At 36.1% G+C, this 252,320-nt stretch overlaps 7 protein-coding genes and 2 long non-coding RNA genes across 16 annotated transcripts; 1 reads left to right on the top strand and 8 right to left on the bottom strand.

The window, feature by feature from the left end:
* Nucleotides 1-21,074: 21,074 nt before the first annotated feature.
* KLRC4 (killer cell lectin like receptor C4) lies at nucleotides 21,075-26,346 on the bottom strand. The gene is given in 5 exon segments (XM_073020458.1): nucleotides 21,075-21,123; nucleotides 21,125-21,209; nucleotides 21,755-21,808; nucleotides 22,312-22,410; nucleotides 22,892-26,346. Coding segments are annotated over 5 exon segments (474 nt in total). The 5' UTR covers nucleotides 23,079-26,346.
* A 68-nt stretch (nucleotides 26,347-26,414) lies between these two features.
* On the bottom strand, nucleotides 26,415-33,421 carry LOC103218583 (NKG2-C type II integral membrane protein). Its single transcript, XM_007967625.3, has 7 exons — nucleotides 32,746-33,421; nucleotides 32,273-32,371; nucleotides 31,958-32,002; nucleotides 31,446-31,490; nucleotides 30,753-30,904; nucleotides 29,053-29,153; nucleotides 26,415-28,172 (listed from the first exon to the last, which is right to left on the bottom strand). The coding sequence occupies exons 1-7, from the start codon at nucleotides 32,930-32,932 to the stop codon at nucleotides 28,061-28,063; spliced, it is 741 nt and encodes a 246-aa protein (XP_007965816.3). The 5' UTR covers nucleotides 32,933-33,421; the 3' UTR covers nucleotides 26,415-28,060.
* A 4,595-nt stretch (nucleotides 33,422-38,016) lies between these two features.
* LOC103218582 (NKG2-C type II integral membrane protein) lies at nucleotides 38,017-48,566 on the bottom strand. Of its 2 annotated transcripts, XM_073020457.1 has the most exons (7): nucleotides 48,085-48,566; nucleotides 47,612-47,710; nucleotides 47,295-47,339; nucleotides 46,070-46,221; nucleotides 44,389-44,489; nucleotides 43,424-43,518; nucleotides 38,017-42,084 (listed from the first exon to the last, which is right to left on the bottom strand). In XM_073020457.1, exons 1-7 carry the CDS (start codon nucleotides 48,269-48,271, stop codon nucleotides 42,053-42,055), a joined length of 711 nt encoding a protein of 236 aa, XP_072876558.1. In that variant the 5' UTR covers nucleotides 48,272-48,566; the 3' UTR covers nucleotides 38,017-42,052. The 2 variants fall into 2 exon arrangements, with proteins under 2 accessions (XP_072876558.1, XP_007965813.2); XM_007967622.3 differs by lacking the exon at nucleotides 38,017-42,084 and having other exon boundaries at nucleotides 42,899-43,518; nucleotides 48,085-48,565.
* An 8,383-nt stretch (nucleotides 48,567-56,949) lies between these two features.
* On the bottom strand, nucleotides 56,950-78,547 carry KLRC1 (killer cell lectin like receptor C1). 4 transcript variants are annotated; one of them, XM_073020453.1, is made up of 8 exons: nucleotides 66,550-78,545; nucleotides 65,404-65,475; nucleotides 63,172-63,389; nucleotides 62,686-62,781; nucleotides 62,122-62,175; nucleotides 61,453-61,604; nucleotides 59,760-59,860; nucleotides 56,950-58,882 (listed from the first exon to the last, which is right to left on the bottom strand). In XM_073020453.1, exons 3-8 carry the CDS (start codon nucleotides 63,356-63,358, stop codon nucleotides 58,771-58,773), a joined length of 702 nt encoding a protein of 233 aa, XP_072876554.1. In that variant the 5' UTR covers nucleotides 63,359-63,389; nucleotides 65,404-65,475; nucleotides 66,550-78,545; the 3' UTR covers nucleotides 56,950-58,770. The 4 variants fall into 4 exon arrangements, with proteins under 4 accessions (XP_072876554.1, XP_072876557.1, XP_072876556.1 ...); XM_073020456.1 differs by having other exon boundaries at nucleotides 62,122-62,158; nucleotides 62,648-62,781; nucleotides 63,172-78,547; XM_073020455.1 differs by lacking the exon at nucleotides 62,686-62,781 and having other exon boundaries at nucleotides 65,404-78,545.
* A 3,362-nt stretch (nucleotides 78,548-81,909) lies between these two features.
* Nucleotides 81,910-128,988, bottom strand: LOC119622686 (uncharacterized). Of its 2 annotated transcripts, none has more exons than XR_012094442.1 (4): nucleotides 123,791-128,988; nucleotides 121,776-122,022; nucleotides 117,318-117,421; nucleotides 81,910-82,196 (listed from the first exon to the last, which is right to left on the bottom strand). It is a non-coding gene; the product is annotated as an uncharacterized lncRNA (long non-coding RNA). The 2 variants fall into 2 exon arrangements; XR_005239268.2 differs by lacking the exon at nucleotides 81,910-82,196 and adding an exon at nucleotides 115,414-116,025.
* A 31,211-nt stretch (nucleotides 128,989-160,199) lies between these two features.
* Nucleotides 160,200-177,013, bottom strand: LOC103218587 (killer cell lectin-like receptor 2). 2 transcript variants are annotated; one of them, XM_007967627.3, is made up of 7 exons: nucleotides 173,380-177,013; nucleotides 171,898-172,064; nucleotides 170,759-170,848; nucleotides 169,559-169,798; nucleotides 167,720-167,862; nucleotides 166,170-166,276; nucleotides 160,200-163,270 (listed from the first exon to the last, which is right to left on the bottom strand). In XM_007967627.3, the coding sequence occupies exons 2-7, from the start codon at nucleotides 172,010-172,012 to the stop codon at nucleotides 163,108-163,110; spliced, it is 858 nt and encodes a 285-aa protein (XP_007965818.3). In that variant the 5' UTR covers nucleotides 172,013-172,064; nucleotides 173,380-177,013; the 3' UTR covers nucleotides 160,200-163,107. The 2 variants fall into 2 exon arrangements, with proteins under 2 accessions (XP_007965818.3, XP_007965819.3); XM_007967628.3 differs by lacking the exon at nucleotides 170,759-170,848.
* A 3,215-nt stretch (nucleotides 177,014-180,228) lies between these two features.
* On the bottom strand, nucleotides 180,229-188,008 carry MAGOHB (mago homolog B, exon junction complex subunit). Its single transcript, XM_007967626.3, has 5 exons — nucleotides 187,852-188,008; nucleotides 184,802-184,860; nucleotides 184,015-184,125; nucleotides 182,048-182,130; nucleotides 180,229-180,589 (listed from the first exon to the last, which is right to left on the bottom strand). Exons 1-5 carry the CDS (start codon nucleotides 187,943-187,945, stop codon nucleotides 180,490-180,492), a joined length of 447 nt encoding a protein of 148 aa, XP_007965817.1. The 5' UTR covers nucleotides 187,946-188,008; the 3' UTR covers nucleotides 180,229-180,489.
* A 2,692-nt stretch (nucleotides 188,009-190,700) lies between these two features.
* Nucleotides 190,701-192,658, top strand: LOC103218584 (uncharacterized). Its single transcript, XR_005239274.2, has 2 exons — nucleotides 190,701-190,777; nucleotides 192,489-192,658. It is a non-coding gene; the product is annotated as an uncharacterized lncRNA (long non-coding RNA).
* Nucleotides 192,659-193,669: 1,011 nt separating this feature from the next.
* STYK1 (serine/threonine/tyrosine kinase 1) lies at nucleotides 193,670-249,034 on the bottom strand. 2 transcript variants are annotated; one of them, XM_007967639.3, is made up of 11 exons: nucleotides 248,490-249,034; nucleotides 227,950-228,065; nucleotides 209,092-209,211; nucleotides 208,511-208,645; nucleotides 205,664-205,927; nucleotides 203,892-204,073; nucleotides 202,090-202,173; nucleotides 199,443-199,651; nucleotides 197,432-197,472; nucleotides 196,672-196,768; nucleotides 193,670-195,133 (listed from the first exon to the last, which is right to left on the bottom strand). In XM_007967639.3, the coding sequence occupies exons 3-11, from the start codon at nucleotides 209,141-209,143 to the stop codon at nucleotides 194,929-194,931; spliced, it is 1,269 nt and encodes a 422-aa protein (XP_007965830.3). In that variant the 5' UTR covers nucleotides 209,144-209,211; nucleotides 227,950-228,065; nucleotides 248,490-249,034; the 3' UTR covers nucleotides 193,670-194,928. The 2 variants fall into 2 exon arrangements, with proteins under 2 accessions (XP_007965830.3, XP_007965828.3); XM_007967637.3 differs by lacking the exon at nucleotides 227,950-228,065 and having other exon boundaries at nucleotides 248,490-249,033.
* Nucleotides 249,035-252,320: the final 3,286 nt, after the last annotated feature.

The following is a 252,320-nucleotide window of genomic DNA, read 5'->3' as shown; positions in this document are numbered from 1 at the left end:
ACACAGAAGCATACGGTTTTAAATTAGCATGTAATTCACAGTGGTAGACACAAACTTTGGGTTTTTTAAAACATAGTATTATAGATGACAATTTTCTAATAGGTCTCCAACATTAAATATGAGAAAATGGTGTTAGAGAAGGTGTCCTAGACTGGGTGATTTCTGGAGATTAAAAGAAATCAAGGTAATGTTGTTAAAACATACAACATACCAAAGACAGAAATCTCAAAAACGTGGAAGAGAGACGTTAAAATGAATAAATAAAGCTATGTGCAGTCCAGTACTGTTGATTTATTAAGTGGTGTTATGAAGAGCTGGAAATGAAAACAGAGCCTGGAGCGAGCTGGAACCACAAGAAAGGGTGTGAGTGAGAAGAAAGATTTATAATCGAAGCTATGTTGTTTGAGTAGTACCGTGGAGTCAGTAAAAAGTCTTTGAGGGGTTTTAAGGAAGAGGTTAGCAAGGCTAGGTTTCCATGCTTTGAGCAGACAATGTGACCTACTCAGAGGACAATGAATTTGATACTAACAGAGCTAGAAAAACAGACACAAATTGTTAAGGGCTACATGCCATAGAAGCAAATGATGTTTTTACATGGAACTGTGATATTAACAAAGGAAACTATTTCTCAGTGAAGATACCAATCTATACCATAAAGCAGAACTAATTACTGACAATGCTACACTAGAACAGATTTAGAATGTAATGTTGGTTTCATTCTCTGAGGAAGTGGGGTATATCCAAATGGCTGTTGTATAGCAACATTGTGGTTGCCGCATAGTAACCTTGTGTGCTTATTCACAATTTATCGCCTCTTAGTTTCAAATCTATCCTTCACTACCCTGCTCTACCATAATGAAAACAGATCCCATAAATTTTCTCCCTTGCCAGCTAACATGATAAGTTTTGTCTCTAAAAGGCACTGTGTAGACTGGAGTAGAAAGGATTTTTCTTCCTGGTTTTATGATACTTTCTCTCCTTTTGCTCCTATGGCTGTGGCTACCAGCTGCATGTTTGCGTGACATCCTGTGGTATCTACCCTCCAGCAAGTTTTTGTTAGCCGTCCCGATCCCTGTTCCATGCCTTCCAGTATCTAGTTCCGGCACTCTGGAATGAAGACTTCCTGCTGGCCAGTCACAGCCTGAGATCCATCCTCACCAATTTCAACTTGCTGATATTAGAACTGCCCTGTCCTGGGGCCACCCACAGTTGTGTTGAATTGTCATGTTAAACACCTTCAAAGTCTAGAAGAAATTAATTCATCTGAATATACGAGTGGAAATATTCATTTTATTCAGCACTTAGAATAGTTCTTGATAATATTATGATTTATAATTTATACATGATATATTTTAACGAATTGCAGGTGTTTAAGAAATAAATAATATAGCAGGGTGCAGGGGCTCACGCCTGTAATCCCTCACTCCTATAATCCCTCACGCCTGTAATCTCAGCACTTCGGGAGGCCGAGGTGGACAGATTGCTTGTGGTAAGGGGTTTGAGATCAGCCTAGCCAACATGGCGAAACCCCATCTCTACGAAAAATTAGCCAGGCCTGGTGGCCAGTACCTGTAGTCCCAGTTACTTCGGAGGTGGAGGCCGAAGAATTGCTTGAGCCTGGAAGGCTGAGATCACAGTGAGCCGAGATTGTGCCACTGCACGGGTGACAGAGCGAGCCTCTGTCTCAAAGAAAGAGTATGTACCTGGATATGTATTTTTAAAATAATGTAAAGATTTAAAAATAATTCTAAGAACCTAATTGTATGGCTTTTGAAGAAACTAGAAGTATGTTCTTTACAGGTGGCGGGAGTAACATTATATTAAACTTGTGTAAGCGATAACACTTAAGTGTTTATAAACTTGTTTATAAGCTGGTGTTTACAAGCATGTTTTTATTTCCAAACAAAATTCAAAAGAAGTTTGTGTCTGTAAAAATTCAAATGTACATGGTTCTTGTTCCTCTCTGAAGATATTGGAAACCTGAAATACACAAAATAATGTATTGCTAATACTAGTAATATATAACAATATTTTTATGAATAGATGACTTATTTAGATTAATATTATATATAAAAATCTGAATATTTTCCATATAATTTGTCTATGGAAATAAATATTTATAGAATTGTTCACATATTGCTCTTTTCTTTCTAATATTATTCCTTCTAGGTATAAAATATAGAAGTTCTCAAGATTAGTGTTTGCCATTTGGCCACACCGGCCAATGATTATTGGTTTTGTAGGAGACTGCAATCCATAAAAAAATTACTGGCAGAGTTTGAGAATTTGTATGAGAAAACAAATTTTATGAGATGCAAAATCAAAACTATTATACTAATTTAAATTTTGTAATAGCAAAGCTAATTCTTGTTACTTTTCAGTCTTTCCATTCACTAAGATAATGAGTGTTACATACTGAACAGATAAAAATGTATTGCCGTGACTGAATGAAGAGGACAAAGTAACAAAACAATTCCAAGCTTCTGGAAATTGATCAAAGGCTAATAATCATTTGTGAACTATTCATTCTTGGAAACACCGCTAGACATTCAAAGAAGAATGCAGCACATTTGTAGTAAGTTTACCTAGTGCTGCTCCCATGCTTCCGGCCCCCCCCCCACCACAGCCCAGTACTATGAGTAACAGTTGCAGTTTTTACAGCTTGGGGAAAGCAGGGAAAACCAACAGTGTTTTTGCCACAAGGACAGACTTGATTAGCGGTCAGAGGTTGGGGCATAGTGTAATAGACCACTGCTTTGCTCTTTTCTTTTCTTTTCTTTTCTTTTCTTTTCTTTTCTTTTCTTTTCTTTTCTTTTCTTTTCTTTTCTTTTCTTTTCTTTTCTTTTCTTTTTTTTCTTTCTTTTCTTTTCTTTTCTGAGTCAGAGTCTGGCTCTGTCGCCCAGGCTGGAGTGCAGTGGCACGATCTCAGCTCACTGCAAGCTCCGCCTCCTGGGTTCACGCCATTCTTCTGCCTCAGCCTCCCGAGTAGCTGGGACTACAGGCGCCCGCCACCTCCCCCGGCTAGTTTTTTTGTATTTTTTAGTAGAGACGGGGTTTCACCGTGTTAGCCAGGATGGTCTCGATCTCCTGACCTCGTGATCCGCCCGTCTCGGCCTGCCAAAGTGCTGGGATTACAGGCTTGAGCCACCGCGCCCGGCTGACCACTGCTTTTCAACTCAAAGTGCTGAATTTTGCAGGAAATGAATGAGAAAACCCCATTTTTTTTTTTCAGTCTGAGGTGCAGTCTCCTCTGGGGGAAGAACAGTGCCAGCCATAAATATAACAAAATCCTAAACATGAGAGTGCAATAGACCTCATAACATTAGCCCTCTACATATTCTTTAAATTTTTTTAAGATTGACACATTGTAATTGTACATATTTATGGGGTACAATTTGATGTTCAATACATATATATGTTATATTAAATAATCAAATCAGGGTATTTAGTGTATCCATCCGCCTCATGTATTTATCATTTCTTTGTGGTGAGAACATTCAAAAGCCTCTGTTTCAGCTAATTTGTAATATGCAATATCTTACTGTTAACCATCATCACCCTACTATGCAATAGAACAGAACTGATTCCTCCTACCTAACTATAACTTTGTACCCATTGACCAAGCTCTCGCCCTGTCCCCCTCTTTTTCTCTCCTCCAGTCTCTGTTGACCACTGTTCTGGTGTTTTTCTGGTGATCACTCTGCTTCTATAATATCAGCTCTTTTTTGCTGTAATTCTACATATGAGTGAGATTATGTGATATTTATCTTTCTGTATCTGCCTTATTTCACTTAACACGATGTTCAGCAGGTTCATCCATGTTGTATAAATGGCAGGATTTTATTCTCGATTATTGAAAAAAATATGCATATGTGTAGAGGACACCAGGGTGATTCCAGTAAAAAGGAAAAGCCCAAGGAGACTTGAGAACTGATTGCAAATTTATGAACACTTCCTCTACCACACACACACACACACACACACACACACACACACAAGCACAGAGTGGAACCTCTACCAACTTAAGGTTTTTGAATAAATCTTTTAAAATAATATATTGGCTGACAGCTAAGCTATGTAATTCACAAGGGCAATCCCTAGGAAATGGGGCCACAAAATAAAAATAAAAAAATAAGAATTTGAAACAAAAACATCAGTAAATGCATTTTAAAGGAGATAGATTCTGCAGTAAAATTTGATGCAAGTTACCTCCCAAAATTCTTTATAAACCCTCCAAATTTATTTGCATGATACTATATTATTTTAAAAATCTATTATAAAAAATTAGAAAACATGCAGAAACTGGAAAACATCTTCCATACTTGGAGGAAAAGACAATCAGTCAACAAAATCTGACTTTTTCTGGGACAAGACAGTAGATTTATCAGAAAATAAATTTTAAAGTAACTATTATAAAAAATGTACTTAAATTATACAGAAAAGTATGTTCAATCAATTAAATGAAAATATGATGGCAATGAGAAAACTAGGAAATTTTGGCAGAGAAATGAAAACCAAGAAATATACCAAATTCTGAGCTGAGAAGTACATTACTTGAAATGAAAAATTCACTAAATTGGCTAGAAAATAAAATTGAGATTCAAAAGGAAGAATTCATCAACTTTGGGATAGATTAATGGAAAATATTCATCCCAGAGAAAAAGAGAATATGGAAAGATGTAGAAAAATAATATTAAGACAAAACTGACTTAAAAACTTTTCAAATTTGCTTTTTAAAAAATGTATACATCCAAGATGCTAAGTAAACTAACTACTAATAGAATCAGCATGTAGAAATCTCCATCTCAAAACATCATAATCAAATGACTGAAGAGGATTTTAAGACAAGGTCTCTGATATAATCTTGTGGAACAGATAGGATTGATTATGAGATGACTTGAGTCAGTGCGAAAATCAGAGAATGGTCAATGTATCCCCCACCACCAGGAGCATTTAGACCACATTACCTTCCACAGAGCCCACATTTGCCCTGAATACTATTTTAGATTGGAAGAAGGCAACATCAACAAGATAGAGGAATAGCATATCCCAGGCACTTGCTCTCCATAGAAACAACAACTTAATACATCCAGAAATAAATGTTGGCACATAGGGACTAGTGATTTTCAACAAGAGTGCCAAGACCATTCAGTGGGAAAAGGGCAGTATCTTCCAGAAATAGTGTTGAGAAAACTGGTTAGACATATGCAAAAGAGTGAAGTCAAACCTTTACATTATATCATCTACAAATATTAACTCATAATGTATTGAAGAATTAATGATAAGATTCAAAACTATAAAACTTCTAGAAGAAAACATATAAGGAAATCTTCATGAAATTGGATTTAGCACTCATTTCTTGATAACACCCAAATTACAGGTAACAAAAGCAAAAAATAGGCAAATGGAATTACATCAAACTTAAAAATGTCTGCACAGCAAATGACAGAAGCAACAAAATCATGTATCTAAAAAGGGATCTAATAATATCCAGAATGTATTAAGAACTTATGTAATCCAGTGACAAAACCCATATAACCCTATTTTAAAATGGACAAAGGATTCAAATAGATATTTCTCCAAAGAAGATATACAAATGTCCAACAAGCATATGAAAAGATGCTCAACATCACTATCGTTAGGAAACATAAATCAAAACCACTGTTAAATATCACTTCATACCCATTAGCATGGCTGCTATGAAAAAAGCAGAAAATAACAACTGTTGGTTAGGTTGTGAAGACATTTGAGCCCTTGTGCACTGTTAATGAGAATGTAAAATGGTACAGTCACTGTGAAAAACATTATGGAGGTTCCTCAAACATTTAAAAATGAGTTGACATATGAACCAACAATCTTACTGCTGTAGAGCCAAAGGAGTTGAAATCAGGATCTTGAGCAGATATCTGCACTCCCATGTTCATTGCAATAGTTAAAACATAGAAGCAACATACATGCCCATTGATGAATTGGTGGATAAAGAAAATGTGGCATGTATACAAAATGGAATACAATTCTGCCATTAAAAAGAAGAAAACCCTATTGCAACAACATGGATGAACCTGAAGGACATTATGCTGAGTAAAATAATAGAAATTTCATAGAAGCAGGGAGTAGAAGGGTGGTTGCCAGGGGCTGGGAGAGGGAAAAACAGGGGAGTAATAGTCAAAGGGTACAAACTTTCAGTTACACAAGATGAACAAGGTCTAGAGATCTGTTTTACTACACAGAACTTGTAGTTAACAATGTTATATACTAAAGATTTGGCTAAGAGGGTAGATCTTATGTTAAGTGTTTGTATCACAAAAAATAATAATAAATAAAGAGGGTGGAAGGAAACTTTTAGAGATACAGATATGACACAGATTATTGTGGTGGTTTCATGGTTATATACTTATCTCTAATGTCATCAAGTTGTATGCGTTAAATATGTACAGGTTTTTGTATGTCAATCATACCTCAATAAAGTTGTTTAAACATTTTTAAAAAGGATAATATATTTTATTGTTAAAAAGGAAGTCTTGTTGCATACTGCAACATGGATAAATCTTAAGGACATTATGCTAAGTTAAATAAGCCAGGCACAAAAAAACAAATACTGCATGCTTTATTTATATGAGATATCTAAAGTAGTCAAACTCATAGAAACAGAAAGTAGAATGCTGATTGCTAGGGGCAAAAAGAGGAGTTGTCCAATGTATGTAGAGTTTCAGTTTTGCAAAATGAACAAATCCTAGAAATCTGTTGTAAAATGTGAATATAGTTAACATTACTGACCTGTTCACTCAAAAATGGTTGAGATATATGATATGGTTAAGATGTAATGTCTCAGATGTAATATACTGTATGAGTTCAACTATATGACATTCTGGAAAAGTAACAACTATGGAGACAGTACAAAGATCAATGACTGCCATGTGTTTGAAGGAGGAAAGGATTAGTGGGCAGAGTACAGAAGATTTTCAGGGGAATGCAATTATTCTATATGATCTATGATGATAGACATGTCACTATCATTATGTACTTGGTCAAACCAATAAAGTGTACAACACTGAGTGAAACTTAACATAAACTATGGTCTTTGGGTAATAATGATGTTTCATTTGTAACAAATATACCATGCTGGTGGGGGATACTGATAATGGGAGAGGTAGTGCGTGAGTGAGGACCATGGGAAATCTCTGTAGCTTTCTCTCAATTTTCACAAGATGTGGAACTAGTAGATAAATAGATACCTAGATTAATCAAATAGACTAAGTGCAAAAATGTATCCACAAATATATGGAATGTAGAATAGTTCAAGAAAGATGTAAATGCATTCAGTGGAGAAAGTATAATCTTTTTAACAAACGTTTATTTAAACACTTGACTATCAATATGCACACACAAAATATTTTGATCTATACCTCATACCATATACAAAATAAGCTCAACTTCTGCACAGCAAAGGAAACTTTAAACTCCAATAAACAGAAAACCTACAGAATGGGAAAAATATTTGCAAACTATGCACCTGACAAAGGTCCAATATCCAGAATCTGAGGAACTTAAACAATTAAATCCCACTAAAATAGGCAAAAGACATAACAGACACTTCTCAAAAGAAGACATACAAGAGGCCAACAAATATATGAAAAAGTGCTCCACATCACTATCAGAGAAATGCAAATCAAAGTCGAAATGAGATTCCATCTAACACCAGTCAGAAGGACTATTATTAAAATGTCAAAGACAACTGATGTTGGCAAGGCTTCGGAGAAAAGGGAACGCTTACACACTGTTGGTATGAATGTAAATTAGTCCAGCCACTGAGGAAGGCCATTGGGAGATTTCTCAATGAACTGAGAACTATCATTTGATCAACCAGTCTTACTACTGTGTATATCCCCAAAAAGACACAGGCACTTGCGTGTTCATCACAGCACTCTTCATAGTAGCAAAGACATGGAATCAACCTAAATGCCCATCAAGGATACATATACACCCTGAAAGACTAGGCGGTCATAAAAAAAAGAACAAGATTATGTCCTTTGCAGCAACATGGATGCAGCGGAAGGCCATTATTCTAAGCGAATTAACACAGACACAGAAAACCAAACACTGCGTGTTCTCACTTATAAGTGGAGCTTGCTAAATGATGAGAACACATGGGCACATAGAGGTAAATAACAGACACTGTGGTCTACCTGAGGGTAGAGGGTGGGGGAAGGAAGGGATCAGGAAAAGTAAGTAATGGGTACTAGGTTTCATACCTGGGTGACAAAATAGTCTGTTCAACAAACCCCTGTGACACGTGCTTACCTATATAACAAACCTGCATATGTACTCCAGAGCTTAATATAAAAGTTAAGAAAAAGAGAGTTCAAAAATTGGAAGTGTTTAGTTGAAATGAAATAATATTATATTCAGTAAACATATTATATTTACACATTTATACATAGAATTAAAAATATAAATAATTACTTTAAAATTTAACAAATACATATGGAATGATTTTGATTTGTTACAAAGTGTTTGTATTTAAAAATAGTGGTTTGCTGTCTTTATGAGATACTCATAAAGATACTCCTTTAACATAAACATAAAAAATATGAAAATGAAAAATGGAAAAAATATGCCATGCAATACAAACTGGTAGAAAACTACTTTAATATACTGTAATAAGATAAAACTGAAATTGTTATTAGAAATGAAGTGTATTCATAGTGATATATTTATCTATACCATTAGTAATTTTAAAATAATGTGTATGTACCTAATAATACACATTTAATATAGAATTGAAAGAAAGAAATGAGTAAATAACAAAATTAGGGGTTTAATCACTTCTCTTTCACATCTCATCACACAAACAGATACATCACTGACTCTATAGAGAGATTTAAACTAGACAATTAGCCAACACACCTGTGTACACACACACATTAAAAACTGTATACTAATTCGGAATACTAATTTTTTAAGCTACACTATATTTTCATAAGCCTACGCATTTTAATATAAAATTTAGAAGTTTGCTATAAGTACAGTAGCACTAGCCAAAGCTGGCCAGTGGACAGTTAAAATGTACCAATTCAAGTTTAATATTAACTAATTAGAAGTAAATAACATTAAACATAAGTTTATTAGTTACACTAGATACATTTACACAGAAATGAAGAACATTTCTAGCCTCACAGAAAATGTTCTAACTACAGTTTACTAACACAGAAGTCAATAATCAAAACTTTAGGAACTTTATATGGTTTTATATTCAGTAAATATAATTCTAAATAAACTAAAGGCCAAATAAATTATCACAATAAATGTTCACAATTTTTACATCAATTATAAGGAAAATAGAGCAAAATATTTTCTTGGGAAAAATGGATTGCCTTAAATGCATACATTACAACAAAATTGCAGATACTGAATTGTCTGAATAAAAACAGAAATATGAAATTAACTGAAATTAAATAGAAGTAAAGTGGTAGGAATAAAACAACAAACAGTAAAAATAATCATGACAAAGAGCAAAATTACAGTAGAGAGGGTCAATGGGGCTGAAGGTATTTTTATTGAAAGGACTTAATAAAATTGATAAAACACTATTGAAGAATTTGAGAAGGCACAAATACTTTTCTAGATTAAGGGAAAATCATTGTGGTTTTTACAGGTATTAAACAGATAATGAAACCATATTATGAATACTTTTATATCCATATGAGATAGAAAATTGTTGAAAATGCAAATTACCAAATTGCAATACAACAAACCGAAATCTTAGTAACCTCTCTAAACATACACTTTGTAAATATGGGTGAAATGTCTATATGTGCTGAAGAAATTGACTTTCCTACATAAACTTTCCTACAAAAACATTCTAAACTCAGATGGCATCACTAGTGAATAATTACATTTTAAAATAAAACAGTACCCTTACACAAAGTGTTCTAGGTTACAGAAAAAGAGAAATGCTTCCCAATATATCCTTAAGAGCAAAGCCTCTCATGTACATAGCTATAAATAAAAACACAGTGTAATCTCCTGTGCATTAATAAACTTAAACAGGCAACACAGAATGACCAGTATGGTTTATTTCAGACTGGTTTAGCATTTGAGAGAAGCGAAATAGTTTACTTTATAAACATTATGCAGAGAAAACATGAATCATTCCAATTGATGCCAAAATAATAAAAATGTTACAATTGATAACAAAATCTATCAGAAAAACAGGAATATGATAAAACTGCTTCAATATGAGAAAGGTATAATAAAAACAAACAAACTTTGTAAATATGGATGAAATGTTGCAATCTTTTTACCTAAAATGGGAAATGATACATATGATATACATATAACCTTTCTGTGGCTTCTATGCAACATTCGAAATAAAACCTTAGCTAGTCCAGATTCAATGCAATCTGTATCGAAATGCCACTGACATTCTTCACAGAAATAGTAAAAGTAATCCTCAAATTCATATGGAACCACAAAACACCCAGCATAGCCAAAGCAATTCTGAGCAAAACATCAAAGCTGGAGGCGTCACATTACCTGAATATACTGCAAAGCTATAGCAACCAAAACAACATGGTGCTGGTGTTAAAACAGACATATAGACCAATGAATCCAGAAATAAATCCATGAGTTTACAGACAACTCACTTTTGACAAAGGTGCCAGGAACATCCATTGGAAAAAAAGATAGTCTCTTCAAAAAATAATGCTGGGAAAACTGCATATTCATATGCAGAAGAATTAAATTAAACTCCTATCTCTCACCATATACAAAACCAAACTAAAATGCATTAAAGACTTAGATATAAGATCTGAAACTATAAAACTGCTAGAAAAAAAACACTGGAGAAATGCTTTAGACATTGGTCTGGGCAGAAAATTCTTGAGTAAGACCTCAAAAGCACAGGAAACAAAAGCAAAAATGGACAAATAGCATTACATCAAGCTAAAATGCTTTGGCACAGCAAAGGAAACAATCAACAGAGTGAAAATACAGCCTACATAATGGGAGAAAATAATTTTAAGCTATTCTACTGACAAGAGAATAATAACCAGAATATATAATGAACTCAAACAACTTAGTAACAAGAAACGAAATAACTAGATTAAAAAATGAGTGAAAGATATGAATACACGTTTTTCAAAGGAAGACATACAAATAGCTAATAGGTATATGAAAAAGGGCGCAACATCACTAATCATCAGAGAAATGCAAATAAAAACTACAATGAAATGTCATCTCACCCCAGTTAGAATGGCTATTATCAAAAAGGCAATAATGGATGCTGATGAGGGTGTGGAGAAAAGGGAACCCTCGTATACTGTTGGTGGGAAAGTAAATTAGTACAGTCATTATGGAAAACAGTATGGAGATTCCTCAAAATGTGAAAAATAGAACTACCATATGATCAAGCAAACCTACTGCTGGGTATATGTTCAAAAGAAAGGAAATCAGGTTATCAAAGATAGATCTGCACTACCATGTTTGTTGCAGTGCTATCCACAATAGCTAAGATGTGGAATCAAGCTAAGTATTCATCAGTGGATGAATGGATTAAGAAAATGTGGTGCAGATAGATCACATACGTATGGAATAATAATGGAACATTATTCAGTCATAAAAAAATAAAATCCTTGTAATTTGCAACAACATGGTTGGAACTGGAGGACATCATGTTAAGTGAAATGAGCCAGGCACAAAAAGGTAAATATCACATGTTCTCACTCACATGTGGGAACTAATACAATTGATCTCATGGAGGTAGAGGGTAGAATGATGGCTACCAGAGCTGGGAAGGATAGTGTCAGGGGTATGAAGAAAGGTAGCACAATGGTAGCACAATAAGGCAGCTATATTTAATAATAATTTATTGTATATTTCAAAATAACTAGGGGAGTAGATTTCAGATGTTCCCAACACAAAGAAATGACAAATTTTTGAGGTGATGCATATCCTAATTACTTGATTTGATCATTACACATTGTATGCTTGTATCAAAATAGCACATATATGCCATAAATATGTACACTATTATGTACTCATAATTTTTTAACTTATAAAAAAGAAATAGAGAAAATATTGCAATTGGAAAGAAAAGATAAATGTGGGATTATTTAGAGATAAAATACCTGTTAATATAGAAAACCTGAAAAATTACACCTAAAGTGACAAATTTAATACAAAAAAATTCAGTGAAGTAACTGGATATAAGAATAACTTGCAAATTTCAATTGTATTTCTATTTATAGCAACAATTACTAAAGAAATTTTTAAAATAAGGATGCCATTTGTAAAACTGTGAATCTGAAATACTATATTTGTTTGCTAGCTATATATATATTTCTATTAATTATAATTTAGTGTATTTTCATAATTATACTTCTAAATAACCTGATATATGCTTATATGCATGTTGGGTGTTTTTATTAGAAATACATTTATTTACATTTACATACTTATTTCATTTTTATAAACTAAGTAATTTTTTGTCACATTAAAGAATTAAAACAACAAAATCTTTCACAAAGATGCCAAATAATGTAACATTCACTAATGTTCTCTTTTTAAATTTGAGGTACCGATGTATACTATTCCTGCAAACACCCACTTATTGTTTTTAATTAAATAGTATTATACAGTCACGTGCAACTTAATGATGGGTATACATTCTGATTAATGGGTCGCGAGGCAATTTTGTCATTGTGTGAATATCATAGTGTGCCTATACAAACTTGGATGGTATAGCCTACTACACACATGGGCTATCTGGTGTAACTTACAGCTCCTTGGCTACAAACCTGTACAGCATGATACTCTATTGAATACTGTAGACAAATGTAGCACAATGGTAAGTATGTGTTTATTTAAACCTATCTCAACATAGAAAAGGTACAGTAAAAACACAATATAAAAGATAAAAAATGGTACACCTGTGTAGCGCACTTAATGGAGCTTGTAGAACTGGGGAGTTTCCCTGGGTGGGTCGGTGAGCGTTGAGTGGAATGTGAAGGCCTAGGACAGTACTGTGCACTACTGGACACTTTTTAAACACTATACACTTAGACAACACGAGATTTATAATCATCTTTTCCTCAATAATATTAAATAACTTACTCTAACTTTTTACTTTATAAACTTTTTGACTCCTTTGTAATAAAAGAGCTAAAAACACACACTGTGCAACTCTACAAATATATTTTTATATGATTATTCTGTAAACTCTTTCCTATATAAAAAATTTTTATTCTCACTTTTTTCTTCCTCTTTAATGTTTTTGTTAAAAACTAAGACACAAACAAACACATTAGGCCTGCATAGAGTCAAGATAATCAGTATCACTCTCTTCCATCTCCACATCCTGTCCCACTGGAAGGTCTTCAGGGGCGATAACTCTCAAAGAGCTGTCATCTCCTATGATAACAATGCCTTCTTCTGGAATACCACCTGAAGGACCTGCCTAAGCCTGTTTTGTAGTTAACTATTTTTTATAAGTAGGAGGAGCACTCTAAAATAAGAATAAAAAGTGTAGCGTAATTCACAATAGCCAAGACTTGGAATCAACCTAAATGCCCATCAGTGATAGACTGGATAAAGAAAATGTGGCACATATGCACCATGCAATACTATGTGATCACAAAAAGGAATGAAATCTTATCCTTTGCAGGAACATGGATGGAGCTGTAAGCTATTATCCTTAGCAAACGAATGCAGGAACAGACAACCAAATGCCGTATGTTCTCACTTATAAGTGGGAGCTAAATGATGAGAATACATGGACACATAGAGGCGAACAACATGCACTAGGGCCTATCAGAGGGTGGAGGGAGAGTGGAGGGAGAGGATCAGAAAAAAGATCTAATGGGTATCAGGCTTAATACCTGGGTGATAAAATAATTTGTACCACCAACCCCCATGACAGAAGTTTACCTACCTAACAATGCTACACATGTACTCCTGAACCTAAAAGTTAAAAAAAGTGTAGTACACTAAATACATAAAGCTAGTAACATAGTTGTTTATTATCAAGTACTATGCACTGTACAAAATTGTATATGCTATATGTTCATGACTGGCAGCTCAGTAGGTTTGTTTACAACTAGTATCACCACAAACATGTAAATAACGAGCTGTCCTATGACAACAGCTACGGTATCACTAGGATATAGGAATTTTTCAGTTCCATTATAATTTTATGGAACCACCATCATATATGTGGTGCATTGTCGACCAAAACATTATTTCTTTTGTCACATAACTGTATATCATATCCTTGTTATATGTAACAAAATGTGTTTTTTTACTCTTCCAGCATTTAACTTTAATGGAATCTATGCTTATTTGAAGGCATAATAATAATATGAAAAGGCAACAAAGTCACTGAAAATAATAGGAGTAATCAAAATTTACTCTATATGATATAAATATATAGTATATATATAGATATAGAATCAAAATATGTATTACTGTGACTATGGTTAATAATGGCTATACCTAGTGTCTTAAGAGTTATGGGTTAATTGGAAGTCAATAATAAGTGAAAATATTCTTAAATATCATGGCAAACGACTTCATCTTCAAGAAATGTTTTTAAATAGGGAGAATTAGTTGCTATTCCCTAGAAGTTAGGAAAATAAAATTTAAATATATTCTAAAGATGATGTATTTCAAAAGAAATTATGTGGATATACCTACCTAAATAGTAAATGAATAAAATATTGATGACAATGTTTCAAACTTTAAATATATTTTTATATCAGAATTCAGAAAGCAAATATAGGCTAATCAGTAAATAAAAGGAGAGGGTAGTCTTAGTCCATTTTTGCTGCAATAACAAAATTCCATAGCTCGAACAATTTATAAGCAATGAAAATCTATTTCTCACAGTTCTCAAGGCAAGAAAGTCTAAGATCAAGGTGTCAGCAGATTTGGTGTCTGATGAGGGCTGCTTTCTGCTTCCAAGATGGCACCATGTTGCTACGTCCTCACATGGCAGAAGGGAAAATGGGGCGAATACTAGTTCCTGACAGCCTTTTTGTGAGGCACTAATCAAATCATTACGGCAAAGCCCTGCTGACTTAATTAGCTTCCCAAAGGCCCTACCTCTTAAAACCAGCAAAAGAGGGATTAAGTCTCAATATAAATTTTGAGAAGTCACAAATATTTAAACCATAGGAAGGATAGTTAGATCTTTTCATTGTCTAAGAAGGGGTAAAAGCATTAATTTGTTGTGCCCTGTAAAATGCAGGGCACTAATGAAAGAATATTCGAAGCATATTAAATTAACAAATTGGCACAGTTTGTTAGTAGAAATATTTAAACAATAAAATATTTCTAGTGAAAAGATAAAGCAATAAAAAGCTAAGAGTTTAAAAGCCTGGCAATGTTCAATCTAAATTAGATAATAATTATAATTAATTATATAATTATGTACATACGAATAAAATACATAATAATCATATTTGAAAATTTAATACTGATAGTAAATATAAAGAAAATTATTTTTATATTAAAAACAAAGAGTGTTTATTCTAACAAAACTGCTGTTGTAAGACACTCCTTTAAGTATAAAGAAAAATTAAAATGAAGAGATGAAAAAATATATCATGCAATACAAACCAGTAGAAAACTGCTATTGTTAACGTAAAGTCATAAAATAAGAGATAAAGTCATTATTGAAAATAAAGATGCATGTTTCATAATAATAATGTTATTTACTACATCATTATAATATTTTAAAAATAATGTGTATGTATCTGATAATACAAGTTCAACATAGAATTGAAAGAAGTGAACAAGTTAACAATCAAAAATGAAGTTTTAACATTTCTCTCTCACAGCTTGTCACACAAACAGCCACACCAGTGAATCTTTAAAAAGTTTTGAACTACACTATTAACTATCACCTATATGCCCAAACTCACACACACTTGTACAGACAGTATATACTAACAGGATACTTCTGTTTTTGAGTTCACATGGAAATTTTCCAAAAGTACATTATAATCTCATGTTTCCAAGCATATTAATATAAAAATATTAAACTATGATTTCAATGCAGTATCACTAGCCTACATTGGTCAATGGACACTTGAAATGTAACTATTCAAATATAAAATTAATTAATAGAAAATAAAATCAATTTCTCACACTAGCCACATTTACACAGAAACGCAGAATATTTCCAACTTCACAGAAAATGCTTTATACAGTTTATCTAATATAGAGGTCAATAACTAAAAATTAGGAAACCTGTATAATTTTAACTCAGTAATACATTTCTAAATAACTTATGGGCCAAAGACATTATCACAATGGATGGTCACATTTTAATATGAATTACAAAGAAAATAGAGCAAATTCTCTCTTGTGAAAAATTAATTGCCTTAAATATATATATATAGAGAGAGTAAAATATGAAGGTAGAATTGAATTATCTGAGAACTCATCAAATGAGATTAAAAGCAGAAAAACGGAAATGAAACATAAGTAAAGTAGAAAAACAAAAAGAATATACGGTAAAAAATCATAACAAGAACACAATTACGGGAGAGAAGCTCAGTGAGGCCAAAGGTATTTTTATTGAAAAGACTTTTTAAAAATTGATGAGCCTACCATAGAAAGAGTTTGAGAAAACATCAACATTTTATTTCTAGATTAAACATGGGGAAACCGTTATCGTTTTTACAGATACCAGATATTAAACTCTATCAGGAATACATTTAATATCCTACAAAATAAAAAAATCCTAGAAAATACAAATTACCAAAACACAATAAAAGAAACAAAAACCAGAGTAAACTCTACCTATTAAAGAAATTGAGTTTGTTATACAAACTTTCTTACAAAACATAATTTATAAGTTAGATGGAACCACTAGTGAATAATAACGTTTAAAAATAAAACTAACCTTACACAAATGCTTCTAAGTTATAGAGAAAGAGGAAAGCTTCCCAGTATAGCTTTGATAGCAAAATTTCTCATGTACACAGTTTGTAAAAACACAGTTGAATCTCTTTTGAACCTAGATGAAGAAACAAATCTTACTCTAAGTATAATATATGCACTGATTTATTTTTAAAGGGGCAATGCAGTATGATAAATAGGGTCTTGTTTCAGAAACACAATACTTTTCTAACATTTGAAAGAAATGAAGGTAATTTACTTAATAAACATTATACAGAGAAAAGCTATATCATTTCAATTGATAAAAAATGATAGAAACGTGACATCAATTGATAAAAACTATTAGAAAAACAGGAATATGATAAAACTGCTTTAATATGAGAAAGGTGTAATAAAAAATTCATAAGCATAAATTAAATGTTGATATATTTTCTCCAAACAGAAAATGACACATATAAGATACACAGAACTTTTTTTGTTTCTTCTATTCAACATCAGAAATGAATCCCTAACCAGTGAAAATATATCAGAAAAAAATTCATAGCACCTGGAAATAAAAAGAAAAGTATTACAATTTGTATATTAAACAGCTGTTTAAATGGAAAACCCAGAAAAATCTATACTTGATGATAGATTTAACACATAAAATTAGTGAAGTAACTGGATGTACAATCATCATGCAGACGTCAATTATATTTCTATTTACAGCAACAAAACATATTAAAGAAAATTGAAAAATAAGTGCCATTTACAAAAGTATGAATGTGAAATACCTGTATTTCTATATGACTTCAATCCCCTCAAATCTGAAAGAAATTAAAGAAAACCTAATATATTGAAGGACACAGCATGATACTGATTAGAAAAGTCAGTGTTATAAAGAAATCTTATATTTAAACACTACTTTAGATATCACATTCAGTCCCAAATATAAATCCAGGAGTTTTTTAAAAATAGCTTTATTAAGATGTCATGTATATAGCATACATTTCATCCATTTAATGTGCATAAGTCAGTTACTTTTAGTATATTCAGAGTTATGACTATCACTACTGAAATTTAGGAAGTTTCCATCATCCCAAAAAGAGACCGTTAACAATAAACAGTCACTTTCTATTCCAACCTTCCCTTAGGCATTGGCAACCACTATTCCACTTTCTGTCTCTATGGGATTGCCTATTACCGATATTTCATATAAACACACTTGCATACTGTGAAACTTTAAGAAAGACTGAATGCCACAAATATAATGTTGAGTAAGAAGAGCAAGACACAACAGCAATGATATCTGTACTTAGTGGTGTGTATATTACATTTCAATAACTGATTTTGAAAACTTTTTTCATTATTGGGACAAATTATGTAATTTATTTTAAAACTTTTTCAATCAAAATATTATTTCCATTTCATGAAATTTAAAATTACCTGAACAGACTCCAAATTCAGTTGCTTTAATTCCAAAGTTTATGCTTACAAGTATACAGTTGTGAAGATCCACATCTGTGTGATTTAAGTCCAGATGAGCGCAGCATTACACAGTTAGTTTTCCAATATCTGATTCTGCTATCCTGTGATGGAGAAAAATCCATAATCCCATTAGATTGCATGGGGACAATTCACGGAACAAGAGCATTTTCCACAAATTGTAAGCAAAGAATATTATAAAAACAGATCATATTTTCCATATAATAATATAATGAGTTGGTAATATGAAAACTGAATGAAATAGTCCTTTCATCTGCACAGGGGATATGTTCTAAGACCCCCAGTGGATGTCTGAAATCATAGATGGTACTGAACTGTATATATACTGTGTTTTATCTATACATACACACCTTTGATAAAGTTTAATTTATAAATTAGGCCCATTAAGAGATTAAAACAAACTAATAATAATGAAAAAGAACAATTATAACAATATACCAGCATAAATACTCTTGCATTTTGGGGTCCTTATTAAGTAAACTAACAGTGACTTGGACACAAATGGTACAATACCACCTCAGTCGATCTCATAACTGAGACAGCTGAGTGACTAGTGGACAGGGAACTTAGGCTATGCAGGTATCCTGGATGAAGCAATGATTCATGTCCCAGGTGAGATGGATCCATACACTACAGAAAGGATTTGATCACACTACTCAGAACAGTGAACAATTTAAAACTCATGAATTTTTTCTTCCTAGAGATTTCCTTTTAATAGTTTTGGCTGTGGTTGAGCCTGGGTAACTAAAACCACAGAAAATGTAATTGTGGATCGTTCCTTAATATTTATTTCAACATTTCATTAACTGTCAACATCTTTATTTATGGCTATAATTGCACTTATATTTATTCACAATGTTATTCTGAACCTTTTTATATTCTTCTACTATATAGCATCATTCAAAAAACTTACTTCAATTTGAACATTGAGCCATTTATTGACACCCATGGATGATCACTGCTGCTACGAGAGACACCAACCCATGAGAGAACTGACAGGGAGCCCAGAAGTTTCTAATGGAAAATACAAAATTTTCATTTAAATAATAATTATCAAAGATTTTATTAATTTTTAGGTGCTTTCTTTGAATTATAAACTTTTATTAATTTTTAAAAGTACAGGTAATACATTCTTTCATAGGATGCTTAATTTTCAAAACAAAATAAATACATTAAACAAAATAGTAAGCTTGAAAACGACTTTTATAGTGTAAAAAACTGTTACAAATTTTTGTAATTTTGACTTAAAAGTAGCTCTTCAATTTTTATGCTTAGTACATTCATTCTTCTTATTTTAATAAGCAAAATTGTGATTCATGTAATTTAATAGTTGCCTGGGTTGGTAAGACAGACACAGTAAGAACTGAAATAAACGTCCTGATACTGCACATGCTTTTCTCCAGATATTCTGATTAAATAAATGTATTTTTCCAACATGTTTCTCATAGTGGAACTTTTCCTTCTTGAAGTTTAGAAGGAAATTGAAAGGTTGCCATTGAGGAAATAAATGACACAGAGGCCAAAAATGGGCTTTTCTGGGCACCACACCACTCTAACTAGATAAGCGCTCACTTTTATTTGATTCGGTTTTGGTGGAGTAACAATGGTCTTGACCAGGTACATCACTCCTTCTTCTCTGCTACTCCCTACTAAATACAACTCTAAACTCTGCAAGCAATGAAAGACACATAGGAAGACTCTGAAAGGTGGAAAGAGGGTGGAAAAATGGTTTGGGACTCCAGAATCAGGGATCATCAGAGTGTCCGGACATCTTCAGTCCCCCACTCAGCAGAAGAAAGTGAACTAGTCCTCTGTTTCTCAGAGCAACGGGAGGTGGCTCAGCTAAACCCACTCCTGCTCTGTATTGAAAGCAACACCAGGCAAGGCTGGTACCACTGGCAAGGATGATCTACCAGGAGACCTGCTACCAGTTAGGAGCTAGAGGAAGTGCTTCTCCTCCCAAACCAAAAGACACCAGGGTAGGTGCGGGCGAGAGGGATCAACAAAGGAACCCCATGACTACATGTGCACATCCAGGTTCCTTTTTGTCCCTGAGGACATAAGACTCCTTTCCCTATCCAGAGACACAGGACTGAATGGATTGTAAGTGTTCTATGTACATCATGCAGCAATGAACAGTAACAAACAACAGCTAACTGCATTGTTACACAAATATCATATAGGAGTAAAAGAAGACACAAATGAAAATGCACACTGTATGATTCCCTCGACATAAATCCAGAAACAGGCAAAGCTTATTTATCACATTAAAAGTCAATACAAAGGTTTGGAGAGGAGGCAGGAAAAGGGAGGACGGCATATACAGGGGCAGGATTGCTGGGGCTGGAAACTTCTATTTCATGATCTGCCTTGTATCATGAATCCATTCACTTTGTGATCAATATGAATGACTATGACATGCTTAGTTTTCTTTATATTTATTTTGGGATAAAAATATTCATAGAAGAATGGGTTTCCATGAAAAGCAAAACTGGAAATCATCAAATGTGCATTAACAGTATATGAATATAACATATTATGAAGTCAGTTGAATATTACACAGACTTAAAATATATGAATTAAATATGTATAAACATATGGATGATTTCTACAAATATGATATTGACGGAAATAAGCTTTTAGTAAAGTGTTGAAACATTTACGTCTTACCATTTCTTCTTCGTTATCTATAGAAAGCAGACTAGAGTTCTTTGAAGCACAGGTCAGCAAACTCTCTTCCCAAGTTCTTTTTTCCTTACCAATGTAACAACAACTGTTGGAATAGGTAATCCACTCCTCAGGACAATGGCCACAGTCATATGCTAAATAAAGATATGAGTTACTATGCAGAACAATATATTTACAAATTAAAATTATTTTATAGATTTGCAAAGCTATAAACACATAGGTACACAATATCTATGCATCCTCATAGGCTGTTAAATATATATTTTAAAACAACTAGTCACTCACACACACATGCACAATGTAAGGTCCACCTCTCATCCCTTAATTGTGTTCCCATATAAAGCAAACCAGCAAACAAAAATTCACCCTACACGTCTTAAACATCACTGAACAAAACTGCTTTTTAAGTATAGTAAAATTATTTATCTCTTATCATCTTATAGTATTAGGAAATTTCAGTTAATTAAATGCAACAAGAGGGTATAATGATTTTAACTGAGTATTTCTACTTGTTATTGGAGAAAAGGAATTGCCCTCATGTAATCTTTATTTTATAAACATTTATGGCTTAGTGCTATAGTTTATTCTCCCCAAAATTTTTCTTGTCATTTTGCATCCCTTAAAATAGAGACAAAATATAAACTGTACTAACATCAGAACACTGACAATCATAATGTACCTTTCTGGATTCTTGTATTCAGGGAAAAATTGTTCTGCTCCAGTACTCTGATACCTAGAAAAATTAAAGTAATTCTTACAAAATTAACACCTAGATAAACCATAATTTCAGTTGCTTACTTTGAAATACAAAATTTTAAATTATTTTAAACTGGAACAATCTGAAATAAAAACGATCTTTAAAACAAATATTTTTAAAGCCATTAGCATAAAACTTCACCATCTCTTATAGTATTTGATTTAACCACTTTCAAAAATTAATTTGTTTTTCTAAATATTTTTTTCTTAAATCGTGTCTTTGAATCATGAAATCATTATACATCTCTGTGTGTATTATATATACATACATATTTAACACACACACACAAATAAACAAATATTTTCTACAATTATTCTGTTACTTATAATTTTGAAAAGTTCAGAAGAACCGTATTATCTTGGGATTCAGATATATACATTAAAAAGAGAGTTGTAATCCTCATTATTATGAAATGTTTCAAGGCACTTCCAATCATTACAGTGAAAAGTTCCCTTATAATCTTTCAATAATACACTTACAAGGAATAAGAACTATTGTTTTTAACACAGCGGCCATCAGGACAATGCAAATGATTCCCAGGACCTCAGCAGTGAGCTTCTCTGGAGGTGGCAGTAAACCTGCAGGGAGAGAAATAGAGGCACTGAGAGAGGGGAGATAGAGAGTTGATGAGGTTTACATATAAGAGAACCCACATGCACAGGGAAACAAAGATAAACGCAGCACACCAACACGGCACAAGTATATATATATGTAACAAACCTGCACGTTGTGCACATGTACCCTAGAATTTAAAGTATTAAAAAAAAAAAAAAAGGATAAACTCTGGCCTCTAAATCTACATCTACTATAGTAATGTTTCTCTCAGAATATACCAGTTCATTTTCAGTAAATATAATGCTCCATGAGTTGTTGATCACAGATTACAACTGAACAATGCCTGAATAAAATCAGGCTTCAGATTTCATATTAAAATATTAGATCCTGACTTTTGACCTCTGATTGTCACAAGTGCAAAATATTCCCTAATCTTTCCCCACCCTTCTGCATTCAACTGCACATCCTAGAATAATAATATTGAAGATCTATTTAACGTTTTACCTTTGCAGTGATATGTCTTGTCATTCCCTTGATGATCCGAAGAAGCATTTTGAAGGTTTAATTCTACTTGGAATATTTTCTGTTCGGTTCCTGAAATGGAGCTTTTATTGCCCTTAAGTTTCCTTTGCTGCCTCCTTGGGTCCTGGGCCAGACTCACTTCGGACTAGGTTCCTCTTTGTTTATTCATCTCTGCAGCTGTGTGATGTCATGGACTGTGCTCTATGATAACTGCACTTAAGAAGCTATGAATGGTGTATATTTTGACAGGATCCCTGGTATAGGCAAACTGCATGTGTTGGTGGCTGAGTAATAATGTTCATTTTACTGTTGACCAATATAAAAGTCTAGTACCAATTTCCTAAAGTTTTAAACTGAAATCTCATTAAACAATAGGTCATTTTTTTAAAGGTATTCTGTATTTGACATAATATTATTAATGGGAACAATAAAAAACAATATGTTTGTGAAAACTAAGAAGTAAATGAAAATAAATATCTTCTTTAATTTAAAGTCAGATTCTACAGAAATATTTTATCACCAATACCTGTGTAAAACACTAAAATGGAAACCTGAAAATAAAACACACTAATTGTATGACAATTTTAAAATTCATTAATGTAAGGATTGAATGCTAAAGATGGAGGAATAGTTTGTTAGCGTATAGAGCAACTTTTAATACCAAAGTACATTAAGTTAGTGACTTACGTTCATTTACTAAAAGGGCATGAGGTCTTGGCAAATGTTTTTTATTCTGAATGATTGAGGACATCAGAAAAACTGTTAAAATTTTAAAGAAATATTTTATACCTTGTAAAATATTACATTAACTTAGGCATAAACTAATTACTATAGAAAATCATTGAACTGTTTATTTTACAGAAGTGATTGCTAATTGGTTTAAAGGAAAACTGAAAATGATAAATATAAGTTCGGACCATCTGTGAAAGAACACTTTAGGTTCAAACTTTCAGAAAGATCCTGTGGCTGTTTTAAAAGGCAATGAGGGTCACTTTGGTTGTGTAAGTAATTGTAATAAATCGGAAAATATAATTTAATAATCTAGTCAATGAGCTCTGTAGCCAGTGAGACCTAAAATTAATTAGACCTTTGAAACTCATAATGCATGACCGTTTACAAAGTTACTTAGTGTCTACAACCCCAGTTTACTAATCTAGATTGGGGAAAGTAATTTATAAAGTATAATGTATGTAAAACACTTATACAACCTGGCACATATTAGCCCTCAATTATTTATTTTTAACTTATAATTTAATTTATTTATAATTTAATTTATTTAAAATTTAATTATTTTTAACACAATTGCCATTTTATTATTTCTAATTCATACTGAGTGTGTAAAATAACTAATTAGGTAGGAGACTGATATCAGTGTAGTACATCTTTTCTACAATGTTTGTTTGGCTCCATTTTTTTAAGTCATCCTATTATTTATAATTAAGATTAGATTTGCATTTTATGGAAACTACTTCATTATTGTTTTCTTAAAAAAATAAAATCTGCTTCAATTAAATATGTGTATGAGAAATTATGTTTGACATTCACAATTTGATGTATATTGATTATTAAAGTCTGGGCTACATATAAAGTATTATTACATCCATAATGATTATAAAATTTCAAATTAATTCTTCATTGTCATGATATTTATTGGTTACACTCTAAATTATACTGACCAACAAACCTATTATTATGTATGCATGTACCTGACTAATTCTCCACAGGCAATCATGTAAATACTTTTAAAAATCCTCAAACATATGTTATATTTTGGGTTGTTTTTCACCCTGAATTATTCATGTAAAGACAGTTCTAATTTGATTTTATTCTGTATTAACTTTACCTTGTTGCATCACATTTAATATTTACAATCTTCTACTAAAGGAGATGTCTCTGGGAAGAATAAATTATTAAACAATATTGTACTATATCACCACACCAGACTGAAATATAAAAATCCATTCATTATATTGTTCATTGATTTATTTTCCAATCATAACTGTCTGCATTTTAATAGGAATATTTGTTGTAAACGACTAATGCTTAAATCAAACTATATAGAGAGGGAAAAGTAATTTTTAAAACATCACTTAGTTAAAAATAGGGAAGGCAGAAAAAGTAGATTTTAAAAACACAAGCTAAATGGTACATGAGCACTCAGGTGCGGTGGCTTATGTCAGTAATCCCAGCAACTTGGGAGAGCAAGACGTGTAGATTTCTTGAGCTCAGGAGTTCAAGACCAGCCTGGTCAACATGATGAAATCTCATCTCTACAAAAAAATACAAAAATTAGCCAGCATGGTGGTATTTGCCTGTAGCCAGCTACTCTGGTGGCTGAGGTGGGAGGATCGCTTGAGCCTTGGAGGTAAGGTCGGGGTGCAGTGAGCTGAGATAAAATTTACTGAAATTGGGGAAATATGCTTCATAACGATAAATTAATTTTCCAAACCATTAGTAACATATTTTTTATCATTGCATATACCTAATGATACAAATTCAACATATAATTGAATAAAGTGAACAAGCAAACAATCATAAATGGGATTTTAAAGACTCTTCTCTTGATGCTTAATACAAGACAGGCCAGTGAGCCTGTAGAAAGATTTAAACTAGACAAGTAACTATCACTCATATGAATACATTCACACATGCACTCACACATATACTCAATTTCAATGTAGTACCACTAGGCAAGCTTGGCCAGGAGACAGTCAAAATGTACCTATTCAAATTTAACATTAATTAATAAAAAGTAAATAACATTTAAAACCAGTACCTCACCACATGAACCACATTTATAGAGGGATGAACATTTCCAGTTTCATAGAAAATGTTCTAACTATATTTTACCTACAACAGAAGTCAATAAACAAAAATCTGAGAACCTTATATGGTTTTTAATTCAGTAATGTATGTCTAAATAACATATGGGCCAAATAAATTATCAAGATGAATGGTCACAAAAGACTACTAAAGGAAGATTTTGAAAAGGCACAGATATTTTATTTCTAGTTAAACATGGCAATACCATTATGGTATTTAGAGTTATTAAACAGGCGATAAAACTATATTATCAATGCATTTAATGTCCATATGAAATGGAAAATTCCTAGGAAATGCTCATTACCAAAATATAGTACCTCAAATAGAAATCTGAGTAAACCCTACATGTACTGAAGACATTAGTTTAGACATAAACTTTTCTACAAAAATAGCCTGCAAACTCAGATGGCATCACTAGTGAACAATAACATTTAAAAATAAAGTGGTACTCTTCATTATTACTACTATATTTTAAGTTCTAGGGTACATGTGCACAGTGTTCAGGTTTGTTACACAAGCATAGATGTGCCAGGTTGGTTTGCTGCACCCATCAACTTGTCATTTACATTAGGTACTTCTCCTAATACCTAATATAAAAGGTATTAGGTATTTCTCCTAATACCTCCTTCCCCAATCCCCCACTCCCCGACAGGCCCCGGTATGTGATGTTCCCCTCCCTGTGTCCATGTGTTCTCATTGTTCAATTCCCACCTATGAGTGAGAACACGTGGTGTTTGGTTTTCTGTCCTTGTGATAGTTTGCTGAGAATGATGGTTTCCAGCTTCATCCATGTCCCTGCAAAGGACATGAACTCATCCTTTTTCATGGCTAAAGCAGTACTCTTAACAGATGCTTCCAGGTTATAGAAAAAGAGAAAATCTTCCCAAGATAGCCTTGAGACCAAAACTTTTCATAGCTATAAATAAAAACATGGTCAAATATCCTTGTGAACATGGATAAAGAAACAAATCTTACCCTAGATAAAATAAGTGCACTGATATTTTATAAGGGGCAATATACAATGATCTGCATGGATTTGTTTCGGAAACAAAGCCTAGTTTAACATTTGACAAAAATAAAACTAATTTATTTTATAAAATGTTGTATAAAGAAAACACATATCATTCTGAGTAACAAAAAATAATAAAAATGTTACAATTGATAAAATCTATTAGAAAAAAAGAATATTATAAAACTGCTTCAATATAAGAAAGATGTGATAAAAAAAGACCAAACTTTGTAAATATGAATAATATGTTGAATTATTTTTTGCCAAAACCAGAAAATGATACATATGATACACGCAAAATTTGATTGTACCTTCTATTCGACTATGGATATAAAGCACTAGCCAGAGAAAATAAATGAAGAAAAAATAAGTTATGGCACATGGATAGAAAAAATAAAAGTGTGATTATTTGCAGAAAAAATTGCTGTTTATATAGAAAATCCAGAAAAATCTATGTTTGAAATGATAGATTTAAATATGTAAAATAAGTGAAATAACTAGGTACAAAATCAAAATGCAGACATCAATTGTATTACTATTTACAGTAATAAAAATTATTAAAGGGAATATTAAAATCAGAATGCCATTTACAAAAGCATGAATGTAAAATATCTGCATTTCTGTATGATTCAATCCCCCAAAATATATAATATAATGGAGAGAGATTAAAGAGATCCCAGTACATTGAACCCAGTACATTGAAGGGCACAATATGATATTGATTGGAAAAGTAGGGAAGCTAATCTTTAAATATTACTTTAGAGGTTAAATGCAGACCCAAGCAATCCCAGGACAGTATTATTATTTTTTTTTGGAGAGCTTTATTGAGGTATCTTGTACATAGTATAAATTTCATCCGCTTAAAATAATTAAAAATCAGTGATTTTTAGTATATTCACAGAGTTACAACCATCACCACTACTGAAATTTAAAAAGTTTTCATCACTGACACAAAGAAACATTCTAGCAATTAGTGGCCACCTCCTATTTCAACCTCCCTTAGGCATTGGCAGCGCTCTTTTACTTTCTTTCTCCATGGTTTTGCTTGTTCTTGACACTTCATATAAACTGACCCACAAAACCTGCAACTTTTAGGAAGGCCGAATGCCACAAACATGTTTAGCAAAAGGAACCCGACATAAATGCTAGGATATCTGTACTTTTTAAATTGTGTGCATTATATTTCAATAATCGATTTAGAATTTTCTTCTTATTAGAGCAAATAATGCAATTCATTTTAAGACTTATGCAATCATATCATTTCTATGTTAACAAATATAAAATTTATCTGATGCACTGCAAACTCAAATACTTTCATTCTAAAGCTTATGCTTACAATAATATCTTTTTGAAGATCCACACTGGACTGATTTAAGTCTATCTAGATGTAGCATCGCACAGTTATATTCAGCATGATCTGAGTCTTTTATCCTGTAATGGAGAAAAATCCATAATTCTGTTACATTTTATGCAAACGATTCATGAGACAAGAACATTTTCCATGTACTGTAAGAAAACAAGTTTAAGAAAAAGGGTAATTAAATTTTTCATATACTATTACTAAAAGTCATTATTCTGAAAACTGAATACAGTAGTCCTCCCTTCATCCACGGGGGATATGTTTCAAGACCCCAGTGGCTGTCTGAAATGGCAGATAGTACAGAACCTATAGAGAGATTTTGTTGTGTCTACACATTCCTAAATACAATAAAGTTTAATTTATAAATTAGGCACAACAGGAGATTGACAACAATAACTACTAATAAAAAATTATAAGCAATATGCCAACAGCAGTACTCTTGTACTTTGAGGATATTCTTAAATAAAATAAGGGTGGCTTTTTAATGAAAACAAGCACTGTAATTCCCTGATAGTCCATCTCAAGCTTGTCCAACTCACGGACCATGGACCACATGTGGCCCAGGCAGCTGTTAATGTGACTAAACACAAATATGTAAACTTTCTGAAAACATTCTGAGATATTTTTGCAATTTTTTTTGTTTAGCTCATCAGCTATCATTAGTGTTAGTGTATTTTATGTGTGGCCCAATACTATTCTTCTAATGTGGCCCAGAGAAGCCAAAGATTAGATATCCCTACTCCATCTCATAACCAAGAAAGTTACTAGCTGACCAATGAGCGGTTGACATATAGGGACTACTATGGTCTATTGTGAAATATTTATATCAACATTTCACTAACTTTCCACATCTTTCTTCATGTATATGATTCCACATAAATTTATTCATATTAGTCTTCTGACTTTATCCTTTATATATATTTTTATATGGCACCGTACAAAACAACTTACTCATGTTTGAAAGTCAGACCGTTTATTGTCACCCATGGATGATGACTGCTGTCACGAAACACACCAATCCATGAGGAAGGTAAAATGGCGGTCAGAAATTTCTAAAAGAAAAGAAAGAATTTTCACTTAAATAATACTTACAAAAACATTATAAAAACAATATATTAAAGTTGAAGACCACTATTTGCGGTACCAAAAACTTTCATAAATATTTATGATTTTGATATAAATGAACTCTTCAATGTTTATACTTAGTACTTTCATTGTTATTTTCATGTTAATAAAGATATTTTAATTCTTGCATTATAATAGTTACCCCAATTGACTGAATAAACACAGGAAGGATTTAAGTAAGTTTCCTGATACTGTGCATTCATTCCTCCAGATACTGTGATGAAATCAATCTATTTTTGTACTATATTTCCCAGGTTGGAGATTTAGAAGAGAAATGAGAGGTTGTCATTCGGAAATAAATGACACAGAAGCTACAGATTGGGTTTTCTGGGTACCACACCATTCTTTAACTAGATAAGCCTTCACTTTTTTATCTGATTTGGTTTTGGTGGAATAACAGTGGTCCTGACCAGGTGCTGTAGACCCATCTCTCTCTGCTACTTCCTACTAAAAATAACTATAAACTCTGGGATTAATGAAAGACAAAAGCAATGGAGAACTCTGAAAGGTGGAAAGAGGAAGATGAAATTGTCTGGGACCCTATCATCAGGATTCAACAAAGTATCTGAGCGAGCATGTGAAGTCCCCCACCCGACAGAAGAAGGTGACCTAAGCCTGCTGTTTCCCCACACCCAACCTGGCAACAGGAGGAGGCCCAGCAAAGCTCACTCCTGCTCTGTATTGAAGTGGAGTCCCCTCCACACCACCAGGCAAGGCTGGTACCACTGGCGAGGATGAGCTACCAGAAGACCTGCTATCAGTACAGCCAGAGGAAGTGCTTTCTTCTCATTCCAAGGGACACTAGGGTGGATGCGGGTGAGGAGGATCAGCAAAGCGACCCCATGACTACCAGTGCACCACCCAGGGTCCTCTTTGTCCCTGAGGGCAGGAGACCCACTTCCCCACCCAGCGACAAGGACTCAATGGATTCTTAGTGTTCTTTGTACATAGTACAGCAGTGAACAGTAACATACTACTGATAACTGCAATAATATGGAGGAATTGCAGAACTATCAGCTAGGAGTGAAAAAGACAGACATGAAATTCACACTGTATGATTCCCTTTATATAAATTCAAGAACAGGCAAATGCTATTTATAATATTAAAAGTCAATACAGTGTTTTGGAGAGGAGTCAGGGTAAGTGATGAGTGTATACACAAGGGTGGAACTGCTAGAGCTGGAAACTTTTACTTCATGGTCTGACTTGTATCACATGAGTTCATGCACTTTGTGATCAATCTGCATGACCAGATCATATTATGCCCGATAAAATTGGATAGCAACATTTATTGTGGATTCAAAGTATTTATAGAAGCTTGGTTTTCTTTGAAAAGCAAAAACTGAAAATAAAAGTACATTAGTAGTATATAACTTCAAACACATTATTAAGTCAATCAATTGAATAATACATAAACTTGAAAATATATCAGATAATTATATGTACACACACATGGATATTTCCTACAAATGTATTATTCACTGAAAGAAGCTTTTCCTAAAATGTTTGAAACATTTATATCTTACCATTTCGTCTTCATTATCTATAGAAAGCAGACTAGAGTTCTTCGAAGCACAGTCCAGCAAACTCTCTGCCCAAGTTCTTTTTTCCTTGCCAATGTAATAACAACTGTTGGAATATGTAATCCACTCCTCAGGACAATGGCCACAATGATGTACTAAATAAAGATATGAATTACTATGCAGAACAATATGAATGTTTACAAATGAAAATTAGTTTACATATTTGCAACAGTATAAACCTATATGTGCTTAACATACTTATATATCTTTACAGGCTTATAAATATATATTTTTTAATAACCGAGTCAGTCATACACACATGCACTGGGTTAGCCTGTCATCCCTAATTGTGTTCCCATATAAAACAAACCAACAAACAAAAATACACTCTCCACATGTCTTGAACATCACTGATACATAACTGCTTTTTTAGGATAGTAAAATTATTCATTCATATCATCTCATAGCAGTAGGAAACTTGTGTTAATTGGGAGAAAAACAGTAGAATGATTTTAAGTGAGTATTTCTACTTATTGGAGAAAAGGAAATGCTGCCTTATAATCTTGGTTTATAAATATTTATGGCTGAATTTTATGGCTTATTTTCTGGAAAAATGCCATCATTCTTTTACATGCCTTAAACCAGACACAAAATATAAATTGTACTAATATCAGAACATTGAAAATAAAAGTGTACCTTTCTGGGTTCTTGTATTCGGGAAAGAATTGTTCTGTTCCAGGACTGTAATAGAAAAATTAAAATGAGTTTTATAAAAACTAATATCTAGATAAACCATAACGAGTTTACTTTCTTACTTTGAAACTTTGTGTGTTATTTAAAATGGGGACAGTCTTTAATAAAATTCACTTTTTCTCTAAAAATAAATGAATAGATCATCGAAAGAAATATTTTTAAAGACTTTAGTACAAAACTTCACCATCTCTTGTAGTATTTGACGTAACCACTTTCAAAAATTAATTTGTTTTTCTAAATACTTTTCTCCTATAGCATGCATTTGAATTATGAATTCAGAAAATACATTGTATGTGTATGTGTGTATATATAGATAGATAGATTACACACACAAAAAAACAAACACATATTCTCTACAATGATTTTGTTATTTATGTTGTGAAAAATTCAGAATAACCATATTACTTTTGGGTCCAAATTATACTAATATCTGAACGTTGAAAATAAAAATGTACCTTTCTGGGTTCTTGTATTCGGGGAAGAATTGCTCTGCTCCGGGACTGTAACAGAAAAATTAAAATGATTTTCATAAAAACTAATACCTAGATAAACCATAACAAGTTTAGTTTCTTACTTTGAAACTTTATGTGTTATTTAAAATGGGGACAATCTTTAATGAAATTAACTTTTTCTATAAAAATAAATGAAGTAATAGATCTCTGAAATAAACATTACAATGAGAGTTCTATTCCAACAGGATGAAATATTTTGAGGCACTTCCAAGCATTAAAGTAAAATGTTCCCGTCTAATCTTTCAAGAATGTGCTTACAAGGAATAAGAACTATTGTTTTTAACACAGTGGCCATCAGGACAATGCAAATGATTCCCAGGACCTCAGCAGTGAGCTTCTCTGGAGGTGGCAGTAAACCTGCAGGGAGAGAAACAGAGGCACTGAGAGAGGGGAGATAGAGAGTTGATTAGGATTCCATACTAGAGAACCCACATGCACAGGGAAACATAATGATAACCTCTGGCCTCTAAATCTACATCTACTCTGGTAATCTTTCCCTCAGAATATACCAGTTCATTTTCAGAAAACATGATGTTCCATGAGTGGATCGCAGATTACGGTTGAACAATGCCCGAATAAAATTAGTCTTCTGATGTCATATTAGAATATTAGATCCCAATTATGAACTCTAATTCTCACAAGTGCAAAATATTCCCTAATCTTTCCCCACCCTTCTGCATTCAACTGTACATCCTAGAACAATAATATTGAAGATCTATTTAATGTGTTACCTTGGTATTCGTATATTTGATCAATCCCTTCATGATTCAGAGAAGGATTTTGAAGGCTTAATTCTACTTGGAATATTTCCTGTTCGGTTCCTGAAATGGAGCTTTTATTGCCTTTAGGTTTCCTTTGCTGCCTCTTTGGATCCTGGGCCAGACTCACTTCTGAGAAGGTTCCTCTTTGTTTATTCATCTCTGCAGCTGTGTGGTGTCAGGGACTGTGCTCTACGATAACTGTACTTAAGAAGCTATAAACGGTGTATATTTTGATAGGATCCCTGGTATAGGCAATCTGCATATGTTGGAGCTGAGCGGTAATGTTTACTTTGCTGTTAACCAATGTAAAATTCTGGTACTAATTTCCTAAAGCTTTAAGCAAAAATCACATGATACAATTGGTATTTTTTTAGAGATATTCTGGATTTGACATAATATTACTAGTGGAAACAATAAAAACATTAAACCTGTGAGAAATAGGAAGTTCATGAAAAAAATTTGTATTAAATTAAGTTTAAATTCTTCAAAAATATTTAGCACCAATAGAATGCATACGTTAACAATTAAAATACTGTATTTAGAAATACATATACACTATTTGTTATGATAGTTTTAAGATTCCCTGATGGTTAAGCATATTGTGCCATAAAATAGTTCTGTTAGCATATAGAGTAACTTCTTATACTAAAAATTCATTTTTTAAAAGGACATGAGGTATTGTCAAATGATTTTTTTTCTAAATTAGGAAATTGGAAACTTCATTAAGATTTTAAAAATATATCTTATATCTTGTAAAACAGTACATTACTCTATGCATAAAGTAAATACTATTGAAAACAATGCATTTTTAAATTGCTTCTTTTACACAAGAAATTGGTAATAATTTAAGGACTTAATTGGAAAACTTAAAATGATGAATAAACGTGTGGGCCATCTGTGGAAGAACAGTGTCCAATCAAACTTTCAGAAAGCTCCTATGGTTGTAGAAGTCAGTGAAGGTCGCTTTGGTTGTATAAGTAATTGTAATAGTTCAGATAATGTAATTTAATAATCTAGTCAATGAGCTCTGTAGTCAGTGAGACTACAATTAATTCTATCTTTGCAAGTTATAATGGGTGACCTTTACTAAATTACTGCGTGTCTACTAACCTAGTTTACTAATCTACATTGGCAAAAATAATTTATAAAGTATACTGCATGCAAAACTAAACACACAACCTGGCACATGTTGGCAATGAATATATAATATATATTTTGCCTATTTTTAACACAATTGCCATTTTATTATTTCTGATTGGCATTAGAGTGTGTAAAATAACTCATTAATTAGGCATCTCATGTCAGTGTGGTATATCTGTTTTGCAATGTTTGGTTCAATTGTTTCAGGTCTTCCAGTTGTTTATAATTCAGGTTAGATTTGCATTTTATGGAAACGATTTCATCCTTGCTTTTATTAAAAATTAAAACTACTTTCATTAAATCCAGGTATGAGATTGAGAATTAATGTTTGACGTTCACAATTTGAGGTATCCATTTTAAAAAAAATTTTTAGAGGTTGCTCTAAATGTAATATACAATTAAGCCAGTAAGGATGACAAAATCCAAAATGAACTGTTCATTGTCATGATGGTTATGGGTTTCACTCTGAATTACATTGATTGGCAAACCTATTATTATGTATGCATCTACTTGAGTGATTCTCCACAGGCAATAACTCTAAGAAATTCTCAAACATATTTTATATTTTGGCTCGTTTTTCACCTTGAATGATTCACATGAAGAGAGTTCTACTTTGATTTTACTCTATATAAACTTTACCTCAGGTGCATCACAGTCAGTATTTACAATCTTCTACTAAATGAGATGAGCAAGTAGAGAAACAGGGAGAGTAGCAACACATACCTTCTGTCACCAGAAAGTCAGGCACCCTTCAGTGGAGCGGTCAGGTTACCTCTTAAAGACACAAACCTTATCTGTGATCTTCACAGACTGCCCTTTGAAGGGTCAGAGTGAGGCAAGAGTGGAAAAAGTAGATTCCTCGCCAATGTGTCACTTCAGATTTGAACAGGAAATTCTCACCCTAGGGCTATTTTGAATCAGTGTATCTCATCACACACTTCAGAATATAGGAGACTTTGGGTGGCTAGGGTGGCATTTAGTTTGTCCATTTTCAAGTGCCTCTTAGAAATTATTTTTATAGTGGACAGGATGGGCGGAGAGCAGAGATTTGACCCATGGAGTTGATTGTTTCCTTCTCAGTCACAAACACCAAAATCTTGTAACTTTTTTAAAGTATCATAGGTGTTTACTTTCTACCTTTAGACAAGGTGCCTAAAAGTTGGCATTATATACTTTTTATCATACAACTCTATCACTGTTAACATAATAAAAAATTTAAATAATCTTATCAGTCGGAATTTAATGTACTTGTCACTGTTTTCAGAAAATGCTACGTTTTCAACTTAATTGTAACTGACATGAATTTTCAAACTTATCTCTTGATTTCTTTGCCGTAGTTCTTAAAATTCCCTCATTCATTTTTCTTCTTTATGTAAGTTAACCAGATTCCTCTGATTAAAATAAATGTCTCTTGAAAGAATAAAATATTAAACAATACTGAACTATATCTCTATGCCAGAGACTGATCTAATAAAAAACTACCTACAATATTGTTCACCGATTCCTTCTCTAATCATGACTTATTGTCTCCATTTTAATAGAAATATTTGTTGTAAATGATTAAAGCTTAAGTTAAACTAAGTAGGGAGGTAAAAGCAATTTTTCAGATATCACCTACCTAAAAATGGGGAGGACAGAAAACAGAGATTTTTAAAAACATAAGTAAAATGATACATGAATGCCGGGGCGCGGGAGCTCATGTCAGTGATCCCAGCATCCAGAATCACTTGAGCTCAGGAGTTTGAGGTCAGCATGATACACAGGATGAAACCCCATCTCTTCCAAAAAAAAAAAAAATTAGCCGAGGATGCTGGTGTTTGCTTGTAGTCCCAGCTGCACTGGAGGCTGAGACTGGAGATCGCTTGAGCCTGGGAGGTCAAGGCTGTAGTGAACTGAGTTAGTGTCACTGCACTGCAGACTGGGTGACACAGCCAGATCTTGTCTCAAAAATAAGTAAACAAAATTTAAAAAAAAATGGTATACGAATATCAGGAAAAAAACTATAAATTATTTAGTCGTATTAAATAAAATCTTTTCATCATTTATTTTCTATCAAAAAAAGGGTGAATGTTTATGCATAATTCTATTGCCCAGGCTGGAGTACAGTGGTGCCATCTCAGCTCACTGCAACCTCCACCTCCTGGGCTCAAGTGATTCTCCTGCCTCAGCCTCCCGAGTAGCTGGGATTACAGGTGTGCACTAGCATGCCTAGCTAATTTTTTGTATTTTTAGTAGATGGGGTTTCACCGTGTTAGCCAGGATGGTCTCAATCTCCTGACCTCGTTATCCATCTGCCTCGGCCTTCCAAAGTGCTGGGATTACAGGCATGAGCCACTGTGCCCGGCCATTCTCTAAAATCTAAAAAGTTGAAATTTAAATCCATATTTATTTCTTTGCACTGAGAATTATTATTTGCCCTTCCATCAGAATGGCTAATGTTGGTAGGTATATATGTTTTTCTGTAAAATATATTGTAATATATTTTCACAAAATAAATTAATAATGTTATATGCATATATGTTTGTGTTTATATTGTATCTATTTCTATTACAAGTAAATTTTTTTATATGTACATTTTATTACATTTTCATTAACTAGGTTTCTTCTGTTAATCATATTATGGAAGTAAAACAGTAAAATCATTCACTAAAGATGCCACATAACATATCATTCACTAATGTTTTCTATTTAAGTTTGAAATACTGATGTCTACTACTGCTACAAACATCCACTTGGAGTTTGCCATTAAATAGTGTTATACTGTTATTGTTGGCTTAATGACGGGGATACTTCTGAGGAATGTGTCTGTAGGCAATTTCATCCCTGAGTCAACATCATAGAGTGTATTTACATAAACCTAGATGGTACAGCTACTACACACCTATGTTATATGGGATAGCCTATTGCTCCAAGGATACAAACCTGTACAACATGTTACTGTAGTGAATAACGTAAGCAATAAACAGAATGATAATTTTTGTTTATCTAATCATATATAAACATAAAAAAACAGTAAAATATGGTTTTTAAAAAAGGGGAAAAAATGGCATGCTTTTATAGGGCACTGACTGTGAATGAAGCCTGCGGAAATGGCATTTTCCCTGGGTGAGTCAGTGAGTAAGTAGCAAGTGAAAGTCACGGCCTAGGATATTACAGCACACTACTGCAGGATTCATAAACTCTACACTAGGATACACTATAGTTATGCAGCACTTTTTTTCTTTAGCTAATAATAAATTAGCTTACTGCAACTTTGCTGGTTTCTAAATTTTTCAATTTTTAAAAACTTTCTGCCTCTTTTTAAATATCCTTTATTTAAAAACAGAAATTGCACAGCCTTAAAAACTATTTTCTTTATATTCTTATTCTACAAGCTTTTTTCTATTTTTCATTTTAATTTCTATTTTTAACCTTTTAAACAAACTAACACAAACACACGCATTAGCCTAAGCCTACACAGTGTCAGCAAGATCAATATCACTGTCATCCCCTCCACATCTTGTCCCACTGGAAGGTTCAGGGGCAATAACACATGTGCAGCTGTCCTCTCCTATGGTAACAAGGCCTTCTGCTGGAATTCCTCCTGTTGGACCTGCCCAAGGTTGTTTTTCAGGTAACTGATTTTGCAGAAGTAAAAGGAGTACACTCTAAAATAATAATTAAAAGTACACTACATTAAATACATAAACCAGTAACACTGTTTATGTATTACCATTATCAAATGTTATGTAGTGTATGTAATTGTGTGTGCTATACTTTATTCCACTGGCAGCATGGTAATTTGTTCACATCAGCATCACCACAGACATGTGAATAATACACTGTACTGCAACTATTGCTATGACATCACTAAGTCATAGGAATTTTTCAGCTCCGTAATAATCTAATGGGACCACTATCTATGTGCAGTCTGTCATTGACCAAAACATTTTGTGCCATGTGACAGTATATCATGTTCTTTGTTAATCGAAATACAGGTTTCTACTGTTTGAGCATTTAATGTGAATGAAATTTATGCTTATACAAAGGCACAATAAATATATAAATAGAAAAGAAAAATTACACAAGATAACTGGAGTAATTAGAATTTACTGTATATGATGTGGGTATACATATGTTTATATGACCTAAATACACACACACACATACAGAACTTACAATGATCAATATTAGGTGTCAACTGGACTGGATGGAAGGAAGCCTAGATAGCTGGTAAAGTGTTGTTTCTGGCTGTATCTGTGACGGTGTTGGCAGAGGGGATTGATATTTGAGTCAGTGGACTGGGCGAAGACGACCCATCCTCAATGTGGGTGGGCACCATCCAATGGCTGCCAGAGCCAGCAGAACAAAGCAGCTAGAAGAAGGTGGGGTAAGCTGCCTTGCTGAGTGCTCGACTTTGATTTTTCTCCTGTGCTGGATGCTTCCTTCCAAGCCTCCTGCCCTTGGACATCGGACTCCAGGTTCTTCAGCCTTTGGACTCTTGTACTTACACCAGTGGTTTTACAGGGGCTCCTGGGACTTGGGCCACAGACTGAAGGCTGCACTTTTGGCTTCTCTGACTTTGAGGCTTTTAACTTGGACGGAGCCACTACTGGCTTCGTTCTTCCCCAGCTTGCAGATGGCCTACTGTGGGACTTTGCCTTGTGATTGTGTGAGCCAATTCTCCCTAATAAACCCCCTTTCATATACACACATATTCTCTTAGTTCTGTCAGTCAGGAGAACCCTAACACCAAACGTACATATGTATTACTGTGACTATTGCAAATAATGGCAATATCTGGTTTCCTATGGGTTAGGGACAAGTTGGAAGTCAATAAGAACTGAAAATGTACTTTTAATGTAACATGAAATAAAATAATTTTCAAGGAATTTAAGAAATTGGAGTGAATTAGTTATTAATGAAAATAAAATTTAAAAATCTTCAGTAGGTTAAACACAGTTTCCCAATGAAAACTTGGATATTCAAAAAGAAGACTTAAAGGAATTACGTGGATATACCTAATTGGATATTGAATAGTGTATTAATGACAAAGTTTCCAACACTGAAATAAATATTTATATTAGAATTTGGGGAGCAGATACAGGCTAATTGGTAAATAAAATAGAGAGTAATCTTACTTTGTTTGTACTGGTATAATAAAATATCACAAACCAAGCAATGTATTAACCATACAGATATATTACCCACAGTTCAGAGAGCAGGGAGGCCCAAGATCAAAGTGCCAGCAGGGTTGGTGTAAATTGTATTAAATTAACAAGTTTGCATGTGGAAAGTAAACAATGAAAATATTTATTATGAAAACATAAGTGAACAACAGAGTTTAAACACTTGGTAATGTTCAATCAGAATGTAATAAAATTAAGTTATAATTAACACCTGTGGTTCTATATTTCAATACAAATAAAATACATAAGGATTATCTTTTAGAAATTGATAATTATATTAAGTATAGAGTAATCTGAAGGTAAAAGCAAAGAATGTATATATTCAGTAATAACTGTTGTCTTTATGAGACATTCCTTTCATGTAAGCATAAATAAAAATGAATATGAAAGTAGAACTACCATACGATCTGGCAATCCCACTCCCAGGTATATACGCAAAAGAAAGAAAATCAGTCTATCTGAGGGATAGCTGTACTCCCATGTTTGTTGCAGCACTGTTCACGATAGCCAAGATGTGGAAGCTACCTGAGTGCTCATCCACAGAGGAATGGACAAAGAAAATGTGGTATATATAAACAATGGAGTAATATTCAGTCATAAAAAGAATGAGACCCTGTCATCTGCTACAACATGAATGGAACCAGGGGTCATTATGTTCAGTAAAATAAGCCAGTCACAGAAAGACAATCATCACATGCTCTCACTTAGTTGTGGGATTTAAAAATCACAACAATTGAATTCATGGAGAGACAGAGTAGAAGGATGGTTAACAGAGATTGAGAAGGATAGTGGAAGGGCAGTAGTAGGGAGGTGAAAATGCTTAATTAACGGCTATAAAAATATTTAGAAAGGATGAATGAGACCTAGTGTTTGATAGCACAACAGGGTCACTACAGTCGATAATAATTTAATTGTACATTTTAAAATAACTAAAGAGTATAATTAGAATGTAACACAAAGGATAAATCCTTAGGGAGATGGATACACCATTTTTACATGATGTCATTGTTATGCATTGCACGTCTGTCTCAAAACAGCTCATGTGCCCAATAAACATATACATCTACTATGTACCCACTGAAATTAAAACTGAAATATTTAAAAAAGAAAAGATGAAGATAAAATATTTAAAAACATACCATTCCTCACGAACTGGTAGAACACTATTACAGTTAATGTGCTGTCTTAATATAAGGCAAGCCCTTTACTGGAATTGAAGAAGCATGCTTCATAATGTTAGATTAACTTTCCAAACCACTAGTAATATACATTTTATTCATTGCATGTACCTAATGATACAAGTTAACACATAATTGAATAAAGTGAATAAGTAAACAATCATAAATGGGATTTTAAACACTTTTCTCTCAGTGCTTAACACATAAACAGACCAGGGAGCCTATAGAAAGATTTGAACTAGACAAGTAGTTATCACTCATAGGCACACACTCACACATACGTAGCATACTCACACATTTAATTTCACATATTTTTCTCAAATACACTATAAGCACATAATTCTAAGCATATTAGTAAAAAATGTAGGACTACGATTTCAATGTAGTACCACTAGCCAAGCTTGGCCAGTGGACAGTTAAAAAATAGCTATTCTAATACAACATTAATTAATACAAAATAAAGCACATGTAAAACCAGTTTCTCAGCACACTAGCCACATCTTTGTGTACAAAGATGAAGAATATTTCCAGCTTCATAGAAAATGTTCTAACTACAGTTTACCTACCACAGAAGTCAATAAAAAATCTGCCAACCTTACATGGTTTTAAATTCAGTAATACATGTCTAAATAACATATGGGTGAACAAAATTCTCAAAGTGAATGGTCACAATTTTTATATGAATTATACGGAAAAAAGAAAGTCTTTCTTGTAAAAACTGATTGCCCTCAATGTACATATATTACAAAAGATGGCCTAAAAATTAAATTACCTGTGAATGCACTGAAATAAATTAAAAATAGAAAAGCTAAAATTAAATACAAGTAATATATAAGAAAAAAATGAATAAACAGTAAAAAATCACAATAAAGAATAATGTTACAATAGAGAGAAGAGAAAGGCCAAAGGTATTTTCATTGAAAATGCCTTTAAAATTTGATGAAAGACGACTAAGAATATATACCTATTAACACATCCACAAAAATAATAAATTTAACATTTTAAAAAATTGATAAAGACTGGGCACAGTGATGCCTCCCAATGTACTGGGATTATAGACTTGAGCCACCAGAACTGGCCTATTTCTAGATTGAACATGGAAATGCCATTATGGTCTGTACAGTTATTTAGAGGCAATAAAAGTATATTTTTATTACATATTAATGTCTATATGAAATAGAAAATTCATAAATACTCATTACCAAATGCAGTACCTCAAATAGAAATCTGAGTATATCCTACATGTATTAAAGAAATCCAGTTTAGACATAAACTTTCCTACAAAAATAGTCTACAAACAGATGGCATAACAGCGAATGATAACATTTAAAAATAAAGCAGTACTCTCAACAAATGCTTCCAGGTTATAGAAAAACAGAAATTCTTCCCGAGATAGCCTTGATACCAAAACCTTTCAAGTATATAGCTATGAATAAAAACATGGTCAAATATCCTTGTGAACACGGATGAAGAAACAAATCTTACCCTACATAAAATACATATGCACCAATTTTTTTTTTTTTTTTTTTTTTTGGAGACAGAGTCTCCTTCTGTCGCCAGGTTGGAGTGCAGTTGTGCGCTCTCGGTCTTGGCTCACTGCAACCTCGGACCCCCTGTTTAAAGTGATTCTCCTGCCTCAGCCTCTCGAGTAGCTGGGATTATAGGTGTGCACCACCATGCTCAGCTAATTTTTGTATTTTTAGTACAGATGGGGTTTCAGCATGGTGGCCAGGATGGTCTTGACCTCTTCACCTCGTGATCCGCCCGCCGCAGCCTCCGAAAGTGCTCGGATTACAGACGTGATCCACCGCACCTGGCCAGCACTGATATTTTATGTGGGAAATATACAATGATCATCATGAAGTTATTTCAAAAACAAAGGCTCGTTTAACATTTCAAAAAAATAAAAGTAGTTTATAAAACGTTATATAAACAAAACATACATCATTCCAACTGATACAAATTAGTAAAAATAGTACAACTGATAAAATCTATTAGAAAATAGAAATATTATAAAACTGCTTCGATATGAGAAAGATAGCATGAAAAAAAACCAAGCTTTGTAAATATGAATAACATGTTGAAGTATTTTTTGCCACAACCAGAAAATGATACATATGATACACACAGAACTTTGATTGCACTTTCTATTCAACTATGGGTATAAAACCCTAGCCAGTGAAAAGAAATGAAAATAAAACTAAGTTATAGTACGTGGATTAAAAAAAATAAAAGTGTGATGATTTGCAGATAAAATGCTCTCATATAGAACACCCAGAAAAAAATCAATAGTTGACATAATAGATTTAAATATATAAAATCAGTGGAATAAGTAGATATAAAATCAAAATGCAGACATCAATTGTATTTCTATTTATAACAACAAAAATTACTGAAGGGAATTTTAGAATCAGGATGCCATTAACAAAAGCATGAATGTAAAATACCTACATTTCTGTATGAATTTAATCCCCCAAAATACAAAATATGATAGAGAGAAATTAAAGATAACACAGTACATTGAAGGAAACACTTTATATTGATTAGAAAAGTCAATATTATGAAGAAGTTAATCTTTGAAAATTAGAGAATAAATGCAGTCACAAACAATCCCATAAGAGGCTTTTTTTTTTTCCTGATAGCTTTATTGAAGTGTCATGTACAAAGCATAAATTTCATCCACTTAAAATGATTAAAAATCAATGATGTTTAGTATATTCATAGAGTAACAACCATCACCACTACTGAAATTTAGAAAGTTTTCATCATGACACGAAGAAACTTTCTATCAATTAGTGGTCATCTCCTATTTCCACCTCCCTTAGGCATTGGCAACCACTATTCTACTTTCTGTCTCCATGGGTTTGACTGTTCTTGATACCTCATATAAACTGACTCATAAAACATGCAACTTTTAGAAAGGCTGAATACCACAAATATCATGTTTAGCAAAACGAGCCCGACACAAACGCTAGGATATCTGTACTTTAGTAATTGTGTGTATCCTACTTCAATAATTGATTTAGAATTTTCTTATTAGAGCAAATAACATAATTCATTTCAAGATTTATGCAATCATAATATTATTTCTATTTTAAGAAATATAAAATTTATCTGATGCACTGCAAACGCAAATGCTTTACTTCTAAAGCTTATGCTTACAATGATATATTATTGCAGATCCACACTGGTCTGATTTGAGTCCACGTACATGTAGCATTGCACAGTTGTGTTCAGCATGATCTGAGTCTTTTATCCTGCAATGGAAAGAAATCCACATTCTGTTACATTTTAAGCCAGTGATTCAAGAGACAAAAGCATTTTCTAGGTACTGTAAGAAAAGAATTTTATGGAAAAGGGTAATTAAATTTGCATAATATTAGTAAGAGTCATTGTTCTGAACACTCAATAGAGTGGTCCCCTTCATCCACGTGGGATATGTTTCAACCCCAGGGGATGCCTGAAACGGCAGATAGTACAGAACCTATAGAGAGATTATGTTTTCTCTACATATTCATAACTACGATAAAGTTTAAGTCCTAAATTAGGCACAATAAGAGATTGACAACAATAACTACTAATAAAAATTATAGCAATATGTCAACAGCACTACTACTGTGCTTTGAGGATATTCTTAAGGAAAAAAGTAAGCGTGGCTTTTTAATAAAAACAAGCTCTGCAATTCCCTGATAGTCCGTCTCAAGCTTGTCCAACTCGCTGCCCATGGGCCGCATGTGACCCAGGACAGCTTTGAATGCGGCCCAACACAAATACGTAAACTTTCTGAAAACATTCTGAGATCTATATATATTTTAGCTCGTCAGCTATCATTAGTGTTAATGGATTATATGTGTGGGCCAAGACTATTCTTCTTCTTCCAATATGGACCACAGAAGCCAAAGACTGGACACCCCTGGTCCATCTGATAACCAAGAAGGTTACTAGCTGACTAATGAGTGGGTAGACATTATGGACTACTGTGGTCTATTGTAAAATATTTATGTCAACATTTCACTAATTTTCCACATCTTTCTTCATGTCAACGATTCCATATAAATTTATTCATATTATTCTTCTGAATTTATCCTTTATATAATTTTTATATAGCATTGTACAAAACAACTTACTCATGTTTGAAAGTCAGACCGTTTATTGTCACCCATGGATGATGACTGCTGTTACGAAACACACCAATCCATGAGGAAGGTAAAATGGTGGTCAGAAATTTCTAAAAGAAAAGGAAGAATTTTCACATAAATAATAATTATGAAAACATCATAAAAACAATATATTAAAGTTGAAAACCAGTGTTTGCAGTACAAAAAACTTTCATAAATGTTTATAATTTTGATATAAATGAACTCTTCAACATTTATACTTAGCACCTTCATTCTTATTTTCATGTTAATAAAGACATTTTAATTCTTGCATTATAACAGTTACCCCAATTGACTGAATAAACACAGGAAGGATTTAAATAAGTTTCCTGATACTGTGCATTCATTCCTCCAGATATTGTGACTAAATCAATCTATATTTGCACTATATGTCCCAGAATTGGAGATTTAGAAGAGAAATGAGAGGTTGTCATTCACAAATAAATGACACAGAAGCTACAGATTGGGTTTTCTGGGCACCACACCATTGTTTAAAGCCCTCACTTTTTTATCTGATTTGGTTTTGGTGGAATAACAGTGGTCCTGACCAGGTGCTGTAGACCCATCTCTCTCTGCTACTCCCTACTACAAATAACTATAAACTCTGGGATTAATGAAAGACAAAAACAATGGAGAACTCTGAAAGGTGGAAAGAGGAAGATGAAATTGTCTGGGGTCCTAGCATCAGGATTCAACAAAGTATCTGAGCAAGCATGTGAAGTCCCCCACCCGACAGAAGAAGGTGACCTAGGCCTGCTGTTTCCCTGCACCCAACGTGGCAATAGGGGGAGGCCCAGCAAAGCTCACTCCTGCTCTGTATTGAAGGGGAGTCCCCTCCACACCACCAGGCGAGGCTGGTACCACTGGCGAGGATGAGCTACCAGGAGACCTGCTATCAATACAGCCAGAGAAGTGCTTTCTTCTCATTCCAAGAGACACCAGGGTGGATGCGGTTGAGGAGGATCAGCAAAGCGACCCCATGACTACCAGTGCACCACTCAGGGTCCTCTTTGTCCCTGAGGGCGGGAGACCCACTTCCCCACCCAGAGACAAAGACTCAATGGATTTTTAGTGTTCTTTGTACATAGTACAGCAGTGAACAGTAACATATTACTGATAACTGCAATAATATGGAGGAATTGCAGAACTATCAGCTAGGAGTGAAAAAGACGGACATGAAATTCACACTGTATGATTCCCTTTATATAAATTCAAGAACAGGCAAATGCTATTTATAATATTAAAAGTCAAGACAGTGTTTTGAGAGGAGTCAGGGTAAGTGACGAGTGTATACACAGGGGTGGATCTGCTAGAGCTGGAAACTTATTTCATGATCTGACTTGTATCACATGAGTTCATTCACTTTGTGATCAATCTGCATGACCAGATCATATCATGCCCGATAAAATTGGATAGCAACATTTATTGTGTATTCAAAGTATTTGTAGAAGCATGGTTTTCTTTGAAAAGCAAAAACTGAAAATAAAAGTACATTAGCAGTATATAACTTTAAAAACATTAAGTCAATCAATTGAATAATACATAAACTTGAAAATACATAAAATAAACATGTACACACATATGGATGTTTACTACAAATGTATTATTCACTGAAAGAAGCTTTTCATAAAATATTTGAAACATATCTTACCATTTCTTCTTCATTATCTATAGAAAGCAGACTAGAGTTCTTTGAAGCACAGGCCAGCAAACTCTCTGCCCAAGTTCTTTTTTCCTTGCCAATGTAATAACAACTGTTGGAATATGTAATCCACTCCTCAGGACAATGGCCACAATGACGTACTAAATAAAGATATGAATTACTATGCAGAACAATATGAACGTTTACAAATGAAAATTAGTTTACATATTTGCAACAGTATAAACCTATATGTGCTTAACATATTTATGCATCCTTACAGGCTTATAAATATATATTTTTTAATAACTGAGTCAGTCATACACACATGCACAGACAAGGGTTAGCCTCTCATCCCTAATTGTGTTTCCATAGAAAGCAAACCAACAAACAAAAATACACTCTCCACATGTCTTGAACATCACTGATACACAACTGCTCCTTTAGGATAGTAAAATTATTCATTTCATATCATCTCATAGCAATAGGAAACTTCTGTTAATTGGGAGAAAGAGGATAGAATGATTTTAAGTGAGTATTTCTACTTATTGGAGAAAAGGAAATGCTGCCTTATAATCTTTGTTTATAAATATTTATGGCTGAATTTTATGGCTTGTTTTCTGCAAAAATGCCATTATTCTCTTACATGCCTTAAAACAGACACAAAATATAAATTGTACTAATATCAGAACACTGAAAATAAATATGTGCCTTTCTGGGTTCTTGTATTCGGGAAAGAATTGTTCTGTTCCAGAACTGTAATAGAAAAATTAAAATGAGTTTTATAAAAACTAGTATCTAGGTAAACCATAATGAGTTTAGTTTCTTACTTTGAAACTTTGTGTGTTATTTAAAATGGGAACAATCTTTAATAAAATTAACTTTTCCTATAAGAATAAAGGAATAGATCTTTGAAAGAAGTATTTTTAAAGACTTTAGTACAAAACTTCACCATCGCTTATAGTATTTGAGGAAACTACTTTCAAAAATTAATTTGTTTTTCTAAATTCTTTTCGCCTATAGCATGCCTTTGAATTATGAAATCAGAAAATACATTGTGTGTGTATGTGTGTGTGTATATATATATATAGGTAGATAGATAGACTACAAACACAAAAAAATAAGTACATGTTCTCTACAATGATTTTGTTATTTGTGTTGTGAAAGGTTCAGAATAACCATATCACTTTTGGGTCCAAATTATACTAATATCTGAACGTTGAAAATAAAAATGTACCTTTCTGGGTTCTTGTATTCGGGGAAGAATTGCTCTGCTCCGGGACTGTAACAGAAAAATTAAAATGATTTTCATAAAAACTAATATCTAGATAAACCATAATGGGTTTAGTTTCTTACTTTGAAACTTTGTATGTTATTTAAAATGGGGACAATCTTTAATGAAATTAACTTTTTCTATAAAAATAAATGAAGTAATAGATCTCTGAAATAAACATTACAATGAGAGTTCTATTCTTCAACAGTATGAAATATTTTGAGGCACTTCCAAGAATTAAAGTAAAACTTTCCCATCTAATCTTTCAAGAATGTGCTTACAAGGAATAAGAACTATTGTTTTTAACACAGTGGCCATCAGGACAATGCAAATGATTCCCAGGACCTCAGCAGTGAGCTTCTCTGGAGGTGGCAGTAAACCTGCAGGGAGAGAAACAGAGGCACTGAGAGAGGGGAGATAGAGAGTTGATTAGGATTCCATACTAGAGAACCCACATGCACAGGGAAACATAATGATAACCTCTGGCCTCTAAATCTACATCTACTACGGTAATCTTTCTCTCAGAATATACCAGTTCATTTTCAGTAAATATAATGTTCCATGAGTGGATCGCAGATTACGGTTGAACAATGCCCAAATAAAATTAGTCTTCTGATGTCATATTAGAATATTAGATCCCAATTATGAACTCTGATTCTCACAAGTGCAAAATATTCCCTAATCTTTCCCCACCCTTCTGCACTCACCTGCACGTCCTGTAACGATAATATTGAAGATCTATTTAATGTGTTACCTTGGCAGTCATATATTTGATCAATCCCTTGATGATTCAGAGAAGGATTTTGAAGGTTTAATTCTACTTGGAATACTTCCTGTTCGGTTCCTGAAATGGAGCTTTTATTGCCTTTAGGTTTCCTTTGTTGCCTCTTTGGATCCTGGGTCAGACTCACTTCTGAGAAGGTTCCTCTTTGTTTATTCATCTCTGCAGCCGTGTGATGTCAGGGACTGTGCTCTATGATAACTGCACTTAAGAAGCTATGAATGGTGTATATTTTGACAGGATCCCTGGCATAGGCAATCTGCATGTGTTGGGGCTGAGCAGTAATGTTTACTTTGCTGTTGACCAATGTAAAATGCTGGTACTAATTTCCTAAAGCTTTAAACAAAAATCTCATGATATAATTGGTAATTTTGTAGATGTATTCTGTACTTGACATAATATTACTAGTGGGAACAGTAAAAACATTAAACTTGTGAGAACTAAGAAGTTCATGAAAAAATATTTGTATTAAATTAAGGTTAGATTCTTCAAAAACACTTAACACCAATAGACTGCATATGTTAACAATTAAAATACTGTATTTAGAAATACACAAATTTTATTATAGTTTTAGGATTCATTGATGGTTAAGGATTGTGTGCCATAAGATAAAATAATTCTGCTAGCATATAGAGTAACTTCTTATACTAAATTTCTAAATTAGGAAATCAGAAAAACTATTAAAATTTTAAAAATACATCTAATATCTTGTAAAACATTACATTACCCTATGCATAAACTAAATACTACTGAAAGCAAAATATATTTTTAAATTGTTTCTTTTACACAAGAAATTGGTAATTGATTTAATGATTAAAATAGGAAAACCTAAAATGATAAATAAACGTGTGGGCCATCTACGGAAGAACAGTGTCCAATCAAACTTTTAGAAAGCTCCTATGGTTGTATAAGTCAGTGAGGGTCACTTTGGTTGTATAAGTAATTGTAATAGTTCAGATGATGTAATTTAATAATCTAGTCAATGAACTTTAGTCAGTGAGACTACAGTTAATTCTAGCTTTGCAAGTTATAGTGTGTGACCTTTAGTAAATTACTTAGTGTCTATTAACCTAGTTTACCAATCTACAGTGCGAAAAATAATTTATAAGGTATAATGTATGTAAAAAACTAAACACACAAACTGGCACATATTAGCACTGAATACATAATAGACATTTTAACTATTTTTAACACAACTGCCATTTTATTATTTCTGATTAGCCTTACAGTGTGTAAAATAACTCATTAATTAGGCATCTCATGTCAGTGTGGTACATCTTTTTTGCAATATTTGATTCAATTGTTTTAACTCTTCCAATTGTTTATAATGCAGGTCAGATTTGCATTTTATGGAAATGATTTCATCCTTGCTTTTATTAAAAATTAAAACTGCTTTCATTAAATCTAGATATGAGATTGCGAATTAATGTTGTTTGACATTCATAATTTGATGTATCCATTTCAAAAATTTATTTTTAAAGGTCGGTCTAAATGTAAAAAACAGTTAAACCAGTAATGATGACAAAATTAAAAATTAATTGTTCATTGTCATGATGGTTATGGGTTTCACTCTGAATTACATTGATTGGCAAACCTATTATTAGGTATGTATCTACTTAAGTGATTCTCCACAGTCAATAATGTGGATACTCTAAGAAATTCTCAAACATGTTTTATATTTTGGCTCATTTTTCACCGTGAATTATTCACGTGAAGAGAGTTCTACCTTGATTTTACTCTGTATAAACTTTACCTCAGGTGCATCACAGCCAGTATTTACAAACTTCTACTAAATCAGAGGAGCAAGTAGAGAAACAGGGAGAGTAGCAACACATACCTTCTGTCACCAGAAAGCCACACGCCCTTCAGTGGGGAGGTCAGGTTACCTCCTAAAGACACAAACCTTATCTGTGATCTTCACAGACTGCCCTTTGAAGGGTCAGAGTGAGGCAAGAGTGGAAACAGTAGATTCCTCGCCAATGTGTTACTTCAGATTTGAACAGGAAATTCTCACCCTAGGGCTATTTTGAATGAGTTTATCTCATCACACACTCTATAATATAGGAGACTTTGGGTGGCTAGGGTGGCATTTAGTTTGTCCATTTTCAAGTGCCTCTTAGAAATTATTTTAATAGTCGACAGGATCGGGGGAGAGCAGAGATTTGACCCATGGAGTTGATTGTTTCCATCTCAGTCACAAACACCAAAATCTTGTAACTTTTTAAAAGTATCTTAGATGCTTACTTTCTACATTTAGACAAGGTACCTAAAACTTGACATTATACACTTCTTTATCATATACCTCTATAATATCACTGCTATCATAATAAAAAAGTTTAATAATCTTACCAATAAGAATTTAATGTACTTGTCACTGTTTTGAGAAAATGCTACATTGTCAACTTAATCGTAACTGACATCAATTCTCCAAATTATCTTCTTGATTTCTTTGCCGTAGTTCTTAAAATTCCCTCATTCGTTTTTCTTATGTAAGCTAACCAGATTCCTCTGATTAAAATAAATGTCTCTTGAAAGAATAAAATATTAAACAATACTGAGCTATATCTCTATACCAGAGACTGAAATAATAAAAAACTACTCACTATATTTTTCACTGATTCCCTCTCTAATAATGACTTATTGTCTGCATTTTAATAGAAATATTTGTTGTAAATGATTAAAGCTTAAGTTAAACTATGTAGGGAGGTAAAAGCAATTTTTAAGACCTCAACTACTTAAAAATGGGGAGGCCAGAAAACGGAGACTTTTAAAACATAAGTAAAATGGAACATGAGTGTCTGGGTGTGGTAGCTCATGTCAGTGATCCCAGCATCCAGAATCACTTGAACTCGGGAGTTCGAGGCCAGCATGATACACAGGATGAAACCCCATCTCCTCAAAACAAATACAAAAATTAGCTGAGGATGCTGGTGTTTGCTTGTAGTCCCAGCTGCTCTGGAGGCTGAGGTGGGAGGATCACTTGCGCCCCGGAGGTCGAGGCTGCAGTGAACTGAGTTAGTGTCGCTGCACTGCAGCCTAGGCGACAGAGCCAGACCTTGTCTCAAAAATAAATAAACAAAAATTTAAAGAAATAAATGGTATACAAACATCAGGAAAAATACTATAAATTATCTCATCGTATTAAATAAAAATCTTTCATCATTTTCTGTCAAGAAAAGGGGGAATGTTTATGCATGATTCTATTGCCCAGGCTGGAGTGCAGTGCTGCATCTTGGCTCACTGCGACCTCCGCCTCCTGGGCTCAAGTGATTCTCCTGCCTCAGCCTCCTGAGTAGCTGGGATTACAGACACACGCCACCATGCCCAGCTAATTTTTTTTGTATTTTTGTAGAGACGAGGTTTCATCCTGTTAGCGAGGATGGTCTCGATCTCCTGACCTTGTTATCCATCTGCCTCGGCCTCCCAAAGTGCTGGGATTACAGGCATGAGCCACCGTGTCCAGTCATTCTCTAAAATCTAAAACGTTGGATTTAAATCCATATTTATTTCTTTGCAATCAGAATTACTATTTGCCCTTCCATCAGAATGGCTAATGTTGGATAGGTATAGATGTTTTTCTGTGAAATATATTGGAATATATTTTCATAAAATAAATCAATGTTATATGCATATATGCTTGTGTTTATATTGTATCTATTTCTCCTACAAGTAAATTTATTTATATTTACAGTTTATTATATTTTCACAAACTAGGTTAATTTTTTCTGTTAGTCACATTATGGAATTAAAACAATAAAACCATTCACTAAGGATGCCACATAACGTATCATTCACTAATGTTTTCTGTTTCAGTTTGAAGTGCCGATGTCTACCATTGCTACACACATCCACTTGGAGTTTTCCATTAAATAGTGTTAAACTGTAATTGTTGGCTTAATGACAGGGATACTTCTCAGGAATATGCCTTTAGGCAATTTCATCCCTGAGTCAACATCGTAGAGTGTAAATACACAAACCTAGATGGTACAGCTACTACACACCTATGTTATATGGGATAGCCTATTGCTCCAAGGACACGAACCCATACAACATGTTATTGAAGTGAATAATGTAAGCAGTGACCAGAATGGTAATTTTTATCTAATCATATATAAACATAAAAAAACAGTAAAATATGGTTTAAAAAAAGGTTAAAATGGCATCCTTTTATAGATATATTTTACTATGAATGAAACCTGTGGAAATGGCATTTTCCCAAGGTGAGTCAGTGAGTAAGTAGCAGTGAAAGTCAAGGCCTAGGATATTACAGCACGCTACTGCAGGATTCATAAACTCTACACTAGGATTTATGCAGCAGTTTTATCTTTTGCTAATAATAAATTAACTTTAGTTTACTGCAACTTTGTTGGTTTCTAAATTTTTTATTGTATAGAAACCTTCTGCCTCTTTTTAAATACCCTATATTTAAAAACACAAATTGCACAGTCTTAAAATCTATTTTCTTTATATTCTTATTCTACAAGCTTTTCTCTATTTTTCATTTTAATTTTTTTTTCTTTTTAACCTTTCTTTTAAAAAAACTAAGACACAAACACATGCATTAGCCTAAGCCTACACAGTGTCAGCAAGATCAATATCACTGTCATCCCCTCCACATCTTGCCCCACTGGAAGGTTGAGGGGCAATAACACATGTGCAGCCGTCCTCTCCTGTGGTAACAAGGCCTTCTGCTGGAATTCCTCCTGCAGGACCTGCCCAAGGTTGTTTTTCAGGTAATTGTTTTTGTAGAAGTAGAAGGAGTACACTCTAAAGCAATAATTAAAAGTATACTACAGCAAATACATAAACCAATAATATTGTCATGTATTATCATTATCAAATATTATGTAGTGCATGTATTTGTGTGTGATATACATTATTCCACTGGCAGCACAGTAATTTGTTTACAACAGCATCACCACAGACATGTGAATAATACACTGTACTGCAACTATTGCTATGACATCACTAAGTCATAGGAATTTTTCAGCTCCGTAATAATCTAGTGGGACCACTATCTATCTACTATAGTAGCAATATATAATATATAATTTATTATTTGGTCTGTCATTGACCAAAACATCATTTTGTGGCACGTGACTATATATCATGTCCTTTGTTAATCGAAATAATACAGGTTTCTACTGTTTGAGCATTTAACGTGAATGAAGTTTATGCTTATACAAAGGCACAATAAATATATAAAAACAAAAAAATAGAGAAGAAGTGGAGTAGAATTTACTCTATTTGATGTGTATATATATATGTGTATATATATGTTTATATGATGTAAATACACACACACACACAGAGCTTACGGTGATTAATATTAGGTGTCAACTGGACTGGATGGAAGGAAGCCTAGATAGCTGGTGTTGTTTCTGACTGTATCTGTGATGGTGTTGGCAGAGGAGATTGACATGTGAGTCACTGGACTGTGCAAAGATGACTCATCCTCAGTGTGGGTGGACACCATCCAATGGCTGCCAGGCGAGTAGAACAAAGCAGCTAGAAGAAGGTGGGGTAAGCTGGCTTGCTGAGTCTTCTGGCTTTCATTTTTCTCCCATGTTGGATGCTTCGCTTCTGTTCCTCCTGCCTTTGGATATCAGACTCCAGGCTCTTCAGCCTTTGGACCCTTATACTTACACCAGTGGTTTTACAGGGGCTCCTGGGACTTCGGCCACAGACTGAAGGCTGAACTTTTGGCTTCTCTGCTTTTGAGGCTTTTGACTCAGACTGAGGCACTACTGGCTTCTTTCTTCCCCAGCTTGCAGATGGCCTATTGTGGGACTTTGCCTTGTGATTGTGTGAGCCAATTCTCCATAATAACCCCCCCTTCATATATACATGTCTCCTATTAGTTCTGTCCCTCTGGAGAACCCTAACACCGAACGTACATATGTATTACTATGACTATTGCAAATAATGACAATATCTGGTTTCCTATGAGTTATGGGTAAGTTGGAAGTCAATAAGAAGTGAAAATATACTTTTAATGTAACATGAAATAAAATAATTTTCAATTAATTTTAAAAATTGGAGTGAATTAGTTATTACAAACTCTAAATAAAATAAAATTTAAATATCTTCAATAGATTAAACACAGATTCCCAACGAAAACTTGGATATTCAAAAAGAAGACAAAGTAAAGGAATTGTGTGGATATACCTAACTGGATATTGAACAGTGTATTAATGATAAAGTTTCCAACACTGAAATAAGTATTTATATTAGAATTTGGGGAGCAGATACAGGCTAATTGGTAAATAAAATAGAGAGTAATCTTACTTTGTTGTACTGGTATAATAAAATATCACAAACCAAGCAATGTATTAACCATACAGATGTATTACTCACAGTTCAGAGAGCAGGGAGGTCCAAGATCAAAGTGCCAGCAGGTTTGCTGTAAGTTGTATTAAATTAACAAGTTTCTATGTGAAAAGTAAACAATGAAAATATCTATTATGAAAACATAAGGGAACAACAGAGTTTAAACACTTGGTAGAGTTCAATCAGAAGGTAATAAAAATTAAGTTATAATTAATACCTGTGCTTACGTATTTCCATACAAATAAAATACACAAGGATAATATTTTAGATATTCATCATTATATTAAGTGTAAAGTATTTGAATGTAAAATCAAAGAATGCATATATTCAGTAATAACTGTTTGTTGTCTTTATGAGGTATTTCTTTCATGTAAGCATAAAGAAAAATGAATATAAAAGTAGAGCTACCATATGATGCAGCAATCCCACTCCCAGGTATATACCCAAAAGAAAGAAAATCAGTATATCTGAGGGATAGCTGTACTCCCATGTTTGCTGCAGCACTGTTCACAACAGCCAAGATCTGGAAGCTACGTGAGTGCCCATTAACACATGAATGGATAAAGAAATTGTGGCATATATAAACAATGGAGTAATATTCAGTCATAAAAAGAATGAGACCCTGTCATCTGCTACAACATGAATGGAACCAGGGGTCATTTTGTTCAGTAAAATAAGCCAGTCACAGAAAGACAATCATCACATGCTATCACTTACTTGTGGGATTTAAACATCACAACAATTGAACTCATGGAGAGAGAGAGTAGAAGGATGGTTATCAAAGACTGAGAAGGATAGTGGAAGGGTAGTAGTAGGGAGGTGAAAATGCTTAATTAATGAGTATAAAAATATTTAGAAAGGATGAATAAGACCTAGTGTTTGATAGCACAACAGGGTCACTACAGTCGATAATAATTTAATTGTACATTTTAAAATAACTAAAGAGTATAATTAGATTGTAACACAAAGGATAAATCCTTAGGGAGATGGATACACCATTTTTACACAATGTCATTATTATGCACTGCATGTCTGTCTCAAAACAGCTCATGTGCCCAAGAAACATATACACCTACTATGTACTCACTGAAATTAAAACTGAAATATTTAAAAAAGAAAAGATGAAGGTAAAATATTCTAAAACACATAGCATATCTCACAAACTGGCAGAACACTATTACAGTTAATGTGCTGTCTTAATATAAGGCAAGCCCTTTACTGGAATTGAAGAAGCATGCTTCCTAATGTTAGATTAACTTTCCAAACCACTAGTAATATACATTTTTATCACTGCATGTACCTAATGATACAAGATCAACAAATAATTGAATAAAGTGAATAAGTAAACAATCATAAATGGGATTTTAAACACTTTTCTCTCAGTGCTTAACACATAAACAGGCCAGGGAGCCTATAGAAAGATTTGAACTAGACAAGTAGTTATCACTCATAGGCACACACTCACACATATGTAGCATACTCACATATTTAATTTCACATATTTTTCCCAAATACACTATAATCTCATAACTCTAAGCATATTAGTAAAAAATATAGGACTACAATTTCAATGTAGTACCACTAGCCAAGCTTGGCCAGTGGACAGTTAAAAAATAGATATTCTAGTTCAATTTTAATTAATACAAAATAAATACCATGTAAAACAAGTTTCTCAGCACACTAGCCACATCTTTGTACACAAAGATGAAGAATATTTCCAGCTTCATAGAAAATGTTCTAACTACAGTTTACCTACGATAGAAGTCAGTAAAAAAAAATCCGCCAACCTTCATGGTTTTAAATTCAGTAATACATGTCTAAATAACATATGGGTGAAAGAAATTCTCAAAATGAATGGTCACAATTTTTATATGAATTATAAGGAAAATAGAACTCTTTCTTGTAAAAACTGATTGCCCTCTTGTAAAAACTGATTTGTAATGTATATATATTACAAAAGATGACCTAAAAATTAAATTAACTGGAATGCACTAAAATAAAAATAGAAAAGCTAAAACTAAATACAAGTGATGTATAAGAAAAAAATGAATAAACAGTAAAAAGCCACGATAAAGAATGTTACAATAGAGAGAACAGCAAGGCCAAAGGTATTTTCAATGAAAATGCTTTTAAAATTTGATGAGACTACTAAAAATATATGCCTACTAATGTATCCGCAAAAATAACAAATTTAACATTTTAAAAAATTGATAGGAGCCGGGCACATGATGTCTCCCAAAGTGCTGGGACTATAGGATTGAGCCACCACAACTGGCCTATTTCTGGATTAAACATGGAAATACCATAATGGTATTTAAAGTTATTTAGAGGCAATAAAACTATATTTTCATTACATTTTAATGTCTATATGAAATAGAAAATTCATAAACACTCTTTACCAAATGCAGCACCTCAAATAGAAATCTGAGTACAGCCCACATCTATCTAAGAAATTCAGTTGACATAAACTTTCCTACAAAAATACTCTACAAACTCAGATGACATTACTAGTGAATTATAACATTTAAAAATAAAGCAGTACTCTCACCAAATGCTTTCAGGTTACAGAAAAACAGAAATTCTTCCCAAGATAGCCTTGATACCAAAACCTTTCAAGTTTATAGACTTGAAACATGGTCAAATATCCTTGTGAACATGGATGAAGAAATAAATCTTACCCTACATAAAATACATATCCACTTTTTTTTTTTTTTTTTTTTTTTTTTTTTGAGACAGAGACTCCCTCTGTTGCCAAGTTGGAGCACAGTTGTGCGCTCTCGGCTCACTGCAACCTCGGACCCCCGGTTTAAAGTGATTCTCCTGCCTCAGCCTATAGGTGCCTATAGGTGTACACCACCACGCCCAGCTAATTTTTGTATTTTTAGTACAGATGGGGTTTCAGCATGGTGGCCAGGATGGTCTCGATCTCCTGAGCTCATGATCCGCCTGTCTCAGCCTCCCAAAGTGCTGGGATTCCAGACGTGAGCCACCGCACCCAGCCAGCACTGATACTTTATGAGGGAAATATACAATGATCATCATGGATTTATTTCAGAAGCAAAAGCTGGTTTAACATTTGAAACAATAAAAGGAGTCTATAAAAACGTTATATAAAGAAAACATATATGATTCCAACTGATACAAATAAAAATGTTACAACAATTGATAAAATCTATTAGAAAATAGGAATATTATAAAACTGCTTCAATATGAGAAAGATAGGATGAAAAAACCACCAAGCTTTGTAAATATGAATAACATGTTGAAGTATTTTTTGCCAAAACCAGGAAACGATACATATGATACACACAGAACTTTGATTGCACTTTCTATTCAACTATGGGTATAAAACCCTAGCCAGTGAAAATAAATGAAAATAAAACTAAGTTATAGCACATGGATTAAAAAAAAAAAAGTGTGATGATTTGCAGATAAAATGTTCTTTATATAGAACACCCAGAAAAAAATTCAATAGTTGACATAATAGATTTAAATATATAAAATCAATGGAATAAGTAGATATAAAATCAAAATGCAGACATCAATTGTATTTCTACTTATAACAACAAAAACTATTAAAGGGAATTTTAGAATCAGGATGCCATTTACAAAAGCAGAAATGTAAAATACCTACAATTCTGTATGACTTCAATCCCCCAAAATACAAAATACAATAGATATTAAAGATAGCACAGCACATTGAAAGAAACACTTTATGTTGATTAGAAAAGTCAATATTATAAAGAAGCTCATCTTTAAAAATTACTTTAGAGAATAAATGCAGTCACAAACAATCCCAGGAGACGCTTTTTTTTTTTTCTGGATAGCTTTATTGAAGTGTCACGTACAAAGCATTAATTTCATCCACTTAAAATGATTAAAAATCAATGATGTTTAGTATATTCACAGAGTTTCAACCATCACCACTACTGAAATTTAGGAAGTTTTCATCACCACACAAATAAACGTTCTATCAATTAGTAGTCATCTCCTATTTCCACCTCCCTTAGGCATTGGCAACCACTATTCTACTTTGTGTCTCCATGGGTTTGACTGTTCTTGATATTTCATATAAACTGATTCATATAACATGCAACTTTTAGAAAGGCTGAATACCACATATATCATGTTTAGCAAAACGAGCCCAACACAATGCTAGGATATCTGTACTTTAGTAATTGTGTGTATCCTACTTCAATAATTGACTTAGAATTTTCTTATTAGAGCAAATAACATAATTCATTTCAAGATTTATGCAATCATAATATTATTTCTATTTTAAGAAATATAAAATTTATCTGATGCACTGCAAATGCAAATGCTTTACTTCTAAAGCTTATGCTTACAATGATATATTATTGTAGATCCACACTGGTCTGATTTGAGTCCACGTACATGTAGCATTGCACAGTTGTGTTCAGCATGATCTGAGTCTTTTATCCTGCAATGAAAAGAAATCCACATTCTGTTACATTTTAAGCCAGTGATTCAAGAGACAAAGGCATTTTCTAGGTACTGTAAGAAAAGAATTTTATGGAAAAGGGTAATTAAATTTTGCATAATATTAGTAAGAGTCATTGTTCTGAACACTCAATAGAGTGGTCCCCCTTCATCCACGGGTGATATGTTTCAAGACCCCAGTGGATGCCTGAAACGGCAGATAGTACAGAACCTATAGAGAGATTATGTTTTCTCTACACATTCCTAACTATGCTAAAGTTTAATTTCTAAATTAGGCACAATAAAAGATTGACAACAATAACTACTAATAAAAATTATAGCAATATGTCAACAGCACTACTACTGTGCTTTGAGGATATTCTTAAGTAAAAATGTAAGCATGGCTTTTTAATTAAAAAAAGCTCTGAAATTCCCTGATAGTCCATCTCAAGCTTGTCCAACTCGCTGCCCATGGGCCGCATGTGACCCAGGACAGCTTTGAATGCGGCCCAACACAAATACGTAAACTTTCTGAAAACATTCTGAGATCTATATATATTTTAGCTCGTCAGCTATCATTAGTGTTAATGGATTATATGTGTGGGCCAAGACTATTCTTCTTCTTCCAATGTGGCCCACAGAAGCCAAAGACTGGACACCCCTGGTCCATCTGATAACCAAGAAGGTTACTAGGTGACTAATGAGTGGGTAGACATTATGGACTACTACAGTCTATTGTAAAATATTTATGTCAACATTTCACTAATTTTCCACATCTTTCTTCATGTCAATGATTCCACATACATTTATTCATATTGTTCTTCTGAATTTCTCACTTATATAGATATTTTTATATTGCACCGTACAAAACAACTTACTCATGTTTGAAAGTCAAACCGTTTATTGTCACCCATGGATGATGACTACTGTTACGAAACACACTAATCCATGAGGAAGTTAAAATGGCGGTCAGAAATTTCTAAAAGAAAAGAAAGAATTTTCACTTAAATAATAATTATGACAATATTTAAAAACAATATATTAAAGTTGAAAACCACTATTTGCAGTACCAAAAACTTTCATAAGTGTTTATAATTTTGATATAAATGAACTCTTCAACATTTATACTTAGTACTTTCATTCTTATTTTCATGTTAATAAGAACATTTTAATTCTTGCATTATAACAGTTACCCCAATTGACTGAATAAACACAGGAAGGATTTAAATAAGTTTCCTGATACTGTGCATTCATTCCTCCAGATACTGTGACGAAATCAATCTATTTTTGTACTATATTTCCCAGAGTTGGAGATTTAGAAGAGAAATGAGAGGTTGTTAGTTGGAAATAAATGACACAGAAGCTACAGATTGGGTTTTCTGGGCACCACACCATTCTTTAACTAGATAAGCCCTCACTTTTAACTGATTTAGTTTTGGTGGAATAACAGTGGTCCTGACCAGGTGGTGTAGACTCGTCTCTCTCTGGTACTCCCGGCTAAAAGCAACTGTGATTAATGAAAGACAAAAGTAATGGAGAACTCTGAAAGGCAGAAAGAGATAAATGAAATTGTCTGGAACCCTAGCATCAGGGATCAACAAAGTGGCCGAGCGAGCATGTTAAGTCCCCCACCCAACAGAAGAGAGTGACCTAGGCCTGCTGTTTCCCTGCACCCAACGTGGCAACAGGAGGAGGGTATTGAAGGGGAGTCCCCTCCACAATACCAGGCAAGGCTGGTACCACTGGCGAGGATGAGCTTCCAGGAGACCTGCTATCAATACAGCCAGAGGAAGTGCTTCCTTCTCATTCCAAGAGACACCAGGGTGGATGTGGGTGAGGAGGATCAGCAAAGGGACCCAATGACTACCAGTGCACCACCCAGGGTCCTCTTTGTCCCTGAGGGCAGGAGACCCACTTCCCCACCCAGCGACAAGGACTCAATAGATTCTTAGTGTTCTTTGTACATAGTACAGCAGTGAACAGTAACAAATGACAGATAACTGCAGTAATATGGAGGAATTGCACAAATATCAGATAGGAGTGAAAAACACAGACATGAAATTTACACTGTATGATTCCCTTTATATAAATTCAAAAACAGGCAAATGTTATTTATAACATTAAAAGTCAAGACAATGTTTTGGAGAGGAGTCAGGATAAGGGATGAGGGCACACACAGGGGTGGAACTGCTAGAGCTGGAAACTGTTATTTCATGATCCAACTTGTATCACAGGAGTTCATTCACTTTGTGACCAATCTGCACGACCAGATCATATAATGCCCGATAAAATTAGATAGCAACATTTATGTGGATTCAAAGCACTTATAGAAGCATGGTTTTCCATGAAAAGCAAAAACTGAAAATAATCAAAAGCACGTTAGCAGTATTTGAATTTTTAAACATTATTAAGTCAATCAATTAACTATTACATAAACTTGAAAACATATAAGCTACTCCCTACTAAAAACATAAGCTAAATATATATGCCCACACATATGGATGATTTCTACAAATGTATTATTAACCGAAATAAGCTTTTCATAAAGTGCTTATAACATTTACATCTTACCAATTCTTCTTCATTATCTATAGAAAGCAGGCTGGAGTTCTTCGAAGCACAGGCCAGCAAACTTTCTGCCCAAGTTCTTTTCTCCTTACCAATATAATAACAACTGTTGGAATATGTAATCCACTCCTCAGGACAATGGCCACAGTGACGTGCTAAATAAAGATATGAATTACTGTCTAGACTAATATGAATTTTTAAAAATGAAAATTTTTTTACATATTTGCAAAGGTATAAACCTATATGTATGCAACATATCTATGCATCTTCAGAGGCTGGTAAATATGTAGTTTGAAAATACCCAGTCACTTATATACATATGCACAATAAAGGGTCAACCTCTCATCTCCTAATTGTGTTCCCATATAAAGCAAACCAGCAAACAAAAATCTACTCTATACATGTGTTGAAAATCAATGAACTAATCTGATTTTTAAGGAGCAATAAATAACTTGTATCTTATAGTAATAAGAATTTGAACACAATAGATAAAAACAAAGTATAGTGATTTTACTTACAGTTGATGACAAGGGAATGCCTTACTCTAATCTTTATTTATGAACATTTGTTGCCAAATTTTATAATTTTTCACCCCAAATTTTATTTTTGTACAGCCTAAGATCAAGAAAAAATAAACTGTACAATATTAAAACTTTAAAAATTATTATATACCTTTCTGAGTTCTTGTATTCAGGGAAGAATTGTTGTGCTTCTGTGTTAATGTAGCTAGAAAAATTAAAGTAATCTTTGTAAAAAATTAGCATCTAAATCAATCATAATAATTTTAAGTTTTTGTTTGAAATTTTTTGTGTTAGAGTTAGAATAATATGGAATAAAAATAATTTTAAGAAAAATTTGATAAAGTAATAATGGTTTTTTGGAAAAGTATTTCATAGATCTAAAGAACCAAATTTCACCGTCTCATATGGTTTTATAATTCTTGATTTAACTACTTTCAAAAATTAATTTCTATTTCTCAGTAAGGTTTTTCGGACTCCTAGAACATATTTTTGAGTTATGAAATCAAATTATATACATACAATTCCATCAGAAGCGAATACTTTCAACAATTATTCTTTCATTTATTCTTTGACAAATTCTGAATGACCATTCCACATTCAGTCCAAAGATATACATTACAATGAGAATTCTATTCCCTGAAAATATGAAATGTATAGAGGCACATTCAATCATTAACGTGAAAATTCCCCTTGTAATCTTCTAAAATAGACTTACAGGGAATAACAACTATTGTTACCACAGAGGCCATTAAAATAAGACAGATAATTCCCAGGATCCCAGCAATGAGCTTCTCTGGAACTGACGGTAAATCTGCAGGGAGCGAAATGGGAACAGTGCGAAAGGAGAGGTGGACATAGTTGTTTAGAAGATTCAAAAACAAAAGAACCTGAATGCACAAGAATCATACGGAGAAACTTGGACCCCAAACCCTCATCTCCCATTGTAATCTTTTTCTCTGAATAATATACCATTGCATTTTCAGTAAAAATAACGCTCCATTAATTCTTTGACGAAGACTACACATTTCAACAATGAGTTAAATCAGTCTTCATATTTTGTATTGAAATAGCATATCTCAACTTGAAATTTTGATCTTTGCAAATAGAAAATATGTGAGCACTCCCTGCTCTTTCCCCACATCCCTGTACCCCAAGCTGCACATCCTAGACTGTTACAGTGAGGATCTTTTAAATGCTTTACCTTTGCAGTGATAGTTTTTGTCATTCCCTTGAAAATCCTGCGAAGTTTTTTGAAGGTTTAATTCCGCATAGGTTATTTCCTGTTCAGTTACTAAAGTGGATCTTGAATTGCCCTTAGGTTTTTGCTGCTGCCTCTTTTGGTTTGGGGGCAGATTCAAGTCTGAGTAGATTACTCCTTGGTTATCCATCTCTGCAGTGTGTGATGTCAGGGACTGTACTCTACAATAACCGTAGTTAAGAAGTTAATAAATAGTTTATATACAATATTCCCTAGTGCAGTTAAAAGGGTGAGGTGGAGAACGAGTATTGGAGCTCATTTTGCATTAAAGAATCTAAAGTTCTTTCTCTAATTTTCTTCAAGCCTAAACAAGTTTCTTATGGTAAAATATTTGTTTTAAAAAAAATATTTTTGGGTCGGGCGCGGTGGCTCATGCCTGTAATCCCAGCACTTTGGCAAGCTGAGGCGTGCCGATTACAAAATCAGGAGATCCATACCATCCTGGCTAACACGGTGAAACCCCGTCTCTACTAAAAATACAAAAATTAGCCGGGCACGATGTCAGGCGCCTGTAGTCCCAACTCGCGGGAGGCTGAGGCAGGAGAATCGCTTGAACACGGGCGGCAGAGGTTGCAGTGAGCCGAGATCGTGCCACTGCACTCCAGCCTGGGCGACAGAGGGAGACTCTGACTCAAAAAAAAAAAGAGAAATTTCTACGTTTGACAAAATATTATTGCTGGGGCAATAAGAAGCAATAAATTACTAAGGAATAAAGAAGTTCAAGAATAAAAATATATTTCTTAAAGTCTGATGCTTTACCTGTATTAAAAATTAAAATGTATCAGAAAAAGTTCTGCACTCATTTTTTATGTTAATTTTGAAATCCAGTAATGGTTAAGACTATGTGGTCTGCACATAAGCAATAGTAAAGTTGAGATATATATATACACATATATATATATAAATTTCTTGCACTAAATTACTTTTATTTAGTAATTTATACACATTAATGAAAATCAATAGGGGCAATTAACTGGTCTTATCTTAGTGGCTGAAATGTTCTAAGAAATTATTAAAAATTTAAATTATTAAAAATTATTAAAAATGTGAATATTTGTAAATGTCAGAAAATGCTATGTGACACTGTTAACTTATGCATAACCTAAATAGTATTAGGAACACCACATAAACTGTTAATACTTATAGAAGTATTGATAATTTAATAAGTAATTGGTAATTCATTTCCTGACTAAATTATGAACCAAAAAATGATAAATAAAAGCATAGGTAATTCATGTTAAAGCACATTTCATTTAAACTTATAAAAAAATTTTATGGTTGTCAAAGTGAGTAAAGGCGACTTTTGTTGTATAAGTACTTGTAAAGTTTCAGATACTGTAATTAAATCATTTAGTCAATGGGCTCTGGAGTCAGTGAGATCTAGAATGAATTCTAGCTTTGACACTTACAATGTGTGACCTTTAAAAAGTTATTCTATGTTTAATAACCCAGTTTGTTAATCTAAGACAGGAATAAGAACATATAAAACGTTGCGTGTAAAACATTTACCACTCAACCTGGCACTTAAAGTTCTCAATAAGCATTAGCTATTTTAATTATTATTTTAGTCACAATTGTTATGTTACTGTTTCTGATTCATGTCAGTTAAAGAACGGAAAATGAATCTTCAGATAAGTCTCCTATATCCGTGTGCTACATCTTTTTTTGCAATATTTTGATAAACTTTAAAAAAGTATTTTGATTTTTTGTATTAGCTTTAGCATTTTATCCTCATTGTGATTTTTATTAAAAACAAAAACTGCTTTTATTTAATCTACATGTCTGAGGAACTGTATTTGGCTTTCATCAATTGATTCATTTATTTTAATAATCTTTAATGGTTAAGCTAAATATAAATTATTATTCAAAGATACATGATGCACTGATTACAAAATACAAAATTAATTGTTCATTATTGTGATGTTAATAGGTTTCACTTAAATTATATTTATCAACAAACCCACTAGGTTTCCACAGACAAGAATTTGAAAACTTTAAGAAATCCTTCAACATATTTCATATGGTTTTTACCCTGAGTTATTCAAATGAAGACAGCAATATTCTACTTTGATTTTATTGTATATTAATTATACCTCCTTTGCACCATATTGAGCACTTGTAATCACTCACTAAATGAGGTAGGCTAGTAGAGAGTTGGAGAGTAGCAACACATACCTTCTGCCCCCAGAAAGTCACACATCCTTTAGTGGAGAGGCCAGGTTAGTCTCACAAAAACGCCTGCTATAGCTGGGTAATAAAAGGTGAAATTTAAAGGCATAAATCCAGGACAAGAACAAACAATGCCTACAATCTTCGCAGATTGCCCTGTGAAGGCTCAGAGTGAGTCAAGAGTGGAAAAAGTAGATTTCTCATCAACGTGTTACTAAGGTTTGAACAGGAAATTCTACACATGGGCTATTGTGAAATCAGTTTAATCTCATCACATACCTCCAAAATATAGGATACTCTGGTCTGTTAAAAGTACAAGGTTGACTTTGAAAGTGGGTCATTTAGTTGGTCCATTTTTCAAGCACCTATGAGAATTTTTTTTTCTGTTTTGGTCACAAACATTGCCAACCCTCACCTTGTTAAGAGTGCCTTTTAGACTAGATTGCTAAATCTTAACATTGCATACTTCTTTTCTTTATATTATTTTATTATGTCACTTCCATTATAATAGAAAACATTCTAAAACTCATAGTAACATTATCAACTGATATCTACTGATATTTTCCTTAATTATTCTGAAAAATTACTGCAGTAATTACTCAGTTGACTGTAGCTGGCACAAAAACCATCATTGCCAAACTTATATTATTAACTTAGTTCTTAAATTTTTGCATTTAATTTTTTTAAAAATAGATTATTTAATCTTCAGATTACCGCTGATGAAAATAAATGTATCTTGGAAAGGTAAAATATTAATCAATTTTGAAATATATTAGCATACCAGAGATTGAAATATTAAATAGCTATTCATCACATTCTTCATTTATCCATTCTCCACCATAACAAATTATCTCAACTTTGATAGAAATATTTAGTTGTAAATGACAAAAACTGAAGGCAAACTCTGTATGGGGAAAAAGTAATTTTAAAATCTCACTAGGAGGAAAGTCAGCAAATTGGCAGAATAGGTGGTCCCCCACACATATGCCCCCACAGCAACAATAATTTTTCAGCCATCCACAGACAAAAGTGGAGGAAACTCCCTTTGAGGGAGTTTTGGAATTCAAGTAGGAGTTTGTAAGATGCCAGTGGAACCCAAGACCTAGGAGGGTTGTTTTAGAGAATAGATTTGCATCCAAGTGGCAGACTTACCAACAGTGATTCCATCTCCAGACCTGAAAAGAGACCCATCCTCCTGTGGACTTGCCTTCAGCCGCATTAGGACTTCGTCATGCTGCCAAAACCATCTGTCCAGGGGCCCAGGAGGAGACTCACACACTAGTGTCTCAGGAGGTAGGCATATCAACTGTAGTCTCAATGTAGACCCTGAAACAGCCCTCTAACTTGGCTTTAGCTACTCTCAGCCACAACTTTTGAGATCAGTCTTTCGCCCACAGAGACTTCCTGGGAGACATATACATCTGTTCCCCTGGGGCATGCTTGCTGACCTCTGTCCTCTAGAAGATACTAAAATGGCCTGGAATCTCCACTCAAACTCCTCTCAACTGTGGCCTGAGTTAATCACAGGAAATTGCTGTGAGACTCACTCATCTTTGTCAGCAGTACAGGCTTGCTGACTTCAGTTCCATGGTAGTTTCTGAAACAGCCTTGAATCATGACCCTCATCCTTCTCAGTTGTGGGCTGTGAGCAGTCTTGCCAGCGCAGGCATATAGAGGGAGGGCATGTGCATCCATGTCCCAGCTGGGAGACCATTGACCTAGGTTTCACAGCAAATCCTGAAATGGGCCAGAAAAGGGGATTCAACCCTTCTCAGCTATGCTAGAGAGCAGTTTGCCCACACAGGGACCTGGAGAGAGACATCATAAGTGCCCCTAAAGGTACAGACCTTAGTTTTATTTCAGATCTTGAAACAATCCTGTGATCCAGATCCAGCCCATCTTAACTACAGTCTGAAGCAAGTTTGCCTGCCCAGATACCTGCCAGAAAACACACTCATCCATGACCCCAGAGACAGACATGAAGACACTGGTTTCAGCTATAGACTCCGAGGAAATCTTGTGACTTAGCACTAACTCCTATCAGCCAGAGGTTGAGGAACCCACTCAGAGACCCATGAGCAGCCTTCCCAGAAAAATAGATAAACTCTCCCCCAACTATACACCTAATAATAGACCCACCATCTACAGACCTTGAAGTGGACCCTCATTCCCTCCCCAGCCCTATAGAGTATGATGCTAGAGCCAGTTTGGTCCTCTGAGGGACTAAGGAGGATACAAGCCTGCTAGAAACCCTAGTAACAGGATCATGAACCAAAGATCCCACTCTGGACCCATAAGCAACCATGTGATCTGGCTGTAACCCCATTCAACCATGACACTGAAGGCAATCTCATCAGCCCAGGACCCTAATAGGAGAAGGTCTTAACCTACCGAAACCAGTCTGTAAAGACTGAAAGAGATGTCTGCTCTTTCAAGTGCACAGACACCAGTACAAGGATAAACAAATAACAAAGCATCAGACATATATGACACCACCAAAGGAAATGAATAAAGCTTTAGCAACTGATTCAAATAAATGGAGATCTATAAGTTTCCTTTAAGATAATTCAAAACAATCATCTTTAAAAATCTCAGTGAGATGCAAAAGAAGAGAGTACTAAAAACTCTAAAACAAAAATACATGAACAAAATAAGAATTTAATAAAGAAATATAAACCACTAAAAACAACCAAACAAAAATTCTGGAGCTGAAGAACACAATGAAAGAAAGAAATAAGTCAATAGAGTTTTAATACCTGACTCAAACATGCAGAAGAATTAGTGAACTCAAAAAAGAGTCATTTAAGATTAACAAATTAGAGTAAAAAAAGAAAAAAGAATAAAAAGTGGCAAATAAAGCATAAGAGACCTTTGAAACACCACCAAGAATATGGTATAGAAAGTATAGAAACTTCAGAAGGAGAAGAGAGAGATAAAAGGTCAAAAATATTTTTTCTTTAAAGACATACTGTCTGGAAACCTTCCTCACTTGGGAAGGATATGGAAATCCAGATTCATGAAGCTCAATGAATCATAAGCAAGATCAGCCCAAAAAACACTATTATGAAGCACAATATAATCACATTGTCAAAAGTCTAAGATAAGAGAATCTTGTGGGGGGTTTTGTTTATTTTTTGCTTAACGTGATCCCGTTTGTCCATCTTTGCTTTGGTTTCCTCTGCTTGTGGCGTATTACTCAAAAAATCTTTGGCCAGTCAATTGTCCTTGATAATTTTTCCAATTTTTTTTCTTTCAACTTTTATTTTTAGATACAGGGAGTACATGTGCTGGGTTGTTACATGAATTTTTCCAATTTTTTTTCTTTCAACTTTTATTTTCAGATACAAGGAGAACATGTGCTGGTTTGTTACATGGGTATATTACACCAGGATAGTGAGTATAATCCAAAGTAGGTAGTTTTCTGAACCATTCTTCCCTACTGTCCTCTCCCCTCTAGTAGTCTGCGGTGCCTGTTGTTCCCATATTTTTGTCTAAGTGTGCTTAGTGCTTGGTTTCCACTCATAAGTAAGAACCTTCAGTAGTTGGTTTTCTGTTCCTGCATTGATTTGCTTAGGATTATGGCCTCCAGCTCTGTCCATGTTGCTGTAAAGAACATGGTTTTATTCTTTTTTATGGCTGTGTACTAGTCCATGGAGTATATACGCCACATTTTCTTTATATGCAATTCATCACTGATGAGCACGTAAGTTGATTCCATATCTTTGCTGTTGTGAATAGTGCTGTGATAAAAATGAGTGTGTGCATCTTTTTGATATAATGATCTATTTTCATTTGGATATATTCCCAGTAGTGCAACTGAGGGTCAAATTGTAGCTCTGTTTGAAGTATTATGAGAAATCTCCAAACTGCTTTCCACAGTGGTTAGTCTAGTTTACATTCCCACCAATAGTGTATTAGTATTTTCTTTTTTCTACAGCCTCACCAGCATCTGTTGTTTTTGGACTTTTAAATAGTGGTCATTCTGACTAGTGTGAGACGGTATCTTATTGTGGTTTTGATTTGCATTTCTCTGATGATTAGTGATGATAAGTGTTTTTTAATACGCTTGTTGGATACTTGTATGTCTTCTTTTAAGGAGTGTCTGTTCATGTCCTGTGCCTATTTCTAAATGAGGTTATTGTTTTTCCTTGTTGTTCTGTTTAAATTCCTTACAGATTCCGGATATTAGACCTTTGTCAGATGCATAGTTTGCAAATAAATTTTCCCATTCTGCAGGCTGTCTGTATATTTCATTAACAGTTTATTTTGCTGTGCAGAAGCTTTTTAGTTTAATTAGGTCTCATTTGTCAATTTTTGTTTTTATTGCCATTGATTTTAAGGACATAACCAAAAAATTGTTTGCCAAGGATGATGTTGAGAAGGGTATTTCCTAGGTTTTCTTCTAAAATTTTTAGATTGAGGTATCACATTTAAAATTTTAATTATCTTGAGTTAATTATTCTATATGGTGAAAGGTAAGGGTCCATTTTAACTCTTCTGCACATGGCTAGCCAGTTATACCAGTGATACAGGAACTAGAAAGAAATTATTTAGGCAGATAGTGAGGGTAAAGGAATCCTCAGCAAGGCTTCCCTTTTAACAAAAAGCAGCCCCAAATAACTTCTTTTCTAACAAAGAGTAGCCTGAAAAATCGAGCAGCAGACGTAGATAGGCAGGCTGGAAGATTGCATGCATGAATGATGGCAGCTGTGCCAATAGAAAAGGGACTGACTGGAAGTCAGGTATTTTCAACATGGAGGCTCCATCTTCCCTTTTCTTTGTCACTAGTAAAGAACCAGGGAACATGGCACAGGCCAGGTAGACAACCATCTACATAATAAAAGATTAGGGTTGAGTGGCCAGCTTCTTTAAGCGTTATGCAAATGGCATGCCTGGTCTGACCAATCTTTCATGCCCTATGTAAATCAGACCCTGCCCCCTCAAGCTCATCTATAAAACCCACATTTCACTGCAGAAGCAGCAACCCATTTTCTCCAGTATACCTCCCTGTGCAGAGATCTCTTCTCTTTCTTTTGCCCATTAAACCTCCTCTCTTAACCTCCCTCTGGTGGGTTCACGTCCTAGTTTTCTGTGGTCATGGGACAACAAATCTCAGAAATTATCCCAGACAACAAGGCAATTTCATCAGCATCATTTATTGAATAGGGAGTCCATTTATATCCCTTTTTTTTTTAATCTTTTTCAAAATCAGATGGCTGTTAAGTGTGCAGCTTTATTTCTGAGTTTTCTATTCTGTTCCATTAGGATAGATGTCTACTTTGTACCATACCATGCTGTTCTGATATTGTAAAATTTGAAATTGGACAATGTAATGCCTCCAGCTTTCTTCTTTTTGCTTAAAATTGCTTTGGCTATTCAGGCTCTTTTTTGGTTCCCTATGAATTTTAGAACAGTTTTTTCTAATTCTCTGAAGAATGGCATTGGTAGTTTGACAGGAATTGCACTGAATCTGTAAATTGCCTTAAGCAGTATGGCCATTTTAACAATATTGATCCTTTAAATACATAAGCTTGGAAAGTTTTTCCATTAATTTGTGTTATCTTTGATTTCTTTCAGTAGAATTGTGTAGTTCTCCTTGTAGAGATCTTTCACCTCCTTGGAAGGCTGTATTCCTATGTATTTCATTTTCTTTGTGGTTTACATAAATGGGATTGTGTTTTATATTTTACTCTCAGCCTAGACATTATTAGTGTATGGGAATGCTATGCTTTTGGTACATTGATTTTATTGATAACAAAAGTCTCTATCCTGAGACCTTAAACTAAGATCATTTACCAGTTCTAGTAGCCTTTTGGCAGTCTTTTTTTCATCTTTTAATTTTAGGTTTAGAATACATGTGAGGGTTTATTACATAAGTAAACTCATGTCGTGAGGGTTTATTTACAAATTATTTCATTGCCCAAGTATTAAGCCCAGTACCCAATAGTTATCTTTTCTGCTCCTCTCCCTCCTCCTACCACTCTCCACTCTCAAGTAGACCCCAGTGTCTGTTGTTTCCTTCCTTGTGTTCATAAGTTCTCATCATTTAACTTGTACTTATAAGTGAGACCATGCAGTATTTGGTTTTCTGTACCTGTTAGTTTTCTGAGGATAATAGCCTTTATCTCCATCCACATTCCCACTGAATATATAATCTTGTTCTTTTTTATGGCTGCATAGTATTCCATGATGTATATGTAGCACATTTTCTTCATCCAGTCTGTCACTGATGGGCATTTAGGTTGATTCCTTGTCTTTGCTATCATAAATAGTGCTGCAGTGAACATTGACATACATGTGTCATTAAGGTGAAATGATTTATATTCCTCTGGATATATACCCAGTAATGGGATGGCTGGGTCAGATGGTAGTTCCTCTTTTAGCTTTCTGAGGAATCACCATACTGCTTTCCATAAAGGTTGAACTAATTTATACTCTCATCAATGGTGTATAAGTGTTCCCTTTTCTCCACAACCTTGCCAGCCTTTTTTTTTTTTTTAAACTTTTATATAGTCATTTTTACTAGTATAAAGTGGTATCTCATTGTGCCTTTGATTGCATTTCTGTAATGATTTGTGACATTGAGCTTTTCTTCATATGCATGTTGGCTGCATGTATGTCTTCTTTTGGAAAGCGTCTGTTCATGTTCTTCGCCCACTTTTTAATGGAGTTTGTTTTTCTCTTGTAAACTTATTTATGTTCCTTATATATTCTGGTTATCAAACCCTTATCAGATACATAGTTTGCAAATATTTTCTCCCATTCTGTAGGTCGACTGTTGACTCTGTTGATAGTTTAAGAAACTCTTAAGTTTAATTAGATTCCACTTGTCAATTTTTGCTTTTGTTGCAATTGTTTTTAGTGTCTTTGTCATGAAATCTTTGCTCATTCCTATGTCCAGGATGGTATTGCCTAGGTTGCCTTTCAGGGCTTTTATGGTTTTGAATTTTACGTTTAAGTCTTTAATCCATTTTGAGTTAACTTTTGTATATAGTGTAGGGAAGGGGTTCAGCTTCATTCTTCTGCATATAGCTAGACAGTTATCCAAGCACTATTTATTGAATAGGGAGTCTTTTCCCCATTTCTTGTTTTTGCCAGCTTTCTTGAAGATCAGATGATCATGAGTGTGCAACCTTATTTCTGGGCTCTGTATTCTGTTCCATTGGTCTATGTGCCTGTTTATGTGCCAGTGCCATGTTGTTTTGGTTACTATAGCTCTCTATTATAGTTTTAAGTCAGATAATGTGATGCTTCTAGCTTTGTTCCTTTTGCTTAGGATTGCCTTAGCCACTGAGACTCTTTTTTGGTTCCATATGAATTTTAAAATAGTTTTATTTATCTAGTTCTGTGAAGAATATCTTGGTAGTCTGATAGACACGGCACTGAATTTGTAAATTGCTTTGGGTAGTATGGCCATTTTAACAATAATGATTCTTCCTATCCATGACCATGGGATGCTTTCCCATTTGTGTCTTCTCCGATTACTTTGAGCAGTGTTTTGTAATTCTCATTGTAGACATCCTTTAACTCCCTGGTTAGCTTTATTCCTAGGTATTTTATTCATTCTGTGGCAATTGTGAACAGGATTGTTTTCTGATTTGGCTCTCACATTGACTGTTTTTCATGTACAGGAATGTTAGTAATTTTTGTATGTCAATTTTGTATCCTGAAACTTTACTGAAGTTGTTTATCAGCTGAAGAAGATTTTGGGGTGAGACTATGGGGTTTTCTAGATATAAAATTACGTTGCCTGCAAAGAGAGTTTGACTTCCTCTCTTCCTATTTGGATGTCCTTTATTTCTTTCTCTTGCCCAATTGCTCTGGCTAGGACTTGTAATACCATGTTGAATAGGAGGGGTGAGAGAGGTCATTCTTGCCTTGAACTGATTTTCAAGGGAAATGCTTTCAGCTTTTGCCCATTCAGCATGAGGTTGACTGTGTGTCTGTCATAGACAGCGCTCATGATTTTGAGGTGTGTTACTTCAATACCTAGTTTGTTAAGAGTTTTAAAATGAAGGGGTTTTGAATTTATTGAAAGCCTTTTGTGTATCTATTAAAATAATAATTTAGCTTTTGTCTTTAGTTCTGTTTATGTGATGAATCACATTTATTGATTTGCATATGTTGAACCAGCCTTGCATCCTGGGGATGAAGCCTGCTCAGTCATGGTGAATTAGCTTTTTGATGTGCTGCTGAATTTTTTTGCAAGTGTTTCATTGAAGATTTTTGCATTGATGTTCATCAAGGATATTGGCCTGAAGTTTTTTTGCTTTTTGTTTTGTTTGTTTTTTTGATGGAGTCTTGCTCTGTTGCCAGGTTGGAGTACAGTGGCGCCATTTTGGCTCACTGCAACTTCTGCCTCCTAGGTTCAAGCGATTCCCCTGCCTCAGCCTCCCGAGTAACTAGGGCTACAGGTGCACACCATCATGCCCAGTTAATATTTTGTATTTTAGTAGATATGGGGTTTCACCGTGTTGACCAGGATGGTGTCAATCTCCTAACCTCGTGATCCACCTGCCTCAGCCTCCCAAAGTGCTGGGATTACAGGCATGAGCCACCATGGCCAGTCTGAAGTTTTCTTTTTTTGTTTTGTCTCTGCCAGGTTTGGTATCAAGATGATGCTGGCCTCACAGAATAACTTAGGGAGGAGTCCCCCCTCTTCTATTTTTGGAATAGCTTGTATAGGAATGGTAACAGCTCTTCTTTGTAGAACTGGTAGAATTTGGCTGTGAATCTACCAGGTCCTGGGCTTTTATTAATTGGTAGGCTATTTATTACAGATTCAATTTCAGAGCTTGCTATTGGTCTCTTCCTGGTAGTCTTGGAAGGGTGTATCTGTCCAGGTGTTTATCCATCTCTTCTAGGTTTTCCAGTTTGTGTGCATAGGGGTGTTTGTGGTAGTTTTGGTGGTTGTTTTTATTTCCGGGGGGTCAGTGGTAACATTCTATTCATCATTTATAATTGTGTTTATTTGGGTCTTCTCTATTATTCTAGCAAGTGGTCTATCTATTGCATTAATTTTTTCAAAAAACTACTCTTGGACACATTGGTCTTTTCAGTGGCTTTTGGTGTCTTGATTTCCTTCAGTTCGGCTCCAATTTTGGTCATTTGTTGTCTTCTGCTAGCTTTGGGGCTGGTTTTTTCTCGCTTCTCTAATTCTTTCAGTTGTGATGGTAGGGTGGTTAATTTGAGACCTAACTTTTGATGTGGGTATTTAGTGTTATGAATTTCTCTCTTAATGCTGCCTTAGCTGTGTCCCAGAAATTCTGCTATGTTGTAACTTCTTTCTCATTATATTCAAAGAACTTTTTTACTTCTGCCTTAATTTCATTATTTACTCAAAAGTCATTCAAGAGCATGTTGTTTAGTCTCCACGTAATTGCATGGTTTTGAGCAATTTTTATAGATTTGACTTCTATTTTTTATTGTGCTATTGTCTGACAGTGTGCTTGGTATGGTTTTCATTCTTTTGCATTTGCTGAGGATGGTTTTATGTTTAATTATGTGGTTGACTCTAGAGTATGTGCCATGTGATGATGAGAAGAATGTATATTCTGTTGTTTTGGGGTGGAGAGTTCTGTTAAGGTCTATCAGATCCACTTGGTCCATTGTTCAGTTCAGGTCCTGAATCTCTTTGTTAATTTTCTGCCTCAATGATCTGTCTAATAGTGAAGTGTTGGAGTCTCCCACTATTATTGTGTGAGAGTCTATGTCTCTTTGTAGGTCTCTAAACTTGTTTTATAAATCTGGATGCTCCTTTTTTGGGTGCATATATACTCAGGATAGTTAGGACTTCTTGCCTAATTGAACCTTTACCATTATGTGATGTCCTTTGTCTTTTTTTGATCTTTGTTAAAGTCTGTTTTCTCTGAAATTAGGATTGAAACCCCTGCTTTTTTCTGTTTTTCATTTGCTTGGTAGACTTCCCTCTATCCCTTCATTTTGAGCCTGTGAGTGTCATTACATGTGAGATGGGTCTTTTAAAGACAGCATGCCATTGAGTCTTGCTTTTTTATCCATCTTGCCACTCCTCTGCCTTTTAAGTGGGGATACGTAGCCCATTTACATTCAAGGTTAGTATTGATATGTGTGTTAGCTGGTTATGTTTGCTTGTTTTATAGTGACACTGGTCTGTGTGTTTATGTGTGTTTTTGTTTTAGCAGGTAGTGGTCTTTCCTTTCTATATTTAGTGCTCCTTTCAAATTTTCTTGTAAGGAAATCTAGTGACAACAAACTCCCTCAAGATTTATATCAGAAAAGAATCTTATTTCCCCTTCACTTAGGAAGCTTAGTTTGGTCAGATAAGAAATTCTTGGCTGAAGATTTTTTTCTTTAAGAATGTTGAATATAGGCCCCCAGTCTCTTCTGGCCATTGAGTTTCAGCTGAGAAGTTTGCTGTTAGTCTGATGGGGTTTCCTTGAAGGTGACCTGCCCTTTCTCTTGAACTGACTTTAACATTATTTCTTTCATTTCTACCTTGGAAAATCTGACGATTATATGTCTTGGGGGATAATCTTTTTGTGCAGCATCTTGCAGGAGTTCCCTGTATTTCCTGAATTTGACTGTTGACCTCTCTAGGAAGGTTGGGGAAGTTTTCATAGATGATATCCTGGAATATGTTTTCCAAGTTATTTGCTTTCTCCCCCTCCCTTTCAAGGATGCTAATAATTCATAGATTTGGCCTCTTTATATGGAATCCCATACTCCTCAGAGGTTTTGTTCATTTCTTTTTATTTTTGTCTGACTGTCTTATTTCAGAGAACCAGTCTTCAACCTCTGAGATTATTTACTCAGCTTGGTTTACTCTGTTGTTAATTCTTGTGATTGCACTGCGAACTTCTTGTATTGCATTATTCAGCTCTGTCAGAGCTGTTACATTCTTTTTTACACTGGCTATTTCATCCTTCAACTCCTATATCACTTTACTGTGATTTTTAGTTTCATCAAATTGGGTTATTATCCTCTTGAATCTCAATGGTCTTCATTTGTATCCATATTCTGAATTCCATTTCTGTCATTTCAGCCAGCTCAGCCTGGTAAAGAACTCTTGTTGGATAACTGGGGCAGTTGTCTGGAGACATTCTGGCCTTTTGAGTTACTGGAGTTCTTGCTTTGGTTCTTTCTCATCTCTGAGTGTGGATGGTCCCACAATGAGATACCATCTCATTGCATTTTGATTTGCATTTCTCTAATGACCAGTGATGAGCTTTTTTTCACATTTGTTGGCCGCATAAATGTCTTCTTTTGAGAAACGTCTCTCCACATCCTTTCCCACTTTTTAATGGGGTTGTTTGCTTTTTTCTTAAGTTCTTTGTAGATTCTGGATATTAGACCTTTGTCAGATGGATGGATTCCAAAAATTTTCTCCCATTCTGTAGGTTGCCTGTTTACTCTGATGATAGTTTCTTCTGCTGTGCAGGAGATCTTCAGCTTAATCAGATCCCATTAGTCAATTTTGACTTTTCCTGCAATTGTTTTTGGTGTTTTAGTCATGAAGTCTTTGCCCATGCCTATGTCCTGGATGGTATTGCCTAGGTTTTCTCCTAGGGTTTTTATGGTTTTAGGTCTTACATTTAAGTGTCGAATCCATCTTGAGTTAATTTTTGTATAACGTGTATGGAAGGGGTCCAGATTCTGTTTTCTGCATATGGCAAGCCAGTTTTCCCAGCACCATTTATTAAATAGGGAATCCTTTCCCCATTGCTTGTTTTTGTCAGGTTTGTCAAAGATCAGATGGTTGTAGATGTATGGTGTTCTTTCTGAGGCCTCTGTTCTGTTCCATTAGTATATATAACTGTTTACCCACTGAGCAATACCACTGGGCTCCCTGGTTTCAGCCTCCTTTCCAGCGAAGTGAACAGTTCTGTCTTGCTGGGGTTCCAGGTGCCACTGAGGTATGAAAAAAAACTCCTACAGCTAGCTCAGTGTCTGCCCAAACAGTTACCCAGTTTTGTGCTTAAAACTCTGGGCCCAGGTGGCGTAAGCACACAAGGGAATCTGATCTGCAGATTGCAAAAGCCGTGGCAAAAGCATAGGAAAACGTGTAGTATATGGGCCAGGTAGCACAGTCCCTCATGGCTTCCTTTGGCTGGGGGAGGGAGGCCCCCCCAGCTCCTTGCATTTCCAAGGTGAAGTGACACCCCACCCTGCTTCTGCTTACCCTCCATGGGTTTCACCCAGTGCCTAGCCAGTACCAATGAGATAAACTGAGTATCTCAGTTGGAAATGCAGAAATCACCTGCCTTCTGCACTGGTGTCAATAGGAACTGCAGACTGGAGCTGGCCCAAAACCCTGTAATGTCATTCTTTGTCCTTTTTTGTTGGTTTAAATCTTTTTTTCTGATGTGATAATATGACTCCTGTTCTTTTTTTTTTCTTTCCCAGTTGCATGGCAGTCCTTATTCTACCCCTTCAAGACTGTGTGTGTTGCTACTGGTGAGATGAGTCTCTTGAAGACAGCAGATGGTTGGTTATTTTGTTTTTATCCAGCTTGCCACTCTATGTCTTTTAAGTTGGGTGTTTAGCCTGTTTTCATTCATGGTTGGTATTGATATGTGTGATTTTGAAACTGTCATGATGTGGTCAGCAGGTTGTTATGTAGATTTGATTGGGAACTTGCTTTATGGTACCTGTGGGCCATACGTTTAAGAGTGTTTTTGTGTTAGCAGGTGTCAATCTTTTAGTTCCATGTTTAGCTCTCCCTTAATAACCTCTTGTAAGGCTGATTCATTGACACGAATTCCCTCAAAATTTGCTTGTTTGAGAAGGATTCCTTTTTTCTACTTACGAAGCTTAGTTTGGTGGAATAGGAAATTCTTGGTAGGATTTTTTTTCCTTATAGATGCTGAAAATAGGCCCCCAATATCTTCTGACTTCTAAGGTTTTTGCCGACATGTCTGCCGGTAGCCTAATGGCATCCCCTCTGTCTGTGACTTCACCCTTCAATCTAGCTGCTTTTAAGATATTTTTCTTTTGTATTGACATTGTTAATTTGATGACTATGTGCCCTCAGTCTGGTCATCTTATATAGTATCTCATTGGGGTTCACTATATTTATTAGATTTATGTGTCAACCTCTTTAGTGAGATTAGGGAAATTTTCTTGGACTATGTCCTCAAATATATTTTCGAAGTTGTTTATTCTCTCTCCTCCTCTCAAAGATGCCAAGGAGTTGCAGATTTTGTCTCTTTACATAATCCCACATTTCTTGAAGGATTTGTTCATTTTTTAAAATTCTTTTTTCTGTATTTTTGTCTGACTGAGTTGATCTGATGATCTGGTCTTTGAGCTCAGAGATTATTTCCTCAGTTTGGTCCATTCTGCTGTTAGTACTTCTGATTGTATTATAAAATACTGTAGTAAAATTTTTAGCTCCAGAAGTTCAGTTTAGTTATTTCTTAAAATGACTATTTCATCTTTCAGCTCATTTATTGCCTTACTCTATTTGTTGGATTCCTTGGATTAGGTTTCAACTTTCTTGTGAATCTTGATGAGTTTTCTTGCCACCCAGATTCTGAATTCTATGTTTGTCCAGTCATTTCTGACAGGTGAAGAACTATTGCTGGGGAGCTAGTAGACTAGTCTGGAGGAAAGAGAGAACTCTGGTTGCTTGAATTGCCAGAGTTCGTGCACTAGTTTTTTTCTCATCTGAGAGGACTGATGTTCTTTTAACTGTGGGGTAAATTTAGTTAGTTGGCTTCATTTCTGGAAACCTTCAATGGGACTCATGGGGAAGACAGTTTGGCTGTCTCTCCACAGGGTGTCTGTGATGTATTGGAGGCATGAACAAAGAAGCAAAGCAATCAAGTCTTTGTTCCCTCCCCAGCCCAGGAACAGCAAGGGTGGGTACCACAGTAGGCAGTCATAGAGGGGCTATCAGTTGCCTCTGGGAGAATCACAGATCCACTGCCAATCAGAGTAATCATCCAGGGGTAGGGTGGTTGCACTACAGGCCCAAGCCAGAGGGCTATACCTGGCAAAACCAGAAGGGTCAGAGACTATGGGGGAAGACAAGCTGTCCTCTTTGTAGGATGGCCACTGGCACTTGAATTGCCGGAAATTAGTCACACTCTTTGTATCCTCCATATCCTAGGGGGAGAAAGGACTGGAATGATTGTGGAGGCAATGACAGTCTCATGGTTGCCTCTGGAAGCTCCACTTTAGAGAAATACAGGACTGCCATTGCCATTGAATAAAGTGATCAGGCAAGGGAAGGGCAGCTGCACTGGGCCCCAGGCCAGGAGATTCTGCCCAGTGAGATGTAGCAGGGGCAAGAAGCCATGTGGCCTGGCCACTTTTCCATATGGCAGTGCAGCACACTAGAGTCCAATGACAATTCTTGGGCTATTCACTCCCTCCCCAGTCTGAGGGCAGCAGTGGCAGGAAGCATGACAGCAGCATTCACAGCAAGCCTGTCAGTTACATGTGGGAGCTCCATTACAGAGAAATAAAGAGCTACAACCAGCTGTAGTGCTCAGGCAGGAATGGAGTGGCTGCGTCATGGTAACAGGCCAGTTGGCTTTGCTTGCAGAGATACAGCAGAGGCAAGGCCTTAAGTCCATCTGCTCCTCAGCACTGTGGATGTGGCCAATATCATGAGGGTGTTTAAGATACCTGACAACCCTTGTTGGGAGGCCTATGGGATCTGTTGCTGAGGCAAGACCTGTGTGACTACACATGGGCCTGGGCAGTCTCTCTACCCAGATAACTGGCAGCTCTTCATGTTGGTCTGAAGTCTAGGGGAGAGAAAGAAGTTAGGAGAGATCTCCCATGCCCAGGATTGTGAAGTTCTGTCACAGAAGTGTTGGTATCCTGGGATTCTTGCTCACTCACCCTTTCTCCATGGTAGAAAGGTCCCCTTGGCTCTGTGCCTATCCCAGGCCAGGAGAGAAAGAGTTGAAATCAGTAAGAAATGACATAATCAAATACAGGGTACACTACAGGGGAAACTACATAAGACTATCAGCAAACATTTTAACAGAAATTTTAACAGAAGAGAGTGGGCTAATATATTCAAAGTGCCGAAAAAGAAAAAAATCTTCCAACCAAAATACTAAATCTGGAAAAACTATTCTTCAGGGACGAAAGGAAAATAAAGACATTTCCAGATAAACAAAAGCTGAGGGAGTTCACCACCACTAGACTTGCCTTACAAGAAATGCTCAAGAGAATTTCCACAGTTGCAATGAAATAACGCTAATTAATAACATTAAAAACAAAAATAAAAAATACTCACTTGTAAAGGTAAATATGTAGTCAAATTCAGGATACTCTAATACCATAATGGTCATGTGTAAATCACTTATATTACTAGTATAAACTTAAAAGACAAAACTATCAAAAAGACTTATACCTACAATAATTTGTTAAAGGATACACAATATTTAAAAATGTAAATTGTGTATCGAAAACATTGAATGAGGGAAAGAGTAAAAGTGTAGAGTTGTGATATGCAATCAAACCTGAGTTGTTATTAGTTTAAAATAAATTGGCATAACTGCAAGATGTTCTATGTTAGCTTCATTGTAATCACAAATCAAAAATCTATAGTAGACACACAAAAGAAAAAGAGAAAGAAATCAAAACATACTGATATGGTTTGGCTCTGTGTCCCCACCCAAATCGCATCTCAAATTGTAATCCCCAAAATCCCTACATGTGGAGGGCAGGATCTGGTGGGAGGTGATTGGATCATGAGGTCAGTTGCCCCCATGCTGTTCTCATGATAGTGAGTGAGTTTTCACTTGAGATCTGATGGTTTTATAAGGGGCTCTTCTCCCTTCACTTCTTTCACATGTTCTCTCACTTGTCACCATGTAAGACATGCCTGCTTACCCTTCTGCTGTAATTGTAAGTTTCCTGAGGTCTCCCCAGCCATGCAGAACTGTGAGTCAAATAAACCTCTTTCTTTTATAAATCACCCAGTCTCAGGTAGTATTTTTATAGCAGTGTGAGAATGAACTAATATATATACCATTACAGAAAATAATAAAATCACAAAAGTATAAAACAAGAGGAAAAGAAAGGAGCAAAAGAGCTCCAAAAAACCAGAAACAATAAAATGGTAGTAGCAAATTTTTTATGTATCAATGATTACCTTGAATTGAAAAAGATTGAACTATTCAATGAAAAAGCATAGATTGGCTGAATGGGAAAAGAAAACACCCAGCTATATAGTGCCTACAAGAGACCCACTTCAGCTTTAAGTACACATGTAGACTGAAAGGGAAGGAATAAAGAAAGATAATTCATGCAAATAGAAACCAAGAGACTGTAGGAATAGCTATACTTCTATCAGACAAAATAAACTATAACTTAAAAACTGTAATATGTACACTTAGCAAGAGATCGCCTAAATATATAGGGCAAATATTAATAGATCTAATGAGGAAGATAGATAGCAATATTTTTTATTATTAATATATATTTTTAATTTTGTATTAAGGTGAAATTCATATAACATTAAATTAACACCTTTAAAGTGTACAATTCAGTAGCATTTAATACATTCACAATTTTGTATAACCATTCATGTCTAATTAGTTCCAAAATATATGAATTTATTTTAGTCCTTGGGCAGGGGGTTGAATTTTAGTGACACACCTTAGTTCAAGGCATATCAATATCTTCATCAGGGCAGGACCCTTGCTTCAAGTCACTTATTTGTGCCTCCCCTTCATCTTTCATCCCAGGAGTTATGGCCCCAACCACACTAACATGTCTAATGCCTACCTTCTTGCTTACCTGTGCTTTGTTTTATAAAACCCTGATGACTTTCCAACTTTGATCTTTCATTTTCCCTTAAAATTAAGAAAATAACAGGACTTTACAATTTATCTGTCTTAAGGAGGCAGCTTAGATAGCAATACATTAATAGTAGAGGATTCCAATATGTCAATTTAATAACAGATTATTCAGACAGAAGTTCAATAATACACAGGACTTGAAATAAACTTTAAACCAAATAAGTCTATCAGACATATATAGAACATTTCATCCCAAAGCAGAAGAATAAACATTCTTCTGAAGTGCACATAAATCATTCTCCAGGATAGAACATATTTCAGGCCACAAACAAGTCTTCAAAAAATTTAAAAAGATTGAAATCATATTAAGCACTTTTTCTGACCACAAAGGTATGAGATTAAAAACCATTAACAGGGTGAAATTTTAAAAATACCCAAATATGCAGAAAGTAAACAACATCCTCCTGAATAACAATGGATCAGAGAAGAAATCAAGAAGGAAATAAAAAAAATCTTGAGACAGACAAATGAAAATGGAAATAGTGAAACTTATGGTATGTAGAAAAAACAGTTCTAAGAGAAAGTTTATAGCAATAAACACCTTCATAAAATAGAAGAAAGATCTGAAATAAAGAATTCAATTTTACAACTCAAGGAACTAGATAAAGAAGAACAAAGCACAAATTTTGTAGAAGAAAGAAAATAATAAAGAACAAATTAGAAATAAATGAAATAACCTATAAAACAATAGAAAAATTGATGAGCTTAAGAGTTAGTTTTTTGAGAAGATAAACAAAATTGACAAACATTTAGCTAGACTAAGAAAAAAAGGGAGAATAATCAAGTAAATAAAATCAGACGTGAAAGAGGCAGCATTATTACACTATATAAATGTACAGTGTCATAAAAGACTATTATGAACAATTATACATCAATAGTTGGATTAACTTGGAAGAAACTGATATAGTCCTTGAAACATACAATCTATCAAGAATAAATCATTAAGAAATAGAAAATATCAACTGATCAATAATTAGTAAGGGCATTGAAAAAGTAATCAAAATTTGTCAAGGACTGCAGGGCTTCACAACTTTGTAACAAACATTTAAATAAAAGCTAATACCATTGGCCTACATACCTACTTTTTTTTTCCAGTACCATGTTGTTTGGGTAACTATAACCTGGTAGTATAGTTTGAAGTAAGGTAATGTGATGCTCTAGATGCAGTTTTTATTTTTATTTTTATTTTTATTTTTGCTTAGTCTTGCTTGGGCTATGTGGGCTCTATTTTGGATTCAAGAATTTTGTGTCAATGTGATGCAAAAGGGAACACTTTTACACTTCTGATGGGAATATAAACTTATACAACCACTATGGAAAACAGTATGGAGATTCCTTAAAGAACTAAAAGTAGAAGTGCCACATGATCCAGCAATCCCACTACTGGGTATCTACCCAGAGGAAAAGAAGTCATTACATGAAAAAGATAGTTCTACATGCATAGAACTAGCCTAAATGCCCATCAACCAAGGAGATGATAAAGAAAATGTGATATATATATATATACGTGTGTATATATATCTATGTATATACACACATCTATATACACACACATATGTATATACATATATATGTATATATATGACTGAGTAGTATTCCAGAGTGCGTGTATATATACACACACATTCTGTATATATATATGTGTGTATATATATACACACACACATTCTGTATATATATGTGTATATATATACACACACATTCTGTATATATATATGTGTACATATATATATACACACACTCTGGAATACTACTCAAGTCATAACAACAACAACAAAATAGCATCTGCAGCAACCTAGATGGAGCTGGAGACCATTATTCTAAGTGAAGTAACACAGAAATGGAAAATCAAATATTTTATGTTCTCACTTATAATTGGGAGCTAAGCTACGAGGACACAAAGGCATATGAATGATATAATGGACTTTGGGGATTCAGGGAAAGGGTGGGAGGGGGATGAGGAATAAAACACTATATACTGTGTACAGTGTACACTGCTTGAGTGATGGGTGCACCAAAATCTCCAAAATCACCACTAAAGAACTTATCCATATAATCAAAAACCACCTGTTGCCCCAAAACTATTGAAATTTAATTTAATTTAAAAAGAAAAATGAATACTAGTCCTTCACAAACTCTTGTAAAAATTCAAAGAGGAGGGAATACTTTCAAACTCATTTTATGAGTTCAGCATTACCTTGATACTAAAGCAAGACAAGCACACTACAAAAAGAAAATAACAGGACAATATCCCCAATGAACATAGGTTAAAGGGTATATATGACAAGCCCACAGCTAACATCATACTCCATGGTGAAAAACTAAAACATATTTCTAATTTCAGGATTAAAACAAGGATATTCACTCTCACCATTTTTATTCAACATAGTACTGAAAGTTCTAGCCATAGCAATTAGGCTAAAAAAAATTAAAGGTACCCAAATTTGAAAGAAAAAGGATAAACTGTCTCTGCAGACAACTTGATTTTATATACAGAAAACCATAAAGTTTTAACAAAAAAAAAAAACTGTTATAAATAATAAATTAATTCAGTAAAGTTACAGGATACCAAAACAACATACAAAAATTAACAATGTTTCAATGCACTAATGGTAAGCCATTTGAAAACAAATTGAGAAAACAATCTCACTTTACAAAAGCATTAAAAAATGCTTAGGAATATAGTTGACCAAAAAAATAAAAGATTTGTACACTGAAAACTACATAACAATGATGAAAAAAACTGAAGAAGACAAAAATAAATGGAAAGATATCTTGTTTTCATGAACTGGAATAATCAATGTTATTAAAATGTTTGTAACACCCAACACAACCTACAAATTCAATGCAATCTTCATCAGTATCCCAGGGGCATTTTTACTGAAATAGGAAAAAAAAATGTCTTAAAATTCATATAAAATCACAGAAGACCTCAAATAGCCGACAAATTCAGCAGAAAGGGCAAAGCTGAAAACATCACTATTTTAGTTCAAATGTACTACAAAGGTGAATAATCCAAACAGTTTGGCATTGGCATAATAGAGATATGTGGACCAACTAAACATTCGGAGAGCCTAGAAGTAAATCCACACATTTATGGTCAACTGGCTTTCAACAAGTGCCAAGTAAACACAATAGACAAAAGACAATCTTTTCAATAAATAGTGTACGGGAAACTGGATATTCACAAGCATAAAAAAGAAGTGGGACCCTTTTCTTACTCTCTCTCTCTCTATATATATATAGTACACTGTGTTTTATATATATATATATAAAAACACAAAGTAAAGAACTAACTGTAAGACATGAAACTGTAAAACTACTAAAGGAAAACACAATGAAAAAGCTTCTTGACATTGATCTGGGCAAAGACATTTTGACATTACATCAAAACAAAACCAAGAGGGTAGCTGGCAAGATGGCCAAATAGGAACAGCTCCTGTCTGCAGCTCCCAGCAAGATCAACGCAGAAGGTGGGTGATTTCTGCATTTCCAGCTGAGGTACCTGGCTTATCTCACTGGGACTGGTTAGACAGTGAGTGAATCCCACAAAGAGTGAGCTGAAGCAGGGTGGGGTGTTGCCTCACCTGGGAAGTGCAAGGGGTTGAAAAACTCCCTCCCCTAGCCAAGGGAAGCCACGAGGGATTGTGCCATGAGGAATGATGCATTCCGCCCCATATACTACGATTTTCCCATGGTCGTCACAATCCGCAGACCAGGAGATTCTCTCGGGTGCCTACACCACCAGAGCCCTGGGTTTCAAGCACAAAACTGGGTGGCCATTTGGGCAGACACCAAGCTAGCTGCAGGAGTTTTTTTTCACACCCCAGTGGTTCCTTGAACACCAGCAAGACAAAACCATTCACTCCCCTGGAAAGGGGGCTGAAGTCAGGAAGCCAAGTAGTCTAGCTCAGCAGATCCCACTCCCACAGAGCCCAGCAAGCCAAGATCCACTGGCTTGAAAGTCTCACTGCCAGCACAGCAGTGTGAAGTTGACCTGTGACGCTGGAGCGGGGTGGGGCGTCCACCATTACTGAGGCTTGAGTAGGTGGTTTTCCCCTTACAGTGTAAAAAAAGCCACCAGGAAGTTTGAACTTGGCGGAGCCCACCACAGCTCAGCAAAACTGCTGTAGCCAGACTGCCTCTCTCAATACCTCCTCTCTGGGCAGGGCATCTCTGAAAGGCAGCAGCCCCTGTCAGGAACTTATAGATAAAACTCCTATCTCCCTGGGACAGAGCACCTGGGGAAAGGGTGGCTGTGGGTGCAGCTTCAGCAGACTTAAACATTCCTGCCTGGCAGCGCTAAAGAGAATGGCAGGTTTCCCAGCACAGCACTCAAGCTCTGATAAGAGACAGACTGCCTCCTCAAGTGGGTCCCTGACCCCCATGCCTCCTGACTGGGAGACACCTCCCAGTAGGGGTGACAAACACTTCATACAGGAGAGCTTCTAGTGGGTGCTCTTCTGGGGCGAAGCTTCCATAGGAAGGAAGAGGCAACAATCTTTGCTGTTCTGCAACCTCCACTGGTGATACCCAGGCAAACTGGGTCTAGAGTGGACCTGCAGCAGAGGGGCCAGACTGTTAGAAGAAAACCAACAAACAGAAAGGAATAGCATCAACATCAACAAAAAAGAAGTCCACACCAAAACCCCATCCAAAGGTCACCAACATCAAAGACCAAAGGTAGATAAATCCACGAAGATGAGGAAAAACCAGTGCAAAAAGGCTGAAAATTCCAAAAATTCCAAAAACCAGAAGGTCTCTTCACCTCCAAAGGATCACAACTCCTCACCAGCAAGGGAACAAAATGATGGAGAATGAGTTTGACAAATTGACAGAAGTAGGCTTCAGAGGGTGGGTAATAACAAATTTTGAGCCAAAGGAGCATGTTCTAACCCAATTCAAGGAAGCTAAAAACTTTGAAAAAAGGCTAGAGGAATTGCTAACTAGTATAACTAGTTTAGAGAGGAACATAAATGACCTCATGGAAGTGAAAAACACAGCAAGAGAATTTCGTGAAGCATTTACAAGTATCAATAGCTGAATCGACCAAGTGGAAGAAAGGATATCAGAGATTGAAGACAAACTTAATGAAATAAAGTGTGAAGACAAAATTAGAGAAAAAAGAATGAAAAGGAACAAACAAATCCTCCAAGAAATATGGGACTATGTGAAAAGACCAAACTTCTGTTTCTTTGGTGTACCCGAACATGATGGAGAGAATAGAACCAAGTTGTAAAACACTCTTCAGGATATTATCCAGGAGAATTTCCTGAACCTAGCAAGACAGGCCAACATTCAAATTCAGGAAATATAGAGAATACCACAAAGATACTCCTCAAGAAGAGCAACCCCAAGACACATAATCATCAGATTCACCAAGGTTGAAATGAAGGAAAAAACGTTAAGGGCAGCCAGAGAGAAAGGTCAGGTTACCCACAAAGGGAATCCATCAGACTAATAGCAGATCTCTCTGCAGAGACCCTACAAGCCAGAAGAGAGTGGGGACCAATACTCAACATTCATAAAGAAAAGAATGTTCAACCCAGAATTTCATATCCAGCCAAACTAAGTTTCATAAGTGAAGGAGAAAAAAATCCTTTACATACAAGCAAATGCTGAGAAATTTTGTCACCACTAGGCCTGTCTTACAAGAGCTTCTGAAGGAAGCACTAAACATGGAAAGGAAAAACCAGTACCAGCCACTGCAAAAACATACCAAATTGTAAAGACCATTGACACTATGAAGAAACTGCATCAACTAATGTGCAAAATAATCAGCTAGCATCATAATGACAGGATTAAATTCACACATAACAACATTAACCTTAAATGTAAATGGGCTAAATGCCCCAATTAAAAGTCACAGACTGTCAAATGGATAAAGAGGCAAGACCCGTTGGTGTGTTGTATTCAGGAGACCCATCTCACATGCAAAGACACACATAGGTTCAAAATAAAGGGATGGAGGAAGATTCATCAAGCAAACAGAAAGAAAAAAAAAAAAAGTAGGAGTTGCAATCCTAGTCTCTGGGAAAACAGACTTTAAACCAATAAAGATCAAAAGAGACAAAGAAGGGCATTACATAACGGTAAAGGGATCAATTCAACAAGAAGAGCTAACTATCCTAAATATATATTCACCAACACAGGAGCACCCAGATTCATAAAGCAATTTCTCAGAGACCTACAAAGAGGCTCAGACTCCCACACAATAATAGTGGGAGACTTTAACACCCCAATGTCAAAATTAGATAGGTCAATGAGACAGAAAAATTAACAAGGATATTCAGGACTTGAACTCAGCTGTGGAACAAGTGAACCTAATAGACATCTACAGAACTCTCCACCCCAAATCAACAGAATATACATTCTACTCAGCACCACATCACACTCATTCTAAAACTGACTACATAATTGGAAGTAAAACACTCCTCAGCACATTCAAAAGAACAGAAAAAATAACAAACAGTCTCTCAGATCACAGTACAATCAAATTAGAACTCAGGATTTAAAAACTCACACAAAATTGCACAGCTACATGGAAAGCGAACAACCTTCTCCTGAATGACTACTGGGTAAATAACAATATTAAGGCAGAAATAAATAAGTTCTTTGAATCCAATGAGAACAAAGATACAACATAACAGAATCTCTCGGATACAGCTAAAGCAGTGTTTAGAGGGAAATTTATAGCACCAAATGCCCACAAGAGAAAGTGGGAAAGATCTAAAATTGACACCCTAATATCACAATGAAAAGAACTAGAGAAAAGCAAGAGCACACAAATTCAAAAGCTAGCAGATGACATGAAATAATATCAGAGCAGAACCAAACGAGATAGAGAGAAAAAATACTTCAAAAAATCAATGAATTCAGGAGGTGGTTTTTTGAAAAGATGAACAAAATAGAATAGACCACTACCCAGATTAATAAAGAAGAAAAGAGAGAAGAATCAAATAGACACAATAAAAATGATAATGGGAATATCACCACTGATCCCACAGAAATATAAATTACCATCAGAGAATACTATAAACACATCTATACAAATAAACTAGAAAACCTAGAAGAAATGGATAAATTCCTGGACATATACACCCTCCCAAGACTAAATCAGGAAGAAGTAAAATTCCTGAATAGACCAATAACAAGTTGTGAAATTGAGGCAGTAATTAATAGCATACCAACCAAAAAAAGCCCAGGACCAAACAGGTTCACAGCCAAATTCTACCAGAGGTACAAAGTGGAGATGTACCATTCTTTCTGAAACTATTCCAAACAATAAAAAAAGAGGAACTTCTCCCTAACTAATTTTATGAGGCCAGCATCATCCTAACACTCAAATTTGGCAAAGACACAACAAAAAAAGAAAGTTTCATGAAAATATCCCTGATGAACATCAATGTGAAAGTTCTCAATAAAATGCTGGCAAACCAAATCCAGCAGCACATCAAAAAGTTTATCAACCACGATCAAGTTGGCTTCATCCCTGAGATGCCAGGCTAGGCTAACATATGCAAATCAATAAATGTAATCCATTACATAAACAGAACCAATGACAAAAAACACGATTATCTCAATAGATGCAAAAAAAGGCCTTCAATAAAATTTAACACACCTTGATATTCAATAAACTGGGTATTGATGGAATGTATCTCAAAATAATAAGAGCCCTTATGACAAACCCACAGCCAGTATCATACTGAATGGGCAAAAACTGGAAGCATCCCCTTTGAAAACTGACACAAGACAAGGATGACCTCTCTCACCACTCCTATTCAACATAGCATTGGAAGTTCTGGCCAGGGAAATCAGGCAAGAGAAAGAAATAAAAAGTATTCAAACAGGAAGAGAGAAAGTCAAATTGTCTCTGTTTGCAGATGACATGATTGTATATTTAGAAAACCCCATCGTCTCAGCCCAAAATCTTAAGCTAATAAACAACTTCAGCAAAGTCTCAGGATACAAAATCAATGTGCAAAAATCACAAGCAATCTTGTACACCAATAATAGACAAACAGAGAGCCAAATCATGAGTAAACTCCCATTCACAATTGCTACAAAAGAATAAAATACCTAGGAATCCAACTTACAAAGGATGTGAAGGACCTCTTCAAGGAGAACTACAAACCACTGCTCAAGGAAACACGAGAGGACACAAACAAATGGAAAAATATTCCATGCTCGTGGATAGGAAGAATGAATATCATAAAAATGGCCATACTGCCCAAAGTAATTTATAGATTCAATGCTATTCCTATCAAGTTACCATTGACTTTTTTCAAAGAATTAGAAAAAACTACTTTAAATTTCACATGGAACCAAAGAAGAGCCTGTATAGCCAAGACAATCCTAAGCAAAAAGAACAAAGTTGGAGGCATCATGCTACCTGACTTCAAACTATACCACAAGGCTACAGGAATCAAAACAGCATGGAACTGGTATCAAAACAGAAATATAGACCAATGGAATAGAACAGAGGCCTCAGAAATAACGCCACACATCTACAACCATCTGATATTTGACAAACCCAACAAAAACAAGCAATAGGGAAAGGATTCCCTATTTAATAAATGGTGCTGGGATAACTGGCTAACCATATGCAGAAAACTGAAACTGGACCCCTGTCTTACACTTTATTCAAAAATTAACTCAAGATGGATTAAAGACTTAAATGTAAGACCTAAAACCATAAAAACCCTAGAAGAAAACCTAGGCAATACCATTCAGGACACAGTCATGGGCAAAGACTTCATGATTAAAACACCAAAAGCAGTGGTAGCAAAAGCCAAAATTGGCAAACGGAATCTAATTAAATTAAAGACTTTCTGCATAGTCAAAGAAACTACCATCAGAGTGAACAAGCAACCTACAGAATGGGAGAAAATTTTTGCAATCTATCCATCTGACAAAGGGTTAATATCCAGAATCTACAAGGAACTTAAACAAACTTACAAGAAAAAAAAAAAAAAAAAAAAACCAATCCCATCAAAAAGTGGGCAAAGGATATGAAAAGACACTTCTCAAAAGAAGACATTTATGCAGCCAACAAACATATGGAAAAAAGCTCATCATCACTGGTCATCAGAGAAATACAAATCAAAACCACAATGAGATATCGTCTCACGCCAGTTAGAATGGCGATCATTAAAAAGTCAGGAAACAACAGATGATGGAGAGGATGTGGAGAAGTAGGAATGCTTTGACGCTGTTGGTGGGAGTGTAAATTAGTTCAACCATTGTGGAAGACAGTGTGGCGATTCCTCAAGGATCTAGAACCAGAAATGTCATTTGACCCAGCAATCGCCTTACTGGGTACATACCCAATGGATTATGAATCATTCTACTATAAAGAACATGCACATGTATGTTTATGGCAGCACTGTTCACAATAGCAAAGACTTGGAATCAACCCAAATGCTCACCAATGATAGACTGGATAAAGAAAATGTGGCACATATACACCATAGAATACTCTGCCACCATAAAAAAGGATGAGTTCATGTCCTTTGTAGGGACATGGATGAAGCTGGAAACCATCATTCTCAGCAAACTACCACAGGAACAGAAAACCAAACACCGCATGTTCTCACTCATAAGTGGAAGTTGAACAATGGGAACACATGGACACAGGGAGGCAAATATCACACATCAGGGCCGGCTGAGGAGTGGGGGGCTAGGGGAAGGATAGCATTTGGAGAAATACCTAATGTAGATGACGGGTTGATGGGTACAGCAAACCACCATGGCACGTGTATACCTATGTAACAAATCTGCACGTCTTGCACATGTATCCCCAGAACTTAAAAGTATAATTAAAAAAAAAAAAGCCAGGGACAAACAGAATTACATGAAATTTAAAAAGCTACTGCACTGTAAAAGAAAAGAAAAAAAACAACAGAGTAAAGAGGCAATCTAAAAAATCAGGAAAAATATTTTCAAAACATATGTCTGACAAAAGGTTAATATTCAAAGTATATAAGGAACTAAACTGAATAGAAAAAAATATTAAAAATGGACAAAGAACCTGAAAATATATTTCTTAAAAGAAGATATACAAATGCCTAAAAGATATATAAAAACATGCTCAATATCACTAATCATCAGGAAAATGCAAATTAAAAACATGATGACTAAACATTTGACATCTGTTAGGAAGGCTGTTGTAAAAAAAAAAAAAAGATGTCAAATGTTCATCAGGATATGAAAAAAGGGAACCCATGCACATTCTTAGTGGGAACCCATGCACATTCTTAGTGGGAATGTAAATTAGTACAGTAGTCATGAACAACAGTGTGGAGATTCCTCACAAAGTTAAAAAATAAAATTACCATATGATCCAACAATTCAACTACTGATTATATTTCCAAAGGGAAGCATATTAATATATCAACAATCTATCTCCATGTCCATGTACACACAAAAGGAATATGACTCAGCCTTAAGAGAGAAGGAAACTGTCATTTGTGACAACATAGATGAATCTAGAGGACATCAAGCTAAGTGAAATATGCCAGTCACATAAAGACATATACCATGTGATCTAACATAGATGTATATTCCAAAAACAGTTGACCTCATAGAAATAGCGGCAGGAATAGTGTTAAATCTATAGATTACTTTGGGTCATATGACCATTTTAACATTATTGATTCTTCCTATCCATGAACATGGAATTTCTTTTTATTAGTTTGTGTCATCTTTGACTTCTTTAGCAGTGTTTTCTATTTCTCTTTGTATTTTTCACCACCTTGGTTAGATGTATTCCTAGGTATTGTGTGTGTGTGTGGGTGTGCGTGTGTGTGTGTGTCTATTATAAATGGGATTATGTTCTTGCTTTGACTCTCAGCTTGAATATTATTGGTATATAGAAATGCTGATTTTTGTATATTTACTTTGTTTCCTGAAAATTTATTTAAAACCACTTATCAGTACAAGGATTCTTTTGGAGCAGTCTTTAGGGATTTCTGGGTATCAAATCACATAATCTGCAAAGAGAGGTGGCTTGACTTATTTTATTTGGATGTGTTTTATTTCTTTCTCTTCCCTGATTGCTCTGGCTAGGACTTCCAGTCCTGTGTTGAATAGGAGTGATGAGAACGGGCATCCTTGTCTTTTTCTAGTTTTCAAGGGAAATGCTTCTATTGCTTATTCAGTATGATATTGCCTGTGTTTTGTCATAGATAGCTCTTTTCATTTTGAGATACGTTCCTTCAATGCCTAGTTTGTTGTAAGGTTTTTATCAAGAAGGCATGTTAGATTTCATCAAAAAATTTTTCTGCATCTGTTGAGATATGATTTTGTTTTGGATGGTTTATGTGGTAAATCACATGTACAGATTTGCAAATGTTGAGTCAAACTTGCATTCCAAGAATAAAGCCCACGTAATTGTGGTGAATTTTTTTTTTTTTTTTTTTTGAGGTACTGCTGAATTCAGTTTGCTAGTATTTTCTTGAGATTTCAGTATCTATGTTCATGAGGGATATTGGCCTGTAGATTTCTTTTCCTGATGTGTCTTTGTCTGGTTTGGTACCAGGGTAATATTGGCCTCATAGAATGAGTTGGAGCTTATTCCTTCCTCCTCTGTTTTTTCAGAATAGTGTGAGTAGGATTGGTATTAGTTCTTTAAATGTTTGGTACAATTTATCAGTGAAACCATGGGGTCTCAGGCTATTCTTTGCTGGAAAACTTTATTGCAGCTTTGATTTCATTATTTGTTATTGGTCTATTCAGGTTTTGAATTTCTTTATGGTTCAATCTTGGTAGATTATACGTGTTTATGAGTTTATCTAATTTTAGGTTTTCAAATTCATTGGCATATAGTTGCTCATAGCAGTCTCTAAAGTTTCTTTAAATTTCTGCAGTATCAGTTGTATTGTCTCCTTGTCCATCTCTGATTTCTTTATGTGGGTCTTATTTTTTTCTTAGCCTGGCTAAAAGTTTGTCAATTTTGTTTATCTTTTTGAAAAATAAATTTTTTGCTTAATCTTTTGTATTTTTAAAAATTTCAATTTCACTTTTTACATGTCTGATTTTTATTTTTTTCTTCTACTAATTTTGGATTTGGTTTGCTTTCACTTTTCTACTTCAAGATCCATTGTTAGGTTGTTTATCTGAAATTTTTCTACATTTTTCATGAAGTTGTTTATTACTCTAAATGTTCCTGTTAGTACTACTTTTGTTGTATCCCATAGTTTTGTTATTGTATATTTACACTTTCATTTGTTTCAAAATATTTTGTGTTTCCTTCTTAATTTTTTCATTGACTTACTGGTCATTCAGGAGCATATTGCTTAATTTTTATGTATTTGTATAGTTTCCAAAGTGCCTCTTGTTTTCAATTTCTAGTTTATTCCACTGTAGTCAGAAAACTTACTTGGTATGAGTTCAATGTTTTTGAATGTTTTAAAGTCTTGTTTTGTGGTCTAACATTTGAAAGACACAGAAATATAACCTTTTCCAATTCTACTTTTTTAAATTTCATATAGAACTTCTAGAAATTAAAACTCAATACTGGGCAGCCAGGCGCAGTGGCTCATGCCTGTAATTCCAGCACTGTGGGAGGCCAAGACAGGCAGATTACCTGAGGTCAGAAGTTTGAGACCAGCCTGACCAGCATGGAGAAACCCCATCTCTACTAAAAATACAAAATTAGCCTGGTGTGGTGGTGCATGCCTGTAATCCCAGCTACTCAGGAGGCTGAGGCAGGAGAATCGCTTGAACCCAGGAGGAAGGGGTTGAGATGATCTGAGATCATGCCATTGCACTCCAGCCTGGGCAACAAGAGTGAAACTCCATCTCAAAAAAAAAAAAAAAAAAAAAAAAAGCAATACTGGAAATAAAAACATAATAAACAAGATAAATACTATATTCAATTACACAATGCAAAAGAATAAATCAGGGATAAGAACTATCCAAAATGAAAACAGAAGAAAGTTTCAAAAATATGAAAAAGGACCAAACAGTAAAGAATTAGTGGTTAGACAATACAAGAAAAAACACCACATATATAATTGGTGTCACAAAAGAACATGAGAGACAATATGGAACATAAAAAATATATACGGATACATATTAAAAGTATTTCTCACTCAAAAAGAATCAGGAACATTCAGCATACTATTATAAAGTTTTATACTACACAGGAAGTGATATAATACTATTTAAAGATAGACTGTGTAGGGAAGTTTGAATAACTTTTAATATAGAACAACCAATAAAATCAAAAGAAAAGGCTATTGTCAATAAGCCAGCATTGGAAAAAAAAAGTGAAGTAATTTTAAAAGCTCAATTAATTCAATTGAAGGTAGTAATTATGGGACAAAGCAGAAATAAAGAGAAAGATTATAGATGTAAATTCAACCATTTGAACAATTACATTAAATATAAATGGTCTGACTACACTTAATAGACATATAACATCAAATTGGATAAAGAAACATTATTCAATTATGTGCTGTATTTGTAAAACCATTTATGTTAATATGAATAAATAATATACTAACAGTTAAAATATGGAAATTATGTACCATTCAAACATTAATCTAAAGAAACCAGGAGTGGTTATATTTATGCCAGACAAAATGTAATTCAGAAGAAGAAATATTACCATGAATACAAAGCAGTATCACATAATGATAAATTAATCAAACATTCAAGAAGACATAAAAACACTAAATGTGTGTGCATCTATGAAGTGGGATTCAAAATGCTTAATGATTAAAAACAAAATGGAATTAGAAAAAATACAAAATTATATTTGGATATTTTAACTCTCTTTTCTTTTTAAAAACATTTTTTGATGTATATTTGTACATATTTATGGGGTTCATGTGATATTTTGTGTCATGCATAGAATGTGTAATGATTAAATTAGGGTATTTACGATATCCATAACTCAAGCATTTGTCATTTCTTGCGTTGGAAACATTTCAAGTTCTTTATTCTAGTTGTTTTGAAATATGCATTACATTGTCGTTAACTGTAGTCACTACTGTGCTAGCTAACATTAGAAGTCGTTTATTTTATCTATGTTTGTACTCAATCTCTCTTCATCCCCTCCCCTCCATAAATGCTTCCCAGCCTTTGGTAACTATTATTCTACTCTCTACCTCTATGAGATTGACTTTTCAAGCCCCCACCTTTAATTGATAAAACAAAAAGAGGGAAAATTAGTAAGGTTACAGAATAATTTATTAACAATATCAACCAGCTTAACTTTGATTGCATGTTTAGAGCAAACACTACCACTAACAGCGGCAGAATGAAGATTCTTCACAAGTGCATAGGAAACATTCACCAAGTTCGTTCGTACACTGGACATAAAACCCGCCTCAATAAGTCTTGGAGGACAGAAATTATGCATAGTATGTTCCCTCATACAATAAAAATAAATTAGAAATTGTTAACAAAATGACACTAGAAAATCCACTAATATTTAGAAAATTAAAAGCACGCCTCTACATAAATCTATGAGACATAAAATTACAAAATATTTTAATAAATAAAAATTAAACACCTATCAAAATTTGGGAGATGTGTTAATAATGAGTAGAAAGAAAATTATTTCATTAAGTGAAAAATAAAGGATCTCATATAATTGACTTAAGCTTTACCCTAACATACTACCAAGAGAAAAACAAGTTAACCCCAAATAAGCAAAAGGAAGGAAATAATAATATAGCAAAAAAGTATGAAATAAGAACTTAATAGATAAAATTGATTACTGTGAAAGCCAGTCTTTGAATAGATCAGTACGTTTGAAATAACTAGAGTTAACAGAAAAAAAGAGACAAGACAAAAATTATCATTATCTGAATGAAAAGGTGTGGGGAACATTTGCAAAAATCTTATAGATATTAAATGGAGAATGAGTGACTTATGAACAAATGCCAATAAATGTATTGACTTAGATTAAAATACAATTAAAGATGCCTATACAGAAATTAGAAGCCCTACGTTGAACTGCATCAATTAAAGTTGTTAAATTTTTGTTAATTATTTTGCAACAAAGGAAGCTGTAGGTTCAAATTATTTTACTGGTTAACTCTTCCAAATCTTTCAAGAACACAGTTCTTTAAAACACAGTTTGATTTTTTAAAACAAACTCTTCCAGAGAGGTTATTCAAAGAATAATATGATAAAACTTTCAAAATCTGAGTAATTGGACATTAAACTCTAGAAACACAAAGGGCTCCAGCTAGGATGAACAATAAAGGTTGACAGTGAGATTCATTATACCCAAACTGTCAAAAGTCAAAGACAAAGAATCTTGAAAACAGCAAGGGAAAAGCAACTAATCATGTATAAGAAAGTTTCCATAAGATTATCAGCAGATTTATTAGCAGGAACATAACACACCAGATTTAAGTGGAATAAGATATTCAAAGTGCTGGGGGAAAAAATGCTAACCAGGAATACTGTACCTGCTTTTCCTCCTGGTAGTTCTCAGGAAATGAGGCAGCCCAGCTGAACTCTCTCATCTGGACTGCGGGGTTTCCCCTCAGCGAAGCACACCCCTCCACTAAGGGACAAAGTGCTTAGTTAAACGGGTCCTGTTCCCTGTGCCACACAACTGGGTGAGACCCTCCAGCAGGGGTTGTCAGACAAACGATACAGGAGCAATCCTACTGGCTTCAGGGTGGTGCCCCTTGAGGTCAGAGATCCCAGAGGAAGGTGCAGGCACTCATCTTTGCTGTTCTCCAGCCACCCTGAGTGACATCTCCAGGCAAGGGAGTGAACTAGATGAATAGGCCCTAAAGTGAACCCCCAGCAAACTGCAGCAGCCCTACAGAAAAGGGACCTGACCATTGAAAGAAAAACAGAAAGCAACAATAGCATCAACAACAACAACAAAATCTCCACAAAAACCCCAACCAAGGGTCAGCAGCTTCAAAGATCAAAACTAGACAAACTCGTGAAAATGAGAAAGAAATCAAGAACAAAAACAAAAAATGCTGGAAACCAAAAATGCCAGAGTTCCTCTTCTCCAGATGATTGCAATCCTTCTCCAGCAAGGGCGCAGAACTGGATAGAGGATGAGATGGACAAACTGACAGAAGTAGGCTTCAGAAGATGGGTAATAAAAAACTCTGTTGAGCTAAAGGAGCATGTTCTAACCAAATGCAAAAAAGCTAAGAACATTGATAAAAGGTTAGAGGAGCTGCTAACTAGAATAACCAGTTTAGAGAGGAACATGAATGACCTGATGGAGCTGAAAAACACAGCATGAGAACTTCGTGAAGCACACAAAAGTATCCATAGCCAAATTGACCAAGCAGAAGAAAGGATATCAGAGTTTAAAGACCACCTTGCTGAAATAAGGCATACAGACAAGATTAAAGAAAAAAGAATGAAAAGAAACAAAGCCTCCAAGAAAAATGGGACTATGTAAAAAGACCAAACCTACGATTGACTGGAGTACCTGAAGGAGACAGGGAGAATGGAAACAAACAGGAGAACACGCTTCAGGATATTAGCCATGAGAACTTCCCCAACCTAGCAGGACAGGCCAGTATTTAAATGCAGGAAATACAGAGAATGTCTCAAAGATATTCCATAAGAAGGTCAACCCCAAGACACATAAACATCAGATTCTCCAAGGTCGAAATGAAGGAAAAAATGTTAAGGGCAGCCAGAGAGAAAGGCCAGGTCATCTACAAAGGGAAGCCCATTAGACTAACAGCGGATCTCTCTGCAGAAACTCCATAAGCCAGAAGAGACTGGGGGGTCAAAATATTCAGCATTCTTAAAGAAAAGAATTTTCAACCCAGAATTGCCCTAGAGCCTGGGTGACAGAGTGAGACCCTGTCCCCAGCACTCCCACAAAAAAAGGGAAACAAAGAAGAAAAAGGAGACAAAATGATTACAAGAAATACAAAAAGTGGTGAAGTAGATGGCAACAGTAAATCCTTTCATATAATTAAGTATAAGTGGATTAAATTATTCAGTAAAAAGACCCAGCATGGCTGAATGAATAAAAAGGCAGATCTAATTGTATTCTGTCTACAACAGAAACACTTTTGATGTAAGGGCACACAGTCTGAAAAATGAAAGGATTGAAAAAGAAATTCCACGCAAATGGGAACCAAAAGAAAAAGGGATGGCCATATTTACATCAGATAAAATAAATGTTAAGTTATAATGATAAAGGATTAGATGACCAGGAGGACATAACAATTATAAACATACATTACAGCACCCAAATATATGAAGGGAATATTAAAATAACTGAAGGGAGAAAAATACAGTATCACAATAATAGGAAATTTTAATACATCACTTTCAATAATTGGTAGAAAAACCACATGGGAGATCAATAAGAAAACAGAAGACTCCAACAACACTATAGTCCAACTGAACCTAACAGATATATACAGAACACTCTAATCAACAAGAGCAAAATACTCATCCCTCTCAAGTGCACACAGAACATTCTCCAGGATATATCACATATTAGGTGACAAAAGTGTTAACACATTTTGAAAGTTGTAATTCATATCAAGTATATTTTCTGACCACAGTGGAACAAAACTAGAAATTAATAGCAAAATAAATTGGAAAATTCACAATATGTGGAAATCAAACAACAGTCTTGAACCACTAGTGAGTCAAAGAGAATCACAAGAGAAATTAGAAAATACCTTGAGATAAGTGAAAATGAGTTAAATCATATCAACAATTATGGGATGCAGCAAAATCAGTAACTAGGAGTGAAGTTTAAAATGATAAATTCCTAAATTAAAAAAAGAAAAAGTATCTCAAATCAACACCCTAACTTTATACCTTAAGGAATGAGAAAAGAAAGAACAAATAAACTCAAATTAGAAGGAAGAAAATGACAAAGATTATAGCAGAAATAAATAAAATGATTAACATAAGAAAATTAGAAAAAAGTCAACGAAATTCAGATTTTAAAAGAACAATAGAACTAATAAACTCTCATCTAAAGTAACTAGGAAACAAAAGAGAAGACTCAAGCAATAATCAGAAGTAAAAAGGGAGTTATTACAATTTATGCCACAAAAATAAAAAAGGTTTTAAGATGGTAAAATGAACAATTATACACCAACAAATCGGATAATCTCAAAGAAGTTGAAAAATTCATAGAAATATGTGACTAGCCAAGTCTGAGTCATGAAGAAATTAAACTAAACAGACCTATAACTAGTAAGGTGACTAATTGTGTAGTTAAAAGCCTCCTAACAAAGAAAAGTCCAGGACCAGATGGTTTCATTGAAGAACTCTCTGAAAGGCTTAAGAAGAATTATTTTTATTTGTATCAAATTATGTGGTACGAGGGAATTTTTTTACATGCATAGATTACGCAGTAGTAAAATCAGGGCTTTTATGCTACTTACCACCCAAATAATATACATTGTTCCCATTAAGTAATTTTGCATCATTCACCCCCTCCCACCCCTTCACCTTTCCAAGTTTCCACTGTCTATCATCAATCCTTCACAAACCTCCAAATAATTGATGAGTGGGAAACATTTGCCAACTCATTTTAAGAGGCTGGCTTTACCCGGATCCCCAAATCAAACAACAATACAGGAAAGAAAACTACCCATGATGAATATTAATGTAAACATCTGCGACACAATATTACAAAACAGCATTCAATAGCATATTTAAAGAATTGGACACTGTTACCAGGAGGTATTAATTTCTGGAATACAATAATGGTACAACATATGAAAATCAATTCATGTAATCAACCAGATTAACAGAATGAAAGAAACAAATCACATGATTTTCTCAGTACAGACACAGAAAAGCACTGATAAAAATTTAACACCCTTTCATGATAAAAGAACTCAGTAAACTAGGAAACTACCTCAACATGTTAAAAGTCACGTATGATAAGCCCACAGCTAACATCATATTCAGTGGTAACATATTGAAAGCCTTTCCTCTAAAATTAAGGAACAAGGCAAAGATGTAAGTGACTTAATGATCTTAAAATGGGTTCTTTCATTTTATGGGTTCTAATCTTACTCTGGATTATCCAAACAGGAGGCATAGGGAAGTTTTACACTGATACACAGAGCAGAAAATGCAAAGATGGAATAGAGAGTGATTTGAAGATGTTGGCCTTGAAAATTAAAGCAATGTATCCACAAGTTGGAGAATACCAACAGCCACCATAAGCTGAAAGAAGCAAGAAGTGTGAGTTAATCCTTTAGTGTTGCTATAAAGGAATACCTGAGACTGGATAATCTACAAAGAAAAGAGGTTTATTTTGGCTCATGGTTAGTTCTGCAGCTGGACAGGAAGCAAGACATCAGTATCTGCTTCTGTTGTGGGCCTCAGGGAGCTTTCGCTTATGGGCGGAAGTGGAGGAGGAGCAGGCACATCACATGGCAATAAAGAGAGAGAGAAGAGGGAGGTGCCACACTCTGAAACAAGCATTATCTGGCATAAACTCAGAGTGACAACCAAGTCCTTACCGAGAGGAGGGCACCAAGAAGTTCACGAGGGATCTGCCACCATGACCCAACAAACACCTCCCACTAGGCTGTCACCGGCAGCCTTGGGGATCACATTTCAACATGAGATTTGGAGGGGACACACATCCAAACCATATCCAAATGAATTCTCCCCTAGAGCTTCTGGAAGGATCATGGACCTGAAGACACCTTTATGTCAGCCCAGTGATACTTGCTTTGTACATGTGGCCTCCAGAATTGTGAAATGATCAATTTATGTTACTTAAAGCTGCCAAGTTTGTTGCAGCAGTCATGGGAAATTAACGCAGTCCCATTTTCTCGTTTACCAACAAGCCTTTCTAGTAATTTCTATTCAAATTTTAGACCTTGTGAATGATACATTATGGATACATTTGATTCTTTTATATTCCCAATGTGTCATGGACCACGGGATAACCCTTCAAAGACAAGAGACTGTCCACTGCCTACAGTATCCCATTATGGATAATTCTCAACATCCAATATTCAACACTTAATGCTGGGGTACGGACAGTAACATCTCACTATTGAATTTTGATAGCAGAAGGCATAGAATAATAGCTTTCTTATTTTATACCTTCTAGAAAGGAAAAAGATTTGACAATTTCAACTGCTTGAAAGATAGTCATGGGCCCACTCTGCCATATATAAAACACATTAGTAGGCTGAGTCTGACAAAAACAGAGTTAATCTTCAAGTCTCTGGGTAAACATTTGAAAATTGTATTGAATTTAGTCTGGGATCTATTCTCTTCAGAAGCTGTGCTTTTAAAGAGGACAGACTTGTTTCCTAGGTCTGTCTCAGAATAAAAAAAAATCTGAGTGAGAATCTTTACTAAATACATCATTATAAAATTAAATATATATATCAATGTTCACATTATTTTCACAGATACAGTAATTTAAACCTGGCTAGGATTCCTGAAATAGTTTCTGAAGGAAAATAGCAAACAGAAAATTCCCCACAAGCTCTTTGGAATACCAGCATGCAGATTAATATAATTTGTATTATGTCTATACACTGTAAGTCCTATAATAAAATGTATTTCCATAAATAGAATTTTCCCCATTCAAATAAGCATCATCAAGTAAATATCCTAACAATGAGACTAAATCTAATTGAGATATTAATAGAGCTCAAATTGAATGGTGTTTCCAGAACTAAATTTTTCACTTTACTAGGTTCTGACAATATAATTCAAAGCTAAGCAAAAATTTACCTTTTATCTAGGGGAGAAAAGGATGCTTTGTGTTGGGCATGGTGGCTCACGCCTGTAATCCCAGCACATTGGGAGGCCAAGGCGGGCACATAACAAGGTCAAGAGATTGAGACCATCCTGGCTGACACGGTGAAACCCCATCTCTACTTAAAAAAAAAACAAAAAAATTAGCCGGGAGTGCTGGCACACACTTGTAGTACCAGCTATCAGGGAGGCGAAGGCAGGAGAATAGCTTGAACCTGGGAGGTGGAGGTTGCAGTGATCCAAGATCACACCGTTGCACTCCAGCCTGGGCAACAGAGACTGTCTCAAAAAAAAAAAAAAAAAAAAAAAAAGAAAAGAAAAAAGGATGCTTTGCAATTTTATTCTGAATTTATAAAACATACCCATTCTTTTATGATGTTTTTACATCTTCGCAAAATTCACTGTATCACTGACACATTCAAAGATTTGAAATTATTATTTTAAATTATTATTCTTTTAAAATTATTATTCTTTTAAAATTCCAAGGGTTTTCTTCAAACTTATCAAGTTTGTGCACACCTCAGGATCGAAATGTCAATTTCTGCAATCCTGACTCAGGGTTTTCTAGAATTTTAAGCCACATATTTAAGAAAACCTTACCAGCCATGGATTTTCTAAATTTAACCTGGTATCTCTCCTTTTCTTTCTCAATGAGTAGGTAGTTGGTTTTGTGACTGATACACCAAAGGTACTCACTTCTCTCAGGCTGGAGGAATTTTCACAAATCTACTTATCGAAAATGGAACGCAAAGACACCCAACTAACCACTAAACATGTTATTTCATACAATGTCTAATCAGTTCCCCAGAAATCTTACCACTGTGTAGAGGAAATTTTAAGTTTGTAAAGCATGATTCTTTGGTCCTATAACTGAAATATTAAGATAAATTACTTTTAAAACAGATCACTTTCAAGGAGAAAAAAAGATGAAAAACAAATTATTCTTTCAATGAAAAAAATGTGTAATATTATTTCCTAAACCAGTGTGGAAACATAAAATTTTGTACACATGAAACTCCACAATGTATATATAATCAGACCTCATATGTTTAATGAAATACTTTTTTAGGAAACATATTTCTTCAGTATAATAAAATATTTAATATTTGTAATAGATTTGTAAAGTTATTTCCATTGACTCACAATTATAGATTTAAATTTTTTGCTAGCAAATTTATTTTCTATCAACAAATTCTATATTTGTATTATTGTTCTTGTAAATGTAATCAGTAGTGAGCTATGAACTTATGTGTGTTAATATCATGTCTAATAAAAAGCTGATTGTAATTTTAGTAAGCTGTATCAATACAATTCCTAAACCTTCAGATTTCCCTTCACATAATATATGAATCATCAAATTTTGTATGCTGGCAAGTATGAGAACTTAATCGTCTCCCTTCCTCATTTCTAATGTATTTGTCAATATCTTTAGGTCAGTCTCATTTTCTCTACCAGTGTTTTGTTCACCTCACTGCCCAGAAAAGTTCCCCACTTTATCCTTTTCGTATTATTTCTCTTGTCAAGAAATACATTTACAGGTATTGCTTGATTTTAAAACTTTCCACTAAGCAGTTCACATAAAATTCAGGAGACTGTTCCAGCCAAATAGTCAGTAAATAGCACCCTGAACCATACTGATGTCATGGGCTGAGCTACACACCACCCCTAGAAGCCACAGAGTTTCCACCACAGCCTTGGCAGCACTGGGGCTTGCTCTTTCTCTACAGGGGTGAGCAGAAACATCCATTGCACACACTCAACCACTCATACACACTCATTTTTCTACTTACTATTGTTATACTAAGTTTTTATATACCTTCAACTTTATCACTCATATTTAACTTGTAAGTGCTTTCTAAGCATAGAAGTTACACCACCTCCTTTTGAAATTCTTCATAGCCACGGCAGCCGAGAAATATTTGTTGTTGTAGCTTGCTGGAGCATATGAAAAATATTGACTAGAAAATAGTATATCTTTGAACGTGCTGTCTTGTACAGAATCTTCTTTTCATTTTTTTTATTTGATTCAATATTAAATATCCCAGAAAATGATTTTCAAATGTGCAAACACTGGGCAGCCTAAAATTTTGAATAAGGTCCATCTTACATACTCCTATCACACAGTCCAGGCTTACCTAGCTTTGTGTTGTAATTCTGACTTCTGTGACTTGCTCCCCTATGCATTGTAACTACCTTAACGGACCATGCTTACTTAACCTTTGTAACCCTGGGGCTAACACAGCAACTGGCCACATATGTTAACCAATACATGTGAGTTCAGTGAACAAATAAATGATATAGAATTGATGTCATTTCCTAGAGCATCTATTCTTTCTGCACCACAGATAGAAAAGCACAAAATGATATTTAAGATACAATATAGGTATTTCTTTTTTTTTTCTTACAGTCATAATGTTTAAGCAGTGTGAAGAAAAATAGAAGTCTTTGTGAAAGGCATGTAATATATAAAAATTAAAATCTAAAGTTTGATTTTGTTAATTCATTTTTTTCAACTTTTATTTTGGATTCAGAGGGCACATGACAGTGTGTGACGTGGGTATATGTGTAATACTAAGGTCTGGGATAAAGATGATCCCACCACCCAGGAAGTAAGCATAGTATCCAATAGATAGTTTTGGGTGCCATGCCAGCCTCTCTCCCACCCCCTAACAGTCCCCAATGTCTATTGTTCCCAGGTTTATATATTTGTGTACCAAATGTCTAACTCCCACTTATAAGTGAGAACATGCAGTGTTTGATACACTGTTTCTGCATTAATTCACTTAGGATTTTGGCCTCCAGCTGCATCCATACTGGATTCCTATCTTTTGTAATCAATATTATAGGAAAATAAAACAAAAATAAATTAAAATTATTTTTTGCATTTCTAAACTTGGTTATGTACAGAAAATTCTCCTAAGAAGTGATTTTCTTGTGACAGAAACCACAGATATATACAACTGTCATCTCTTTCGAATAAGCTGTGATTAAATTGAGAGAATTAATTTTTTAAGCAAAGTCAGAGAATTACAGTCATCTAAAAAAATGAAAATTCCATGATTAATTATCAAAGCTATAGGAACAGAACACTTATTAGCTGAAACTTTATTCTTTCAGGACTTAAACACCAGGAATTTAGTTCCTCAATGCTCATGGCCACAGTCTTAGTTCCTGCTTTTATTTTCCAAGTCATAGATGATTTTGACCATCTGATTTAGGACATTTTCTGTTTCACTGATACATTTTTTTCTGAGTCTTGGCTTATAATTGTCAGACAAATAGTACTTAAAACACTTTATAGAAGGTTATTCTAGCATAAATTACACAATAGGTTATCCAGATTCCAGGGTTTCTGTGAAAATGTATAGAAAGAAAATAAACTAGAAAGGATTTAGTGGTTATAGGACTCTGATACATCATTTCATATGACAGAAATAATTAAAATCCAGGACGTAAAAATTTATTGTGGCAGGAAATAATTTATCATTGTATGATTCCAGAGAAAAGTCAGCTTGATGATGAGTGAACTTGATAAAGATTTATATAAGGAAAATCGATACTGAAAGTTTCTAAAATATGGGATCTTCCTAGGAAGAAGCTTTTAGCTATAAAGTCTGTAATTTAGATGAAAAAGCCCCAATAACAATAGGTGAGTGAAAATGGGAAAACAAAAGAACTGTTGCATTTCTTCCTGTTTTATACAGTTTGTTTTTTAACTTGTGAATTTTTGGTATACTAGTTCAACTTTTATTTGTTGTTAGGATATTTAAATCAGTTCGAAGTGTTGCATCATATTTGTCTGTGTTTCATGATTGTTCTTCATGGGGCATTTAAAAAATCAGTTTGAATGTTTTAATTCTCATTTTCTGTGTTCTTTCCATAGTATCTTTGTATATTAATAGACAAAAAATGCTTTTTGTGGCCTGGAATGATAGTTGGAGCGCTGTACTGGATTCCTAAGTCAAGAGTGTCCTCTTCTGTCAAAATATTGCAATGCATTCTCGTCAATGAAAGATTTGGGGGAGAGAAGTTTCTTTTGTTTTGTTTTTTGGATGTCATTTTGTCTAGGATTATTCTAATACCTCTCTTCAACAGATACACACATTTGCTTTTTTCCCTCATTTACTGAGCAGGTTTTAAATGTGCTTTTTCCTTTCTTATGTTTTACGCTCTTCTCCTCAGAAGTTTGGTTTTCCAAGACTAACTCTTCAAGTCCAGAACACACTTTCCTTCTACCCAGCAATCTGACCCTTTTGGAACTCCTTTTTACATTTTCACAATTAGTGTGGTCTTGCTCTTTCTGAGGTAGTTGTCAGTTTAACTGAAACCCCTAGCGCACCATGAAAGGGTAGAGATGGGATCTAGGAATAACTCCACTGTAAGTTTGTTTTTTTTTTTAATTTACAATAATTTGAAGTTTTGGTATTTTCTGACCCCTAGTCATGCTAAAGGCACAAATTTGTCTGTTTTCATTTTTATTTTTGCATGTAATCTATATATGTTTTAAGGCTACTATAGGAGATTTAAATTTAAGCAACTACCATTAGCTTTTTATTAATAGTTTTATTTCAATGGGTACCTAGGTTTCAGCAGAATTCTCTGCTGTCTACTTGTTTCTGAAATTATAAAGGGAATAACTTTCCCCGCCTTGATTTTTCTTATTCTTGGCCTAGTTTTCATTAAGAAACCACAAGAAAAAAGACATAATGTTAACAATATTTTGTATTTCTACAACCTAGTGAACCAGTACACTTAAAAAATTTCTTAGATCAGAAGGTACAGCCCCATCAATTTATAATGCAATTCATTAGTAATTATATTGTCAAGAAGCCATGTTATAACAGCAAATAATGAGAATTTCAGTTATCAAAGAAAATATGAGATTTTATTTTATTTTATTTTATTTTGAGACAAAGTCTCACTCTGTCACCCAGGGTGGAGTGCAGTGATGCCATCTAGGCTCACTGCAACCTCCGTCTCTTCAAGCGATTCTCCTGCCTCAGCCTCCCGAGTAAGTGGGATTACAGGTGTCCGCCACCACTCCTGGCTAATTTTTGTATTTTTAGTAGAGACAGATTTCACCATGTTAGCCAGGCTGGTCTCAAACTCTTGGCCTCAAGTAACCTTCCCACCTCGGCCTCCCAAAGTGTTGGTAACACAGGCGTTGAGCCACCATGCCCAGCAGAGAAAGTGAGATTTTAGATTATTTGATTACCAAAGCAGAACTGGAAAGAAACACGGATCAGCCAAGGCTTTCCTGACTAGTTTATTTAAACATGCCATTTGACACTGCAAAATATCCTTTCCTGCTTTGTTATGATTATTTATAGTCAAGGACTATGTATGTAATTTACTCATTCACTATGTGTCTTTCTACTAAAGGTCATTCATGTGAACAGTGACTTTTCTTTGTTTTTTCTTCTTTTGTATTCTCAGAACCTAGATGCATGTTTGGCATGAAAAAGATTCTTAATAAATATTTGTTTACATAATTAATGAAAAATTTGTTTTAGAAACTTAATGTAAATATAGCCTTAAATTTTGTTACATATGTATTACATATAGTTCTGATAAAAAGATTTAGATAAAGAGACAATTAGAATTCCACTTTTCCTGGTGGAAGTCTGTTATTTCTTTATCTTGCCTGATTACTCTGGCTAGGACTTATAGTACTGTGTTGAGTAGTAATGGTAGCAGTGGGCACACTTGTCTTATTCCAGTTCTTGGGAGAAATGCTTCCAACTTCTACCTGTTCAGTAAGATATTGGTTGTGCCAACAGACACATGAAAAAATGTTCATCATCACTGGCCATCAGAGAAATGAAAATCAAAACCACAATGAGATACCATCTTACACCAGTTAGAATGGCAATCATTAAAAAGTCAGGAAACAACAGGTGCTGGAGAGGATGTGGAGAAATAGGAACACTTTTACATTGTTGGTGGGATTATAAACTAGTTCAACCATTATGGAAAACAGTATGGAGATTCCTCAAGGATCTAGAAGTACCATATGATCCAGTCATCCCATTACTGTGTGTATACCCAAAGGATTATAAATCACGCTGCTATAAAGACACACGCACACGTATGTTCATTGCGGCACTATTCACAATAGCAAAGACTTGGAATCAACCCAAATGTCCATCAGTGACAGACTGGATTAAGAAAATGTGGCACATATACACCATGGAATACTATGCAGCCATAAAAAGGGATGAGTTTGTGTCCTTTGTAGGCACATGGATGCAGCTGGAAACCATCATTCTCAGCAAACTATCGCAAGAACAGAAAACCAAACACCGCATGTTCTCACTCATAGGTGGGAACTGAACAATGAGATCACTGGGACTCGGGAAGGGGAACATTATACACTGGGGCCTATTATGGGGAGGGAAGACGGGGGAGGGATTGCATTGGGAGTTACACCTGATGTAAATGACGAGTTGATGGGTGCTGATGAGTTGATGGGTGCAGCACACCAATATGGCACAAGTATACATATGTAACAAACCTGCATGTTATGCACATGTACCCTAGAACTTAAAGTATAATAATAAATTTAAAATTTAAAAAAAAAAAGATATTTGCTGTGGGTTTATTAGAGATGGTACTTATTATTTTGAGATACGTTCCTTCAATGCCTAGTTTGCTTAACGTTTTTATCATAAAGTGATATTACAGTTTATCAAGTCCCTTTTCTGCATCTATTTAGATGATTATATTGTTTTTGTTTTTAATTCCATTTATGTGGTGAATTATGTTTATTGATTTGTATATGTTGAACCATGCCAGCATCCTAGGAATAAGGCTCACTTGATTGTGGTGGATTATATTTTTGATGTACTGCTGGACATGGTTTCCTAGTATTTTGTTGAGAATTTTTGCACCTCTGTTCATCATGAATATCTGCCTGTAGTTTTCTTTTTTGTTGTGTCTTTGCCAGATTTTAATATCAGAAACACTGGTTTCAGAACGGGTTAGGGAGAAATACCTACTCAATTTTTTGGAAGAGTTTATGCAGGATTGGTACCGGCTCTTTCTTGTACGTCTGGTAGATTTGGGTTGTAAATTCGTGTGGCTGAGAGTATGATTCTACACTAGAAAATCCTAAAGATTCTTTCAAAAGACTCCTAAACCCAGTAAATGACTTAAGTAAAGTTTTCAGATACAAAAATTAGTGGCATTTCTATACACCAATAATGTTCAAGGTGACAACAAAACCGAGAATGCAATCTCATTTACAATAACCATAGAGATAATAAAATAACTTGAAATTCATCTAACCAAAGAGGTGAAAGATCCCTACAAGAAGAACTATAAAACATTGCCAAAATAAACAACAGATGACACAAACAAAAGTAAAAACATTCTATGCTCAAGGATTGGAAAAAGAAATACTGTTAAAATGTCTGTACTATTCAGAACAATCTACAGATTCAGTACAATTCCTATCAAATTACTCATGTCATTCTTCACAGACCTGAAAAAAAGCTATTATAAAATTCATATGGAACCAAAAAAGATCCCAAATGTCAAACAAACAAACAAACAAAAAAGCTGGAGGCTTCACATTACCTAGCTTAAAACTATACTACAAGGTTACAATAATGAAAACAGCATGGTACTGATTAAAAAAGAAAAAAACAGACATATAGATCAATGGGACAGAATAGAAAACCCCAAAATAAACCCAGATGGTCACTAATTTTATATTAATAAAAGGATGTCATGAAATGACAGTCTCTTTGGCAAATTGGGTTAGGAAAACTGGATATCCATATGTAGAAGCTGGATTCATCATACACCAGGCACAAAATCAAATCAAAATCAACTGAAGATTTATTTTTGTTTTTTGTGGGTTTTTTTGGTTTTTTGTGTGTTTTTTTTGTTTGTTTGTTTGTTTGAGACAGAGTCTCGCTCTGTCGCCCAGGCTGGAGTGCAGTGGCCGGATCTCAGCTCACTGCAAGCTCCACCTCCCGGGTTTACGCCATTCTCCTGCCTCAGTCTCCCGAGTAGCTGGGACTATAGGCACCCGCCACCTCGCCCAGCTAGTATTTTGTATTTTTTAGTAGAGACAGGGTTTCACCGTGTTAGCCAGGGTGGTCTCGATCTCCTGACCTCGTGATCCGCCTGTCTCAGCCTCCCAAAGTGCTGGGATTACAGGCTTAAGCCACGGCGCCCAGCCTCAACTGAAGATTTAAAAGTAAGAACTAAAACTTTTAAACTCCTAGAACAAAACATAGAGGAATAGCTTACATATTAGAAATATTATATAGAAACAATTTAAATCCAGGAATGTCCTAATAGACTGTACTAAATATACTTTATCTCTTTTTTATCTCAATCTTTTATTTTTATTTTAGAATCAAGAGGTACATGTGCAGATTTTTTACATAAATAACTTGTGTGATGCCAAGGTTTGGGTTTCAATTGACCCCATCACCAAATAGTGAGCATAGTACCCAATAGGTGGTGTTTCAACCCTTACACCTCTCCTTTCATCCCCCCTTTTGGAGTCCCAAGTGTCTATTGTTCTCATCTTTATGCCCCTGTGTACTCAATGTTCAGCTCCCACTCATAAGTGAGAATATGTAAGTATTTGGTGTTGTGTTCCTGTGTTAATTTGATTAGGATAATGGCCTCCAGTTGCATCCATGTTGCTGCAAAGGACATCTTTTTATTCTTTATTATGGCTTCATAGTATTCCATGAGTGTATATGTACCACATTTTCTTTATCCAATCCACTTTTGATGGGCACCTACATTGATTCCATATCTTTAATACTGTGAATAGTGCTGTGATAAACATACAAATTCCAGTGTATTTTGGTAGAATGATTTATTTTCCTTTGGGTATATACCCAGTAATGGGATTACTGGGCTGAATGGTAGTTGTGTTTTAAGTTCTTTGAGAAATCTCCAAATTGCTTTCCACAGTGTAAATTCCAAACTAATTTACATTTCCACCAGCAGTGTATCAGTGTTCCCTTTCTTAGCAACCTCACCAGCATCTCTTATTCTTTGACATTTTAATCAAAATGTCAAATTTGAATCACCACTGTGACTGGTGAGAGATGGTATTTCATTGTGGTTTTGATTTACATTTCTCAAAGATTCCTTGATCTGTATGTCTGTTATGCCAGTACCATACTGTTTTAACTACAGTAGCTTTGTAATATTTTTGAAATCAGGTTGTATGATGCCTTTAACCTTGTTCTTCTTCCTGGAGATTGCTTTGGCTATTCAGTGTCTTTTGTGGTTCCATATGAGTTTTAGGAATATTTTTCTATTGTTGTAAAAAATGCAATTGTGATTTTGAACAGAATTGCTTTGAATCTATAGATGTATTTGGATAGTATGCATATTTTAACAACATTAAATATTCATAAAAGCATAATTACAGAAGCAAAATTATATAAAGTGGGACTACATCAAACTAAAAATCTTCTGCATGGCAAAGGAAATGGCAGAGTGAAAGGCAACCTATAGATTCGAGAAAATATTTGCAAATAACATATCTGTTAAGGTAATAATGTCGAGAATATATAATGAACCTCTACAACTTAATACCAAAAACAAAAAATAGCCCAATTTTTAAAAATGGATGAAGGACTTGAATAGACATTTTTCCACAAAAGATGTGCATGTGGCCAGTGGGTGTACAAAAAAAATGCTCAACATCACTAATCATTAGGGAAATGTTCTAAGATGTTACCTAACACCTGTTAGGATGGTCATTTTACATATATATCCAGAAGGAGGAGAAGAGCCATCCTCTCACTTTCATTTATTACCCTGTTCCTTAAAATGAATATATCCATATATATCCATACATATCCATATATATATGGATATATCATATATCCATATATATCCATATATATGGATATGATATATCCATATATATCCATATATATCCATATATATGGATATGATATATCCATATATATCCATATATATATGGATATGATATATCCATATATATCCATATATATGGATATGATATATCCATATATATCCATATATATGGATATGATATATCCATATATATCCATATATATATGGATATGATATATCCATATATATCCATATATATGGATATGATATATCCATATATATCCATATATATATGGATATGATATATCCATATATATCCATATACATATCTCATATATATCTATATATATGTTGGTGAGAATGTGAAGAAATTGGAACCCTAGCACATTGTTGATAAGAATGCACTATGAAAAAGCTGTATAGAGCTTCCTCAAAATTTAAGAGTAAAACTACGTAGCCATGTTACCCAATAATATCACTTCTAGGTATACAGTATATCCAAAAGAATTAAAATTAGTATCTTGAAGAGATATCTGCACTCCCACATCAATAGTAGGATTATTAAGAATAACCAGAATATGTAAACAACCTAAATGTACATTGACAGATGAATGGATAAAGAAAATGTAGTATGTACATATGATAGAATATTCTTCAGCCTTAAAGAAAGAATATTCTGCCATTCATGACAACATGAATGACCCTTGAGGACCTTAAGCTAAATGAGATAAGCCAGTCACAGAAGAATAAATGCTTTATGATTATACTTACATGAGTTATCTAAAGTAGTCAAATTCATAGGAACAGAGAATGGTTACCAGGGACTCATTTTCAATTGGTCAAGTTTCAGTTATGAAAGATGAATAAGTTCTAGAGATATGATGTACAACATAGTACCTATAGTTAGCAACAATACACTGATCACTTTAAAATCTGTTAGGAGGGTAGATCTCATGTCAAGTGTCTTACTTGCCCTCTGCTCCCAAAATAAAGGTCCTCAAGAAAACCTTCATAGATGATAAACATGCCTACTATTTTCATTGGGTGATGGTATTACAAATGTATGCATATGTCCAAACTCATCAAATTGTATATATTAAAAATGTGCAGTTTTTTTGTACATAAACTATACCACAATAAAGCTATTGTAATAAATCTCCAATATAGCATCTATTAATGGTCATCACTCAAACATAATTTGAAGAAATGCAAATTATAATACAAATCACGACATAGCTATTTGTTTTGAACAAAAAATAAATATAACAACAATTAATCTTCTTAATTTAAAGAAGAAAAATATTTAGTGTAGAATTATTCTGCGTGTTGCTGGTTTTGTGTCTTCTTAGAAATGTAATAGCAGGCTGTATATTCAAGATCCATTTTCCTATAAATAGATTACAATGGTCCATTTTTTTTTAAGTATTTACCTGTAACCAATTGAAAATATACTTTCTGTCATGTTCTTCTGATAAAGTAATTCAAACTTTTTACCAGCCCTGAAGATGGCATTGTGATTATACATCCCTGGGTTCTACTACTGACCTAAAATAATATTAATCTCCATGTATAACATTAAAATATATTCCCTTATTAGCTTAAGGGAATAAATGTGAATAATCAAAATTTTTCTTTTGTTAGTGTAGGGCAAATTAAAATTTTTCTGCTTTTTAAAGTTATGAAACAATAGACTCAGAAAAAAAAATTCTTCAAATACAGGATTTAAGTATAGAAAGTTGTATGTACATATGTGTATATAAATTCTTGGAAATGTTGTTAAAATCTCTTATATGTTAAAGCACGTGAGAATGGTCAGATAAAATCTGACCTCCTTCAAAAAATCTAATATTTATGTGAGGGTAATACGAATACAATACTTATCTTCTTTGTTTCTGCATTTTATGTTGAGTGTTGAGGAGCAAATGAATTGTCTTTTAGAAAGTGGCATTCTGGCAGTGGGCAGCCTGTCTGCTACTTAGTGCTCTATTATTTCTCTATATCTATTGTTATATTGTCCTGTTAAATGTTTAAAGAAACATTAACTATTGCATTACTGTGAGATTTTTATCAAGATTCTTAACATTGTTAGAATATTATTCTTTAATTCTGCCTATTCCTCCACAATATTTTTCTAGCACTCTATCTATACACCACCTTGAGGTCTTCTTTTTTTTAACTGAGGTATATGACACACGTAAATATTAAGAGTATTATCTTACTGTCTGTCAGGTAGCTTGTGAATATATTTCCAACAATCTTACCTTTCTTCTGAAAAATCATCAGTTTTTGCCAGAGTTAGATTTTTAATTTTAAACCACCTAAATTTTAAAAATATTTACTATAATTTTAGCTTTAAAAAGACTTTCAGATCATGACTTCAGTTATTATATTTTATTCAAAAATTTTTATAGTTTCTAATTCTCATGCAATTTTTATGCTTTTTAGTATATTTGGTATATAGTATAAGAGGAATGTATACTGTGCCTCTATAACTATCCAAATTGCACAACCAATTTTCATGAAATAAATGGTCCTTTCCCACATTACTTGAAACATCATTTGAATAAGAACCACCATATTCATAGTTAGTTATATATATTTATGGTTCATTTTGACAGCAATAAAAAACCTTAATCAGATAAATATCACTCATCACCATTAATTTCCAAAAAATTTTTATCATGCATGCATACATCCAAGAGAAGTATATTAATTAATTAATTAATTAATTATGAATAAATTTATATTTAAGGCATGAAAGTCACACATAGATTTTATGGGCACATAAAATCCTTATTGTTTTCCTACACTTCTGAGTAATGTAATAAAATAAGTATTTTACAGGTTTATTAACTACAAAATTAAGACAGTTTAGCTGGATCAGCAAAGGTTTATCTGCTCAATTATTAAATACATAATATATTCCTTTTTGAAATATCAAAGGAATTAAAAAGTCTGAACTGTGTTAGAAAAAATATATTGCAGGCTGGGCGCAGTGGCTCACGCCTATAATCTTAGCACTTTGAGAGGCCGAGGCAGGCAGATTACCTGAGATCAGGAGTTTGAGACCAGCCTGGCTAACATGGTGAAATCCCAACTCTACTAAAAATAAAAAAAATAGCTGGGCATGGTGTCGGGCACCTGTAGTTCCAACTACTCAGGAGGCCGAGGCAGGAGAATCGCTTGAACACGGGAGGGAGGCAGAGGTTGCAGTGAGCCGAGATCACACCACTGCACTCCAGCCTGGGCAACCAGAGCAAAACTCCATCTCGAAAAAAAAAGAAAAGAAAAAATATATTGCCAACATATTTGTATACATTTCCTATTAATTAATTCAGCATATCTATTGAGTGCTCTATGTGCCAAACATTGTACAAGGTTTGAAGTATAAAAGAACAATCAAATAACAACATTACAAAATTAAAATGATTATCCGGGAGGCGGAGCTTGCAGTGAGCTGAGATCTGGCCACTGCACTCCAGCCTGGGCTACAGAGCGAGACTCCGTCTCAAAAAAAAAAAAATAAATAAATAAATAAATAAAATAAAAAAATAAATAAATAAATAAATAAAATGATTATCATAAAAGCAAGAGTAGACTCACAGTTTGATGCAACAGTATGAGCAATTCCAGGAAAATATCCAAATATGTTTGCAGATAAAAATATTTGCATAGATTATGAAATATTTAAATTGCCTATTAAATCACAAATTATTTAAATATTAATTTTTTACTGTATGATAAATATAACATTAAAATCAGTGATGAAAGAATAGTGAATCATCTAAACAGTACTCTGGCAGGTGAACGCTGAATTGAAATATATATAGAAAGAAATAATTCTGCCTATATATGTATACACATGTATGTGCTTTAACTTTTTCCATCTCATCCTAAAATGAATTTCAAATGAATAAAGATAATTTCAGTCCACTTAAATGTCAAACATTTGTTCACTCAATAAAAGCAAATGACCTTTAAAGGCAAGTTGCTAAAGAAAAAAAAAAAAAAAGGCAAGATGTCCAAGGAAGAATTTATAAGCTTAATATATAAGAAACTCATACTAAGCAATAAAATACAATCAAATGGGCAAAAGATTTTTATATAGGTTATAGGAATAACAGCCTCAGTAAACATCAAAAGAAAATAACTGAAAAGAATAAAGTAAAAATAATCAGTTATCCAAATTATCAAACGTTATCTAACATTGGCAAAGAGTGATAAAATAGCTTGCCATAGTTGTCTAATGCAGTGTTCTATAGAGCAATTTAACAATTTTACTTAAAACCACAAAAAAGGTACAAACTCTTTGGCCAAACAATAATAATTCTGTACTTCTTCCCAATAAAAATATCAGCAATGTTCCAAAATTCATATATAATGATGTTCTTCCCCATATTATATTTATTGTAAAAATTATAATCAAATCATCTAATAACAGAGGCATATTTACACAAATTATAAAATAGCTAATTGCCTTTATTACTTATAACATTTAAGCAAAACACATTGAAACACTGAGAAAGGAATAAGGAATTGTATTATATACTAGAAACTTACGGGCCAGGAGAAGAAGAGTCATTCTCCCACTTTCGTTCATTATCCTCTTCCTTAAAAGATACGCCAATTCAAGTCTGACTTGCTGAAAGTAACTTTATGATACTCTGCATGAAGATAAAACATACAAGATAGTTCCTTAATACTCAATGTGCATAAGGGATGAAAAGTATGCAACCTGTGTCAAGTGAGAGGTAAAGAATCTCAAAAATAATTCAGTCTCTTGTCTGCTGATAAATATCAAAAACATATATTTCAGTATTGCAGGGTCTGTCCATTTATCAAAGCACACTACCTGACTTCATAATATGATACAAAGCCATAGTAACCAAGACATGGTGCTAGTATAAAAACAGACACATAGACTAATGAAACAGTATAAAGAATCCCAAAGTCAATCCACGAATTAAGAGCCAACTCATTTTCAACAAAGATACCAAGAACATACATTGAAGAAAGGGCAATCTCTTCAACAAACAGCGGTGGGAAAACTGGATATGCATATTCAGAAGAATGCAGCTAGACCTTTATGTCTCCCCAAATACAAAACCAAATCCAAAGGGATTAGAGACTTACCTGCAGGACTTGAAACTATGAAACTACCAGAAGAAAACACTGGAGAAATTCTTAAGAACATTGCTCTGGGCAAAGATTTTTTGGGGTGAGACCTCAAAAGCACAGGCAACGAAAGCAAAAATAGACAAACGGGATTATATCAAGGTATAAAGTTGCCGCACAGCAAAGGAAACAATCAACAAAGTGAAGAGACAACCTACAGAATGAGAGAAAATGTTTGCAAACTATCCATCTGATAAGGAATTAATAACCACAGTATATAAGAAAATTAAATAAGTCAGGGACAAAAAAGAAAACAACATGGTTTTTTTAATGGACAAATGATCTGGATAGACATTTCTCAAAAGAAGACATACAATGGTCAATGAAATACTCAATATCACTAATCATCAGGGAAATGCAAATTGAAACCACAGTGAAATATCATTTCACCCCAGTTAAAATGGCTTTATGAAAAGGATTTAAAAAAGAAACAGATACTGGTGAGAATGCAGAGAAAGGGGAACCACAGTACACTATTGGTGGAATTAAGATAGCCATTATGAAAAATTGTATGGAGATTACTCAAAAAAAGTAAAAACAGAACTACCATATGATCCAGCAGTTTCACTACTGTGTATGTATCCAAGAGAAAGAAAGGAATATATCAAAGGGATGTCTGCACTCCCATGTCTATTGCAGCACTGTTGAAAATACAATATGGAATCAACCTAAGTCCATCAATGGATGAATGTATAAGCAAAATGTGGTATAAAATACACACAATGAAATACTATTCAGCCATAAAAAGTGATGAAATCATGTCATTTGCAGCAACTTGGATACAACTGGAGAACATCATGTAAAGCGAAATAAGCCAGGCACAGAAAGACAAATAATCCATAATCTCACTCATATGTGGGAGCTAAAAAAGTAGATATCTTAAAGATAGAGAGTAGACTGGCCATTACCAGAGGCTCAGAGAAATTAAAGGGGACTGGGGTCAGGCAAACAGAGGTTGATTAATGGATACAAAAATATAGTTAGAAGAAATAAAATCTAGTCTTCAGTACTTCTGTAGGGTGACTATAGAAAACAATATTGTATTATATATTTCAAAATAGCTAGAAGAGAAGAATTTGAACGTTCTTAGAATACAGAAAAATAAAAACTTGAGGTGATGGCATTTAACTATTCTGACTTGATCATTACACATTATTTTAAGGTGTCAAATTATCACATGTACTCCCCAAATACATACAACTACTATGTATCAATAAAAAAAGAAAATATGGTAGAAAGGAAAATATAGTAAGTGTTCAATAAGCATTAGCAATGCTGCTGCTATTGCTTAAAATGATGATGATGATGATCATGACGATGACGGTGTTTTTCCCTTTGGTACATTCTAAGACATCTCCTGTAATCATTTTCTTTCTTTGTTATTATTAGATTAAATTTCTTACGTTTAGATTGTGAATTCTTAGAACTGCTTATTCCCTTCTACTCAAATATGCAGAGTAACAGTTGTATATAAAAAGAAAGCATTATAATAAAATGCACATGCAAGAACTTAAAAAGGAAAATAATCTGAAATTATTCCATATAGTTAAATTCTTACATACCTTATTACTCAACAATTCTACTCATAGGGCGATTTGTGATAAAGAGAAGACAGGACACATGAAGAAGTCTTTCACATAAGACATGTCGAAGAATGTTGCATGAAGAACTAGTCATAACAACAAAACTGAAAATAACCCAAATTCCCACCACCGAAAGAAATGATAAGGTACAGCTACACTATGGAATAATCAGACAAATAACTAAAATTCCTGGAATAATCAGACAAATAAATTCCATTATCTAAAATATGAGAATCATACCATCTTTTCTGAAGATTTTGTGCATTGAAATAATGCATACAAAAATCTGAAATATCATAAGCATAAAATCACTGTTAATTATTTGTAATCATTACTCCAATTGGCATATTTTATTCACTTAAATATTTTTTATGCATTCAAACATGAAGCAATAAAATATTTTCTTTCCTAAAGCAATATATTTGTTCTTTCACTGTCTCTTCCACATACACACACACACACACACACACACACACACACACTATACTGTAATTAAAATCTATATGACAAAAATTATAGTTGTTTATATTTTAATACCATGGGTATTTTAGAAGCAGGTTAAAAATGTACTTTATTATTTCTAGGTCTCTAAAGAAGCACTAAAATTACATGTTCATTAATACAGTCAGATATTACTGCTAAATGTTAGGAGTGTACATAAATATATGAAAGGACACTTTTGTTTTGAAGTATCAATAGATCTAAGTCATTGATTTGCCTATACTCTTAGGCTTTACAAAGCAGTAAAGGACTCAAAATTCTAAACCATTAGTGTGGAAAAAAAGTCGTTCTAAAACAGTTTTTCACAGGGTTTGTAATGTGAATCTATGTGCAGATGTTAGACATTGATGGCAAAGCCACAATCAAACGAGATATTAGAGCACAAAGTCCAGCCTTAGCTCTAATAAAGCTTAGAAGTTTGATAAATATCAAAGGGCTATAATAGTTCATGGAAATACGGGGATGACTCGGGTATAAGCAGTTTCATGGAAACTCTAAAGTCCAGTAGCTTCAATAGCAAGAATAAAAACAGAAGCAAACAAAATAGGAAATCATAAGAAAAACTATGAATTACATATAAGTTAAGTAAATTTCCTGAGACTACAACAAAACTCAAACCATTTAGGAGCTGATCAATAACAACTGAGGCTTAAGTTGACTAAAGTACTTAAATCTTGATTTTTGTATTTTTTTGATTCCCTCCTCTATTGCTTTATAAAATATCTATTTTAATGAAATAATTATAAATAAGCAAACCTAAGCTAACTAATAGTGTAAGGAAAGAGATAAATATGTTCTCAATAGCAAGCCACAAATGAGTATTTAAAGACTGTGATGATAAAGTCCACTCTGAAACCTGAAGTGTATAGTAAAAGCTAGCTATTTTAGGAAAGTGTGAGCAATCTAAAAGTCATAACTTTTTGGTATTCAACCTTCCACAAAACAGAGTGAGCTCAAGATTTTCTGAAAGAACCTTAAACTTGAATCTAGGAAGCAGTTCTAATCCTTGGTATGCCACAAATTAATTGTATGGCCTTAAGAAAATGACTTCTCCAGTTTCCTCATGTAAGTAACCAGACATTAAACTAAACCATCTCAAGAATAATTTTTGAGTCTACAATTTTATGTTAATATTATACTAAAACAAAACCCAGAGGGGTAAAGTTGACTTTCAGTCTGTAAAACGTATCATACTGCCAAAGGTGTTTGTATTTTTATTTTCAGATCCAACTTTCTTATCCTTTTAATTACACTGTGTAATTAGTATGTATTGCATAACACATAGCCTGGTGTAGTGGTGTGAGCTTGTAGTAGTGGCCGCTCAGGAGGCTGAGGCAGGAGAGTCACTCGAGCCTAGGAGTTTCAGGCTGCAGTGAGCCGTGATTGTGCCAGTGCACTCCAGCCTTAGGGACAGAGTGAGATCCTGTCGCTAAAAAATATTTAAATAAATAAAAAATAAACATAATACATACTATGTCTATAACTATATACTGTGATTAGTTAAATAATGTATGCAGTTTTGAAAAGAGTATAAATTTGTCATCAAATCAGGACTTAGAACGAAGCATCTTTCAATTAATGGAGCTGGGAAAATTAATTAACCATCTAGAAAAAAATTAGTCTTTCCTCACACCTAAATAGATTTGAGTTATTGTAGTTTCCATATTTATTGATTCTTCAATATCCACTACATTCTCTTCCAGATTCATCTAATCCACCTTGATTTGGTTAAGGAATTAGAATGGGGCCCAGTTCTTACCAATGAGACACAGAGGAAGTCTGCAGCAGACTTCTAGGAAATCATTTCTTTCTTTAAAGAAAAAAGACAAAAGAAAACATGATCCCCTTTCTCCTCTGGAGATTCTGTGCAGGCTGTGATGCCTGGAACTGCAACAGCCTTAGGTTCCTGAAAGTCTTACTGCAACATATTTACAGCCAACCCTACTCCTGGACTTCATGTTTATTATTTTTATCAGTTCAAGTTCTTGAAATGATGTTGCTTTCATCTGAAATACACAAACAAATAAAATTACATTTATTTATATACACATATCACATGTATATACATACATGTATATATGTTTTTATAGAGTATTAGAATGCTACTCTTTCTCAAAATATGTTAAATATAAACTAAACTTGACTGTTATTTATGATGTGTTATGATGTATCCTAATTTGTATATTATGATGTGTCCTAATTTAATGATATGAAAAATTCTGATGTTCAAAAATTAAAAATGAAGCTACATTGATATTATAGTTATATTTCATTTTTTTAAAAATCGTACCTAGTTTTCAATCTACCTCAAGCACATTACCAGAAAATATTTCACCTCTACCACACCAATAAAGATAAAGACAAAGACCTTCTTTAGAAATTGTCTATCATTCTCCAGTCAGCAATTTCTAGATATTTGAATAAATTACACTGTTATACCCAATGACTGCTGTTGATATCAATGAATGATAGAAAAGAATTAAAATGCTTAAACCTAAAATCTAAAATGGAATAATGTTATGATTCTCTTTCAAAATCTTCCTGAGATTTTTAACTTTTTCCCTGAGAATAGAAGGAGGAGGAGAAGAAAAATGGTTCTTCAATTACTAAAAGTGCAATCACAGGAGACAGTGAAATTTGAAAATATGGTCATGGTTTTCTCTCCAGATCAGTGGGATCATCTGAGTCCTTAACAGAGAAACTCCATAAGGATTTGATGCTGGATAAATGTGATAATTTATTCAACAGTGTAATTTATTCAGTGAAATATTTTATTGATTTGTCATTTACATATACTAATTTTCACCTTAAGAGTACAGTTGGATGAATTTTAACAAATGTATACAGTCAGTATCCACATGCATAATCAAGATATAGAATGCTTCCATTCCCAAAAAGTTACCTCATGCCCCTTTGTAGATAATCCTCTCACACTACCCGTTTCCCTGGCAACCACTGGCAACTACTAACACAATTTCTCTATGTTTGCCCTTTCTGCAAGCTCACATGAATGGAGTCATATGATATACAACTGCTCAATTATGAATTATTTCTCTTATTAGAATGCTTTTGAGATTTATAAATGTTTTGAGTATCAGTAGTTCATTCCTTTTAACAGCTGAGAATTGTTCCATTGTCTGAATTGCTATTCATTCACCAGTTGGTGGATATTTGAGTTGCTTATGATTTTTGGTAATTATGAATAAAGAAGTCATAACATTTACATCATATGGATTGTGTGGATACATGTTTTCATCTCTCTGGGTAAATACCCAGTCGTGATTTCTGGGTCATATATTAAGTATATATTTAACTTCATAAGTAATAGCCAATTGTTTTATGAAGTGGCTGTACCGCTTCACATTCATATGAAGGTTTTTACAGGTTCTACATCCTCGAGAGCACTTGGTATTGTGCATCTTTTTAATTTTAGCCAGTCTGATTGGCTGTATAGTATGTCATTGTGATTTTAATTTCATTCTCCTAATAACCAATAATTTTTATACTTTTTTTTTGACATCTGTATATCTTTTCTGGTGAAGTATCTATACAAATAATTTAATCATTTTTAATAATCTTTTATTTACAGTTTTCTAAGAGCTTTGGTCTTGAACTTGGGGGGTGGGAAAGTGAGGATCCTCCGGAAGGCCTGGGTGACCCAGAGGGGCAGACATGGCCCTGAGGCTGGCAGTTGGGAGGGAAGTGAATCAAGGACCCTCCCCTCCTTGCTGAGGAAAAGGTATTTGGCTCAGTCTCCTGCCCCCACTCCCTTACCTATGAAGAGATGGGGTCCGCCTCTCCTCGTCTCTTTCCATGGCCCAGAGGCCATTCCTGGTTGAGCCTCTGGAGGCAGCTTTTGCTGAACCCATAAAGGCTGATCATGATGGCACAGGACAGGGCAACCTAGAAGATCCTCAGGAGGAGGTCTGCAGAGTCCCCTGGTGCCCCACTCGCCTGATGGAGTCAGTGTGATGGGCGGAACATCACTATCACAGCCTCCACCACTCCCAGGGCAGCCTGCCATTGAGTCTTCACCACGTCAAAGGGTAGTGTCAGGACCACAGTCACCATCCCTGAGACTCCAGCAGCCACAAAGTTGAGGCCTGCTTACCTCTAGTCCTTTGGCATTCAACCAGCTCTTCTCCAGCTCAGAGTTGGACCAGTGCAGGGTTGAGAAGGGCACATCTTGAAGGGCAGTGGAGGCCAACCCTGCCACAGGGAGCACTAGCCGCCCTGAGCCACCACAGGCAGACACGGGTGCCGAGCTCATGGCAGGCCACGTGCTGAGCCTGCAGCTGTGTCCCCACAAGCTCCGACCACCAAGGGTGCGCAGATCTCAGAGGTCAGGGCTCTGTCACACAGGACGGCCTGGAGTTTTGTCGTAAGCCAGTGAAGTAGATGGTGGTGGCTAGCAGGGTCATCACCAGGGTAGCTAGGAGGCTGTCCCCAGGTGTCCTGGTGCCTCACAATCTTCACAAAGGCACCCATGGTGCCAGTGAAGCAGGTCCTGATGGCACAGCGGATACCATTTGGAGACAGGTGCGGGGGCTCCAGGACACCACTGCAGCACAGGAGGCCCCGCCCTGTGGCTCGGAGGGAGGAGGGCGATTTGGCTTAAGAGAGGTCCAGGGTCTGGAGCGAGGTGTCAGTCACAGCAGGGCACTGAGAGCGCAGGCGGACCTTCACCACGTCCAGGGGTGTCCTGGAGATGGAGGTGACTGCTGCCCGAGGCCACCACTTGTTGGAAGAGGCTAATGCCCTCAGGTCCTGCTCAGCCGTCTCCTGGCTTCAATCCTGCCTCTAGGCCTGGCAGGCGCGGGGGCGCTCGGGGGCACTGCAGGATCTGCGCATGCTCACCTCCTGGCTTCAATCCTGCCTCTAGGCCTGGCAGGTGCGGGGGCGCTCGGGGACACTGCAGGATCTGCGCATGCTCACCTCCAGCCAAAACCCACCCTGAGAGCACTGCCGAATTTGATTTGCTGATATTTTGTTTAAAAAGATTAGTTCTATTGAGGGAGGATATTCGTCTGCAGTTTTCTTTCCCCAACATGCCTGTCTAATTTTTATATCAGAGGAATTCTGGTCTCATCAAATGAGTCGGGAAATTCTCCTTCCTCATCTAATTTCTGGAAGAGTTTAAGTGGAATAGGTGTTACATTGTCCTTAAATGTTTGGTAGAATATACCATGAAAGTGTGGGTTTTCTTTGTGGGAAGGCTTTTTAACTGCAAATTGAATTACTTTAACAGATATAGAACTAGTTAGGTTAACTATTCCCTCGTAAGTGGACTGTGGAATTGTGTCTTTCAAGAAATTTTTACACTTTACATGTTATAGAATTAATGAGCAGAAAAATACTTAATATTCACTTATTATCCTTTAAATATCTGTAGCATCTGTATTACTTTTCCTACTTTTATTCCTGATAATGGTAATTTGTGTCTTCTTACAGTTTTGGGGAATAATCCATTTTGCTGACATGTTAAAAGAATCAGCTTTTGATTTATTTTTCTCTATTGACTTCCTATTTCCTATTTCATGGATTTCTGCTCTTAACTTTATTATTTCCTTTCTTCTGTTGGATTTGGAATTAATTTTCCTTATGTTTTAAATTCCAAAGTTGGAAGCTTGGATAACTGATTTTAGACCTGTCTTTTCTAAATAGCATTTTATAACTTCTCTCCAAGCAGTACTCCAATAGTAGCAGAATTTTGCTATGTTGCACGTCTATTTTCATTCAATTCAAAATATTTGCTAATTTTGACTAAATTTCTTCTTTAACCTATGTGTTATTTATAAGTGCATTTTAAAATTTTAGCATATTTGGGAATGTTCCAAATATGTTTCTGTTGTTGAATTTTTAGATTTATTTGTGGTCAGAGAACATGCAATGTATAATTTAAATTATTTTAAACTTTTGGCAAAATATGGTCTATCCTGGTGACTGTTCTATGTGCACTTGAGTATTTTTTTCTATTGTTGAGTAGGGTATTCTATATATGCCAGTTATTTCAATTTGGTTGATAGTGCTCTTCCAGACTTTTTATATCCTTATTGATTTTTCTCTAAATATTCCAGTAACCACTGAGAGAGGTGTGTTGACATGTTTGACTATAACTGAGGATTTGCCTATTTCTTCTTTCAGTCCTGGCAGTTTTGATGCAGGAGAATATGGTCAGGAGACAGGGAACCTAAGATTGATTCACGCTGACTTCCTAGAACTGAATCAAAAGGAAAACCCCACTTCTCTACACCCAAGTAACAAAAGGATCAGGGACTACTCCCTTTGCAACATCCCCCACCCCTTTTCTGCATTGAAGATGAAAAATGAAAGTATCTTTGATTGGTTCCCTCGTGAAACCAATTATACTGATCACAGGTCAAGTCTTCATGTGTAACCTTGTAACTTTACTTCAACCTCTGATTGGTCACCTTATGCAACCAATCAGACTGATCACAGGCCACTACTTCATTTACATAGGGTGTAAACCAAGTAACCAATTGGAAACCTCTAGAGGGTATTTAAACTCCAGTAAATAAATCTGCTTCTTTTTTTTTTTTTCATTGTTTTGTTTGTGCATTTCATCCAAATATCTGTTCAAAATGCCAAGAATCTGGACACCCTCCACCAGTAACAAGTAACAGTTTTGGTTCTGTGTATCTTCAGATCTGTTATTAGGTATATATACATTTAGAATTGTATGTCATCTTACTGCTTTTGATCTCATCAACATTGTGTAATATTCTTTATCTCTGTTGCAGTAACTGACAGAATTTTCTTTCAGTATAACAAAAATGTCACTTTGTCATCTTCTGATCTGCACAGTTTCAGATGTGAAATTATAATTCTTATTGTCTCTAAACTCTTAGATGACCTGTTATGTTATTTTTTTAACTTTTTTTATTTTTGGTAGTTTAGTTGGGATAATTTCTGTTTATCTTCAAGTTCACTTGATTTTTTTTCCCTATCCTGTGTCCAGTTTTTCTAAGAAGTGCATGGAAGGAATTCTTTATTTCTGATGTCATAGTTTTATCCTTGGCGTTTCCATTTGACTCTTTTTAAAAACATAGTTTTCACCTCTGAAAAATTTCAGCATATATCCATGCATTTTTTAAATATTTCCACTGTTTCTTTGACATATTAAAAAATTAAGTTTCTCACCGATAATTTCAACATCTTGAACACACATATCTTCAATTTTTTCAGCTAATATTTCTTTTGGCAGGGGGTCCTTTTCTTGCTTTTTGTGTGTTTGTCTCTTATAATTTTATTGAATGGCAAACACTGTATGTCAGGCCAGCATGGCAATACCTCTTCCGTAAATCTGCAAAGTTGGGGTGTTGAGCTAGTTTATGTTTCATTGTTCCTGTGCTCACCTTTAGTACACCACAGACTTCAAATTTTCCCGGTGGTGTACTGCCGCTACCTTACACTTCGTGCAGGGTCGGGGGAGTGGGAGGGCTTTTCTTAGTGTTCTGTTCTGATTTCAGCAGACCCAGGACAACTGCAGTGTGAAGGAGTTCTCTCTCTAAGCTCTCGCCCCTCCTCTCTTGTGGCTTGTTATGTGAAAATAACGATAGTATTGGGAGAAACAGAAATTCTAATTTATTTTGGCCTATTAGTCTTGGGCAAGGCCTTATGTGCCTTGGCCTCAGGAGTGTGGTTTCCTCAGCATTCCTTTCTCCTCCTCCTCAGCACCCAAGCTCTTCTTGTGTCTATGGGGAGTCTTGGGCAGGAAAGAATTTCTCCTCTGCTGGCATAGCAGATCTCTGCCTTGTGTCACTGTGGGATCCTTGACCCCAGAGGGTTTCCTGCTCCTCTCTCAGTTTGAACATCTTTTTCTTCTCCCCTTCCTTCAACAGCAGAATGTTTTTGTCTAGGATCAGTAATGGGGGAGTTTTCTGCCCCTCTTCAAGCAGTAGACTGTTATCGTGTGTTGCTTGGTGCAAGGTTTGTGGTGGGAGGTATGGTGGTTTCCTCCTCTTTTCTCTGCTACAAAGAAATTTTGCTTCTAGCTTTCTCTTTGCATCACCTTACGTTCTCTATAGACCAGGAGAAAGAGAGAGGTTTATCCTACCCTTCCCCCAAGGGAAGAAAACTTTTGCTTATACTGCTTCTCTAAAAGCACTCAAACTTTGCCTGATTCCTGGGAGCAGGAGGGTTTGTTGGCTCTCCCTAAGTATCTTAAAGGTTTTGCTTCAGGTGAGACAAGGCATTGGGAAATGCTGAGGTTTCATGCCTAGACATCGCCATGGCTAAGGGGCTTTCTCTGGCTCTGCCCTGCCCCAGGCCTTCTAATGAGCTGCCACTTGAGGCCTGTGGAAAAGACCTGGAGACTCCCCTTGCAGCTAGGACTCTGAGTGACCTATGAAAGCCCAACTGAGCTTAAGACTTTGTTCAAAATTCAGCTTTTTAATTTTACTTTTATGGCTGCCATCTTTTCCTCTTATGCTCTACCAAAAATGAAACCATCTATGAGTCCCATCTCTCCTTAGTGGTGCATGTCCCTCTTGTAGTTCAGTTTAAGTGGTTGCCTTGTGACCTCAACACTCTGATATCCTCAAACAAAGTTATAATTTTATACATTATCTGAATTTTTCTTGTTGTCAGATGAGAGCATTATCTCTGTGACTTTTTGTTTTCTAAGCACAAGTCCGAGAAAGATGATTTTTTTTTTTTTAATTCAACTGGTTCAGTTTCTGTTAATACATTATTTTTGAGTTAACATTATAATATTGTTTTGCTGGAATAAAGTCCTTTGTAAAAATATATTTCTGGATGATTTTCAATGAGGGCACTCTACTAAGTGAACTGTAAGCTATACTTTATATAATTTTATTTCATATGTTTATAATAAGAATCCATGACACCTTTTAACTTAAACATTGAATCAAAATCAGGCATACGAAATTAATAGTGATGATCTTAAATTGATTTAAATACAGTTGATACTATTAATCTGAAAATAACTTTGGAAATTGAGGAAGGAAACATGAAAGTGTTCAAGTCTTCACGTTTTCATACCAGAAAAACAATCTTTATTACAAGTAAAACATATTTTTAAAAGAATAAAAGTCTAGTGGCTTCAAAATCTTTGTAAAAATAGTATTTCTCTTAATCTTAAAAGGGAAAACTTAGGAAATAATGTCTTATGTTAAAGAAATATTAATTCTAAATATTCATTTAGTTTAATTTTCTGTATTTTCTACTAGATCCTGCTAACATAAAATTTAATACTTTCTTTACAATTAAAGCATAATATGTAGAGTATAATCCTATTTGACTAAATGCATTTCTGCCTTAATATTCTACTTATTCATCTGTATATATATCCAACTATAATACATTAATAGATTGTATAATCACAATGACTATTTCTTGGTTACATATAACATTTTGGATTTAAAAAATTTTTTCCTTTGTAATTATCTGCAATTTTAAGTTTTAGTATAGAATCTATAATGTATTTTAAGAAGCAATTGTTTGTTTAATTAGACAAGCTTTTTAAAATTTTAAAATGGCTGGAAGAGTAATTAAAAGAATTTTAAGTAATCTTTAAAAGAATTTTTAAGTAATTATAAATGGTGAAATTTGTCTTCTTTGTGCTTTTATGTAACTATTTCTAATAATAATATTTCATTCTGGCTTCCAGATATTTAATCTGCACATGTCATGCCTTTGAGAATATGGTACAAACATATTTGTAAAATTTCATATGTCATATGTATTATGAGGCAGACACATAGAGAAGAGCACACAATAACTGGAGGGCATTGTAGAGAAACTCCAGAAATGTGTTCAATAAAATATAGCACCTTAAAGCAAAACAAAAAATAAAAATAAAAAATTTAACTCTTGGTGATTCTGAGATAAAAACAAACAAAACACCTGTGTATTTGTATCATAGATCAATTCTACATCATCTTTGATTGGAGATTAGAAGTAAAATCTAAAACACATACACACTAAACACACTCCTTACATATATATACTAGTATAATATTACTAGTGCACATTTAAATATATGTTTAATATGCGGATATATGTTTAATACATAATGTATACCATTTGAATTTAATTAGAAAATAGTATATGTAGAGGGAAATCAATCTCTTAAAAAGTGGTGGTTAGTATTAGCAAAAGGCACACAGGGCTTAATAAATATTTGTGGAAAGAAAGAACGTATGAACAGACATATGTATGAATTAGTATCCAAATCTAGAGAGACAGAGTTATAGGGATAACAGCCCAGTTGTTTTCTTATTCTCAGGGATTTTCCCTCCCTCTCATTCATACCCCAGCCAGGCCCTCTTTGATGATAATTTGCAAAGAAAACACTGAAGAGTCTGAAGTAAAAGTTCACTTGTTGAACCCAATGTTTTCCCCCAGGCACTGGGAAGGGGAAGGCAGAAAAGCAGAGTGCAAAATGAAGTGATAATGGATGCTAACAAGAGAACCCTTGAACACAATGGGATAGAAATAAGGTCATGCATTTTCTACTCTCTGTCACCTGTGAACAACTTGCCACTTCAACAGTTCTGGTCACTTTTAAGCTCCCCCGAGGAGAAGATAGGAAACTTGGACACCCTGTGTGGGACTGAGAATCACAAAGGGACAATCTCGCCAACTGGTCAAGACAGAACTGAACCGAACTCTTCGTTCACAAGTGGGATTCTTATAAGAGGAAGGAAAGCAGACACCATCTGACACTACCCACATCAGGAAGAGGTGAATCTTAATGAGGGAAGAAAACAGATTCTATTAGGGGAAAAAACATTTAATCAGAAAATAAGGCTCTGGAAAGAAAAGGCCAATTGGGGTTTTGTCTAAAGAAATAACAGAATATTTTTCTGCCAGAGAAAGCAATTCCAAGGAAGGAATTTTCAGATTGACTGAAGAGTATTGGTCAGCATCATTAGTACTTTCAGTGAGAAATAATTGAAAATAAGCCAGAGCAAGCGTTCCCCACGTGGGAACTCTTAAACAGTCACCTGGGAACTGTTAAAAATGCAAATTCTTGGACTCTCCACCAGAATCACTGAATCAGAAACTCTGAAATGAGACTCAATAATCAGTAGTTTAACAAGCTCTCCAGGTGATTCTTATTCCAACTAAAGTTTGAAATCCCCTGGTGCTAGCGCTGGAAGCAAATGAGTCACAGTTGTGAACAATCTCTACCATTAATCCCCTGGGTGGGATAAATAAAAATGAGAAACTAAAAAGTTAAATGATAGAGATTGACCATAGTTCAAAAGCAAGGCTATACCTGAATATAAAATTCTTTCTTAACCTAGATACAAAATGGGAATATGTTTAATCATTTATATAGCATCTCATTGGTTTTTTTCCAGCTTAATTGAGGTATGATTGACAAACATTATATATATTTAAAATGTACATGATGTTTTCATATACATTGTGAAACAATTACCACAATGAAGCTAACATAACCATGACCTCACCTAGCCACGTATGTGTGTGTGTGTGTGTGTGGTAAAAACCCTTAAGACCGACTTAGCAAATTTCAAGTATGCAGTACATTATTATTAACTATAGTCACCATGCTGTACATTAGGTCTCCAGAACTTACTCATCTTTTAACTAAAAGTTTGACTAACTTCTCCCACCAGTCCCCAGTAACCACCAGTCTACTCTCTGTTACTGTGTGTTCGACTTTTTTAGATTCCACATACAAGTGAGATCATGCAATATTTGTCTTTTGGTGTCTGGCTTATTTCACTTAGAATAATGTCCTCCAAGTTTATCCATGTTGTCACAAATAGCAGGATTTCTTTATATACTTGTAGAATAAAAACTAGACTGAATTATGCTTTACGTTTCTTTTCTCTTCTCAATTTTTAATACCTGAAAATGATAATCTCCAGGTTGAGCCTAATAGAGCACTGCCTCTTGCCTGATGGTAATAACACCAAGAGCAGGCGCAGTGCCTATAGGGGGTCAATTTATAGTGTAGACACCATAGCTCTAAACATATTCTCAGTGACTCATTCCAATTATTCCTCTACCTAGTGGATTTACACTGGCATTTTTTTCATGCCTGCCTAGGTTCTTCCTAGTACCTCATCTTTTCGGCCCACTTTCACTGGCCATCCGTTGTTTAAAACTCAGCCAATGTCATACCATCTTGTCAAAGCATATTCAAACCAACAACAAATAATATAGTAAATAATAATGGAAATAACTATAGTGAATAATAAATAGTACATAAAATATATAATTAAATAACACATAAGCGAGTTCTACATCACCATGCCAACTCAATCCTCCAACCTCGTAAGAATTGAAAATCTATTATCAAAGACACTATGAAAATACAGCATAAAATAGACCCAGATACTTCCTGAGAGGTTAACAACATCTAGCCCACCAGAGGAAGAGCTGCAGCTGGAGCTACCTGGGCTCCGTGAGTTAAAACCACACAGGAAGCCTCAAACACAGGGGCTCACTTACTGTGTACCAGGAGGCCCAGGGTGACCCTTACAAGATCTCCTCTCTTCTCCCGCTTTCATCCAAGGTCTAGGAACAAGGCAAAAGTTAATTGTTAAACTAACAGGGATTTAAGATGTACCTTTAAATCCTTGATTTGCTTTAAATTTGGCCTCTTGAGTACGGATTCTCCCTATAGGTTTACTGTAAGAAACATTCACATGAGAATGTGATATTGGACTAAAATGTCTGATGATTGAAAATAGAATGTTTGGACCCAGATTGGTGATTTTTGTTTTTTGTCTTTTTGGAAGTTTTCCTTCATATTTTTTTATGATTTCTTCATAGTCATACTTTACCTTAGATTCCATATTTTTGTAAAGTATTTACTTTGTTGGGTTTATTTATTGAAAGTGAAAAAACTAATTCCTTTTATTGACTCTCTTCAAAAATAAGCATTGGCTAATTCTTTGTGCAGTCATTCATATTCCATGGTTTACTAGCTGAATCAAACCCATATATAGAAAAGACACGTGCCAAATACAGATTTTTGGGGGCTATTGTTGTTGTTGTTATTGTTGCTGTTTGACATATATATCATCTTATCTAATTCTCCAAAATGATATCCATGTTTCAGAGATGAAAAATTAGGGGCATTAGGTGACTCTCAAAAGGACATTCAATTGACTAATGCACATCTATATTTTATGTAGTCTATTTTAATCCTCGCTTGTACTTACATAGGTAGGAACAAGAGGATAAATTTTGTGATCATTCTTACCCTACTTTTCTGTAATTAATTATAGAAAATGTTTGTCAAATTTTTTTAAAGGCCTTTCCATACAAATCACTTAGTTTTTTACATTCAAGGGATATCACACACAAATGTGGTTTTGTTTGTTTGTTTTTTTGGTTTTGAGACAGAGTCTCGCTCTGTTGGCTAGGCTGGGGTCAGTGGTGCCATCTCGGCTTACTGCAACTTCCACCTCCCAGGTTCAAGTGATTCTCCTGCCTCAGCCTCCCGGGTAGCTGCGACTAAAGGCGTGCACCACCACGCCTGGCTAATTTTTGTATTTTAGTACAGATGGGGTTTCACCATATTGGTCAGGCTGATCTCGAACTCCTGACCTCTTGATCCTCCTGCCTCAGCCTCCCAAAGTGCTGGGCTTACCACTGTACCCGGCCCCCTGACAAATTTAACTATGAGCTCCAGGGATGGAACTGGGACAACCTGGATTTTTGCCTCCAGGTGGCCAACATGAGCTCACAGTGATACCAGAAAATGAATGAGAAGAGAGGAAGTAGCTAATACGAGGGCTGAAAAGTAGGCAGATTGGGAGTTATCTGGAGAACTGTGTGGAATGGGGAGAGAGCCACTAAGCAGTGTCACTTTGCAGCCTACATAAGGAAAGGTGTTCACTCTCATTGCCCCATAGAAAGCATTTTTACACCCACCTTTCAGCTTTCAAAATGATTGCTGTGTCTCCATCATCAGAGTTGCAACTTCAGTGTTTAGCAAGTTGAGAGTCCTCAGCTAGACCCTCAGCATAAACTCTTCTTTTTAGGAAAAGAGATTTTATAATCTCCCTAACATACCCTTAAGTTCACAGTTCAAAGTCCTGACAATACCTTAGCCGGCTATGGAGCTCCGAACTCTTCAAACCTTAGTGCTTGTTCATCATAAATCTGCTGCTAGAAAGAGGAAAACCATCTTTAAAAGCTGCTTTCCAAAGGTAACTCCTCCTCTCCAAACAGAGCTGCCTATACATATTCTCCCTCTTCACATATAAATTCTGCTGTGTTAAAACACTGAGTGCTAGAGAAGAGGGGCAATCTTGTGGAAATCCATATTATTAAAAATCATCTCAGCCTCACAATTCAAGTGTTGGAAAAATCAAACAACCAAGATATTTTATTAACAGTATTTTCTACCATAATCTTCCTTAATAACAGCACCAATAATCTTTTTCTCACAGGTAGATATCCTTTCCAACAGAGAAATACCTATAACAAATGCAAATACTTTTTACTCATGTACCATATTTGCTGTTGGAAATCATTATACAATGAAAAATATATGTACAAAGTTCAGTATGTCACATAAACCAAATATTATAGAATAATTCAAATTGGAAGAGTTGCAACTATTAAATGGGATGAAGAAAGTTTATTATACCATTATTAGTCTTTAGTATTGTACTTGTTATATTATTTTACAAAATACCTGTTTATATAGCTTCAATCCAAGTTGATCATACATTCAGTGAAGGCAGAAATTCTGTTACTCACTTTTGAACCATCAACATACAGTGCAATGTCTGGCATATAAAAACCACTAGACAAATAATTACTGAATGAATACTTTCTCTTTGATTTTTGTTTTTTGTTTGGGACGGGGTTTCACTCTTATTGCCCAGGCCATAGTGTAGTGACCTGATCATAGCTCACTGCAGCCTCTACTTTCAATTGTCTGTGGTGCTCAAGCAATCCTCCCATCTCAGCTCCCTGAGTAGCAAGAACTATGGGCATGTGCCACCATACCCAGCTAATATTTAAAATTTTTCGCTTTTTATAGAGACAAGGTCTTGCTCTGTTGTCCAGGCTGAACTCAAAACTCCTAGCCTCAAACGATCTTCTCACATTGGCCTCTCAAAGTGCTGAGATTATAGGCATGAACCACCATGCCTGGCTGAATGAATGCATATTTTTATGGTTTAACATAATAGAAGACAAACAATTTTAAGTTACAAGTACTAAAAAGCTTTTAATTTATTTGACACAGAGTCTTGCTCTGTGGCCCAGGCTGGAGTGTAGTGGTGCCTTCTTGGCTCACTGTAATCTCAGTCTTCCAAGTTCAAGGTATTCTGCTGCCTCAGCCTCCCAAGTAAGGTGGGACTACAGGTGTGAGCCACCACACTCAGCTAATTTTTGTATTTTTTGATAGAGATAGGGTTTCATCATGTTGGCCAGGCTGGTCTCAAACTCCTGATCTCAAGTTACCCACCTGCCTCAGCCTCCCAAAGGGCTGGGATTACAGACGTGAGCCACTACACCTAGTCGTAAAAAACTAATGTTACGTTATTGTTAACTTGATTTTTTCTTATTAACATATGATGTTCCAATGAGTCACTGTTGAAAATTGGAGTGACAAGGAGAAATATGAAGAGAAAAAACACTTCCTTATAAAATTATATTAATATGTTTCCTTTCTGTAATTTCTATGCAACATACTGGGAATCACACATTAGTTTACAACCCAATTCATAAATTAGCATTATGCCAGAAGCACTTCTCATGTCATTGAATACTTCATAAAAGTCATTTGAAAGTGTGTATGTTTTTTAGTTGTATGATTGTATCATATATACTAACGCTTTCATTACTGTTGGACACAAGATTTTACCTGGTATTTGACAATTCCAATAACGCTAAGGTAAAATCTTGAGTGTGTACCATTTTGTCCACGTTGTTTTCTGAAGATAGATTTCTAGTAGACTCTTTGACTCAAAAAGTACTACCATTTTTAAGGGTATAAATATATTTTGCCAAATTTATGTGCAGTATTTATCTACTAACATTTGCTACAGCAGTTTATGAGAATATAGTTATCACTTTATTCTGACCAGCAAGACTTATTTTTAAATAAGCCTTGGTTTTAGAGCTTGGCTTATGTGGTGATGCCATCTGGTGGCCATAGTACAAAATTACAGAATCAGAAGAGAAAAACCTTTTGAAAACTGTCATGAGCATAATTATAAGGCGATGGCAAATCGCATAAGTCTCATACGTTTTCAGAAAGCATTCTTGCTGTTCGGATTCCTAAAAATTATCAGGAGCCATATAAAATGAAGATTACAAACTCAAACAGTTTGTAACACTCAACAGTTTGTAGCTCAACAGTTTGTAGCTCAAACATATAAAATGAAGATTACAAACTCAGTTTGTAACACTCAAACAGTTTGTAGCTCACTAATTCATCTCTTCAACCTGAGTTTTTGGAGTACCTACCACATGGTGGATATTCTGTTCCCTGCTGATGAAAAAGATGGAGTCTCCATGCATGATTTCCAGGAATTTATAGTTTAATGGGAATACATAAATGCAAATTTACCACTATAAATTTTACCAAGGGCTTTTACAAGTGGTGACTAATATTTACTAATATTTGTCATTTGAATCATTTTTAGTTTATCAAATGTACAATACCTAATTGTGGTTGACAGCCTCTAAAATAACTCCAATCATCATTCAACTTCTTGGTATTTATGCCAGTGTGTAATCTTCTTCCCAGAGCGTGTGCTCAAGTTGGCATCTCTGTTTCTCTTTCTCTCCCACATACACACCCCCAGCAGAAAACAAACTAACAAACTGCCATGAAGTGAGTAACTCTATGGACAGGTCTATGAGGCAAGACATTGACATTTCTCCCATTAACAGTGAGTGAGGACCTCAGACCAGCCAACAGCATGTGCATGAGGTTGGATATGAGTTTGCCCCAACTGATCCTTCAGATGGCTGTAGCCCTCACCCACACCCCAAAGGCAGCCTTGTGAGAAACCCTGAGTCAGAGTCACCCATGACTGGATTCCTGACCCACAAAAAGCATAAGTTGTGGAATAATTTAGTAATTTGTTACACACAAATAGTTAACTAATTAACAAATAAAAAGAATGTAAGGCTGGCCTGGTGGCTCATGCCTGTAATCCCAGCACTTTGGGAGGCTGAGGTGGGTGGATCACTTGAGGACAGGAGTTCAAGACCAGCCTGCTCAACATGGTGAAAACCCATCTCTACTGAAAATACAAAAATTAGCCAGGCATAGTGGCCCATGCCTGTAATCCCAGCTACTCAGGAGGCTGAGGCAGGAGAATCACTTGAACCTGGGAGGCAGAGACTGCGGTGAGCCGAGATCGCCCATCGCACTCCAGCCTGGCTGAAAGAGCAAGAAACCCTGTCTTAAAAAAAAGAAAGAAAGAAAGAAAGAAAGTTATCCAAACATTTGAATAGTGATTTCAACATAATTACTCAAGTCCTACACAAAATTACTTAAGTCCTATATAAAATTTAAACTACAATTACAGATTTAGTTAAGCTAAGTCTTTTGAGTACCTCAAACACCTTAAGTGGCAAATATATCCCAAGAAATTATTACAAAACCTATTGCTTGCTCTTAAACCTATCCTAAAATATAACAATAGTTTTTAAACTTCATTTTTTTGTTATTCCTATAATTTTTATTCTTCTCTAAGTCTATAATTCCTCTTGATACCTTCCATTAGTTGTATTAATGCATCCTTTTATGTCTTTCTGGGCTTGTAGTGATCTACTTAGACCAATAAGCAAAATATTTCAGTAAATGACTGGTCAAGCAACTGATTTTTAGTAAGTTTGGGACCTGTTTGTTTTTCCCACGATAATTAACCCAAGCTGCAGGCCATGAAGTCTCCCCTTAAACTTCTTTTGTTATAAAAAAAGACATCTTAAATTATCATTTTTCACATAGGTTTGGATTTTTATAACCTAATATCTCCATCATAACTGATACATGTTTTAAGTCTCAACCAACATTTCATTATGTATTATCCTATCTCTCAGTACATAAAATATGTACTGATATTTTATGTTAGCACTATTATAAAGTATGTATGATTTATTGCATTATTTAAATTTAACAGCCACTTAGAAATTCTATATCCCAGGAAAAGGGAAAAGAAAGTTTGCAGTAAGCTCCCTTTTTATTATTATTATTTTTTTTGAATTATACCTTAAGTTCTGAGATACATGTGCAGAACGTGCAGGTTTCTTACATAGGTATACACGTGCCATGGTGGTTTGCTGCACCCATCAACCCGTCATCTACATTAGGTATTTCTCCCAATGCTATCCCTCCCCTAGCCCCCCACCCTCTGTCGGGCCCTGATGTGTGATGTTCCCCTCCCTGTGTCCGTGTGTTCTCATTGTTCAACTCCCACTTATGAGTGAGAACATGTGGTGTTTGGTTTTCTGTTCCTGTGTTAGTTTGCTGAGAATGATGGTTTCCAGCTTCATCCATGTCCCTGCAAAGGACATGAACTCATCCTTTTTTATGGCTGCATAGTATTTCATGCTGTATATGTACCACATTTTCTTTATCCAGTCTATTATTGATAGACATATGGGTTGGTTTCTGCTATCGTGAACAGTGCTGCCATAAACATACATGTGCATGTGTCTTTATAGTAGAATGATTTATAATCCTTTGGGTATATACCCAATAATGGGATTGCTGACTCCAGTGGTATTTCTGGTTCTAGATCCTTGAGGAATCGCCACACTGTCTTCCAGAATGGTTGAACTAATTTACACTCCCACCAACAGTGTCAAAGCGTTCCTGCTTCTCCACATCCTCTCCAGCATGTTGTTTCCTGACTTTTTAATGATCGTCACTCTAACTGGTGTGCAATGGTATCTCACTGTGGTTTTGATTTGCATTTCTCTAATGACCAGTGATGATGAGCTTTTTCTCATATGTCTGTTGGCCACATAAACGTGTTCTTTTGAGGAATGTCTGTTCATATCCTTCCCCCACTTTTTGATGAGGTTTTTTTTCCTTATAAATTTGTTTAAGTTCCTTGTAGATTCTGGATATTAGCCATTTTTCAAATGGATAGATTGCAAAAATTTTCTCCCATTTTGTAGGTTGCCTGTTCACTGTGATGATAGTTTTGGGTTTTTTGTTTGTTTGTTTGTTTGTTTTTTTGTGCTGTGCAGAAGCTCTTTTGTTTGATTGGATCCAATTTGTCAATTTTGGCTTTTATTGCCATTGCTTTTGGTGTTTTAGTCACGAAGTCTTTGCCCATGTCTATGTCCTGAATGGTATTATGTAGGTTTTCTTCTAGGGTTTTTATGGTTTTTGGTCTTTAATCTATATTTAAGTCTTTAATCCATCTTGAGTTAATTTTTGTATAAGGTATAAGGGGGTGTCCAGTTTCAGTTTTCTGCATTTGGCTAGCCAGTTTTCCCAACACCGTTTGTTAAATAGGGAATCCTTTCCCCATTGCTTGTTTTTGTCGGGTTTGTCAAAGATCAGATGGTTGCAGATGTGTGGCATTATTTCTGAGGCCTCTGTTCTGTTCCATTGGTCTATGTACCTGTTTTGGTACCAGTACTGTGCTATTTTGTTTACTGCAGCCTTGTAGTATAGTTCGAAGTGAGGTAGCGTGATGCCTCTAGCTTTTTTCTTTTTGCTTAGAATTGTCTTGGCTATATAGGCTCTTTCTGGTTTCATATGAAATTTAAACTTTTTTTTTTTTTTCCCAATTCTGTAAAGAAAGAGAATGGTAGATTGATGGGGATAGCATTGAATCTATAAATTACTTTGGGCAGTATGGCCATTTTCACGATATTGATTCTTCCTATCCATGAGCATGGAATGTTTTTCCATTTGTTTGTGTCCTCTCTTATTTCCTTGAGCAGTGGTTTGTTGTTCTCCTTGAAGAGGTCCTTCAAGTCCCTTGGAAGCTGTATTCCTAGGTATTTAATTTTCTTTGTAGCAACTGTTAATGGGGGTTCACTCAGGATTTGGCTGTTTGTCTATTACTGGTGTATAGGAATGCTTGTGATTTTTGCACATTGGTTTTGTATCCTGAGACTTTGCTGAAGTTGCTTATCAGCTTAAGGAGATTTTGGGCTGAGACGATGGGGTTTTCTAAACATGCAATCACGTCATCTGCAAAGAGAGACAATTTGACTTCCTCTCTTCCTATTTGAATACCCTTTATTTCTTTCTCTTGCCTGATTGCTCTGGCCAGAACTTCCAATACTATGTTGAATAGGAGTGGTGAGAGAGGCATCCTTGTCTTGTGCCAGTTTTCAAAGGGAATGCTTCAAGCTTTTGCCCATTCAGTATGATATTGGCTGTGGGTTTGTCATAAAGAGCTCTTGCTACTTTGAGATACGTTCCATCAATGCAGAAAAGGCCTTTGATAAAATTTGACACCCCTCCATGCTAAAAACTCTCAATAAAGTAAGCTCCCTTTTTAAGACATTTGGCTAAGTCATCAATTTATAACAAAATATTCAACTCCCCTTTCTCTCTTCTTTCTTATTGTACATGATCATCCTGTGTCTAGTTCTGCTTTTTCTAGACTGCTTGACTCACAATTCCCAATATTTTTTATCCTTTACTTATACAGTTTTAAAAAATGCTCCTGTATAAACACATATATTTAAAAGAGGAAATAGAATGATTTAGATATATTAACATGTAACTTACTAAAATTTTTATTACTTTATTGAAATACAGTTTTAAAATATAATCTATTATATTCCTCCTCTTAGATTACAACTACCCCAATAGTAAAACACAATATCTTTTTAGTATCACTGGCAGCTAGCACAGCACTTGGACAGGTGACCTGCAAGTAAACAATTCATGATTATATTGCAGCAAGAACATATTGGCATGATAAATCAGATGAAAGAAATTAACATATAAATTAAACGTATTATTGCAACAGTGTTTGAAACAAAATAAATATTAATTATCCAGATCAAAACAAAATTACAGAAGCATAAAATTATTGAGGAGGCAACAGCATAATGTGGAACACTACCCAATAAAAGACATCAAAAAAGATGAATGTAAGAAAATCTTTTCGGCTGGGCGCGGTGGCTCATGCCTGTAATCCCAGCACTTTGGGAGGCCGAGAAGGGCGAGGTCAGGAGATGGAGACAATCCTGGCTAACACGGTGAAACCCCGTCTCTACTAAAAATACAAAACATTAGCTGGGCGTGGTAGTGGGCGCCTGTAGTCCCAGCTACTCAGGAGCCTGAGGCAGGAGAATGGCGTGAACCCTGGAGGCGGAGCTTGCAGGGAGTCGAGATTGTGCCACTGCACTCCAGCCTCAGCGACAGAGCAAGACTCTGTCTCAATAAATAAATAAATAAATAAATAAATAAATAAATAAAATATTTTCATCAAAACATGCTATGCACATGCTGCAGTCTCTGCCTCAAGTTGATTAATGGGTGTGTCTGTGTGTATGCAAGCACACATTTACACATACAAATAATGACTTTCTACATTGAGAATAAAAGGTTAATGTGTAGAATTTTAACATTTAATAAATTACTAGAGTGGATTGATAGGACTCACATTCGTCCTAAACCCACCTTCCTAAGGTCACTCACAACAAATTATAGCATGTGCTTTTATTTTCTTTGATTTTTTTTTTACAACTGCTATAACTACAAGAGCAAGGATAATTGCAAATCAGACTTTTATATGCCAGGCATGTTCTGAAGTTTTCTAAAGCCATTAAAGACGAGATAGTTTCCTTCAGTTCTTCCGCTGGCATGACTATCTGTTGATGGAGAAAACAAGGCCCAGCATTAAATATTCACTTGGATTACTGAGAAGGATAGTCAAAAAAGAACTAATAGAGAATTAGAAGAATGGTGATAAGGGCCTAAACTTTACTGTATAATGCATCGTACACATTTGCCTGACATTCATGTTATTTCCTTAAATAACAAGAGAGTCTTACATTGCAAACATACATTGACTCTAGTAGAAATAAAACAAAACAATGTCTCCTGCATTTTCTGCACTGTAACTAATTCACAGATCCAGGAAGAGATGACGAAGTAGTGCTCTGAGCTCTTGGACTCATCCTCAGAAGCCATTAGGGCTGTTATTTCAAAGAGATTACTTTTTCTTTGCTATTAAAAGGCTTATAAACAGGTCTTTTATTATTTATATACAAGTTTATAAATAAAAGGCTTATAAACTTGTGTATATCAAATGCAGAAAGAAATATTTTGATTTAGAATAAAGAAAAATAGTCTAGGAGCAGGTAAAGTCTAGGAGCAGGTGAAGTCCATGACTGCTACCTTGGGAAGAAATGAGTTACATTTCCCTGGAGGTGTTCAACCAGAAAGACAAGTACTTGGCAGGGAAATTGTAAAAAGAAATTCACAAACTCATTGAATCGTTGGATATAAGATCCTACTCAAAATTTAAGATTATGTGAGAATAGGTGTTTACCATAACTATATTGACTGCCAGTAGTTCTGGATAGTACTTTTTCTTTTGTCATGAGATTTCACCTCTGTGTAAATATGCTCCTCAGTCATTTCTGAAGAGTAGAGAAACATAACAAGATAAAATATGGGGAAAGAAGAACTTTCTCCATAATCACTCAAGATGTAAACCAAAAACAAGATTCTAAGCCCCCCAACCATCTGAATGGACTCTGCCTCTCAGTCAAGAGCATTTAAAAGTCAACCTGAAAAACTAGTTGAGGCCATGATGGGAAGGAGGTGTCAGACATGCCTCATTATACCCTCCTCCCTTTTGGAATTAAATGATGGAACAGACGCTTTCAGTCCCCTAAGAAACATTTACAGCCTATTCTCTCTGAGGCCTGCTACCTGGAGACTTCATCTGCATGATAAAACCTTGGTCTCCACAACCCCTTATCACAACCCAAACATTTCTTTTTATTGACTCCAGGTCTTTAGACAATAACTCTTTCAACCAATTGCCAATCAGAAAATCTCTGAATCAGCGTGTAACCTGGAAGCCCCTGCTTCCATTTGTCCCACCTTTCTGGACCAAACTAATGTACATCTTTCATGTATTGATTGATGTCTTATGTCTCCCTGAAATGTATAAAACCAAATTGTAACCCAACCACCTTGGGCACATGTTCTCAGGTTCTCTTGAGGGCTGTGTCATGGGCCATTAGTCATTCAAATTTCGCTCAGAATAAATATCTTCAAATATTTTACAGAGTTTGACTCTTCATCAACAAAGAAAACAATCACTATAATTCATACATCTCATGCAACATATTGGAAGTAGTTGCTAATAAAAATTATAATTGAGTAGGTTTTCTTCATTTACAAGAATTTCTTTACAGGCCTTCCTGAGTAAAGTGTATATTGGAGTTCTCCACCATTTGTGGTCTTCCATAGGGTTGAGGATGCTGTTGCATCAGTGATGGGCGGAAAAAGAGTTGATTGGAAAGAGACAAAACTGTAAGATGTTACCATTTCAAAGAGGCTCTCCTCCTACTATAATCAGAAGAAAATTAAAATAACAAGTCAGAATACATAAACGCAGAGCTGTCAGGAAAAGGGCAAGCTGAGAAGCTGCAGCTTTGGCTTCCTGAGAGATTTAAGACCCTGTTAATTTTTAAACCACAAACCATAAGGGTTTCCTGTTTTGTTTGGTCTTGTTTTGTTTGTGTTTCATCTGAAACCAACTTGTTTTGTAGTATGGCACCAATTGTACACTGTAATGCCAAATCGTAAGAACATAATTTATAGCTACAGCAATAATAAATCCAGAATTCTGATTTATTCATTCTGCTTATCCTACAAGTCCATTTCTACTTGTCAGATAATCTGCCTCTGCATGGACTTCTAACTCAGTGTGAGACCTCTTTTTTGTGTGATAAGGAGCCCATTGAAATCTATAACAGTCGCAGGTAGGTAGATCTTATAAATTTGGACATGTGTAATAAAAAGTCTAGAGGTCAAGAGACAGAGGGTTGTTAGCAGCTCAACAGCATCATCAATGCCATTTGCTTTCTAAATCCTTCTAATCTTCTGCGCTTGGACATGTGGACAACTTTGTGGCCACACATAGCTGCCATAGCCCCAGATTAGTATTCATGGCAAGAAGAGAATAGAGGCAAAGCAGGACACTCCAGAAGTCCTCTAGCCAGATTTGTCTTTAGTTTGATGGCCAGAGGTGGGTCATAAATGGACACTCTATAGCTGCAAGTGTGCTGGGAAAGTGAGTAACTTGTGAGAATGGCAGGAGATTTGGAATGATTCATGGATTGGCCAACAGTCTCTGCTACTTGATTCTAGCGGTTACACAAGATTTAACCTTTAACCAGATATCAACAAATTTTTTAGGGCCTATTATTCATACTCCAAAATAAATGCAAAAGTTAGGGATCCAAGAAGGCTCTTTCAGTTCCCAGAAAGGGGATAACATATATGCTATATTCCATAGTACATAGTGGATCAAGAAAACAATATACTATGTTTTTGGTGGTATTTTGATCCTCTGCTCGGTTACCTGCAGCAATTATCAGTAAAAAAATAAAAATAAAAATATAAAAATACTTTTAAGAAAAGGAACTTGAGCAAATGCCTTTGAGGAAATAAAAACAGTAGAGTTAGAAAAAGTTCACCTGAGGTGTGTGTCAGGGTTAATGGTGATTCCAAGGATGCCACAGGCAGTAATGACTTTAAATGGAAAAGGAAAGAGGGGTGAGTTTCTGGAATCTACACCAAAGAAGAAAGGAAGAATCGTTCGGCCCTGAGCAGAAATAGTTGGATATTTTTTTAATTCCTATACAGTATTCATTCTTACATCTATTATGGAAACCTTTTTTTTTTTTTTTTTTTTTTTTTTTGCCTACTCCAGCTAAACACTGTGCTGGTTATCTCCAACCATAACTCCTCCCAAAGGGCCCAATAGCCTACCTTCCAGCAGAACTAATAGTCCACGGTTTAAGTTATGCATTCAGACTACAATAAATCTGAACAAAATGTCATTCTCCCTTTTATCCAACTGGCAAAATACATACTCTTCCTCTAAACTCAATTGAATGGAGTTCTTTGAGAAGACTTCCCTGATAACGTGCTGTGAGTTCTTTGAACACCTTAATTATGGCCCAATGACTTATGTCTTGACATTGCATTTCAATTACCTGTATTTCTGTTCTCTGAAGTTTGAGCTTCCTGAGGGAAATATCTAATTTATTTACCTTTACAATTTCAGTACTAAGTATAATATCTTGCACATAGAGTTGAATAAACAACTGTTGGACAAATGAGTAAAGGAACAAATAAATGTTCTGTTAAGGGAAACAATTATAAGCAAAGGAGTCTTTAAAAAGGAGCAATTAATTCTGTATCAAGGCATCTAAAAAGATCAATTTGATTTACTTGAATGGCTTTGTTTCTAAACTAAAATACAAAGTTTATGTTTCGAAAGTTTTCAACTTATAAAGAAAAAAGTCATATAATAGTCTGCATAACTCCAGATAATAAAAAATCCCTGTCTAGATTATTATTGTTTATAAGCTAAGAATAAAGGCTAACTAAAAAGGCTGATACAAAATGTTCAACAAAAAATATCATTTCTAAAGAAAGGGAAAGATAAACTTACCTCTTCTCTATTTTCTTAGTCTGTTTAATTCACATTATTCAGTTCCAAAAGAAAGAAGTTTTGGAAGACCCAGAATTATTCCATTTTCAGAACAGAAATTCTTTCACTAATTACCTCCTTTTTTTTTTTTTTTTTTTTTTGAGACAGAGTCTTGCTCTGTCACCCAGGCTGGAGTGCAGTGGCATAATCTTGGCTCACTGCAACCTCTGCCTTCCAGGTTCAAGCAATTCTCCTGCCTCAGCTTCCTGAGTAGCTAGGACTACAGGCTCATGCCACCACGTCTGGCTAATTTTTGTACTTTTAGTAGAGACAGGGTTCACCATATGTTGCCAGGCTGGTCTTGAACTTCTGACTTCAGGTGATCCATCTGCCTGGGCCTCCCAAAGTGCTGGGATGACAGGTGTGAGACATCAATTAACTGCTTTTAACTCACTTCAACTTGGCAATATTCTAATCCAGGGAATTCACTCCCCTTTCCTAATGTTTTAATGTTCTGAATTCACTCTCTCTGAATTTCAAATATCAGTCGCCATCAGATAGAATTAAAGGTATTAACAAAATCTTTAGAAACAATAGCTGATGACACTTTTGTCCTTTACCTGAAAGCTCCACAAACAATTTGGTCAGAAATAGAGTTGAGAGCCTCTCACTTTCCCTAATAAATGCTGAACAGGAAGAAAATATCGCATGTCCAGAACAACTACAAATATTGTCAGCAGCACAAGGGGAGATGCTGACATTTCAGCGGCATTCCGACAGTTTCTGTTCTGGTCAGAATTCTCATAGATGTTTACACTGACACTTTTCATTTAGGGAATAGAGCTAAAAACAAGTGCCTATGAAATAAATATCTTTAACCGGTAAATGGAGAGAAAAAAATACCACAGATAACTAGACAAGGAAGGATGGAAACAACAAAGGAGAGAAGAGAAAAGGGAAACGAGGAAAGAGAAAGGGAGTGAAATGAGAAATAATCTAGTCAAAACTGTAAATGAATTAGATAATCTCTGTAATCACTTTACATGTGGTTTCCATATTGAGATCTTGTCTTTCCTTGATTTTTGTATGATGGCAGAGGAAATCCAAGCCAAAAACTCCAAAAAGCTCCTTTTGGGGGACAAGAATGTTCTGACAGCACCTCCTACGATATGACAGAGTCAAAGACGAAAATATACAAGAGAACTCTGCTATAGAAAATTACAAATTCAAACCATGGGAAAATGGGATATAGAAAAATTCTCTCTTAATTTAGACAGAGAAAGGATTATAAATACTGAAAATTGTCATTTCTACAAATGTCACTGCTCTTATGTTTTACATTGTGTAAATATTTGGAAGAAAATGGCACAATTTTCTTTCAAAAAAGGGAAAACATTCAAAATATTTAAATTATATATATTATATATGCAACGTGATCCACAGGTCTGGAAATATAACGAAGTTTTATAGTCGTGATTTATTCCTATCACTCTGAGATACGGTGACATTACATGGTATGTTCAACATGTTGTTCCTCATTAGCAATGTGTTATGCATAATGGGGACCAACATGGGACATTAATGCAACATTTCTATCAATGCCTGCACATGTTTCTGTGATATGTTGCCTCCAGTGATTTTTGTCTCTAATTTTCAGAATATAAACCTGCTCCATTAGCATTTTCTGGAAGAAGCGATCAAATGGGTTAATCTGTGAAAGTAAATGTTACCTATATTTCCCAACATTATGGCCATCCTATATTAATGTATATTATGTATATTCTGAACTGCTCCATAATTGGAATAGTCATTCCTTATCAATAATTTACTTGCTATCATGGATATGTGTCTTTTAGTTAATGATCCCTTTGCCAACTAGCCCGGGTTATAGGCCGTGACTATATCATACTCATTTTGAATTCCCAGTGCTTACCACAGCTTCCTATACATGGTAGTTGTTTAGTAAATAATTCTCGAAAAAAAATAAACTTTAAATATTTCCTTTTTATTTAGCTTTGGAGTACATCTTGGATATATGACACTTAAGCACATACCACCCAGATCCTTATTTCCTCTGATGGTTTTATCATAATAATTGCTCTGAGAGACTTTTCCAATGAAGTCTTAGAGTTACCACATCTCCGCTTATACTTTTCACCACTGAAAGATAGCTTTCTCCATATTCAATTTTTAAAAATCTTCTTTTTTTAAATGCTCACTTCGCTTCTAAGATATCTGGACCTAATGGCTTTCATTTTGTATTGCTTTAATGACAAAAGCCAAACTTCTAAGTGAGGAAATAAACTGTTTAAAGTTTATACAAATTGTGAACAAGTGTATGAAAAAAAAAAATCTTTCAGTGGAATTCGAATGACAGACATTTACTAAATGCAATCCAAAGTGACATGATAAAAGACAAAGAGTTTCATAGAGCAGGAAAATGGACAGTTAATTCTGGCTGGAATGAAACGTGAGAAATTAACATGCCGCTTCAGCTGATTCTTGATAGAAAAATTTTAGCTGTAGAAATGGGAGGGATACAGCACTTCAGGTCAAATGAAACACAACTAGAACACATAACAGGTGAAACAAGCAGCGTCTAGCATAGAGACTTCAAAGCACACAACAATCACTTCTAAAATAGAATTATGGAATTTTGTGTAAAAAAAACTGGATTCTACTTTGAGACTTTGACAAAGATAGGCAGATAAAAATCAAAGAAAAAAACTGAAAACAACCCTATTCCACATTATTGATTCCCAATATTCTTCTCTTTGCATCATGAGTCAGAATCTACCATTAAGGATAAACTCAGTTTCAGGCTCAACCTTTTTTCTTTTATTTAGTTTAATTTGTATCTCCACTTGGTCGTCTTACTGCTGTAACAGATCGAAACTTTTTTTTTTAATTGGCAGTTTTTACATAACTGCCATAATAACTTGCATGAAAATAGGGCACCTGCCATTTTCAAATGCCTATGATAACATATATATCTGCCTTCATACCTGGGAAAATGTCCATTATTCTCAGCCTAGTAAGATAATGGCAGATATCATAAAAATGCCTCAGATGGATTTGAATATTGCCCAACATCGTGGCAGAAAAATACTATGTGAAATTTAATACGATTTTAATGTCCAAATAAGGAAAATCCCACTTTGTATACATTAGGTAAATTATAAGAAATTTTATTTGCCAAGTAGAGTAGATTATGGCAAAAATGCTAAATAAATTAACAGAATGTAAAAAACAAGCCACTGATTGGGAGAAAATATTTGCAAAACCATATTTTTAATCAGCAAAAGATTACCTATTGAGGAGTATTTTGGTTGTTTCTGAATTTTTTTTCTCTTGTAAAGCTAGTATAAACAGGTATAGAGAGACACCTCACAGATAGCAAATAAGCATATGAAAAGATATTAAACATCATATACCATTAGGATATTGCAAATTGAAAGAATGAGATACCACTACACACCCATTAGCATGGTAAACACTTAAAATACTGACAACCCAAATTCAGACAAGGATCTAGAGCAACAGCTCCATTCTCATTCGTGACTGGTGGGAATGCAAAATAGTACAACCTCTGAAAGATAGTCTGGCAGGTGCTAAAAAAAAAAACTAAACATACACTATGAGCCAGCAATCATACTCTTTGGTATTTATTTAAATGAGCTGATAGCTTAAATCCACAAAACAACCTGCACATGAAGGTTTATAGAAGCTTCATTCGTAATTGCCAAAACTTAGAAGCAACCAAGAGTCCTTGTCCAGGTGCGATCACCTGTGGTGGTACTTCCTGACAATGAAATATTATTCAGTAAAAAAACAAATGAGGTATCAAGTTATGGAGTCATGGAAGAAACTTAAGTGCATGCTGCTAAGTAAAAGAAGCCAATCTGAAAATTCTGTATAAGGTATGATTCCAACTATATGACATTCTGGAAAAGGCAAAAGTATGGAGACGGTAAAAAAAAAAAAAAAAAAGTCAGTGTTTGCCAGGGCCTCAGAGAGAGGAAGGAGGTGAGGAATAGATGAAGCATAGGATTTTTAGAGCAATGAACCTATTCTTTATAACACTGTAATGGTAGATATATGTCATGCATTTGTCAAAACCCATAGAATGTAAAATACAAAGAGTGAAACTAATATAAACCATGAACTTTACTTAGTAATATATCAATATTAGCTCATCAATCATAACAAATATACCACACTAATGCTAGATATTAATAGGAGAAACTGGGAGGAGGGTGAGTGAGTATATGGAAACTCTCTGTACTTTCCACTCAATTTTTCTGTAAAACTAAAACTCAAAATTGTAGTCTACTATTTAAAAAAATTCTGACATCACTATATACATATCAGGAGGGATAAAATTTAAAAATAATGACATCACCAAATGATGGCCAGTATGCAAAGAAAATGAATCACTCATGGGTATATGAAATGTTACAGCCTCTTTGGAAAACAGTTTGGCAGTGTTTTATAAATCTAAACATGAACTACCATAGGACTCAGTAATTGCATTCTTGGGCATTTATCTCAGAGAAATTAAACATGTTGTGTTTACACAAAAATGTCTATCCCTGTTCATAGCAGCTTTATTTGCAATAGCAAAAAACAAAAAACAAAAAAGCCTATTTCCTCAAATATTCCTCAATAGGTAAATGGTTAATCAAATTGTGATACATCCATACCTACTTGGCAATAAAAGGAACAAACTATTCATACCTACAAAAACTTGTATAAATTTTCAGGAAATTACATTTAGGTCACAGACTATATGATTTCATTTACTTAACAGTCTTGAAATGATAAAATTACAGAAACAGAAGGAGTCAGGAACAAGGAATGGAGAAAAGGAAGCAGGTGTGGCTATAAAAGGGCAATAATAGGGAGCCTTGTAATAGAATCACTACGTATCTGTATCAATGTCAATAACTAAGTTGTGATATTATACTATGATTTTACAAGATGTTACCGTTAGAGGTGCTTTGGTTTGAATGTTCCTTCCAAAACTCAATGTTGAAATTTAAGAGTCACTGTGACAGTATCGGGAGGTAAGACCTTGAAGAGTTGATTAAAGTCATAAGGACCCCACTCTTAAGAATAGATTAGGCCGGGCGCGGTGGCTCAAGCCTGTAATCCCAGCACTTTGGGAGGCCGAGACGGGCGGATCACGAGGTCAAGAGATCGAGACCATCCTGGTTAACACGGTGAAACCCCGTCTCTACTAAAAAATACAAAAAAAACTAGCCGGGCGAGGTGGCGGGCGCCTGTAGTCCCAGTTACTCGGGAGGCTGAGGCCGGAGAATGGCGTGAACCCGGGAGGCGGAGCTTGCAGTGAGCTGAGATCCGGCCACTGCACTCCAGCCTGGGCGACAGAGCTACACTCCGCCTCAAAAAAAAAAAAAAAAAAAAAAAAAAAAAAAAAAAAAAAAAAGGAATAGATTAATTCCCTCATGAGAGTGAGATCATTATCCCAGGAGTGGCTCTGTTGTAAAAACAGGCTCTCTCTCTCTCTCTCTCTGTCTCTTGCTGTCTCTCCATGTAATGCCTTCACCATGGGATGACCCTTGCCAGATGCCAGCGCCATGCTCTTGGACTGCGTTGGTTTATAGATGCATAGTTAGCCTTTCCTCTGTCTTCACATGGCATTCCCCTCTGTGTCTCTGTGTCTTTTCCTGTCTCTTAAAAGAACATCCATCATTAGATTTAAGACCACCTTAAGGCCCACCATAATCTAGTATGATCTCAAGAGCTTTACCTTAATTACATATGCAAATATGCTTTTCCCAAATAAGGTCATAAATAAGGTCATGTTCACATTCTTCAGGGGGAGGACTGGAGCCTACCTTTTGGGGGACACAATTTAACATGCTGTACTACTGAATTAGAAACTCTGGAAGTGAGACTCATCAGGCTGTGTTTTCCAGGTGAATCAAATATCAGATTTTGATTTTGAGGAACTAGAAACTAGTAGTAAGATCCACTGACACTGACCAGTACATACCCTTGAACTCTTCACTGGCTTGCCTGATTACACACCAGAACCAGCTTTGGCCACAGGCCAGCATCCCAACAGCATTTCACACTACTGTATAAGTTTTTTCAGGTTTATTTTATTTTTTATTGACACATAAAAATTGCACATATTTATGGGATACAGTGTGATGTTTCAATACATGTATACATTGTGTAATTATCAAATCAGGAATCAGGGTAATCAGCTTATCCATATCCTCAAACATTTATCATTGCTTTGTGGCGAGGACATTCAAAATTCTCTCTTCTACTTATTTTAAAATAGACTCTACAATATCATCAACGATAGTCATCCTACTTTGCAATAGAACACCAGAACTTATTCCTTCTATCTGTGATTTTGTACCTGTTGACAAATCTCTCTCCATTCCTTCCTCCCTCTACCCTCCCCAGACTCTGATAACCACTATTATACTCTGTACCCCCATGATACCAGCTTTTAAAAATTCCACAAAACAGTGAAACCATGTAGTATTTGTTTCTGTGCCTGGTTCATTTCACTTAACATAATATTCTCCAGGTTCATCTAAATTAATGCAAATGACAGGATTTTATTTTATTTTTAATGAATGAATGCTATTTCATTGTCTATACAGACTAAGTTTTCTTTTTCTTTTTTTTAAAGGCGGAATTTCACTCTGTCACCCAGGCTAGGGTGCAGTGATGCAATCTCAGCTCACTGCAACCTCTGCCTCCCAGGTTCAAGTGATTCTCCAGCCTCAGTCTCCTAAGTAGCTGGGATTACAGGCATGCACCACCATGTCCAGCTAATTTTTGTATTTTTAGTAGAGATGGGGTTTTGCTATGTTGGTCAGGTTGGTCTTGAACTCCTGACCTCAAATGATCTGCCTACCTCGGCCTCCCAAAGTGCTGGGATTCCAGGAGTGAGCCACCGCACCTGGCCTATATACCACATTTTTTAATCTATTAATTCATCCCATATTTTGGCTATTGTTAATAGTGCTGCAGATCTCTCTTCGACATACTGATTTTATTTCCTTTGGATAAATACCCAGTAGTGGGATTGTGGGATCATTTTTAATTTTTTGAGGCACCTCCATATTGTTTTTCATAGTGACTGAACTAATTTACATCTCCACCAACAGTGTTTAAGTGTTTCCACTTTTCTACATCCATGCCAAGGCAGCATTTTTTTTCTCTTTTTCATAATAATCATTCTAATAGGCATGAAGTGATAACTCATTGTAGTTTTGATTTGCACTTCCCTGATGATTAGTGATGTTGAGCATTTATGCATATACCTACTCCCATTTGTGTGTCTTCTTTTGAGAGATGTCTATTCAGATCTTTTGTCCATTTTTTAATTGAATTGAGTTTCTTATGTATTTTGGATATTAACCCCTTCTCAGATGCATAGTTTGTAAGTATTTTCTCCCATTCTGCATGTTGTCTCTTCACTCTTGTTTATTTGATTTGCTGTGCAAAAGCTTTTCTGATGTATTCCCATTTGTCTACTTTTGCTTTCGTTGCCTGTGCTTTCAAAGTCTTAACCAAAAAATCATTGCCCAGGCCAATATTATGATGCATTTCCACTATGTTTTCTTCTAATAGTTTTAGTCTTAACTTTTAGACTTTAATACTTTTAGAGATGATTTAAGTATATGGTGAAAGATGAGGATCTAGTTTCATTGTGCATGTGGATATCAAATTTTTCCAGCACCATTTATTGAGGAGACAGTCCCTTCCCCAATGTGTGTTCTCAGTGCCTTTGTTGAATATCAGTTGGCTGTAAGTTTGTGGATTTATTTCTGTGTTCTTCATTCTGTTCCACTGGTCTGTGTGTCTATTTTTATGCTACCATGCTGTTTTGGTTACTATAACTTTGTGGTATACTTTGAAGTTAGGTAATGTCTTTTTGCTTAAGATTTCTACTATGAGCAGGTGGCCAATGGGCACATAGAGGGAGGCTCAGCATCACTGATCATTAGGGAGATCAAATCAGAGTCACCACAGAAAACTGTCTAATCACAAGGTAAACAAGAGACAAAGAGAGGACCAAATAATCTATAAAACAACCAGAAAGGAATAATAGAATGCCAATGCATGGTGGGCTTAATATCTAGGTCACGAGTAGATAGGTGCAGCAAACCACCATGGCACATGTTTACCTATGTAACAAAGCTGCACATCCTGCGCATGTACCCCAGAACTTAGAAAATAAAATAAAAAGAATAATAGAATGTCAGGACTAAATCCTCATCTATCAATAATAACCCTGAATGTAAATATATTAAGTTCTCCAATTAAAAGATGTAGACTGCTAAATTGATTTTTTAAACAATGATCTAACTTTATGCTTCCTGCAAGAGAAGTACTTCACCTGTAAGAGAAGCACTTCACCTGTATGGACATAATAGACTAAAAGTAAAAGGATGAAAATGATATCCCAAATGAAGACCAAATGAAGACAGGAGCAGCTATATTTATATCCGTTAACTAGGCTATAATTGAAAAACTATAAAAAGAGACAAAAATGGTCATTATGTAATTATAAAGAGGTCAATTCAGCAAGAAGATATAACAATTATATAAATACAGCTGGCCCTCTGTATTCACGAGTTCTACATCCATAGACTCAACCAACTACAGAACGACAATATTTTTTAAAAAATATCCAATCTGTACTGAATATATAGTTTTTATTATTGTCATTATTCCCTAAACAATAAAGTATACCAAATATTTTACATTGTATTATGTTTATAAGTAATCTAGAGATGATTTAATGCATACAGAAGGATGTACAAAAGTTTATACAAATTCTATGCCATTTTATATCAGGTACTTGAGCATCAATGAATTTTGGTAGATGCAAGTGAGAAGTGAAGCCAGCTGGACTTCCTGGGTCTAGTGGGGACTTGGAGAACTTTTCTGTGTAGCTAAAGGTTTGTAAACACACCAATCAGTGCTCTGTGTCTAGCTAAAGGTTTGTAAACATACCAATCAGCACTCTGTAAAAACGCACCAATCAGTGCTCTGTGTCTAGCTAAAGGTTTGTAAACGTACCAATCAGCACTCTGTAAAAACGCACCAATCAGCACTCTGTGTGTAGCTAAAGGTTTGTAAATACACCAATCAGCACTCTGTAAAAACGGACCAATCAGCACTCTGTAGAATGGACCAATCAGTGCTCTGTAAAATAGACCAATCAGCAGGACGTGGGCAGGGCCAAATAAGGGAATAAAAGCTGGCCACCTGAGCCAGTAGCTGTAACCCTTTAGGGTCCTATACCATGCTGTGGGAACTTTGTTCTTTCGCTCTTCACAATAAATCTTGCTGCTGCTCACTCTGGGTCTGTGCTACCTTTATGTGCTGTTAACACTCATTGTGAAGGTCTGCAGCTTCACTGCTGAAGTCAGTGAGACCACAAAACCACCGGGAGAAACAAACAACTCCAGATGGGCCACCTTTAAAGGCTGCAACACTCACTGCTAAGGTCTGAGGCTTCACTCCTGAAGTCAAGTGAGACTGGAAGGAAGAAACTCCAGACATATCTGAACATCTGAAGGAACAAACTCCAGACACACTATCTTTAAGAACTGTTACACTCATCGTGAGGGTCTGTGGCTTCATTCTTGAAGTCAACCAGACCAAGAACCCACTGGAAAGAACCAATTCTGGACACACAAGGATTTCTGGAAACAATTCCCCACGGATACTGAGAAACAACTAGACATATGCACTCAACAATGGAACACCTAAATATACGAAGCAAATATTATTAGATCCAAAGGGACAGACTGCAATACAATAATAGTAGCGGACTTCAACATCCCAGTTCCTAAAACGGACAGATCATCCACGTGGAAAATCAACCAAAAAAACCCCATCAGGTTTAAACTGTACTCTAGATCAAATGGACCTAACAGATATTTACAAAACAGTCCAACCAACAGCTGCAGAATACACATTCTTCTCATTAGCACTTGGAACTTTCTCCAGGATGTATTATATGTTAGAACACAAAACAGGTCTCAACAATTTCTTTTAAATATCAAAATCATATCAAATGTCTTTTCTGACCACAATGGAATAAAAGTAGAAATTAATAACAGGAGGAACTTGAAGAAAAAATGGGTCAATAAATATATTTAAAAGGAATTAAAAATATCTTGGGACAAACAAAAATGGAAACACAATATATCAAAACCTATGGGATACAACAAAAGGAGTTCTAAGAAGGAAATTTATAGCCTACATCAAAAAATTAGATCTCAAATAACCAAACATTGCACTTTAAGGAATCAGAAAAAAAAAGAACTAAATCCGAAATTAAAAGGAAAGACATATAAAGATTTTTAAAAAGTGGCACATACACACCATGGAATACTATACAGTCGTAAAACAGAATGAGTTCATGTCCTTCACGGGCTCATGATGAAGCTGGAAACCATCATTCTCAGCAAAGTAACATAGAAACAGAAAACCAAACATTCCATGTTCTCACTTATAAGTGGGAGTTGAACAATGAGAATACATGGACACAGGGAGGGGAACATCACACACCGGGGCCTGCCAGCGGGTGGAGGGTAAGAGGAGGGAGAGCATTAGGACAAATACCTAATGCACACAGGGCTTAAAACCTAGATGATGGGTTGATGGGTGCAGCAAACCACCACGGCACATGTATACCTACATAACACACCTGCACGTTCTGCACATGTATCCCAGAACTTAATAATTTTTTTTAAAAAAAGAAATAAAAACATTAAAGCAGAAATGAAAAAACAGAGACTAAAACTATACAAAAGTTCAACAAAACAAAGTGTTAGTTTTCTGAAAAGATAAAATGAACAAACCTTTTGCTAGACTAAGAAAAAAGAGAAGATTGAAATGAATAAAATCAAAGATGAAAATTAAACATTACCACTGTGTATTTTTAAATCATTTTTGATGCTTCAACCTTTCCTGTTTCATGCTGAGATGAGATCATCACCACATCCTACTCACTCTATTCAAATAAGAAAATCTAATCTTGAGTTATAAATTTATTAAAATTCTTTAATGATAGAATTTCATTTCTATGGACACTGAAAAACTCTTCTCTACTGCTATATACCGAATATTTATGCCCCCAAAAAATTCATTTGTTGAAACTTTATCCACAGTGTGATGCTATTTGGAGATAGAGACCTTGGGAGGTGATTAGGTCATGGGGGTCGTGCCCTCATGAATGGGATTAATGCCCTTGTAAAAGATATCCTAGAGAGCTTCCTTGCCTCTTCCTCCACTAGAGAACACAGCAAAGAAGGGCATATGTGAAGCACGAAGCAGGCCCTCACCAAGTACTGAATTTGTTAGCACTTTGATCTTGGACTTCCCAGCCTCCAGAACTGTAAGAAATAAATTTCTGTTGTTCATAAGCTATCCAGTTTATAGTATTTTCTTATAGCATCCCAAACAGACTAAAACAACTAGGTACCAAGAAATTGATATTTTAGTTCCCAGGACCATGCCATGGGTATAATTCATTAATTCATCAAATATTTATTTAGTAACTACTGAGGAAAAGACCCTTTAATGCCCTGTGGATACAACTATAAAAAACAAAGATTAATTTTAAGGTAGAGTAGAACATATAGACTAGTGGATGAGACAGAACAAAACTTTAAAACATGTGAAGCAAAACATAACAGATAAGTAGACAAGTAAAAATTATATTTAAACATTTAAAAACCATTATTTCAATAATTGATAATTAGACCAAAAAATCATTAGGACAATAGAAGGTCTGAACAAAGCTACCAATCACCTTCACCCAATTGACATTTATAGAACACTCCATTCCAATAGAGCAAAATGCACATTGTTTTCAAGTATACATGGAACATTTATCATGATGGACCATATACTAGGACATATAACAAGTATTGACATATTTTAAAGTATTAAAATCATATAGTATATTTTCTGGACACACAGAAATTAAATTAGAAATTGGTAACAAAATTGTATCTGGAAAATCCTGAAATATTTGGAAATTAAACAACTTTTTTTCTTTTTTTTTGAGACAGAGTCTCGCTCTGTTGTCCGGCTATGTTTTTGTATTTTAGTAGAGATGGGGTTTCACCATGTTGGTCAGGCTGGTCTCCAACTCCTGGCCTCAAGTGATCCACCCACCTCAGCCTCCCAAAGTGCTGGGATTACAGGTGTAAGCCACTGCACCCCGCCTAAACAACATACTTTTAAGACATGAGCCAAAAACAATGACCTAACAAAATTTGTGGTATGCAGGAAAATAGCACTTGAAGGGAAATTTATAGCTTCATATAGTTATATGTGAAAAGAGACTTTCACTTATGAAGTCAAGATTATAAAAGCAGTTAAAATAAGTAGAAGAAAGGAAATAATAAAAGACATATAAGAAACTGAACAAAAAACAAGAAATAAAAAGAATGTTCATTGAAAAGATTAATAAAGTGGATATAAATCTCTAGACTGATCAAGGAAGACAAATAAATACAATATCAGAAAAGAAAGACTATAACTGCAGGTCTTACAGACAGTAAATACATAGATTATAAAGGAGTATTATTGTTATGGGTTGAACTATGTCCTCCAAAAGTATATGTTTAAATCATAACCCCCATACTTGTGAACATGACCTTACTTGGTAACAGGGTTGTTTCGCAGATGTAATCATGTTAACATGAGATCATTAGGGTGGGCCCTAATCCAGTATGACTAGTGTCCTTATAAAAAGAGAAAAACCACATGTGAAGGCAGGGATACACCGGGAGAAATTCATGTGATGACAGAGTCAGAAATTGAGGAATAAGCTGAAAGTGCAGTAACACCAGGTACTGACAGCCACCACTGGATGCTAGCAAGAGGCAAGGAAAATTCCATCAAGAGTCTCAGAGAGAGTGTGGTCCCGTTAACACTTTTATTTTGGACTCCTGGCCTCCAGAACAGTGAGAGAATAAATCTTTGTTGTTTTCAGCCACCAAATATCTGGTACTTTGTTATAGTAGCCCTAGGAAACTAACAGGACTATGAAAAGCAATATGCCAATCAATTTGACAATTTAGACAAATGAAACAATTTTCTTAAAAGACAAAGATTAACAAAATTGACAGAAGAGACAGAATGTCTAAATGGCCCTGTCTATTAAAGAAATGGTATTCCTAATTAAATACATTCTCCCAGAGAAAATCTCAGGCCTAGATTATTTCACTGGTAAATTAGATCAAACATGAAAGAAAAATACAAATTCTGAAAAAAAACTTTCAAAAATAGAAGCATATTTTAAAAATATCCCAAATGAATATATAAGACCAGTGTCTTCCCTATACTGTAAACATTAAAAATTCTTTAAATAGATCAATATCTCTTACGAATATAAACACAAAAGTCCTTTAAAAATTACCCAGTTAAGTCCAGCAACATATAAGGAATATAATATATTGCAACCACATGAGATTTATCCGAGAAGTGCAAGTTTTGTTTAACATGCAGAAATCAATCAATGCAATTCACCATATTAAGTGACAAAATGAGAAAGGCTATGTAATTATCTCAATAGACACAGAAAAATGTATAAAAAACCAACTACCATTCATGATAAAACTCTTAACACACTAAGAATAGAAGAAAACTGCCTCAAAATGATCTAGAGAATCTATGAAAAACCAACAGCTGACTTCATATATCATAGTGAGAAACTAAATACTTTTCTCTGTAAGATTGGGAACGAGGAACAAATGCCTATTAGAATCACTTCTCTTTAACATGGTCCTGGAGGTCCTAGTCAGTACAATAAGACAAAAGAAAGAAAAGGAAAGGAAAAGTAAAACTTTCCATATTCTTATAGGACATGATTGTAACATAGAAAACTCTTAAGGAATCTACAAAAAAAATTGCTAGAAATAAGAAGTACACTTAGCAAAGTGATAGGATATGAGGCTAATTTACAAACTCAATTTTATTTCTATAAACTAACAACAAATACTTTGAAAACTATTTTAAATTCCATTTAAAATATGATCAAAAAATAAATTTCACAAAGTATGTGTAATGTATTCTAGCCAGGTTTGGTAGCTAACGCCTGTAATCCCAGCACTTTGAGAGGCCAAGGCAGGTGGATCACAGGAGGTCAGGAGTTCAAGACCAGCCTAGCCAACATGGTGAAACCCCATCTCTACTGAAAATACACATACACACAAAATTAGCTGGGCATGGTTGTGCATGCCTGTAATCTCAACTACTCAGGAGGCTGAGGCAGGAGAATCACTTGAACCTGAGAGGTGGAGGTTGCAGTGAGATGAGATGGTGCCACTCTACTCCAGCCTGGGTGACAGAGTAAGACTCCGTCTCAAAAAGAAAAAAAAAATGTGTAATATATTCCAAAAGGTATCACATTGCTCGGAGAAATTTAAAAGACCTAACTAAATGAGAGATAAATCATGTTCATTAATTCTAACAATATTATTAAGGCGTCAATTCTCTCAGATTAATCTAAAGAGTCAAAGCAATCCTGGCCAAAATCCCATTAGGCATTTTTGAAGAAATTTTGAGAAAATGCAAGAACCTGGAATAGCCAGTATACTTTTGAAAGAGAATGGATTTGGAGAATTGGCACATTTGATTTCAAGAGCTACTATAAAGCTACAGTAATTGAGACATTATGGTACTATTACAAGAATAGGCATATAAAATGCTGAGTCAGAATAGAGAATCCAGAAATTGACTGACACAGGTAGGTCAATTAATTTTGTACAAAGGCACCAAAGTAGTTCAATGAAGAAAAGGAAAGTCTTTTTAACAGCTAGTGCAAAAACACCTGGATATCCATATGGAATAATAGTGAACCTCAACTTTTTTCTCACTTATATAGGAAAATTAACTTGAAATAGATATAAGCTAAACATAAACTATCAAGCTTCTAGAAGCAATTATATGAGAAAATCTCTGTGCGCTTAACATAGGCAAAAATTTCTTAGCTAGAACATCAAAAAGTATGAATAAGGAAAAAATGATGTTAGTCTTCAGTAAATTTTTATTTATTTATTTTTATTTTTATTTATGTATTTTTTTTTGAGACGGAGTCTCGCTCTGTCGCCTGCACTGGAGTGCAGTGACCGGATCTCAGCTCACTGCAAGCTCCGCCTCCTGGGTTTACGCCATTCTCCTGCCTCAGCCTCCCTAGTAGCTGGGACTACAGGCGCCCGCCACCTCGCCCGGCTAGTTTTTTTTGTATTTTTTAGTAGAGACGGGGTTTCACCAGGTTAGCCAGGATGGTCTCGATCTCCTGACCTCGTGATCCACCCGACTCGGCCTCCCAAAGTGCTGGGATTACAGGCTTGAGCCACCACGCCTGGCGTAAATTTTTTTTTATTTATTTATTTTTCCATAGGTTATTGGTGAACAGGTGGTGTTTGGTTACATGAATGAATTCTTTAGTGATGATTTGTGAGGTTCTGGTGCACCCATCTCCTGAGCTAAAATTTTAACACTTCTGCTTCTTGAAAGCCATCATTAAGAAAATGAAAAGGCAAGACATAGCCTGGGAGAAAATATTCATATTATCTATATCTAACAAAGGATTTGTATCCAAATTATATAACGAACTCTTACAACTCCATTATCAGAAGACAGATGAACTCAATTTTTTAAGTGGGCATATGAATGTTTTACAAATATACATATGGCCAATAAACCCATCAAAAGATGTTCAGTATCATTAGTCTTCAAGGAAATGCAAATTAAAAATGACAATGAGATACCACTATACAGCTCCTATAATGGCTACAATTAAGAAGACACAATATCAAGTGTTGAAAATGATGAGAAGCAAATGTAATTTTCATATGTTGCAACTGGGAAAGTAAAATTATGCAACTACATTGGAAAATAGTTTAGAAGTTTTTATAAAAGTAGGTCAGGTACGGTGGCTCATGCCTGTAATGACAACACTTTGTGAGGCCAAGGCTAGAGTGTTGCTTGAGGCCAGGAGTTTGAGACCAGCCTGGGCAACACAGAGAGACCCCATTTATTAAAAAATAGATAAATAAAAGTAAACATACACTTACCAGATGGCCCAGCAATCGGACTCCCAGGTATTTACTAAAAAGAAATTAAAATATGTCCACACAGATACTTGCACACAAATGTTCATGGCACCTTTATTCACAATAGCCAATAAATAGAAACACATCACATGTCCACAGGTGGTTGAAGAAACAAATTGTGGTATATCTGTACAATAGAATACTACCTAGTAAGAAAAAGAATGAAATACTGATACACAAAAGCATAGATAAAACTCAAAAACATGCTGAGTAAAAATAAGCCAGATACAGAAGAGTACATGATGCATTAAATTCTAGACTAAGGTAAACTAATTTGTAGTGATAGAAAGCATATCACTAGTTGCCTGGGGCAAAGTGGGTGGGGAAGTACAGAAAGGAACTTTTAGAGATGATGAAAATATTATATATCTTGATTTCATACTGTGTAAGATATATATATATATAGATAGATGTTAAAAGTCATATTTTTCATGACTTAAAGTGAGTGCATTTTATTGCATGAAAAGTAAAACTCAATAAAGTTAATTTTTAAAATGTCAAGGTCAAGAGAAAGAAAGCCTAAAGAACTGTTTCAGATTAAAGGGGACTAAAGAGACATTACAATCAAATGCACTGCATTATCCTGAACATGGAGTTTTTAAAAATACATATAAATGACATATTGGGACAATTGACAAAATTTGAACATGGATTACAGATTAGATCATCGTACAGTAATAATGCTAAATTTTCTGAGTTTGATAATTGCACTGTGATTATATAAAACAAAGTCCTTGATCTTGGAAAATATTTAGACAAAGGGGCATGAAGGCCTCAACTTATTATTAAGTGGAGGATAGAAAGAGAGAGAAATATAAAGCAGAGCAAAATATTAACAACTAGTAAGTATAAGAAAAGATTATATAGAAGTTCCTTGTACTATTCTTGCAACTTTCAGTAAGTTTCAAGTTATATTTTATAGCAAAACAAACGTTTTAAAAGATGAGGTAACTTCTAGATAGGAAGAAAAAAATAACTATATTGTAGTTCACAACTGCTTATCAAAACCAGAAGATGCTGAAATAATTTATCCTATTGATAAGAAAAAGACCCAGGATATAATATCAGAGTTCTCTAACTGGTTCTATAGGTAGTTCCAAGAATTTAGAAAGAATGAATAATTCCTCAGGGACATTAAAGGAAGGAATAACCACTCTCAAAAGAGAAAATCTCCTCTTTTCCAGGAAGAAAGATGGCATCTGATCGTTAAAGTCATAGTCCAAAAGAATTTTCTTTTTCTTCCTGTTCATCTTTATTTTTTCAAGAATTAACTAAGTCCTGTAGTTAAAAGCAATGATTTATAATCACAAATTATTATAGGAAACAAAAAAAAGAAAACATTCTGTTTTCACCTTTTCTTCTTAGCACACACTGAATCAGAGAAAATAGAGTCAGTTCTCTTCTCACAGATACAATTGTACTTTTGAATGCAATCAATAGTTGCCATTCTTGTTGAGGTCAAAAATGCACATTCTCCTCTCCCAGAAGAAGAACGCATTATTGTAGAATTACTGTAGAACAGAAAACATATGTAGCCAACTGTTTAATTCCAAAGCTTACAATTACATAAATGATTTTTTTAAATTCTGCTGCCTAAATGTCTAGAATATGGAAATGTTTATCATAACTTCATCACTAAAATATTTTCTTTTGTTCTTAGTCCATTAAATAGAATCATGACCTCTTAATCACACCCACAATCTCCCATTTTATTCCACACTGACAATTTTTGGTCAGAGGGCAAAAGTACCTTGCAGTATTGCAATGAAATTATGATATACTGCTTTCCTGTGCTAATTTTTTTTCAATAAAAGTGAGAGATTAAAAAGAAGGTGGCCAGGTACAGTGATTCACACCTGTAGCCCCAGCACTTTGGAAGGCTGAAGTGGGCTGATCACTGGAGTCCAGGAGTTCCAGACCAGCCTGGGCAACATAGTGAGATCCCATCTCTACAAAAAATAGAGAAATTACCAGATTATCAGGGTGTGGTGGCACATGCCTGCAGTACTAGCTACTCAGGAGACTGAGGCAGGAGTAGCCCAGGAGGTCGTGGCTACAGTGAGCTGAGATCATGCCACTGCACTCCAGCCTGGTGACAAAGTGAAATCCTGCCTCTAAAACAATAAAAAAAAGAGAGAGAGAGAGGAATTGAATATCTGTAACACAGACAACCAGGGCTCATGTATATATATTGTAAGAAGAAAAGGGAAGAATTGGAATATAGTCAGAGATGACACTGTTTGATTGTGTTTTGTCTCCTTTCCTCCCCCACCCTATAGCTAAGAGTTATTAGCTAATGACAATTGTTTGAAAAATATCTAAAGCATGACTTCTATTTTAGCAAAATAGTTGATTAAGTGAGTTCTATTAAAAACAATTTAAAGCCGGGCACGGTGGCTCACGCCTGTAATCCCAGCACTTTGGGAGGCCGAGGCGGGCAGATCACGAGGTCAGGAGACCGAGACCATCCTGGCTAACACGGTGAAACCTCGTCTCTACTAAAAATACAAAAAATTAGCCAGGTGTCGTCGTGCGCGCCTGTAGTCTCAGCTACTTGGAGACTGAAGCAGGAGAATGGCGTGAACCCGGGAGGCGGAGCTTGCAGGGAGCCGAGATCGCGCCACTGCACTCCAGCTTGGGCGATAAAGCGAGACTCCGTCTCAAAAAAAATAAATAAATAAAATTAAAATACTGAATAAAAAATATGTTAAGCCTTCTTGAATAACTTCATAAACTGATAAGAAGCAGATTTATACTCAGGCTGAATATGAAGTGAAGGTGGGACTGCAGAAGGGCAAGTGAAGCACTGAAGATAGTTTTTCCCTTAATGGATGTAGTAGGCTGAAATGAATTCCACTCAAGATGGAGATTCTAAGTAGAAGATAAGCTACATAGGACTGAGAACCCAAAGGGATATACGTTCAGTATAAACCACCTAGAATTATCTTGAACCTTGGATCTAAGCAGAAAAGAAAACTGATAATCCAACTTAAGAGCTCAAAATCAAAAAGCATCCCTCATATGTTTGCATTTGCTGTATTACTTAAGAAAGTTCAAATCTGCTACAGGAAAATAAAGAAACAGGTCAGGAAGATAAATGAAACCAAGTAGCTTGTAAGGCATAGGTAGAACTCACAAGATGTGTTAGGTGTGAACAGGTAAAATTAGTAACATATGAAGTGTGAGATACAGATACTGTAAATAAAGTATGTGTGCATTAAACAGACAAAAAAAGAAGGGATCAAATAGACACTAAACATACACAAAATATACATGAGGCTCATACACACTCAACATTCATGAGGTCTTAAATTCACCACCCATTGGTGATTCCCATTCTGATCTCTGCCCAAGAAACACAAATTAAATCCACAGCTGCTCATCAGGTTAACTGGAAACGTACAGCTGTGGCCAGGCTTACACATTCCTGTAAGACAGAATCTTCCCTGTAGAAAAACATGTGTGCTGGCCACAAAAACTTTGTCTGTTGGGTCCCCTTACTCACACCACAAGATGGCCCCATATCATCATCAGGAGAGGATTATGTCGTATGAAGACTGCGTAACCCAAGATTCAGGTGATCCTTTCACCCTGCACCTCATCCCAAGTGCAACAACTTATCCTCTCTTTCCCTTTGCACTGTGCTATGGGTTTTACACTGTTTTAACCAACTGTGATTTGATGATCTTAATTGGGCCTGTAAGCCCTTCTGTTCTGTGACCTCTGGAATAGTGTGCCTGGGAGTGTGCTTGAGGAATATGATTACATCAAGGTAATTCCCTCTGCATGACATCTTTTGCAGGTTTGCAGTCCAGAATTACATTACTTGCAGAACCCACACTTAAAATTATAATAATTAAGATTTTTTAAAAGTCAGTGAATAGTTTAACCAGATTAGAACTAAATGTAAACCCAAGAGTTTACTAATAATGTCTTTCAAAATAGAAGGTCTATAGTGAAGGTGTATATACATATATATTACATGTTTTATATGCTATGTGTGTATAAACTAATCATATAAAGTAACTCGAAATAAATTTTTTGGATACTCAGGATACTCATTTGTGGTTGTGGGAGGGATCATTATGGCTGACTTATAGGATGGTCCAATCAGTTCATACCACCCACTTTCCTTTATGATTTTGTTTCATTTTATGTACCTCATAATACATATTTCTGGGCATGTGTTTAGCATGATACTTTTAAAATTATTATTAATAACTCTTTATGGCCTTCTCTTCCTTTTCTACCTATACTTCCTAAAACACTTATTCATTGTTCTAATTGTTACTAAAGACTCCTCCTTAAAAATGAGTTAAACTGTGTGAAATGAGAAGAGATTCCTTTAGACACAATCCTTTCACCCCCCCAACACCAGTGTTATTGTTTGACTGCATTCCAGACACTTACATTCCAGGAGATGTGCCATTATCAATCCATTTCCACTTACTTTCCCTTTTATCATATGATAATCCAATCCAGTAATTATTTTCATAAATCTGAGATTGAATGAAGGCCTATAATAGAAACAAAACATATTAAGTGACTAAATTCCCATCTGTGTGACGAGTGAGAACAAGGACAGGTCAAGGGGCCGGCTGTTTCTATGGTCAGTACTCTGCTACTCTCCACATCATCCTTCATCCGTTCTCGCTAGAAAAACCTCTCTTCCCTAGATCCCTGCCTTTCCATTTCCCAAAGTCATTTCCCCCTCGTATTAATATATTATTCATTTATGTTAAAAAAATGGCTGTCAGTATCACAGATTATTTAAAACATGGAAAGTTTAAAATCCAAATATCTACCAATAGGAAAGTTGTTAAATATTTTTATAATGCTTTATGAAACTATCCAAAATCACACTCCAGGAGAATACTTAGGATGTAGAAAATTGATCATCACTTAATCTTAAGTGAAAAAAGGAGTCCTCAGAACAAATCTATTAAAATAAAAAGGTGTGTGTATGATAGGGGTACAGTAAAATCTTAAGCGCCATAAGAGGAAGCCTTGCTATAGTTCTACAGCTGGAATGGGTGAAGTATTTGAAAGTATTTACTATGTCTAAAATGTAATATATCCAAGTGACATATACATAATGTCTGACTAAATGACTAAATATATTTTAAAATATAAGTTTAAATGTAACTGTTTTACACTTGATATGAAATTATCATATGAAATTATTTCATAACTTGATATCATGAATTCTTTTATGCTATGATTTTAAACATTCATTAGATTTGCATATATATTTTCTGTTGTTTTCCTAAACAATAAATAAAAGTTTAGGCTAATCTTTGCAAACATATCTCTATAAAAACATATTTTGAGTATTTGGATAACTTTTATTAGTAACACTTTTTAAAAATTTTAAAAAATTTTTTAAAAATTCATTGTTGTTATATTCAATATTGTTATCACTCTCATTCAGTATTGTTACACTATGTCACTATATTTTCTCTTTTTACAATTCTGTTTTAAAGATACACATCTTGAGATAATATATAACAATGTTAAGTGTTACCTACAAATGCAATGAAAATCACTATTGAGGCAAATTTGTAAAGCTGTTATCACTTTTATGTTCCTCATTATTATCTCCCTTTTGAAGACAGGCTCAGAGAGGTTAAATAAATACTAGAGGTCATCCATCTCCCTTTCTAAGGAGTCTGCAGTATAACCACTCACAGGGAGATGATTTGCAAAGACGCAAACAGCATCCTTAATAATAATGGTCATCACGATAGATAACATGTATTGAATATTTAGTAAGTAGCAGAATTACATGACCACTAGCAGGCAGTGTTTCCTGGGAGCCTCTTAACTATACCATTTTGCTCACACAACAGACACACAAAGACTAGCTAAAGTCTCTCATTCTGGACTCCAGTCTGTCTTCAATATCTTAGGTCCAACATTGAGAGACAGAGTCCAAGAGAATAAAAGTGAATGTAAAATACCAGTTCATCTTTGTCATCTATCTTCAAAAGAGATGATCTACAATGTTGACAAGTTTGTTTACATCCCTTCCAGTCTTTCTTCTGCATGGTAAAATAATAACAGTTTACTCCACAACAGGACCAGTGGTCTTCAGAGAATTTGCCTACAATATATTAGGTGAATCATCAAACTTCTTGTCATCTGGTATTCTGCTAACCAGAGCAATATGTTTCTCAGCCCTCCATAACTACATAAAATCCCAATAGCAATCAATAATGATAATACGAGGTTCATCCAGATTCTGGAATACAAGAGATACCTTCACTCCCATGTCCAATGCAGCATTATTCACAATAGCCAAGCTATGGAAACAACCTAAATGTCCATTGATGGACGAATGGCTAAGGAAAATGTGTTATATACAAAAAACAGAATATTATTCAGCTTTTAAAGGAAGTAAATCCTTCTGTATATGACAACATGGATGAACCTTGAGGACATAATGCTAAGTGAAATAAGCCAGTCACGGAAGAACTAATACTTTATTATTCCAATTATATGAGGGATCTAAAATAGTTAAACTCACAGAAGCATATACTGGTGGTTGCCCAGGGTTGGAGGGAAGTGGAAATGAAGAGTTGTTCAATGGTATAAAGTTTCAGTCATGCAAGATGCCTAGATTCTAGAGATCTGCTGTACAGCGTAGTGCCAATAGTTAATGATACTGTATCGTACACTTAAAAACTTATTAAGAGGGTAGATCTCAGGTTGTGACCACAAATACATAAATAAATAAAAAGACATGAGGAAACTTTTGGAGATGATGGATATATCTATTACTCTGATTGTGGTGATGGTTTCATTTCTGTCCAAATTCATCAAATTGAAAACATTAAAAATATGCATTTTTGTATATCAATAATAATAAAATTGTCTAAAAATAATAAAACTGAATTGTTTTTAAAAAAGATTTTAGAATGTTTCCTAAATAAAAGAAAAAAATTTTTAAACTTTTTCTTTTCCTCATATATTTTATACCATACTAAATTTTAAAAATATTACTCAACCATTAAAAATAGAGATGGTAAATTTCTACTAATTACCATGCCTAAATGAGATTAAATATACAAAAGTTCTTTGTAAACTCTAAATCCTAAACAAATATTTAGTAATTGTTGATTAACCAGGTCAATTAATTCCATCATTATGCAAGATAATAGAGTTTACTGTATGAGATTTAATAGTTTGATACCTTAGGTGCTTTTAATGGTATCATCGCACAGAGTCACACAAACATTAACACTATGGCAAATCTTGTAGATGTACAGGAGGGAGTACATATTGATCACAAATAGACCAAATATGTGAAATCAAGGCAGAATGGAAACACACATACGTGCATGACACACACAATTATCTTTATAACAGCATCCAAATAAAAGTCCTTGTGCCCATTTTAGTGCAAATATATTTTAACTGAAAACCTCCATATTCTATGTCAGCAAAAAGTGGAAGTCTTTAATTTGCTCACAGGACCGAAATGATCAGAATTTTCAGGGGAGTTTACATACTAGTTCACCTCTTGAGAGCAGTAATAATGTAAGACGTGTCAACGAGTTTTGGGAACTATAGGCTTTTACTAATCCAAACATGGATCCTGGAGTCCCAATCCCGTATTCGAAACAAGCAAACCTCCAAAATACCCACACTACATCTATAAGGCACAGACTAAAAGTTGCCCAGTAGACCTCAGAGATCACTAATACATATCATAAGCCTGTTTGTTAGGCTTCAAGGATTATGGAGGGGAAGAAATAATGTAAAATCATGCAATCTTTCTTTCAAGATTTCCTTCGTACCTGTATTTTGCAAAAATTTTAAAACGATCTCATTTTCTCTATGACATCTGTTCTTTAGCATGAGGAGAGAATCCAGTTCCTTTTTCTGCAGAAAGCTGTCTTTTTTGAGAATGTCATATTTTAAAGTCTTATTTGTCAAAAGCTGCTCTTTTAAGTAGTTATCATTTTGCATGATGTATTTTTCACTACAGTTTCTTAGAATTTCCTGCTGTTCATGTTTTTCTTGAACACACTGAAAGACTAAAATTAGTAGCATAGATATAATACAAATAAGTACTCATAATAGTTAAATATTGAAATTTAAGACAAAGGAAAAAATTTTACTCTGACAATCATTAATCATTACTTTAATTAGTCATTACTTTAATTAGTCATTTGACATTTAGAAAGTAATACCTCAACAAACTGACCATAAAAAGGGAAATATAAATTTCTCACCATTAGCAACTTCAGTGTAGGATAAATAAAATAAAATATCTGAATAAAATTATGAAGGTGACACCTTATTTCTCAGTTTAGTTCATTTTTAATAACACATCATTTATAAATAAGCACGAAAGTAAAAGTCAATTTGCCAACATTTAACCACATATCTTCTGCATATGAAAATCTGAACTAAGAAACATGAAGGGATAGCACAATTATTATTGGAGCAGATAGAATATCTGCAGCAGAAAAGAGAGTAAGATCCAGATATGTAATTTTATCTGAATATAAAATATCAGTGATTTTTCTCTAAAGATATGAGGAATTCAAACAAAAGATAAAGCTTAAATTTAATATTATATAACAGCATGTGTAGATTGTTTTACTAAACCATTTCGTCATTACATACTTTGAGAAATGTCAAGAGAAAGCCATAATTTCTTTTGAACAGTTGTCCCTCAAAGAATGTTTATCTCAGATTCACAATAATCAAACTCAAATGGCAGAATACATGTATTACTAAATCCTCTATGAGAAGGAATATTACCATGTATTATACACAGTGAGACAGCTCATCACAGATTCAGGGTCAAAGTTAAGTACATTAAAAATGACACTGTGATATGCCCAGAAAAAAATCACCAACAAAGGCCAAAGCCACCTGGGACACTCTCTGATTACAGACGGGGAACAATGGATGGAGCATGGTTAATATCTGCACAATCAGGGGTTACTGCTGCTACTCAGACAAGAAAGCTGTATTTTACTACTCACTCTTTGTCACCAACACTGTGACTATCATCAGAAGAAATAAACAGAGGATCCCAAGAGTCACTGCAATGAGACGCCAGGGTACTGAAAACTCTTTAAATACAAAAATAAGGAAAATAATCACCAGGGGAAGAGCTCGGCTCACTACTAACCTTGACCTGAGAAACCATTTGAACCAAAGAGACAATCTTCTCTAAAACTTCGACAAAAATATATCACATAAGTATATTTAAATGTGTAATCTGGAAGTTACATGCATGCATTGTAGAAATCCCACACACAGGAATAGTTCTATAGGATTTAAAAAGTCCATCCCGCATAAAAGCACCAATAGCAGTAGACACAAAACATGTAGTAAAATCTAAGCTAACATGTGTGCTCCTTCCTGTGATCACAACTAATCATGAAGAGAAGGGAAAAGGCAGTCAATAATGCTAAGAAATTAGTAGTCAAATAGTGGATATTCTGAAGGTGCAAATATGGATGGCTCCATCTTTGAGGGAGTTTCTAGAAATCAACTTTTCTTTCTTTTTCATCAATTCTATTTTTCTCTAAACAATACTATAGCCTTTCGCTTTTGAAATCCTCAGTGTCTGAAAGTTCTGTCTCTGATTATAGTAAAGCAGTAAAAGTTATTCTCATTGTAGAGTTTAACAATGATCATATTTGAAGGGAGAGAGAGAGCAATAGAAAAATTAGAATGCCCTTTTGATTCAAACATTGTTTCTGCATCATTGCCATTAAGATTTGGTAAATACTTAAGGCATATAAAATATCTTCTATCTGCATAAAAATGTTGTTTTAACATTGATTTTTCATTTCTTACACACTCTCTTATACTTCTACGTCTCTAAGAAAACATAAGGTTTTCTTCAGACTCTAGTCTGTCCTTTATTATCAAGGCCTCACAAAGTCTTCTTGACTAGATTTAAATAAAAACATTCTAATAGCTTCTCAAATTTAAAAGAATTAACTCATTTCTCCATCCTCATAACTTAAAAAAAATACTTCTACTACTCTACCCCATTATAGTTTCTTATTACCAGGCAAAAACCAGAAGTACAGATAGGAATCTTTTTTCAAATGTCAAAAGTTTGACAATCCATAAGAAACAGGTGAATGTAGATGCTTAAAATGCATACCTTTGCCATCAGTTTTCCCAGGCCTTTGAGTATCATCAGGCCTTAATCTATTCTGTGACTCTGAAGCAGACTGCAAAAATCTCAGGGTTGAATAAACCTCTCCCTGATCATTCATCTTTAGAGTAAGAAGATAAGTTTTGCATTCAAATCCTGCAACAGGATGGCTTCTGTTGAAAGAAAAATTAAAATGTCAGCCAATAGGAACACACCAGGATTTGATGCTGAGAGATGTGTGTGTGTCTGTCTGTGTCTGTTAGTGTGTGTTTATTAACTAAGTGCCTAAAGCATGTAGAGTGAGCCTCATTTATAGAAGAAATGAAAAATCTTTCAACATTTTTGTTAAAGTCATTTATACTTCTAGTGATCACAGTCATAATAATTAGAAAATAGAGGAATGATGAGAAAAAAAACTACCAATAGATTATTATTCTATTCATCCAGCCAATTTTGCTCAAAATATTCAAAATACATATACAAATGTTGGGCAAAATTAATACCACCGTAAATCACTGAAACACTTTAAAACTATCAGTTCAACAAAAAATCTAAATTCTGAAAAAATAAAAATAGCTTGGCTTTTAAAAACTTACATGTATTCTAACATACATATAAATATAACAAAGTTCTTGCATTCTTTTCAACCATACTTGACTCTACCAGAGTGTTTCCCAAAATGTATCACATATACCCTCTACAAAAGAATTATTTGAGGGTTAATATTACAAATTGGTTAACATTCCAGATTCAGTGCCTTTTGCAAGATATACTAAATAAAAATCACTTCGGTTGGAGCCCAGACAAATGTATTTTTAATCTCAAATGATTCCATGTACATTAAAATTTTAGAAATAATCTTCCAGTATATTATATTGCCAGAGAAGCCAAAATGAAAATAAAAGTTGTCAACAGGCAGTCATTAATGTCCATAAAAGATTCAATTTATTAATAAATGTCAATATAGAAAAGAATAATTAAATAGCAAATACCTAAAATTTACTTCTTATGTTAGTCAATATAAAAAGATGATACCCAAGAAACGAGAAATATGAAAAAACAAATTGCACATGTAACCATATTCTTTTCTAAATTTTTTTAATTTACAAAATTTTCTAACCCAGTCACATTTTCCCTAATTTCCTAAGAAAAATAAGTATTTTCTATTATAGAGTCACTCAAGATGGATAAAATAAATAAATCGTTAGACTTAAGTAAAAAGTAATTAACCCCTCAAATCTCTATTCTTTATTTTGATAACACAAAGCAAAAGTCATAGCATATTGAGAAAGAGAAAATAACTTTTTGTTAATACTGAACTACAATTTCCTTCAGAGTAATGCAGCTCTAATAGAATCAGTAGCGAATGCTTTCCTGTCATTCCTGTTATAATGCTAAGTCATTTGTAATTAAATGCCATATTTCTAGAACTAGTAAGACTAAGGATAATCTGGTAGAAAGATCTGAGAAAATAAAAGCGGATATTACCTGTATCTGTGCTATGCAGTGGTGCAGGTGGAGAAAGCTGACGTCAAAATGAGGGAGAAGCTGGCCTTTCTGGTCCTGGATCCCTAAGGGGTTATAACATGAAAGGCAGAAATAAATTGTCTTCGAATGTTATTCTAACTCAAAATTTTCTGCCCCACCTCTTGACCAAAGTGGTAAGAGGAAATTGTATGATGAAAGCTGATACTGATGGGAAAGGAAAGATGGTCAAGAGCTGTAGATTCTCTATCTCAACTAACAACCACTTAGTACTCTTTGCAAAATAAAGTTCAAAATCAGTATTTGAGGGCTAAAAGATAAAATTTTGTACACATCTTTGGAGAAAATAAAACTAATATCATTAACAAAAAACTAACATAGAGAAACTGCTGGTAAAGAGATGACTAAAATGTCTACGTATAAAAATATAGACATATATAAAAGAAGTGTAATGATCAAAATATTTAGCTCTTAGTTTAAATAATAGTCTCTCTGTTAGAAATGTTCTATATGTCACTATTTTTTTAAAAGTTCCTTTTTCTATCTATGTTTATTTCAGGTAAATGTATTTTTTAAAGTTACTTTAAAACATCCATAATTCCACTATAAAATTGTGGCATATATTCTTCCAGGTTTTTTCTCTTTATGTTACATTTACTATCAAGGTTGGTATCATTCCTTACACAGTATTTTTGATTTATTATTTTCTAATAAATAATATGTATTCCATTATTTTAAAGAAATTCATCTGAAATGTTATTTTAAAAATATTACTCACAGGGACAAACCACCATTTATTTAGGCAATCCACTACTGTTGGATACATAAATTGTTTTCAATTTTTTGCTATTGTAAAATCTGTTTGGTCTGTTCTTTTGAATATTTTGTTAGGGAAACTTTTTAAGCATAAAATTAGATGTCAAAGGATATATGTATTTAAAGAACTTTAACATATGTAACCAAATGCCCCCCAGAAAAGATGTTCCCATTGATATTCCATCAGTTGTGTGTGAAAATGTTCACAATTGATTTTTTAAGAAAAAGATACTGGCAAATTATTTCTCTACTTGAAATCTACAAAATCTCACTTCATAAATCTGTCCCTAAAACCTTCCCGCAAGGCCTCACATTTTCACCTATATTAAAAACTTTAAAAAATTCATTTTTATCACTCTACCATGAGGTGGACCCTGCCAGAATGTACTCAGATCTCTCATTGACTTTCAGTTTTACTGGATTCAGTTTTTTTCAATCTTCTGCTTACAGTTCTAGGAAACCAATTGAAATTGTTCTTCAAATCAGGTGATAGTGGTTAATAAGGAGTGTGGGATGGAGAGGCACAGAGCAGCAGGGGAAATTGCTGATACAAGGACATGTAGTCCCTGAAGTCGGCCACATCATCATGTGCAGGCCGTCAGATGAAACATCTCCCAGAGACTAATTTTACTCGCTAATGAAGGTAAAGTTTCATGTGTGGAGTTTGGGCGCTTCAGAAATACTTGCTGCTGGGCATTTTCTTCTTTTCCTCCATCCTGGATTGGTTTTGTCAATCCCAAATCAGAGTAAAGATGGTCCATATTCCTTTATCTCAATGCCAAAATAATAAATAAAGGAAGTTAGTTCTGTGAGAAAAGATAGGAAGTGGGTGACGGGGGCAGGGGCTGGGGTGTAGTAATAGCGGATGTTGAAAAGGTGACAGAGATACTGTCATGTATTGGAGTACCTCTTGTGCATATAACCATATTAAAACCTCCCAACATTTACAAGTACTTATTATTGTCCCCATTTCACAAATGAGGAAAATAAAGTGAAGTTCATTGACTTGCATAAGGAAACGTTATTGCTAATTCTTCATTCCTGTTTAAAATCAGGCCTGACTGAAGACAGAGCACAATGGACCATGAATTCAGAAGGACCTAGGCTTCCAACAACGTCTTGCCATCAAGTATGAATCCTGGAACCAAGAAAATCTGGCTTGAAATGCTAGCCCCTAGCTCCCATATGTGACTTCAGGGAAGTTACTTCATTTCTCTAAGTCTTGTATTCACCATAGTAAAACAGTGAATTTTTTGGCCATCCAAGGTTGCTGTGAGGGTTAAACGAGATAAGATCCATCTCAAAGTGCCTAACTACAACCTGGCATATATATGGTAGGCTCTCATAAATGTTAAAAATTATTACCTGAAGTCCAAGATTCAAGTCGTTCTTATCTATAAAATTTGAATAAGTCAACCAAATCCTCAAGCCTCACTTTTTTCATAGGTTCAATAAAAGTATCACACGCTTTATAGGCTAGGACTAATAAATGTTAGCACTACAGACAGGATTTCTTACACTTCAAAATAAGTAACTGTTTTCTTGTTTTTCTTCCCCTACGGTTGTAATAGGGGAAACACCAGAACCGCAGTCGAGAAATCCTGACATATCATACTGAGCCAGGTTCTCCATCCTGCCAAGAGGCTTGGAGTACCAGTGCCACCACTGCTCTAGAGAAACCATTCTGTGGCTACATATCTTACTGCCCCATGCAGATAGATACTGGTGATGTTGAGGCATTTTTCTCTTTTGATTTACATCCATATAGCTGGAGAGAAGGTGAACAGTTCTCAGGATGGAGATTAGACAAGAGCAGAGCACCCTTTTTTATACTTTTTACATATTGTCTCTCTAACATAATATAAAGTCCATAAGTCTGTCTTTTTCATTATTGAAACTGCAGCACATGTAAGAGGTATGATGCCTACAAGTGCACTTGATGAACAAAGTGGATCAAGTTAAAAGGAATTGACTATAAAATCTAGATTTGTTCATAGTTTTGAAAAGAGGCAGAATGAAACTGATGATGGGAAAGTCAAATTTGCTAGCTGCTCCTTCTGTATTCTCTTCATTACCAAGCTCTGAATTGCTGGAAAAGGCAAATTTCTCCTTTAAAGGAAAGCACAATCAGCACCAGAAGATAACAGTAACTTCAAATGGGATTGAAACTCCCTACTTGGCCTTTTGATTAAAGAGGCACAAAGTTGGAAGTATTAAACCTTATCACAACCAGTTAATAAAACAGAAAGAAGAGAAATGTAAGAGTTTTGAATGTTCTGGTACTTTGTCTTCCAAATTCACTTTTGTGCAAAACATGCACATAACACACAAATATGAATATATGAAGCATTAATTTGCTTATTTTCTGGCTCCTTTCCTGCAAAAGCCTTTTTTATTTGGGAAACCACACATTTTACTCACTTCTTTCTGACCATACTGTTAGCTAGAAGCTTAGCACACAGCTTCTAGTCACACCTTCAAACCTTCAGGTCACACTGTCAAACCTCAATGGTTTATCACTTCACAGCAGCACCCTGTTCTTCCTGCCCCAGACTAAAATGAAGGATGTCTGGAAAAACCCCTAGCATGCAGGGAAGATGGTCTGAATCACTTCACTGGGAGGACTAACCTCACCCAGACAAGTTCTCATCTCCTTTTTTTATTTGTTCTAATGCCTAACTTTTATCCCACTGCATGACACTGAATTTCCTGGCTCTTACAGTAAAGAAAAAAAGAGGCTGAAGCAGGTGGATCATGAGGTCAGGAGATTGAGACCATCCTGGCTAACACGGTGAAACCCCGTCTCTACTAAAAAAAATACAAAAAATTAGCCAAGCGTGGTGGCGGGCGCATGTAGTCCCACCTACTCGGGAGGCTGAGGCAGGAGAATGGCATGAACCCAGGAGGCAGAGTTTGCAGTGAGCTGAGATCACGCCACTGCACTCCAGCCTGGGCGACAGAGCGAGACTCCATCTCAAAAAAAAAAAAAAAAAAAAAAAAAATTCTGGCTTGAGATTTTCTGTTTCCCTAATCACCCTTTTTGTCCTTCTTGTCTTTACAGTAAAATATATTCAAATGCTCTAAGTTTAAAATACATTGTCCCAACAGGACCTCTAGTAACCAATCAAACAGTAACCATTCTTCCTCTTATTTCTGAGAAACCAAACAAGAGGACCACCTCAGGAACTAAGTTAACCATGATGACATAAGGGCAAAAAAAGGATTCCCAATGGCAATTTAAGGGAAAATAGTTAAGCTGATCTGTAATTAAGACTTCTGATTCTTAAATCAGTATTCTCTCCACCACATCACACAGTTCAAAATAGGACAATGTAGATACCAGAGATTTTGAGTGGTAGTTATCTAACTTTACTGTTCATCATATGGAAGTCAGCCAAGGCAGATTCTGAACTCACCCTCAAATCTTTCATTTATCTTTGTTATCTTTATTAAATTTTTAAAATTTTCTATTCTACTTTATTATCCATTCATGCTAAGAATCCAGTTATTAATTAAAAGGGTCAGTGGTTAAATTTACAGCATAGTTCATGCTCACAGGTTCACTATTTTGAATCAAAACAAAGTAGTCCAACAATAGAATATATAAATCATCTCAGTTACATTTATGTTTACATTAAAAATATCCATACAAATAGACTCAGCCTGATACCAATTCCTGATGCCAATACTTATACCCAAGATAAATAATCTAAAGGCAAATAATCTAAAGACAGAGCAAGACAGCAACCAATTCAACAAACCTAAAAACACCTACTATATGGAAAAGACTGTGCTGGGGTTCTGCACCATCTCATGACGGGGGAAAAGGTGGGATGAGGTGCAGAAACAGTACTTGCATTATTTCAAGTGGTCTCTTTATTAAGGAAGGAGGTAAAAGGAACATAACCTGAGTGCAATAAAAATCTAGTTTCTTTTTTTTTTTTTTTTTTTGAGAAGGAGTCTCACTTTGTCTCCCAGGCTGGAGTGCGGTGGCGCGATCTCGGCTCACTGCAAGCTCTGCCTCCCGGGTTCACGCCATTCTCCTGCCTCAGCCTCCCAGTAGCTGGGACTACAGGCGCCCGCCACCTCGCCCGGCTAATTTTTTTTTGTATTTTTAGTAGAGACGGGGTTTCACCGTGTTAGCCAGGATGGTCTCGATCTCCTGACCTCGTGATCCGCCCGCCTCCGCCTCCCAAAGTGCTGGGATTACAGGCGTGAGCCACCGCGCCCGGCCAAAAAAAAAAAATCTAGTTTCATATAAAACTAGTACTATACAAAATTCAGTTTATAATGATCACTGTCCATCAGCAGCTTACAATCAAATAAAAGACAGATCAAAGTATAAGAAAATTGTAGACGATAACATTTTCCTAATGACCTAGTCTCCCATCTTGGTTTAAATATGAGAAATTCTAGTAGATAGTAGGGATAGAGCTAAATAACCAAAATATAAGGAAGTTAGAGAATGGGGACAAAGACTTAAAGATTTTTTAATATAAGCACGATTTATCCTCAACCTTGTTCAGTTTTGAATGGATCAGCTTATTCAACAGGAGCCAGAGAATGAAGGTTATTTTGAGGAACAACCAAAAACTGGGGCCCACTGGAAGTTCAAAAGGCGATTGTTCCTCTTTCTTCTTGAGGTTGACATCTAAATGCAAGAAAATTATAAGACGATTTCATACTGCACAATCATCACGGTCTACAACTGGAACAGAAATATTTTACATACAAAAGACCTGAAGATGATGGTGTACTTGCATAATGAAGTGGAAATCATTTGACTTTCCAAAGCAAACCTGAAGACAATGGGCATGCATGTTGAGGAGTGAAAAGGACCATCTAGTGCTCCATGGCAAACAGGTTACCAAGCCATCCTCTAGAGTTATACTGTCCAAAGGGTAGCCACTAGACACATGTGGCTATCTAAATTTAATCAAAATTAAATAGCACTACAAAAAATAATAATAATAAGTAGCTTACTGGCACCAATTACACCAGTTAAGTGAAAAACCAAGATTTATTATAAGAGATATTACAGTAAAAAAGATGTTAAGTATAGAATCTAGGTTGGCATACAGGTGTTCACTTTACAATTGCCAAGAGTTTTGTATGTTTTATCATTTTCATGTTAGAAAAAAAATTGTTTAAATAGTACTGTAAGTTCAGTTATATGAGGCATACCTCAAGTAATCAGTAGCCTCGTTTGGCCAGTGGCTACCCTACTGGACTGCACACAGAACATTTCCATTATTGCAAAAAAGTTATTAGACAGCCCGACTCTAGAGCCTAGCTGCTCAGGAGTCCTGGCAAGCCTTCAGAAACTAATTATTCCACCCAAAAGTCAGTGCTAACTTGTTCCTAGAGCAAGTGGATTATAACTACTGGAACAGTACAACTTTTAAAGAGTGGAGGTTCAGATGGAAGAATAAAAGGAAACAAGGGACATGGTTACTAAAAGTAACGAAAGAGGAAATCTATTAGAAAGAGGTTGAAAGGAACTGGGAAACTTAAGTGAGACCCGTGGTCAACAGGAGTTAAAATATTTCTGTCCATTCATACGCACATGTACGTTTGTCTAAATGTTTAACAATTTATAAAGCTGAAAACTCATTTAGTTCCTTTCCTCCCCTACACACCAAATACATTGTGAAATAAGGAACAAGGACATAATCGAAGATATGCCTAACATGGGGTAGACTTTACTTTTGTAACACTTTAGGACATCACTGCTTATAATTGAAAATATTTAAATGTGAATAATTCCTGAGGGGTTTGTGATAACTGTAAAAACAAAACAAAACAAAACAAAACAAAACGAGACCTTCTGTAAGCCCCCCCAAATTAAAACCAATCATGTATGAAGGAAATAAGGGAAGATCTACAATTGCCTTTCATGGATGGGAATATGGCTACATATTTCCACCTAAAGTATCTTCTGTCACAGGATATACCTACCAGAACAATTTCTTATTATCTCTAAAGTGAATTAGAGACATGGCCTCCTAGAGAAAACAAAAAACTACTCTGCAACCAGGATTTGGTATGTTTTATTAGAGCAAATTTTTAACAAAAGGTGGCTTTTATTTACAGAATTTAATATGTGTGGGGACTGTCCAACCCATGTGGACTCAAGTAAGGATAACCATTAAGCTGGCTAATGTATTTTCTTATTTTCAGTTTACATACAAATTTTTTTTTGTTTGCTTCACATTCATAAAACCCCCAATATTGTAAATGACAAATAACCCCTCCTATCCCTTAATTAAATATACAAACAGCTTGAAAACATACAATTTAAATTGGTTTAATCTTGAAGTGTAATCCAATAAGACTGAAAACTAAACATTTCAAGTCTTGTACCAAATAGTAAAATACTCGAAGACCTTCAGGATCCCTAAAATTTAAAAAGGTAAAAGTTACTTTTTCTTCCTAGGATAAAACAATTCTTTAAATTCCTAAAACAAAACAAAATTAAAATCTTTTAACAATTAAGTTCACAATATTTAGGAGAAGGGAAGGATTTTGCCAACAACTAGAGCATAAAATGAATATCTTTTCTATAAGAAAAAAATAGTTTCTTCATCAGTATTCATTTTAGTATTTAAACATTCATCTCCTTATGAATGTCATAACCGCATCATAAAAATGTCTAATAAAGCAGAAAAAATACCGTAATGCCACCATTTCATAGAGTAACTGTGAACATTCTGATGTTTCTCTATTTTATAATAACTAAAATCATTCCCTGTGCCCCTTTTTACATTGCTTTCCCCACAGCATTAAAAAAAAATTCCCTAGTAATTTTTAATTAATTTAATAATTCTCTCCCTGTTAGACACCGGGGTTAATTTCCTATTATTAATAATACTTCAATGAGCATCTTCATGCATAAAAAAGCTTTTCCAATATTTAGGAGTAGTTCCATAGAAGAGATGCTCAGAAATGAAATTACTAGGCCAAAGGTAAATGAAAAATGTCAACGGTTTTTCATGCATATTACCAAATTGCTTTCCAAAAACCACTACCAATTTATAATCCCAGTAGGGTATCCAATGCCACATCCTCACCAAATGTAGGAAAAGAAATTTCATAGTTTAAAAGCATCCAGTTGGTCTCTGTGAACACAGACTTTTGTGTCCAATAGTCATTATGCATTCATTCCTTTCTCCTCTCCTCTAATAAATATTTATTGAAAGCATCTATTATGTGCAGGGCACTATGCTAACTTTGTGGATACAGCAAGGTTCTCATGGAGCTTACTTAAAGCAGACAAATAGGTTATTACAATTTAGAGTGACAGAAAAAGGTAAGAGCACTATGGGACACTTTGAGGGGAATGGGCACAAATAAGTGGCTTGGATCAGACCAAGAAAATGGGATGTACTACAAAACCCTGGGGCGGAGGAGAGATGGATCTTGGGAAGACATTGGTAGTAAAGGATACTTAGGCTAGACTGGATTTTTTCCATCTTTTTCCCAAGTATTGAGCCCAAGGGGGAAAGTGAGATGACATGGACCTAATGAGGCTGATATAATCCAATAAGGACTTCTTTTCTTCAGATTTTCTGATACTATATCCACATTTTTATACAAAATAGCTAATACAATTTGGGCATTATTATATACAGTTGTTGGATTAAAATTTGTTGGACAATCGATGAAATACTCTGCTAACTTCTACTGAGAGACAAGATAGTAAGCCTTTAATGACATAAAAATCAGAATTACATCTGCATAATAAACTGATAGGAGGCCACTGAAATTATCTTGGCTAACAAACTGACTATACTATAGTTCTAAAATGAGCCTCTCTAATAATGACAACTTGGCCAAAATGCTTTAACATACTTACTTTGACTGATTTACGTCAATAAGAGAACCTATTTTTGATGTGGTAAATGATATGTGCTCATCTCCAATTACAATTTCAAGCTCCTAAAAAAAAATAGCAGAAAAATGTAGTTAATATAAAAATCTATCCCAGAGATATCTGTATTCTTGCTACAAACCGATCCCAATTTTAGTTGCAAGTTTTCTAGCAGTCAACAGGGGGCGGGGTGGTGGGGGGAAAAAAACTTGGTGTATTAGATATAAACTATATCCTTAAAATAAAAACTGCTCACGAGTACTATCCCCAAGTTTAGGTCCAACAAAGAATTGCTTTCCAGAGACATAAAGAAGACACTATGAAACAAAATGACAAAGATATATTTCTTACAATGTCAGTAAAAACTGAAGATGTCACTTTGAAGCACATGTTGGAAAAATGAAGGAGTATAAGACCATTTTTAATATGACAAATACATATTTTTTCTTTCTGGAAGATTCTACAAATAAAATGTATAATATTAATAACCACCACCACCAGTTTAGCACCTACTGTATGTCAGGCTCTAGTGCTAGGGACTTTATACTCTCTCTAACCTTGAAAATACCCTTATTAACCTATTTTAAAAATGTGTAATTCAAAACTCATAAAGCAGAGGAAAACACTTGTTGATATTTATAACCACTAATGAGGATGGTACTTATATTTGATCCCAAGGCTGTAAGACTTCAAAACTAATACTCCACAAAATAACTAAAATTAAGAACAGGTTTTTAAAAAAAAACCACACTGTAGATGTTCCTAGTGTGCTGTCATTACTGTATAGATTTTTCCCTATATTGATTATCTGCAGGCCTAAAACCAATAATTAAGAAGCTGTATCTGTAATGAATTTTCAAGTTAACAGACACTATTGAAGACAATCCTAGCTATTTAACCAGAGGCCTAATTATGCAGTTTATGACACGCCCCAAATGGAGAATTAGCTAAGATGCTCTAACAGCCATAAAACCTTTGACCTGATACAAAACGCAATTTCTGAAGCATGCCTACTCCTCCCCACTAACCAAAACCCATGAACACATCCTTAAGCAAGTAGATAAAATACTAGGCTCTCCCTGAGTCTAAATGACATAAAAGGTTAGCTGCTGTGGTTTGCTTTTTAGTACATCTGTATATCTGCATAAAACAAACTGAGGCCTAAATTTGCTTTTTAAAAGTGATACCATGCTTAAAATAAATACTGTTAACTATTACCTTTGCTCTTCTAAACAATGTTTCTTTAAACAGAAGAGTTAAGTTACTCCTACAGAGTGTCAGCATGTGTTAGATCTCTCCACATTTTCTTCTACTCAAAGAAGGTGATATAAAGTACAATCCTCAGGGATACACAAAAGTGAAATTAAATGTTTCTTCCTTCCAGGGGTTGTATCTCATTTCTCCAAGAGCTGAAAAGACCCAATTCAGAAACCAAACTTTCTTTTTACAGAGTGAAATTAGGCCTTCAGAGTTCTTCAGAAGCCTTTTGAGAAACATCAATTATTCTGAAGGAATATGAGAGGCAAATGCAATCATAAGTTTTAACAAAGAAACCACCAATCAAGTCTCTCTCTGGGGTATAGGGATGCAAATAAGAATTTTAAAAGTTATGATTTGGCAAAAGTAAATTTTACATAGTCATATTCTTAATAAAAGTGATTAACACACAACAGAAATTATTCATAACACTGCACTGTGAAAGCATCCTAATGTTGGCTAGGGTGACATCAGAGAAAGATATCTAAATTTAGAGCTATGCACTGACTCCTTCACTACTAGCAGGTAGCACAGAAAAACGGAACTAAGAGACAAAATTAAAGAGAATTTACCAGGTGTCTATTAAATGGAAAGCCAAAGAATCAACTTAGACTCATTCAAAATAAATTAGGGTAATCATAATAGTATTATCAATTTTTAATATTTATGCACTTAAAGAATCACTAAATACAAACCTGTCGGCCAACTCTATCAGGGGGAGGCCACAAAGCATCATCTTCTTTTGTAATTTCACTGTCATCAATAATTCTCTTCAGTTCTTCCATTACACTCTTGTGCACATAAGCCTAAAAATTAATCATAATAATATTGGATAATGTCCACTTATGTCACCCCTCAACTCAGAAAGAAATAAGAGTTACAAACTCTGAATATTCAAATAGAGGAATATAGAAAAATTTAATTGATTCCAAAAGTAGAGAATGAGAGACAATCATTTATCCTTGTTATATTACTTTTCTTCATCTCTTGCCCTTTCCTCTCACATTTATTTTTCCCTCTTCTCATCATTACCCGTCTTTGAAACACTGTATTCTGCCTTTGTAACATTAAGATCCAAATACCCCCAAGTGGTTAGATCACAAGATCTATAAGGTGAACAGTAATAAATGCAAGTACACTGAAGCAGGAGAATCGCTTGAGCCTGGGAGGCAGAGGATGCAGTGAGCTGAGATCACGCCACTGCACTGCAGCTTGGGCAACAGAGCAAGACTGTGTCTCAAAAAATAAAAATAAAAATAAATAAATAAATGCAAGTGTAATTCACAACAAGGTTAGTTCTCTGAACCTTCTCATTCCTATGGATGCAACCATTGTATCTAATTTAAATGGCAACTCTTTCAATCTGTAAATTGCCTTCTTCTTTACAATATAGCCTTAGATGTACTTTTGTAAATTCAACATAGACTTGAAGAAAATGGGCTAAATGCAAAAAAAAAAAAAAGGCATTCGAATAGAACTTACCTCTTTTCTGATCATGACATCATTTTTGTAATTGCTGTTGTTCGCATATCTAAGCTTTCCTGTGGGAAATGGAAAAAAATCAATTTACAATAGCAAAAACTGCTAAAAAAAAATTAATGACATCATATACAATTTTGAAGGTAAAGACCATTTTATACTACTACTTTTATTAATATTTCCTCCCTCCTTGTGTAAAATCATTGTTAGACATGTAGACAATAAATATTTGCTGGTTAAGTTTGCTGAAGTTGAAGCTAGCCAAATATTTAAATAGCCCATGCCTACAACATATAGATATAGGGTCATTTTTACGGCCTATTTTCTTAAGCTACATCATGAACTAGAAAGAGAATCTGCAAAAGGCACTAACATTCAAGTTTGTTATATATATGTAATGGTGTTAAGTGCGTTACACAGAGAATTTAATCTGTAAAACAATCCTAAAAATCAGGTTTTATTCTCTTACCTATTCATAAGAGAGAAAATAGTTAAGTAACTTAAACAGGTTCACACAAGATTCAGATCTAGATCTACTTTAATACTCAGGCTTTCTCCACTACAAAAAAATGTTCCTTTTTTTCCTTCAAATGTACGCATACAATTATATTGTAGACATTTTAGAATTATGACTAAGGAGGATACAAACGATGCTTCTGGATCGAAGTTGATGAGTTTGTTAGCTAGTTTATATTTAATTTTAATCCATCATGATTTGTGTATTATCCGATGTATGCTTCCCCTTATGGCTAGTCAGTTGCCCAGACACAGCTATAATGTGCAGCAGCTACTCTAAAATGATAGAAATGCCAGTCTTTGGCACCAGGTGCAGTGGCTCACGCCTGTAATCCCAGCACTTCGGGAGGCCCAGACGGGTAGACTACCTGAGGTCAGCAGTTCAAGACCAGTCTGGCCAACATGGAGAAACCCCATCTCTACTAAAAATACGAAAAAGTAGCCGGGCGTGGTGGCACATGTCTGCAATCCCAGCTACTCGGGAGGCTGAAGCAGGAGAATCGCTTCAATCCAGGAGGCAGAGGTTGCACTGAGCTGAGATCGCATCACTGCACTGCAGCCTGGGCGATAGAGCAACACTCTGTCTCGAAAGAAAGAAAGAAAGAAAGAAAAAGAAAAGAAAAGAAAAGAAGGAAAGAGAGAAAGAGAGAAAGAGAGAAAGAGAGAGAGAGAGAGACAGAGAGACAGAGAGAGAGAGACAGAGACAGAGAGAGACAGACAGAAAGAAAAAAAGAAAAAGAAAGAGAAAGAAAGAAAAAGAAAGAAAGAAAGAAAGAAAAAGAAAGAAAGAAAGAAAGAAAGAAAGAAAGAAAGAAAGAAAGAAAGAGAGAGAGAGAGAGAGAGAGAGAGAGAAAGAAAGAAAGAAAGAAAGAAAGAAAGAAAGAAAGAAAGAAAGAAAGAAAAGAAAGAGAAAGGAAAGAAATGCAAGTCTTCGGGAGACTCAATATTACCAATAGAAGAAGTATGTGGAACAGTGCAGTGGCAGATACATTGATTAGAACCACTGTTCTAGCATAAAACTTCCCTGATAATATTCAGGTGCTTAATTTATGTGACCTGCTAAAAGTGATAGAGACAAGCTTGATGGTGTTCACAGGCAGAGGAACTGAAAATAATACTACATAAAGAATAGATGAATTCAGGTAAATTTAGCTGAATTTATGGGGAAAGTAAGGTTGAATACAGTGATTAAGGTTTCTAAATAATTGCAGGGCTGGCAGGGTGGCTCATGCGTGTAATCCCAGGACTTCGGGCGGCTGAGGCTGGTGAATCTCTTGACCTCAGGGGTTTGAGGACAGCCTGGGCAACATGCGGAAACCCATCTCTACAACAACAACAACAAAGGAGCTGGGCCAGGTGGCACGGGCCTGTATTTCCAGCACCTCAGGAGGCTGAGGTGAGGGATCACTTGCGCCTCGGAGGCGGAGGTTGCAGTGAGCTGAGATCGTGCCACTGCACTCAGATCTGGGTGACACAGTGAGACTCTGTTTCAAAGTAATAATTGCAGGACTGTAGTTCACGTGAGTTCTGCCTGAAATGCTTGATACTCTTCTCCTTTCCTAATATACGTTTCTCCTCTAATTTTTTATTCTTGCTCTCACAGAACATTGTCCAAAGCCTGCTTATAGGACTTAATATGCCTACTGCTTTATAGTTAAATGTCTGTGTCCCCACCAAGACAAATCTCTTTGAGTTAAATTTGTCTTACTCATTAGTGTACCATCAAATTTTGTATTTGCTTGTTGCCCAGCAAAACATGTGCATTTAAAAAAAAACAAAACATATACATCCAAATGAACTTTCTTGTTGCAGGTAGGCAAGACCAATGCAACATTCTCTAAGAATAGCGCTGTCAGAAAACAAATTGTTGCATGCTACTTGGGTAGCAGTTTCACCTCGTCCTCTGCTCTCACTGCTCTGAAAGTCTGTTTTTTTCTCTCAAGGCCAAGTCTCTCATTTCGAGACTCATCTCAAGAGTGTCTTCCTCTAGGAAGATTTTCCTGACTCCCTCCTGTGGAACTTTACATCTCCCCTCTTTTTTGGTACTCTTCATGCGTCCTATGGTGAACAATTGTACGTAGACACCTAAAACATATTATTATTCTCATTTGTTAACACGTCGGGCTCCTCCCCTTCAAAGAACACACACAGCCTGAATGAAGAAAAGGTACTGGTCACAAGATTTTATTCATCCATTGGACCACCCGCTGATGGGGGTGTTTTCAAAAAAGTGCTAGCATTTTTAATCAGGGCAGCAATCTACCGAGTCCCTTCTGGTGCAGTTACAGAATTCTGATTACTGCAGGTTCGACTTTTCAGTTTGTGACAGGATTAGCTTTAATTTATTGCAATTAGTTCTCTTTCATTTATAAAACCAACTTAGGCCTCCTCTATTCTTAAGCTCCTATTTCCTTCGAGGGAAGCAGTGGCCTCCGCCCCCTGTACCCTCCACACCACCCGGCCTCCCCTCGGCTACTCCACGGCCTCTCGGTCTCGCTCCCCTTTCCCAGCACCGCGTGCCGTGGGCCTCTTCTCACCGTCCGGCCGAAATTCGAACTCCAGAAACTCGTGCCCAAACTTGCCCTTGTGCCCTACGTAGTAGCGCAGGTAGAAATCGCTAGCCATAGCCATTTTTATCCCCGGGAAGCCCGCCGAAAACCCAGCCAACGTGTCCCCCGGCGCCTTGTAGTCACGTCATCGCGCGGAATAAGTGCGTCACCACAGGCGCTTCTCTTCCGCCTGCCGTGCAGCCCTGGACTAAAGCGTGAAAGCCGAGTCTCGCATGAGAGGCCCGTTGGTGCTGAAGGGAGGGTCGCGTGCCGTGACTTTCTCTTTACTAGGATTGGAGGCACATTATTTTCAAAATAAATATTTTATACATTATATTAGCAAATATTAGAAATGTGAGCATATGATAGTCTTTTTTATCGACTTAGAGCTAAAGGTTTGCAAGTGGCTTTTACTTTTCTGGTCTCCCAGTCCTCGGGGCGTTGTGAGGTGGGTGTGGCTCTGTTCCCGCTTTAACTGTGAGCTAAATAAAGATAAAGCTTAGAATAGAGATGGCAGACCGGGAATATAAACCATTTTTCTTACTTGATTTCGAACAGGGTTCTTTCCCCTTTGAATAACGATTGGTAGTTGCCCCGGACCTATAAGCCTGTAATAATAGAGACAAAGTCAAAGGAATCCATCACAGCAAAGAACGTAAGAGATCTCATTTGATCTCTGAAGAATTCTGTGAGCTTGGCAATGTAGACTGCTGTATATGCCTTAGGCTGATGAACAAACAGGCTTAGAGAGTGTCACTTGCCCGAGGTTAGGTAGTTGTAAGTGTTGGGATTGAATCCCAGGTCTTCTCACCACCACTTTATACTAAAAATCACTGACAGTGATTTCAGTGGGACAAAAATGCCTTAAAGTCTTAAAACACACACCCCCTACGCCTGAAAAACCCTGACTGTCACCGTGCTTTTTTTAACAGCAGAACTTCTATGGTTCTTAATTCATTCAATAAGAGTTAACTTTTAGTAGCCTGTGGAGTTTTGGCAATTTGACTTAAGATACAACAATGGTTTAGCCCATTACTGTTTCTCGCCAGATAGAATTAAATTGGAGGAATGAAAGAATGCTCCATTGTGGCATAGTTTTTAAGGTAAGGGAAAGACTTTTACACAAAGTCTGCTTTTTAAATATTATTGATCACCCTTTTGTTATCAACACACAGAGTAATCCTCTCTGTCGGTTGACAACCTTCAGTGATTTTTGTAGAAAGTGGTGGTGAGAAGACCTGGGATTCAATCCCAACACTTACAGCTACCTAACCTCGGGCAAGTGACTATCTCTAAGCCTGTTTATTCATCAGCCTAATGCATATACAGCAATCTACATTGCCAAGCTCACAGAATTCTTGAGAGATCAAATGAGATATGTAAAATAAGCTTTAAATTTTATAAAACATTAGTTTTAACACACATTTCCTATGTGACAGTTTGAAACTAGAAATAAAAAGGTATTTGCACTGGTAGTCTAGAAAAGAAAGCAAACTTGTAAGGCAAATATCGGCACAATGGAGCAGTTGCTATAATTAAGAATATATGTGCCATTCTGGCCAACATGGTGAAACCCCGTCTCTACTATAAATATCAAAAAATTAGCTGGGCGTGGTGGCGTGTGCCTGTAGTCCCAGTTGCACGGGAGGCTGAGGCAGGAGAATCGCTTGAACCCGGGAGGCAGAGGTTGCAGTGAGCTGAGATGATCCCACCGCACTCCAGCCTGGGCAACAAGAGCGAAACTTCGTCTCAAAAAAAAAAAAAAAAGAAAAAGAAAAGGAAAGGAAAAGGAAAAGAAAAAGGAGGAGGAAGGAGGGGGTAAGGGGAGGAGGAAGAAGATGATACGTGGCCGGGCACAGTGGCTCATGCCTGTAATCCCAGCACTTTGGGAAGCCAAAGGGGGCAAATCACCCGAGGTCAGGAGTTCAAGACCAGCCTGGCCAACATAGCAAAACCCTGTCTTTACTAAAAATACAAAAATTAGCCAGGTCTGGTGGCACGCGTCTGTATTCCCAGCTACTCATGAGGCTGAGGCTGGAGAATCGCTTGAACCCGGGAGGCGGAGATCGTGCCATTGCACTCCAGCCTGGGTGAGGAAAGCGAAACTTCGTCTAAAAATATATATATATATATACATTTATATATAAATATATATAATATATTTATGTATAAATTGTGTGTGTGTGTGTGTGTGTAAAACATGCTGGTAGTACAGCAGAGGAAGCAAGAACATTCTATTGCAGAGTAGGTCAATTTGTAAAAAGAGTATTGGAGAAGGACTATCAACGAAAGTATTTGAATTGGACCTTGAGAAGTAAGTTCTGTGTATGTTCAGTGGGATGAAAAAGCATTCCAGGCAGAAAATGACCTGAGCAAAGACAGTGGGTGAAATGCATATTTTGGGAACACCACGAAATTCGGTATAGCTAGAGCATAAGGTTTAAGTAGAATGACTAAAAAGGCAAATTGAGCCACGTTTCCTTGAATCCATGTTAGTACTTATATAACTATTAGTATAGAAAAATGGATCAATCCCTACAATAGGCCACCGTTTTGGAAAGTACGTAAGAAACAGCAAGCACCATGTTTTATCACTAGGGTGACTAGCCATTCCAGTTTGACCAGGACTGGGGAGTTTACTGGGACATGGGACTTTCCATACCTGGAAACACCCAGGAAAACTGAGATGGGTTGGTCACCACACTTATCACGAGAATAATTCACAGAAATGTGAGCACTGTATTCCACAGTGTCTCTGGAAATATCAGCTGTAATCCATTTTGTTGAACTATATGGAAAGCCTCATTCAATATTAGATTCCCTAATGTCTCTCCTTCAGGTTTTTGGCACATGTGCCAGTGTTCATCTTCATGTTTACCTAAATGGAACTACGGATACCAGAATGTGTAACTATGTAAGTAGAGGTTATGGAATGCACATAGTATTAACGTCTTTGTTAAGAGGGCCAGTTACTGTCTTGATCTCCAAAAATGACATAGGGGTTCAAGACTATAACCCTGTTTGTAAGATAAAATATGAAACCATGTTTACTTAACTCTTCATATTTTAAACCAAAATTTGAACCTTTTGTATGGAAGCAAGAATTACAAAGTGATAAAGCATTTGCGTTTTGTGGTGTTCTCGGATGGTGCACAATAGTGATGTGGTAAAGTTCTTTTGTATGGCTGCTGAGCACTTGAAATGTGACTAGTGTGACTTCGAACTGAATTCTTCATTTTGATTAATTTAGATGAAAATTTATATAAACATGTGGCTAGAAGCTACTGTATTGGTCAGCACAGTTAGAATCTTTTCATATACTTTTAGTTGGGCTAGAAATAGCAAAAAAAAAAAAAAATTGTGAACATTTTTCAAATCGGTTGTTGTAGGCTCCAAATTAGGACATACTTACTGATATCAACACAGTTTACTTATGAAAATAAATGTTTGAGCTGCTTAATTGAAGCCAAAATACTGTTTTCACCTTTGCTAATACAGTGGTAAATTTCAAAGCACAAAGTGAAGAAGGTAAGAAATAAACGTTTTATTTCCAACTGAAATTAAGGCTTAATGATTAAATCATTCTGACTTCCGATTTTCAGAAACATGTTCCATCTTTATCGTGATAAGCACTAGATATTATAGTCTCATGTTTTAAATTTATGAATAATTTTTGATTCATTTGATTTTATATTTACAGAACAAAAGATGTCAGGGCTATTTCATCCAGTTATTAATAAATGGATCAGAGTAGTAAGTCAAGAATAAGTGCATAATGTGGTTTAAATTTTTTAAAATATTCAGAATGAGGTAGTCTATTTTTAATTCATCCATCCACCTTGCTCTTCTCTTTTCCATAACAGACTTCCCTGTGGACTTTAGCCTTATCTGTCTTTTTACCACTCAGTGGTATTAACTTTTTAAATAAGAGAATCACTATCATGCAGAAACACCTAACTTTCCACACCATTCTTTACCACATACGTTCATATATGGAGAGCACTTGGAGCTACTTCTAGATTATCATGACATGATATATTTAATTCGATTATTCAATCTAAAATTTTTTTCCGGCATTTAACAATATTATATGCTTCAAACACATAGCATAATCTCTAACTCTTTTGCCCAAAATGGATAAACATAGTCTGCTAAATTAAGGATAATAGGATATCTTCCAGTCTTCCACTGTATTTGCTACTTGTTTATTTCAATGAGCGTGTCAAAGCAAAATTTTAAAAAAATTATTGCAACAAAATTAAGATTAAGAAAACTCCATTAACTTACTTTTTTGTTTTAAAATGCTAAAAAACCCACTACTATTATTTAATTTTAATAACAGCATACCTAAATCTGGCATGAAAAACATAGTGTTCTCCATGAGCATAATTAGAGAACTACTGGTTCAGACTATTCTATTTTAAATGATGTCGCCAAGTGTCCCTTAGAGACTGTATCTAGGTGGGTGTTTGCTTTATTCCTAAGTGTTGGAACTTTTTTAACAATAAAGCATAGATTAGAAAAACAAGACTGGAAGAGAAGGCAATCAAACCAATACAAAAAAATCTATCTAGAGTCAACCTGATTAAACGATAAATATTTTGATTCTTTTTTTCATTCATTAGCTTGGAAACACCCAGGTTGGCTGAAAGGTCAAAGATGCCAGAAATATCATCCTCCTTCTGGAAGAAGCCTGGCCAAATGAGAGAAAGAACCAGTTTTCTTCGAGTAAAAATTACTGTATCCAGTTTTCCAGGCCAGAAAAACAAATAAAATTGGGGGTAAAAAATTTAAATATCAATTGTCTGCTTCCTTCCCTCCTACTGAAACAAAGAAGACAGTACAACAAAGCAACCTTCCATTTCACTGTGTTCCACTTTCCCTTAGCGCACTGTGCTGCAACCCATATGCTTTCTTGCATTCCTTGCCTCAGAATTTTCACACACACATGTCCTCCTCCTGGGACACTCTTCTCATTCGGCCTGGGTTACTCACCCATCCCTCAGGTCTCAGTTTATAGCCCATTTCTGCTCAGGGAAGTGTTCCTTTTAAACTCCCTTCTACTACCCTATGCTTTTTCTTGATAGCACTTAACACTTTGCACTTAACAGATACCCACATAAATAAATGTATAATGTGTCTCACCTTCTAGACTGTAATCAAAAGCTTCCTGTTTCTTTTATCCTACACCTAGCCAAGTGTCTGGCACAGCAAGCCTTAACACTCAATATTTTTAAGTGATCAGATAAATAAGTAAATATTTGTAATTTTGACTTAAATGGACAGCTGAGAGGCAACAATGGGATTCCAAAGAACTTTGTAATTTTGTGTGAAGCCACTCTTCCACCCTTCTCCCTACTGCAATTTGCTACCCATTTAAATCCTGACTAGTCATTGTGGAATTCTCACAGCGGCAAGAATCATTATTCCTTTAGCTAACTCATTAGGATTCCATCAGGATTCCATCTTCTACAACATTTTTAGCTGCCAGTCATCTTTCCTACGGCAGTCTTAGATGTCCCTTCCAGGGTACCCTAAATTACAGACCATCATGTTCAACAGAATTGCCCTCATGGTGATGTTTTTAAAATTGCAGACCATCATGTTCAACAGAATTGCCCTCATGATGATGTTTTCAATATTTTGAAATAGTATGAGTCCACCATCATCATCCAAAAGCATGCAAAAATGATGACTTCATCATTGCACATGTATAATATCACTACTTGTGCCATGTCATCTTTAGGCACGTCCTGCCTCGCAGTGTTATCAACTAAGTTTCTCTTCTTGGCCATAGTAGATTTTAAATGAAAAATATATGAAAGATTCTGGGTTAGGAAAAGCAAAAGAAAAGGAGAAACACATTTATTGAGCATATATGTGCCAGATAGTGTACAAATACATACTCAGTACATACCAGTCCTCAGAACAACCTTGTGAGACAGGTACTATCCACATTTACACATAAAGAGTCCCTTTTCTGATATTGTACGTTCTCTCTTGAATTTTTCTATTAACATTAACTTTCATTTATTTACATTTATCCTCCATATGATCTTTTTAGCAGTTATAAACCAGAAAAACATATTTCCATTTAATAAATATTAATTTAATAAAATAAGTTTCACAGTATATCAATGGATGATTGAAAATTAGAAGCTGCTATCCTTCCATATCAGATTACATTCTTTTCTAGCCCTTGTTAAAGACTGAGCTACAAGGCCTTCTTGCTTAGTTTCTACATTTCCTATTTATTGTGCACACACACACATACACACACACAGCATTCTTATCACTGTTCTAACATTGACTCTCTAGGCTTAGTCTCCTTAGTCTAATTGGAACTAGGAAGCTAGCTTAATGAACAATACATGTTGAATGTTCTTAATCATGAAATGACTCCTCCATCTTCTAATTAAACATAGTGACAGAGTTTACCTGTTTCAGAATCAGATAAAAGGGGACCATCTTTCTTTTTTCTATACCTAAGGTGAAACTCAGAGGTTTTTCCATTATAGTTCTCTTCCAACCCTACATGGAGGGCTCAGGACTGAAGAACTTTGTGTCCTACCACCTTTTCTTGAAGGAGGTGTTGGTCCACATCTGTAATCCTGAGCAAGAAGAACCTTAAATTTTCTCTTCCTTCAACTCTTTTATTGGATTTCTACTCCTTCATTTCATTCCAAATTTTCTGGACCTTGTAATCATCTAGAGAAATACGTGGTTCCAGAGGAAACTAGCCTAGGATGGGAGGGATGAGCTTATTTGTGTCATGCCCCAACAAATACTGCAGAGTTCTAAAACCTCCTTTGCACACGTCTACCACTTCTACCCAGGATTTCTAGGACTGGAACAGCAGAAGTGAGACTGACAGTATGTCTTAGCTCAGGGTGTGCAGAGTCTCATCCAGCATCATTTAGATTTCCCGAGAAATGTGCAAAGGAAGATCAAGAATCCATGTCCCATTTCTTCCTTTGTGTCCCCTGGAAAGACCATTCTCTGTTCTTAGAGGAATTGATTCCAAGAACATATAATCATGCATGAATGTTTGTTGCCCGGGACTCTTCAAAGCATGCTATAGTTGTAGAAGAGGCTCTCCACTCTGATGCCGGCCACAGCTGCATACAGTTCAGGTACCACCAACTCTGGTACTTGTAACACAACCTTGTCATCTGCAGTTTTAATGGCAACTTCTAGGCGCAAGCGCAGCTCTCTAGGTGAGGGGCGGCCAGCCTCACGCCAGCGCCAGCAGGACTTCATAATCCCGTACCTGAGAGGGAAACAAGAGAAGCTGACTTCCTTGACAAGGCAAATGTATGGGGAGCATGTCTCCTCTCCTCACAAACCTTAACAAACAACTCTGCAATTCTTTAATTGTCTTCTATTTGCCCTGCTACTCATATTCTTCCCAGAGAGTGATATTCCTTCTCAACCTTTTTATATCAAGTCTCTTAATAGCACTTTCTCAACACGTGCTCTCGTATGATACGAATGACTTAATATTTTCCAAACTAGGGTATGACAGGACAGTTTTATCACTAGACATTGTTTGCTGTACATTGTAAGCAACGTGCAGTAAAGTAACAGGGCTGGGTAGAACTGAACACATATCGTTTTTACTCTGATATGAGATAGAGTTTTTAATCATTATATACTGCTGCATACTTTAGGTTGATTTTCATGTTTCATATATCTCCTCATCAAAATGTTACATTCTTTAATGCTTGTGCCTCGAAGCTGCTGCTAGAACTGCAGATGACAAGGCTGTGTTACAAATACCAGAGGTTGTGGTACCAGGTCAGGTATTTTGTCGGTTAGGCGTCTCTCCCAGTATCAAGACCAGCCTTTTACACATAGAAATGTTTGTCATCAATTTCTTTCTATTGTCCCTAGCTCCATCACTATACTGTGTGCCTGTGTGTGTGTGTGTATACTCATATATAGTTAAGATATTTAAATTTAATCTGCTTGATGCAGTAATTGTTTATCATAATGAAAACCAAGTGCTGTAGATTTACCCATTCAATGATGAAAAACTTACAAAATAGCAACAATTCTAATAAAAACATGAATATATTCTCTGCTGCCTTCTTATACACAATTTAACCTTTTCTTACATTCTGTAGCAGTTCCTTTTTGAACTTCATTGGTAATAACAGTCTGTGTAATTTTACGTTTCCATTTCCTGTTCAGTTAGTGAACCAACAGTTAGTTGGTTCACTAACTGTCCCTATCTGCTGATAACACTGGATCCTCCTCCTGCCTTTCGAATTTCTGCTTATCTCCCCTTCCTCTGGTTGGCTTCTGCCACACGGAGAGCTGGAAAAACAGGGAGACAGTCATTTAAAAGTTAACTACTAAATAAGAACTGTATACTCTGAATGGGTAACTCTAGTGCAATGGGTTTTATGACAGCCGTCTGAACTGTGGCTGGCAGAAGACTGACATGTAGACTAAACACAACTGTACTTGCATTGGGTTTAGTTTACTTGCTACCTATTTTAGAAGTTTCCCGTGGAACTAAACTATAATAAAATTAGATTCCTAATGTAGTTCTCAGTGTGTGGTGGGGGTATATGTGTGTATGTGGGTGAGTATGCGTGAGTGTGAATGTATATGTATATATAACATATATACATATATAATATATGAGATAGGTGTATGTCACTTCATGGGTTTGGTTAAAAGCTGTACATTGGTACATACAGACAGGCGAGGATCATCTAAGCACTTTGAAAAGGGCGTGATTGATAGAGAGCAAAACAACATTTGGTATGAAAGAAGAGCAGATCTTTAAAACCCACTTACATGGTACGTGTGCAGCTACTGGGTCTCTTCATGATTTTCCTTTTTTGGAGATGCTGTAGGATGCTGGCAGGAGGGACTTCAGGATACGGTGGCGCCCCTGTCATTATGAAAATAATGAGAACTTTTGGGTCCTCTAAAATACGAACTGTAACTAACACTATTCTTCATCCATTTGGATTGGTTGCTTGCAAAAGATATAGCCGTAGGAAAAATACTACAAACGATTCAGTTGCTCCCTGGTGATCAAATATGGATATAACGTGGTGAACTGGGGGGAAAGGTGTTTTGGAGAAAAAAACCTGATAAGTTAGGAGAAACCTGAATCTCTAAGAAAGTAATCAAATAAGACAAAGTAAGACATAAGACCTGTCCCCCACTCTCTGCACATGGGAAGGTGTGCAGTTTCTCAATCAAATGAATTAATAAGTCTGAAGTAAACATTTTTATGTTTATCCAAGACCACTCTGGGAATTATCCTTGGAATTTGAAAACATCCCGTGGATTTGGTAGTATTTTGGGGAAAATAAAGATGAAGAGAGCAAAACAAAGGTAAAAAAGGACAGGGAAGAAGGGAGTGGGGCAAGGAGAAAATAATCAGTTTATATGACCATCACAGGAATCAGGCTTAGATAACATGTCATCCATTTCAAGCTTCAGCACTGTACTGAACCCTTTCTGAAAGCATACATCATCCACCCCTTAAATAAACATGCTTGCATATTTGCATACAGGTACACACTATTTTGGGGCTCATCCTTACCTAGAGTCACCATCTCATAGAGCAGGATCCCAAAAGACCAGCTGTAAAAGAAACAAAGCCATCTACTTAATTGCTATTTCTGTTTTTCTAAAGAGAGCTCATTTAAGTGTCAGAGGCCTTCAGTAAGAGCCCCATAAAAAAGGCAGATGAAGGAGAATCAAAGATGAGTGTCTGAAAAGCAAAATAACTGCCATTAGAAAGCATTTCTGCTCAATTTCCGTAGATTCGAATCTCTTTTAGGATTGAAGCTATATCTCTATTTACTCTCCTGTATTTTAAATTAATAGATGATTATTATTTGCATATAACCACACAAACACATTTACCTCAATTACAAAGGCACATTTACCTAAAAATATTCCCTCTGTGTCTCTTTCTTCCTTTCCATCCCTCTCTGCTGAAATTCTAGCCTTTATTCTTAGAGCAAATCTAATCTTTATTCTTAGAGCAAATCCAACAAGTTTTATCATTTAGTCACTATTTTCTCAGTAGATTTAATTCCCCAAACCTAGGAAAAATATTAACAGAGCAAGCTTTATATATAGTTGAAATTAGTATTTGCCTAAGCAATATGACTTGAGAGGTGTATAGTTCACTATTCTATAATATCATTATTAAATGATTAATATTTTACAGTTAAGTTTATTACCCCCAGATGTCTACTGAAAAGCACATGTCAGTGAAGCAGCAATGGAAATCTCATAACTGACTCATTCTATTAACTGATATTCTAAATTTCCTCTGCTGCTCATGGCATTCATGGCTAGCAGGATATTCTACATTGTATCTATTCACTTCTCCAAGCAATTGAGTTATATGGCTACCAAAAGTCAATTGTGATTCTTTATGATCCTGTTAATGTCAATTTTACATGTAATTGCAATTATATGTAGTTATATAATCAGATATTTTATATACTGATTACATGCAAAAAAGTGTTATCTTCCTTCAAACTAAGTTGACTGTTTTGAAAATTATTTATAAAAATAAACTGCTGTATTGAGAGTGTTGTCAAATTGTGTGAGGGAGACAACTGTAGAAAACTGGGAAAAGTAACATCAAAAGTCTGCAAACAATTTCATAATTATTTTCAAGTTTCTCATGCTACCTAAAATCATTCTGAACTGGAACTCAAAAATAAATCATTCTTATTTACACTAAAAGATACTATTTACACTAAAAGATCAACATACAACTTCATTTGGGAGACTCATCCTCATAAAAAGAAGACTTGCCCCTCCTTGAAAAAAACAGATAATGTGCATTTATAAGTTTTATGTTAAAATAAGTTATTGAAGGTATGTATGTTTCTTTTTATTTTAACAATGTATGGTTTAACTGGCATTTTGGTTATGTGGACCTATCTCCTTCAGATAAAAGAGACTTTACTAGATTAAGTCCTTGGATATTGATATGAATAATCTTTTCACTTTTTTTTTCTAATTAAGGCTGCTAATCTAATACAGAAGAAGTACTTGAGGCTGGGCATGGTTGCTCATGCCTATAATCCCAGCACTTTGGGAGGCTGAGGTGAGAGGATCACTTGAGCCCGGAAGTTCTAGACCAGCCTGGGCAACATGGTGAACCCTGTCTCAAAAAAAAAAAAAAAAAGAAAGAAAGAAAGAAAAAAAAGCCAAGCGGGGTGGTGCATGCCTACAGTCCTAGCTTCTAGGGAGGCTGAGGTGGGAGGATCACTTGAGCCTGGGAAGTGGAGGCTGCAGTGAGCTGTGATCATGCCACTGCACTTCAGCCTGGGCAACACAGTGAGATCCTGCCTTACAAAAGAAAGAAAAGAAAAGAAAAGAAAAGAAAAGGTTGAAAAAGTACCAAAAAGGACTGCAGACAGATGACAAACATGAACTCTGTCACAGAACATTTCTGCTTGAGAGTATGCCTGATTTCTAAGTAGAGATTATATTTGTAGAAATAATTGGCAACAGATCAAATCATATCGAGGGAGAACACCCAAGTCATGAAGAAAGTAAACTCAAAGTCCAGGAATAAACCGTACACATCTGCTCTGACGCCAGCAGGTTTCAGGAGAAGCCGTTCTGGGGCAAGCCACTTGAGAGGTATGGTTTGAGTAGAGGAGATGGCCCCTCGGGTGTAAACTTCATAAGCCAGGCCCAATCCACAGAGCTTAGCAGTGAGATCACTTTGGATCAGGATATTCCTGGCTGCCACATCTCCATGGAACAAATGCTTATCCTGCAGGAATTCCTGTCAAGATAAAATCAAATGTGATCAGCTGTCTGAGATCACAGACAAGGAGAGACAGTGCTAGAAATCTTCAAAAACACAAGGACATTTTCTACTCTGAACAAGTCTCACTAATAATGATACGTCACTTCCAAAGCATGCTAATGAATCGCACGTTTCTGCATTGTGTTTAGGAATACCAAATTGAGCAAATAATTCAAATGACATTAATACTGGATTTTGAAAATACAATCACCTCTGTGTCAAACACTGACCCCTGCTTGATTTTCCTTTCCCGTGAGAAAGGACCCAGCTAGACACTGGAGAAGGGAGTAGATTCCAAGTTTCTTCCTTTTTTCTTTTTTTTTTTTTTGAGACAGAGTCTTGTTCTGTCGCCCAGGCTGGAGTGCAGTGGCCGGATCTCAGCTCACGGCAAGCTCCGCCTCCTGGGTTCACTCCATTCTCCTGCCTCAGCCTCCTGAGTAGCTGGGATTTCAGGCGCCTGCTACAAGTCCAGCTATTTTTTTGCATTTTTAGTAGAGACGGGGTTTCCCTGTATTAGCCAGGATGGTCTCAATCTCTTGACCTTGTGATCTGCCCACCTTGGCCTCCCAAAGTGCTGAGATTACAGGTGTGAGCCACCGCACCTGACCTGATTCCAAGTTTCTAGCAGTAGTCCCCAAAACAATGTAATACATACCGAAATTGAGTATCATAATGAAAAATTTACATACATATCTTACTTTTTCCCCTAAAATAACTGCATGAGTTGAATTCAGAAATTCTCTTTTAGATAAATTTAAATGATTACAAATGGCCACAGAGTTATTAAGTGGTACTGACCAGAACCAGGTATTATAATTCATAGGATATACCATATAAACTACTAAAAATTCTCAAGTCAGTCTGCCTATTGGAATTGCCTGAGAGCTTTTTAAACAAGATTTTCACACCAGATTTACTAAACCAAAATGTAAGAAGAAAGACCTGGTAACCTACATTTTTAAGAAGTATCAAATTCTAGTACAGCCAACAGAGCATCGGAGAGCCATGGCACCCTATGATAATTGATTTTTGGAGTCATTTCCGATGGCATCAAACTGTTCAAGACATAAGGAGAAGCTACAAAACTATACATGACTGAAGACCTGGAGATTGAGGGCTGTAATTACTAAACAAGGATGGTATAGAAAATTAAAACGTAAAGGTGATAATTTCCAATCACTGATGATGAAGAAAACTAGCAGTTTTCTGTGTCTGGCGAAGCTTTAAAATAAGAAATTACACTGCCATGATAAGAATTAAAGAATGTAACTGACTTTGAGGTTGTTAAAAGTAAGAAAAAAATAGTATGATATTGCCTTGTAACAGGTAGCACAGGGTCCTGATGAATGCACCAGTTTGACCAATTCATCCCTGTACGGCACCTCTGCAATTGTGGTTCTGAATACAGGGTAGGCTCTATCCTGACACTCTTTATCAGGGGAACATACCAACGAGGCCATCCAAGCACCACAGACAATATTCACGTATATGATGTGTACTCTCCCTTGTCCCATAGGAGCTTCAACCATAACTATTACTCTTTACCCACCTTAATCCTTTTTTTCTAACCTTTTCCTGATTCCACTTAGATCCCTATATTCCACACCTCAAGGTGGCAAGATATATCAAATACATAAAACAGTAGCTTCACAGAGCCCTGATTTTCCATAGCAAATGTTAATTTTAAACACAAGTATTGAAATAATTTCATAGAAATAGACATAGAAAGTTCCTGGGTAATTCTGGTAAAGGTAAATTTTTTCTCTTAAACCCTGAGTTATTTGTCTTATCTCTTTGTTTTAAAATAAAGGAATTATCCAACTGTTGCTCTTCTCATTCATCCTTTTCCACTTGTTCCTTAATCATTTTATAATTATATGTACTCCCCGTCACATTCAGTATCAAAGCAAGTCTCTAACCAAACGTGTTCTAAACTAGTTTTCCTTGTTTTTCAGGTATAAAATTGCATACTTCCTTCTGGTTCTGTCGCCTTTCACCCATTCAGTTTCTCTTTCTGCATGTTTTCCCTACTTGCTTCCCTATCCATCTCTTTTAATTCTATTATTAGTATATATGGGGATGTAAAAGTATCAAGTAAATGGGTGTATACGTCTTGGCCCTGGCTGTTGAATTTTGGGACTGAAAAAATCTTTAAAATCCTTCCTGTTCCTTGTATAAACCCTAAGTTGACTACTTTCTTCCTGAAATTACCAATAGTGTAGTAAATTATCTAGATAAATCCCTAAAGAAGGGACTAAAAACAATTTATCCATGCTTGAGTTTCTGCCCCCTAACTTCTAATTTTCTTTAAAACATATACACCACTTGAGAATATTAATATGAGAAATATGGCATAAAAAACAAGGCTAACAAGAAAATGTCACACCATCAGTTGTCATTTTGCGTCGTCTTACCAGCGCCAAAAGGACTTGCTTTCCAATGTGATATACTTGTTTTTCTGTGAGATCATAGAGAAGACCATCCATGGTCATCACATCCTAAAGGGATAGGGGGAAAAAAGCCATTATATCAAAATGGCACTAACAGATTTGGAAAAGAAATAAAGTTGGGCAGAGATACTCTGAAATGCAGTTACCAAAGCTAAGAAAAACATAAGGACTAATGTTCAAAGTGAGGCTGATGTGGGAGATTTTCAGATAGGCAGAGAAATAAAATGATCAACTGGACTGGAAAAACAATGACAGACATAGATGAATGGCAGGTAAGTAAGGCAAGTATAAATAAGACTATCCACTGAATAAAACAGTAGTTTTTCTGGGGCTCTGTGTGAGTGTGTGTGTGTATGCACATGTGAGCACACGTGTTCATGATTAATTTAGCACATTAACTGAATGCATCTTTATTGAATGCCTTAAATGTCCCTTATTCCATGTTAGGAACTTGGAATACAAGCATGAGTAAAATAGCATGGCTGCTGCCTTCTGGAGCTTGTTGTGTGACAGGCACATGTGAATCGGAATCAAATAATCACACATAAATAAATGGTTACATATCTGTAAGTGCCAGAAAGGAAATGTACAAAGGGCTAAGAGAGCACATGATCGTGGGCAGAAGAGAGTTGATTGAGTTGGAGGGACAGGGAAATTGTTTGATGAGATCTGAAGGATGAGTGGAAATTAACTATGAAAAGAAGAGAAGAGAGAAGTTTGGTGGAACAAGAAAAACATATAAAGATAATCTGAAATAGAGCTGCGTGGTATTTTTGAAAAATGGAAAGAAGCTAGTGCAGTTAGAGGACAAAACAAGTTTTAGATGAGTGACCTCTTTAAAAAGTTTAAAATGCCTAAATACTTGCAATTGTCCTATTGACGACACTGGATGGAAGACAAGAACAGGGTCCCTTTCTCATACACATTCAGTTGTACAATAATCAGCGTATGAAGGAGGTTCAAAGAATATTGAACTTGCTCACTAGCAAGTGAGAAACTAGGGAAACAGGTAACACTTCTCAAAGAGGAATACAGAACAAGAGAAATTGCAAGGAAAAGGACATCCATTTGAGGCCAAAAATGTCTCAACATTTTAATTTTCAAAAACATGAGTTTGAGCTACAAAAGTTTTACAAGCTAAATTTCTCCCTGAGTTTGCCCCACCATACTATGGTAATGTTACAGAATGGAAAACACACTTAATAACCACAACAAAATTACAATCATTACCAAAAATACTCATGTTGTTATATAATTATCTTTAAAACAGCTACCATTTTGAGTGCTTACTCTGTACCAACCACTGCGGTTTTCACATACGTAATTTCTTGTATTTTTTATAATAATTATTACTCCCATTTTACAGATTCAGAAAACTCAGTATCAGAAAGGTGACTTGCTCAAAGTCACATAACTAGTAGGAGGTGAAGCCTAAAGTCCGTGCTCTAAACTTGTACTGTCCACTCTGCTCATTAGCCACATGTGGCTATTTAAACTTCTATTACTTAAAGTTAAATAAAATTTAAAATTTAGTTTCTCCATCACACCAGCCACATTTCAAGTGTCTAGAAGCCATCTGTGATTAGCGGCTTATCACACTGGATGGAGCAGTTATAGAACATTTCTATAATTACAAAAAGTTCTATTATTCTGTCATGCTATTATAATGTCTCTGCATTTTGTCATTTGTCACACTAACTGACATGTGAAAAGCTAATCAACAAGGTCAAGCCTTAACCTCCTAATACCTCTGCCCTACTGCTCACCCGCCGACAGGTCCAGAGAAAGTTGAGCAGGTCCCCGTGGGCCACATCCTCCAACACCATATAGAGTGGCAGCTGTTCAGTGCAGCAGCCTTCCAGCTGCACTAGGTTCTTGTGTTTTCCCAGGTATTGATGGAATTGGATTCGCCCTAAGAAATCTTGTACCTCATGGAGCCCAGCTGGTTCTGTAGAGGATGAAAGAGCCAGGCAGTGAGCAGTCAGCACATCCTCCATGAGTGGGAGGCAGGGAGCAGGAGGCAACTTAAGACGGTAATTCTCAAGGCCCCACATGGGAGTGAATGTAGGCAAAAATAAATACAAAGGGGACCAATTAGAAGAAGATGATGCTTAATATCACTGATCTTTTATCAAAGGTAACACAGAATCATAATTATTAGAACTGGATAGGCTTTCATCTGCCTAAACAGAGAGATAGTCTGTTTGCATTAAAAAGTTATCGCTGTTTAGTCCTTTGGATTAATACCCTTGCTTGTCTTATCTTTGTTCTATGTATACACCATTACTGGCCCATATCATGAAGGAGAGAGAGAGAGAGAGAGAGAGAGAGAGAAAGAAATATAATATAAGCTGGGTTCAATGGCTCACGCCTGTAATCCCAGCACTTTGGGAGGCCGAGGCTGGTGGCTGAGGTCAGGAGTTCGAGACTGGCCTGGCCAATATGGTGAAACCCCATTTCTACTAACAATACAAAAATTAGCTGGCCATGGTAGCACATGCCTGTAATCCCAGCTACTTGGGAGGCTGAGGCAGGAGAATCACTTAAACCTGGGAGGCAGAGGTTGCAGTGAGCCCAGATCGCACCATAGCACTCCAGCCTGGGTGACAAGAGCAAAACTCTGTCTCAAAAAAAAGAAATATAATATCAGGAAAGGGTATCAAAGAATAAAGTAAAATGAGGAAACAACTTCAGAATCCTAGTCCAAGTAACATCCATTGTGAAAAATATCAGTTTTAACAGCCTCCATAGCAAAGAAGAGCTAGGGAACCTAGGATGCAAGGATGTTTTAACGTATGCAAATCAATTCTGTGACATACCGCATTAACAGAATAAAGTATAAACATCATATGATCATTTCAATCAATGCAGAAAAGGCATTTGATAAAATCCAATATCTTTTCATGATAAAAAGACTACACAAACTAAGTACAGAAGGAATGTACCTCAACACAATAAAGACTGTAAAAACCCACAGCTAACATCTTACTCATCATAACATTGTACTTATTCGTGGTAGTCATTTTAGTTATTATTTGGAGATTGGGTGAGGATTCACAAATAAACAATTTGTGTAATTAAAAAAAGGGCCGGGCGCAGTGGCTGAAGCCTGTAATCCCAGCACTTTGGGAGGCCGAGGCGGGTGGATCACGAGGTCAGGAGATCGAGACCATCCCAACTAACACGGTGAAAACCCGTCTCTACTAAAAAATACAAAAAACTAGCTGGGCAAGGTGGCGGGCGCCTGTAGTCCCAGCTACTCGGGAGGCTGAGGCAGGAGAATGGCGTAAACCCAGGAGGCAGAGCTTGCAGTGAGCTGAGATCTGGACACTGCACTCCAGCCTGGGTGACAGAGCAAGACTCCGTCTCAAAAAAAAAAAAAAGGACACCAAGAAAAACGTTTCTGTCTCAAGTTTCCACTCTATTTCCTTCTTCTGTACACAGTTGTGATTACAACAGTTAGTTAACATCTCAATGTTCACAAAGCCTGTTAATATTTACTGTTAGGGGAAGGGGAGTCAAACACTTCTTGTTTTACCTTTTAAAGCCTTGAGAATAACACTCTTGGGCTTAGAAGCGTCCCCAGTGTTCATATTGGCTCGCAAGATAGGCCCATAGCTACCGTTGCAAATCTGCTCCAGAACTTCAGAGAGTTGCTCCCGCGGCACCTGCAGCTTAGCCAGGGCAGGTGTAGCTCCCAGAAAGTTTTCCACTGATGTCTCCTTAAGTGGCAAAGCCACATTTCCTCCATGTCCAGCTGCTTCCCAGCTTAGGTCCCTAGACGGAGGGACAGGGGCAATGTCTAGAACAGAGAGATGGTGTCAACTAGTTTTTCCCTGCCCTGGGAATTCCCAGAAGGCAGACCCTGAAACAAACTGGCAAGCAAGTTCCTTCAGCAGTTTTCTCTCTGGTCAATGTGGAGTTGTCTTCTGATGCTTCTCTATAAACCAGCATCAATGCCAAGTTTGTAGAACCTTTACGATAATCCCCATTACTTCTTAGGACAACTCGAGAAGGACCCTAGGAAAGCGGTCATGACACTTCCTTTCTGCCTTCCTTCCTCTGGGTTACAATTGAGTACTCCCCATGAGTGTGGTATGGAGACAATTAGGGAAGTTCCTGAATAGGAATCCAAACCACAGATGCCTAAAGGTGGAGGTAACTGCCACTGAGAACTGTCATTTAAGTCAGACAAATGGCTTTCAAAGTTGAAGGAAAGGTATGGGTAATTAATCAACTTTAAGCTATGGTTATTCTTCCTCCCTCAAGTTCCCCCAAAAGTCAAGTTGTTTCATATATCCTTGAGTCTCGGTCAAAAAAGTCTTCAGGTACTTTCTCCCTCCCTTGGCCAGCAAAAAAGAGAGGTTCATCCTTCTTATTAAATCTACATTTATTCATTTATTCAACAAATACCACTTATTACATGCCAGGTACTGTTCTAAGCGTTGGGAACAGGCAAAGTCCAGATTCACCTGAAGATTACTTTCTAGTGGTAGGGGAGAGGAAGCAGGTAATAATATATCAAGCAATTAATGTTGTGGAGGAAAATAAAAGATGGAGAAAAAGCTGAGTGTGGTGCCATGAGCCTGTAATCCCAGCTATTGGGAATTAGCATTCAGCCTGAGCAATATAGCGAGACTCCATCTCTTAAAAAAAAAAAAAAAAAAAAAAGGCAGTAGGGAGAAGCAACACCAGTGAATCAGTCACCTATGTTATATATGAAGGTCAAGAAAGGCCTTTCTGATGAGATAACATTTGAGAAAGGCCTGGAAACAACTAGGGAGCAAACCATGCTGGTGTCAGGGAGAGTACTGTAGGCAAAGGGAGCAAACATTGCAAACGCATTAAGCAGGGAGCATACCTAGAATAGTTGAGAAACAGCAAGGAAGCCACTGTAGCTGGAACCACGTGGGATCATTGGAGAGTAGTAGGAGATAAGGCCAGGGAGGCCCAGATTATGTAAGGCCATGGAAATAGTTTTGTCATTTTTCATTCTGAGCAAGACGGGAGGTTACTGCATGTGTGTGTGTGGCAGAGCGATTTCAATCTGACAACTAACAGGACTGACTATTAAAAGACTCATTCTGACCTTTCTATAAAGGAGTAGGGGCAGAAGCAGGGAACGTCAAGAGTGTGTTGCAGTGATCTGTGAGATGTGAGAGTAACTTGGGGTTATTTTGAAAACAGGGTAACAGTGTTTGCTTATGGATTAGATATAGACTATGAGAGAAAGAAGGGAGTTAAGGATATCTTCAAGGTTTGAGACTGAAAACACAGAAGACAGGACTTGCCCTTTACTAAGACAGGCAAGACTATTCGGGGAGGACATTTGTGAGAGAATTTCAGGACCTTTGTTTTGGTCATACTACATATGAGATTTGTATTCTATTGAAACTGTGCAGTAGGTGGGTTAATACGAGAATCGAGTTCAAGGGATTATCATTGGAATAGAAAACATATTTGAATCCATAAGACTAAAAATTATAGCATTTAGGAAGTGGCTTTAGTTTTTTTAAGTATTTCAAGAAAAAAAGCTCAAAACTGTTTCAAATGCTTTTGACAGATCAGGTAAGACGAAAACTGAGAATTGATCATTGGACTTGTCAACATAGCTGTCATTGATGACCTTGGAAAGACTTGTTTTGGCAAAGTGGTAGAGATAAAAACCTTATTTTAGTGGGTTCAAAAGATAATGTCATGAGTAGAAGTACTAGAAGTGAGTTTAAGACAACTTGTTTGAGAAGTTTTCTATAAAAGTGAAGTATAAGAGAAGTGGGATAAAATTTAAAGAAAAACAAAGGATTAGCCACTATAGAGTTTCATATTATTATGAGAGTTTTGTTTTTCCTTCTTTTTACCCTGAGTTTCATGTATGAGCTGATTCCCTTTTATTATATGCTCAATGGAACTCCGGAATAGACTGTTATCATCTACTTAGCACTTCAAAGACTATTAAAATATGAAGGCCCCTCCTTTCCATCATATATCCTGGAGGCAAAGATCAGGAATGGAATGTATCATAGGGTGATATGTCATCCTCCTAGGATGTTAATAAAGCCCTGGACTTTACCCCCTTAGGTCTTTCTCATAGGTCCTTAGGCACTCATATAGTCAAAGTTTTGATAGTCCAATAGGAATAGAAACAGGTTATATGAGGTTTTTTCTTGCACACTCTTTTTTCAGTCATTAAGCACATGTTGAATTCCAACTCAGGATTTCCTAGAAAAGAGATCATCCCCCTCTCAACTCCATGGGAGGGAACCCATGCCTCTCTCATTGCAGGTATCTAGACTTCTACACATGGGCTCATTGAAACTTAGACCATACTTTTTCCTAATCTCCATCTTCTTTAAGCCCCTGCCCAGCCCCAAAGTTTGAGCTTTACCTCGAGGTCCAGGACGCTGCTGTTGAGTTCTTTGTTCTCTGATAAAAAGCCACAGGATGACCCCAAGAAGGATGAGGAAGATAGTAACCAAGAAGGTTGGGACAATAATCACTTCATACTGCTTCTCCTGGATGACTGGGTAGGCAATCACATAGGAAGAGAAGAGAATGAAGAAGAAGCCCAACCTGGCATTCATGCAATTTCCCCTATGCACCAGCAATCAGCTCATCATACAGGAAAAGGTCATCTCTTCTACCTTCCCCTCTACTTCCATTCAACAGAAACACTGCTGGGAGTAACTCTCTAATCCGAAACCCCAGTGGCCCTGTTTCTTAGCCCATCAAATGTACATGACGTTGCTTCTGGCAGTTTTCTTACCAAGATTGAAGATGCAGCATCTGGATTGCTGATTAGCACTTACCCTCTCCCCAAAAAGACAATGGCTTCTAGTCCCCATCCTTTTATCACCACTGTCTTCATTTCTACTGGAAATCAAATCATCCTCCTTCTAGAATCTATCCAGACCTTAGCCTTCATAATTCTACAATCAGAGGATAGACATCTGTGGAATCTGTACTTACCACACAACTTGTCACTGAGACTGCATTCCAGGAGCGTCCGTGTCATGCCCATTGCCACAGGGCTGTCCTCTTCCCTGCTAGGCCCACAGAGAATGCACAGAGCACAGCTGTGAGTAATTCCTAAGGATTGAGTGGTTTTTGAAAAAATAAAAATAAAATGAATGAAAAAAATAAATGAAACACACACAGAATTTTACACTGCCTCTACAGATCGCTAGTTAGGTAATTGGCTACCTCTCTGAGTCATCCGTTTATCTCTATCTACCTAGCTGACATTCAGGTTGGAAGAACCCTCCCGACCTTCTCCTTTCAACATTTCTCTTTTCTCTGTTATACAGCAAAGACAGCTCTGATCTGCTCTTCTCCTTTCATTCAATTGTTACTGAAATTATTTTAAAGCCTCCCCTCCCACCTGAGACTTCAGCTCCCATGATCAAGTACAGATTCGCAACATCTATCTGAACCGCGTGATCCATGCGTTATGTAGGCATGATCTACCTCCCCTACAGTATTAAGCATGTCTAATATATTTTTTTTAGCTGTGCATCACATTTTTTAAGCAAAACTGTTTTTTGAAGTTGGGATCTTGCTCTGTAGTCCAGGCTTGAGTGCAGTGGTGTGATCACGGCTCACTGAATTCTCAAATTCTTGGGTTCAAGTAATCCTTCTGCCTCAGTCCCCCAAGTCTCTGGAATTACAGGCATGAGCTACCATGTCTAGCTCTAAAGAAAACATTTAATTTCATTTTTACACACAGTTAATTCAGATAATGAATAAAAAATTGACAGATGTCAAAGGACGTGAATTACACATTTGCTTTATTTCTCTGAAATATCCGCACCCTCACAAGCAATGAACAGACAGCATTTATCAATGAAAACTATTTAATTCCTCATCCCTCAGAGCTTCAAGGTGCTTCCTCTGCTCATATCAGATATAGACATGGACACTGACTGCTACCAGAATATAAAGGAAGTATCAGTACCAAGCCACCTTCTCTTTCTCTCTTAAATAAAAAGAAAATACATTCATAAGATTCAAAAAATAAAAATGTAAAATAGGATAGCATAAAAATCTTTCTCCTACCCCATTCTTTTCCATTTATCCAGTTCTTAACGCTCCTCCAGTCTCCTCCAAGTAGACTCTAGTTATTAGTTTCTTGTTTGTCTGGCAATGGATTCTCTATGTGTATCACTGTTAAGTCTATATAATATAATCAGTACATATTTCAAATAACACCCCCAGAAACTTGGTTCTTTCTTTCCGAAGAGAATGTTTGCCACTCTCCCATCTCTCTCCTAAATTTATATTTTGCCTTTGCTTGACAAGACACGCCCATGGTTCTACAGTCAGCAAAGCCTACTTCTTTAATTCTGATTAACTTGAAAGAAAATATAGTGATTTTTCTCCTAAATAAGTCTAAATATGCGATCCAGTTTTGGAGTGACTTGATAAAAACATAAAACAAAAATCAGAGGCATAGCTTATATAATATGCTACTATATTGTACAGGTGTTCCATTGGCCATATTGTGCTGTCCTCTACTATTACATTATGCATTGTTTTTATTATTGATACTAACAACCACAGTGTTACTTACTGAGGTAGAATCTCTCAGTGCCTGAAAGACCTATGTAAAGCCTCCCGGATTCTGCCTTACCTGTTTTCCACGCTTCCTGGAGCATCATGAACTTGTATGTGTGTTCAATAGTTAAGCAATTCCCTTACAACTCAAGAGAGACAAAACTGTGTAGTTGGTTGACAAAAGCCCAGGTAGACAGCAAAGTAGCCAGCGAGTGGAAAATTTGCACAGAAGAGGGAAATTCTTATCCTTATCCTTATTCTTAGAATGGGATCTAAGAAGTCGATGAATAGTTAGATAGCAAAGTCCACCATATCTAGTGTGTAAACCAAAAAAGCAAGGAGAAATGTGGCTGAGAAAATTTTCACAATTCATGAGGCCACATGGAAGGACTGGCACTTGTGATGAAACTTTCAAGAAACAGACCCTTAAGAGAGTGGCACAAAGGAGAAGGTCTGAAAAATAAAACACTGGATCAGTAGGGTGAATTCAGGAAGGCTATTAGAAAATTCATCACTGCTATTCTCATTCTTATTTTCCTTTCCTTCACTTCCTTTTCAGTGGATTATCAGAAGTAATTATTTTCATTCAAGGAGCAGCCAGTTTAACCAGTTTGGCTTTCTGGGGAGGAGGTTCTCAGCCTACTCCCTCTTACCACAGCACAAGTGGAAAAAAAGGGTCAGTCAGCAGCTAGCTCAGACTCGTGAGCTCTGCCCAGAAAACAAACTACACACCCACTGATACATACTGAAGGGAGTCGTTTAAAGTCATGTGTGTACATGTACCCCGACATGGGTACAGTGAACTGCTCATGGAGGGCATCCATACTCAACCATATGCACCTGGCCAAACACACCTATCCCTGATAACTCAAACTCATGCTTACACCCTTACACTGACTATCACACCTCTTACAGAGCACTCACCTTTGGATGCACTATGGCCTGCTACTGCATTTCCTGAACCAGGTTCTCACCAACACATTTATTTGTACATAAGTGGCTTAAAGAGGCAAGGCTTATTGATATCTCGCAGCCCAGTGAAATTGGATGCTAGGGCAAGGAGATAAATGTATAGAATGATGAGGCCCACTCAATGAAATTGCTTTCCATACGTGTATACAATAAGCCCTTTCTGATGGTTACGGTTTAGGTAGAGGCGTATGGAGCGTACCAGATGAGTCTAGGATTTTTAGGGCATACACACCAGGCACACCCACATATCCATGAACGCCAATGTGGGAAACCTCACCACAAAGAGGCCACCAAAGCTCATACATCAGAGAATGCTTATATTTACTTGTAACAGCAATATTCCTCTCTAGATCACTTTTTTCCTTGAAATTCACACACGGAAACCGCATGGCTTTGCCTGCCCACTCTGACAAGCTGAGAAAAGTCATGCCTTGATGCCAAAACCCTCAAGGACGACGTTTCCCATGGGTTCAATTCTGGCCCACCTGACCACTAGAAGGATACTTCTGACCAAGGTGCCTGTTCAGTCTGACCAATACTCCACTCCCTCTCATTATATCTAAATACTTTTCCCAATATGTCAGAGAAAATATGTAGGCTACTGCTGCTTCTCTTAGCTGAACTGTAAAGTTCTTAACACTATAAAGCGTTATCCACAGTTCTCTATTTAATGTTATGAATAATGAAATCCATGGCACTGGAATCAAGGGTCTAGTGAAATTGTAATATATTTTATTCTGACAACTATGATAGTTGTAAAATACGATTGTATATACTTTGCCTCTAGTTTACATAATCCTATATCTACAGAGCCAAATCTCTTCAGGCAGGGTTCTAATTAGAACAATAATATGGTCTCACTGGTAGTTATCATTCCTAAATTTTCTCCCATCAGTTGCTTCAGACTTTCTCTTAGCATGTTAAAGTTTTAACTCCCCTCTTTAATTGGGAATCCTGAGGAGAAACAGTGTGATGAAGGAGACACAAAGGGGAAGAGGATGAAAGTAAAATGAGGAGTAAAGTCCATGCTAAATCTTTACGAGACTATAGTCTGAAGACCATAAGAGCTCATGAATATAACTATAGCAAAATTGAACTAAATAGTAGTATTAATTCTCTAAACTTTTACACATATAATACAAGCATAATGTCACACTGCATTTAGGCATCTATTTTAATTCACACTATATTCTATTTGCAACCATAACACAACTCTTATTAAGTGGCATTTCTTTTCAGTTAGCACAAGACAGTCTCCCAGACACAATCTGCAATTTACCTATGACTTTCCAGAGTAAACTCTTCTTACCAAAATATACCTAGACGTAAGACTTCTAAAATCAGATTTCCTGAACTCTGCCTGCTTACGTGTGGTGAAAAATTCCGTGATTGAACTCAGTATAACATCTGGCCCTGTTCCAGTAAGGTACAATTAAATCCGTTGTGCCAGCCTCACCTTCAAGCTTACTGCTTGCTTATCAACACATGCAGATCTTATAGCCATGTTCTTTTTAGATAGACAAGTGATCCACCCTCCCAGGTGGATGCCATATGGGTCAAGGAAGTTATTAATGGCTTTGGGCTATGGGGCAGAAGACTCAAAGACTAAAAGTGAGGAGGGTAAAATACATAGAGGTAGCAGCCCCTAGCCTGAAACAGTCTGCCTTCTTGTACAGTCAGTCTTTCATCCTTACCCTTGAGCTACCTGGAAAACAAAACAAAACAAAAACAAAAAACCAAACCAAACCAAAACCAAAACCAACAAACAAAAACATGTTTAATGGGCTGAACATATTAATTTGGAGGTGAGACAGAGAACAATGCTCAGATCTAGAGGATTTGAGAATTACTTGTTACCAACATCCTATAAAACAAGCTTCCTGTTTGCAGATCTAATAAACCTGCGTTTAGTAACTACGGTGTGCCAGGTATTGTGCTAGGCACTTTCATACAAAGAAGGCAAGGCAGAAACTGAAGAGTTAAGTTATGAATTAGTGATTAAGTTATAAATTGGCCACTTTTTTTTTTTTTTTTTTTTTTGAGGTGGAGTCTCGCTGTTGTTGGCCTATGCTGGAGTGCAATGGCATGATCTCGGCTCACTGCAACCTCTGCCTCCCAGGTTCCAGCAATTCTCCTGCCTCAGCCTCCCAAATAGCTGTGATTACACGTGCATGCCACCATACCCAGCTAATTTTTGTATTTTAGAGACAGGGTTTCACCATGTTGGCCAGGCTGTTCTTGAACTCCTGACCTCAGGCTATCTGCCCATCTTGGCCTCCTAAAGTGCTGGGATTACAGGCATGAACCACCATACCCCGCCAAATTAGCCACTTTTTAAAAAAAATGGCAGAGCAAGGTTGCACACCCAGGTCTTTTACTTACAAACCCAATACTCTTTATACTATTTCCTTATACATATATACTTGTCTTTCAAATAAGCAAGACCAACGAAGTCAAGAAGGATTATATTAGAATCCAAAAGAATCATGGAAACCACAAGGCTGAAACCAAATTTTACTAACAAATGCACTCTAATTTGGAAAGAATGGATGAATTGAATCTGCCTGTAAGGGTGTCATATAGGAACCTCATAGGGACAGAGATGACATCTGCATGTCTGTCTTTAAAGTATATTCTGAAAATAGAGGTAGAATCAGAATTTTTTCCCCAGTATTCACCAGATTATGCCATCTTGGGTTGTTTCCTTTGTTCATTTTCCTGGGTCTGATCCCCAATCCTATTCCTATCTTCTGCTTTTCGAGTAAAACAGTCCGGTTCTTAGGACTAGCCATCTTCCACCGTGAGCATGAGGGTCAGGAAGATGCCAGAAATTGCAGGGCACAGGGCACTGGCCTAGGAATTAGGGTCTTCATGCGGCTCTTTCAGTGCCCCAGGCTCTCCCTTTCTAGGGAAACAAACCAGTGAGAGGACACCGAGTGCATGGAAGGGCACACTGGAGACGTGATTCTTTTTAAATCCAGAGAAGCATATTTGTGTAGATAACTTGCCTTATGCCCAGTGATATCTCCTAGTGTGGGTGAGGCAGGGAGGAGGTTACCTAAGAGAGGTTATCTTGTCCTCTCACTCTTCTCAGATATTGAGAAATTGTGCTTATTCTGATCTTTGCCCTCCCTCATCTTCCTAGAGACCCAGGGATCAAACCGAACTTTGAAACTCTAGGGAAAGTGTTTCAGAGGGGTTCTCATAGGGAAACCCCTTTCCACCATGGTGCCTAGGAGTCCCTGAGCCTGTTTCAACAGATCTTTTGACTCATTGGTGCTCACCAGATTATGACATCTGAGGGCTATCAGCTTTTCTTGCTTCCTATTTTTACCTATCTCCAGAGATTCCTGAAACATACGTGATATACAGTTGAGATGAGGAAGCTTAATCTGTATCCTGGTACCTCACAAAAGTTCGCTTTGCAGAGGAGCAAAGTGATTGGAAACCAGGCCCCATAACATCTAGGTAAGAAACGCAGTGCTCACAGACACTTACAAACAGCACCAGATTTTAAATATGCTTTCACAGATAAACACATTTTATTTCCTCTGAGGTATTATACACATTCAAAACAGCTTATTTTTATCATAATTATCTTGCTATTTTTTATGTGCCCAATTCCATAATCCTTCATCTACCAGTTTCAAACAAAAGCCCAGAAATAGCATATCTTAAACTAAATATTCTCCTGCCGATTACTTTCTCTTCCTGAGATTCCTAATCAATAACAATTTTCCCAGCTCCTCAGTTTCCCCAGCTCAGCATAAGGGCTATCATCAGTAAGAGGGAAAAGCCGAGAACACACAACGCCACTCCCACTCAGTACAGGATTATCTCTGATCCATCTGCGTCTCCTTTTCCTACCTGATTAATGCACCAGAAGACGGCTTGGGGCTGCTTTCAAATACTTTGTTCTTACTGTTGTCAGTGACCTTTCATTTCCAAGGATCAGTCCTCTTCTTTGGTATTCGGCCTGCTGGGTTTTTCCTTCTGTGGAAGATTTTGGGTTCTCTAAAACTCTCTTGGAAGTCTCCCCCCATAAGTGAGGAGATCTGTTTTGTTTTCTGGCCACTCTTCCAGCCTATCTAACACACTGCCCCCTGGCAGAGAGGAGGGCCCAAGCTGAGGAGGACTGAAGGAGGACAGGCTACACAGGCTGTAGGGGCACATATACACGTACACGCACTTTCTCATTCTCTGATAAATGAGACCCGGGCCCAGGGAGACAGAGAGATGTGGTCATGAGGTTTCACCATCAGAAAGCTAACTCAGCTGCTGCTTACCTCAATGCTGTGCCGTACAGGGTGTGTCACTATAAAAGTTCTATATGTAGAATGTAATTCCAAGTAAACAATAACAAACTCCTGGCAAGCGGAAAAAGACACCCCTGGGAACACAGAACCTCCTGCCTCATTCTGCACAGCGGGTATCCAAGGGCAGGTTCCCCTCCCTAGGGAGTGGGTCAGCGTGGTTCAGAGCTGAGCAGTCCGGGAGTTAAGGGAAGTGGAGTCAGCCCTGACTTAATGCCGTAATAACAGAGTGAGAGGTTTGAAGTTCTAGTTCTGGTTTGGTGGGTGATTCATTCAGCATCCGGAAGCGTGTCACCTGACCTTGCCATTCTTCGCCTTCCTAGTTTAGGGAGCAGGAAATGTGCGTGTCTCCTAAGGGTTGTGTGTGTCTCTCCTGCTGCAGAGAGCAGCAGGAAGTTTATCAGCTGGAAAACGGGCATGCCAATCAATAAGTACCCTCAGCCAGTTACGCGACCTCTCCTTGTCCCTGCAAGAGCTCCCAGATTTTGGAGGCTTCCTTTCATCCACATCTTCCCACGCATATCATGGCAGCCCTGGAATCTGATAGGTATCTATTCCTACCCTTACCCTGCATACAATTTCTTATGCTATAATGGTAAGAAAAGGGGCTCTGGAGTTTGGCTTCTGTTTGAATCTCATTTCTGTCATTCATTATGACTTTGTATAGGTATTTTAACTTTGTGAACCCCTGTTTTCCCATATGTGAAGTGCTGCTGATGATATCTACCTACCAGGGTTGTTGAGAGCTGTATAGCATAATTTCTGTAAAATACCTAGAACATTACCAGAGCCATTGCGGATCATCAATATGTGTTGCTCTCCCTCTTCCTCCCTTCCTTCTTTACCTGCCTTTCCAGTTGGGAAATAGTCACACAGCTGTATCAATCAGGTAAACATGTATAACCAAAAATAACAAAATGAAACAAAAAACCTTTCATCTGAATATTTATAATATTTGTGGATGTAAGTATACTCATCTCCATGTACAGAGAGGGAGTAAAAGTTATCAAAAAGTTAATGCAGGATTTAAAACTTCTTATACTTCAATTAGGTGTCATTTGACAGCAGAAATAGTACAACTGCCAGTAGATATCTGAATTTAACAATCACGCTGAGGAAGAGAGATTTAAACCAGATAAATCAAATAGCATAATGCTGTAAACTAAGGTATAGAAATGGAAAGAATGCTAGATAGTGGTATGGTATTTATCAGGGAAGATGTATCAGCACCTGCCTGATTTCTTCTGCCTCTAAATTTTTCAGCTCCTCGTACTGACTCCACTGATAACACTTATATGCTAGCTAATTTCCACCCAGTTCCTGAACCAATTCTGATGAGGGCATTATGGCGATCAGCAGTCTCAGTCCTCTTCATCCTATTTATCTTACATACTTCCCAATTTGGGGAAGATGTAGCCTTTATCCACTTCCCAAAATCTGCCCCCTTACTCATGCCTGTTAACAGAACTCTCTCAAATCTTGACCCTTCACCTGAATGCCATACAAGTCGATGAGGCCTTGTTGTCCTCTCTTTGCGTAAATCAATCCTAAGTAAGATTGAAATGTTGCTTTATACTCTGATTACCGTGCTCTTGCTACTAATATAAAAGCCTCCCAGATAAATGCAACCACAATGGTCGAATGCCTCTTCACTGACCATCATCCTGCTTCACTCTACCTCATTCCTACTTCATTCACACCCCTGAACCCCACTGCCTTTTGTTCGGCCGACCACACTGAAAACCTGAGTTGCTAAATCTTGCCTGAATTTTACTCTATAACTGGACCATCCATTTGAGACAACTCTACTTCTTCTGCTTCTACAATCTAGTGAGTTTATTTCACATCATTCCTTGGGGGGCCAGCCTTATTCCAAGTCATTCACTCAGATGTTAAATAACTAATCATAAAAGTTATTAAATATGTTTTGCTATGAAGGAGAAGTTTAAGGTGCTATAAAAAAGGTGCAATAGAAAGGAAGGCAAAAAAAGTTTCTCTAAGTAAATAATATTTAAACAAATGATGAGCTGACTAGATAAAGGTGGGCACAGGCACAAGGCAAGAGAGGAGGAGTATCCAGGCCTTGGATGAGAACAGAGCTTGATACATTCTCAGAACTGGAAGGTCAGTGGGCCTGGACAGTAACAAGAGAGGAGAAAACACGAAGAGATGGCACTGTGCAGGTAGTCCAGAGGCAGATCATAATGAGCCTTTAGGCCATGCTAAACATTGCTTGTTTTATTCTAAGTATCACCGAAGTGTTTAAGTAGAGTGACATGATCCATTTTGTATTTTTTAAAAAAACATTATTTGGAATACTACTCAGCAATAAGAAGGAACAAATTATTGCTACATACAACACTTGAATGGAACTTAAGGACTTCATACTGAGTGGAAAAAGCCTGTCTCAAAAGGTTACATGCTGTATGGTTCCATCTGTATAATATTTCCAAAATGGCAAAATTAGAGAGACAGAAAATAAATCAGTGTTTACCAGTAGGAACAGGGAGAAGGTGTGACTTTGAAGGTGTAGCATGAGGGAGTTCCTTTATGGTGACAGACAATTTTGCATCTTGACTGTGGTGATAATTACATGAATATATATGATAAAATATCAAAGAAATATGTACAGAGAGGAACAAGATGATGCATGAATGCAAAAACTGAAATCCCAGGAAGCTCTATAGTCTAGTTAATTATACTATGCCATTGTCAGTTTCATAATTTGGATTATTTGCTACAGTTATTTAGATGTTCCCATTGGGAAAATGGGTAATTGTCACATTGGATTCTATACTATTTTTGCAACTACTTGTGAACTTCTAATCATTTCAAATTGAAAAGTAAAAAGTATTATTTTTGCAGCCATTAAATTGCAGGTGATAATAAATACATATGAGAATATCAATTGTGAAACTAATAATTTCATAATCATTTTTGGGTTATAGTAGTGACAGTAAAAAAAGAAAAATAATGGACTGGAAACCACGAGGAGATTGAACCAACAGGACATAGTGGTTGTAGAAGGTAAGAAGAAGAAGGAGAAATCAAATAAGAGGAGAAGATGATGAGTCGTTCTGGACATTTTGATTTGAGATGCCAGTGTGACTTTTAAGTAGAATATTAGAAATAAGCATTTGGTTGTACAGTTCTTAGGATTCATAAGGGAAGCCTGGACCAGAGATAAATATCTGGGAGTCATTAGATAATACTGAAAGCTTGAAAGTGAATAAGAGAGAAAGAGGAAAAAATAAACAAAAAGGAAAAAGAGAAGAGAGGAAAAGAGGGCCTAGGAAAGAATGCATGGAGTTCCAATAGATAAGGCTACATGAAGGAAGATGAGTTGGGGTCCAGGAGGAAACTCAAAAAGGGCCTAAGAGGGAAAAACTAGAGAAGTAAAGGGGAACCAAGAATTTGTGCTGTTGTGGAAGCAAAGGAGAGGAGCATGGACAGCAGCTGGACTAAAATCTGATGAGAGGTCAGGAAAACAATAAATAGTGGATACAGGCAACATGGAGGTCACTCGTCATAGAAAGAATGGCTATAGTGTAGTGGCCAGAGAGCAGGGTGGTTCTGGGAATGAATAGGTGGTGAGGATGTGGAGAAAATGTGTTTAGGGAGCTCTTCTGTGATCTTTGAGACCTGTATGAATGAGAGGACTGAAAAGAGGAGTTCAGAGAGAGATTTTATAGTTGATTTCTTTGGAAACAGGGCTCCAGCAAGATGAGAAAGGGAACTAGTAATACCCCAACATGCAGTAATCTCTCATTCTAAAAAAACAAAGCAAAGTTTGGTATGGAGAGGCCTGTATCAGGCATAAATGGTTTACAAAGCCTAAATACACACACACACACACACACACACACACACACACACTGAAAAACATTAAGATAGATTACTAGAACACATAAATATCCCAGAAAAAAAGACACATATTTAGGACTTTAATATAAAGAAGTCAGCATGAATCAAAATGAGCAGATCAGTGGTTCTCAAACCAGAGAGCACGTTAGAATCTCCTAGGAGGCGTTTTTTAAAAATATCAATCCTGATATTCATTTCCCACTTGATATGGTTTGGCTGTGTCCCCACCCAAATCTCATCTTGAATTCCCATGTGCTGTGAGAGGGACCCAGTGGGAGGTAATTGAATCAAGGGCCAGGTCTTTCCCATGCTGTTCTCATGATAATGAATAAGTCTCACGGGATCTGATGGCTTTATAAGGGGGAGTTTCCCTAAACAAGTTCTCTATCTTTGCCTGCCACCACCCATGTAAGATGTGACTTGTTCCTCCTTGCCTTCCACCATGATTGGGAGGCCTCCCCAGTCACTTGGAACTGTAAGTCCATTAAACCTCTTTCTTTTGTAAATTGCCCAGTTTCATGTATGTCTTTATCAGCAGCATGAAAATGGATTAATACAGTAAACTGGTACCAGGAGTGGGGAGCTACTGAAAAGATACCCAAAAATGTGGAAGTGATTTTGGAACTGGGTAATAAGCAGAAGTTGGAACAGGCTGGAGGGCTCAGAAGAAGACAGGAAACCATGGGAAAGTTTGAAACTCCCTAGAGACTTGTTGAATGACTTTGACCAAAAAGCCAGGCCAGGAGCGGTGGTCCATGCCTGTAATCCCAGCACTTTGGGAAGCTGAGGTGGGCGGATCATGAGGCTGAATCACGAGCTCAGGAGATTGAGACCATCTGGCTAACATGGTGAAACCCAGTCTCTACTAAAAATACAAAAAATTAGCCAGGTGCAGTGGCAGGCACCTGTAGTCCCAGCTACTCAGGAAGCTGAGGCAGGAGACTTGCTTGAACCAGGAGGTGAAGGTTGCAGTGAGCCGAGATCACGCCACTGCACTCCAGCCTGGGAGACAGAGTGAGACTCCTGTCTCAAAAAAAAAAAAAAAAAAAAATGCTGCTAATGATATGAACAATGAAATCCAGGATGAAGTCATCTCAGATGGAGATGAGACACTTCTTGGGAACTGGAGCAAAGGTGACTCTTGTTATGTTTTAGCAAAGAGACTGGTGGCATTTGCCCCTGCCCTAGATATCTATGGAATTTTGAACTTGAAGGAGATGATTTAGGGTATCTGGCAAAGAAAGTTCTAAGTAACAAAGCATTCAAGAGGTGACTTGGGTGCTGTTAAAGGCATTCAGTTTTAAAAGGGAAACAAAGCATAAAAGTTTGGAAAATTTGCAGCCTGACAATGTGATAGAATAGAAAATCCCATTTTCTGAGAAGAAATTCAAGCCAGCTGCAGAAATTTGCAGAAGTAACAAGGAGCCAAATGTTAATCACCAAGACAATAAGGAAAATGTCTCCAGGGCATGTCAGAGATCTTTGAGGCAGCCCCTCCCATCACAGATGCAGAGGTTTAGGAGGAAAAAATGATTTCATGGGTTGAGCCCAGGGTCCCTCTGCTATGTGCAATCTAGGGACTTGCTGCCCTATGTCCCAGCTGCTCCAGCTGTGACTAAAAGGTCCAAGGTAGAGCTTGGGCTGTTGCTTCAGAGGGTGAAAGTCCCAAGCCTTGGCAGCTTCCATGTGGTGTTGAGCCTGTGGGTGCACAGAAGTCAAGAATTAAGGCTTGAGAACCTCTGCCTAGATTTCAGAGAATGTTTGCTGCAGGGGCGGGGTCCTCCTGGAGAATATCTGCTAGGGCAGTGCAGAAGGGAAATGTGGGGTTGGAGCCCCCACACAATGTCCCGACTGAGGCACCACCTAGTGGAGCTATGAGAAGAGGGCTACCATCCTCCAAACCCCAGAATGGTAGATCCACCAACAGCTTGCACCATGTGCTTGGGCAAGCTGCAGACACTCAACACCAGCCCACGAAAGCAGCCAGGAGTGGGGCTATACCCTGCCAAGCCACAGCATCAGAGATGCCCAAGACCATGGGAATCCACCACTTGAATCACCATGACCTGGATGTGAGACGTGGAGTCAAGGAAGATCATGTTGGAGCTTTAAGATTTGACTGCTCTGCTGGATTTTGGACTTGCATGGAGCCTGTAGCCCTTTGTTTTAGCCAATTTCTCCCTGTGGAACAGCTGTATTTACCCAATGTCTATATCCCCATTGTATCTAAGAAATAACTAACTTGCTTTTGATTTTACAAGCTTATAGGTGGAAGCAACTTGCTTTGTCTCAGATAAGATGTTGAACTGTGGACTTCTGAGTTAATGCTGAAATGAGTTAAGATTTTGGGGGACTGTTGGGAAGGCAATATTGGTTTTGAAATGTGAAAACATGAGATTTGGGAAGGGCGAGGTGTAAAACGATATGGTTTGGATGTCTCCCCACCCAAATCTTGAATTCCCATATGCTGTGGGAGGGACAAAGTGGGAGGTAATTGAAACATGGGGGTAGGTCTGTCCTGTGCTGGTGATAGTGAATAAGTCTCACAAGATCTGATGGTTTTATAAAGGGGAGTTTCCCAGCACAAAAGAGTTCTCTCTCTTTGCCTGCCATCATTCACACAAGATGTGACTTGCTCCTCCTTGTCTTCTGCCATGATTGTAAGGCCTCCCCAGCCACTCGGAACTGTAAGTCCACTAAACCTCTTTCTTTCATAAATTGCCCAGTCTCAGGTATGTCTTTATCAGCAGCATAAAAATGGACTAATACACCACTCCTCTTAGAGATTATGATGATTATAAACCCCATAGATTATGACTTCACATATCAGCTTCAATCAAGGAAATGCTTCCCAGGAGATACTAACGTACAGCTGGGGTTGAGAACTACTAAGATATATTCATCAAATGGAATTTAGGCAATAGAATACTGGTTTGATAACAAAAATTATAGTTTTGATTCACCTGTACACAAAATAAATTTTGGGGAAAAAAGCTAGATGCTTTGAGAGACATAAAAAATTAACATTATAAATTATATTGGGTTTGTGATAACTTCCTAAGCTTAAACAAAAAACTTTCTTCCAACAGGAAAAAAAAAAATCACAATGAAAACATCAACCAATAAACAAATAAAAACATAGTACTTTTATAGTAATAAGAAAACCACTAATATGCCAATAAATAAATAGTCAAGGAACATGAAAAACAAAAGAAAACCAGTTCACCAAAACAAAATGTTTAACAAATATGGAAGCATGGTGAACTAAAATGAAAGTTTTTTTAATCTTAACTAGTAATTTTAAAAATACTTTAAAATAAAACAAGATACATTTTTTTTGCCAATCCATTTAAGAAAAAAAGATATTTATTTATTTTTATTTATTTTTTTTTTTAAATTTTTTGAGCTGGGGCCTTGCTCTGTTGTCCAGGCTAGAGTGCAGAGGTGTGATCTTGGCTCACTGCAGGCTTGATCTCCCAGACTCAAGTGATCCTTCCACCTGAGCTTCTTGAGTAGCTGGGATCACAGGCAGGTGCCACCACACATGGCTAATTTTAAATTTTTTTTTGTAGAGATGGGGCCTTGCCATGTTGCCCAGGCGGATCTAACATTCCTGGCTTTGAGTGATCCTCCCACCTCAGCCTCCCAAAGTGCTGAGGTTATAAGTGTGAGCTACCACACCCAGCAGAAAACAAGATTTGGAAACTAATATTTATGCTCTAAAGAGTTTTATTTTAAAAGACCACTCTTATAAGATTGACAAGGAATCTAAATGTCTACATTTTGAAAAATAACTTGGCACTATGAAAATTGAGAGTCTGAATGGCCTTAACAATTTTGACTCTGTAATTTCTCTCCCAAGTGTCAATTATGTATATGTTTTTTTAAAAATGGAAGATGTTTCTGAACACACAAACAAATCTGTGACACTTATTTAACTGTTTTGAAAATATAAATAGGGATTTGCTTCAAAATAATTCATGAACTTGAAGGAGGAGAAATAGGTGGAGATGTAAATAAAAAAAAATTAACCATGTGTTCAAAATTGCTGAATTCAGGGGATATACATGGGAAGCCATTCTACTATTTTTGCTGCTTTTGTATATATTTGAAATTTTCTGAAATAAAAAATTAAAAATAGAAGAAAAACTTAAATTTTCATCAAGAGGAGGGATGTTTCAAATTATTTTTATATAGTTGGACCATGGAACACTACACATTTATTAAATTTATGTTCACAAAAAGTTTTAATAAATGGCAATTTTTAATGTTAGTGGGTTAAGTAAAAAGGCACATTTTAATAATGTATATACCACAAGAGTACAATGAAATTGAGTGGGGAAAAACACCTGTGTAGGGGAATCCCAAAGAGAAGTATATTAGAATGTTATAGCAACAGTGATGATGGTTGGTATGAATAATTTTTTCCTCTATTTTCTGTTTTCCAAATGGAATGAATTAAGCCTTAGTTATTTTATAATAAGAACATGCAAAAGAAGAAAGGCTACAAGGCAGAAAAGTTTGATAGCCGAAATACAAAAGAGAAAATTGGCTCAGGGTAATAAAAAAAGTCAAAGAGGGCAAACAATCTTCCTAAAGAACTAGTGTTTAGAATTAAAGACAAAGTACAATCGTTAAATCAAGATTAATGGCTTCAAAGAGGGCTCTCCTGGCCTACAGTCAAGGTGAAGATCTGGAGTTTAACAAGCTTCACTGTTGCTTGCTAAAGGCATTATCTTGCCGACCTGGGAGAAAGCCAAGTTGGAACTCCCAGGAACAAAGTTAATGTATCATCTCCATTCAACTGTAGTAAAGGAGAAAGAATAAAAGAACCCATGTCAGAGTTAGCGGTGGGTTTATCTTAATGTACTGAAGCCTTGGTTTACTAACCTGTACAGCTGAGATAATTCTGCCTGCTTACATCAGAGGATTCTAGTGAGAATTAATAAGAATGTAAAATTGTTCTTCAGTGATAGTAGCTAAAAGTTCCTCTTCTAGCAAGAATGTATTTGTATAACATAATTACTTTTCAGACAAATGGTTCCAACTTTGTGCTCCTGATCAAGGTTCCCTTTTTGATGGCTTTCCTTCAATGCATTAGCATAAATGTAGCTAAAATTCCTTTCTTCCCAGCACAGGCACAATAAAATGAAAGTGTCCGAAGACTTGCTAAATGTTAAGTAAATTTAGGAAACCAATTTAGTGAACAAAAAGTGAAGGAGCAGGTCCAGGTGTGGTGGCTCATGCCTGTTATCCCAGCACTTTGGGAGGCCGAGACAGGTGGATCACCTGAGGTCAGGAGTTCGAGAGCAGCCTGGTCAACATAGAGAAACCCCGTCTCTACCAAAAAAAAAAAAAAAAAAAAAAAAAATTAGCCGGGTGTGGTGGCATGCACCTGTAGTCTCAGCTACTCAGGAGGCTGAGGCAGGAGAATTACTTGAACCTGGGAGGCGGAGGTTGCAGTGAGCCGAGACTGTGCCATTGCACTCCAGCCTGAGTGACAGAGCAAAAGACTCCATCTCAAAAAAAAAAAAAAAAGTGCAGGAGCAGTGTGTGTGCAAGTGTGGTTGTGGGTGTGTGAGGTGTGTACGCAGAATTGTGTATTTTCCTCTGTTGAAGTTTGCAATTCTACTGCAGCTAGCTTGTTGTCTTAAGAGGCCCATGCTGGAGCCCAACAGCCTCCTGCCTTGGTCCTGCACTTTTCCTGCTCTGAACTTGTATATGTGAGGGAAATGCTGGGCTCGCTCACTCCTTTCCTTATGGTCTTTTATATCTGCCATGAGAAAGGCATATTTACTATTCAGACTCCTAGGTTTCAGCTCACTTTCCAGTTTTTTTTATTATAAGTCTCAGAAGCATAGCCCAGCCCATTTCTGAAATTCAGTATACCCATCTCTCCTACTATTATAATTAGCTTTGTACTCTTGAGTGAATTACTTAATCTCTCCTCATCCTCAGTTTCTCATCTGCAAATTGGGTTTGCAATAGTATCTAACACAAAGAGCCATTGTAATAATTAACCAATTTTACATGATAATGCACCTAGAACAATACCTAGTACACAGTAAGGAGTAGCTGTTACTAATTATTCCTATGATAGCTATAAAAATAAGAATATTCCTATAATAATTACTGTTATTATTCCTCAAATTATGACATTTTTGAATGACCTCTCCTTGTGGGTAAGACCTTCATTCTATGTAACATCAATATGATAACATAATACCACTCACACTTCTGTATATTCCACAGGAATAAGATAATTATTTCTGACACCTGAGTTTACAGAAAATCTTACTTATGCCTCAGTACAATTTTCTGACCATCCTTCTGCAATGTATCTGCTTTTTAAATCTTAAATTGTCAATTGTTCTATTCTTTTTTTGTAAATTGCTTCATAGTTTTCAAATTTAAAAGGTCATATGAGTATTAAAGTGGACGCAGCAGATTTTATACTATTCTTTTCCCAGGCTCTAACAACCAAAACGTAAGTCAGTGGTTCTACTTGAGGAGCTTTTTAAAAATCCCATTACCTGAGATGCATCTCAAACCACTTAAATCAGAATCAGACTCTGGGAATAGGAACCAGGTACTGAGATTTATGTAAAGCTCCTAAGGTAATTCTAATATGCGACCAAGTTTGGGAATCCTGCCTTAAACCCTTGTTATCTCCTTTTCTTAATTCATCCAGAGAAAATTCACCAGACTCTAATTCATTAGATAAGATTCTACATTGGCATCCACTATTCTAGTTCTCTCTCTCTCTTTCTCTCTCTCATTCTTTCTCTCCCCCTCCTCCCTTCATTCATCTCTCCCTCATTTGTATGTAATCTGCAGCACGAGAGATCATTTCCCCGGGGTTTAATTCCTAATCTGTAAAATAATGGGTCATAGTCTTTGCACAATGTAATCAGAGATGTTTTGACAGCACAAGTGAGATAAAACATATGAAAGTACTTTAAAGTTTCAGAATACAAGTATTTCAGAAATCCAAGGTAGAATTATCATATTCCCCACATCCTTCCCTCTCCTCTCATGTAGACACGCGCAAGGCCATCTCTTCTGAAGTACCCTTGCTTCCTGAAGTAAAGCTTTTCTATGGTAAATAACTTGAGGATGTGTTAAACACTTAAGGTTTTGGTATTTCTTTCACAGACTTTCAAGCAAACTTTACTCAAGGCTGTATCATTTGTCGACCACACTTTTTATCTTGTCTTATATCACTACTTACAGTTTTTAGAGAGAAAAAGGGTTAACGAGTCTACGGAGAGATAATATGAGATGCACTCTGGAAAAAATCTAAGATAAATGAACTTTAAAATAATGCTATTTTTGCACACCAATATGGTCTCCAGTATGATGAGGTTCTGACAGTAATCTTCACTTTGGCTTCAGTTTCTTTCTACTCTGAAATTCATCTTGTTTTCCTCACCTAAATTTTTCTCAATAGAAAGTTCTAGGAGAAACGCTTGTTGAAAGGAAGAAACTTCTCCTGAAACAGGGAAAGGAGTCAGGAAATCTCAGTTATAACACTGGGTCAATGACTTCCTGTGTGACCTTTGGCAAATCAATTAACATATCTTTTTTTTTTTTTTTCTTTGAGACAGAGTCTTGCTCTGTTGCCCAGGCTGCAGTGCAGTGGCCCGATCTTGGCTCACTGCAAGCTCCGCCATCCAGGTTCACACCATTATCCTGCCTCACCCTCCCGAGTAGCTTGGACTACAGGCACCCGACACCAAGCCCGGCTAATTTTTTTGTTGTTTTTTTCAATAGAGATGGGGTTTCACAGTGTTAGCCAGGATGGTCTTGATCTCCTGACCTTGTGATCTGCCTGCCTCAGCCTCCCAAAGTGCTGGGATTACAGGCATGAGCCACCGTGCCTGGCCCAATTAACGTATCTTTTCTAGAGAGTTGCATGTAAAATATTTGAGATGTATAACAATCAGTACAAATATGAGGTATTATCATTATTTATTGATATCTCATGAGGAGTACTCAAGAAAGTAGAACTATAGTGAAACTAAGATATATAAAATATATTTACACATGAGAATTCAGAAGTGTAAAACCTGAGAAAAGGTGGATGAGAGTTTTTCTCTATCATCTTAAGCAAGAAATTTAATACCTTATATCATTTCCTCAAAATCCAGTCCTTGCAGTCCTTTTAGTAGAATCTGTACATCCTGTATGTTGACAGAAAGAGTCAGAGCTCCTGGAAAATCAAGAATGGTAGATGTGCCCCTACAATGATACAGAAAGCAGTTTAAAGCAAAGGTGTATGAATAATGCTAGCAATACCTGCTACCCTCATGGATTCTTGACTTGTCCTGGGAACAAAAACGTGGCACTGCATTAATGTTTAAAGATGGGTCTTGTTGGAGGCATTTGAACAAGAGCAGCGCCATTTTGAATAGGGGTTGGGTAAAACAAGGCTGAGGCCTACTGGGTTTCATTCCCAGGAGGTTAGGCATTCTTAGTTATAGGATGAAACAGGAGGTCAGCAAGATGCAGGTCACAATGGCCTTGCTGATAAAACAGAATGCAGTAAAGAAGCCAGCCAAAACCCACCTCCACCAAGATGGCCACAAAAGTGACCGCTGGTCATCCTCACCGCTCATTATACACTAATTATAATGCATTAGCATGCTAAGAGATACGCCCATCAGTGTCATGACAGTTTACAAATGCCACAGCAACATCTGCAAGTTACCCTATGTGGTTTATAAAGGGGTGGAAACTTCACTTCCCAACCCTTTCCCAGAAAACTCATGAATAATCCATCCCTTGTTTAGCATATAATCAAGAAATAACTGTAAGTCTACTCAGTCAAGTAGCCCACACTGCTCCTCTGCCTATGGAGTAGCCATTCCTTTATTCCTTTACTTTCTTAGTAAACATGCTTTCACTTTATGGACTCACTCTGAATTATTTCTTGAGCAATGTCCAAGAACCCTCTCTTGGGGTCTGGGTTGGGACTCCTTTTTAGTAACATCTTCCTGGAAACCATGAAGGGACTATACTGAGGAAAATTCTATGGACCCAAAGGAAATAGACTATAGCACTGCCAATTGGCCAACTTTAGGTAAGGGGTGGGATATGTTTTGCCCAGGCAAAGGATCAGATTGGGTTAGAGGTCGAACTTAGGAGAGTATCTCCTAAGATAGAGAGGGTTAAGGTCCCTCCTAATAAAAGGCAAGGATGCTTAACGGAACTTGAGTTTGAGGCCCAATTTAGAAAGGTTAGAGTCCTTCCGAAGATTTAGGGGTTAGAGGCCCCTCTCAGTAAAGTCCTTCTTGGTTAAAAGTGGATTTGACACTATGGGATGTTAACTGCTATTCTGTTTGGATTAATCTGCCTTGCACTCTTTGCTGTCAGCTATGGGTGACAGGATTAGGCATGTACAGGATCACCAGACATGGGGAGCTTTTTTCTCCCCAAAGGGGGAAACTTGAGAGCTGATGGGACTGCTAGGAAACATCCTTCACTACCGACAAGTGGCCACCTGGGTCTTTCTCTAGTCTCCCTGAGCTCCTTGGCTTCCCCACTCCACCACAGGCAACACTTTTATCCCTTCCTGTTCCTCTCTCTGTACAAACCAGTTGCAGGAATGGTAGAAATCACCAGCTCTTGCAACGTTTTGATTAATGAGTAAAAGGATTCACCATGCTAGTCTTAATGCTGTAGCGAATCTGGTGTATTTTGTGCTTTGAATTTGTCTTTCTGTGTTATTCGTTCATAAAGGGGAGGTACCTTGGGATAGAACACAGGCTTAGGACTCCATAAGCTGGATAGGGTTTCTGTCTCATCTTGTTTTACTTCCTTGGGAACTTGACCTTGTAACCACGTGGCAGTACTTTCTCTTAGTCTCTGTCATCCAGAGGACAGCAATTTTGGAGTTTATGACATAGTTAGCTCTAAAAATTGTTTTGAGCGGTTAAAAGCCTTCATTGGCTCAAAACTGTCTGCTCTAGGCCCTTTCTGGGATGGCAATGGAAACTTCCCAGTGCTGTAGCTTAGTAGTTAAGGCTTTGTCTTTTCACAGTGGCATCCCTGGTTCAGGGTTCAATTTCTGGTTTAGGGAATTGGTACTTTCTGGTTGATATTTGTGTGATCTTTGCCATTTGTTGATTTTATTCCCCTCCATGAACAACTTCTATCTTCCCTTCTTGAATCTTCCTTTCTCCAAGCTACCTTGTAGACTCTAAATCTTGTAAAAACTGCTAATCATCTATTTTAAAATACTGGTGCACTTGTGATTAAGTCATAACCTTAGTGAAGGCTTACCGGTTTCATCTGGGAGGTTACTTTTGGTAGAGTTTAAAAGCCAGAAAAATGGATTGTTTGGCCTGGCTAAAGTCAGGTAATAAGAGATTTAAGAGGATTTTTAAAGTGTTATGGTTAAAAGTCAGTTTTAATTAAAAGCAGATATATGAGCTATATGTATATTTAAAAGGTCTTTATAATTTTTCTCTTCTTGGATCTTATTTCTCTGGGGAAAAAAATTTTTTTTCTTCTCAGTTGACTAAATTGTTGATAGGGTTTGGCTATGTCCCCACCCAAATCTCCTCTTATAGCTCCCACAATTCCCATGTGTTGTGGGAGGGACACAGTAGGAGGTAACTGAATTATGGCGGCGGATCTTTGCCATGCTGTTCTTGCGATACTGAATAAGTCTCGTGAGACCTGAGCGTTTTAAAAATAGGAGTTTCCCTGCACAGGTTCTCTCTCTGCCTGCCGCCCACGTGAGACATGGCTTGCTCCTCCTCCTTGCCTTCCACCATGATTGTGAGACCTCCCCAGCCATGTGGAATTGTAAGTCCGTTAAAGCTCTTCTTTTGTAAATCATCTAGTCTCAGGTTTGTCTTTATCAGCAGGGTGAAAATGGATGAATACAGGGCCGGGCACAGTGGCTCATGTCTGTAATCCCAGCACTTTGGGAGGCCAAGGAGGGCGGATCATGAGGTCAGGAGATAGAGACCATCTGGCTAACATGGTGAAACCCCGTCTCCACTAAGAATACAAAAAATTAGCTGGGCGAGGTGGTGGGCACCTATAGTCCCAGCTACTCGGGAGGCTGGCGCAGGAGAATGGTGTGAACCTGGGAGGCGGAACTTGCAGTGAGCCAAGATCACGTCACTGCACTCCAGCTTGGGCAACCCTGTCTCAAAAAAAGAAAAAGAAAAAAGAAAAAAAAAATGTATGAATACAATTGTTTTTCTCCATTTTGTCTTCTTGCCACTCTTGATACACATGAGGTGATCTAAAATAATTTCTAACAGCCTGGGAGGCCTTGGGAAAAGCAGAGGAGTTGCCACAGATCCCGTTTTGGAAAAAACCTTCTGTTTTCCTTATGAAACCACTGGAATTGAAAGGGGATAAATAAATCCTTCTCAAAATCTAATGCTGTGTTTCATGTTGTATTGTGTTATCTGATGGTTTTGACTTTTGTGGTTATCAGAAATTACTTCTCATTATGAGAGAGCTTTGGTTTGTAATAACTAGGAAACATACTTTTAGGGATGGCTAATGGAAGTTATGGAGGGAGGATACTCGGCTCTTTGCATGTTTGGATCAGAGAAGCATACTCTTGGCCACCTGGAAGATATGGAAGTGTCCCTATTGCCACACTGAGAGATAAGAGTCCCAAAGGATGTGGACTGATTTCCTCTTTTTGGGGATTCAACATCTGGTATAAAAATGGGACCCTTAATTTTTTTAAATCTGTTTTGCCTTCCAGCTATGCCTGCCTATTAGGCTCTAGAAATTACATGCTTTCTTGGCCCTGTTCCTCAAAGGGCTCCTCTCTGAAGCCAGTAAGTCAATTAAGAAACTTAAAAATTGGCAAATGAAAAATCTTACAACTATTGGATCTTCTGTCTGTTGTGTATTCATATGTGTTGTATGTGTAATGTTTATTTATGAAAGAGCTCTGATTAATTGGTTTAAAAATAATAAGCACTTAAATCAAATATTTTGTCAGAAAAATAAAAACTGTAATGCTTTTTAGTTCATGTGACTTTAGTAAGCTTTGGGAAATAAAGACAGTTTTAAAGATGATTGGTAAAATAAAAATGTCTTCCAAACTTAGACATTTGGTCTAAATTAGGCAGATAAGATACTAGATTTACTAAATGCTTTAAAGTCATAAACTGATTATTTGACTTCTGAAAATTGTTTGGTATACCTGCTTTAGAGACATTAGATTTTAGATAAGGCCTGGGGATATGAAGAATTCGCCATGCCCCCGGCTATGCTGGAGAGTATCAGATCTTATCTTGTACTTCTGTCTGGTGTCCTAAGCTTCACACCTAGTACCTAATTAAAATCACTTACCAGGTTTTTCACCAAAAATAAAAGTTGCTAAGAGTTAACATTGTAACATATAATCGAGACTACTGGAAAAACAGTTTTAACATGCAAGGTGTGTAAGGAAAGTGAAATGTGTTTTTGGTAAAAGATTATAAGAAGGCATGGGAATGTGAATTTTTTTTAGCCTAGTTTAGAAGGCTAAGGGGTTGTAAGTATTCTTTATCCTGAAAGTTTGAGCAAATTGTGGAAGATCTGTGAAAAATTAATCTTGTGAAGGAAATTCTGTGTGAACATACTGGCTAAAGTTAAAGGGGTCTTATTCAGTTTTTCTGTAAATTGAACATTGGAATAAAAGCACAACAGGGTGTTCTTAGAGCACTGATCTGCTCCTTAACAAAAATTTGTCGAGTTTAAAAAGGCTTAAGGGAATCTTACCTTTTGGTCTAACTGCTTAAGATTGAATAGATTTGTCTATAAGCTTTTATTAAGAATTAGGATTGACATTAACAGTACACTAATGCAAAGGGTAAACTCTGGCTTTCTCTCTTGAATAAGATTTTTGTGTAATCTTTTGAAAAATGAAATTCTGTTTGCCTTTTGACTAAACTATAAGAAAAAGACAGGAAGGAAAAGAGACATTGTGTGGAAAGCTGTCTTCCCTGTATTAATGAGTAAAGTTTTTTTGTCTTTTTAAAAGTTTTGAGTTATCATTTTGGCTAAATGAATGACTTATGGTGACCTGAGATTCTATGTTTGTAATATCAAGTGCTTAAACCTTCGCTATTTGACAAACTTTCCAAAATCAAACGATAAATTATGTCTTTTTCTGACCTAATTAATCTTTTCATATTAGGTCCCCTAAAGTCCAGAAGAGCCATATTTGACTTAATGTGGTATAGATATCTATAGAAATCATACAGGAAGCATTATAAAATATAAACTTATGTTTGCCTTTCTTTGGGCTATATTTGAATAAATACGTTCTTGGTTATGTGTTCCGAAATTATGGGAAGCTCCTATAATTCTAATATGACTTAGTGTATTGTTAGTAATTATAATTGTTACATAATATTATTGTGTGCCATAAAGGTAACCACATTTCCTTGTCAATCATGTCTGACTGTGACTGCCCTAAGACTTTTTGTCATTCACAGACAACTGTTGTCTTGTTTTGATCCTCTTTTAAAGGTGCCTTATAATCAGCAATAGGACTTTGACAGGTGCTCTTGAATGCAGGTTTCTGATAACTTTGGAGATTGTGACATTAGGATAGAGGAGAAAACTTTCATGATTCTCATGGAGAGCTGAAATGTTCATGAATATCAAACAGAACAGGAGTTAACTGCATGGATTGAACTAACAAGGAATGACTGAAATAATCATTCTGTGACTTTTTGCTTAAAATATTGCTAATTCTTTGCTTGTTTTTCAGAGTGAAGAAAATTTTTGGGTTTTCTATAGCTTGTGGTAATACTCCTGTAAAGAAAATTTTAGAGCATATTTCTCTCTGATTTCTCCAGAATTTGGAAACTACTTGTGAGTATGCTTAACTTACGGCAATATAGTTATTTGCATAAGTGAAAAAGAATGCTTTCTTTTGCAACAGGACACAATTGGATAAACTTTGTATTACCAAGTCTTTGACTGGAATAGCGTGCTTTCCTTTAAGGAATTAAACTTGACTTACACAGCCAATAAAAGCTCCTTGGGAAAACTGGCCTCATACCTTGTCTATGCAGTCACTGTACAGGGTTCCTGACCTCTGGTAAGTGAAGAATGTCATTTTCTGATGGGCTCAGGAGCCCCAAGTTATCTTGGGACCTCAAGAGGAGGGGAATTTATCCAACTCATAGGTATTTTATGGTACAAAACCATGGCTGAGCTCAAGAAGTTTTTTAAAACTCTTAACTGAAATTCCTGATGGAATAAAGTTTCATCAGAGATAATTTAAAAAGAACCTATGTGAAAAATAATTATTCTTGCTGAACTTCATATAAATAATCAGGCCAAGTATAATACTAAAGCTTACTTTTGCAAACAAATCAGTTCTATTATGATTTGTCTTTAGTCAAAATGAGAAGATAGAAAAATTATGTTTCAAGAACTATGGTTCACCTGTGGTTAGATTCTAGTCCCATCAGTTTTTAGTTTTTTTCTGCAATTTAGACTGACCCTGCCTATTCCTGTGAATCAACCAGTGATCTCTGACTGCAGCTCAGAAGAAACAAGATGGATGGGTAATATAAAAATCTGGATTAGTATTCTAATTCTGGGCAAGTACTGGAATCAGTTAGTGACCCCATATCATCTTGGTTCCAACAGTTGCCCACTTCACAAAAAGCCTTGTTAGTTTACTTAGGATAATTTTGTTTATTTTGCTCTACTCTTGTGGAATATATTGCTTTTGCACCCTTTGTGTAGGAATGCAGTATAAGCTTACTGAATGTTTTCTTAAATTGAACACTTATTAATATTCCAGATATTATCTTTTGTGGGAAATCAAGAGTTATGAATGGCCATCTGCATATTGATGCTTTCTGACCAAGCTTCTCTCTACCCTGAATACAAAAGACACTGATAGTTAGGCAGCAATATCATTGCCACTATTCAGCCTGAAGAAGTTACAGAAGATGGATCTTCATCCCTCTGCAACCCTTAGGATTAAGGGTCCCCTTGTAAAGGAGAGGAGAGAAATATGTTAGAGGCATTTGAACCAGAGCAGCTCCATCTTGAATAGGGACGGGGTAAAATGAGGCTGAGACCTACTGTAGGGCTGCATTCCCAGGAGTTCAGGCGTTCTTAGTTATAGAGTGAAATGGGAGGTCAGCCCAAGATACAGGTCACAATGACCTTCCTGATAAAACAGAATGTGGTAAAGAAGCCAGCCAAAACCCACCTAAACCAAGATGGCCACAAAAGTGACCTCTGGTGGTCCTCATTGCTTATTATACACTAATTATAATGTATTAGCATGCTAAGAGACACTCCCACCAGTGTCAAGACAGTTTACAAATGCCATGGCAACATCGGGAAGTTACCCTATATGGTCTAAAAAGGGGGAACCCTCAGTTCTGGGATTTGCCCATCCCTTTCCCAGAAAACTCATGAATAGTCCACCGCTTGCTTAGCATATAATCAAGAAATAACTATAAGTATACTCAGTCAAGTAGCCCACACCACTGCTCTGCCTATGGAGAGCATTTCTTTATTATTTTACTTTCTTAGTAAACTTACTTTCACTTTACTCTATGGACTCGCCCCGAATTTTTTCTTGAGCGAAGTCCAAGAACCCTCTGTTGGGATCTGGATTGGAAACCCTTTCCGGTAACAGTCTGACCTTTACTTTTTGAAATGAAATACTAAAACTGTCTCAAGAAAAAAGTAATCTTCAAATCAGAACAGGAGGAGAAACATCATGAGTTTATGACCAAAATTCCAGAGGAAAATCTTGGAAAATTTTTGCCTAATTTTTACTTACATTAAACAACAAGTATATATTAAGTATCGTTAACCATTCCTTGCTAGTCCCCATCTGTCTCCTCTAACATATTTTTGGACCTTTTCCCAGGACCCAAGTACGAAGGCAAAATTTAGATGTTATATTCTCGATCCATATCATCGCCTCCTCCTCTTGGACAAAACCCAGACTCTTTTCACACATTGGCATGGAGCAGAGTCCAGCCAATAAACGGAGTGAAGCAATCTGCTTTGGAATCCACCCTGCTCTGCTCTTCCTTAACTGACATTTGTGTTTTACACAAACTTCCTTGATACTGGTTTTGATTCCCACTATTACCTAGTACAGTTTATTGCACACGGTTATAACAGCAAACATTTATACTGTGGTAGTCGTGTGTTAGGCACTCTTCCAAGCACTTCACAAATATTTAGTCATTTAATTCTACCAGATGAAGAAACTGGGGCACAGAGAGGTTAAGTAAGTTACTCCAGACCACACAGCTAGTAAGCAGTGAAGATGGATTCCAACCCAGATCATTTGGCTTTAGAGTCCATGTTCTTAAAATCTGTCCTATACTGTTTGTCCAGTAAATTCTCAAAAACTAGTATTTTTTTGTAAAATTAGAAATACCTTTAATATTACTTGTTTTTTAAATTGAGATATAATTCATATACCATAAAATTTACCTTTTTAACGTGTGCAATTTAGTGGTTTTATTAGAGTCACAAAAGTATGCAACCATCACCAATATCTTATTTTAGAATATTTCCATTACCCTCGAAAGAAACTCCTACCCAATAGCAGTCATACCCTACTGCTCCCTTCCCCAGCCCCAGGGATTCATGAATTATTTTCTGTCTTTATGGATTTGCCTATTCAGGACATTTCATATAAATCGACTCATACAGTATGTGGACTTTTGTAACTGGCTGGCTTCTTTTACTTGCAAATGTTTTCAAGGATGATCCATGTTGTAGCATGAAAGAATACTTCATTCCTTTTTGAGGTTAAATAATACTGCATTGTATGGATAGACACAGAGATTTTGTTTAGCCATTTATCAGTGGGTGGGCATTTGGATAGTTTTCACTTTTCCACATTTATATAAAACGCCGCTGTGGACATTCACATACAAGTTTCTGTGTGGACATGTTTACATTTTTCTTTGGTATATATGTAGGAGTGAAATTGCTGACATGGTAACTCTAAGTTTAAATTTTGAGCAACTGACAACTGTCTTTTAAAGTGACTACATCACTATACTCCCACCAGTAATTTATAAGGAGTCCAGTGTCTCCACATCCTTAACAAACACTTCTTGCTTTTTGTCTTTTTTACTGTAGCCTAACTAGTTGGTGTGAAATGATATCTCGTTGTGGTTTTGATTTGCATTTTGATGCTGAACATCTTCTCATATGCTCATTGGCCATTTGTATATCTTCTTTGAAGAAATGTACATTCAACTCCTTTACCATTTTTTTTGGTTGGGCAATTTGTCTTTTTATTGTATAAGTACCCAGTATATATTCCAGAAACTAAACCCTTATTAGATATATCATATGCAATATTTTCTTCCATGCTGTTATGTTGTCTTTTCACTTTTGATAATGTCCTTTGAAGCATAATAGTTTCTAATTTTGACAATTTTGTGTTTGATTGCTAGTGCTTTTGACGTGTGTTTAAGAAACCATTGCCCAACCAATATCACAACGATTTACACTTACGTTTTTCCTAATAATTTCAGAGTTTTAGTTCTTACCTTCAGGCCTTTGGTTCATTTTGAATTAGAGGTCAAGGTCCAACTTCATTCTTTTGCATGTGAATATCCAGTTGTCCCAGCACAATTTGTTAAAAACACTTGTTTTCTGCTCTTTGTTATTATTAAAGATAGTCTTTTTCAGCCTTATTATTATTAGAGAAAATGTCTCCCTTTGTCCCCCAGGCTGGAGTGCAATGGTGTGATCAGAGCTCATTGCAGCCTCAAGCTCTGGACTCAAGGGATTCCCTCTGCCTCAGCCTCACAAGTAGCTGGGATTACTGGCGCGTGCCACAGCACACAGCCCACGCAGTCTTGATTACTGTAGATTTGTCATAAGTTTTAATATCATTAAGTGTGGCTGGGCGCCGTGGCTCACCCCTGTAATCTCAGCATTTTGGGAGGCCGAGGCAGGCGGATCACGAGGTTAGGAGATCCAGACCACAGTGAAACCCCATCTCTACTAAAAATACAGAATGAGCCGGGCACAGTGGTGGGCGCCTGTAGTCCCAGCTACTCCGGAGGCTGAAGCAGGAGAATGGCGTGAACCCGGGAGGCGGAGCTTGCAGTGAGCTGAGATCGCGCCACTGCACTCCAGCCTGGGCGACACAGCGAGACTCCGTCTCAAAAAAAAAAAAAAAAAATTTTCATTGTGTGATTCCTCCAACTTTGTTCTTTTTCAAGACTGTTTTGGCTATTCTGAGTCCCTTGTGTTCTCATAAATTTTAGAATCACTTTGACCATTTCGGAAAAAAAACAAAAACAAAAACGGCTGGAATTTTGATAGTGATTATGTTGAGTATGTAGATCAGTTTGGGGAGTACCACTATCTTAACAGTATTAAGTCATCTCATTGAAGAAAACAATATGTCTTTCCATTCATTTAGGTCTTCTTTAGCTTCTTTCAAGGATATTTGGGATATTTTGTAGTTTTTGGTGTACAAGTAACATCTGTTGATAATAAACTTTATAGTTCCATGGCCTCTAAAGGTTAAACCAGAATTTGTGTGCGATTTGGTGAGACCACAGAATGTTCTGTGTCTGGAAGAATCTGTTCTAGGACAGGTCGGGCAACAAATGCCTCCCAGAGACTGGCCAGAAACGCATTCTATGTGAAGTAGCCTGGTGTAATACAACGCCACTATTGATCCTTCTCATACCTGGGATAAGTAGACAGACTGTAGGGCACTACATTCTATAGTTGTCTTGATGTCACAACCCAGCTCATTTTCCCCTGACAGCCCACAGGAGATGATCTAAATTTCTCAGGTTGTCATGAATTGCAGGGACGAGAGAGTGTGTCCAAAGAATCTGCATCCCTAACTTCCTATTAACATAAATACTTCTATTTATCCATCCTCCTACAGAGACCACCGCTCCCTAGGCACCAAAAATATGTCTGATTGAGATTTAAGTAAAAGCCCAGAAAGATGCAGCCCCCAATATCCCCGCTAAACCCTAAACTCAGGTGTAAAGATGCTAGTACATCTAGCACAGAACAGAGAGTTCTATGCCAAGGATCAATGAACTTCTTTTTGTGAGCAATCTATCTCACACACTATCTGAATATTTATAAACCCACAACCTGTCACTAGTTATGTCTTGTTGATACTGTCAAATTTTTGTTGTCCGTCTGTTTGTAGATATCCTAAGGTCACACTTTTATGACCTTAGTTCAAGTGAGCCTGACTCGATTTCCTAGTAAATGTTAACGAATTAAGAATAGTTCATTTTAATGTCAGCCCCCCAAAAAAGGAGACTTAGAAAAAATGATTTTGGTGTGGGCGGGGAGATTATAATTGTAGTTTTAAATCACATTTGGTTTACCTACATTTCTTTTTTTCTAATGCTGCAAAACTGGAATATTTTTCAAAATTATCCCCATTTTTGTAAAAGAAAACCATTTCACAATAATTGTAGATATTTTACCAACTTCATATTGCATGTGGAAACTAAGTTTAAATGACAAGGTGACTTGCATAAGTCAGAAAATGAATCAGAGATCTAATCAGATATGGGACCTTCCAATCATGAATCCATTATTAGACTGTCTCTAAGTATGAAACATGGGTGAGGAAAAGAGACAGAGAGTGAAATCAAGGTCATTTGGAGTTATGGGAACCGCCTGGGCTTCAAGAAAGAATGCAAACACAGCAGGTTCAACTCTCAGTATCAGAAAGCCATGCCGTTCACACACTGTAAATGAGGTAACTATCCCATACCTTCTGTACCACTATAATCACACCTCCCTGTTACAGAAACAAAAAACATAAGAACAGCAACCCTGTTGTCTATTTCTTGATCTCTTTGACAAATACACTATGAAATACAGCACATGCTTCACAAATGCCACAGAGTGCCCTATGTGTACAATAAGAAGGGTGCTTTGAAAGCAACAACAAAAACCTAACTTCCAAATTTACTGGTGGGGGAACTAAGGCACAGAGTTCAGATACCTCCCAATAGTTAATTAGCACCTAAGCATTTTGTGTTGGCATATCCATCTGGTGCTCTTCCCACTACAATTTCCCACCCTTCATACGGCTGACTGGATATTCCATCTATTTTTTTCAGTTGAGTTTTGTAGGGATGAGAATGAGGAACAAGACCCTGGCCCTTGCAATTCACAATGTGCATACACTTTCACAGTGTCTTCCGGGCCTTTGGGATGCACATGTATCCAGACTAGCCTCTGCCAATGTCTACCAGATACATGAAGGCTACAATATTTATATCTCAGTTGTGTTTTCATTGATGGGGCTTTAAGAATATTCTAATTAATACTCTGCTTCTTTTTTCTTCCTTAGCCAGAACTCGCTCTGACTTACACTAAGATATCAGCGCCAAGGAAAGTTAAAGGAGTCAGGCCTTGAGTCCTGTGAGGAAAGACCACAGAAGTAGGAGTCAGGGAAGCCATGTGGTTTCACATCAGATGGGCTGGATTTGTGGAATTGGAGAATAAGTCTTATAGAATAAATCTGACCACAAGGAGGTCAGGATCAATTTTCAGCATTCCAGTTTCCTCTCTCCTCCTTCCTTGAACCATAAGCCAAACCTGTTAATTCAACTACTAAAACAAGTCCTTTCTTGCTGTTATAGCGTCTAACTGGCCAGAAGTGGTACTAAATTTGGGCCCAGGATGAAGAGGTGTCAAAGAGCTGCAGCCTTCACCTCTCAGGCTCAAGTGATCCTCCCATCTTAACCTCCCCAGTAGCTGGGACTACAGGCATCCACCACTATGTCCAGCTAATTTTCGTAGGTGAGGGTCAACCAGGAGCTTTTCCTTCTAGGTGAAGCCAGCCTGATCTGGCTTAACAGAGACTTTGGAGAAGTTGATTCTAAGCCTTTTTTCACTGACACAAACTAGGGGTAACTTGACATACAATTGGTCCTGATAGCTGACTATTGTCAGAAAAAAAAGTACTTGAGATCAACTTCTCTAAACATCAAATTAGCCCCTTTGGCAAGTACTTTTCACCACTTATTTGGTAGCATAATATGAATATAAAATAATCCTGTCTCCTAAAGTTGTCCAACACAAACCCTGCATTCATCTCCCACAACACAGTACATCTGGTTAAATCATTCAATGTCTGAGTGTGCAACTAAAACCAATCATTTCAAGGCTTTTTCCAGAAAGGCATCTGACTTCATATGTGGATATTACATGTTGATACGGTTTGGCTCTATGTCTTCACCCAGATCTCATCTCAAATTGTAATCCCCATAATCCCCCCATGTCCAGGGAGGGACCCGGTGGGGGGTGATTGGATCATGGGGGTGGTTTCCCCCATGCTGTTCTTGTGACAGCAAATAAGTTCTCACGAGATCTGATGGTTTTATAAGGGGCTCTTCCCCCTTTGCTTCCTTCATACGCTTTCTCTCGCCTGCCACCATGTAAGACGTGCCTGCTTCCTCTTCTGCCACGGTTATAAGTTTCCTGAGGCCTCCCCAGCCATGAGGAACTATGAGTCAATTAAACCTCTTTTCTTTGTAAATTACCCAGTCTTGGCTAATTTATAGCAGTGTGAGAAAGGACTAATACACATGTGTATTACTGAGATTTTTCTGTAACCACAATGTATGGTTTGAAATAAATTTTTTTCCCTTAAACCTTTGGCATCCACTACTGTGTCCTTACTAGAATTCTAACTTAGCCTAGAATTATATACATATAATACTTTTAATTTAGATCAATATGCTAAAACTACCATATTTCTATATATTGTTATCTAACAATTTTTGAAAATACACTTAAATGTATAAAGATGCGGCTAGTTATTGAGGTTATAAAAGGTTAACAGCTACAGAGGAAAAAAACTAAAGCAGGTTTCCTTTTCATTTTTTATTTTGGCCAGTAATTTAAAGCATAAAAGTATACATTTTGGGTCATAAAAGTTAAAACACTACCTTCGATTTGCTCTGACCATGGCAACTGTTAAGAATTAGCGGTCAGCTGGCCTCCATGGCTCACTTCTGTAATCCCAGCATTTTGGAAGATGAAGGCATGAGGATCACTTGAGGCCAGGAGTTCCAGGCCAGCCTGGTTAGCCAGGCTCTTCAGCAAGATCCTGTCTCTTTAAAAAAAAAAAAAAATACAAAAATTAGCTGGACGTGGTGGTGCACGCCTGTAGTCCCAGCCACTGGGGAAGTTGAGATGGGAGGATCACTTGAGCCTGAGAGGTCAAGGCTGCAACAAGCTGTGATCATCCCCCTGCACTCCAGCCTGGGCAACAGAGTGAGACTCCGTCTCAAAAAACAAAACAAAACAAATTAACTGTCGATATTCCTTGTTGTCACTATGCCAAGAAGGGTTATTGTGAAAGAGAAATATGCGAAAACTGATTGAGATGGCTTTCAGGGAAGTGCATAATACTCAGAAGCTTGGATACGACCTAGACTGCTGGGGGCTAAGGAAAGAGTGAGCATCAGGAAATGTTCGTGTTTCCTGAAGACTCACCCTTAGGAGGTAGTATTCGCAATATGATAGGGCTGAACTCTAACTGCCCAATTCAGCAGAAGGTATAGGGAGAAAAAGCAAGTGAAGAAGGCCACCTGGGCTGAGGAGGGCTCCGCAGGAAATGAGATCATAAGCCAACAGATGGATAGAAACCCCTTACTCCATCCCCATTATCCTTTCCCTATCCAGAGGTTACTATCTCCTCTGAACTCTAAACTCTCTTATTATTATTCTGGTTAGAAATCTCAAAGAAATTCTGCAAAGTTCAAAAATAAAAGACCTTTTTTTTTTTTTTTTTTAACCTGGAAGAATCTCCAGCAATTTCCCAGTCAACCTCTTCCCTTCATTTTTAAAACGAATAAAAATAATAATCAAACAACTAAGGACCCCTGAGGTAGGTGCCTTGTTGTTTGCTCACAAAGACAGAGCTTAAAACAGATTTCAGGTCCCCTGGACTGAGAGAGGACTCTGTCCACTCTACACTGATGTCTGTGTCATTAGCTGCTGCTGCTTCTTCTTCTACTTCTTCTTCTTCTTCTTTTTTATTTTTTTTGACAGAGTTTCACTCTTGTTGCCTAGGCTGGGGTGCAGTGGCACGATCTTGGCTTACTGCAACCTCCGCCTCCCGGGTTCAAGCTAATCTCCTGCCTAAGCCTCCCGAGTAACTGGGATTACAGGCAGCTGCCACCATGCCTGGCTAATTTTTTTTTTTTTTTTTTTGTATATTTAGTAGAGATGGGGTTTCACTATGTTGGCAAAGCTGCTCTCAAACTCCTGACCTCAGGTGATCCACCTGCCTCAGTCTCCCAAAGTGCTGGGATTACAGGCATGAGCCACCGGCCGGCCATAATTAGCTTCTTTACCTTTGTGCATATTCATTCCCTTCTACTTTCACTTTCTCCAGTTAGAAACCATGCCAAGACATGATATGCTAATACCCAACCTACTTATTCAGTACTTAACCAGTTTGCCTATTATTATCTGTTTCTTCCCAACAAGACTGTAATTTCCTGGAGAGCACAGGCAGCTTCTTTAGGTCCCTCATTAGCACAGGCCAGAAGTAGGCACAGCACAGTAGCTACATCTAAATTCAGAAAGCATGTTGGAGAACTGGAGACTGGCTGAGCCTGGGCTGATGGGGAGGACAAAAATGAAGTGGCAAAGTAAGAAGAAAAAGCATGAAACCTTCATGGGAATAAAAATTTAGGGACCAGTTATTTTGTTCACTGCTGTATCCCTAGCACCAAGAGCAGTGTCTGGCATATATCGGAATTCATATGATTGTTGAATAAATAAGTAGCTAATTCGTCCATGAAAATACCATTGGATCTGCAAGGAATTTTTGTAGAAAAATAACCTATAGAAACTAATGGGGCATAAAGAATTAAACTACAATACTAAAAGTACAAGGGAGAATGGGGAGTAGTTTTTAACAGTAAATATAGCAAGTCCATGGTACCCAGGTCTCTGCTCAATAGGGACACATTTTTTGTTCCATCATTAAGCAGGTTGCTTTTCTTCAGATAAAATATTTTAACTTCTTTGCTATCTATAAACAGCAGGCAAAACATTGAGCCTTCAGAATAAAAATAAGATAATACACTCAATAAAGAACACCATATACAAAAATCAACTCAAAACGGATTAAAGACTTAAATGTAAGATCTGACACTAAAAGTACTAGAAGAGAACATAGGGAAAAGCTCCACATCATATTAGGATAGGCGAGGTTTTTTTGGACATAAACCCAAAAGCACAGGCAACAAAAGCAAAAATAGACAAATGGGGTTACATCAAACTAAAAAATTTCTGCACAACCAACGAAAAAATCAACAGAGTGAAGAGATGACCCGTGGAATGGGAGAAATATCTGAGAAGTGATTGATGTCTGGTAAGTGATTAATATCCAAAATACATAGGGAACTAAAACAATAGGGGGAAAACAAATAACTGTATTAAAAATGAACAAAGGACCTGAATAGACATTTCTCAAAAGAAGACACACAAATGACCAACACATACGTGAAAAAATGTTCAACATCACTGATCATCAGGGAAAATGCAAGTTAAAACTACAGTGAGCCATTACTTCATACCTGTTAGAATGGCTATTATTGAAAAATGAAAAATAAGTGTTGGAGAGGATATAGGGAAAGGGGAACGCTTGCACACTGTTGGTGGGAATGTAAATTAGTACAACCATTAGGGAAAACAGTAGGAAAGTTCCTCAAAAAATTAAAAGTAAACTACTGTATGATTCAGCAATTCCACTATTGGGTATACATCCAATAGTGATTTGACTTTTGTATATAGTGTTCTTTATTGAGTATATTATCTTACTTTTATTCTGAAGGCTCAGTGTTTTGCCTTCTGTGTATAGATAGCAAGAAAATGAAATCAGTGTGTCTGACTTCAGACATACTGCTGTCTGCCCGCCATGTTTATTGCAGCATTGTTCACAATAGCCAAGAGATGGAATCAATGTAAATGTCCATCAATGGATAAATGAATAAAGTATAAATACATATAGTATAAACACAATGAAATATTATTCAGCCTTTTGAAAAATGGAAATTGACAACATGGATGAACCCAGGAGACATTATGTTAAGTGAAATAAACTAGGCACAGAAAGAAAAATATCCCATGATCTCACTTATATGTAGAATCTAAAAAAGTTGAACTCATAAAAGTAGAGAATAGAAAGGTGGTTACCAGAGGTTGGGGGACTTAGAGGGGTTGGAAAGATGTCAGAGGATATGAAAGGATTCTTCCTAACAAGGAGGAATAAGGTCAAGAGATCTACTGTACAACATGGTGGCTATAGTTAAAAACTATGTATTGTATTCTTGAAAATTGCTAAGAGAGTAGATATTAAGTGTTCTTACCACAAAAATATGTGAAATAATACTATGTTAATTAGCTTAATTTAACCATTTCACAATATACACATATTTCAAAACAACATGTATATGATAAATTATATATATAATTTTTAATTTTTTAAAATTAAACATAAATTTTAAATATACATATAATAAAAATAAAGAATACCCAGTTGGGAAAGCTCAGGTATGGTAGGCAGAATAATGGCTTCCCAAAGATGTCCATGTCCTAATCTCCAGAATCTATGAATATGTTGATTTTTAGTAGTGTTGAAATAGCGAAGGGGAATTAAGGTTACAGATGGAATGAATCAACTGACCTTAAAATAAAAAGATTACCCTGGAATACTCAGTGAGTTCAGTGCAATTACAAGAATCCTTAAGTGTGAGAAAGGCAAAAGTGTGAGCGTCAGCATGAAAAGACATGAGAAACACTCGACCGGCCATTCCTGGTTTTGAAGATGGAGGAAGGGGCCATGAGCCAAGGATTGTAAGCAGCCTCTAGAGACTGGAGGAGGCAAGGAAATTGATTCTCCCTTAGAACCTCCAAAAGGAACCATCCATCTGGAGACCTACCCATCCATTTTTACTTCTGACCTCCAGAACTGTAAAATAAAACTTTATGTTGGGTTAGGCCACCACCTTTGTGGTAATCTGTTACAGTGGCAACAGGAAATGTATAAACTCAGGTTAAAAGAAAACAGAGCTGCAGAATCACATAACTCCTGGCAGAACTTCGGAGCACATGTTGATTGGGACTGGTTGTGAGGGTTTGGGAAAGGTGGGAATTAGTTTCTGCCAGAGACAACTGAAATAGATGCAATGCTCAACTAACTCGTGCATGATTAAAGACTTTAGTTGTTAATGGGTTGAACTATACACCCTCCCAAAATTAATATGCTGACATTCTAACCTCCAGAACTCATAATGTAACTTTATTGGGAGATGATAGTGCAGAGATAATCAATTAAAATGAGGTAATTAGGATGTACCCTAATCCAATAAGACTAGTGTCCTTATAAAAAGGGGAAATTCAGGGGCAGGGCACGGTGGCTCACACCTGTAATCCCAGCACTTTGGGAGGCCGAGGCAGGTGGATCACGAGGTCAGGAGATCGAGACCATCCTGGCTAACACAGTGAAACCCCGTCTCTACCAAAAATACAAAAAAAAAAATTAGCCGGGCGTGGTGGCGGGCGCCTATAGTCCCAGCTACTCAGGAGGCTGACACAGGAGAATGGTGTGAACCCAGGAGGTGGAGCTTACAGTGAGCTGAGATCGCGCCACTGCACTCCAGTCTGGGTGACAGAGCAAGACTCCGTCTCAAAAAAAAAAGGGGGGGGGGAATTCAGAGACAGATATACACAGGGAGAACACCACATAAACATGAAGACAGCCATCTACAAGCCAAAGAAAGAGGCCTGGAATAGATGCAGCCCTCATAACACCTTAGCTTTGGACAGCTAGCCTCCTGAACTGTGAGACAATTATTTCGTTGTTTAAGCCAGAGGTCACTAACACCCGGGGCGCAGACCGGTCAGGGGTGCACAGCAGGAAGTGAGAGGCAGGTGAGCCAGCAAAGCTTCATCTGTATTTACAGCCACTCCCCACTGCTGTCATTACCTCCTGAGCTCCTCCTCCTGTCAGATAAGCCAGGACATTAGATTTTCTTTCTTTCTCTTCCTCTTGTGTTTTTGGTAGAGACGGGTTTCGCCAAGTTGCCCAGGCTGGTCTCAAACTCCTGAGCTCAGGGCGATCCACCCACTGCCTCCTCCCAAAGTGGTGGGGTTACAGATGGGAGCCACCGTGCCCTCAGGCATTAGATTCTCATAGGAGTGTGAACCCTATTGTGAACAGCTCATGTGAGGGATATAGATTGTGAACTCCTTATGAGAATCTAATGCTTGATGACGTGAGATGAAACAGTTTCATTCTGAAACCATCTCCCACCAACCTCATCCGACCCACCAACCTCATCCGACCCACCAACCTCATCAGCATCTATGAAAAAATTGTCTTCCACAAAATCAGTTCCTGGTACCTGGTGCCAAAAGCCATGCAGTTTGTAGTACCTTGTTACAGCAGCCCTAGCAAACTCATACAGTAATGGAGGCACTGAAAGAAAAAGCGTATGATTTTCATGGAAGCAAATACTTCATGATGTCTCATTGAAAGACCTAGCTGCCGCCTAGCTAGCTGTCAGTGGAGATTCCGGGGTACTGAGGGGGAAAAACCGGGTAGACAGCACAGAGTTCCGTTTCCAGGTGTATTTCAGTTGAGCTGTGCTGCACATTATAGTAACTCGACTCCTTTATTGCCACAACTACTTCCCACCCAGTGGGAAGGAAGTGTGGTCTCATAGGTATAAGAAACTCCAATGTGGAGAGGACTCATTACAGAAGGAAGCAACAATCGCATAAATGAAAGAAAGAAGGGAGACAAAGCGGGGATGAGGGGTTGATAGAGAAAAATGAAAGAGGAAAAAAGACGTTAAAAAGAAAACAGAGGTGAAACCTCGTCTCCACTAAAAATACAAAAATATTAGCCAGGTGTGGTGGTGGGCGCCTGTAATCCCAGCTACTTGGGAGGCTGAGGGAGGATAATCACTTGGACCTGGGAGGCGGAGGTTGCAGTGAGCCGAGATCGTGCCACTGCACTCCAGCGTGGGTGAGAGAGCAAGACTCCCTCCCCCATTCTCCCCACCCCCCCAAAAAGAAAGAAAGAAAACAGAGATTCAGTCAACAAGGGATAGCACATCACGCTGTACCCTTTTTAATCATGGTGATTGATATCTCATTTAAACACCGCAACAACCCTGGAAAGTAATTCCCGTATTTATGCTTTGCAGTTGAAGAAGCTGACGCTGAAAGCAATGAGCCCATGGTCTGAAAGGCTGTGCAGTCCTCTGACAAGTAATTCCTGTAAGCTCATTCTTTCCCTCCCCCCTCTCCTGATGGCCCCCTCTCCAGGAATAAACAGAGGTCCCCCATTCCTGGGTTTTCTCATGTTTCTCTCTGCACCAAATCTGCTGAGGCAGGTTTAGTCCCTTACCATATAAAAACACAGAAGCCAAACCCCACAAGATGCTTGTTCCGAAGAAACACAGGTTAATTCACTTGGTGATTTCTGTTTGTTCACATAAACACAAACAGCAGATCACAACCGTTCCGCTCCCAGCCTCTTCCCTTCTTCTCCCTCCCCAGCTGCAAAGTCCACCCCCAGCTGCCTGGCCGCCATTCCCCTCCCACCTTCTTTACCCTCCCCGCCGCGCCCGCCCCCCATGCCCCGTTCACTACCGTGTCCCTCCTGTGGTCACTCTGGTTTCATGTGGGACCGGCCCAGTCAGAGGGGAAATAATGACCGGCTCGGGTAGGGCAAGGTGTGCCAGCCTCAAGGAAATGCTTTTCAGTCCCTCCTTCCCACTGCGGGGCGTGGCTGGCGGCAAAGGATGGAGTTCGGGCGGGCTCCCGCGAAGGGAAGTCTGCGGGCTCCGAGGTTTCCGGGACTCGCCACACGCGAGCCACAGGAAACCTCTGCTGAAACTGTAAAAGCTGGACTTGTTGCTGATCTATAGTGATCGCTAGATGCCAGGTATCGCGGAGACTCCAGACCAGGTGAAAACGGAGCCACGATACAGGGCAACAGCGCCACCTCACGGCCGGCCCCAAAGCAGCGGCCTCCACTGGCGCCTAAAAATGGTCAGGATTCACATTCAGGTGGATGATTCCGCGCCAGGAACGTTCTCCACCTGAAGGCTTTGCCGGGGTGTTCCAAGGTAATACTGACGGGCCGGGAGTGGTGGCTCACGCCTGTAATCCCAGAATTTTGAGAGGCCAAGGCGGGTGGATCACCTGTGGTCAGGGGATCGAGACCAGCCTGGCCAACATGGTGAAATCCCGTCTCTTCTAAAAATCCAAAAATTATCCGGGCGTGATGGCGGGCGCCTATAATCCCAGCTACTCAGGAGGCTGAAGCAGGGGACTCGTTTGAACCCAGGAGGCAGAGATTGCACAGAGCCGAGATTGTGCCACTGCATTGCAGCCTGGGCGACAGAGCAAGGCTTCGTCTGAAAAAAAAAAAAAAAAAAAAAAAAAAAAGATAGTACTGATCACCGCAGAGGCGTGGGGGAACCTATAAGGAGTTAATGGGAATTAAAATCCCAAGATTACGTAATTGATCATTCATTTAGAGCGCGCGCACACACACACGTATATGTATATGCCTGTGTGTGTGTGTGTGTGTGTGTGTATCCCATGATGTCCTGGGTTCTCCTCTGGGGAAGCAGTGAACAAATTAGTTATGTTACCTGCCCATATGGAAATTAAAATAACAGAAAATACTTAAGACAATAGATAGCTGAAGGAATTCTGTTAGATATTAACACCTAATACAAATTCTATTAAAGAAATATGGGTCATAGGAAACTTGAATATGTCACCAGTTTGTTCAGCATTGAACGCATATGAAACACAAACTGACATTCATTAGAGCAAAAAGAACTTGGGTGCAATGTAATGTGGAATATTTAGAGATTGAGATACGGCAATTCTCTAGAGCTTTCTCTTTGGCATTTTCATTTCCTTTAGGGCTTTTTAAAAACAGGATGAATTGTACTTAATGCCACTGAACTGTTCATTTTTAAATGGCTAATGGTTGATTTTATGTTATGTGAATTTTACCTCAAAAGGAGAAAGGAAGACATCTCATCAGTTAGTTGTTCTTTCCATCCTTTATGTCATAAGTGATAAATCAAAGCCAAATGAACTCTTTGGAACTTCATATTATGTAATTTTCTACTCTACCTCCCCAAGCATGGTCCTTGATGACAGATAAAGTGGTTTACTCATTTTTTAAATTTCTGCAGTGTATTGCTAGATACTCATTCTGATGCACAGAATTTTGTTTAAAATCTCATTACTGTTGTGGTAATAGAGGTTATAACCTCTACGATTAAAAATATATATATATATGGTACAGAAAGGGGAGGCAAAATTTTACTCTCCAATTTTGTTGAGCAAATCAAATAAATTATCCATTAAAAACATTTCGAGATAGAGAAAACACTGGAAATGGTAATGCACAGACACGGAAACAACTAAGTACCACAAAGTCTGAGTTAAACAGCAGAAATACACAATGAGGTATATTTGTATAGCTAGTCCCACACATTATACTCATTAATAAGATGGTTAGAATATCCATTATTTCTCTTTTCTCTTCAAGTTTTCATTCCCTTGTAATTTCAATTATTACCTCCATCTCAAATTTATGAGCCTCCAACTCATTGTCAACAATGCTTCGGCTCCAGTGTTTCTACCAGATCATTATTTCTGCCTCATTATTAATTCCGTAGGAATTTGTCGAATGCCCATTATCTCTCTGTCCAGATTAAGTACTGAACAGTAGTGGGAAGTCACACTGAAATATACATTGGGGATCTCTTCCTTCTCCAGTTTAGTCTACATGAATCCTAACTGCCAGATCCTGCTCTCCTCTAAGCTGTTAAAGCCATCCATCCATGTGTTACTTAGTATATTCCCTCTTGTATGATTCTGCAGTTGTGAGGAAGGAATCTATTGGTTTAGTGGGGTGGAATCTATTTACAGAAGGCATGGAGGAATTCCTGGAAAGTCATTCATTATAAGAAAAAAGAAAATCAAAGCACAAAGGTATTTTCTACTAACAAGAATAGCTTGGGGTTCAGCATTGTGTCTGCATCTCAATGTTCTTTGGCCAAGTCCTTGTGAAATAACAGAGTCCTAGTGAGAGGGGACTCTAAGTACAACTGGTAGAGTTATTTCACAGAAAAATACAACAGCAACAATAAAGCTGTATGAGACCCTGTGTACACAAGGTAGCTTTGCGTTGGAACTGTTTTCAAGGGAATATAACACAAAAGCGAGGCAGGTGAATTCTTCCAACTTTATCTGGAAATGCAGCTCAACTTTCACAAAAAGGCAAGCAGTGGCTACTAGTGGGAGGTAGCTCCACATGGGCCTGAGGCTTACCTGAAAGGCTTGCACTGGCACAGAGGATAGAGTCCCTTTGATGAAAGCTTTAAACAGAGTCAGCGGTACAGTCACCACAGCAATGCCTGGCATCTAAATGGAGCTTCCCAGGCGTTTAGAGAACAGTAGACATCACCAGAGGAAATCTAAGACAAAGAAAATAGTGGATTCTATGTAGCAGCTAGGGTTTGGGATTGTGAAATTTTATGAGGTCCTCTACTATCTTGAGGATCTTCAGGGACAGTTGGGGAAAGGATCTTTTAAGAAAAACCAGAGGTTCTGCAACCAACTAAAGGCAGTGACAGAGTATGGGAAATTACTACTGATATGACCTCATGTTTAACTCTGGTTGGTATGCCCTATAGAATATTGATCATTGGTAAGCTTCCATGTATATGTTGTTTCTTTTTACATTATGTATTAGTTTTCTATTGCTAACACAACACATTACCACAAACTTAGTGGCCTAAACAGTATAAATTTTTTATTTTACAGTTCTGTAAGTCGGAAGTTAATATAATTCTACGTGGGTTAAAATCAGGGTATTAGCAGGGCTGTATTCTTTTCTAGAGGTTCCTGGGAAGAATTTGTTTTCTTGCCTTTCCCAGCTTATAAAAGTCTCCCATGTTCTTTGGTTGCTAGCCTTTTTGTTTCCCCCATCTTCAAAGCCAACAGTGGCTGGTTGAGTCCTCTCACATCAGGTGTGTGTTTCTGTGACCATTCTGCCATTGCTGTGTGTCCTGCTCTCTCTCTGACCACAGGTTAGAAAGTTTCTCCACCTTTAAGGACTCACATGATGAGTAGATTGGGCCCACAGGATAATCTTCTTCTCGAAGCTCCATAACCTCAGTCACATCTCCATTGTCACTTTTGCCATTAAAGGTAGCATAATCGTTACGGGTGGAGGGTGTCCAAGTTCTTGGCGTTTTGAACAAAGAATTGGACAAAAGGCACAAACAAAGCAATGAAAGTAAATCACAGATTTATTAAAATAAATTACACTCCACAGACTGAGCAGGTTCGAGCAAGTGACTCAAGAGCCTGGTTACAGAACTTTCTGGGATTTAAATACTCTCTAGAGGTTTCCTGTTGGTTACTTGGTTTAAACCCTATGTAAAT

The sequence above is a fragment of the Chlorocebus sabaeus genome, chromosome 11 (genome assembly GCF_047675955.1).
Source record: "Chlorocebus sabaeus isolate Y175 chromosome 11, mChlSab1.0.hap1, whole genome shotgun sequence".
In the NCBI taxonomy this organism is placed as follows: Eukaryota; Metazoa; Chordata; class Mammalia; order Primates; family Cercopithecidae; genus Chlorocebus; species Chlorocebus sabaeus.
Note: the sequence above shows the minus strand (reverse complement) of the source record. Positions and strands in the feature narration are given on the sequence as shown.

Bases quoted from the DNA above. Each gene is read 5' to 3' on its own strand.
- KLRC1 (XM_073020456.1), bottom strand. From the start codon at position 63,358: ATGGATAACCAAGGAGTAATCTACTCAGACTTGAATCTGCCCCCAAAC. The intron at 62,782-63,171 runs GTAAAGCATTTA...CGCTCCCTGCAG, and splicing joins CAAAAACTATCACTGCAAAG to ATTTACCGTCAGTTCCAGAG. The intron at 62,159-62,647 runs GTTAATGATTGA...TTAACACAGAAG, and splicing joins ATTACAAGGGGAATTTTCAC to CACAACAATTCTTCCCTGAA.
- LOC103218587 (XM_007967627.3), bottom strand. From the start codon at position 172,012: ATGAATGATCAGGGAGAGGTTTATTCAACCCTGAGATTTTTGCAGTCT. The intron at 170,849-171,897 runs GTATGCATTTTA...TTGTATTTAAAG, and splicing joins TGGGAAAACTGATGGCAAAG to AGTTTTCAGTACCCTGGCGT. The intron at 166,277-167,719 runs GTATTTTACATT...TTTCTATTATAG, and splicing joins TAGATGACAAAGATGAACTG to GCCTTCATTCAATCTCAGAT.
- STYK1 (XM_007967639.3), bottom strand. From the start codon at position 209,143: ATGGGCATGACACGGACGCTCCTGGAATGCAGTCTCAGTGACAAGTTG. The intron at 202,174-203,891 runs GTGAGCAGTAGG...CTATCCCTTTAG, and splicing joins TTCTCTGGACCTGTCGGCGG to GATGTGATGACCATGGATGG. The intron at 197,473-199,442 runs GTACGGTTTATT...TTTCTTTTACAG, and splicing joins GCTGGCGTCAGAGCAGATGT to CTGGTCTTTTGGGATCCTGC.
- LOC103218583 (XM_007967625.3), bottom strand. From the start codon at position 32,932: ATGAATAAACAAAGAGGAACCTTCTCAGAAGTGAGTCTGGCCCAGGAT. The intron at 29,154-30,752 runs GTAAGATATAAA...CTTTTCTTTTAG, and splicing joins TAGATAATGAAGACGAAATG to AAATTTCTGACCGCCATTTT. The intron at 28,173-29,052 runs GTAAGTTGTTTT...TCTCCATTACAG, and splicing joins GGTCTGACTTTCAAACATGA to GATAAAAGACTCAGATCATG.
- MAGOHB (XM_007967626.3), bottom strand. From the start codon at position 187,945: ATGGCTATGGCTAGCGATTTCTACCTGCGCTACTACGTAGGGCACAAG. The intron at 184,126-184,801 runs GTAAGTTCTATT...ATTAATTTTTAG, and splicing joins ATGTCATGATCAGAAAAGAG to GCTTATGTGCACAAGAGTGT. The intron at 182,131-184,014 runs GTTTGTATTTAG...ATTTTTTTTTAG, and splicing joins CTGATAGAGTTGGCCGACAG to GAGCTTGAAATTGTAATTGG.
- LOC103218582 (XM_073020457.1), bottom strand. From the start codon at position 48,271: ATGAATAAACAAAGAGGAACCTTCTCAGAAGTGAGTCTGACCCAGGAT. The intron at 43,519-44,388 runs GTAAGTTGTTTT...TTTCCATTGCAG, and splicing joins GGTCTGACTTTCAAACATGA to GATAAAAGACTCAGATCATG. The intron at 42,085-43,423 runs GTAAGCATAAGC...ATAAAATATCAG, and splicing joins ATCTGCAATAATATATCATT to TGCTGGCCAGGTGCGGTGGA.